Raw genomic sequence first — 270978 nt, forward strand, 5'->3', positions numbered from 1 at the left:
ACAATAATAAATAACCAAACTCAACTAAAAGGATGTAGAAAACCTGAATGTAACTAAAAACCAATAACACACAAGGAAGGCACCACTTCCACAGTGTGTCTGTTGAATTACTTCAACCTTGAGCAAGCCAGATCATCCTGATCATTTGTACATCTTTTCAACACGTAGGACAAAAGTTAAGCTAAACAATATATTTATAAATCTGCCATAATCCTCATAAAGTTTGAAACTACACCAGAAATTACAGATCTACCCAGGTATTTTGTATGTATATGTAAGAGTCCTAACCAAAATCTTAGCAAATTTATGATCTGCTAAAGGTCCTTGTATTCATTAAAGGGATTCTAGCATTATAACAATAGAGCATTATTAACCCAAATAAGAAAAATGTTGTAGTCCCATAATTGAAGGAAATTTCATAAAATGTACTCATTATTTTTGATTGTATAAGATTTAACAGTCTTAGAATTAAGAACATAAGAAAGAGTAACAATCTTATACTAAAAATCATTGCTATTGTTAAGCCAGTGAGAATCAACCCAGTAGAGATGTGATAAAACAATTAATTGACAGTGGAAATGTAATAATTTTCTGGAGTGTGATTTGAAAATGTAATTGTGACAGAAGGAAGTGAGAGGAAGAGAAAGAAAAATAGATGAAGAAATGCCAAAAATATTTATAGTATTACAGGGTGGAGAGAATGTGTAGGGTTCTCCCTTGGACTTTTCTGTTTATCAAATTTTATGTATGTTTATTTGTTAAAGAAGAAGCAATAATACAAATAATACTATTAATTAAGCTAAAAATATTGTGAGGGGTTGAACTAGGCCATCTCTTAGTGACTTCCAATGGTAAATGATTCTGCTGCTCTAAGGATAACCCTGTTCAGTTTCTCACAGTTATTGAATGAGGACCGGGAGCCATATACATCTCAACCATTTTTACTACTGAGCATGCTCTACCATGAACTTTAAATCTCTATTTCCTTAATCATGGTTGTTTCAGTAAAGGAAATTATTAATAAAATTCCTCCTGCTTCTCCCAAATTATATTAAGAAATAAACAATGGAAATAATTGATTGTTTGGAACATATTCAAATTTTTCCAAAAAGTATTTAGTCTCCAATTAAGAAAGTTCTTGTAAGCTATATTTTGCAAACAAATTTGAAATATTCCTAAATGAAAGGGTTTTATTTTCATTTCCTGACCACATGAGCAATATATCTAGAGTTAGCAAAGATCCTTAATTTGAGCTTTAAAAAAATTTTGCTTATATTTGAGAAGAGCTATTCAATTGAATTTCAAAAAGGATGCTAAGCTATTTTCCATTCACTTCTTCAGATAGTCATTCATTGACTCACATTTCCTTATTGTTGTATAATACAATCATTAATTTTGTCTTTTGAAAAATGAAAGCTCATTGTCATTACACACAATTTTTAATTATATGTTCAAATAAAATTTAAAAATGAAAAGTAAGCAGATCTACTAGATAGGAGTCAAGCTAAACTATAGTTTCCAACAAGTTTTCACAGACACATGACAAATAATTGACTCCATTTTTTATTCTCTTTTAAGATGTGGGCAATAAGTCTTTCTGCTCACTTCAGTAAAATAAAATCCAAAATGCAATTGTTGAGCTTTGATTTCATCTCCAACCCATTGGTCTCATTTCTTCCTTATTTGATAGTTTAAAACTCATATTTCTTCATTTTCATGTAAGTTCACTTCTCTTTGAAGTCTGAAGGGAATACCATCAAAATTTGCTTACCTGGTCCCAGCAAAGGTAATATTGCTTTGGGGAGATTATTTCTTAGAATAGAAATTCCATTATTTCCATCTACTGTCAAGGTAATCTTTTACTACAGAGACAAATTCCCAATCTAATTAATCATTACTCTGATTTTTTTAGTATCTAAAAGCTGGTAGAATTTGCAGCTTATTATATATTTGTAGAACATGGGCTAGACATATATATTTGATTCGATGAAATAATTTCTACTTCTTCTAACAATTCTCGATGATAAACTATACTGCATTTTCTTATAAAACTCATTTTTTCTAAACATATTTTTCCTCTTTTTGAACATTCTCTGTTGTTTTCGATCTTTTTGTAGTTCTGAGGCAAATGTTTTCTGTAACACATAAGTTCCTCTAGTATTTCTCCTTGAATTGACATGTGATGTGTAACAGATTCCACAGTGGTGAGTAGGAAGAAGGAGGTGATTGCTAACTGATTGGTGGTGAAGACTACTCCTCAATTCTCCCTCCCTCTGATTACATCCACTCGCTGTCATGGCCTTTTGATTTCAGTAGTGAGGGACTGGTTCTAAGCTGAGGCTATTCTAGGATGTGATTATTTGGCTATTGTGTTCATTTGGATAATTTCAATGTGTTAGAACTGAGTTCACTTTGGGGCCTAAATATGTGCATATCATTTCCACACACAGCTTTTCTAATTTATCAAAACCATTGTACAATTGTTGATGTCACAGTCTAAAACCTCAAAGGCTAACTTCAAATTTAACATTTATATGCTGATATCTCTTGAAAAAATAATTTCCATTAATCTCCAATTCTAATGCATTCAATTGATAATTTTATTCTTGGTGTGCATAGCCCTCAGAACCCCTGTGATAAGTGTGAGCCTTGAAGACATGGCATCTGAGATTCTTAGAGAAGCAGTTTGTGATTGGGGCAGCTGATTTTATCCACTCTTCTCTTCTTGGTTTCACCAGCTTTGATTATAGCCCATCAAGATAGAAAGAAGACATTTTAAGACAACCAGAAAAGCCAAAATATATCAAAACCGACAGAAGTGGGAAAATATCAACAGCATAAAATGGACTTTCATGGGGCCAGGAGTTCTTCCTGAATTATTCATGGACTTAACCAGATGTGACGTCCAACACACTCCTCCTCTAAAAGAAGTGGCTTATCCAATTATAATATGGGTGATGAATTCAGTTCGGCTTTGTGAGACAGAAAACACCAACTAAGAGAGGCTAAAGCAAGAAATAATTTCTTGCTCATAAAGACAGACAAAGGCTCCACAGTCATTAGGAACCCAGCCATTCCACCATCTGGCAGCAGACTTGTGGATGAAGATGGCGGCATCCCCACTAGTAACACGTCTCCATAGAGACAGAGGAAAGGGCAGAGGTACAGGATCCCTCCTAGTAAGGGTCCTTTCCAGCAAATGTCTATCCCACTCCACTCCTGTTCATCTCACTTTAGCTGGAATTTAATTATATGGCCACACCAGCTGTGAATGAGGTTGGGGAATTTAGTCTTTATTCTAGGAAATTGTGTCCCCAGCTAGCATTTGGGAGTTTTATGATTAAAGAAGAAGAGAGAATGGATATTGAGGGAAAACTATCATTGTCTGCCAGAGAACCAATTATTAAATAATGATCTGAATAATTTAATGACACATGAAATCTGACCGCCTCTTTTTATGCTCAGTGCAGCTTTGCCTCAGTGGGAGCTGACTGATTAGTTTTGTCCTAAAAACAAATTTGATTGTAGAAGAGATAGCATTGAGCACAATGTTTTTATTTATCATGGCTATCATAAGTATATATTCATATAAATCACACTAAATGACCTATGCATAGCATTACACACACACACACACCAAAAAAAAAAAATAGAATGTATGTTCAAGTTCATGAATGTTGAAAATTTAAGTATTGTTTCAGTAAACCCTGAAAACGTTCATCTCTACCCTGACTGCACCAAAGGACTTTGCCTTGTTGCTTAGTTATCTTGTAATAATTTCAATAATAATAATTCCCCATACAAACTTGAAACCAATTAGTCCAGAATTTGTAGGGTATAGGAAGGGGGAGTGGGTCCCAGGACACTGCCTTTTCTAAGTACCTTCTAAAGCATCAGATTCCATCTGGTAGCTACTACCCAAGCCTTAGAACATAAGCATTAAACAGTGCAGTGCTGATGCTTTTAATTGCACTCAAGAGGAAAGTGCAATTAAGAAAATCAGTGATGTGATCGATCTCACTGTATATGGAAGACTTTTGCACTAAATAAAGTTAAGTCACTAAGGTGATTTAAAGACGTTCCTGACTCCTGAAAACTTTCACCTTTTTTTCTTGCAGGTTAATTAGATAAAGCAATTACAGTGATATACTGTGCAGTAACAAAATACTTTCTAAGTGCAGAGGGCAAGAAGATGAAGGCACTTGATGTGTTAGAAAATATAAAAAGACTTGACGGAGACCCCTTAGCCCCTTGGTGTCTTCATAAGGGCCACCAAATGCTACCTGTTGGCACAGGTGGCTGCACACCTAAGAACCACTCACTTTCTGATGGTCAAACTTGTTGATGGTTCCGGCCCTCCAGGTGAAGTGGACAGTAGTAGAAGATAAAGTCTTTCCCTAAAAATATAATGTGGGGGCAGAGCCCTGTGACCACACACGTGGAACTTGGCTTCTAAGACCTGATGACCAATACGACTTCTAATCGGTCACTCTCTCTAGAGGAAGGTGTCCTCGGACATGAAGCACCTAGGCTTGACCGGCGCTGCCCAGGTCCCCTTCTAGCATCCAGCAGTTGTATTACTTGGAAAAAAAACTACTAATTCAGATTTCCTGTCCAAATCATTGCATCAGTTCTCCCGACCAGAGGTCATCTGGGAATAGCAGCAATGACTAGAGGGAAAATCCTCAATTTGAGCCTCTCACAGGGGCCCTGACGATTCAAATCCACTCAGTAAAGGCAGCGTGGTCAGAGCACATTCAGAGGAGTGCACTTAACACAGAAAACACCTGGCCTGCACACTCATTTCCTGATCTCTGTGAGTACCGTTGCATAAAGCTTTTGAGACTTTCTCAGAGGTTATTGGTCCCAGGGTGCATAGTTTTCCCATAGCCCAAAGAAAATAACCACTTCAGAACTGGTGGTAGAGGTGCTGAGGGTAAAGGTGTAAATGTCACAAAAAAGAAAAAAAAAAACAGCAAATTCAAGAATCTATAAGGAAGCTTGGATTGGAAAACTAGGATAGTTGTGATGTGCAGCAGACTGGGAGTACTTCTCAGTTCCAAAATAAAGAACTATGGATACAGCAAGGGGTGTGACCTGCAGCCTCAAAGCGGGAGTCCAGAGATTGTGGGCTTTGGCCCAAGTTACCTGCTTGTTTTTAGGGACACTGATGAAAAAAAATGGCCTGAGGTCGACTAGACAGACACTGAAGGTCTAAGGAAGCATGTAGCATCAATAAGAACACCCCAAACTACCCAGACAGGGCCAGACAAAAGAAAGACTAATAGACACCAGAGACTAAGATCAATACCTCAGGCCAATTGTACAATCAATACTCTCCTTAATGCTCACTGAAGAATCCCAGTTTTCCTTGCTGTCAATAGGCCCTGCTGAAAAGCTCCATTTCACCACCCGCTTTGCAAGGGTGGCATGTAGGGATGGTCAACAGGGTCAGGGCACAGAGCTGGCCCAGATGTGATAAGCAGAAAACTTTGAAATTGCCATCCTCTCCCAATTAAGAAAAAGCAAAATGCCCCTGAAAAAGGTAACCTCTGGCCATTCCTCCTGCTCCCAAACCTGAGGTATGGGAGTGACACTGGATGGAGGCCGCCATCTTGTAACAAGGTGGTAGGCAAGAGCCAGGAGGTCAGCACGGCGGACAGAAGGGCAAAAGGAGACTGAGACACTGGGATGTCCCATTTTGTGCTCTTGGGGGAATCAACCACTATTTGACTAAGCCACCTTATACATGCAGAGTGTAACATTCAGTGAGCAGTGGCCAAGTGAGGACAGTGTAATGGCACTTCCTGACTCCCAGTGATGGAGAGCCAGCAAGCCTGGGAATCCAGAGCCATAGAAGACTTCCTGTGCATCCAGTGTGTGCCCATAGGTGCCAGCCACATGCCTCTCAGAGATAACATAATCTCCTTTAAGATTAAAAAAGAAATTATGCATCTTTAAGGAGCCAGATGGACTCCCAACATTAAGACAAATGTGACAGAGCGCTCAGCGTATCCTTACCGAGCAGAGGAGTGTGCATACCGTTTTGATAAACAATGGAGGAAAGACAGAAAGCAACTAAAATTAGAATCATGCCAGAGCCCTGACATTTCAGATGATATTAAAACTACAAACTGGCACTTATAAATGACAAGACACACACAGGAGACGAACACATCTGCCTTGTGCAGCTGATTAAAAGTTTGAAAGGAAACATTAAGACTCAGCACTTACAGATAATGCCTGAAGAATTTCAGATTAGTTGTAGAGAGACAAAGAGGAAAGCACTGTTTTTCTGGCTCATGAAGAAGAAATGAGGCCCAAGCACCTGGTTGCTGAAGCAAACAGACCTTGGGGATGCTGGGATTTACTGCTTGACATGGGTGAACTGGCCAAAGCAGAGGGGTGGACTGGGTAGCCCCGGGGACATCCCACTGCACAGCAAGCATTGTCGCGAGGCTCCATGAGCTCAAGGAAAAGGACGAAGAAGAAAAGTCCACTTGGTTTAAGAGTCATTTTTTGTTAAGAAAAGCCAGACCTTCCAGGGAGCCTCAGCCAGCAGAGCTTTCAAATGGGTGCTTCGCTGGGAGCATGCTTAACCAGCACTTTGCCTTCCCATGTAAGGAGGTAACGTGTCACTTTGCAGAGATGCGGGGTGTACGAATGCTGGTCAAGAGCTGTCAGCAAGTCTCACCCAGAACTGACCACCACCTCATCCCTACTGACTCAGGTCAGACCCTCAGAGCAATCGTGGTGCCTGAGGCCCTACACTCTGCAAGACACTAGGTGCCCCGAGTGCACAGCAGCAATTGAACCGAGGGCAAGACAGGGTTGAAGGTTCCTTTTCTCCACTTGCTAAGAACTTGACAGAAATGTTAGGAACCTCTGTGTTAACAAAATTGAAAAGTACCTTAATGGAAAGAAACCTGAATTTTAATTGTGTCTATACCCAGTAGATGAAGAAAATCTTAGCAACATGCTCTTCTTTGGAGAAGGAGCAGCATGTTGTTAAAGGGAGAAAGACTTTGATAGGAACCCCAGCTTTCCTCATAACCAGGTGTGGTCTGGATTTGTTCACCAAAGCAGCAAAACCTCAGTCACCCTGCATTTGAAGGGCATTGTGACACTGACATGCAAGGAATTGGGGAGGATTGAATGAGATGCTTCTGCAAGGTTTTGATTAGCAGAAGTTGAAGTGTAGTTATCCTTGGCAATTTTTAAAATGTGACTCACACTGCCTTCATGAGTAAGATAGAGGTTCAAGAGTAAATCACCATCCTAAAACACATTTAGACTCCAGTGAGAGGATTTCTGATCCTTGATCTGAGAATTTTAAAAACCATTGATGTTGGAAGATTTTTGCCTCACTCCAAGCAACGAGCTAATGATAAAGAGCAGGAGAGTGCTCTGCTCTTGGACCCTGGGGGGACCCTCACCTCCAAAGGATCAATAACAAGTGCATTTGCCCAGAATAGGAGTTCTGGTCCTGAAGTAATGAAAGTTGATCCAGGATGATGTGACTCAGGCCTGTGACCGAGTCAGGGTGGAGGGTGCAGGGGGAATGCAAGCTCAGCACATCTGGTCCTAAATGTCACAAAGTCTCAGAACAATAATGAGCGTTGGCCGAAGGAAGAACCGGAGATCCAAGAGGCCTCAATCCAGCAGGTGAAGTCACACAAACAACAGGAATGTTGCTGAGCAGCCAGCCCACACCAGCCAAGTGGGACTCATGATCTCACAGTAGAGCTATGATGCGGAGCTCGTTCTGCCCATCCATATGAGCAAGTACACGTTCACAACAGTCAGTTGTTTAGGTCACACCAAGTCTTCTGAGCAGAGATGAACCTGTCTGGTCATGAGAGTCTTCTACTCCATTCAACTCCACAGGGAAACCGTTGCCTCTGGTCTGGTCCCTGGTGACTTAGAGTAGCTTCACAGTGGCAGAACACATGGCTCTTGGTATCTTGGGACCTATTGGTTTTACAAAGCTTTCTGATTCCAAATTCCCAAACATGACCTGCCTGTCAACTGTCTTGTTCTTTCTGATGACTAGATATAAAATGTCTATAAAAACATAAGCAAGCATAATATTTTTATTTCCTTCTGGAGCTAAAATTTAATTGAGGTTCTTAAAGAGTGTGCTGTAGCAACTCTGGAAGTCCCAAAAGCACTCAGTGACCGCTCTTTCCAAATAATGCTGTGACATTGATTGTGTCTTCACCATGTGTTGTTTTCCTTGAAGTGACTGGCTCACCTGGTTCATTTTCAATAAAATAACTGCCGAATACCCAAGTCTGCAAACCTTGGTTTTTCTTTCCACCATTCGTTCAAGGAAAGAATGTTATTTTACATAAACGTGGCAGTTCAGCTCAGATTCCACTAGCTCGAGGTCCTTTCTTGGAGACAACAACTGTCCCATGGTGCACAGTAAAAGCACACTCTTAACTACTTGTCGTGCCATCACATAGAATATTTTTTAAATGCACTAAAGGGTTGAGATTTAATAAAATGAACAATCGTGTTGCTTCATCACGGGCCTGTTTCAGAGGAAGTGGCTGTGTTTGCTTTTGTCTCTGCTGTGACTGTGAGGCAGGAGGGGAGATTCTGAGGACGATTAGCGCAGTGTCCTGTTGCTGCCTGGATGTGTACAAAGGCGGCCTTGTTTTACTCACCGCTGCTTTTGCAACAACAGTGCAAATGTCAACAAAAAACAAAAAGCAAATTTGTTGTCAGTGATAAAATCTGACCTTTCCAGAGGGGAAATAATGGAAATTTAGAACGCTTGTATCACCACTGGAAGCTTCCCAATACTTAACAGACTTTTGTGATGAAATTAGTAGCGATATTAGCAAATGTGATTTTTCAATATTGTACTGTGAAATGTGACAACAATTGGAAGATCTTCATAACACTGTGAACCAGTATTTTACAAAGGAATATGCTAGGTTTTGCAGAAATAGACTATGAAAAACTCACTGTCACTTGCCCCACTTGTCAAATGTTGGTGCAATATCCAAGAAGCAAATCCACAATTACCTATGAAGGCTATTGTGTACCCCCTCATTTCCCAGCACCATTAGCTGGGGGGGGGCAGATATTCTTCATATCCTTCAGCCAAAACCATATATTGCAGCAGATTGAAGGCAGCCTCCATGAGGTCTAGATCTCTTCTATCAAGTAAGACACAAAAGAGATTTCAAAAATACAATGCAATGCAGCTATTTTTCTTGCTGAAATCTTGTTCTAGTAAATATGTTTTTTAAGAAAAATATATCTTACATATAATGAGCTTATCATTGACATTGTAAATGAATTAGTGAATAGACATGTTTACGCTTTTCTCAATTTTAATTCCTAGTGCAAAAAAATATCAGTAAAAACCCACATGAACAAAACTCTTTGGGGTCCTCAAGAAATTTTAAGAAAGTGTAGAAGGATGATGATGTGCGAGAGCTTTTGCCTTAAGCTGGAAAAACTCCAAGGATCAAAAAGTAGTGTTAGAGAAGACAATTGTGTACCTCGTATGAATTATTCAGGGCATCTTCAGTGGAAGGCAGAATAACAGCCCTCAAAAACATCAAGTCCTAATTCCTAGAATCTACGTGTCTGTTCATGGGGCCAAAGAGAAGGAAGTTTGCAGATAGAGTTAAAGTTGCTAAATGGCTGCTCTTGGATAATCCAGGTGGAGCTAATAAAATCACAAGGGTCTTTAAATACAAAAGAAAAAGCAGAAGAGACCTTGTTGGGATGATGGGATGTGAGAAAGACCCCAGCAGCCACTACTGGCTTTGAAGATTAGAAGAGGAATCCAGCGGCCTCTGGAAGCTGTGACGTGGGAGAAAACAGAGCCACCCGGGGACTTCAGAAGGCAACATGGCCCTGCCACCACCCAACCGAGGATACCCATTTTAGATTCCTAGCCTCCAGAACTGTGAGAGAGGAAATTGGTGTTGTTTTCAGCCGCTGACAGTGTTGGATTTACCCAGTGCCTCGGATCTCAGAAATAAGCTCATGTGAATACAGCCCTTCATCCTGATGTGCTCTAGGAAATGAATAATTGTGAAAAATCCGTCTTCCTCACACGATTTAGATAAGGTTCATCTTGAACCTGCCCATTACGAGGCCAAGCATAGACCCTCAGTTATGGTTTGGATATGAGGTGTCCCCCCAAAACTCCTGTTAATAGAAATATTCAGAGATGAAATGATTGGATTGTGAGTCCTGTCACCTGATGAGTCCAGCCTAGTCTGAATGGACTGACCGGATGCTGACTGTGGGCAGGTGGGGTGTGACTGGAGGAGGTGGGTCACTGGGCCATGCCTGGGCAGGGTCCTTCTTCCCTGCAGCCCCTCTCCCCCTCCACCTTTGCTTGCTAACTCCACCACGAGCTCAGCAGCTTTCCTCCACTGGGCCCTTCCCACCTGAAGTGCTGCCCACCTTGGGCCAGAGCAATGGAGTCAACCGTCTAAGGACACCAAATAAACTTTGCCTGTTTCAGGTTTTTTTTTTTTTTCCAGGCATTCTGATCACAACAACTAAAACACCCTCCAGATGCCCATTCTGTGCTCCATCCATGGTTAGCTAGCTACACTGTTTTGTCCACAGTGTCAACTGGAACAAAATACCCAGGAGTCAAAGTTGAGCTCAGCTTCTCTCCTTCCCCAGGCCTCTGAACTTGAGCCTGCCCACAACCAGAGCCAGCATGCAGCCCCCACAGATGGCCTCTCCTAAGGGTAGGGTGATCTCAGGGCGACACGCTCTCCAGGGAACTGCTCTGTCATTTGACTCTTATCCTCCCATTCCCACTAGGATCTTGTAGCCCTGTTTACTCTTCCTTAGGAAGGAAAAGCCTTTTTCTCCCTGACCTCTGAGATCTTTGCAGCCTTCAGAGTCACCACATTCTCCCATGACAACAGGACCTTCACCCTCCAGTGATAATGTTTTCCAGTAAACTCTCGAGATAAGCCTTGATTTGTTTTTATCTGGCACCAATGAGTCTGTGGCGATTTGTTGTAGCAGCAAAAGGAAACCATGCCGGTACCACCTCAGCTAACAGCAGCCTACTTGCCACAGCCACCCTGGGAGAAGGAAAAGAGCAGGAGTCCCAGTTAACAGCACTGGTTCCCACGCACCTGTAGTTCCTATCGAATGGCCAGGATGGTAGCATTCATACCAAAAATGGTGATGATATGAGATCGAAAGTTTATCAACATGATGCTCTTTGCCCAATGAAATTGGTGGTCCCTCAATTCAAACTGACAGGTGGCATAGCAAGAACTCTCAAAGAACTTCTGAAATTCCTCAATGGCCCAGAGTCTCCTACCCAGGAAAACACCTCCATAGCCCAAATAACTAGCTGGGGTCATTTCTTACAACCTGAGCTAGCATGTTGAAAAACCCTTATTTCATTTAAAATGAAAAAGTAAGCCTTGAAGAATATGCACATATATACCATTCCCTGGGTGAAAAATGGAGAACAGTCCTATCTAGTTCATAACACTGAAACCCTTGAGTTCGGAACAGAGGTAGCATTTACAAGGATGTCTTCTAGTAGGGATGACTTTGTTTCTCTGTCAACATTCTTTCTAGCACAGGGAGGTGCAGTGCCAGCAATCCTGAGAGATGGTGTGTTGAAGTTGCAAAATCAAACCCCTTTACTTCTTAAGAAAGAGATCATTTTGACCTCCCAAGGCATCCTGATGAGCCAGATGTTTGAGTTATGTTGGGTGCTATCTTAGTGTCTTCAGGTGTCACTTTGAAGTTGAAGGTTTAAAACCAAAGACACACACAGCCCACTGGATTTTGTGAGCAGGCAACTGTAAGTCTGTGACACACATGTACAATTACACTCGCTCATCTCCACCAGGCCACAGGGCTCCAATTCGGGCTGTTTATCAACCCTCCCTATCTAAATCCACAGGCTGCAAATTTTATCTATCAGGAACACTCACTATGATGGAGAAATAATCACTGCACTAAAGACAGCACACATACACTCTTCTTAGCTGTCTCCGGCTCTTCCACACAGTAGATAGAATCTGAGACTCCTGGCTTATCATCCCATAGAACGCAGCACAGCACAGGTAATGCCTGGTGCCTCGTAAAATGAAAGGCTCTCTGTGCTCCTGGCCATGTTTTACCACTGTTCCATTCCTCTTTGGAGCCCAGAGACCTGGTTTGCATTTCCCCTGCAGCTTGAAATCTGCAGGATGCTTTCCCAGATGAGTGGACAGCAGCAGGGACCATGGCCCTGCTCCAAGGAGCCCAAGGGACTGCACACGTTACTATTGTTTCTAACTGGCCACTGGACAAAACTTTAGCTTGCCACCAGGTGAGCATTGTAGGTTGTTGAGGGTTAGACAAAGCCAAAGAGCAAAGCAGGGCTTCCTATAGGTGATGGACAATCTCCCCCTCCTGACCCACAGTTGATCCTGGCTGTGCAGGCGCCTGCTGACCTGAGGTTCTGCAGTGGGTCTGGAGAGGGGAGTGGTTTCCTGTCATTAGATACCAAGTTGTGGAGGGTGGTCAGCTTTTACCAGATTCACAGTAAAAACCTAAAGCCATCTTACTATACTTAAAAATTCAATGGAGTCAAAAATATCTTCTTTAAATTCTACAGCACAGCTCAACTATTAAAAATCATTTATCTTATATCTCTGTTTTAAGTTCAGTTGTAACAAAAGAAAAGTTTCTTTTTTTTCTTTTCTTGCCAATGCTTGAGGGAAAAATAAAATGAAGTAAAAGAAAGGGGAAAACAAAGAAAGACAGAGGAAAAAACTGAACCTGGTGGTGTAAGAAAAATTAACCGGGCTAGATAAGGGTAAAATGTAAAGGAAAAGCAAAATATGGGTTTCAAATGAAAATCAAATGAAGAATTGCTACAATACTAGACTTTTAGAGCTAGAAGTCCTTTGGGTAAGTGAACCCCATTAATGATTTATCTAAATTCCTGTCCACTCGCTCTCACCAACAGCAGCAAGTATTGTCCCTCACCAGGGTGAGTGGGCAAGGGGGCAAGGAGTTAATGGGCCCTCAAACAAATAACACAGAGACAAGAAGCCCCTGCTCAGAACTTGCTGGAGTGCCAGGGCCAGGATTCAAGGTTAAGATCCTCAGGTTGGTCTCTGAGACCCACACACACTCCAGGACCCCAACCTTCCTTTTGACAGCTTTTTTTCCAGAGGACTGTGGCCAAGGCAGGTGGTCACATGGCCTGGGCTGCAGCTTCCCACTTCCTGCCTCAGTCCTACTGCTGACCCCTGCAGCTTCCTGTTTCCTTTGTCTGTGCAGAACACACCTGCTGACGGTTCTTCTTTCTCCCTGGCCTCCACGCCACTGATGACCCCGGTAGACCCTGGGGTGTTGACCATGAGGACCATCTCTGATTTGTCTCAGCCCCGCAGCTGACAGCAACTAACAGAGGCTCTGGCAAAGAGAAGGCAGCCTCTGTGTCATATGGAAACAGAACTTTAATGGACTCAGAATTTGCTCATCCGACAAGCACGCATCAATCACTGCTGGACACCAGGTCCATGCCGTGAGAAGGGGACCAAAGACAAGTTAGCACCAGCTTCTGCGCACAAAAGGCTGCCAGTCTGATGAAAATGAATGCAAATCTATCAAGTTCTGCAGGACAAAATAGTACCTAAGCTTGTTCCTTCTGACACTGGGTGGGAGGTGCCTTTTCCACAAGGCCAGTGATTCCACTGTTTTTGGAGAAAGCACTTGACTGGGAATCACAGCCATGCTTAATGAAGTTTTTATAATTTGATATTTTTAGAGTTCGATTCAAGTTAACAGAGACCTAAAGATGTTAGGGTTAGGTAAGGGAAGTATAAGAAAGAAAGGAAGAAAATCAAATCTGAGTAAAAGCAAAGTAAAAAGATAATCCGATTTTACAGTGGAAGATGTTGCTCTGTTTCTTTGTCTCAGGTGAAGGCTCAGAGGAGAATTTCCCTCTATTCTTCAGAAAATCTACAGCTGGCCCAGGAGGCCAGGCACGTACTCAGCTCCCACCACAAGACTTCATTTAGAGCATTCTACTATTTTTAAAAATGGATTTCTATAAAATGCTTGATAATGTGGACTGGTTTCTTTGGGGTCTGCCTCTGCACTATAGCTGCATTAAAAAAAAAGACATTAATAACTTCTCCGTTAATGGGTTTTTCAGAGTCTCTGAAGACTCACCTTATACATTAAAACTTCCTCCACTTCGCCCCCTGGCTAAATCCTGATTGCCCTTGGAAGGCATCTTCAGGACACAGTGCTGCAGTCGAGGATGGCCCTTTTGAGAAATTACTTCCCGTGTTCTGCACCAGGCACTCGCAGACCACAGAGCCCAGGTGCCGTCCTCCCAGCGTCATTGTACCTTTGCCCCGAGAAATGCTCAGCTCCGACAGGGGCTGACCCTGCCTGGTCGGCGGAGGACACCAGTGACGGAGGGAGTGAGGCGCTACCCCGACTGGGGAGATGGCATTGAACCGCTTATTTCACATTTCTGTCCTTCACCAAGACATTCTAGAATTTCCTAACTGTAGGCATATATAAAATATATGAGCAAATGAGTTCCTGTGGAGTGTGTGTGTGTGTATGTGTGTGTGTGTGTGTAGGACAAAAATCTGAAATAACCAGTTCAATGTCACCTCCTGAGTTGAGGATTCAGATACACCCTCTCTGCTTCTGTCAGTGAAATTCTTATACAGATAAATTCAAATATATATATATTTCAATACCAAAATTTGAGACCACTCCCAGATTTTCTATTATCTGCATATCTGTTCTTTATATATATGCATAAGGGCCACAACATCACAGAATATAGACCTTCGCCATGGCAGGTTCATGTCACTGCTTCTAGTGTTGAGATTGTAGCCTTCCAGTGAAAGGAAGTGTTACCTGTGCAAGTATCTGTCGTTGTCGGGATTAATGACTATTACCAGCCCAATTTAGCTTAGTAAATAAAACCTGAAATCAGATGTGACAAGAGAGGTCCCACAGCTCAGTTACTAAAACAGGAGTTCTTTACCTTTTATATGTTACAGACACCTTTAAGAATTTTTTTTCTTTAAATATATGTATGTACCCACACAAAAAGGTGTGCATGCCGTCCCTGGAGATGACAGGCCCCCACAGCAACTTAGGAGTATCTTGCTCCAGCAAGCAGCTCACCCTTCCTGTCCCATCCTCCAGCCCTTCCCCAGCTCAGATCTGTGCCCTCTTCAGCTCCACCCCAAGGGCACTCCTTAAGGAAGCCACCCCCAGGTACTTGCAGTGGTCCCCATGTGCCTCCCCACACTGCCCTTGAAGAAATGGCAGTCTGGCTAACCAAGCGGCACTGGTGTCGACAGATGACAAAGTGTTTGTGGTGTTGAGATCCGTTCCAAAACAAATGGCAGTCTCAGGCTCCTCAGCGCGATGTCAGGAGACTGTCAGGGGCTGCCTATGCGCCGGCATGTCCCAGGAAGCCTGGCCAACTGGCACTCACAGGAGGTGACATCTATCAACAGCGTCAGCCTCCCAGGCCCCCAGCAGCACAGCCAACCCTCAAACCCAAAGCATGACAGAAGAGACCCGGGGGCAGCAGCTGCAAGGAAGCCACAGAGAAAAGTCCACTCCAAAATTTGGGTTTGGGGTTATGGTTCAGTGTAGCACGCAGGCCGAAATCACAGGGGTGGGCTCCATCAGGCCTCATTCTGCCCCTTACTGGACCATTCAAACCAATTGCTGAAGCACCCTAAGCCTCAGTTTCCCAAATAGAAAATGGGAGTGATTGGAAGAAAAAAAAATCTTCATTTTCCAAAGTTACAGTAAGTGGTCAATGCAACGGTAATAGGTACAGATACAAAGCCTTGCATAGTGTCTATTAGGTTTTAAGGATTCAGAGACTCAGAACAGAACAGTAAATGGAAGTCAGTTCTAGTGTATGAGACAAAACGGTGCAAGTTCTCCAAGAACTGTATGGGTACTCCTTGGCCTTCCATAAGAAATCCCATGTTCTGGGTAACTTCGCCAACAGAGTCGAAGTTGTTGTGCTTCTGGGGACTGTCTTCCCACTTGCAGGTAGCTGTTACTGGGCTCTCACATGGTGGGGTGGAGAGAGACGAGAAGGGGAGGAAACAGAGACTTCTGGGCTCTCTTCCTATAAGGACACTAGTCCTGTCCGATCAGGGTCCCACCCTATGGCTTAATTTAACCTTGGGCACCTCCTACACTGGTTGTTAGGGTTTCAACATGGGAGCAGGGGGCACAAGTGGCAATCGACTGTACAACAAGTAGTCATAGATTTTATGTCATCTTAGGAATTTGGAAAATGAGGCCAAAACTAAGATATTTTCTCTAATTTACAAATTTTGGTCATTTGAATTAAGAAAAATAGAATTTCTGAATTGAAAAAAAATGGTTCATCTAAAATAAATTTCTCTTTCTCTGGGTTAGGAGGGAGCCATGCCAATCAAAAATGCTTCGACATCTGAGCACTCTAGTGAATATTTATACAACTTGAGGTTGGGAAATGGAGCCCAGAGCAGGACACAGGGTGAGAGATGTCAGGGAGCCAGGGTGGAGGACCGTCTCTGGTCCTCCCTACGCGCCCGGCTCCGGTCCTCCCTACGCGCCAGGCTCCAGCCCTGTCATCAGGGGCTACGGTGATGAGTATCCTCAGGTTCATGGCACACGGAGAGTGAGGAGAAAGGAAGGGGACACTTTCTAAATGGGGGATACCAGCCAAGTTTCCTGCCAAGTCTTCCTGGTTCTCCTTCTTCTCACTAATCCTGGAGAAACAAAAATGGAGAAAATCAAGGGAAGCCCTCCCACATTCCCAAGCTTCTCTGTCTGCCTCTAGCTGCTCTTCCGGCTTGGATGCTATTCCTCCCTTCCCTGATGGGCAGAAATGTCCTTCAAGTCCCAGGGCAATGACACTGAATTCCTCTCTGTAATTCCTCAGAGGTTCCCAGCCCATCAGCATTCTCTCTCTCTCTCTCTCTCTCTCTCTCTCTCTCTCTCTCTCTCTCTCACACACACACACACACACACACACACACACACACACCTGTATCCCCGTGTCTCAATATGTTTCTCCACTCTTTCTACTCTAAACTTTTAGCAAGTTCTTCACCTCTCCATTTCTCAGTTTCCTCCCATAGAAAATAGGTATGATATTGACATTTATCTCATGGATTTGTGATAAGGAATAAAATAATAAATGTGAAGCACTTAGTAGTTGGATGTCATATTATAGGTGCCTAATATTTGACTAATATTTGCCTAATATTACAATATGCATTTTGTACCTTGAGTATTTCACACATCTTGAACAATTTTCCAGGCCTCCATTAACTACATAATTCACAGGAGTCCATAAGCACCGCTAGGGGCATCTAAAATTATGTATGCCATATTCCTTTAAAAAAGTAGACTGGATTTGTGATTGTGTGACAGATTTATGATTTTCCCCTATAAATCTTTGATCTTTTCAAATCAGCCTTGGTGAGGCATCATTTATACCTAATATAAAAGCACCATTTTGTGTAAGGTGTGATGTGTTTTGACAAATGCTTACACTGTTGTAAACACCACCACGTTTAAGATATACAACACTTTCATCTCCCCCAAAAGAGCTACTGTGCCCAGATCCAGGCAATTTCATTCTGCTCTCCAACCAAGGAAACCACTGTTTTACTATCACTAAAGATTAGTTTTACCTGATCTATAGTTTTATATAAGTCAAATCCTACAGTATATTTTCATTTCTCTGGCTTCTTTTGCTCAGCTGAGTATTTTCTGAGATTCACCCATAGCAAATCTATCTTTTGGCTCATTCCTTCTTATTGCTGAATAGTGCTCCCTCTGTATGGACATACCAGGATTTTTATATAACTTCACCTAAAGATGGATGGTTGGTTGTTTCCTTTTGTCTAAGATGAATAAACCTGCCATGAACATTTCAGTACAAGTCTCCATGTGAATTTATTTTTCATTTTTCTTGGAGTAGAATCACTAGTCAATATGGCAAGTGTCTATAAGAAACTGTCAAGTTTTCCCTGTTTTGATCCCTCCCTCCACCTCCAGCAATGGGCAGTTCCACAGCATCACCAGCATGTGGTGTGGTGAGTGCTTTTCCTTTTCACGATTCTAGTAGACATCAGTGGTATCATTTATATTTCCATGATGGCTAGTAATGGCCGCCATCTTTCATGTATTTCATGTCCATTGCATTGTCCTTAAAGCAAAGGGGACAGTAAAAACACTACATCCAAGATGCCCCTTTCTGACTCCACACACCAAGCCAAGCTCAGGAAACAATGAGAGCAAGCCTGGGATGGAAATCCAGATACACGTCATCTTGAAGGACTGACTTTCTCTCATGCACACGGGGAACCAGGGCAAGCTAATGTTGTCTGCAGAAAGCTATCTTCTTGTGTATCCTGGACAGTTTCTCCTAGGGACACTGGTCACACAAGCAAACTAAGCAAGTCAGAGCTGAAGATGCCACACTGTTCCTGCAGCTTAACATGTAACACCCCTGTCTGAGGGCACCGTGGAGAGGATACACGTCACTTGTCCATCCAACCACCACTGGACAGACACCATGAAAGGGGAGGACAGAGGGGCCATCAGTCAACTGTGACCACTGAGCTCTTCTTGGAGCAGTCACTGATCTCTTGTGAGTTTTTCCCCATAAACCATGTGCCTCCCATGCCATCCCTGGGCACTGTCTGCAACCTACCTCACTGCCCTGGCACAACTGGACCCTGCAAGAGACAGCCATTCATAGAGTGTCCTGTGTGAAATGCCTGTTCAAATCGATTTTCTGTCTGTCCTTCCTTATTACTGAGTTGTAGAAATGCTTTAGATATTCTAAATACAAGTTATTTGTAAAATGCATGTCTAGCAACACATCCTCCTGATCTTTGGCTATTCTTTCATGTTTTTAACTATGTTTCTCTAAAAATACAACTTTTTGATACAGTCCAATCATTTGTCTATTTTTAGTTTTTGTGTACTGAGAAACTTTTTCTTGCCCTAATGTCACAAGCATTTCCTCTTACATTTTTGCTGAGTAGCTATGATCCACTTAAAGTATATTTTTGTGTAAGTTGCAAAGTAATTTTTTTATACAGGATGTTCAGCTCTTCCAGAACAATTTATAAAAAGAAAAAGAATAACTCAGATACCTTTGTTGAAAATCAATTGATTGTATATCCATCGGCCTATTTTAGGCTCGATATTCTGTTGGCTGCCTTTGTGTCTGTTCTTAGGTCAATACCACAGTCTTGAATACTGCTAAGTCTTGAAATCAGGCAATTCCTTCTGCTCTTTCAAAATTGTTATTCTTCCGCACTCTCCGATAGAAATTTTTGCAATGATAAAAAGGTTCTATATCTGTTATATCCGATACAGCATCCTTTAGCCACATGCAACTAATGCTACTCAAAATCTGGCTATTTTGACTGAGAAACTGAATTTTTAACTTTACTTAATCTAAATTAAACCTTAAATAGTGGTGGGTGGCTACCATGTTGGACATCAAAGTTCTTTGCCTTTCCATAGAACTTCTAGAGTCCTTGTTCAAGTCTATCAAAACAGACTTCTGGGATTTTGATTAGAACTGCACAGAATCTATAAATCAGTGGGGAGAACTAGTATCTTAATATTGAGTTCTAAATTCAAAAAAGTGTCTCCATTTATTTATCCCTTTAACTTTCTCTCAGTGGTTCTTACACATTTCTGTGCACAGATCTTATAACATCTTAGTCCATTCGGGCTGCTATAACAATATACTATGAACTGTGCAGCTTATAAATAAAAGAAATTTATTTCTCACAGTTCTGGATGCCAGAAAGTCCAAGATCAGGATGTCAAGTGGATTCAGAGTCCTAAGGCAGGCCTGTTCCTAGAAGGTGCCTTCTAGTGTGTGCCAACATGGTCTTGGTGGATGTGGGCAATGCGCTCCCTCAGGTCCCTTCTATAAGAGCACTAATCCAATCCGTGAGGGCCACACCTCATGACCTAATAACTTACCATACTTACACCATCACCTCAGAGGTTAAGATTTCAGTTTATGGGTTTGAGGGGAGGGGACAAACATTCAAGCCAGAATATACATGTTTTGTAAATTATCCCAAAGTGTTTTGCTTTTTCTGTTTAATAATAAGTTGCATTTTATTCTCTCTTTCCAATTTATATAACTAATACATTGAAAAAAGTTGATTTTTGTACATTACAATTACATCCCAAAATCTTACTAAATACTCACTCATTACTTTTTGCATTTGCTTCTGTAAAATGTTGTATTCCTGATGCTTGTGTGTATACATCTTCATGTCATCTCTATATAAAGATACTTCTACTTCTTCCTGGCCAGTCTCAGGCCCTTCATCTCTTTTTCTTGCCCTACATGGAATCTCTGATACAATACTGGATTTAAGTAATGAAAGTGGCTCTTTGTCTTGCGCCAGGCATAGAAGAATAACGTCAGTAAATTGGAAATAGTTCTCTTCTAGACCCTCTTCGCTATATAGAGGAATTTTCTTTACACTCCAAGTCTACTGAGAGTGTTTACCAGGAATGGATGCTGTGTTTGGTGAAATTCTTTTCTTCAACTACCAGGATGTTATATAATTTTTCTGTTTTTAGTTTGTTAAGTACACTTTTTTCGCTGCTTTATTTCCAAACATTAAATCTCACCTTTGCATTCCAGAAATAACCTCTACTTGGTTACAATGCTTCTAAACATTGCCCGATTCAATTTGCTAAGGATTTTTGCATTTTATGTCCATGAGGATATTGGCTATAATTCTTTCTTGCATTGTTTGTGAGGAGATAGGGGGGGTTGCTCTTAATTTCATTCTCCTCTTGCTTTCTTTAAGATTTTTTTCTTCTTAACCAATATTCAGCAATTTCATTGTTACATGCCTCAGAGTGTACGTGTGTGTGGGGATGTGTGTGCGCCTGCACATATACCTTTCCGGAATTTATTTGTCAAACTTTTTTAATCTATTTGCTTTTAAAGATTTTCTCAAATTTGGAAAAAAAGGTTAGGAATTTTCCTCTCAAACCAATTTTTGCTCTCACTTCTTTGGTACTCCAAATACGTTGGACTGCTTGATATGATGTCACAGGTCACTGAGCCTTGTTCCGTTTTTTTTTTTTTGTTGTTGTTGTTGTTGTAGCCTTCAGCCTTTGAGCACGTTAGCAGTTCCAAAGTCCTTATTTGTTAATTACATCATCTGTGTCATTTCTGAGTCCATTCCTAAGGATTTATTTTCCTCCTAATCATAGGTCACAGTAATGTTTAACAGGGTGGAGATGATGGCTACTGTGACTGCTCTGCTACTGCATTTGCTGTTTCCCTTGAAGTGTTTTGGCACGTGTTTAAGTTAGATGTCAGCCTGATCCTCTAGATACTTGTTTTTAGTTTCAATGACAGCAGAATTAGAATGGCCTTGATTCTGGAGCTCTTCTACCTCTGCTACCAAGACACAGCATCCAGGAGCCCCTCCTAAGACACAGACTCCTGGAGTCTCCACCGAGCACCTGGGTTTCCACAAGGTCTCTGTTCACTTGGCTCCTGGTGCTTCGCCTCTGAGAATTGTCCGATCCCAGGCCCATCACACTGACTCTTTGCCCGGCCTAGGAACTTCATCCTGGGCATAGGAAGATGTGAAGGTCTTTCTCTGAGTAGCTCCTTTCTTCTCAGTACTCTGTCCTGCAGATCCAACTTCCTCCTCCGTCTTCTCAGCTCCGTGCAACCACTATGCTCTGCTGGTTCTCTCTCTCCTGGCATCACGGTCCAACAAGTGCTTTCAAGCAGAAATCTGTAGCAATGATAGGATTCACTGTAAGACTTCCTGAATGCAGGGTTTAAGCTCCTAGATTACCACTCCTACATTTACTAGCTATGTGACCTTGAGCAAGTTGTGTAATCTCCATGAACCTCGGCTATCCCATCGTTAAAATTCTGATTATAATAGTACCTAGCACCTGGGGTCATTGAGCAGTTTAAATGTGTTAATAGATGGACAATATTGGAAACAGTGTCTGGCACAAAGAAAGTGGTAGGTGAACATTAGCTATCGCTGATATGGCTGCCCACTAGAAGCTTATGTGTGTGAAAAGCAGGCAAAGCACAAAGCATGGAGCTGACAAAGGAGGGGACAAAAGCACTTTAGTGAGGATACAACCAGGTGCTGCCTCTGTAAGGGTGCTCACGTGGTCCCTGACGATGCTCTAGTCTTCACGCAAACGCGATGCGCCTTGAGTTGAATCCCACACTTCTTTATGCACCGCCACGTCCACCAAGACCAATCTGCCCTCTGGGTCCCACACTGGCTTCATCTCCTAGCCAGGATGGCTCCAGTAAAGACCCACATGCTTCCGTAATCCTTCCTCTTCATCTCCCCACACCTCCACTCTTCCCGTTCCCCCGGAGGGTAAGTGCAGGCTTCATCTCGGCTTCTCTCCTGTTCATCACGGCAGAAGCCCCCATGGTCCCAAGACCCTCCTCCAGCAGGACTGGGCCAACGAAGGGTCTAGCCTTTCCACTGAGTGTCCAGAGTGAAAACCCAGCACTACTCAGAAGTGCTGGGAGTCAGGGCCCTCTGGGAAGGACTTGGATCCTAGCCAAACAGAAAAACACCAGAAGATGAACTCTTCTCCCTTCCTCCCGACTTGACTGCCCTGAGACATGGTGGCTCCATGCCACCTCTCCACCTTTCTGGAAACCTCCCCTGTGACTGAGCCACGGGCTGCATCATCCCTGAAGCCATGGCCATCTCTCTCAGGCACTTTGAATTTTTTCCTGGCTTTTGTGCCTCACTTTCCTTTTTCCTTTTAGTCCCCTTAGATTGTGTTCTTCAATAAAGCAGAAATTAAGCAAAAAAAGCATAAATAAAGCATGCACGCTTGACCTCAGGCTGTTTTCTTGGGTAAAAACAACTTGTTATCTTCTAATAATATAGATCAACTTGCACTGACACGTGCACTGCATCTTCCCTTTTTGCATATTCATATCTATTGTTAAACATATTCATTATCTATTTTTGTAACAAAGTACCCAACATTTAGTGGCTTAAATCAATCAACATCTATTATCTCACAGTTTCCGTGGCTATGGCATTCAGAAGGCGCTTAGCTGGGTGGTTACAGCTTAAGGTCTCCCATGAGTCAAGATTCCAGGTAGGGCTGTAACCATCTGAAGGCCTGATTGAGGCAGAGCATCGGCTTCCAATATGGCGCACTCATCTGGCTCCTGGCAAGAGGCTTCTGCATTCTGTTAACTCTTGGCCAAGTGCTTCTCTATAGGCCTGTTGAAGGGACCTCATAACACACTGCTGGTTTCTCCAAAAGGAGTGTTCCAAGAGAAGGCCACAAGGAAGACACAATGCCTTTTATAACCTAGTCGTCAAAGTGGCACACCTTCATTCTGCCTGTTCAAGTTGCCAAGGGGAGTAGAATCATTCTCTACCTTTTGAAGGGAAGGGTGTGGACAGGCATTAAAAGCACCACACCTCATTCCCCTGGTTGTCAGTCACCGGGGGAATACTCCACAGACTTGAAACAGAGAGATGTCGACGAGCCCCCAGGGGACTGAGCGGATGGCCACCACTCACACCCGGCTCTGACCACCTGTCACACAGCATTCACCATCATAAGTGACTCCCACGTGTTTTCAGAGGGAAGTGTAATGCCAAGGAAATGCCTTGAAATCATTTTGGTCCGTGCTGTGCTCTTTATGCCCTCTTCCTCTCTCTCTGACCCATATCTGCATCTTATAAACAGTATCTGCCTCAGTTTGGCTCTAGAATGTCCCCCGAACGTTTATGTGTTGAAGCAGTGTTCAGAGGTGGAGCTTTGGGGAGGTGATAATGTCATGAGGACTCTGATCTCAGAGTCTACAATGGAATGAAACATTGGGAGGCAATGGATCCTGCAGGAGGTGGGACCTAGTTGAAGGCCATGGGTCCTTGGGGGCATGCCATCAACAATTATATCTTGCTCCTGGCCTCCCCCTCCCCCTTCTTCCTGGCCATCATGAAGAAAGCAGCTTTGCCTCACCTCACCCTTCCACCTGATATGCTGCCTCACCACAAGTCCAGAAACAATACATCAGCCAACCATGGACTGAAACCTCAAGAAATCATGAACCAAAATAAATATTTTTTCATCATTTAAGTTGTTTTCCTCAGGTATTTTGTCACAGCAATGAAAAGCTGAATAATACAATGTGCCAACAATTTATTTATATTGAATTGCATCTATTCTTGGTAATGAATGCTATCAAAAATCAATGTTCCCCATTGTTAGTAATTACAGGTTATTAGAAGAAAATAGGTTATCAAACAAAAATCACTATAGCATAGCACCTGGCATGGTAGATGATTGATAAATGTTTTCCTCTAAATTAAAAAAAAAATCCAAATAAACCACTTACTCATCAGCCAATAACTCATGGTATATTACTGTTGGAATCAATGCAACTTTAATCTTGTGGGTTCCAGTTCATACAACCTGAATTTGTTTTTCTCTGACCTTAAATAGTAATAGGTAATTTGTCTCTTTAATCTGATTTTTTTGGGGGGTATAGATAGATAGATAGGGTATTTCTATTTAATTGCCTTCCTCCCTATTCCAGATGTCCCTTTGACCTTGGTGAAAAATGAAGTGAATCTCTCACACTGCAGTTTTAATGAGGTTATTACCCTGCATATCCAATGAGGTTGCAGCTTCTGTCACAAGTTACCTATTTAAAATATATTCTTTCACCTACTAAAGGAATTAACCTTTTAACTGAAAATAAACTTTAATTGCTGGTCATGGCTAGAACTTCAGATGTGGTATTACTATTATTTAAGATGAATACTTTGCATACACATATAGGTAAACCTTGTGGATAGGTGCTTATTAAAGATCTTTATGTCTCTTGTTGAGTTCCTATGTACAGCCAACTTTTAATTATTTGCATTAATAGGGTAACAACATAATTGAAATTAATGAACCATTAATTGTGTCGTATCTTCCAAAATCCTTTCTTCTTCTCTTTATCACAACATTGAACACACTTAAATAACCTGAGTTTGATCTCTTTCTATTTCTACTACCCGTGCTTAAGTGGCTAATAAGCAAAGAAGAGTCAACATAGGTTCACCAGAAGAAAAGCTGAGAGCTGAGTATACTCAAAAGTCAATGTTCATTGTGCAAAAATATAAGAATGACCTGTACTTCTAGGCATAAGAGCAGAGTGTAGGAATATGTTGTCTAGTGGTAAGTAGAAGTAGTAACACTTAGGTCAAGAAATAATGCTGTTGTGACTTGGGAGGCTGAAGCAGGAAGATCACAAGTTCAAAGCCAGCCTCAGCAATTTAGCAAGGCCCTGGGTAACTTGGCAAGGCCCTGTCTCTAAATAAAAATATTTTTTTAAAAAATTAAAGACTGGAGATGTGGCTTAATGGTTAAGCACCCCTGGGTTCAAACCCCAGTGGAAGGAAGGAAGGAAGGAAGGGAGGGAGGGAAGGAGGGAAGAAAGAAGGGTAGGAAAGAAAGGAAGAAATGAAGGAGGGAACTAAATAGAAAAGAAAAAGCAAGAAAAAAGAAGAAGGTTTTCAATCAGGTCAATGAAGAGTTTTTGACTCATACTCCAACTTCCCATGGTGCGTAACGCTAGAGTATCTGTTCAAAAAGGACCTCAGATCCAAAGCCATGCAGGGAAGAGTGGTGCACATCTCCACTTCTGAAAACAGTGCACTCAGGATGAACAGCCTGACCACTTTATATCCAGCGTCCCCACTTGACCCACATAAACCTCACCTTTGAGCCACTAATTCCTTCCACTTCTGGAATCCAGGTCACCATTGGCCAGTAATTCCCTTCACCCTACCTCCATTAATCCAGCTGCCACGTGGATCCTCAGTACACCGTGCTCACTCCCAAAGGAGGAGAGCACAATGACAGCAAGTGTACTGCAAGTTCGACTGAGAGAAGGAAATGGGGGCGGGGGGAAGATCCCCATCCTGTGGGAAAGGTCAGACTGTCCCAGCTTCAGGAAGGGCTTGTAATACTCTGCTCAGAGGAGAGGCTATTGCAACCTTGCTGTCCTTGGAATTCCAGCCAGTGAACACCACCATGGGAATTGACCCAGCTTTCCTGGTGGATCTATTCTTAGGTTAGGAAGAGGATAATGGGCTTCTATAGAAGCAATAGGGCGGGACTCCACCTGGAAGTTTCTGAAAGTCATTTACTTATACAAAAATCATCTGTTCTATGCAAGGCCAATGCCAAACTACCGTGCATTGGACAGATATGGCTACCCAATGCCTCCTTTGTGAAGGACCTTGTACTGTTTACCTCCCATTCCCTCCAAAAGATGGCAGGCATTGCTTTGATACTGCTGACCCTCTGGAAGTTGACTCAAAGTATCTATCTGGCTTAGCAGAGAGAGAAGCCAACACTTCGTCTCTAAGAACCAAGGAAGTGATTTGACAATTGCTTTTCTCAGAGCCCAGGGATCACTTAACATTCCTGCAGGAGCCGTTTCCCCCACACTCAGCACGCAGCTCCAAAGAGCACTTAGTCACCAGGACCTCTTCAGAATCCATCTCTTTAATGAGTGCTGTGCCCTTACAGAGCTGACTCAGACAGACGCATAAGGCCCCTGCCGTTGATGTGCCCTAGATCTTGAATGTCCTTCCAAACAAATGCCCAATAGCTGAAAGCCCATTTATTTGGAGAGACAAATGCATTTATTCCCATTTTAGCCCTGCAGGCAAGGTCTGGCCATTTGGAAACAGAAAGAGAAAAAAGATATCTTTATATTGCATGTCTTATATACCATTTCAATCAAAGCAGCAAGGCCAAACTTACACAACACTTCCTACTCTAATTTTAATATTTTGCACATAGAGTTTATTATTTTCTAAAGGCTCTTACTGTCACAAGTACCCTTTAGTCTATTAATCTAAGAGTTCCTAAATTACATCCATGTGCAATTTTTACCTAAATATTTATGTCTTTGAGATGGAAATTGTGGCTTTTTATTTTTCTAGGCCACTTCCTTTATAATTCTGCTTTTTCCTGTTTTTCTTCACCACTCCCAGGCCATGCAACCTGGAACAAGTCACTTCCCCTTCTTTGGCCTGAAGTTTGTCACCTATGAAGTGACAGTATAACAGACCCTACCACACAGGGTTGATGGAAGGGTCTGTGCTAATACACCGAGAAGCAAACAGAACCGAAGTGAGCACAGACCCAGGCCGTTCTCACCCAATACCACCATTTGAGAGAGAGAGAGGAAAAAACTTCAGGTCACTGTATCTGAAAATTCCATTTTACATAGTGAGTATCAATGAGTGCTATTCACTGTATCAACCAAAGTCTCACCACCAAACAGGACCATGTTCCAGGTATCCCGGTCCTAAAGGTGCTGATCTCTTTCAGTTCTCCTTGGTCAGCCATGTGCTCATGACTGGCTGACTCCTGACTTCTGACTTTCCCTCTTTTCTGTGGTTCTCCTCTTCAGACTCCCTGACAGGTACAGTTCCACGTTGTCTCCGGCTCCAGCCTCCTCTGGCTGCCTGGGGTACTTCATCCAATACCTGTCCTCCAGCACATCCCCCTTGGCGTCCTTCCCAGAGGTGAGCCAGCAGTGGGGACAGGTGCCTGTTCAGTGCCAGAAGCTGCTCCAGGCACGAGCTGGGAATGGACATGGTGAGCAGGTCCTGGGCAAATCAGCATGGATGCACCTTCATAGCTGTTTGAGCTCAGTCTTCTGTCCATGATTTTGTGGACCAACGAGAGAGAAACAATGTTCTAATGTGCTTATTGTGTACTCAAGTGGGAAGAAAATTTGCCATCAACTGGGTGGTCACTTTGCACGTGTTATACTTCTGTCTTTTTCTTTCTTGGAAAAGTCCACAGAGCCCAGAATGAAGAATTGTTTAGGAGAGAAGATTGCCTAAATCCAGAGGAGCAATGGTTTGATTGGGTCAATCTATCCAGGTCTCTGAAAGAGTGGCATGCCAGGAGCGACTTGCCCTTGGCTCCCCTCATCTTCACCGTTACTGCCCCAACCTCCTGAGGTCCGATCACCTCCTTCTTGCATCCCAAATCACCTCTAAGCCTTTTTTGCTCTTATGCTCAAATTATACCTGATCCAACTCTCTTCCCTAATGAGTGATTGATCTCATCGAGGCGCTCACCTGCAGGCCTCACAGCCTGCCACATGGAGTAGGAACTCCGTGTTCTAGCATTTGAAGCCCTGCAGAAGTTGAGCTCCAGCCTATGTTCCTAGCCCTCTCCTTTGCTTGCTTACACACACCATGTACTCCAGCTGGATGGTTCCCAGTAATCTTTCTCAATGATTTGCAATTCTATTTCCCCCAGAAACTTACTCTCCCAATTCTCCCTCACCCTTGCTCATTTTCCATATCAAATTCTACTTCCTCCCTGACCACAATCACCATATTTTCCCACACTCACAATGAGATACAATCTCTTCTGCGTCAGACCTCTCCAGTGCTTTGGTGCACCTCTCCGTGGACCCTCAGTACATCCTGCTCTATATTATAATCCTCCACGCATTGAATTTCTCTTTGTCATCATCAAACCATGTTCACCCCCGAGGGTAAAAACCATATCATTACATCCTCTGTCATGCTTAAAACAGAGCTTGGCAAGCAGCAAGCACTGAGTTAGCACTTGTCAGCTCGAATTGAAGATTGCATGGTGGAAAGCTATCCTTTTATTTACCTTATGTTATTTTGTTTTATTTTGAAAATCTTACTGTTATCAATCTAACATTTATTTTTCCCCTTTGAACTCCTAATATTGCCAGTAAAGAATGTCTCAGTAGGCCGTGTCTAAATACTGAAAGCCAAAGACAGATACAGAGGCCAGAGAGGGATTGCATTTAAAATTTTCAGATTAAAGTCCAAGGACACCTCCTTTTCTCAGACCGTCAGCATGATGCTAGCTCCTCTGACGTAAAGTTTAAAGAGCAAGTTCATACTTCTACTTTGGGGTCCATACTTCTCATCTGTCTTTGGTTTACCTCTAAGAGTCTTTCACCTCCAAAGTGGTTTGAATGTCCCTCGAACTCATGTGTTGGAAATCATCCCCAGAGCCACAGGGTAGGGAGGTGGGCTAATAAGAGGTGGCTGGGTGAGGAGGGCCCTAGGCTCAGAAGTGGATTGCAGCAGCAGGTGGTCACAAAAGTGAGTCTGCACTCAGGTTCTCTCTTGCACACACACACTTGCTCTTTTACCTTCTGGTGTGTTAAAAATACAAGAAGATCCTCACCGGAAGAGGTGCCTGGGCATCAGACTTCTCAGCCTCCTGGACAGCAAGACATGAACTTATTTTCTTCATAAATTACCCAACCTGTGGAACTCTGTTACGCAGTAGGAAACACACTGAGACAATCACGGCAAATTTCTTGTCCTATCCATCTTCTCATTGCAAGCAGTTTAGAAATGCAAATATGAAGGTTTAATTTTTAGACGTTATGAGTGCTGATGAAAAACACATATCTCTGTGTCCTCACCCTTTTCTTCTCTGTCTCTGTGGTTTCTTCTTTCTGGGTCTATGTATGCCTTTAAATGTGGTTAAGTTCTAAAAGACAACAGGCGGAAAAAAAAATGAGCAAATTCACTGTTAAAGAATGCAGTTGGGTTCTGTGGCTTTGTCATTGGTATTTAAAATACAAAACAAAAGAAGGTGAATTTAAGAGATCGTCACCATGTTTTATCTGGCTCTTCTAGCAGGAGCACCTGGAAAAATGTACATTTTTGTTTAAATAGATTTCTCTAAGGCCCCTCCTAGCCTAGGATATTGAACACAAGGCGTGTAAAACAAAGAAAGCAGTAAGGAGAAAAACGGTTGATACTTTTTGTTTGTTTCTAGATTCTTTAAAAAAAAAAAAAAAAACTTGGAATTGCTGAAGCAAGCAAAGAACGCTGGCCCTGGCAGAGTTGGCCCAGACTGTCTCTCATAATCAGTAAATTGAGGGGTAGAAAGGAAGACTTTCACCTAAGCCCCACAGCACCTGTCACAGTCCAGAGTGGAGTCCATCTAAAGGGAACAGCGTGGCCATACCCTTGAAGAGCTCCAATACAGCTGTCCGAAGCATCCCCGTGGCTGCTGACTGTGGGTCACTTCTGTGAACACACACTCAGGTACCTGTGCATGACACAACCGAAGAGATCCAAGGCAGCTACACAGGCTCAAGGACCAGAGGCTGAGCTTCTGGAAGCCCTTGGTCCTTGACATTGTAGAGCAAATCTGCCCAGGAAGATGAACAGGGCGGGGCTGCGAAGGAGGTTTGCAAACCAGAATGCACATTTCAGGAATATCAGTGAGGGAAAAGAGGTACTCTCTTAGGCATTGTCCCACCCGGAGTCTCCATGTAGACATTTTCTACTTTTGTAAAGACTCAAATTTTCTTAAAAGCAAAATGCCTACATATTTGACTCTTGCCATTTCCTTAACTTAAAATTCTTCTATGTTTTATTCTTTTTATGAGGATGACCAGACTTGGCAGGTAAAAATACAGGACAACCAGTTAAATTTGAATTTCAGATAAATAATAAATTATCTTTACTAGACCTATAGCCTGTGTAATACATGGGATACGCTTACAACAACATAAATTTCATTGTTCATCAGGAATTAGCATTTAAATAAACGAACATTTTTACTGTGTGTCCCAAATACTACACAGGACATATTTACATTGAGAAATTATTGTTTATTTCGCTGAAATTCTAATTTAGTGGCTGTCTTGTATTTTGTCTGGCAACTCTGCTTCTGTACAAATTCTCCCATTATGTGAAGCCCATATCAAATCCTATTTTTTTCAGTGAAAGTTTTTGTATTGATCTCACTTTAAAAGGATTAATGCATTTTGTTAGTCAATAGCCTTGAACACTATTGCCCTCCACAAATTGTTAGGCACAGGGATAAAACAAAGAGCCCATAGTTAAAAGGCAGAAGGTGGCCTTAGAGGGGCGGTGGGATGCAGGGAGCAGGTGCCAGGAGGGCTGTGGGCCTGCTCCCGTTCCTACCCGCCTCTTCTGCCTTTTACGCTGTCTCTCTTCAGTGCTGCACTTCGCCCATGGTAGGTACTGGTGTGCATCTGTTTTACTATTACAAATCCTTTGTCACTCGCTGACTCTTCCCTGGATTCTTACAAAGACAAGCACAAGGTTGATTGGGTTTGTTTCACCTTTACCAAAGGGAGAAATTGTGACTTTTCCCATGTGCTAAATGTAAGAGGGTCTTCTGAGTGTACTTTACCCAGGCATTTATGTGATCCTCGCCCTGAACACTTTATACGCCGTTTTATGAAAAAGGAAATGAAGACACAAAGTGGTCCAGTTTCCACACCCTGAATTAGTGCTGAGATTCGGAGCCAACAGTCTGGCTCCAGAATGTTCTGTTGCCACTCTATAATACATTAACACCGCGATATTAAAAGAGTCCAATTAAATTAGCTTCTGGATGCTTTTGCAGACACTTAGCATGTTCTCTTTTCAATTTTTAAAGAGCAATCCTTACTATGTTTTAATGATCCATAAATGAACCCTAAAGGCTCAAGGACGACTCCAGGAGAAAATGCTAAGAGGAAGCTAACCCAAACTGCCATCTCACATAACAAAGGCACACGGTCCACAATGCGGGTTCCCTGCCTTGCAGCCTTCCTGATGATCCAGTCTGTGCTGAAAACCAGGCAGGGTCTGATCCGGCAGGAACGCCAGCCACCTTGGTACTACTAGGCAATAGCCCAGCTTATGGATCGGAGGCAGCGTGAGGGCTTTTTAACTTCAGGTTAGTTATCACAGAGTTGAAATAGCTTAAAACAGCCCTAAACATTTGCTTTGGAAATTCTGGTAACAAATTCTGATAAAAATAAACAAGGAACAGACAGAGGCACTTTGAATTGGGTGCTATAACTACAGCTTTACTGCAGACGGACAGATGAAGTCAAATGAATGTCCTGGTGACTTTCAAATCTGTCCTGTGTGGGGTTACTAGTGAATGTTAAAAAATGTCCATTTCTCCCTCTGCATAGAATGAGAATACCTAAAACATAAAGAGATTAATCTGGAAGCACCTCAAAGCCCCTTCTCTAAGTGGTACAGTCATTCACAATTCTTGATGGAGGGGATTTCTAGCAAATATTTTATGATGTGAATTTCAGCTTCCTGGGATACCACTTTACTATGGAAAAAATGAAGAATTGACAATGTCCATCAGGAGATTCTCATTTTCAGGAGATAATTGTTCTGCTTTGAATAACACAGGTTGTGGTAGTTTAGCCTCAGTGTTCCTGTCTCACTTAGACTGATGTTACATTAAGGAAGTTTCACTTGGTATAGTCTTTGCAAACAAATTATGATGCTAAGATAAGAAAAATAAGTTAAATTGCTAGGGAAGGTCTGTTTGTCCGTAGACAGCATACTCACGTCAAAGCAAAGGATCTAATAATAGTTTTTTTTTTTTTTTAAAGTCTATTACCTACAAAACATAGTTTATGGTCTCTTTCACTTTAAGAGTCAGAAGAGAATGAAGAAATGAGAACTTAGAGAAAATTGTATTTAATACCTATATAAACCAAAAGTTTCAAAATCTCAAAAACACACAAAACTTTCTCATTTGTTAGGGATTAACTGAGTGGTAACTGAAGTGGTAGGGTGTCGCTGGAGGAGGTGGCAATTGGGGCATGGCTTTGGGTATATATTTGCATCTGTCAAATGGAACTCTCTCTCTAATTCCTGATCACGGTGATATGAGCTGCTTCCCTGTGCCACCCTCTCCCGCCATGGTGTTGAGCCTCAAGAAATGGAGCCAGCCTTCTATAGACTAAGACCTCTGAAACTGTGAGCCTCCAAATAAGCCTTTCCTCTCCTTTACAGTTGTTCTGGTCGGGTCCTTTAGTTACAGCAGCAAAAAAAAAAATTGACTAAAACAATTGTCTTACATACACATGAATACAATCTTCATATGTAATTGACAACACTATGACATTTAGAAAAGCATGAAATGTCTACAGAGACACCTTGAATAACCATGGCACAAGGGCCTGTGTCCATAACTATAAAGCCACATGGGTCAGGAGAACAAGAGTCTCCACGGCTGGAGGACTTTACAGGCTGCTGCGCCTCCCCCTCGTTCACTCTGTAGCATCTCCTCTAGAATCCGGCCAGCCCCTCTGGAGTGCAGAGGGGTGTGCCACATCTCCCTGGAGGTCATGGATCATTTCCACCAAACACTCATCGCTGGAACGGATTGATTAACAATGAACGGAGAAACAGGGCGAGACCACGCAGGGACCTTGAACACACATTTCTCCATCTCTCCTGCAACAAACGCTTTTGTCTCCCTTTGAACCTTCTCCCATTTTTCCTCTCAATCTTTAGAGAATTGGGTGCACGACTAGGTGACTAAGAACAGTGAAAGGGAAAATCAGCGTGAAACGCAGGTGAGATCGGGAACAGGTGGGTGGGTCAGAGGGACAGTGCAGGGCTCTGATGGAGGACAACCAGTGTCCTTAGGTTGGTCCAGAGCTGAGAAATCACAAACCACCCTTCTCAACAACTTGCAATCACAGACCACCCTTCTCAACAACTGTTATTAAAAGAGACATCACATAAAACTTCCCATCTCAATCGTATTTAAATATGATTTAAGTAGCATCAGTTCTACCTTCACGTTGTGAAACCAGACTCTACAACCTTCCCGTCTTCAAAAACTGCCACTCTGCCCCTTGAACAGCAGCCCCCTATCCCTTCACACAGCCCCTGGTCCTTCACTCTGCTGTCAACTTCTAAGGGTTCTACCCCTGGACACGTCACTAGCAGAATCATGTAGCCCTTGTCTGGTGGCGTCTGGCTCATCTCAATCAGCATAGTGTCCTCCGGGTGCATTCGACTGTAGCAAATGACCTGACTGCTTCTGTTTTAAGACTCATATCCCACTGTTTCAATGTACCCCGTTTCTTTATCCACCCGTCCACCCATCAGCTGACATGTAGGTGGCTTCCTTGCACCTCTTACTATTGTGTACCATGAACACGAGCATGCAGATATCTCTTTACACACTTGTTTTTAGTTCTTTGGGTTATATAAAAAGCTGTAAGCTTGATGGGTCACTTTTTTCCCATTTCTTGAGGTTCATTAAGACATTTCTTAGTTAACCTTACTATTACTTTTTCTTTCCAGGTACCTGTCCTTTCAACTCCTAAAATTTTCCATGGACAGCTGGGGACAACCTTCTGCTGGCTCTCCTACACAGATCAGAGCTGCTGAGAAAAACCAAGCCTTTTCATTCTGTTTTTTACATTGTCCTGCAAGGGGGGACCCAGTCCTCCTCTTGCCTTGGCACCCTAGGATGAGGAGTGCTGCTGACTCCCTCTAGGGATTGATTTTGGTTCAAGTCTTCACTAAAGAAGGCCTGCCAGGAGCACAGATATAATTTATAAGAATGATCTTCTTCTTCTCCTTCTTAGAAAAAAGGATCTCAGGTATTTTTAGGTAGAAGAGAGAAGAGAGGAGAGGAGGGGAGGGGAGGAAAGGGGAGAGGAAGGAAGGGTAAGGGAGAGGAGGGGAAGAGAAGGGAATATATTATTTTAGGATACTTTATATGAAACATGTATGAATGTGTCAATGTATGTAATAATCCATGAGAATAATGCACAGAACTAGATAATTCCCACTAAAAGCCCAAGATAAAGATTATCTATCTCTACAAATTAAATTAGCAAAATAAATACATCAAGGAAAAGACTGATTTGACGGAAAAAATCTCCTGAAAGATAGAATGGTTCCAGGAAAGTCTCTAAAAAGTAAGGCCCAGGAGAGCCCCAACATGGTGGTGGGCGCGGAGAGATCAAGTCTCTGACCTCTCCAGCTGCGCGGGCATAGGGAATCTTAAACTGTCTAAATGCTGTTTGCTCAGGATCACTAGGCAATGCTGAGCTGACGTGGATCTGGGGCCAACAGTTTGGGCCTCTCAGAACACACACCGAGCCCGGATCGGCTGCATTCAAGCTCCGGTTTGCCTGCTTCTCGTGACTCAGCACTAACGATCCCGCTGAAATAACTGGTCGGCCCTCCTGAACTTACAGAGGTAAAAGCCAACCGAGCCTTCATAGGCAGTGGCCACAGGATTGAAACGGGGCTTGGGAGAGACAGTCAGGACCCACCCATTGCATTGGTCACCCGGCAAAGGGAACAAACGGTCACCATTTGCATGGGATACCACCATGGCAGAGAACTGACGTCATGGGCGGAAGAGATAACTTCATTGAAACCAGCTGCGACAGCATCAAATAAATTTATAGGAGTAAACAGTAATTCAGCAGTCAAACAGAACAAGAAGTAACATGAGCAGCATAAAAAAGCAAGGAATAAAAGGAGTATAAACAATGAAGGACAGCCTAAATATTCAGGAGGACCTATAGTCACCAGAAAAAATGGTCATATAAAGAACTCAAGGAATACCTTAGACAGATGGAATGGAACCTTAAAGAGGAAACGAGCAGCAAATCCAAACAGTGAAAGAACACATTGAAAATGAATTACATAAACAGATAAAAGAAGAAGTTAAGCATCTTTATCAGGAGATAGAGATTATTTTTAAAAATCAAACATTAATTCTAGAAATGAAGGAAACGATAAACCAAATTAAAAACTCAATTGAGAGTATCACTAACAGAGTGGAGCAAGTGGAAGCCAGAATGTCAGATAATGAAGACAAAATATATCATCTTGAAAAGAGTCTAGCCAACTCAGAAAGGCTGGTAAAAAATCACGAGAAAAACATCCAAGAAATATGGGATAACATAAAAAAAACAAACTTAAGAGTCATCGGGATAGAGGAAGGTATAGAGATTCAAACCAAGGGAATGAATAACCTGCTGAATGAAATAATTACAGAAAACTTTGCAGAAATAAAAAAAGAAACGGATATACAAATTGTAGATGCATACAGGACACCGAGCACACAAAATCACAGTAGACCAACGACAAGACACATTGTTATGAAGATAGCCAATATACAGAACAAAGAGAAAACATTAAAAGCTACAAGAGAAAGGAGGCAGATTACATTCAGGGGTAAACCAATAAGGTTAACAACAGATTTTTCATCACAGACACTGAAAGCAAGAAGATCCTGGAACAACGTATTTCAAACACTGAAAGACAATGGATGCCAACCAAGAATTCTGTATCCAGCAAAATTAAGCTTCAGGTACAACAATGAAATAAAAATCTTTCATGATAAACAAAAGCTAAAAGAATCTGCAGCCAGAAAACCAGCATTGCAAAGCGTCTTGAGTAAAACACTACACGAGGAAGAAATGAAAAACAATAACCAAAACCATCAGTGGGAAGTGCCTCAGTAATGACAGAGGGCGAGGGGGAAAGCTAATCATGGAGAAACAAACTAAATTTTAAAAAAAGATAAATAATCAAACATGGCTGGCAGTACAAACCATGTATCAATAGTAACTCTAAGCGTTAATGGCTTAAACTCTCCAATAAAGTAACATAGGCTGGTAACATGGATTAAAAAAAACAAATCCAACAATATGTTGCCTCCAGGAGACACATCTGATTGGAAAAGACATACACAGGCTCAAGGTGAAAGGTTGGGAAAAAATATACCACGCACACAGTCCTCGTAAGCAAGCAGGGGTGGCCATCCTCATATCAAATAAAATCGACTTCAAGACTAAGTTAATCAAAAGGGATAAGGAAGAACATTATATACTGTTAAAAGGAACCATTCACCAACAAGACATAACAATTATCAATATTTATGCACCAAATAATGGTGCTGCAACGTTCATAAAACAAATTCTCCTCAAGTTCAAGAATCAAATAGACCACAACACAATAATTATAGGTGACTTCAACACACCTCTCTCACCATTAGACAGATCCTCCAAACAAAAGTTGAATAAAGAAACTATAGAACTCAATATCACAATCAATAACCTAGACTTAACTGACATATATAGAATATATCAACCATCATCAAGTGGATATACTTTTTTCTCAGCAGCACATGGATCCTTCTCAAAAATAGACCATATATTATGCCATAGGGCAACCCTCAGTAAATATAAAGGGGTGGAGATAATACCATGCATTTTATCTGATCATAATGGAATGAAACTGGAAATCAATGATAAAAGAAGGAAGGAAAAATCCTACATCACATGGAAAATGAACAATATGTTACTGAATGATCAATGGGTTACAGAAGACATAAAGGAGAAAATCAAAAAATTCTTAGAGATAAATGAAAATACAGACACAACATATTGGAATCTATGGGACACAATGAAAGCAGTTTTAAGAGGGAAATTCATCGCCTGGAGGTCATTCCTCAAAAAAAGGAAAAACCAACAAATAAATGAGCTCACACTTCATCTCAAAGCCCTAGAAAAGGAAGAGCAAAACAACAGCAAATGTAGCAGAAGGCAAGAAATAATTAAAATCAGAGCGGAAATCAATGAAATTGAAACAAAAGAAAATATTTAAAAAATTAACAAAACTAAAAATTGGTTCTTCGAAAAAATAAATAAGATCGACAGACCCTTAGCCATGCTAATGAAGAGAAGAAGAGAGAGAACTCAAATTACTAACATACGGGATGAAAAAGGCAATATCACAACAGATGCTACAGAAATACAGAAGACAATTAGAAATTATTTTGAAAACCTATATTCCAATAAAATAGAAGATAGTGAAGACATTGATAAATTTCTTAGGTCATATTATTTGCCCAGACTGAGTCAGGAGGATACACACAATTTGAACAGACCAATATCAATGGATGAAATTGAAGAAGCAATCAAAAGACTACCAACCAAGAAAAGCCCAGGACCGGATGGGTATACAGCGGAGTTTTACAAAACCTTTAAAGAAGAATTAATACCAATACTTTTCAAGTTATTTCAGGACATAGAAAAAGAGGGAGCTCTTCCAAATTCATTCTATGAGGCCAACATCCCCCTGATTCCGAAACCAGACAAAGACACCTCAAAGAAAGAAAACTACAGACCAATATCTCTAATGAACCTAGATGCAAAAATCCTCAATAAAATTCTGGCAAATCAAATACAAAAACACATCAAAAAAATTGTGCACCATGATCAAGTAGGATTCATCCCTGGGATGCAAGGATGGCTCAATATACGGAAATCAATAAATGTTATTCACCACATCAATAGACTTAAAGATAAGAACCATATGATCATCTCGATAGACGCAGAAAAAGCATTTGACAAAGTACAGCATCCCTTTATGTTCAAAACATTAGAAAAACTAGGGATAACAGGAACTTACCTTGACATAATAAAAGCTATCTATGCTAAGCCTCAGGCTAGCATCATTCTGAATGGAGAAAAGTTGAAGGCATTCCCTCTAAAATTTGGAACAAGACAGGGATGCCCTCTCTCACCACTTCTATTTAATATAGTCCTTGAAATACTAGCCACAGCAATTAGACAGACAAAAGAAATTAAAGGCATAAAAATAGGAAAAGAAGAACTTAAATTATCACTATTTGCAGATGACATGATTATATACCTAGAAGACCCAAAAGGGTCTACAAAAAAACTACTAGAACTAATAAATGAATTCAGCAAAGTGGCAGGATATAAAATCAACACGCATAAATCAAAGGCATTTCTGTATATCAGCGACAAAACTTCTGAAACGGAAATGAGGAAAAACACTCCATTCACAATATCCTCAAAAAAAAAATAAAATACTTGGGAATCAACCTAACAAAAGAGGTGAAAGATTTATACAATGAAAACTACAGAACCCTGAAAAGAGAAGTAGAAGAAGATCTTAGAAGATGTAAAAATATACCCTGTTCATGGATAGGCAGAACTAACATCATCAAAATGGCGATATTACCAAAAGCTCTCTATAGGTTTAATGCAATGCCAATCAAAATCCCAAAGGCATTTCTTGTAGAAATAGATAAAGCAATCATGAAATTCATATGGAAAAATAAAAGACCCAGAATAGCAAAAGCAATTCTAAGCAGGAAGTGTGAATCAGGCGGTATAGTGATACCAGATTTCAAACTATGTTACAGAGCAATAGTGACAAAAACAGCATGGTACTGGTATCAAAACAGGCGGGTGGACCAATGGTACAGAATAGAGGACACAGAGACTAATCCACAAAGTTACAACTATCTTATATTTGATAAAGGAGCTAAAAGCATGCAATGGAGGAAGGATAGCATCTTCAACAAATGGTGTTGGGAAAATTGGAAATCCATATGCAACAAAATGAAACTGAATCCCCTCCTCTCGCCATGCACAAAAGTTAACTCAAAGTGGATCAAGGAGCTAGATATCAAATCAGAGACTCTGCGTGTGGTAGAAGAAAAAGTTGGCTCCAATCTACTTATTGTGGGGTCGGGCTCCAAATTCCTTAATAGGACACCCATAGCACAAGAGTTAATAACAAGAATCAACAAATGGGACTTACTTAAACTGAAAAGTTTTTTCTCAGCAAGAGAAACAATAAAAGAGGTAAATAGGGAGCCTACATCATGGGAACAAATCTTTACTCCTCACACTTCAGATAGAGCCCTAATATCCAGAATATACAAGGAACTCAAAAAATTAGACAATAAGACAACAAATAACCCAATCAACAAATGGGCCAAGGACCTGAACAGACACTTCTCAGAGGAGGACATACAATCAATCAACAAGTACATGAAAAAATGCTCACCATCGCTAGCAGTCAGAGAAATGCAAATCAAAACCACCCTAAGATACCATCTCACTCCAGTAAGATTGGCAGCCAGTATGAAGTCAAACAACAACAAGTGCTGGCGAGGATGTGGGAAAAAGGGTACTCTTGTACATTGCTGGTGGGACTGCAAACTGGTGCGGCCAATTTGGAAAGCAGTATGGATATTCCTGGGAAAGCTGGGAATGGAACCACCATTTGACCTAGCTATTGCCCTTCTCGGACTTTTCCCTGAAGACCTTAAAAGAGCGTACTACAGGGACACTGCCACATCGATGTTCATAGCAGCACAATTCACGATAGCTAGACTGTGGAACTAACCCAGATGCCCTTCAATAGATGAATGGATAAAAAAAAAATGTGGCATTTATACACCAAGGAGTATTACGCAGCACTAAAAAATGACAAAATCATGGAATTTGCAGGGAAATGGATGGCACTAGAGCAGATTATGCTTAGTGAAGCTAGCCAATCCCTAAAAAACAAATACCAAATGTCTTCTTTGATATAATGAGAGCAACTAAGAACAGAGCAGGGAGGAAGAGCAGGAAGAAAAGATTAACATTAAACAGAGACATGAGGTGGGAGGGAAAGGGAGAGAAAAGGGAAATTGCATGGAAATGAAGGGAGACCCTCATTGCTATACAAAATTACATATAAGAGGTTGTGAAGGGAATGGGAAAATAAACAAGGAGAGAAATGAATTACAGTAGATGGGGTAGAGAGAGAAGATGGGAGGGGAGGGGAGGGAGGATAGTAGAGGATAGGAAAGGTAGCAGAATACAACAGTCACTAATAGGTTATTATGTAAAAATGTGGATGTGTAACCAATGTGATTCTGCAATCTGTATTTGGGGTAAAAATGGGAGTTCATAACCCACTTGAATCTAATGTATGAAGTATGATATGTCAAGAGCTTTGTAATGTTTTGAACAACCAATAAAGAAAAAAAAAGTAAGGCCCAGACTCCCACAAAATCTTAGCTGAGTATTAAGAAAATCAATGACTGATCAGAGAAATTACAATTCTAAGCATATTCCGCAAGAGGCCAAAGAAAGGTCTGTGTGAATCAGAGAAATGTTTCAATGTGCATCAAGGTCATTCAGAAAGAAGCAATATTGACTGGGACAGAAACACTGCTCTTCCCAGAGGTCTCGGGCATTGGGAAGTGTGTATGGCAAGGAGAGTTCCTTGCATTTGCCATAGCCTAGAGCAGGGAGGATGGAGGGAATAACAGCCCAAGATTATCTATTTCCTGTGTCCCATATCAACAAGCAGAATTTTCAGATTCCCTATGGTACCAACACTGCAAAGGAGCCATGTGAATTGAGGTCACTGGAAATAAATTTTCTCCACTGAAATGAGTAATAATCAGGCACTGTGGTTCATACCTTGCTGTCTTGTGTATCGAGTTAAGGTTTTAGCCTTTGGGAAGTCTATAAACTCCAACCACTCTGTTCCTCTAAGCCTTATGTCAAGTCACTCACGTGGAGATCTCACCCTGGTCCCTGCTTAGCTATGCAATCCCCTTACCACTTCCTGAGTTATGGAAGCCCGAAAAGTGGCCAACTGCTTGGAATGAAGGTGAGCTCTTACAGACAAAAAACATTAATGTCTCAAAAATCACTCTGCCACATAGGCAATAAAAATTCAAAATGCTTTCCTCAATAATTATCAAATGTTGAGAGAACTGTCAGTGAAACAGATGTAATAAATTATGGTTAAATATTTAAACATTTATTGGGACTGAAGTAACTTTTCAGACAATCAAGAAATGCAGAATAATATTCCTCCAGATGTAGTGGAGGTTTTTGGAGTTCTTACCCCTTCTGAGCCTCTGCTCTTTTCATTAGGTACTGGGTAAGAAGGGAGGGCATTTTCATGGGCAAATTCCAAGTCCATGAGCCATTCTGTTTGGAGAAATGAGATATGCCATAGGAAAATCAAGCCCATGGGTAAGTCAAGTGTGGCGCCTCATGTGTCTCCATGGAATGGCACCCATTGATTGAAATCCCACATTTACCAGTACTCAAGAATGTTCCTAAACAAGACTTTTCCACATAGTATCATCAGCATCAGTCACTCTATAATTAGGTTCCATTAACATATCCCCAACTCCAGAGGGGTTGACAATAGTGACATCTACTGCATCAAAATTTAGGTGTTAGCTCTCCTTACCATTGAATTGCATATCCTATTCCTTTTTATTTCTATCATATTCCTTCTCGGGAACACTGAAGATTAAGTTTTCTTTTGGAAGTTCATGCATTTCAGTATTTTTGATACAAGTTTTCTGGAAGATGAAACAATATAAAGACAGAAAATCCACTCATGATAAAAAATGTTTCCATCTCCAGTCTCTCTTCTCTGTCAATCTCCTTGTTGAAATTAAGCTTCGTCTTTGAGGAAAAGAGATTAGTTGGGAAAGAAGGAGTGGAATATTTCTCCAAGATGTGCAAAGCAATCTCCACTTATATCAAACAAGGAAGGTGGACTAAAATAAAATATAAGTTCAGTCACACCTGTAATATTTAGTGGGTGCATGAGCTTCAAGCAAAATACAGTAATTTGAGTAAAAGACCAAAGACAACCAGCAGCTGAGGTCTGAAATGGTACTCACTAGTACAACACACTGTCGTATTGTTTTCAGAATGAAGACTGCACAGAAATTCCAAATTCCAAATAGATTAATTCATTGACAAAAATAAATTCACATATAAACATTAATCTACCTAAAAGGTAAAAAAAGAAGATTAAACTAAAAGTAAATATTTGATAATCTGTCAATGTGAAAGTAACAAAATAAAGGCAAAGTTAAATATTTTTGACCAATATTCCCGCAAGACTAAATAGCTATAAAATCCTTAAAAAGAACTTCATGAAGATGTCAAAAGTTAATAATGTAGGAAATAAAGAGACCCAAGGAAAAAATATTTTGAATGTAGAGGCCATTTTCCCCCATGGTTTGTTCTTAGGATTCTGGGAGAGAGAGGAGAGAATTAGCTGCATAGTGGGTAGATCCTAAGTGTGTGGAAGACAGTGATTGGAGTCTGGTACATAATAAAAATAATAGCCAAGATCTCAGGAGAGAGAACAAATAATCAAAATCCAGGGGTGGGGGAGGGGGCAATGGAATCTGATCCCTGGTGGCTCAGGTTACACCACAGTCTACCATAAAAGGCTGGTAGCCCCCGTCCAGTGCAGGCCACTGATCCAGGGTCACTCAGGTGAATTGGGGGTGACATGAAATGACCATGCAAACACACAAAATACCTTTATCTGGGTGTCCAAGAGAGCTCCGCCACCTCCAGCCATGAGCTCCCATAAGGGGGTAAGAGAAACACAGGAGAGGCTGGTGAGAGGTGGGGGGCATGTCCTGAAGCCCAGCTTTTATTGGGGGAGCTATTCAATAAAACATTCTGTCCAGAAAAGGGCAAGGGGTAGGATTACAACAAACAGGTGGGTGTAACTGGACCCATTGGGTGACGCCCACCCCAGAGCTGCACCTTCCTGTCTGAGCAGAGGTAAGTCCACATGCATTGCAATGGGTGCCATGCCAGCCCAGTACCGCCTTGCTCAGGACTTAAAGGTGTGTGCATGACTCCTGTTCAGGGCAGCCCTGACACTCACTGGGTTCACACAGACCACAATCAGGATTGATATTTTCATCAGAGAATGGGGCCATCTAAAAATAGTGAAAACTACAGAAATGAAAACTGCAATAACTGAAATGAGAAAGATATGGATCAGTCAGTTAACACAGCTGAATGGAAAATGAATTGGTAAATGGTTAGGTAGGCCAGAAGAATAGAACAAAAATAAAAGACAGAAAATATATGATAGTAAGCAACTCAGAAGGCGCAGTTAAAAGGCCTACAGTGTGTACAATTTACTTCTGAGATAGCTTGTCAGAGTGGAGAAGATACTGAGCAAAGCATTTAAAATCACTATGAAGCCTAAACAAGATATGTTTTTTAAAAAAAGTATATGCAAGCCCATCATGTAAAATGATAAAAACCAAACAAAAAGATAAAACACCAAAATCAGCCAGAGCTGGGCACTGTAATCCCAGCAGCTCAGGACACCAAAGTAGAAGGATCATGAGTTCAAAGCCAGTCTCAGCAATTTAACAAGGCCCTAAGCAACTTAGTAAGACCCTGTCTCAAAATGAAAAAATTAAAAATGAGCTGTGGATGTTGCTCAGTGATTAATCCGTGGTTATGTGTGTGTATATCTATGTGTGAGTGTATATATATACACACACACATATAACCAGGGGTTTTGCCGCAGTCCAGCTGCAGCAAAATAGCTGGGGGGGTGACGAATAACTTGTGTTCGTTGATACAGCAGGAATGGGAGCCGTTTATTGTAGGACAACAGAGCTATTTATACATTTTGCACAGCTTATCTTAATTAGGATAAACTAGATACATCAGTCAACCAATAAGGAATCTCCACACTTAATGGCTCACTTTTGTTACTTTTCAAACCACTCCCTCTGGCATTTTGCCAGGCACCATCCAGACTTGTTTACGAACTCTAACATTCCCCTGGCAAAATACCAGATGTTATTTTGACTTGTTTACAGACCTTAACATTTCCCCCTTTTGTTTAATTTAAATAACGACCATAGTGGTTTTTACAGAAACACCATAAATAACCTGCTACAAACAGAAAGGGAGGATACAAAATGTAACAATACCAAGCCAATTGATGGCTTCATGCAAGAAGCCCTTGGAAAAATTATACCAGCAATGACACCATTTGCAAAGATACTGAGTTACAATTTGTTGTACATTACAGTTTGTTGTCTCAGTCCAGGTAAAGCAGTGTCTTAATAGATTAACTCACAGTCCTGGTAAATCACAGTCCAGGTCTGCAGGCAGCTAGCTTAAATCACAGTCCAGGTAAGTTCTGCAGGCAGCTAGCTTAAATCACAATCCAGGTAAGTTCTGCAGGCAGCTAGCTTAAATCACAGTCCAGGTAAGTTCTGCAGGCAGCTAGCTTGATCCGAAGTCTCATCCGGTTCTCAGCCGAAGTCTCCTCCGGTTTTCAGCAACACTGGAAATTCTTCCATCCTCGTCCTCGCTGGCACTGGGAGGAAGGCAGGAACTCTGCAACGCTGGCTAAAGAAAATCCTGTAGCATTCCACTAAGAAAACAACCTTCTGAACAATTTAGTACATTATCTCAAGGTTTTGTTACATTTGAAATAAGCCTTAATAGTGCTCATTACTCATTAGCTTCCAGGTGTGGGAGAACCATTGTAGCTTAGTTATTGGCATTGAAAATGACCAAACATCAGGGACGCTGGTAGCGTCTTCTGGCTGTAGCATCCTGGGCAGCCCCAGATGACCCTGGGGAGAGTCCGGGGAGTGTCCCGGACTCAAACTGCTACTGGGCACAGGGAGCAAGAGCCTGGGAGACTGTGCCTCCAGGTCAGGTCTAGATTCGGGCTCCCGGCAGTGGAAGAGCCGGCTGCCGCTGCCGCTTACAAAGTACTTGCTGCACCATGACCCGCTCCCGCACGTGGCAGCGGCCGCAACAATTCACACATCCTCCGGTAACGAAAAGTATTCAGTAATAGCCTTTTGTTGCAACTTTTTTTTGGATAATCCTTTTTCTTCTGAACTTTCTTCTTCTTTTTCTTTCTGACTAGAGTTCCTGGGCTTTTATCAACACATGCCCTAATTATTCTTGGTTCCATTGGGGTGCCTCTTTCCCTTATCAATGTACTTCTCACCCCTTCCATATTCTCATCATAAAGACAATACAATACACTGAGACAAAACAAGACACAAACATACTGTATCAATCTTTTCCATTTTCTCGAAATGGCCATTTTTCCTCTCGCCCTATCTGCCTAGGGATGAGCAGATTGCTCCCGTCCTATCTATGGACGGGCAGCTTTTTTTCGTCACTTACCCCCAAGTGTCCCGGGGCTCCCCGTAACGGGCCACCATCTGCCACAGTCCCCTGGCAAAATACCAGGTGTTATTTTGAATTGTTTACAGACCTTAACAGGGTTTTATATATATATATATATATCCATGTTTTTTGTAGCACTATTCACAATAGCCAAGATATGAAATCAATTTAAGTGTCCATCAAAAGATTAGTGGAGAGCTGGGATTGTGGCTCAGTGGTAGAACGCTTGCCTAGCATGTGCAAGGCCCTGGGTCGATCCTCAGCAGCACATAAAAATAAATAAATAAAATAAAGGTATTGTGTCCAACTACAACTAAAAAATAAATATTTTAAAAAAAGATTAGTGGATTAAAAAATGTAATGTCCTCTCTCTCCTCTCTCTCTCTCTCTCTCTCTCTCTCTCTCTCTCTCTCTCTTTCTCTCTCTCTCATACTATCCTGCCATTTGCAACAATATGGATATACCTGAAGGACCCTATGCTGTACTGTATGATCTTTTTCACATGTGGGATCTAAAAAAGTTGTTCTCATAGAAGCAGAGAGTTGAATGGCATTACCAGAAGCTGAGTCGGGTTGGGGGGCGGGGAGAATGGAGTCAAAGAGCACATGGTTACAGTCAGAGAGAAGAAGTAAATTTCAAGACATCTTTTGTACAGCAAGCTGACTAGAGTAAATAACAATATATTGTATTCTTTAAATATATAAAGAAAGTAGATGCTGTATGCTCTTACCACAAAAATGATAACTGTGTGAGTTAGTGTTCTTAATCAGCTTTATTGAGCCAGACCATTGTGTTGTGCACAAAATATGATATATCAATTTTTTTAAATATCAAAATTTTAAAAACAATAAACAAATAGAATATAAATAATGTATTTGTTGAGATTCGTCAAAATGGTTTTTTAAGTTCTAATTTTATTTTAAACGAATTTTTATATCTTGGTATATAACATAAGAAAAATGCATTAAAAACACACCATTCATTGCTTTCTTTTCCTAAAATGAACATTTTTATAAGCACAACTGAGGTTAAGAAACACCACCAACAACCCACATCTCTTCTGTGGCCTCCCAACCACTGTTTCCTAGTGGACATGATTTCCAAGTGGATATGATTTCCAAGTGGACATGATTTCCAAGGTAATCACTTCCCAGCTTTTCTTTAAAATTTTGCCACCTAAGCATGCCTCCCTAATGAGCGTGGTATAATTTCCCCCTTTTTTTAGCATTTTAAATAAATGGAATCATATACTGCTGGTTCTGGTAATGCTGAGTTGCTCGTAATAAACTCACTCTCCTGCAGACAGTAATGATAAATCCTGGAAAGAAAAATCCGAAACACTAAGAAGGCCTTTTGAACATAATGAAGAACCACCGAAGGCAGGAAGAACCCAAAAGGGATCTGAGTGGTGAGAACGTGAGCATCTGGGGAGGTCTATAATTACAAACTTATCAGTGCAGACAGCTTGAGGTCTCAGGGAACAGGCTTCGGGACTGCGGGTACCTCCAAAAGTTAACAAGAAATTCCAGGAAGAAGGAAGATGGAGGGGTGGCCCCAGTTCTGCATATGGTCTCCTCTCAAGTCCTGGGCTGACCCCCAAGCAGCCTGCACAGGGGAGCACCAAGGAGCCGAGCAGAAAGGGCTGGGTGGCTGAAAGCTGATCTCAGATTTCAGTTCTTACCCTCTACATGCAAAACAAAGCTTAGATCTGAGTTCTTCTACATGAGAGAAGTTTGGTCCATACCTCGGGCTTTCCATCAAAATCTAAGAGGGGCTGTGTGTTAGGAAGGAAATCTGTCTCAGGAATCAGAGTCTCGCCTTCAGACTAAGTGCCAAGCCAGGAGGACCTCCCTTTCCAGATGAAAACCCAGCCCTAGGAGGTCCATGCAGCAAGCCAGTGCCCTGCCTTCCTGTGAGACAGTAAGCAGCGTGGTTCAGAGGAAGAGTCCGTAGCCAGAGCCGCCCAGAGGAGCGTTCCATGGTCAGACTCTCTGCAGCGTATGATGCACAGTGTCCACTGCACACTTGAAACAAACCTAGCTCTCTGAAGAAGCAGGAAGTGTGACTCATCATCAAGAGGGAAAGTGATGAAGTCTAGAAACAGACCTCAACATGGCACATCTTGTCTAAAAAAATAGCAAGTCCAACATGGCCCCGCAAAAACAAAATTGTTTAAAAAAAATATATATATATATATATCATCTGGAAATGCAGGAGTTGAGATACACAACTTAAAGCTAAGAATTTCAACTGGTAGTGTCAAAAGTAAGAAAAAGAAGACTGAATTCTATAGTAGCCAGGCTCCTATGACCTGTCTGACAACCACCATTTATTCTCCCAGGAGAGTGAGCCACATCCTAACATTGGTCACTAATATTTCAAAATATGGAAACAGATTGGCCGGATATCTGTGTGTATGTATATATATATATATATATAATTCATGTTCAGACGTTCTTTTAATCAAGGGAAAGAGATGAGTATGGGGATGTGGACCACTTGGGGCCACGTCAAGGTGTACACCGTAGAGCCCCTAGAATACATGGTCATCAGTTCCAGGAAGGGTAAATTCTGGAAAGGATATTTAGCAAAATCTGAAAAGTAAACAGAACCTGGCTATCAGAACACACCACTTTAACCAAGTTCTCCTGTGTATTTAGGATCAACAGACACATCTCAGCTCTAAAACGCTCTTAGAGAGTTACAGGGGGAAATGCCAGGTAAGTCAGCAAAAAGTTCAAAGAAAATCATTGAAGTTAGATGAAGACACAGACTCTGAGAGATTCATATGCAAACATGAGTAAAATGAGGCAAATCTGCCTATGAAATTTGTGAAAGTGGGAGGAATGGAAGGAGCAAGAAAGAAGAGAGAGGGAAATGTGGAGGAAGAGAGAAGGAAAGTTAAAAGAAGGAAAGGAATCGGGGGAGTGAGACACAGAAAGAACAGGCTCCAGAAGGGACTCTTCCTTAAGGCACAGAGGGAACCCCTTCAACTTCCCACTTAAGAGCAATGGCAGGTGAATACCACAAGGTGAAATTTAACAGATTAGACCCAAAAATTAGAGTTGGGTGAAAACTGATATTGCAGAACCAAGTCGATAATTTTAGGACAAGAATACATCATTTCCAAGGTTAAAAATAATTTTGAAATGATAAGGAATCATACAGATAAACAAAAGATGCGACAATCACTATGAATGCAAGAGATGGAGGGAAACTTTTAAAAAATCAGAGCATAAGTAACAGAAATGAAGGGCTAACATGAATGATCCAAATAAAGTAACTGATTTTACTTAAATGTAGAAGTTAAAACATGAAACAGGGAAAATATCTCAAAGATTAAAAAAAATTGTCTGATCAAAAAGGAAAAAAAATAGGACTTTTAAATCTAAGAACGTTTGAAGAGCACATAGTGTTTTAAAATATGGTGATTAGTGTGATCAACCCAGAGACTTGTTCTGATTTAGTTTCTGAACTTTCCAGACAAAGAATAATTCTGTGGTTATTCAGGAAGAGGGAAAAAAACAATGCTACTTATAAGGAGGGGAAGGTTCAGCCCTTCTCAGACTTCTCCACAGCAACCTTCAGGGCCCAAAGACACAATGTTTGTGGAAGTCTGGGGAAGTGACATGAAATAGAACATCACCCTGTCAAGTCGTGATTTGAGTCAGAAAGCAAAACGGTAGACATTCTTACACAGGAAAGAACTGGGAAATAAAACATCCGAGCCTTTCCAGAAAAAATAATTAGCAAACCAGGCGTGGTGGTGCACACCTGTAATACCAGCAGCTCAGGAGGCTGAGGCAGGAGGATCACGAGTTCAAAGTCAGCCTCAGCATTGGCGAGGCATTAAGCAACTCAGTGAGACCCTATCTCTAAATAAAATACAAAATAGGGCTGGGGATGTGGCTCAGTGGTTGAGTGCCCCTGAGTTCAATCCCCAGTACCAAAAGCATAATAATAATAATAATTAGCAAATACACACAATCAAAAAGAAGAAGCAAAGTCAAAAATAAAACTATTTTCCACATGGAAAAGCCTTTGCAGTGAATTACAGTTGGCCCCATTTGTTTTTTGTCATATGTCCCAGGGAAAGGTGAAGTTTGTTGACTTCTCCCCCTGGCTCTGCAGCAGGACTGCTGGTGTCCTGCAGGGGGACTGGTCCTGTGCCTCTGCTTCTTCCAGGGGGAAAGCCCCTTTCTGGGATGCTCAGGGAACAAGAACCCATGTGCAATTGCTCCAGTTAGCTGCCCTACTGTGCTTCCAGCTGCAACCACATCACCCACCAGCACCCGAGTGAACCATCTCAGGTGCTCCTGCCTCCTCTGACAGCAGGTCCAGGAGCAAAACCACCCTCCCTCCGGAGCCCAGTGCACCCTCCTCCGGAGCCCAGTGCACCCCCAGAATCCTCGCAGAGGATGTCCCCAATGTTGTCCTAAAAGACTCAGGCCCCAGGTCTTTTGTCACCTCGCATTAGAAAACTAAAATGCTGACATGAAAGAATCGGGGTCAAGCACCAAGTCCATTTTGAAAGACTAAACTTCAGGAGCGCAGCAGTTATGAAGAAGAGTGTTAGCGTCACAGCCACGGTGAGGAGAAAGACCCTCGCAGCTGGGGGCCCCGCCCTTTCTCTCCAGGTGAAGGCCAAAGTCCTGCCCTACTGGACCTTCCCTTCCCTCCTGCTTGGTGCTGCCCCTTCCGACTCCCTGCTCTGAGCTCACTCCACTCCAGCCATCTCGCCTCCCTGCTGGTCCCCCGACTGCCAGGCAGCCCCAGGAACTCGACCTGCTTTCCCTGGACAGGTGCTGCCCCAGGGAAGGCTATGTGGACTCCCTGCCTCCTCCCACATCCTGCCCTCTCCTTCCCCCCACCCACCCCCAGCGCTCCTCGTCGCTCTCACCCCTGGTGGGGTTTTCCCTATTTTTATGGACCACATAATTGTTCCGTTTATTCTTCTGATGTATTTTCCCATCTCCTCCTGACTCCACAGAAAGTTCCACAGGAACCAGAATCTACTGCTTTCACTAGTGTCCCCGGCGCCCAGCACTGTTCTTAGTTCATGGCCGATGCTGCACCTATGTGAACAGACACAACTTGGAAACTGGGGGAAGGCTTGGAAGAAAAGTAGGAATGCTGATTTTCCCACCTTGGATGCTAGGAAACCAACACTGCACAAAATTCAAGTTGTTTTCCGAATTCCACATTTTATGTTTCCCATGAGACCCTCATGGTCTTTAACTGAATTTCTATAATTCATTTCATTTTATACTCTTTCTTTTCAACTCATATAAAAAATTTGATACATTAGATTTTTAAAATAGTTTTTGGCAACAGGATCTTCTTTTTGTAAGCTTATCTCTTCATATCCAGACAGGAGACCTTTGCCTTCCCTCTGTCTGCAGAGGGTATGTCTGGATGGATGCATGCTTAATGTTAACAAGAATTCTTTCTGTGGGGTGGTCCTTAGACATTTTCTTACTCTCTAAGTCTGTTGGCATTACTTAAAGTCTTTGTCATAAACATTTATTGTTTTTGGAATTTATAAATTTAAATTTAAATGATAAATTACTTATTGCTTATAAAGCATCACCACCTAAATGTCCCCAAAGTAGCCAGTACTCAACATATTCAAAACTGGACTCACCTCAAGCTTTTCGCCTAGCTTGTTTTCTTGTGCTTCATCAAGGACAAGTCACACTTGAAATAGAAATCTATCTTTGATTCTTTCTGCTTTCACAAGGCAACTAGTTACTAAGTGTCCTTGGTTTCTAATTTTCATGTCTCATGTCCCTTTCTGCTGCTTCATTCCTCTGCTATGATCCAAACTTTGTAGGGGAAGTTCAAATTTCTTCACCTATCATTCAAGTACTTCATCCATCCTTGACCACTTTTCCCACCTTGGAATCCTCCCCTCCAACCCAAGCACCACTAAGACCACAGAGATGCACCCACACAGAGCGAAGACCAGGTGAGGACACAGGAGGGAGGTGGTCACCCGCAAGCCAAAGGAAGATGTCTTAGGAAAATCCAACCTGGCTCACCCCTTAGTCTTGGGCTTCAAGCCTCCAGAACTGAGAGAAAATAAATTTCTGTAAAGTGGTCTGGTCAGTCATATTTGTTATGATAACCCCTTGAATACGAATACAGAAGGCTTGTGTTTTAGTAGACAGATTCTTGCCCTGAACTTTGTTTTTCAAAGTAGTATAGAGCGTGGGCCTCCGGAGTGATTGATGTACCGTTGCATGCCATGGACTAGTTAGGTCCATAATCCCCCCAGAGGTCCATGAGGTCATCTCCCAGGTGTCAGGATGTGGTGGACATAACTCTCTCCTGAGCTCACTCCTTGAAGGCCTCCACAGAGAATCAAGTCCAGGCGTTTTTGAGAGGAATCAATGAGAAACTACTCAAGAACCTGGGAGGTTGGGGCCGGCCATAGGCCTGAGGTCAAAGAGGGGTAAGAAAGAAGAGCTGGGAGGGAGCCTCTAGTCACTGAGCAAAAGTGAATCTCAACCTCACAGCGACTCTGACGGGGGAGACAGGAAGGAGAGAGGGATGGCTGACACAGTCGGGATGGAGGAAACCTGTCATGTGCAGCAGGCACGGAACTGCCACCACAGGGTTTCCATGCCTGGCATGGAGCTGGGCGATGGTCTAGCCAAGCGCACTCAGGAAGAGATCCGCATGTGGGACGAGGTCTTTACGGTGGGCCCTAACGCCATACAACTGTGTCCTCATAAAAGGGGGACACTGGACAGAGAGAAAGTCATGTGGAAATGGAAGCACAGATCAGGACGATGCTTCTGCAACCAAGGAATGCCAAAGATTGCCAGTTAACCCCAGAAGCGGAGAGGAGGACCTGGATTCGGGGGCTCCTGGGCCACCTTAGAAGGAACCCACCTGGCTAACTTTAATCTTGGATTTCTGGACTCCAAAACTGGTGGCCCATAAATTCCTACTGTTGAAGCTATGCAATCTGTGGTGCTTTGTGAACTAACACTGATGGAAACTGATGATAAATACACGTCACCAAAGAATGACGATGAACCCCTCAGGTATAAGGAGTCAACAGAGTACGGGGATCTGACACAGGAGCAGGGGGACTTGTTTAAACAGGGTCATCAGGAAAGGCCTGCTCTAAGGAATCATATTTGAAGAAGACTTCAATGAAGTAAGGGAATTGATGCCCCTAAGGTCAAATGGGAAAGTATTCTGGGCAAAGCAGCAGCGAGAACAAAATCCTGAGGGAGAAACGAGCTCATTGTACTCAGGAAGAGTGAGAACCACAAAAATGGCTGCCGCGAGAACAGGAAGATCAGATGGACCGGGACGGGCTCTTCAGGCCCTGTGACAATACAGTGGTTGGGATTTTGTTCTGTGTGACGGGACCACATGGGGGCACTGGAGTAGAGATTGGCATAATCCAATGACTTCAGTTTAGATGTGTCTAGTCAGCTTTCCATTCCTATCACAAATACTGAGATCATCAAGTGACAGAGAGAAAAGATTCATTTGGGCCCACAGTTTTAGAGGTTTGGGTCCATGATCAGTTGACCCTGTTGCTTTGGGGCCACTGTGAACAGCAGGACATGGCAGAACAGAGTGGGCAGGACCGGTCATCTCATGGTGGGAGGCCAAAGAGAGAGGAGGAGGGGGTCAGGTTCCAGCCTCCTCTCTGAGGGTGTGCCTCCCACTGAAGGTCTCCTGAGCCCTCCTCTTAAAGCGCCCATCACCTCCCACTGGGGCCAAATGGGGACCAAGTCTTTAACACACGGACTTTGGAGAACATTCAAGATCCAAACTGCCACCAGTTGTTTTGTTTATTTTTGTTTGTGAAGATTGCTTCGTGGACAAGAGTCCTTGGTGGAGGGAGGCTGAAGGCTGAGATGACACCTGCTGGTGGCCTGGGACAGGAAGCAGGGAGGTGACCTGAGGGATGCAGGGGTGGAGGGCTGGGTGGAGGAGGTGGCGGAAGCTCTGGAGGGGCCTGCATCAAGAAGGAAAATTGGTCGTGACACCAGCGCCACCTGGTGGAGATGCAGCCCAGATCGGTTCTCAGGGAGTTCCTGCTAAATGGAAGGGCTCGGGGCCAACCCAGGAGGTGGTTTTGAACTAACTCACCTGGCCATCCTTCAGTCAATGGGAAGAAGATGTTCTGTGATACAGACATTAAAGTCTCTTTTCCTGTGCTGCCAGCCCATACGGAGTTTGTCGGGGAAGTGGCCCAGAGCCTCGGGGCCCACACTAAACAAGAGTAGGTGTTCTGCAGCCTCTCAGCTCCCTGGCCGTGGGGAAGCAAGACACTGATTTGAGTGAAGTAGCGTTTGCTCCCAACCCTGTGACAGAATGATCCCACACCAAGACGCCATCCAGTTGGTTTCTTCAGAAGCCACCTCCTTGGCTTCACGCAGGACCTTCCGCTGCCCTCACGTGGCCTTCCCGCGTGTGCTGTGTGCAGGTCTCCCTGGTGACTCCCGGCAGGTCCAGGTTTCCTCTTCATATAGGGGCACCACCCTAAGGGCTTCCTTTTGACTTCAGTGCCTCCTTAATGTCCCCAACTCCAAATACAGTTACAGTCTGAGGTCCTAGAAGTAAGAGTTTCAATAAATGAAGCTTATGGGGACACGATCATCCATTACAGAAGTGATTTTTATAAATTCACAGGAAATACTTAGATGATTAGCCTGAAAATCACCATAGATAAGCCACAGTCAGCTTTTCCTAGAACATATTAATAACAAAAGCCCCCAAATGGCTTGTGACACCAACTCCTATGGGCTCTGGGCAGCTCTGTGTCTGCTCCCTTGTCTTCTCCTTCCAGAAACAGATAAGGGAGACCGCTTTGAGCCAGAATTTGCCATTCCCGTGGGAATGGGAAACAGTGGGGGAAAAGTGATTCACACAATGGCTCTGAGACGTTCTGCTGGAGGGTGGAATTCCCACCCTCCGTGTCATCATGCAATTTCCCCGGTTTGACATCCACACTTCACAACCAGCTCTGCGCCTTCAGCGGGAAAGCTCTGCAGAGTCCAACTCCACAGGTGTGGCAGGAGGAACCCATCGCAGGGAAGCAAGAAGCAATAAACCAAGGGCCATCATGCACTCTACCACCAGCTAGGCCACCTCTTTCCAGAAAGTAGTATCCATCAGCTTCCAAACATAACCCAAGACAGTTAAGATGGCATTAGCAGAGCACGTGACTTAGTTTTCTCCTTTAAGATTACCTGTTACAAATGAACCAGAAAACACACAAAGCCTGCTTTCCCTGGAAGGTCTCTCGTGGAGTTTAACGATGGTTAAACCATCCTCTTCCACACCCTGCCTTGTTCTCTCAGGACTGCTCAGGTCCAGAGCCACCTCTTGCCTGCTCTAGACCAGGACAGGTCACTTTCCCTGGTAGGGTCTTGTGGACGGTTTCGTCTTGTTTTGACTCTGCCCTGAAGCCTGGCTCACTGTGGCTCCGTTCATTCTCTCCTGTTCCGTACAAGATAACGACTGTCCTGACTTCAAACACCATCGACGAGCTTGACGTCCTTGTGTATGCTCTTTGTGACTAGCTTCTCTCACTCGGCATTGGATTTGTGGTAATAGATCATTCACCTGATTGATGCGGGGTGGGGGGGGTCCAGGGTGTGAATACACCACAGTGTATTTAGCCAGTCTACCCAGGTGGGTGCTCGAATAGTTTCCATTTTGGAGCTATTATAAATGGAGCCACCATGAACATTCTAGCTCGTGTCTCCAGAAAACTTCATTTATGGATTTCTTTCTTTACCTAAGACTGGAACGACTGGGTCATGGGGCATGTGGATATTTAGATTTCATTATGTTGCAAAGTGGTGGTAGCATCCTCTGCATCTTCAACAAAGCTTCACGTTCATACATTAAGGTCTTAATAGTTCCACAGCATATTCAAAAGAAGACGACCAAGCACCCAGTTCTCTGAACCCAAGCCCAGAGGGGTGTTCCTCAGATAAATTCTGATCCTTCTCTCTGCCCTTCCTCTCCCTAGAGTTATGCTGCCTTTTCCTTTAACTCCTAGTCAGTGGTTCATAACCCATTCTCCCCAGAGTATTTTTTCTGTTTATTTCAAAGAGGGTTAGTGGAGCCTCCAAATAACTCCAAACGTGGAACTTTGGAGTTCCATTTAAAAACTGATCGGTCAGGAGGAACTGGAGAAAAGAGAGAGGGAGATCATTTCAGTCACACGAATGTGGATCTGAATAGAGCCATCCCTGATAAAATGCACCTGGAAATGAAAAGCTCGTCCTTTGTCGTGTGAACTGCAGGGTGAACACGCTGGCAAGCTCCTAACTCCAGCTTCTCCTACTGTACGTGGAAGCCACTTTAAAGGGCAGCCCTCTGCGTCTCCACCCGGGAGGCCCAGGCAGGAATCTGCTGCTGGTTTCTCTAGAACACTTGATTGTGAGTCCAGAAGAGTAGGGAGACAGAGCAGACAGGTGAGAAAGGCCACAGAAAACCCAGCCAGGCCGCCAGCTGCCCCCAGGTGCGCATCTACCCCTCCTTCCTAGGTTACAGACACGAAGAACAATCTTTATATATTTAGATATTTTCCATGCCTGGATTTGAATGTAGCTGAAGTTAAGGGTAGTAATTAATTGTGGATCACTCCAATACTTGAATAGAAGGCCTCTCGAGTCTAATGTGCAAATTTATGTAAAAACAATGTGAAAATTAGAAATGCATTGGCACTTTTTTTTTAACCAGAACTGTAGCACTCTGTCTAGTCAAACAGACTGCTCATTTGCAAGTTGTCTATATGCAAAGCATTCTGCCCTCGGGAGCCTAAAATCTCCTTAGCAAGTCATCTGAAATTTGAGGAGAGCTTCATTCCGAACCTGCTTTGTGCTCTTTCCACTTTCTCTCCTCTGCTTCCAGCAATGTGGACAAAAAGGCTAAGTATGGACTGCAGTTGGCTGACCCAGTGACCAACAGGGCCCAAACCAGGAGTCCCACCGTGGTCAACCACCGGACCTCAAGAGATGGGTGTCTGACTCTGCCTGTCTTGACTCTCTGTATCAGTCTTGCACTGTGGCCTTTCCAACTTCAGAGCAATTTCAAAATCCAAATGCTTCCTTACGTTTCTCTTTGCAGATAAAACATGGTGAAGTAGAGAGGCTACTTGCTTTTAGGTCCCAGGCTACTTTCTGACTTTCAGCAGGGTTTGAAGTTCACAGAAATCAAGGCAGGAAGAGAGGAAACATGAACACCGCACACAGTCTCCTTCACCCAGTCTGGAGGAGAAGAGAGCTGTCATGAACAGGTACCAAGGTGCAACAGCAGGAGGAGCACTCAGCTCACCTTGTCCTTGGAGGGCCGGCACCTGCAAGGACAGGAACCAGAGGTCAGTCCCAGGAGATGCTTAGAGAGGCCACCAGGGCAGGGCCAAGTCATGCCACACCCAGATGTGGGAGGAGAGGCCTCTTTGGGAATTACCTAGCTAATCATTTAGCTGTTGGGAGAGACAGGAGGCGCTCCCAGGAATTGGCGGGCAGCCAACTGATCCTGATTCTGGAAGTGGGCGGGGTGGGGCTTGGCAGAGCTAATGGCAGCCCACCAGTGCCAGTGTGACAGGAGCTGTGTCAACGGGGAGTGTAAATCGATGCCACCCTCCAAAGAAGTGGCTCAGGTTTCCAAGTAGTTCCATCTCAAATTAAAGGGACATCATCCACGGGCTCCCAGCTGCTAGGACACTTGGCTCTGCTTACCTCTCTTCATGGTGGCCCCTGCAGTGACCACAGCTCATGGTGGAAAGGCCAATTCTTCCCACGCTCAGTTGTCCTGTTGTGCACAGGTCCCACTGCTGTCCTGGACACTCACAATGCGGTCCCCAGATCAGCACTGTCCCCATCAACTATGAGCTTGTTGGAAAACAAGCCCCACACCCACCCCCTGCAGATTTCTAGAACAAGAAGCTACATCTGAACAGGCCTCTGGGACCCCTGTGCCCACTGAGACACCCCATCCTAGACCCGGCTGCGAATCTCCACCAAGCAAACCAACCCTTTCCTGCCCAGAGCCAGGAAGCTGAGTTCCAGTAGTCCCAATGACCAGCTGGTAACCTGGCATGAAGCATTTCACTTCCTCAGCCCTCAGTTCCTCATCTGGAAAATGGGGGTGCTAACTGTACTTGACTGAAGGTGATTGAACTGAACGATAAATTAGAATTTGACCTCCCAATTGTGAATCATGATTGCAATATTCAATTTTATGCCTATGCTGTTACCTGACTCAATAATTAGGTTATAAACATCAGAGAACAGGACAATCTCTCCTCTACCTTTTCTCTTTATCTCCCTAATATACCTAAGTACAGTGTTCTGTCCGTAATGAGGGTGACTATTTGACATTTATGACAATCAATCTCCCTGGGAATCCCTCCCTGACAAAAAAAAAGAAAGAAAATCTACTTTCAATTCCTGACTCTTAAGCACAAAGAGATACTGTCACTTTGACCTAATCCTCTGAGGTTCATCCCTCTAAATAATTGTATTGTCTCTGTCTATAAAGCACTTTGTTACTATGGCAACACATGCCTAATTACATGTGTAGGTAATTGAGGGTGGCTCTGCCAGTCAGACTCCTTCCCACCAGAAAACACCCTGTCTTCCCAAAAGTGATTCTCCCATAGGTTTGCACCAAGGCCCTAGAAGTTTCTCCAGTTTGCATATACTTTATACAAATTACAGTCCAATAGGAGTAAGCAGGAAATCGAAAATCTGGTTTGGGTTCAGTCTAGAAATTAATTTATAAGATAACCTGGCCCAGGGTGCTTGACTTTTCTGAGCCCAGTCCGCCCTACCTTGAAGGGAGCTGAGAGAACAATCTGCTTTCCTACTCCTCAACCCCTACCATGTTCTATAATATTCAGAGATTTTAATTGTCACTTAACTGAAATTATTCAACAAACCTTCCACCCATTAAACATTAACACAGTCATTTCTATGTGGCACAGTTCATTATCATGCCAATAAATGATTAATTATAACATTCTGTCTGGGCCAGTAATTTTGCTCGACTTTTATGATTCATTATTTGTGCTATGTTGTAACGCCACCTCTCGAAACTGACATACTAGCATTTATTGTTTTTTATTGCTTCTCTAAGGTGGCTTTTGAAAGAAACACTTAGGGCCACATGTTTAGAAAGGGTTTAAAAGTTTGATGTGAAGTGAGCATCGCTTCATCTTGGCTGACAGTAGAGACAGGACCAGGGGACCGTGCTTCTGTGGTCTGTCAATTGGAGCATCAAACCCAAAGATGAATAACTGGACGGTCTGCTTAGCCAACGCATCCGTCTGTGAAGGTTCATCCTGTGTGGTGCCTGAGAGCAACTTCAATGCCGTGCTCAGCGTGATCGTGAGCACCGTGCTGACTGTGCTCTTGGCCCTGGTGATGTTCTCCATGGGATGCAATGTGGAAATCAAGAAATTTTTGGGCCACTTGAAGCGGCCATGGGGCATCTTTATTGGCTTCCTCTGTCAGTTTGGAATTATGCCCCTCACGGGATTCCTCCTGTCGTTGGCCTTCGGCATCCTGCCTGTGCAGGCCGTGGTGGTGCTCATCATGGGCTGCTGCCCTGGAGGAACTGCCTCCAATATCCTCGCCTACTGGGTTGACGGCGACATGGACCTAAGGTAAGACATCTCCGCTTCCAACTTCTCCACTCTGACTGGGCTAACTTTTTTCAAAGCCATTATAAGGTCACATTAAGGAATTCAACATGAGCAGGTAAATTTCTGCTGCTGCAGCTGCTTGGCTGTTAGAATCTGGGACTTCCATCTGATTGTGCTTTTAAATCAAATTCAGTTAACAGGGAGTTGCATAATTGCTGATTATCTCTGGAAAAAGATTCAAAGTTTCTCAAAAGAAAAATCTTTCTGAGAAAGTTTGTCCTGTTGGTATCAGAAAAAAACAAAACCACTTTCTTTGTGGTGGCAAGGAACTCTGAGTACAGGTATGAAATCAAACTGTTCTTTAACTTTAGGATCTAGGGTAAGATGAGGGTCAGCTCCACCAAGCCACCAGTTCTTTGGACAGAGTCTTGGTATTAAACCTAAAGAAGAATCTATAAATTTGTTTTACTTCTACTGACACTGAATACCGCCGCCCCCCCCCCACACACACACATAATCAAACATAACCCTACCGAAGTCTTTTTAAAAATTATGTTTAGCTTACTATACAATAAACAGAAAATGGTTTCTCTGCTTCCCACAGAGTAATCTAAATCATAATGTTTGTCCAATTCACCATGTGCCAGACTGAACTAGCACCAAGGGGGAAAAAGTGTAATAGAAATAAGAAGAAGCATTAATGGGACTAGACCAAGAATTTTAATGTGGGAAGTTGAATAGACAAATGTCTTTTTCCTTACCTCACATTCCTCATTTCCTGGGAAAGATATGCATTTCTGAAAACCATCCAGGTGTTAATGCAGGGTGTGCTTATTAAAGACTATACCGCAGGCAGTCAGCTCTGATAATCCCCAACTACTACACGCAGAGGAGAGAAGCTCCCAGTGAGGAAATGGAACACTGAATGGATGGAGTGCCCACTGAGCAGTTAGGAACTTGCTATCACATCTCAGCTCCGGAAGCTTCAGAAAAGTCTTACAAACTACATACCCTACGTGACTCTTTCACATAAGGAAATGCAGTACCTACCTTGCCATAGATTTTTTAAATTTAATGATTTTATGTTAAGGAAGGCCCTGTGGAAGAGCATAGGCTGGCAGGTGCTGCTCAGGCTTTGCTCATCTGGAAACAAAACGAAGCAATGGGTCTTTTCAGACTTGGATCAGGTTTGACCTAGACACACAGAGATGAGAATTCTAAAAACTAGCCCCTACTCCACTGAAGGGAGTGAGCAGGGGCTTTGACCTCCACTCAATAGCTCTGAAATAGTTGTAACTTTTGAGCAATAGGGGCTTGCCTCTCAACAAGACAGCTTGCACCTCGGTGCAATGCCACACATGCAAACATATCCTAAAACAGGAAAATAAGTCATGCAGGAGGTTTGGGCTGTTGAAACCTACTCTTCTCCGCAAGCTAAAGGTAAACCAAATCTAAAACCTCCCAATGCCACTGGTCTGCTTTTAAAAGAAATGTTAATTCTCATGAACAGGAGAATTAACATTAATTAATTAATTAATTAACATTAATTAATTAATTCTCATGAACAGTAATCCTGTCTACTTCATTTCACAATCCTGGTATATTAATTTTTTTTCAAAAAAAGATTAATCAATTAACATGAAATCTTGTAGAAAACCTCCAAATGGATCCATGGATAGGATTCCTTCTTCAGCTTGATATGGGCCCTAGAATGGAGTAAATGGCATTGAAATTTTCAATTTTAATTACATAAACTGTGCACTTCATGGATTCCCTCCCCTTATGTTACAAAGTGCCCATAACACCTTCATCTGTCCAGGGTAAGTCCACCTGTCCAGCAGCCACCTCGACATTTTAGAACAGCTAGTCATAGTGTGTAGCACAGAGGACCCTCGTCACTGAGAAGATGGTAACTCTGCTACTAGGTAGAATATGGCATCATGAATTGCATACATTAGGGAAAAAATCAAATATTCCTTTAAAGCAAATTCAGAAAGTAAAACTTCAACTGTTGGGGAAGAGCCTTCCAAACGTTTTATTCCTCTGGAGTGAGCGTTAGATAACCGTTAAGCCTCATGGTAATGTACTTAAACAGTCCTTCCCACATTTATATCTGCAATTTGGTGCTCTTAGAACTTTCCCTCCCATTTCCACCTGCACTCTAGTGATGACAGCCCAGAAGTGACTGTCACACTACAGGTACCTTCGCCAATGAGCTAACACCACACAGTGCTAACAAAACAATTCCACCCAGATGTGGTTCCTAGGATACAAAACCAGGACGTTTCCCCCTCCTATCATCTCTTCTGAGATGGGAACCATTGCATTTTACCATCTCTAGCGACTGAAAAGATGACTGATAGATAGGTAGTCACACAGACAGACACACACACACACATACATAGACAGTTATCTGTGCTCACTGAAGCACAGCAAGGGACATTTCAGCCTCTTGTCTGATTATGCCTGGCCTGGAAAACTGTCATTTGTGAATGTTTGGTGCACAGATAATTTCTGCCTAAGTTATAGCTACACTGCAGCATCATGTGCTCAAAATGTGTCAGGGAGCAATGAAGGTGACCTTGCAAGTGACCTGCTGGTGGCCAAAACCCACAGATGAGGGACACAAAGCTGTGCTACCTCCTTAGTGTTTGTTCTACCATAAGATATAGGTAAACACCCGTCTCTCCAACTTTCACAATGGCTTTAGCCACACTAGGCCAGGACTTCTCCCGACTTTCCTTTCTTTGACTTCTGCATCCTCCCCTCAGTCTCTCCCAGGCCCTTCAGAGACACCTACTCGCTCCACTCCTTATTTTCTAGATCTCTTATTTCATAGCTTTGCCTATCACGACTTTTGTCTTTGGCCAAATGCTGTTCTGCTTTTCCTCTTCCAGCTCAAGGTCCTCCACCCTCTGGCCTACCACAATGCAAAGGAGACCCTCTGCTCCACCTGCAGAGAGGCCCGTGTCCTCTCCACTCTGGGGGAACTCACCCTACACCTTTTGACTCTTCCCTTTATCTTCCCTCAAAGCAACCAAGCTTTGCTCTTCTCACGTGGCATTGTTTTCACTTCACTAGATAATATTTATTAGACACTATTGTGTTCCGTGAACAGTGCTAAGTACTCAAAATGCTTTGAGGTCGGCACTCTTCTTTCTTGCATGTGGCAGAGATCTTCTGGCCTGTCTCCAGCTCCTGCCAACACCAATGTTCTCTTCTCCTGGTCCTCCCACTTGGTGTTCTGATTCTAATATGATGAGAATCTTTTGCATTCCTTGCCAGTGATTTTGCTGAGTTCCTCATTACTCACTGAATTCTCACATTTTGACTTCTTTTTTGCCCACACACATAAAAGTTCTCCCTGTCAGTTAATAGTACTAAGGCCAGGAATTAAAGTCAAAAGATGTTTTATTTTCCTATACATTAATATCTTCTCTCCTTCCAATATAAATTCATGGTAGTATTTCTATTTTTGACACTCATAGTCTTTATAGACAAATTGCTCATGAAAAAAGAATTTTCTTTCGCTAATTTATTCCCCAACCTTGTGCATTAAAATTCTCTGTGAATTGTTTCATTGTCATTTTGAGGGGCTTGACTTTGTTCTTATTAGTTAGAGAGATCAACTTCCAGCCACCTATTCTCTTACGCCTCTGTAACATCATATTGTGAAAACTGCTCACTAAATTCAGACCATTTCCTCTCCAATTCCTATCTTGTTCCCCTCTCACAGTCTTTAAGAAATAGCTCTTGAATGATGCTGATCAAATTATATTGTTATATGGTGTGCATGTATGAATATATAACAACAAATCCCACTATTATGTATTATCACAGTATACCAATAAAAATAAAGAAAAGAAATAATTAAAAAAAAAAAAAAAAGATTGCTCTCATGGGCTGGGATGTGGCTCAGCGGTCAAGTACTTGCCAAGCCTGGACTAAATGCCCCAGCTGTCCAGGAATATCTTTCAGAGAAATTGCTCTCGGCTTCCTGATTCTATGTGTAGTGGAACACAAAACATAGGAACTTAAAAATGGTAACATTAACTGGCTCTCAATGAGTGCCTGGCATTGTCCTAAGAACTGGACACCGTTGGTAATAGTGTTCACAATCTGCATTTGAGATAAGGAATCTGGCAAAGAGAAGTCAAGTCAACTGTCCAAAGTCACTCCGTGAATGGCACTGCTACCAGGGCCTAGAGGCTTTGGGGTCCTCACTAACTGGATTCAGTCTCCCACCCACACCAAAAATAAGAGAATACAGTACAGAAAGGGAAAATGGATTGAATCACAGTTCGGTCAAAACTGGGAAGACAGCTAATCGGTCTTGCCCCTTTCTACACAAACATGACGGTTTATAGGAACAAAAGCCAGGAAACATACGTATATGGTTATGCTATACTGGCCAGAGGGAGAATTCTGTCCTCCTGGTGCCCGTCTGGGCCAGGAAACATGCATCCTCACAATAAGGAAGCTGGGACAGAGAAATACAGGTGACCAGGAAATGGGGAAGGAAAAAACCACCGTGTGGCTTTCAATCTCAAAGGGGCCTATCACAGCTCCACTTTCTTGCCACCCAGACATCGAGCACCCCGCTAAAAGCCCCGACAGTAAGTGGCTCTGCCCTGGGGCAGACAATGTGCACTGGGCACTTTTGAAAGGGAACCAGGAAGAACCACTACCCCAAAAATTTCTCTTCCATCCACTGTCACAGTTGCTGAAAATAGTACCATTTGATATCGATTCCGCCATGCATGTCAAAAGCCAAAATCCAATTAGTCAGCCAGTCCCCCTTACAAAAATAGACTTGCTTAAAAAGGAATCACGCCAGGCCCCAATTCTTCTGAACACACATTTGGTAAATGGGCAAGGACGTGGTCCTCAGAATCCAGGCCTATTTCACCTGCAGGCACACTTTTTTGTTGTTGTTGCTTTAACTGTCAGTTTTCTCTTCCCCAGCATGGCCATTTGGGCAATAATTTGAGTGTTTGATCAAGAGGCAATGAGGCCTTCTCCCCTTCACTCGGGTGGTCTCCTCCAAGGTCCAGGAGGGCCCAGCTCATACCAGCACAGAGATACAAAAAGCCCCCTATGGTCCTGTAGTCCAGACTAGTATGAATGCATGTGCTGTTGTCTCATGGGAGTTTCAAAAGTGACACACCCAGGCTCCTTGTACCTTTTTTCATAATTAGTTTAGGCCATCTTTGAATAACTCCTGTGCTTCTTGAGCATAAATAGGGAGGGAAGGAGAGTGGAAGGTGAAGTGGAGTGGCACCAGATATGAGTGGTGGTGCCCAAGGCCAGGCTCTGCAGAAACGTGATGTGTGCTGTGCCATTTGTACCGGATGATGTCACCGGCTAAGACAGTTTCTTGCAGAACTTTCGTGTCATGAATCAAAAATGAAACCGCTTGCCCCTAGAAAACCCAGTGGACCTGTGAACATGTTCATTTCCTTACAGCGTCAGCATGACCACGTGTTCCACACTGCTCGCCCTGGGAATGATGCCTCTGTGCCTCTTTATCTATACCAAAATGTGGGTCGACGCTGGGACCATCATCATTCCCTATGACAACATAGGTAAGTCACTCTTCCGCAAGATGATGTCCGATATCAACCTCAAAACGCCAGTTTATTCCTGACTAGGATCTCAGACAGGCTCAAGCTCATCCAGTATTTTCCTCTTGGAGTAATAGTAGTTTGGGCCCAGTTAAACTTTCCTTAGAAAGTCACCTCAACATTTGGGTGAGAATTGGCAGGGTGCAAATTCTAAGTCTGGACCCAATGTGAGAATCTGAGTTTTTGTCAATTCAAATAACCAAAGAAGAAGCCAACATAGGGGGCCCCCTTGCCCCATCCAGCAGTCTACTGGAGGCTTCAAAGTTGCTGGCCCGTGGAAGCCTCCATCTTTTCCTTAAGCTGGAGAGTGAGTAGTTCATAGTCGTGGGAGACCACACCAGATCAAAAACACATTCACATGATGATTTCTTTTTTTTTAATTAAAAAAAATGTTTATTTGTTCTAATTAGTTATACGTGATAGTAGAATACATTTATGCACTTTGAAATATCACACATAAATGGAGAATAATTTCTTATTTTTCTGATTGTACATGTTGTAGAATCACATCAGTCATGTATGTACATAAGGTAATAACATCTATTTCATTCTACTATCCCTCCTACCCCCATACCACTTCCCCTCCCTTCACTGCCCTCTACCAAATCTAAAGTAACTCTGTTCTTCCCTATCCTCCCCACCCCTTATTGTGAATTAGCATCCACATACCAGGGATGCCTTTGGATTTATGAGATTGACTTATTTCACTTAGCATGATATTCTCCAGCTCCATCCATTTACCGGCAAATGCCATAATTTCATTTTTCTTTAAAGCTGAGTAATATTCCATTATATATGTAAATGTACATCACATTTTCTTTATCTATTCTTCTGTTGAAGGGCACCTAGGTTGCTTCCATAGTTTAGCTATTGTGAGTTGAGCTGCTACCAACATTGATGTGGCTACATCACTTTAATATGCTGATTTTAAGTCCTTTGGATATAAAATAGGGAGTGGGAGAGCTGGGTCAAATGGTGGCTCCATTCCAAATTTTTTGAGGAATCTCCATATGGCTTTCCATAGTGGTTGCACCAGTTTGCAGTCCCACCAGCATGATGATTTAAAAATGGAGCACCTAGTGAGTACTCAGGAGTGGGACACTCTTGAGATGAAGCCTACTGTGGGCAGCTCTCAGCTGTGCACCACATCTCCATACACAGTAAATGTAAGGGCACAACCTGCATTTCTTGCCTGGAAGTCAAACATTCTAGTTATGACCGTCTCCTTTCAACTTTGAGATGTTCCTCTATCTCAAAGGAGATTCTCCTCTATTTGGGGGAGAACAGAGGGTGGTGGGAGATGAAGGGGTTGGCATAACACAGGGACAAGGTCAAGGGCAGGACAAGAGAGCTTCTGGCTTGTTGAAAGCAGGCCTTCCCTAAAACTATGTAGTAAAGATGTGACGGAAAAGAGCAAGTACCAGCCTCCAGGCACACTGCACGCTCAAAAGCCTTCTCTTCAGCCACCCTGGGAAACACTGGTCTTTCTGATGAGCTGCCTCCAAAGCCGTGCGTGGGTCTCCCGGGAAGGGAAGCAGGAAACAGTGACTCAGTGGGGTGACTGTAAGAGAGACTCCTGTTGGGATGGGAATGGAGCTAAAACTCCCTTCCAGCTAAGACCTGCTGTTTCTGTGATCAAGTGTGATTCCAGGTATATACCACAGAGTTGGAACAAACTTATGAGCACCAATTGGGAGGATCTATACTGTGATATTTTCCTGCAGTCTCTTCTCTCTCCCCAACTTTGACCATAAGTATTAGATTTAAAAAAGCAAAAGAAAAGCAGTCCCCTTTGACACCGCCTATTCAGTGTGGGTTTTCTCTGCACAGGGTCCTCCTGTTGACCCACGGGAAACTCCATCATATCAGACATCATCTCCCCAAAGCAGGCTTTAGAGAGTCCCTCCTGTCCGGCCCCCTGGGCTCTTGCTGCTTAACCCAGGGCTGCTCCTCAGTGGACAGACTTCTTAGAGTTACAGAAAGCAGTTTGAAAGGCAAGCATTATCTGCATCTCAAAGAACCTGCTTGCTGACTGAGGAATTTTGATTACATGTTATTCCTTGCTTAAGGAAAGAATTTAAACTGTAAATATTCTCCTCTTGATATTCAATTTTTTTTTTCTGGAAAATACCCATGGGAATATTGAGTAATTCTAACTACCGTGTAAATGGTTTATACCCCCCTTTAATGGGAATAGACTTTGAAAGGAGGAGAAAATAAGAAATACACCAGCACCTCAGTGGTGGAAAAGGTCATCATGAAAGAAGTTAAAGAAGAAAAGAGAAAAGAAGAACAAAGAAGAGTTTGAAATACAAAGATACCAGCTCTGTTTATTCACAGGGTTTGCTCAGGCCTATTCTCCAACCTACTCTTTTTGCTGTTGGTTTTTCTAGTTTTTTAATGAAGAAAAAAAAAATGAGCTGGTAGTCTCTCAAGAGATGTTAACATCACTTTATAAATGAGGCTGTTGAGTCTCAGGGCAATTGTTTAATTTGCCCAAGATTGCTGAGAGCTGGAAAGAGCCCCCTGGCCTGCCCCCTACCCTGCCCTGTGGGTGGGCCTTTTGTCTGGGACAAAGGTGCTCCTGTAGACTCCAGATTCAGGAAGACGTGCTGGACGCCCTCAGCTGACGGCATCTGGAGGGGAGGAGCCTCTGCACAGCTGGACATGAAGAAAACCCCAGACAAGCTCTAGTCCCCAGGTCTGTGAGTCTCAGAACCATCTCCATGTCATCAGCTAATTCTCCCAGCACTGCGAGCAGACACCACCACTCCACACAGGGGAAACCCACGCACGGGGGACCCAGGTGACTTAGGTAGTTTCCAGTCTGTGAATAGTGAAAGGTTCAGTGCCAAGTCCATCTGGCTCCCCATGCCTCCCCATGAATCTGTTCACCTCTGTTTTATTCTCACTTTCTTTTCTTGCCTCCTATACCTACTGAGTAAATGCCAGTGGAGAGCCCACGTGTGGTTTCCATGGTACAGCTGCAGGCAGATGCTCCTTCACCTACATAGACATAGAGGACAACTGGGGTAGGAGGAACTGGTCCTGGGAGAGAAGAGCACCAGCCCAGGGCCCACTGGGCAGTAAAGACCTGCAACATCCCTTCTCTTCAGCAGAGCCACACCTGTGGGTATGAAGAAGGGACAACTCCAAATCCCTGGAAAACTTCGCCTGCCACCTCTGGTGAGGAGAGGCAGAGCGTTCTGCCAGGAATCCTGGCCAGTCATCCTGCTCGCCTGTTTCTCTGGCCTTGGGCTGCCCCACAGAGATCAGGACTCTAAGAAAGAGAGGCCAAGTAGATCCCGCCTGTTAAAACCTAACACCAAAACCTAACCTGAAATACTTTCCAACCTAAGTCACCAAAATACAAACAAGCTGTATCAAGATAATTTTCATTTAAGGCCTATAAACTTCACAAAATTTAGGAAGTGGTCTAGAGAGATAGGAAATCTCCTCCCCTTCCTCCCTCCCAAAAATAGGATGTGGGGACACCCAAAGGGGATTCTCCTGGGGGCCTCACCTCAGTACTCCTGCCCATATCCCTAGTTCCACCTTTCTCCTTACTTCCTCCTACCCATTCTTCTTCCCAGCTCTTGGTTTCATGAACCATTTAATTTTGCTGAATATTTTCTGGGCAAATGTAATTGTTGACCCTTATGTATTCAGGAGAGCTAGAAGGCTGAGAAGAAATTGCATTTTCATCATTGTTATATTCATTTTAAGTTAATATTATAGTGCTGGAATCTAGGACCTGTTTTCCAGTCCTAGGTCAATTTATCCCAACACTAGACAACATCTACTCTTAAAATTTCATTATTTGATTCCACTTTCTCATATCTCTTGAAAAGGAGGCTTGAAAAGGCAACAGGCCATGAGGAATTAGCAGCTGTTGGTACTATGTTGTATAAAGGCAGCTTTTCGACAAATGAATGTTAAATAATATGGAAAAACAAACCAAAAGTCACAAGATAAGCAGTAAATTTAACATAGAGAGACTCAAGTGTGACTCTTTCACCTGGCTGGGTTAGCATGTTGCTGCAAAGAACTATAATTACAGAGAGTTCACCAAATACATTATCTCCTGGAAAATTTAAAGCATGTTCTTCCAATCTGTTTTCTCACTGTGGTGCGGATGCAAAAACTGAAGTCGGTTTTCCAGAAGTCATTAGCCATTAGAATGCCTGAAGATCTTGAGCAAATTTTGAATATATTCTTCTATGTCTGTTATTTTAAAGTATTTCTCTTATTTCTACAACCATGAAGTAACACAGAGAAGTTGATGCCATCTATGTACAGCACAAGAACATATTTACATGCACACACACACACACACACACACACACACACACAAAATAAAAAACCTTTGGCCAGATAGTTTTCCTGGAATATAAAGTTTTGAATAGACTAAAGACTCAATTCTGACAAATTTAAACAAAAGGATATTGGCTATATAAGGAACTCTGAAGAATCAACCCGGGATTTATATAGCCAATATTATAATATTATTAATTGTCAACCAGTGATATTAAATTAGCTTCTGGAGTGGGTAAAAGTTTGTGTGTATGCACGCGCACGTGCACGTTGATTCTGCATTCCATTTTGTGAGTCCAAGAAACACTAACCGCACCTTTTTCAGGCTGATTACTTTCTGTGCTATGTGTTCTGTTGATCCAACTGCTCTTCTGCCATCTGCAGGGATTTCTTTGGTCGCTCTTGTGATTCCTGTTTCCTGTGGAATGTTTGTTAATCACAAATGGCCTGCAATAGCGAAGGTCATACTTAAAGTAAGTACCTATGCTCCAGCCTGCACAGTGAGGTGCTCCTCAGGAGACCGGGAATGGTGGGGTGGGGCCATCTGCTGAGTGGTTTTATCCTCCTCATATCACTACCTCTGGGGCCTGACGTTACTACTCATACAGTCTCCTCTCCCAGAACGTCCTTCTTGTTCCCATCCACAGGGTGAATTTCTATCCCTTCTTTGAGACACCAGTTCAAATATCACCTCTTGGTTTTACACTACTTTATACCACAGTGCATTGCTGTTGTCTCGAGTTTTGTTATAAATATATCTCAACAGCTATCTTAGAAAATAGAACATACCTTTCTTATGTCTGTAACCGTATGACCATCTCAGTTCCTGTCAATTTGTAGGTGTTCATATGTATATGTGTATATATACATATATATATATGTATATATGTATATATATATATATATATATATATATATATATATAAAATCACTACATATATTGATCATTCATTCCCCTTCACCAGCTATATTATACTTAGATTATATGAATACAGCTGTAGAGGCTATAGATAGATTCTGCTGTTCAGAGGACAAAGTAAGCTAGTTGGAATTCCTTGCATCTCTACAGAAAAAAAAAAAAGTTTAAATTTCCAAATATGTTTGAATGTCAAAAAGAGAAAACAATAGCAATAGTGGCTTATGTTTATTAATGCATTTTTTAAATTATAGAGTTTTATATCCATTTTTTATTACCATAACCATCATAAAAGGTGGCTGGAGCAAGTTTTTATCCCCAATTACAGACGAAGAAATAAAGATTCAGAAAGGTTGATGATTCACCCAAGGAGACAAACTGGGAGGAACTGAATCTCCAAGCCAGGTTTTCCAAGCTCTTACTGTAGTGGATTCTCTTCCACTCAGGCAGATAATTTGCAGGCCAGAAAACCTTCTTCAGGCTATTTGAGCATGCATACTGTATGTCCTGCTCTTTTCTTAAAGATTAGAACATGGGACACACCCTAGTCTGGGCCTACGGGCCTTCTAGTTCCATTACCACTTGCCCCAAGGGAAGGCGTCTTCTTGACCATCGTCCTGACACCTCATCTGCGCACACTCTGACATGACTGCTGGGTTCCCTGTGCCTCTCTTCCAGATCGGGTCCATCGCGGGTGCCATCCTCATCGTGGTCCTCGCTGTGGTTGGAGGGATACTGTACCAGAGTGCCTGGATCATTGAACCTAAGCTGTGGATCATAGGGACCATATTTCCTATAGCTGGCTACAGCCTGGGATTTTTTATGGCTAGAATAGCTGGTCAGCCCTGGTACAGGTATGGTGTTTTGGCGTTTGGGAGTTTGGGGCTGGAAATTTTCATCTGTAATTGCTGTGGCTATCATTTGCTAAGGACCGCCAGCACCAAGTATCACACACTGAGCAGCTTAAGCAACAGAAATTCATTGTCCAGTGTTTTTGGAGACTGGAAGTGAGACTGATGGCCTTATAGGTTCATTTGTTTTCTGAGGGCTACAAGGAAAGGAGAGGCTTCTGTCCTTGGCTGGTACACACCCATCTTCTCTGTGTCCCATCATCTTCCCTCTGTGCACAGCTGATTAGGGCGACCCTAATGACCTCATCATAACTAATTAGATCTGCACTGACCTTATTTGCACATAAGGTCACATTCTGATATGCTGGGGTTAGTGCTTCAACATATGAATTTGATTGGGGGAACATAGTCAACCCATAACAGCAGTAAATACTATTAAGTTCCAATTCCTTCACCCTTAATCACATCCACCCATTTCTGTGTTGCTCTCAATAGACTCATTCATACCTAAATTATTCAAGTCCCCCAAAAGAACTGCCTTTACTTCTTTTTTTTAAGTTCCAACACAACAAGTTTATTGATGTTTTCCAGTTCTACACTGCAGCTTACCCTGCCACATGCCATGTTTTGGTATAATAGCAAAATCTATCCACAATTGACTAAAGAGGCTACCAAAATCATCCTACAGTTCTGTATTAGGTTGGCTTTCCTCATATCTTTCAATCAAAACAGATAATACACGGTTTTTTATTTCATGTATTTTTGCTCAAATTCTTCTGGACCATTCCCTGAGTGCAGGTCAGGATCTTCATGATTATGCATTCTTATCCTCCAAGAAGAGCGACTTTAACAAAAATTATGCTTTTGGCCTTGTAATGCTCCCAGGTCCCCGACTCCCACACGAATTTAGCAATAAACAACTATAGCTAATATTGTATCTTGAATATTTTCTGAACCCTCCTCTGTGCTCTGTGCCTTTACCAGGGACATTGCCATTTATGGAACACTATTCTAAATGAGCCTGTTCTTCACACATGCTATATGACATACCTGTAGGTTTATTTATATCACAGACAATAGATCACTGTATTATATGACAAATGATACTGGTATATTTACTCATGTGTAGTTCGATATGAAAATTTATACATGAACTATGTACACTCAAAGCAGAGACAAAACACATACAACACAGTCTATGTACTCATTGCTATATCTGCTTTTCAGGTCATACAACAACAGAACAGAGCAAGAACTAAAGCGCATGTTCTCCCCACATCTCCCCTCCCCCAGGTGCCGCACGGTTGCTTTGGAAACAGGGATGCAGAACACTCAGCTGTGCTCCACCATCGTACAGCTCTCCTTCACCCCTGAGGAGCTCAATCTCGTGTTCACCTTCCCGCTCATCTACAGCGTTTTCCAGCTCCTTTTTGCAGCAATATTATTAGGATGTAAGCAACAGCACCAATCAAATTTCTTTATGACATTCCTCCTTGAGAAACCTTAGATTGCTAAAATGACCATTTTTTAAAATTCCCTGTTCCTGGCAATGAACTGTACAAGTAAAAGAGAGGGACAGCCCACTGATAATATCATCAAGACTTCCCAAAGGCTGCAATTTTACCCAAAGGCTTTAAGGAAGAATTTTAAGTCAAAAGTAATGGAAACCAATTCTCTCCATGAGTTTCTTTTCTTTGGTGATTACGGAGAGTGTTAACCTGTTAGGACTATTTTACTGTGTGCCTTTCTAAATGCTTCCAAAGGACCCAGGACTTGGTGATTTTCCTTCAATCTTTGTCTTAATATGCTTTGTAAATATAGGATAGGCATCAGAAAATATTACAAAGGGCATTAATCAGGCTGTTAAAAGGCAGGCTTGTGTGTAATCTAAATGCCCATGTAATTGAAGAAAGTTAAGCAAAAGTGTTCTTTAAGTATCTGGGTAGTTAGTAGTCAGCCTGACTCTTAATTTTACTCCCCTATAAAATACATTTCCATCCTCAACCACTGGCCATCACCCAGTTGAAACTTTCCCCTAGATTTTACTTTCCAAGGACCTCTATTTTTAAGTTCTTTTCATATATATATATATATAATCTCAGCTACCTTTTTAAAGCTTCATGATATTTAATGGGAAATACTAGGTGCATGACAAAAATAATGTGAATATTAAGCTAGGAAATGTCTGAAGACGTTCCTTTGGTTTTCCTGTGTAGCTCCAACCTAGTTCCAGCCTCCTCTGCACTCCTGTCTTGCTGTCATCCTGCCAGCAGGGGCTTCCTTCTAGAATAGGACTTTCGAGATCACTGAAAACCTTGCCCTGATTTAACTCTGATTCAGGGGACGCAGGTCCATGGTCTAATGACTTGTTTTCTTGTAGAATAATCTTGTTTCCTTGCCTCAAGGTCTATCCAGTTTGGCACACTGTGAGATTTGCCAAATAATTAGTGATGTCCACTAGACAAGGCAGGGAGCGTGGGCTGGTCCATAATAAAACCAAAGGCACTAGTTGAATGAAGATTCCAAGAGAGATTAAGACATATGGACTGAAAGAGTGAAGGAAGAGAGCACTGGCGTTGGTCTGGTACCTTCCTGGTTTTACCCTTAAGCCTGGTAATAAGGAAGACATCTTTCTGAAGTCTGTACAATGACAAAAACATATTTGATATATTACAGTATAAATATTTATTGAAACAAGAAGAGGAAGGAAGGAATGAAAGAAGGATGGAAGGAAAGAAAGAAAGAAGATGCAGTTTGATTAAATAAAACCATTGGCATAAATGGAGGAAGTCCCAGCTCAAAGTAGTTTGTAATAAGTGATGGATCTTCAAACTGGGCACAAGCTACATTAAATGCAATAGCAGGGTGCACTGGCTTCAAACTAATAAGTAGGGGCTGGGGATATAGCTCAGTTAGTAGAGTGCTGGCCTCACATGCACAAAGCCCTGGGTTCAATTCCCAGAACCGCAAAAAAAAAAAAAATCTAATAATTTACTAGAAGTTCATGGACAAATCCAAAGGCAATGTTAGTCTGAATTTACTAGGATCTTTGAGACCAGACGTTGTGCCTCTCAGCTGCATCTCATAATGACCATCCCTGTTTGCTGATCGATACTATTCCCTATGGGCAAGGCCAAGTGCTTGATTTTATCTTGTTGAATGTTCACATTGCCCTATGCAGTAGATGATGTTATTATAGACATTTTATATGTGAGGTATTGGAATTTAAAGAGTCCAAGAAATAATACCTTCTTTTCCCTTGTTGACTTTGGAACCAGTTGAAAGGTAGAGGGAAAAGATCAGATATTTAGATAACAAAATAGCACTTCTACTACAAATAAAGCTTACCTGCAAAATATGGCTTGACCTGATAGACAAATGGGCTTGTGAGTATGGCCCCCTCTCCAAAGCTTCGTGCATGTGCAGATGAATGCACACATGCACACACATGACCTGCAGGTCTCCCCTGGCAGGACAAAGCTGACCTCAAAGACAAGCTGAGAAATGGTCGCTACCAGAGACCAGCAGCATCACCAAAGAGAGGAAAGTTGATCACCACTCTGATGCGGCTTTTCTCCACGACAGAGCAAGTGACAGAGAGACCAGGAGTATTACTCTAGATCAAATCTTTCTTAGAGCACCAAGAGACCAAGGTCTTGGCACTATGCCGTAGCCTGCAGTATATTTATTGAGGACTAGGATTTGATAGATATGAATGAATCCTTCTTGCTCTTATTATTGTGGAGGACCACACCCAGGACTGGAATCCTGAAGAAGGCATGTAGTTGCCCCGAGCAGATATCCCTGAAGTTTCATGATGGGTCTTCCTCCAGTGTGGCCGTTCCTCTTGTCATAGGGGAAGTGGGATAGTGGCTGTGTTCTCTCAGCAGCCTCCATTCTGCAGAAAATATAAACTGTTTTATGAATCATACATGATAATCGCTGTCCCAAGTAAGTTTGTAGCTAATCACCATGAAATTTACTTAACCTCTTGTGTATTGTTTTCCAGTTTATGTTGCATACAAGAAATATTATGGGAAAAACAACGCAGCATTTTCAGAGCAAAATGATACCAAAACGGAGCCTGAGTCATCCTTTCATGCCATAAATGGAGGATTTCAACCAGATGAAAAGTAGAGACTAAGTGAACAGCTACGAAAAATACTAAAGAACATCCTTAAACTACAACTATATTTAATTATTTGTTTTGATGGGACAGTTGTCAGGAAAAAGTTAAAGTGAACATTCAAGTTTCAGTAGAATCTATATAAGGGTTTTCTTACACAGTGGTTGGTAGTCCAGTTCTTCACTGTGACAAATATTGTTTCATATGCACATAGTTCCACTTACACACACACACACACACACACACAGAGAGAGAGAGAGAGAGAGAGAGAGAGAGAGAGAGGGAGAGAGAGAGAGAGTTGTCCCTCAGGTGTTTTGGAGAATTGGCTCCAAAACACCCTCAGTACCAAAATCTACAGTTGCTCAAGTCCTTTATATAAATGGTATAATATTTGCACATAACCTCCCATAAGCTTTAACTCATCTCTAGATCACTTATAACACTTTATACAATGTAAATGTTATGTAAATAGTTGTTATAATGTATTGCATAGGGAACAATGACAGGGAAAAAGTCTGCATGTGTACTGCACAGAGAGAGAGGGTGTGTGTGTGTGAGAGAGAGTGAGAGAGAGAGACAGAGAGAGAGAGAGAGAGAGACTTTAAATATATTGTCCTTGAACTGTTCACCAAAATATCTGCAGACCTAATCTAACATCTAACATGGGTCAACACTGAGAACCTCCTAACACCTGAACTGAATTTTAAGGCAGAATCTCCTAACCTAGATGAGCACTTTTGTATATTAGAATAGATATAATGAGTTATTATTGTAAAGTGATCAATGTTTTATTTGCTATTTATGATTGTATAAAGATTTTTATGAATGTGTTCTGCCAGCATTTCAATCATTCTACTTTTAACTTGGCAACCTATTTATTTATATATTTTCTTAGTATAATATAGGCAAATATCTGACTTCCTGTTTTTTTAAATAGATTTTTCCAGTGATATAAAAGCAGAAATGAGAGAAAACTGTCACTAAATAGAATTCAATATCTAAATTGGAATCAGGTTCTTAACTCATCGAGAGTGTTGTACACCCTCTGGGTCACCCACAGGGGTCAGCTGATGACCACTAAATACTTCAAGGAAACAATAAATTCTTTCAAATGGACTGAATTTGGCAACTAGCTCTTCAAGCCCTGAGAAGGACTTCCTCGAGGTTTCCCTGTAGTATATTTGCAGATTGTCTCACATGACAGCTACTCAGTTCATAGGAAGCACCCAGGTGACACCTGCATCGTGACCAGGAGGCAGCAGGAGGTCAGTCTAAGCATTGGGAGAAATACCAGGACTCCTAGTGGGTGAATTAATACAATGAGAGATCATGGGAGATACACGGAAAAGCACAAAGAACAGAAACCCAGTTAAAATGTTTAACTAGAGTCCAACTGATGTGTCGCAGGAAGTAGCCTTCAGGGAAGGATCAGGTGATGAGTATTGAACAGTGCTGAGAAGAGGCCATGTCCCTGGGCTCAAAAGTAGAAAGGACATAGCCAGGTGAGCTCCTTGAGTGCCGTAGACAGGTGCAATTAGAGGAAACAACAGGACTTGAGAGATGGCAGCAGGGTTTTGTGGCTGCTGAGTGGAAACAACTGGTCAAGCTCTGGGTTCTCTAGTGTGAGACCTAATTCAATCTCCTTTTCTTCATTCTGCGGTGTGATGCGTATTCTGCATCGTCTGAATTCAGTCTTACGTTTGGTTCCATACTCCACGTGGGTATGTTTGCTGCCTCATCAATTCTTTTCAAATGATTTGATTCTAAAGGACTCTTTGCATTTGGATGACCTGAATTCAGATCCTGCTGGTCCATCTAAGGATGACAGGAACTCAGCTCTTCTCGTAGAGGGATGAGGGCCTCAGTCTTTCAAAACTGGAGCATGTCTAGCTTTTTATACAAGACTCACATTTACAATTGAATAAGGTCTCCATTTTTTCCCATCATTAGACAAATATACCAGAATGAACTTGGGGATTTTTTTTTTTTAAGGAATACAAGAGAGCAAGTACAGATTTTCTTTTTAGAGAATGTCAAAGAATGTGCCTTCAAGGAGGCAAACGGAAGACTTTCAGTCTAGCTGTTAAGTACCTCCCACACTGATCATCAAACAGAAAGGAGACAGGTGCACTAAAGACACACTGCGAATTCATATCAAACTTTCAGCACACCCAAAGTCAAGGGCCCGGATGCCAGCAGCTGCAGCAGCAGGTTTTTCCTCCCTGTTGATTAAGATACGTGAGCAAGACAGAACTTGGCTTTCTTACATGCTATGGTTCCTTGTGAGCTGTGTTTTTTTTCCCCCTAATGTGCTAGAGGGAAGAAAAATAGCTAAGCTTTCTAAAATGACAGCTCTCTATTTTTAAATGAGTTTGAAAAGCCGATTAAATTATGTATTTTATTGCCTCTGTGAATATCATATTAAATGAATATTTTATTTTAAAGGCTTGAATAAATGAAAATAATTTTTGTAATGTCTGGTCTCGTTGAGTCTTTATGAATACTGTCAAGATGTCCTCACTGTTCCATTCTAGAGTTATAAATAAGGTAGAGTTTCTGAGATCTTAAATTGTTCTTTGAAAAGTGCCTGAAAGAAACTCTTAATTAAATACTCTAATAATTAGGTTTCCCACTGATACCAATTGAGGTTTTCCCCAAGAAAATCATATAGGGGAAACATTAATCAAAGTCTCTTTAAAATGGTGCGACAATGATAGTTAATTTAAAATAATGATAATAATAAAAGCACTTCATGTGCTCATAAATAAAGCCACCTTCCTTTATGAAATGGTGAGTCAAATACATAAGTATATGTACACAAATAGAGAAAGAGAGACTTCAACTAGATAGCTCATGCATTAGTATCTCTCGTCAAGGACAACAGATTCAGGGTGCCCTCCTCATTTGACCTTTCAAAGACCTCACTCATCCTGTTCTCCATCTAGGAGACACCAAAGAGCTCACTATCCCATCAGGAATAGTGGAATATTTGATATCCCATTGTTTCTCCTTCCTTCAGCCCTTCAAAAACTTCCTACGTGCAGAAGACAAGTCTTCAAACTGTAGTATGGGTATCCATCCGTAGGAGGTCATGAAATTGTCCAGAGGGTAGACAGGTACAAATAGGAACCAGTTTCCATTTCTTCAACTTGTATCTGTGTTTGTTCTAAAAACTGCCCTCTACTGGAGCTGTCTCAGGACCTCCTTATTCTTCTGCTCTCTCATGGCCAGGGTTCTCCCTTGTACAAAGCAGGGCCTTATTCTCAGCATATTGATCTTCCTGTGGTACACTGGCCCAGGGTGGAAAATTTTAACATCAAACAATTCAAAATACTGACATCTGAGAAAAGCTCATCTTTCCCAGCCATATGCATATTTTCTTAAGGAATTAGAAATGGAGTTGTTTGGCCTGTGTTTGAATATTTTGATTATAGAAATACTGCAAAGTGGGGTGAGAGTGAAGACATTCTCCATTAACCTGCCAGCACCTTCCTCAACCCAGAGCATCCCTCTTGGGAGTGACGGACCCTTGGGACCCTAGGAAGGCCACCAAAGTGCATGGGTTAGAGGCACTGAAAGAGGACACACGTTTTGTTTTTTCCTCCAGGAGACACAAAGCTGTGGCAAATAACTAAGCCATTTCTGTCTTAGAAATGGAACTCAGATATGAGATGGCCACGACAGGGGTCCACTTTAACATATTTGTTAGAATTGAAAAATGCAGCCAGAGAATTTTTCTGACAGAAAGAAAGCCCAGTTTGGCTAACTGGTTTGACAGGGGCCCTTGCTCTGAAAACTAGAAATTCAAAGGGCATTTTTAAAAAATATTTTTATTAGTTTTTCATAGACCTTTATTTTATTTACTTATTTATAGGCAGTGATAAGAATCAAACCCAGTGCCTCACACAGGCTAGACAAGAGCTCTACCACTGAGCCACAACCCCAGCCCACAAAGGGCATTTTTTAAATAAATTAAATGAGCTCAAAATATGGCTCAAAGATTTAAAAATATTTTTAAAAGATAATATAAAAACACAATATAATTTATTAAAAATAATAAATTTTAATAATTTATTAAAAATACAAAAATAGAGCTTGAAATTCACTAATAAGAAGTCAGGCAACCCAGTGTAAAACTGAGCAAAAAAAAAAATGCTCATTTTAACAAAGAATGTCAACTAGAGCAACTAAGCACACAATGATGGTAATTAAGTACATAAAAAGATATTTGGCATCATAAACTAGTCAGATAAACACAAATTAAAGTCACAATAAAGTGCCACTGCACACCCAATCAAATCACTATTGTGAAAAAATACTGAGGATGGCAAAGATGACAAGAATGTCAACTGCGACTCTTGTAGATTCAGGTGGTGCAGCTACTGTGGTAAAATTGAGCACAAAACACAGATAACCCAGCCATCTTACTCCTCGAGAGTTAACCAACGCTACCTGAAAATAAAACAAGAGCAACAAAAAAATCATTTGGGTCCAGGCATCTGGGAAAGGATTGGCAATAATGCATGAGGAAACAAGTTGGCTAATGAAAACGCTCTCATGGGGGCTTCGGTGGTGGATATACCAACTTTATACATTCGTCAAAATTCACACAAGCTCACCTTCAAAATGGGTATATCAATTCTATGTAAATTTTACCATGATAAAGCTGATCAAAAATTTTATTGGGTAAGATGTAGCAGGGGAATTTGTCTACTATTTTTATTTTCCCAGCCCTTTCAGAGAATCCTAAATCAAATTTCGAGCCTCTAAATGAAGAGTAACAGGCTCTAAGAGCTATTTGGTAAGTCTAGAAAATCCTTTAGTAGCCAACTTCCCAGAAATTGACATAGTGAATGACTTCAGTTACAGAAACCGATTGAAATATCAGTATTTCCAACTCTTTGTTTTCAACAGAACAAAAAGAGAGTTCCATCAGGTTGTCAACTCTTATACTAAACAAATGTTTTGATGATGCATGGAACTTGGAAGGAGTTCAGAGTTGAGAGATAATGGATACCAAAAGTCCTCCTGTCATCATCCACCTCTGCATGTATAAAAGGAGGAACTAAACTCTAAAAATCTCAGTCTAAAATAACAGCCAAGTGTCCCAGGTTTTCTTCTAAGTTATTTATATATGTGCACCCATTTACGTCTCCAAGGTAATTCTCTATAATATTAACCATTTTAGAATCCAAGGAACTTAAGCACAGAGAGGTTAAGCAATTTCCCTAAGGTCATTTGTTGTGGCGAGATTAAATAATTCACCAAGTCAGTCTTTTTTTATTAATTTATTTATGTGTTTTAATTAGGTATCTATGACAGCAGAATGCATTTTGATTCATTGTACACAACTGCAGCACAACTTTACATTTCTCTGGTTGTACACAATGTAGCATCACATCATATGTACAGCCATACATGTACCTAAGGTAATGATGTCCATCTCATTCCACCATCTTTCCTGACCCCATGCACCCTCCCTACCCTCTCTTCCCTTTACCCAATCAAAGTTCCTCCATTTTTCCCATGCCTACCCCTTCCTCATTATGGATCAGCATCCACTTATCAGAGAGAACATTCAGCCTTTGATATGGGGGACTGGCTACTTCGCTTAGCATGATATTCTCCAACTCCATCCATCCACCTGTAAACGCCGTAATTTTATTCTCTTTTAATGCTGCATAATATTCTATTGTGTGTATACACCACAGTCTTGAAGCAAGACAGGCAACTTTACTCGCCAGCGGGCTGAAGGGTGGTGACCAAGTCGACTCTGCACCCCTGGACCTCCATCAGGAGTCAGAGCACATGTTCTGTAGCCCAAAACCACAAGCAAAGTAGGAAGCAGGTCCAAATGACCCAGGTCAGGGTGCATTGTACAAGAATACATTGAACAAGAATGAAAGAAACATTTTTAAGCCATTTGCATGACCAAACAGGGTGTGCTAAGCTGAAGGTGGGTGACATAGGCAGGGTTTTCACATGGGAGAAACATTTCTTATATGAAATAGAGTCTCCGTATAAAATAGAGTTTGTCTGGTCAAGGCACCAAGAGTTTGGCCCACAACACATTCAGCTGTCAGATAACAAGATTTGAACTCAAGAAGTCTGCTGGCTGTATGATCCATAGGTTGACCACAGTGCTAACCTATATAATAACCATCCAAAAATACATGAAATCACAACTTTTTCAAGAGTATACTACCTTAGAATAAAATTCTACAGTGGAGAAGGAATTGAAATACCAATCCAACAGAAAATGAAAAACATCGTGAAATTCCCAAATACAAAGGTAAAAAATTCTGGGTTTTTTAAATAGACAATGATTATCATGAGTTATGTAGATTTACTTGGGTGTATTTTAAAGTGATATAAGGTTTTAGTTTTAAATTTTCAGAATTCCCAAAATTGTATTTGCAACTTTGGTTAGAAATTGAATGTATTTAATTATTTAATCTTATGGTAATAAAGGTAAATATTGACTTTAAATGTACAGGACATACATAGGTTTTAAAAATCTGTTGACATTATGTGAAGTGTCTTCTATTTTCTAAAATCCAGAGTTCTGGCCTTCTACTAACTTGCTAAGCATTGCATTTAAAAGCCTGCTCAGGGTTACAAAGGAAGTTGGGGAAAACTAGTTCTAAAGGATGATCATTGTCATTTCTGCAAATAAAATGCATACAAAAAATACAAACCTATATATTGTATATATGTATGTAAAAAGAGAGATAGTATCACTATTTAAAATTTAAGATGGCAATTTGGATGTGTAATAAAAAAAAATTAAAAGCGTCCAGCTGTGTTAAGCCTACAGTTTTTAGCTGAATGACTAACTCACACGACATGAATGAAGTCTTAAGGGGTCATGGCTGCACACTCCTCAAACCCGGAGAGTTCAAAAAGAAGGGCCTTTAAAAATAGCAAATACAGTGCTGTCTTCTGCTACTGTGGACATTCAGCACTTTGTGTCTCTTGGCACTCAGGAACGTTACAAGCTACTAAACTGCCTCTCAATTTCGATCCTTTAAAGGCATCAGTGAAGATGGTACAGATACTCATTAAAAACAAAATGACGGAGAGGAAAAGATCGTGCAATAACGTTAAGTAAAAAGTAAATTGGCATTTAGCAATCTTTATATTAAATGCCAAAGATCTAACGGAGTGAGAATGTGAGATTATTTTGAGGAAATGAGGCTTTGAGTTGATTTTCTATCTTTTTCTATTGTATGACATGCAAGAAGTAAATAAGAGCTGCCGCAGAGGAACATGGCCCCTGGGGTCCACCTACAGGTCTGGACCAGGGGATGACAGGGGAGTACCAAGCCTGGAGCCTGGTCTATAGCTTCCGCCACCTGCAACCTCCCCCTTCCCCTGCCCTCAGTGTCTGTGCTCCTCACCTGGAGCAAACACCACTGTCCGGTCAAGCCTGAGGTTCATGTCCAATCCTGCCTCCCACTCCTACCTCCGCTGAAAGTTCATGCTCTCACCTGGACTTGCACCCTCCCTCGCCTGACGTGAGACACACTTCCAGACAGGTACACAGAGGCAGAAATCTCTTAGGGTGATTTGGGGAGAAGCATCAGAAATTTTTTTGTTGATGTTGCTACAAAGGTAAAAGATGTTCCTGTCATTGGTCTTGCCGACGTTGTTCTGCCTGTAAGACCAACAACTCCCATCTGCTGCCCTGTGGGGAAGAGAGGACGGCCTCTAGACTCCTGGGCACCTGACCCAAAGAAACACCCACCCACTTAAGCTGCTGCAGACCACATCCACTGCCACTAGAAGCATTCCTAACTTAGAGACCTGGTGATCCCTTGTGCCTGGAGTTACCTTTGGCATAAGGTACCCACAGAGACACCTGAGGAACAGGTACAGGTGAGCAAGAGAAAGTACCAAGGAGGCGAGGAAATGTCAAGACAACCTTTCTTCATATGGAATTTTGCTTGGGGAGCAAGGTGGAAAGTTCCATAGAGGATTATGACATTTAATTTGCCATATCTCTCATTATCACAAAAGAAGTTTAATACATACTTGTGAAATTGAATATACTGGCTCTGAATCAGATTAGGAGAAAGAGTTGCTCATTTTGAAGCCAAAATAATCTTCCCTATAGACTTACATTTAAAAGTAATTAACACAGAAGTTGCAGATTTGGAGAACAGGGATTAATTTTTTTTTTTTATTTCCTAGTAGTTACTGCCAAACTCTGTGTTGGATATATTTCATTTTGTATATAGCACGATTATAATAATTTTTATTAACTCTACCCAGACTATACAAATTTCTCTAAAGGATAATATTTATTTGATGTAATAAAAAGGAAATCTTGCCATATAGCAATTAGGTGGTGGGGTAAAAGGACAGAAAACAAAAATAAAAATTATGTAATTCTAATGTACAGTAATATTTTTAAAGTTTTCAAATACAACATTTATTTACCAGGTTTCCAGCTGCACATAGAATTATTACTCAGACTATCCTAACACTATCCAGTAAGCATTAGGCATGTTTTAGGTTCCCATTACTAATACAACCAACCAGAACAAACCTATTGACAGTAAGCGTGTCTGGGCTGTCATGTGAATTCAGAGGAGTTTCTTGGGAATGTGCTTAAATGCAGTATTTATTCATTAGCTCTCTGGAGAATACCAAAGTAATATGTTCACTATGCCAGGGATTTTAATGTATCAAATGATGTTCTCCAAAATACTGAAGTGATATACTGTGCTTAACTTTATCCCCCAGGTGCTAATTCTCAAGATGTAAAAGACTGTGAATGAATCACCAACATTACAAAGAGTTTTCTACCTTTGGAGTCTAAACTCCCCAAGTGTTTCTTTCCACCACTTCTCCAACCCCTGTTCTCCACTCCTGCTAGGAGACTTGACCCCGCTCTTCCTTGCCTGGAGAATCTGCTGTCCAGACTAAGAAATGTCCTCCAGCCCCACAGGAATGCCTCCCCAGGCCACAGAGCATGTCCCTTCCTGAAGTTTTTCCTATGTCCAGTCTCCCTTGTAACAAAACTCATGTCTCCATAGGGCCAGGAGGTGAGAACAAGATCATGTGTCCAGCATGCACCAATATCTCTAAAGGAATCACTCATCTTACAGCGCACACTTCTCCATATTAATTAAGCTGCTGCAAATTTTTTAATTTTCAGATTTGTTTGTTTCCTGTACTTCTCCACTTCTTCTAGACTCCTATGATCATGTATGTGTACTTCCCAAAGTCTTGTTTTGCTAGTTTTCTCTAATATTCACTGAATAATGGTATTTTAAAGTGTAACAGGTTTTTAAAAGTTTTTTTTTTATCTTTATTCCTCTTCCATCCTACCTAGAACAAATGTCCTTATTCTTGTCTTTCAAATAATCCCTACACCTACAAAGTACTATTTCATAACTCAACAGAATATATCGGGCTCCATACATGTGCATCAGCAGCTCAGTTAGAGTTACACCTTGGTGTTAGTACCAAATAAATTGGTTTGTTTCTTGGCAAAACAAACATTTATCTAGAGTATGTACTGCACTCTTAACTGAATTATTATAAAATCCTTGGAAAGACTTATGAGTAATGATGCCATTTACCAAAGGGCAAACGGCATGATTGTGCCTGATGTGTGTGTGTTGTGTGCGTGGGCACGTGAGCAGAGAGCCTGCACGTCTCTCCTAACTTGTGCTGGGTGCGGGGGATGCTGATATTTATATAAACACGTCTTCCATGACAACCAACACTATTCTTCCAGAGGCAAGGTGCAAATTTGCAAAGGGTCAGCCTTCCATGGTACACAGTGTGCCTGGGTCTCAAGGAGGTTGGCTTTCCTTTGTTTATGACACTTTTTCTGACAAAAGGCCAAGGCTAGAAGGTAAAATTGACTCAACAGCTTCATTCCCCAAGGCAACGTGTCTTAAGAGACTTGTCACTGCCCCACCCTTTCTACAATCACCTTTTTCAAGGACTTGAGCATTTTATAGTCTTGTAAAAAAAATCATATTATAGCTGACGATGGTGATGTACATCAGTCATACACCCGAAGTTCTGTTCATTCCACACTTCGTCTTATCTCCTTTTTTATGACTCTGTTTTACTGTCATTTGGGATTACTGAATCATAACCCTAAGGAGGAAAATGTTCCATTTTTTAAAGTATCTTTTTATGTTATTTGAGGGTCACGCCCACGTTCTGAATCTTTGCAATCTATTGCGTGTTGGCTAATTAAAATGTTAGTGCGTGATTTCACACAGCGTCATGGTATTTCACCCTCTCTTGTATTACCCCCACCAATGCTTGACTTCCACCTTCAAGGACTTCTATATGCAACCCTGGAGCCTTAGCCCCTCACCTACTGCAGCCACCCAATATTGTCTGTCAACTATGTCTGTGAATGTCCACTGTTGAACATGCACATCACCACTTTCCAGTGCAAGCCCTCTTTTTCTCACAGCTGGACAATGACACCACTCTCTTAGTTTCCTTATTCTAGTCCCTTCTCTATGTCTGTACACCCAATACTTGACCTCACGTATCCTATTAGGAGTCAAATGCCACTTGTTCAATGAACGAATGATATCATTAGCTGAGGGATCCGTGTTGCAGCATATAACAGGTCTTGGACACCGAGCTCGTCAAGGTCCCTCCAGCCCCGATAAGTCTCAACACAGACTTCAAATCGATCCTCTGTATTTCCAAGCTATCCACCCCCAGGCCAACCAGATTCCAGCATCTCTGGCTCTGGAATGTCTTCCTTTTCACACCAGCACACCTTGCCCTGTCACCTCTCTGAGTACACAACTGGGGTGACCCGCACCCCTCATTAGCCTGCCATGCTCGCTAGCTTCCTGTAGCATTCTGTGCATACTAGTAATAAAGTTTGGCATTCTAATCTGCAATGTCGCTCCATGAGTTCTGACACATAGATCTTTTTCCCTCAGCAAGATTTACATAATCATGAAGGACTAAAGCCATGTCTTAAGGTCTTTGCTTGGCTGACTTCAATGATTTAAATGACTTGGTATTTCTTTAACTGTCTACATACTTCATTTTACCTTAGTATAGTTCTTTAAAGAAGAAAAATAAAACCAACCTTAAAGCAGAATGAAACCTACACATAACAAATGCACATTCTACTTTAGTTTATTAACGTGGAACACAAACTCAAGAGACCACTAAGAACAGAGCACCCTAAATACTTCCATTTATAGCCCCCAAAAGGGGGGAGGAGTAAAACATCAGAATTAGAAACAGAATACTTTTTTTATTGCTCCCTTTAACCCAAAATTGACTTACTAACTCTGCTTATTAGCAGTCAGTTGAAATAGGAAGAGAATATATATACTGTTGCTCTGTTCTTATATAATAAATTTCTAGAGAAATTTATTTGAAGATTTTTCTATGTACTTAAGAGTAAAAAAATCCATATAACCTGTTTTTTAAAAGCATCTAGCAATAATAAGTCAAAAGAAAGATGATAAACAAAGATAGAAATCAGATATCAAAGAAAGTACCATATAATTTTATTAAGAATACTTGTTCCTGCAACTCAAAAGTTGAAAATGCTCATATTGGATCAGTTTCAAAGATAAGGAAAATGACTGAAGATAAGAGTTTATTTCTGATCCTCGAGACTAGCGGGCATTTAGTTAAGTACTAAAAATAATAAAGGAAATAACTCTCTCTTTTTTTTTTTTTTTTTTTGCCTTAAGAAATGTCCTGCTGTTAAGGAAATAATTCCACAATTTTTATTCACCATGTTTTCAGATAAGTATTTCAATATTCATTTGACTTTGGTGCTCGATCATAAAATAAGGGTTTTTAAAGAAGGATCTCAAGAACAGAGCCCCTCCCCAGCTGTGCTGTAAGATGAAGCAAGCCAGCTCCTGCCTGTCCTGCAGGCTGCTGCCCTCTTCCCACAGGTGTGCACTGAGGGTCTCTCTAAGCTTCCCGAGTGGTCTCCGGCGGAAACCTTCACTCCAGAGGCCAAACCCTGGCGAAGCTGCGGTCACTCCTCAGACACCCTGCTCCGTGCCCTGCTGAGGACCGTCTCTGAATCCTGGAACATTCTGCGAGTCCCTCTCCCTATCCAAATCTCGTCCATCCTTCCAGGCCCTGCCCAAACCCCACCTTCAACGTGGAGCCCTCTCTGACCCTCCTGAAACTCTGCGGCACTGAACCTTCCAGCACAGGCCATGTCCCTCTCCTCGGATGGATGGGCTGGTCCTGGTAAGTGCCAGCATATTCTGTCTTTCACCAGATGCCCGATTCTGGCCCAAACATGGGCGTGCCTGGATTCAAATGACCACTCCTTCCTTTCATTCTCTTGGGTACTTTCCTGGGCCCACTTCCTGTTGACTTGTCACATCGTGCTTTTGTAGGATGAACTTTAGTTTGCACATTTCTCATCTTCCTCCCTGACCAGAGCACAAGCCTCCTAAAACAAGGGATGTGTTCTCTGTTCAACCACCAAGACCAGCAGTGTCCCACACACCTAGAGAACTGAACAGACTCCAGTCTAACTCAGGTTCTGCGGAAGCCAGAGAGGTGGGAACAGCTGGGGCCCGGAGCCTGGGTCTGCTCTCGCCCCTCACCCCCAGCCTCGGCTGTGGCATTGTAAGATGTGGGTGTGCTCTGCTGTGGTCAGTCTCCTGGCTGCAATGGGGGAGTCTGTGGGCCCCCTCTCCCATCAGTAACTGGAAGAACAGTCCTGTCCTTGGCAAGAGGCAGTTGTTTTATTTAAGAAATCTTAACTGTGCCATTGAACTCTCTTCAGAAAATTTATTGACTCTTATCGCTGTATTTTTCTGACGTTTTTCTTCCAAACTCATAAAGAAACAATACTAGAAGGCAATAAAAACAAAGGAAAGGAGACATTTATAATATATATGTTCACTCGCAAACCCCCAAACAAATGACACCCAAAGAGTCTTCACTGACAAAGATCATTTTGTGATCCTTGATGGGTCTCCAGCCTCCTCTGTGAACAGATTCTGGGTTTGGGAGACAATTTTATGATTCATTTCTGTTTGGGTCAAAGCCTTCAACCTGATCATACTCGCTTCAGTGAAAAGGTTCAGAACCATCTTTGGTTGTTTAAAATGTAACAACACTTTTTTTTTTTTCCTATGTGGGGGCTATTCTGCAGTGTGAAGTTCTACCAAAAAGGCCCCTGAGCAGCCAAGCAGCGGGCTTCTGGTGGCTGAAAATGTGTATGCCTATGTGACTCTCTGATTCTCACATGCCAAAACAATTAAAGAAGCAGGAGGAGTTTAAAAATTGTCAGTTCTTCTTCTTGTTCTGAGTCATTGCACACAGCTCCTGTGCAGAATTTGTTTTCCATTATGCAAACTTTAACATCTTGCTTGCCACTCTTCAGATGGGGTTTCTCCCTAATGGAACATTTTTTGCCTTTCTATGAACTGATTAGGAGGAAGATTTCAAAATCTAGGGCTCAGGTGGTGGCTCAGTGGTAGAGTGCTCTCCTAGCATGCATGAGGCACTGGGTTTGATCCTCAGCACCACAGAAAAATAAAATAAAGGTAATGTGTCCACCTAAAGCTAAAAAATAAATATTTAAGAAAAAAAGATTTTAAAATATAAAGTGCAGTCATTCTTCAGAAATGGGATTGGTGCTCAACAATGAGCATGTGTAGTAAATGCTTAGGGAGGCAAGGAGTGAACTTACTCTGGATACTCATTTGTCTGAGCTTATTTACTTGTTGGGCAAACATTGTACCCCAGTCACTGTATCAGTCCCTGGGAGTAGATCAATTGACTTTCTTTAGGATACTGTAAATCATCTTTCAAATTTTTAAGATGATCTGATTAGCAAATTGAAGACAGAAATGTTACCCTTCCAAAGACTGGTCTAAGCATAGAGTTTTAAATTAGCCTTTCGACCATTGGATGTTATCCAATGGACTTCCCAGTCATGGTCTTCAAAGATATTCAATAACAGGACATCCCAACATCATTATCTAATCTTTCACATTTTTCAAGACATCAAATATGGTTTCTTAGGTAAATTCAGTGAGTCTAAGCTTCTAGGTAACAAAGGTATACTTGATTTGTCCCTTTTTAAAGTATTTTACTGTTTTGGTCATCCCCTTCCTCCTTAAAAAAAATGTTCTTTGTACTCTTTTCTCTCAAACTCAAGCAATAGATTTATTTCTCCCAGGAAATCCTTTCAAACATGGTTTCAATAATGATGCTCACACAAAGAAAGGACATTTTGATCAACCTCAAACAATATCTAGATCATTCTAAAATATAAATATCATTGGTAGGTAAATATGCATTTATTATGCACTTTGCACAGAGAATCTGTATAATTAATATCTGGTGAAAGCATAAAAATTTCCTTTAACTTCTCATCTCTCTACTTAAACGGTCTTTCCAATATATCATTCTCTGTTAGTGCACATTTTAACACACCAAACAGATGTATGATAAAGAGAAACCAATTACAAACTTATAAAAACCATGAGCAGTATTAAAGAACTTCTGCACAGGCTGCTATAGAACTCTTCTATTTCTCATTTATGCAGAAACATTAACCAAACTACACGAGAAATTTCAGCTCCTGAGTGCTGCACAGAAATTAGAGAAGGTGCTTCAGAAAGGGGAAGAAGGACATCTTTCCATCACCCATACTACCCTTCTCTCGAGCCCAGGCGGCTCTGCCTGCAGAGAGATGCCCTCTGCTTGTGGGAAGGAGAAGGAAGGGAGCATTGGATCTTGCCTTGGACCCCAGTAAAACCAGTGCTGGATAAGTCCCAGGTGCTCAGGCTCCAGGCCAGTGTCCACAGATTGATCCTTAGGTCCACTTCAGCCACAGGTAGAATCGCACAGTTCTAGTTCCAGGCCTGCCCAGGAGATTAGGTCCCAGTCCACCCCAGTGTCAGGATTACTCCAGCAGTCCTGGACTCCAGACTGCTTTGGGTCTGACTCTCAGATATGCTCCTGTGGTCCCAGATTTTGACAAGCCCCAGCAAAGGCTAACCCTGTAGCCCAAGGCTTCAGGACCCCCACCCAGAACAAAGACAGTCCCTGCATCCCTAGTCATCAACCTGGCACCCTAAGAGTGTCTGTCCCTGCGGATACAGGCTCGAGGCCTTCCCAGGTTTCAGACCAGCCCACAACCAGGTTAACCCACAGAACCCCAGACTTCAGGCCTACCCCAGTTCTCATGTGATCAGCACCCCTGATCTCAAGCACTAGGCTAGCACCTGTGTAAACAGGCCCCAGGAATACCCGGTGCCAGTGGGTCCCTGCAGCCACCCTTCAGGCTGGCTCCTACAATCCCACACTTCGATAGACCAAGAGTCCAGGTCTGGCTCAGAAGGACTCAGTGCCAGACCATTCCTGACAGACCAAGGCATGTCCACCCCTAGAGACCTGGAACCCAGAACTGGCCTCGGGCTCCAGGACTGACCGAGTTCCAGGTCAGACCACATAGATTCAAGCTCCAGGCCTAACCTAATGTACCCAGGAGCCAGACCCATCCCTGCACCTGATTGGCCCCTGCATATTTAGGCTCAAAGTTCACCTCAGCACCTGGTCAATCTTTGTTGACCCAGGCCTTAAACTGGACCCTACAAGTACAGGCTGCAGGCCCATGCCTGTGGACCCCACGAGCAGGCACAGAGCATCAAGGCTCCAAGCCCAACACTACAGACCAAGGCACCATGTCAGCCCCCCCATGGATTATGTCAGATGGCCTCCCCAGAGTCTCTAGACAGGCTGAGCAAAAAATGAAGTTCCCATATGAAGCCAGTCTGAAAAGCCTGGAATAAATCCCTAACTTTGTCAAATACACAGGTCAGTGTAAGGCAATAATAAACTGGAAAATCAAGGAGATATAACAACACCAAAAGAAGACAATCATCTCCCAGTAGTTGAAACCACCTCAGCAAAAATGAATCTATTTAAACTATCTGAAAAATAATTTTTAAAAAAATGATGCTAAGGAAAATAAAATATGTAAAGCAAATTTTAATAGATATGAAGAGAGAAATAGGAATAGAAAGACCATATAGACAAAAACCAGCAAGGAAACATTGGATTTCAACTACACTTAGCCTAATTAGACCTACCAGACATACACAATATCTCCCCTCCAACAGCAACCGAATTCACATCCTTCTCAAGTGCACATGCAACATTCTCCAGGATAGAAATCATACTGAGCACAAAAGAGATCTTTTCAAATTTAAGACTGAAATCCTATTGAGCATCTTCTCCAGCCAAAATAATATGGAATCAAAATCAGTAACGGGAAGAGTTTGGGAAATTTCACACATACATGGAAATCCAACCGCATGCTTCTAAACAACCAATAGGGAACACAAGTTAAAAGGGGAATTCAAAAACATCTTGAGACAAGTGAAAAATGAAAACAACATTTCAAAAACGAGAAGATGCAGCAAAAGCAGTTCTAAGAGAAAACCTTGTAGTAATAAATGCCTACTCAAAAACAGGGAGAAGGATCTCAAATAATGTAGACCTGGGAGAACTACAAAAAGAAGAACAAACAAATCCCAAAGATATCAGAAGAGAGGAAATAATAAGGATGAGCACATAAATAAATAAAATCAAGATTATAAAAACAATAGAAAATATGAAACTAAGAACTTATGTTTTCTAAAAAAAATAAAATAAAATTGGCAAACCTTTAGCCAGACTAAGAAAAAAAAAGAAGATTCCAAAAATAAAACCAAAAATGAAAACAGTGAGATTACACTCAATGCCACAGAAATACAAAAGACCGTGGGACTTCTATTGGTAATAATACACCAGTAAATTGAATGAACAGGAAAAAAATGGATAAATCCCTAGACACATGCAATTACCAAGACGGAATCAGGAAAAAAGAGAAACCCTGATCCAATAAAAATGACTAGGAAGGCTGAATCAATGATAAAAATTCTTCCATTACAGAAAAGCTCAGGACCCGAAGGCCTCACTGCTGAATCCTACCACACGTGTTAAGAACTAATATCAATCCTTCTCCAACTCTTTCAGAACCGTTGGAAAAAAGAGGGAATGAAACTGTGAAGCTACTAGAAGACAACACAGAGGGAAGGCTCCAGGGCACTGATTTTGACGATGACTTTTCAGATATGACCCAAAAGCACAGGAAATAAAAATAAATACAGAAATCACATGAAACTAAAATCATGTGCACAGCCAGGGAACAATCAGCAGACTGAAGAGACAGCCCACAGACTGGAGAAAGTACTTGCAGACCACACATCTCCTCAGAGGCTAATACCCAAAACATACAAGTAATGGAAACAACTCAGTAACAAGAAAACCACCTGGTTTAAAATGGACCAAAGGCCTGAACGGACATCTCTCAAAAGCAGAAATCCAAATGGCCAACAGGTCTATGAAAAAATGCTCAACGTCGCCAATCGTAAGAGAAATGCAAACTAAAGCCAAAATAAGATATCGTCTCACACCTGTTAGAATGGCTACCATGAAATTGACAAAACTAAAAGCTGGTTCTTTGAAAAAATAAATAAAATTGACAGACCCTTAGCCATACTAACGAAGAGAAGAAGAGAGAGAACCCAAATTACTAGCATACGGGATGAAAAAGGCAATATCACAACAGACACTTCAGAAATACAGAAGATAATCAGAAATTACTTTGAATCCTTATACTCCAATAAAATAGAAGATAGTGAAGGCATAGATAAATTCCTTGAGTCTTATGATCTGCCCAGACTGAGCCAGGAGGATATAGACAACCTAAACAGACCAATAACAATAGAGGAAATAGAAGAAACCATCAAAAGACTACCAACTAAGAAAAGCCCAGGACCGGATGGGTATACAGCAGAGTTTTACAAAACCTTTAAAGAGGAACTAACACCAATACTTTTCAAGCTATTTCAGGAAATAGAAAAAGAGGGAGAACTTCCAAATTCATTCTACGAGGCCAACATCACCCTGATTCCGAAACCAGACAAAGATACTTCAAAGAAAGAAAACTACAGACCAATATCTCTAATGAACCTTGATGCAAAAATCCTCAATAAAATTCTGGCGAATCGGATTCAAATACATATCAAAAAAATTATACACCATGATCAAGTAGGATTCATCCCTGGTATGCAAGGTTGGTTCAATATACGGAAATCAATAAATGTTATCCACCACATCAATAGACTTAAAATTAAGAACCATATGATCATCTCGATAGATGCAGAAAAAGCATTCGACAAAGTACAGCATCCCTTTATGTTCAAAACTCTGGAAAAATTAGGGATAACTGGATCATACCTCAACATTGTAAAAGCAATCTATGATAAGCCACAGGCCAGCATCATTCTGAATGGAGAAAAATTGAAGGCATTCCCTCTAAGATCTGGTACAAGACAGGGATGCCCTCTCTCACCACTTCTGTTCAACATAGTCCTCGAGACACTGGCCAGAGCAATTAGGCAGACGAAAGAAATTAAAGGCATAAAAATAGGAAAAGAAGAACTTAAATTATCACTATTTGCAGATGATATGATTCTATACCTAGCAGACCCAAAAGGGTCTACAAAGAAGCTATTAGAGCTAATAAATGAATTCAGCAAAGTGGCAGGATATAAGATCAACACGCATAAATCAAAGGCATTCCTGTATATCAGCGACAAATCCTCTGAAACGGAAATGAGGACAACTACTCCATTCACAATATCCCCCCAAAAAATAAAATACTTGGGAATCAGCCTAACAAAAGAGGTAAAAGATTTATACAATGAAAATTACAGAACCCTAAAGAAAGACATAGAAGAAGACCTTAGAAGATGGAAAAATATACCCTGCTCATGGATAGGCAGAACCAACATCATCAAAATGGCGATATTACCAAAAGTCCTATATAAGTTCAATGCAATGCCAATCAAAATCCCAACAGCATATCTTGTAGAAATCGATAAAAGAATCAGGAAATTCATATGGAATAATAAAAGACCCAGAATAGCAAAAACAATACTAAGCAGGAAGTGTGAATCAGGCGGTATAGCGATACCAGACTTCAAACTATACTACAGAGCAATAGTAACTAAAACAGCATGGTACTGGTACCAAAACAGGCGGGTGGACCAATGGTACAGAATAGAGGACACAGTAACCAATCCACAAAACTACAACTATCTTATTTTTGATAAAGGGGCTAAAAGCATGCAATGGAGGAAGGATAGCATCTTCAACAAATGGTGCTGGGAAAACTGGAAATGCATTTGCACCAAAATGAATCTGAATCCCTATCTCTCGCCATGCACAAAAGTTAACTCAAAATGGATCAAGGAGCTTGATATTAAACCAGAGACATGGCATCTGATAGAAGAAAAAGTTGGTTATGATCTGCACGCTGTGGGATCGGGCTCCAAATTCCTCAATAGGACACCCATAGCGCTAGAGTTAACAAACAGAATCAACAAATGGGACTTACTCAAACTAAAAAGTTTTTTCTCAGCAAAAGAAACAATAAGAGAGATAAACAGGGAGCCTACATCCTGGGAACAAATCTTTACTCCACACACTTCAGATAGAGCCCTAATTACCAGAATATACAAAGAACTCAAAAAATTAGACAATAAGATAACAAATAACCCAATCAATAAATGGGCCAAGGACCTGAACAGACACTTCTCAGAGGAGGACATACAATTAATCAACAAGTACATGAAAAAATGCTCACCATCACTAGCAGTCAGAGAAATGCAAATCAAAACTACCCTAAGATACCATCTCACTCCAGTAAGACTGGCAGCCATTAGGAAGTCAAACAACAGTAAGTGCTGGAGAGGATGCGGGGAAAAGGGCACTCTTGTTCATTGCTGGTGGGACTGCAAATTGGTGCAGCCAATTTGGAAAGCAGTATGGAGATTTCTCGGAAAGCTGGGAATGGAACCGCCATTCGACCCAGCTATTCCCCTTCTCGGTCTATTCCCTAAAGCCCTAACAAGAGCATGCTACAGGGACACTGCTACATCGATGTTCATAGCAGCTCAATTCACGATAGCAAGACTGTGGAACCAGCCTAGATGCCCTTCAATAGATGAATGGATAAAAAAAATGTGGCATTTATATACTATGGAGTATTATTCTGCATTAAAAAATGACAAAATCATAGAGTTTGGAGGGAAATGGATGGCATTAGAGCAGATTATGCTAAGTGAAGCTAGTCAATCTTTAAAAAACAAATACCAAATGACTCCTTTGATATAAGGGGAGTAAACAAGGACAGGGTAGGGACGAAGAGCTTGAGAAGAAGATTTACATTAAACAGGGATAAGAGGTGGGAGGGAAAGGGAGTGAGAAGGGAAATTGCATGGAAATGGAAGGCGATCCTCAGGGTTATACAAAATGTCATATAAGAGGAAAGGAGGGGTAAGACAAGATAATACAAATGGAAGAAAGGATGTACAGTAGAAGGGGTAGAGAGAGAAAAGGGGAGGGGAGGGGAGGGGAGGGGAGGGGAGGGGGGACAGTAGAGAATAGGACAGACAGCAGAATACATCAGACACTAGAAAGGCAATATGTCAATTAATGGAAGGGAAACTGGTGTGATACAGCAATCTGTATATGGGGTAAAAGCGGGAGTTCATAATCCACTTGAATCAAACCGTGTAATATGATGTATTAAGAACCATGTAGTGTTATGAACGACCAATAAAAAAAAATAAAATAAAAAAAAAAAAAAAAAAGAATGGCTACCATGAAAAACAAATAAAAGATCCAAAGTGGTGGTGAGGATGTAGAGAAAAGGAAACCCTTGCACACCGTGGGGAGGAATGTTAATAATATAGCCATTAGGGAAAACAGTGCAGACATTCCTCAAAAAAGTAAAAGTAGAACTTTCATGTGATCCACAATTACTGGTCAGATCATGAATGAGGTGGTGTCTTTTGATGGACTACTGGATGTATGACCAAAAGAAATGAGATCAATATGCCCGTGAGCTGCACCCCATGTTTACTGCACCCCATGTTTACTGCATCTCTGTTCAGAATAGCCAAGCCCTGGAATCAACCTCCTGTCTACCAACAGGCTAATGGACAAAGGAAACGTGGTCTATACACACCATGGAATACTCCTCAGCCTTTAAAACGGAAGGAAATCCTGTCATCTGTGACAAAATGGATATACCTAGATTATATTAAAGTGCAGTAAGTCAGGCACAGAAAAATAAATTACCACATGATCTCACTTATAAGTGGAATCTTAAAAAGGTGAACCAGAGTATGGTGGCAGTGACCCAGGGCTGGGTGCTTCAGGATTTAGGAAACTATTGGTCAAAGAATGTGAAACTTCTATTAGATAGAAAGAATAAGCTTAAGATCTACTGCACAACATGATGTCAATAGTCACAGTACAAACTGGGTTACTGTGCTTTGGAAAATCCCTAGGAGTAGATTTTAAATGTTCTCACTACAAAAAAATTATGTGATGTAATGAATATGTTAATTATTTCCATTGAGCCATCCCACCATGTACATATAATTCAAAACACCATGTTGTGCACTGTAAATGTATATAGTCTTAATTGTCCATTAAGTAATTTTTAAAATTGTTTGAGGTTTGTGGAAAGAGAAAAGTGAAGTCTGACTCATTTAATAGCTTGAGTCACTTCAAAGGACTCTTTGATTTTTACAGGTGAGACCTGGGGATATAGACTAGAAGAACAGATGCTTGCCAAAGCTATCCCCAGTTTTCTAAGAAAAGAAGGAAAAAAAAAAAAAAAAAAAAAAAATATATATATATATATATATATATATATATATATATATATACTCACAAACAAAAAAAGCAATTACTGATCAAATCGTGAGCTGGTGTCTTTTGTCTAGGAATTTCAGCCATAGATAGTGAGAGCCAGGAAATCTCACAGAGGAAAAGCAGACTTCCAAGATCACCAGTCTATTGGAAGTAGATCAGCAGAGCAGTTATAGTCCTAGGCTGGCCTCCCAGAGGCCTCCTTGGCCAGAAATGATGGAGACCAGCAGCAATTTCTCAGATTACGCCAGAAGCCTGGGACCAACCTGGAACAGAACCACAGAGAAGCTGGAACAGAAGCTGTGTGTTCACTCGCCAACATTTACCTCAGCATGAACCTGCCAAATAGAAAGCGCCAACAAATTTTTAAGAGACTTACCTTTTAGCTTCACAGCCATAAGACCTGAGTTAGGGTCAAATTGTGTATATCTGTAGTGTCCTTCTTGAGCTTGGTGCACTGAATCATGCCTAATGTCTGATGATAGGAGATACCCTCTCATCACTTTTCCATCATAATCAACCCCAGGATGAAACCTTAAGTCCCATCAGGAAAAGCAGCTGAGGCTCTTTGCATCGCAGGCACAGCAACGCTGAAAACCATAAACTTTCAGCATTAAAAGCCAAGAACAGTGAAGACCTAGACCCCGAAAACATAATATGTGTCTTAACTTATTAAACTTTATATTCCTTTCAACTGAACGCCTTGTTAAAGGAAGGATAACCCACAATTACTTGGTCATTGGCCCCAAACCAAAGCAGTTTTCTATATACGTGTATCTCGGTAAGAGGTCACTTGGAGCATGGCCCAGGGCTGGAGGCATAGGAGATTTCGGCAGTGATGCCGTTTGTATCACGTTACAAGTTCATCGGATGCCGTGATGGGTTCCCTTAATCTATGTGGCCGACACTGCATTGGTGAGTAGATGTTTACATTCACAGCTTCAAAGCCGGGGAAGTTCGCTGACAGGTACAGCACAAAACACTCTTTGCAGGAAAAACACCCTCGAAGGCAATCTTACAGTGTGTTCTTGACATCCTCTTTCCCAGCCATGCACACAGCCCCAGGAACAGCCAGCTCTTCAGAGGTGACATGCGATCGATTAGCTTCAGGCACCTGGGAAGCTGGACAGAAGCTGCATTCGGGTGCAATCGCATTATCTGTCTGCCCTGCCTCTGCCCCGGTTTTCCAGCATGCCTGCTTCTGTGTGCAGGGTGGTGGTGAACCAGGCTTGGTTTGGGAGTTCCTCCCAGGAGCTCCGTGGTGGCCCTCCAGCCGTTCTACCCAGCTCCACTCCTGTGCGTCCAGTAGACCAGAAAGAAAACACGACGTCTCTGGTAGTCCAATTACACGGCTATTTCAGCACATTCTGTTCTTTTTCATATTTTGATTTTGTCTTTCCCTCTTGTTCAACTTAATAATGTAACACCATATCTTGATTTTTTAAAATTCTATGGATACACAAAAAAATAAAGGAAAGTTGACGGGAGAGGTCGACCCATAAAAGTGTGATATCTCCAGTCGGAGCCAAATTCCTAAAGGGTGAGCCATGGAAAGGCCAAGCAAAATAAGACATGATCGGCGCTAACTTCATTTTCAAAAGTTCCCACAAGTCGGTTTACAAGTGCCTGGAGGGGATGAGTGAGCCTCCGCTGTGTCTTGTTTAATTTGGCCATTTAAAGGGCTAGCTCTTTTCAAACTTGGCTCTCCTTGTAGATATCACACCTCTACATGTCTGAATTTGATTCTGGACTTGGCTTTTTCAGTGCACATTAAATGTTTCTGATTGGGTATCACTCTAGAAGAATGTGTGAGTGGTTTCTTTGCACTCGTGTCTGGGTGGATTGGGGTCAGGTGTGTTGATGGGTTTACACTATTAAATTACTACAGGCTCCCTCACCCTACCTGTCTCAGAGTTCATCTTCTGTGTGGGAGGCCCCTGAAAGAGTTAGATCTACGTGTTAGGTTTTGCTGCAATGTCAACAAAACAAAATTAATACGTCATTTTATGAAATAAATGCATTATCTCTGCCAACAAATTCTGAGGAACACTTTTCAGTTGGGGAAAAAGTAGAGAGGAACTGTCTAAGCTAGTAAACAGAATGCAGAAATTATCATTATTAAATTAGTAAATGGGTAGACCACTGTTTACTTCATGACTTAGTTTGAAGGAGGACAATTGGAATAAGCTCGGAACACATTCATGGCAATTCATTGTTTTCATTTCCCTCTTCTTCAAAAAGGGAATTTCATTCAGCCTGTGGAGATACACAAAACCACAAGACAACATAAACCAGAACAGGTGAACTGGGCTAGAGATGTAGTGCAGGGGTGAGGCACTGGGTTCGATCCTCAGCACCACATAAAACTAAATAAACAAAATAAAGGCATTCCGTCAATCTACAACTAAAAAAAAAAGTTTTTTTTAAAATGCAAGCACACAGCAAGATGTGCAAAGATTCATAGATGGAGAAGAAAATGAGCATATGGACTATGAATCTTAGAGTCCAAAAACTGCATCTACTTCCTGAATTACTGGTTTTATGACCAGTGATAAGTCATTTAACCTCAGTGAGCCTCAATTTCTTGTGTGTAAAATAGAAATTATGATAATTTCTACCTCACTGGGCTTTTGAGAAAATCACATGAGACTGTGGACATAAAAGTGCCCTGCAGAATATCAATCCCAATTAGATATTTTACTAAACTTAATAAAGAATTAGGGAATAAGTGCTGAATTATGATTGTAAAGGTGAGAGTTTGGAGATGGAGGATATTGTATAAGTTGTAGATTAAAACCTGTTCTTTGGAGATGGAGCAATTTGAGGTGGACCTTGAAGAATCTGTTCAATTTGAGAAATTATGAGGAGAAAAGAAAGTCTACTGAATAAGAAGTGCACACAAGTCAAACTCACTGCTCCTGGTGCTGGCAGTGGGAAACTTCAGACGAGGGTCCACAGAATAACAGAAGCCATCAGGGAGATGGAAGGAGCCTGTCGTGGACTATATATTTGTGTTCTCCATGCCAGCTTCATGTGTTGAAGCCCTGACACCTAGTGTCATCTACTTACTCTAGATGAGGGTATTCAGAGATGGGGTCAGTATGAGGTAATGCAGGTAGATGATGTCATGAGGCTGTGGCCCTGGTCTGATGGGATTAGTGCCCTTGTAAGAAGGGACACCAGAGCATGTGTGTGCGCTCTCTCTCTCTCTCTCTCTCTCTCTCTCTCTCTCTCTCTCTCTCTCTCTCTCCTCATCAAGCACACACAAAGAAGAGGTCATGCAAGCACACAGCAAGATGTCAGCCACCTACAAGCCAAGAAAAGAAACTTCAGAAGGCAACTAACCCTGCAAGCACCTTGATCTTGGACTTCCCGGCCTCCAGAACTGTGGAAAATGCATTCTGTTGTTTAATCCTCCCAGTCAGTGTGTTTTTGTTATAGCAGCCAGAGATGACTAAGACCAGCCCCCGATACAGGAAGCTAAAAAGTTAAACAGAGCTGAATGCATTGGCTCCAGGCTTCTGGAGAGGGAGACAGCAGGAATAGGTTAGGTTGGCAATGAAGCCAGGGTGACGTGAAAAGGAACGGGGCTAAAAGCAGAGAAGCAGGCTAGGAAGCTGTTTCTATCACCCATTAGAAGTTTAATGATTGAGATGCAGCAATGGGACAGAGGGGAGACAGAACCTGACGGGTACGTCTAAGATACAAGAACATCCAGGGTTTGGGAATGAGACTCCTCAACTTAGCTTCCCAGGAGAAGCTGGTGCGGCCACCCTGGGCCCCCAAACACTCAGAAATGTAAGGCAAACCAACTCTCCAAGAAGGCCAATTGATTTGAAGAAGAGCCAAACCCATCTCTAGCCAGGTCTTCTCAGATCACATTTCTCCTGCAGTCATTGAGTTCAAAAGCAGATCAGAAATCCAGATAAAGTGTATCATCCCTGTTTGCTTCCTCCTGTGCCTGCCCCTGACTTTCCTATCACCTGGGTGCCTTCCCACCCTCTGAGCTCTTCTTGCCCCCCGCCCCAAGTGCCCAGGGCCTCTCTCTAGCTGGGGCTCCACGCTGCCCCTGCAGCTCACCAAGCTCACGGCTGCCTGCCCCACTCAAAATCAGAACCCAGGTTCCCTAGGTCTTGTTTTCCAAGGTCCAATTGTGACAATCAAGTGTTACTAGAACAGAATTTTCCAACGTGTGCTTCTCTTCCATCACAAGTAAAGGCTTTTCATGTTCAAATAAGTTTTAGAAATACTCCTGACTATGTCCCCTTCTTGCCAATTCACTCAACACATGCAAAACTTTGGGGAAATTCATAGTTTAATTTAAAAAAAAGAAAGAAAGAAAGGAGAGAAGGAGAAGAAGACATGGAGGAAGGGAAAGAGGAAAGAAGAGGGAGGAAGAGAGAAAACAAAGGAAAGTGGAGAGCACAAAAAGAAAAAGAGAAGGAGAAGAAGGAGGAGTGCCACAGTCCGGCTGCAGTCCTGACTTGTTCACAGACTCTAACAGAGGAGAGATGGGGAAAGAATTCCTTTCTATTCAGCTCAGGGTTTGCCAAGTTTATCAGGTCGCAGCCCCTTTGTTTACCTAGTGTCTCTGAGAAATCATAGCTGGTACAATGCATCTTAGGAGAACTTGCATTGAGGTCTTTATACCTGTAATTGGATTAACACACTGCTCATCTCCGCTAATGTATTTGTAATTTAACTTGAACTTCTAGAAGTACACCTTAACCCAAGGGAGCGATTCCTGCAGGGAGAATCTTATACAAACAACAGTCCCTTGAGAGAGAAGGCAAGAGGCACAGCCTTTCCTGCCCCACAAAATGTCATCAGGAAATGCACCCAGCTGGGCTGGACACCCTGCCGCTCCTCCATGCCTGGGCCCCGTGGTGAAGAGGAGTCTCAGAGCCAGAGCTTTTTTATTAATCACATTTTCTACATAAAAGCATATGGATATAAAATCCCTGAGGAGAAAATTGAAATGATACGGTTTTTCACACAGTTTTCTTTCTGCGGCATTTATTGAAAAAGGAATTATCACATGGAATCCCTTTGAATTGCATTTTGATTTCGTAATTTTATTTATTCATGGTTTTCTGATGTCAAGGTGTTGTGAGAGCTTAAAATTCTATTTCAGAGCCACCTAATTGTATTTGAAAAGATCTATAAAAACTGTTTCTACCGTGTGGATTACCTGTGTTGGTGTGATGGTAACAGCTCCAGCACCTTCAGGAAGGAGCCCCAGCAGGCTGCCTTGATGCCCCCATGCCCCTCCCCTGGACAACTTGCTCAGGGTGAGCCTGATGCAGCCTGACGGACACAATCCTCCCTCCATGTGCTCAACCACCTCTGTGGAATCACGTTGCTTCCCGTGTTTTCTTTATAACTGATGCTGGATTCGCCAAAGCTTCTAGTAGCTTCTAGAAGCTTGTAGTTTTGTTTTCCCTTTTCCTACCTTTGTTGTCTGCCTCTTTCGCCCCTCACTTACTCCATCTCCTACCACAGCATCAGCAGATGAGCTGGAGAATAAACAGAGGCAAGATGCCCTCAAATGTAGCCTCAATCCCAGGAGCAGAGGGAGAAGAAACTGACAATGGCCCCCTGAGGCTTCCGTCAGGGAGCCCCTGATGTTGGCTTCCTTCTCAGTCACCTAACATTCCTCCATTCATTAAAAGGAAAGTTGAAGTCCTCTTTGCTCATGATGAGATGGGATGGATAAATTTCATGTATCAACTTGACTGGGCTAAGGGATGCCCAGATGGCTAGCAGAAAATTGTGTCTGGGTGTGTAGGTGAGTGTGTTCTGGAAGAGATTAGCATTTGACTGAGTACAGATCTGCTCTCACCCACATGGGGGCTTTGTCCAATTTATTGAAGGCCTGAATAGAACAAAAGGTAGAGAAAGATGAATTCATTCCCTGGTTGAGCTGGGACGTCAATCTTCTTCCTCCCTTTGACATCAGCACTCCCGATTCTCTGCCATTTGGACTGGGAGTCGGACGTACACCATCAGGCCCCCAGTTCTCAGGACTTCAGGCTCCGACTTTGGACTCAGGCTGAATTACACCACCAGCTTTCCTGGTTCTCCACGTTAAAGGTGGCAGATCACAGGACTTCTCGGCCTCCATGATCATGTGAGCCATTCTCATTAAAATGGGTGTATGTGTGTGTGTGTGTGTGTGCGCGCGCACGTGCGCTTGCACGCCTGTAAAACCTCCCACAGCTTCTGTTTCCTGGACAACTTGAACGAATACATAAGGAGATATAACAAATCACAACCCATATTTATTTCTGCCACAGAATTACAAGGTAGTTGTATATGTAACCATAGCACAAACCAAACATTAATGCAAGCAATGTCTCTTATTTTATTGAATAAATTCATTTTTATGGAATACGTTCACTTGAAAAAAACAACATCATTATTTAACTCCTAATGCCCCCAGGCAGGATGACTGGAGCCAGGGATGAATAGGTAGAAGAAGAACCCCTGCTGACAGGTGCCTACTTACAGTCTAGTGAGAAAAAGAAATATTAACAAGCACCTATAGGACAAATGCTTTGAAAGAAGTATTTCAGGAGTGCTACAGGGAAACCAATTCTAGCCAACCACGTCTGGAAAGTCTTTTCCAAAAAAATGATCCTGAGGTGAGTTTTGATTGAGAGGTCTGCCATAGCAATAAAAGAGGTAAGAGCCTTTAAGTCAAAATGAGCAGAACAAAATATTAAAAAGGCTCAGAAGTGAAAAGAAAACACTGGGTTCTGGGACCCATTTATATGGATGGAGCATTTGTCACACACAGAGGTGTCCGAGAACAACGACAGGAGAGGAAAACCTAGCCAACCACAGAGGGTCTGATGCATCCTACAAAGAAACCTGAGCTGTACCCCCAGGTGATGAACGGTCATGGTAGCATCGTGGAGAAGGAAATCAGGTCACTAGATTTGAATGTCACAAAAGTCATTGTGACATAAATATAGGATGCACCTGAATAAGAGCTAGTCTGACCCAGGGCAGCAGTGAGGAATCTAGGATGATGGCCACTCCTGTAACTGTCCTCTGAGGAGATGACCATGCCATTCACTGGAATAGAGCATATTGGAGGAGGGTCCATTCCCGTGATGGAGTTTGAACCAACTCAGTTCAGTTTCCTACGGGAAACTCCAGGAGGGTCCTCATCCGGGCCTCAGGCTCTGGGTGAATGTGCTTCTTGTGTGTGGGTGGCAGCGGGAGCTGAACCCTGAGTTTGTCAATGGTGCGAGATCATCCAAAGGAGACGTCCCGGGGGAAGGAAGCAGAAGGATGTCAGCCAACTCAACACCCACCAGGTGGGTGGAAGAGATAGCCAAGAGCAGCTGAGGAGTAGTCCGGAGAGGAACTGCAGAGCTAAAGTACAAGCAGAGCTGGGAGACAACCCCTCGCCCTGAGCCTCCTCGCTAGGTGTGCGTCCTTGCTCACCGCAGGAGCTGAGACCTCTGATTTTTTGGGGGGATCCTCTTGGGGCCATGATATTCGATGTCATGTCCTGAATTTGTGTGTCCTGAATGCTTTGCTCTGCTTGTTCTACTGGTTAGTTAGTAAAACTAGTGTGAAAGCGGTTTGATTCCTCATTTTAATCTATCATCAGGCTTGGGGAAGTGTCTAGTCTTTCTAGCCCATGTAATTACCACTTTCACTGTGGAAATAAGAAAAAGGAGGCCCAGCGCTGAGACTTGTTCACACAGGTAATAACAGTTAGTGTCAGGATTCAACTTTTATCTGGCTTTCAATCTAGTCATTTCCCACTGTATTCCATTGGTTCTACTGACACCCCCATTTATATTCTGAGTGTGTGTGTACGTGTGTGTGTGTGCGCGCACGCACATGCGTGTCTTTTCCATTTCTTTCTTCCAAATGAATCCAAACTAAAATGATGGACTGTGTTCAAAATTTGACCTTTCAGCCCTCAGTAAGTGAGAATCTCATTGCTCTTTGTGAAAAGCACCTTATATAAAAGGCAGATGAGTGGATTTTTAGTTCTTCTTATAGTGTGAATGCTCATTTTTATTCAGTCTTATTTCTCCTCCTGCTATTTGAAAAAGACCAAAGAAAAAGAAAAAAAATGAGGAATGAATGTATGAAAACTTCAGCAAAATTTCAGTCAAGCCTTAGAAGAGCATTAATCCATGCCATTGATCACATTTTCACATGAAAGTAGTCTGAGGGAAAATAAATCAACTCCAGTAAACATACATAAACTATTCTATCAAAAAAAATGCAAAAATAATTTTTATAACCCTGCAACAGATTCATGAAAAAGACCCAGGAGAACGTTAAAATGCAATTGATCTAAAGGTTGATGTCATATTTGGGAGTTAAGACCACTGTGTAATCTTGAGTCAAACATACTGGGAGAATAGGATGCTGGGGAAGATTAGGTCAGATTAAAGAAGCTATTTTTGTTTAATCCAAGAAAATAACATTTTTTAAAGCATCATAAAGTGTCCCCAGTGATAGAAATTATTATGCTGCTGTGAGCAGAGAACTCGGTGCAGAACTCATTACCAAGTGGCATTTCCACAAGTAGCAGGGGAACATGCTGTTTCCTATCAGACATTACATCCAGAGTCTGGGTAGCTTTCTTTCCTGAATCGGAGCCTAAAAATCTACTTCATTTCCTCACCTTTGCCCAACATTTATAAGTATCCAGGTTTCACCAGTGGTCACGAGGAGTCGACAAAGCCCTCCAATTCCCCGAGCTGTAAAACTTATTTTAAAAAGCAACTTGTAAATTCAGCAGCTTACTTCAGCTTCTTCCTGTCGACCAATAATGGCCAACTATTCCCATTCTTAGGGATGGACAGAGGAAAACTATCACAGCCAAAAATAATTTTCTTTCTTCTAAACTGGAATCAATCATTTCTGGTACGACTTTGCCTTCATTTCTTCCTCCCTGGAGGATCGTTATGGAATTTAGTGCCACGGCCTTGAATTATCAGCTTTGGGGTTTGCTTTGGGGCTGTCACTGCCAGTTACCGAGAGCATTTATCGTGGCTTTTGTTGTTGCCCTGGCATCTGAAGAACCCCAAGCCGTACTGCATGGTGCGTTCTCTCTCCAATCCTCATAAAATCTCTAGAAAGAAAAAAGAGCACCACATTTTTAAAATATGAAAATGTTTCCACCCGGTGAAATAAGATGCCTTCCTACCTATAATCTCATAGTTCAGCCAGAGTCGCAGTTCATTCCTGACATGGAGGCTTCGTGAGAGCAGATACCTTGTGTTGATTACTGGGTGGATGAAAGGATGAATGCACAAGTGGATAGGTGAGGGTCATATGCAAGGATCTCAGTGTCTCATCCTTCCCCCTTCTCATCTCACAAAGGTAGGAAATGGGTGGATGGGTGGGTGGGTGGGTGGGTGGATGGATGGATGGAGAGGTGAGTGGATGGATGGATGGAAGACAGGTGGTCGTGGGTGATGAATGAATGGAAGATGGTGGGTAGATGAGTGGATAGATAAATGGATGATGGCACTGCTGATTCTGACCACAGACATCATTCTATGACACAGGTGGGTCCTCTAGAATCTCAAGTAGGAGCTCCAGGGGAAAAAAAAAATCCACAGAGAAAAAGGAAGAATTAGTTGAGTCAGAAATGTAGTGTTAGCTACAAGAAACCTTCAGAAAAATAAAGCATAATTGGGTGACCTTATTTGAGATTAAATCAAAATGCAGGGTTTACAGCTGGGCTCAGTGTTGTACACCTGTAATCCCAGCCACTCGGGAGGCTGAGGCAGGAGGATTGAAAGTTCAAAGCCAGCCACAGCAACTTAAGGAGGCTCTTTCGTAAAGTTAAAAAAAAAAAAAATTAAAGGGGACTAGAGATATAGCTCAGTAGTTAAGTGCCCCTGGGTTCAATGCTGAGTTTTGATTGTCCTAGTTCTACAAGTGACCCCAAATTTTGCTACAGGATGATGAAGAGGAAACTAAGGGACAAGTCAGATGATGGAGGCTCCAACCCACTTCTCAAGCCCCAAATGAACCTGAGCAGCTCCTCAGGGATCACTTTTGGGTGTTGTGGGCCTATAAAAGATTTTGCTGAAGAAGCAGCTCCCAATTTTGAAAAAGGATAAAAAAAAAAGAAGAACAAATGAGTGAATGAATGCTTCAACACATTTCTGCCAGGCTTTACCATAGCATTGATCAATAGCATTGATCATATTTTAACTTTTGTGACCATATGGCACATTCATAAAATCAAAATAATGTTTAAATTCAGTGTCTACACTAAAACAATGCCTTTCTGCACAGGAGCATTGTAAGAATCAAATGATGAACTGCAAGCAGAAAAGGATTTGAGAACCACCAAGAGCTTTGTAAGTATAAAGCATTACCGGAATTATACGAAATAAAGAAAATCTTGAGAGTTAAGAACATCCTTTAGAAGGTCCTTTCCCATTCTCCCAGGCAGCCCTAGGGCCCTGCAGGCCCCGTCTGTCTAACTACGTCATGACCTTGGGGTATCTCATCCTGCCCTGCATTCCTTCTACTTCTATAAAAAGTGGTGCTACGAACATCAGAACAAGGTAAGAAGAAATTGGTTGGAAGGAGGTGGGCGGGGGAATACAAAATAGGGTCAGCAAGGAAGCTCATTTTGTTTCTAAGGCCAATCTTGTGGGTGGGGTGGAGCAGGGGGGTTTCCTCAAGGAAGGCCTTCTTTATGTCTGACCTACATGAGTCATCTTTAGATTCTTCAGACCGTCTAAAATAAGTTGTCAGATCCTTTAATATAAAGCCTCAAATCAGTGTCAGGCCAGACTTCCAACAGCCTTTGCCTGCCTAACAGAAATGTGAGCCCTCTGGAAAGCCAGGAACCAATTGTTTTCTAAAGTATGTTTTAGATCAGAGATCTTCTGATATGCTCCTGAGATTCCAATACTGTTTGGGTTACTTATTGCTGGGAGACAAACCACCCTAATACCTCATATCTAAAAGTAACCGTAAACACTGACTACCTCTCGCCATGCCGCCACAGGTCTGCCTCTTGGGATGGTCTCCCAGGGTCTCCTCCATGAGAGTGTAATTGGATGCTGCATGGGGCTGGGTCAGCTAGCAGCTCCGTTGGCAAAGTGGGCCACTGAGTCCCTCTCCCTGTTTGCAGGCTCAGGGCTTTCTACATGATTTCTTCAGCAAGATAAACACCACTGTATGGGACTCCAAGTTAAAAGAAAAGGAAATAAAAGACTATTCCAAGGGAGAAGAAGCAGAAGCTGTCAGTCTCTTAAAAGCCGGGCCCAGAACAGGTACTGTATCCCTACTGTCGCCTTTCATGGTCAGCATGAGCCATAGACCAGCTGAGACATAATGCAGAAGGAGTCCGCACAAATGTGCCTCCCCTAAGGCAGAGTCCACGGGGGCCACCCTGGGAAACCCAGTGCCACACAACATTGCTACAAAAAAATGCTTCTACTAAACAAAAACGAAAAAAGGAGGGACCGGCAACCCTGTATGCCTCGTGTTTCAGAACAACAAGGATCACAGCCGTCTTCCTGGAGCGTGTGGTCGCACTGAGAGACCTTAGATGGTCACTGCGCAAGTGTTCCGCAGCTGTGATCACAAAGTTTCTACCGAAGGTACATCGCTGCTTCTAAACTAAGATTATAAGATAACAGAGAAGAGACAGAAAGAAAAAGATTCGGGCTGAAGAAGCTCATCTGATAACCGTGACAGATAAAAACCCAACCTGAGAGCTCCATCCAGCAAGAACGGCCACACTCTCAGCATTAATGAGCTACCACAGGCTCAGACGCTGGCCCTCCCTCCGCATCTCATGCCTTCTAATTATCCCACTTTCTTGGTTGCGATACCACCATCATATATCAAAGCCTATAACAAGTCTTGGAACTCTTAATGTATCTTAGAAGTTGAAAATAAGTGGTTACTACAGAAACTCCATCCTTAACAGCAAAGGGAAGAAGTAGTCTGAGTAAAACAACCCGTTATTTATAAGACGCTGTATTTGCTACAACTCTGTCTCTCCTGCTCTCTTTTCACCTGTAAGTCATATTATTAATGAGCCACTTAACTGATAACTCACCGAGCCTATGATGATATGTGATAACTGAGTGTTTTGTGAGGCCATTTACCTTACTTCCTGATATGACTTCCCTAAAGGTATTGCATCAAAACATTTTTTTTCAGGAAACCCAAAAAGTGTAGCCAAATCACTTTTTAAGATTGTTATACACAAGATTACAATTTTCAAAATAATGTCTTCTGAAACTCAAGGAGAAGAAGAAAAAAGAAAAGGGCTATTTCCTTCCCCCGATGCTGTTATGGGATGACGTCTCAGAGAACATTCTGGAAGGACTTCTGCCGAATCACACGGTCCTTCAGTCACTCCTTGCACAATCACTGGAGCTCTTACTCTGTGCCAGGCACAGTGATGGATAGCTCCTGCCTTCAGGTATTTCATAACCCACTCATAGACAGACAAGCAACAAAAATTTAACGGTAGGTGCCAAGATGAGACACACAAGTGGAGTGAGTCCATCAAAGAAGGTTCTCAGCCTGCATCAGAGGCTCAGGGGAGATGGATGGGAAGGGGTCACACTGGACGGATGGGGAGCAGTTTCCCCTTCTCATTAGCAGGGCAAAGTGCACGTGGGAGAATGGCCCGGGCAAGTGGACTGAGGTAGGGATGTGGGAAATTCTCAGGTGTCCAGAGACTGCAAAGGTGAAGGCACTGGAGGAGAGAAGAGTGAAAGCGGCCAGAGAGGGACAGACACAGGGGCAAGGCCACATGAAGCACAAGGGGCTTTGCTTCCCTTGCAAAAGAGTTTGGATTGGTTCTGTGCACTAAGGAATTGAGAACAGAGGTGCCCTGCTACCCTATTTGTTTGAGGGGATCTGGGAGGGAGACCCCCAGCCTGTTCTCTGCAGAGCAGCAAACAGGTAGTTTTTCTCCAAGGAAGTACAAGAGGTGCTACCTCATCAGCCATGCTCACTAAAAACCCTGGTGAACACCCAGACAACCTAAGGAAAAATCCACCCCCATGTTGCTCTAACATTATTAGCACTGGACACTTGTAGAAAATGATAAAACAAAGAGCATATTTCCTGCTGAAGCAAATCTGACATGGTAAAATTTTAGGTTTCTCAAACTGGGAAACAGGCGCACATCAATCTGGCTCATCTGCCAAGCATGCTAGTTTTTCTAAAAATTGCATGGCAAAAATAAAAGGGTAGATACCTTTCAAAATCAGCATGCTATTTTAAAATCTGAGCATAGGACTTGACGCTTGGTGTTCTAACCTGTAATTCAAACTCTTTTCCTAAACATCCCCCCCTTACCTGACTCCTAGGGGTCCATATCCTTCTTCTGTACCATGATGGGTGCACCGTGAAAATGTCTGAAAATCCAGAGCCCCATACATTGTGTATGGAGAAGGATAATCCCCTGAGGAATAAGTGTATTCTAGGGGCAATACATTATGTACATTCTGCTATAATCCCACGTAAGTAAGTCCATATATAAATTAACACCAAACCCTTAAAGACAGGAATAACAGCACACTGGATTTTGTCATCCACTGTTTAGCCTCTGTCAACAGCCCTGCCTCTTTCACAAGGTTATTTTAAGGCTTAAACAAGGAAATGAAAGCACTTTGTAAACTGTAAAGTGCTACCCTGATGTAATGTTTCATTAACAAATTAATTTACAAATGACTAGGACAAGGTGCCCTTTGACTGAAGGTTTTCATTTTCCTACATGAATTAAGGGGGAAATGCTCTAGTATGGTCGACGGAGCAAAACAAAGGGTGGCATTTCCTGGTGTCATGGCACAGATGTGCAGAATTCCAACCGTCTCCTTCCCACAGTGGCCTTCGGGCAGCGGGTACAAACCCATCTGGTTCTCATATTGCCTGAACAACGGCCGGACGGAGGGTTTTCACTGAGCTGAATTTGAACAAACCCTCCTGAGCTCTCAACAAATCTTCACGTCAGAGCAAACTGTCCTCAACCTGCTCCCTGCTCCTTAATGTTCTCTGTCAGCAAACCCTGAGCTATCTCCTAAGACAAGGGCCAAGTGGTGGCAGTTGGGATGGTGACACGGGAGCCCGTGACTGGTTTTACTGACCTGCTACTGGTCCCTTCAACTGAGAAGTCATATGTGAGACTTTAGGAGGTGAACCAAACACAAACCAGACCTGCCCAGTTTTTAATGTTCTCAGCTGTGTATTTGTGGGAAGTACGTTTCTTGGAAGCTTGCCACTTCTTTGTTGAATGCCACGGCTCAGGAATGGTGGTGGGGTTGCTGGGGCAAATGCTGAGACTGAACACAGAAGCCCAGCTGAAAAGAAGAAGCTTTCTCTCAAGGAGATACACAGCTTGTTCTGTCTGTTAAAAAGAATTATTATTTGATTATGGGATAATTGTTATACATAAGTATAAAAATTAAATAATGATATCTTATTTGATTAAAGTATTGAATTATTTAGTCAAATCTCATGTCAAATGTAAAATATTTGATTTTCACTCCCTTCCAAGACCTTGGTATATTCTTATTCATAGATTGTTCCATGGGAGTAGAAAAGATAAAAAAAATAATGAAGGGTTAATCTTAATATCCAGTGTTTTTTTCCACCATAATTATCTAAACCAAATCCAGCAGTGTAGAATAATTTAAGATATACCAACCCTAAAATCTATCCGATCACTATAAGACATGCGCCAAGACCTAGGATAGATACATGAAAAGTAGGATTTTTCTCATTTATCTTACATTAATATAATCTCCATTCAAAGCTGGATCCCAGCCATTAGCTGAGGAGGCAAATGTGGTCCTTAATAGGCAGGAAATATGGTTGGGGGCATTAAATGGCATTAAAAACGGTTCTTCTGCTTAAACTAGGAACATTGCATGAACACCAATGTTATGAAATCCAGTTATTACCTATCGGTCCCTGCACTATGGACCTGTCTTGATTCACACGTTTCCCTCGTGCTGGTCCATTCCGCACACTTTTGCCTGGTCCTGATCAGAATGAATGGGTGCTATGGTACCACACCTGCCGCAAAGCTCTGCTCTTGGGTTCTCTGCATGCAGTTTGGGTGACATCAGTATTAAAAGGAGTTCTGCAGAAAGCTGAAAGATGGAGAGGATCCAGATTCTCAAGATGCAAGTGTCGGTGTTGATGTCTGGTCTAAAGAAAATAGAGACCAGGGAGAACAGATCCTTCCATTGCTTGCAAGACACTCTTGATCAAGTTTTATCATGATTGTGTTGTTGAGATAAGAATATTCATGTTGGAGGACATTCTAGTCTATTTTAAAAAGCATTTGTATGGCTTAGATATGAGGTGTCCCCCAAAAGCTCATGTTGGAAACAATTCATGAGGGTTTAGAGGTGAAATAGGTTATGAGAGTTTCAACCTAATTCGTGATTTAATCCCCTGGTTGGGATTAACTGAGTTGTACCTGGGCAGGTGGGTTGTGGCTGGAGGAGGTGGGTCCCTGAGGATGTGCCTTTGGGGTATATATTCTGTCCTTGCTCCCTGGTGCCATGTCCTGAACCATTTTCCTCTCCCTCGCTCCTCTGCCATGATGTTCTGCCTCACCTGGGGCTCACATCAATGCACCCGGCCATTTATGGACTGAGAACTCCAAATCTGTGAGCCCCCAAATAAACTTTTCCTCCTCTAAAATTGTTCTTGTCAGGTCTTTTGGTCACAGCAGTGAAAAAGCTGACTAAAACAGCACTGCACCTATTTATGATGATTTCCAAAATCCTGTGAAGTGGATGTTATTATTATTGTCTTCATTTCACAGAAGAGAAAACCAGGGTACAAAGAGGTGATGAGACTTGCCCCAGGACTCACACCCAGTAAGTGAGACGGAAATAAAACCCAGACTTTCTGATTCCTAGCCTTAGTGTTTTTGTTTTTCCATCTTGTGCATCTTTTTCTTTCTGTACAAACATGTGCAATGTTTCTGCAGGTCACAGAGTTACTGGAATATAGAACTGGACTTTAAAATTCTGGAATTTCAGTGAGTACCTTCAACTCCATGAGATGCCTCCTGGCTGAAAAGCAGTTGCTGACTCTCATTTTTCTCATCAGTCAATTAACTTCTGCTTTGGCACCTTGCCACTGACCAGTCCTTCTACCCCTTCTTCATGGACATCAAGGAGCTCTGGGCAGGACAGCAGCAGGAGGGACAGAAGACAAGGTTGGGATTTCTGGTCCATCTTGGGATCACTGCCTTTTTTTTTTTTTTTTTTAGAGAGAGAGAGATTTTTTTAATATTTATTTTTTAGTTCTCGGCGGACACAACATCTTTGTTGGTATGTGGTGCTGAGGATCGAACCCGGGCCGCACGCAGGCCAGGCGAGCGCGCTACCACTTGAGCCACATCCCCAGCCCCTTGGGATCACTTCCTACACATGCCATCAAAAGGCCTAATATAGGGCTGGGGACATAGCTCAGTTGGGGACAGAGCTCACCTCCTAAGCACAAGGCCCTGGGTTCAATCCCTAGCATCACAAAAAGAAAAAGAAAAAAAAAAGACTTAATATAACACATTCTTCCTTAGGAAAGAAAACTAGTTTATTAAATTTGCTCACATGATCATAGGTATGAAACAGGAAATTCAAACTGAATGGTAAATCGCCTGCTTATCAAGAGATGGTCTTGTTGACTAAAGATCACTGGCCAGCATGACTCATGTGGTAAGAATCCTTTCAACCCTTCATTTCATGAGGAAAGGTGAAGAGACACGGGTGTTTCCTGTCCTCCAGCTTATCAGCAAGAACAGAGATAAGCCAGGCCCTGTAAGAAGAGTGAGGATCCACTCCCAAATCCTTCACTGGCTCAGCCCCTCCAAGACTTGCTGCAGGTAGGTCCCTTCCCACCGCCCCTCAGTCATCCTCAGCCAGGGAAATAAAAATGGACCCACTGGACCAGAGGCCTTAACACTCAGGATCTGCTGAGACCAGTGGACAGGAAAAGCTGAGTCAAATGTTGCTCATACGCTCAGATGCTCGCCAGGCCCAGGAACTGCCAGTAACCACATTCTCTTAGTACCCAGGGCCAGGGACTCCTTCCCTTCCTTAAGTGCAGAATATCACAGTTAAACAATGAACAACTCCTTCAGCAGACCCGAACTTGATCTCAACTCCAGTCCTAGACTGTTTCCAAGTGGCCACCCTCAAACCATAAGCTAATCCTGCATTCATTACAGAGAAGTGTGCTCCGACCTCACGAGTATATCATACGACTCAAAGCAGATGTCAACTACTGCCCATTAACCGCCGGCTGCTTCGGAAAATGTTGAGTCTATTATTCCATGATCAACAGTTTTGTCTCTATTTGAGACCATGTTATTTCTTCAATGTATATCAGCACTTACGTCTATTTATATGCTTCATCCACGGAGGGTGGCAGGCCTTTGAACAAAGTGTCCATTTGATTTTTAATAACCCTCTTATCTCAGACTCAGTCATCTCTGTTTTAAGCATCTGCACTATTTCAACCTTCATTTTATATCTGCCCATAAGCCATAATGAGAAGAAAGCCTTGCCTTGGAAATTCATAAGTGCACTAAGACGGAACACAGTAGTTGCTCAATAAATAATTGTTGAGTAAAATAAAAAGGACCTGTCCAGCAGCACTGCGACATTAGGAATGATGGAAGACAGGCAGAGGAAACCCAGGAAGCACCCTTTGGTACTTAAGGGCCCCCATGCTGCACAGTGCAGAGGAGCACCCTAACAGGCTGAGACGAGACAGAACACTTGCACACGATGCTGGCTTTCTCCCTGAAAATTCACATTTTTGTTCTCTCTCTTCAGTTAAGAAGGTCTTTCTGGGAAGTATTTACAAAATCTTTTCTTGAATTGGAGGCCTCCTTCAGTTATTTGCTTTCCCAAAATAAAGTGTACATGAGGGAACACACACACACATACAGACACACACACACACACACACACACACACACACTTCCCCTGTTGGAAGACTAAGTACATATCCTTTATTTAAAAAAAAAAAAAATTCTCACTTGGGTCAAGGAGGCTAGCTGGGGTTCTTGCCGTCTGACCAAGAAATATCTGTGTTATTCTTTCCCTTTTTGGGTTTAAGGTTCTATGATATTCTGAGAAACAACAAAGGGCCTTTCCATAAATCACTGACGTGCTAAGGTGGCAGATACACTGAGGACAGAATTCATCGTTCGGGGTCATAAGTTTCAACAAAAAGAAGCCTCTGCTACCTTTTAGCAGGGATTCTTCCATAAGTCTTTGTCCTCTCTGAAGAATTCTTCTCCAAAAAGTAAATTAATCAGCATCATTTCCACCTAAAAATTATTTCCAAAAATGGAACAAGAATCATGCTTCATGAGACCCCTCAAACACAGTTAATTCAAGTCCTCTCAAAGGCCTTTCAAACACTTCCTCTGGACCCCCAGAGACCTAGGCTCTAACCCAGGGTGGAGTCACGGGAGCTGGGCCTATCAGAGTGGAAAGGAAAGAGTGAATAAGGGCCAGGTGGCCTCAGAAAGTGAGACATTGTGAAGTGTGTCAAATCCGTACAAGGATTAAGGATATGGGTGTGTGTGTGTGTGTGTGTGTGTGTGTGATTTACTAATGCTTCCTCGTGGCTTAGCAAAATTCCTGGTAAATAATAGGGGAAGCCTTCAATGAATGAAAAATGAGACCCAAAATGTAGGGATCCAGACCATAACAGCAATTGTACATGTTCAGGACATGAGGATTTTTTTTTTAATCCACTTTGTGTAGCGTGCCTAAAAAGTCAAGTTGCTTTAGAGGGCCACTACTCCCCACTCTCACACCACACAGCTGCCCACAGCCCCCTGGGGAAGGAGCAGACATACTCTAATCCCCTTGGTGGACAGGGTTCTTGTTAGATCATCCCCCTGACGTATGGAGAGTCCAGTTCTTCCCAGACCACCAACTTGTTCTCTTTCTCACTGAGTCTATCACCAGAGTCCAGGTGAGTGACCAGGTCTTGTGTGCATCAGGTAAAGCAAGGCAGAATCAACAGTGGAAAGGTGATTGGGACCTCAGGTCCTCAGGGACACTCTCCTCCCTCACTATGAAGGAGAGAACATCCTGAAATTGCATGGCAGAGGCAGATGGAGTGGCTACCAAGGAGAACCAGACGCAGTCTGATGACCTGAACCACTGTGTATTGGTGCTTTTTGTTTATGAATCTCAGAACCCATCTCAAGAGCACCCAGGATGTCTCCTTTGCCCTTGGACAGTATGTAACCAACCCCCAATTGTGGGTGGGGATCAGAGCTTCAGTGCCATCTCCAAGATTTTCATCTCCGTCACTTTGGATGTTGAAGCAAACAAGAGGGAAGGTCTGAATCAGAAGTTGGAAGTGGGATCTCCAAGACCACAGAGAAAACCCAAAGGACAAACTGCAGTTAGGATGGTCTTGGAAAGCAAAAAGCCACGCAAAAAAAGGGGGGTGGCAGGAAGAATGAAAGAACCAAATTTATGATGCCAGACACTTAAGGGAATTAACACTCCTGGGTCAACAGATGGAGCCGGGAATGTCCTTTCACACGACAGCATTGGCCTGCAGTGGGAGGCAAGGGGCTGGTAGGAGGTGCAGCATCACACACAGGCACAAGCCCAGGGCAAGGACTCCTCTAGGTTCTGCCATAGAGTCACTTCTCAAACGTGGAGATTGTTATGAATAACTCCCCAGGAGTAGGGGAAATGCATATTGATCTTGCCATATATTTCTATTTTTTCATGCCTTCATGCTTTATTAAGATATGCCAAGAAATAATGGCCCTAATTTCTGCAGAACAGCCATTCCTTGGCATTTAACTAGGACACCAAAGTGCGATAAAGGAACAAGGCTATACCAGTTTTTATTGCAAATACACTTTTTTTCTTGGCTTCTTAGCAATTGGTTCCTTCCCCTTCTGCCTCCCTCAGTGAATCACAATTCTGTTAAGATGTGTCTTCCATCTAACTTTAGGATCTCTCTGCTCTCTGGGAGTTAGTCCTCTGGGACGCCATATGCAGGACTAACAGGCTCAACAGTATCAGAGTCACGCACAAACAAAATTGACAGAAATGCAGTCACTAGATGTGAAATCATGTTACAATTTAGTCCTTTCCCGTTCCGCTGCCCAGTGCTTCAGGTGGTGGAGCTGGATGCAGGTGCCAGGATGCAGTGAGAGGTGATTTGGGGTGAGCCAAGCGAGGGGAAAGACAGGATAAAGGGTTCTCCCTTATTCCACCAAGAATGTTGATAGGGAGGCATTTTTCTGTCAATGTTGTTCAAAAGCATGACTTTCTTTAAATTCTCTCTAAATGATCAAAAGAAAATGCTGATGTAAATGAATATCATGTTCCTGTTAAAAATCTGCAGTATAATGTTGAGGAAAATGTAAACTCTATAGATGAATGGAGTGTAATTTATCAATATATCAACAAATGTTTATTATGCATTTCTGTGCCTTAGGCACTGTACCGAGCCAGTTTTTATGGAATAAACCTAGTAAAAATTATACCACCGTGTCCAAACCCTCTAGGAGTAAAGATTTTTTTTTTCCCAATTGCATGAAAATAACTAGCTTAAAAGCAATGGAAGGAATCTTTGTGATGGAGTTGTTTACATAAAAGTGCAAACCTTTCTCTCTCAAAAAAAAAAATCAGAGAGCAAGTAGCAAACAAAAAATATATATGCATGTGTGTGTAATTATTTCACCCACAGGATAATGTCCTTGATGTATGATGAAGTCATATAACATAATAAGACACTGAAGGTTTCATTAGATAAAGAGTCCGCAGACACAACATTCACAAATGAGGACACATAATGGTTTATTTACATATTCAAGAAAATCAACCTCAGTAATTAGTCAAAGAAATGAAACTTAAAACAGTAACAAGAAAATAAAAATGCAATTTAATTTACCAATTTGGCCAAGACATGTTTAATGATAATTGAGAAACTAACGATCTATTCTTGTGCGAATCTTGGCCATCTTGGACATAAGGAAAAGAAACAGATTTCCTTTCTACCCCTCTAGGTACAGCAGAATATGGGAGGGAAAATCCACATCAATAAATAACAGAAGACAGAATCTCTGAGGAAAATAGATTTTTAATTAATAGAATTGAAGAACTGCAGATGTAGGTGAGGGCAGAGTATAGCCTGGGGATCTGCTCCATCCCCTGAGAAATCAAGGGACAATTCCCCTAATGCAGAGGGCTGGAAAGAACAACAGGGAAAAGATGGTTAGATTGAGCAAGACAGTCAGCATGCAACTGCAAAGTTCAACAGGCTCCCTCTTGCAGGGGCCATCGGTATGTGCTCTGTTCGCCAGACCAACACTCCAGTAGCAGGAGGGTGGCTGGGGTCAGTTCTGGAGGTCTGCACCCCAGCTCTTGGCTGGAGTGATGTGAGCTGGTGAATCCTAGAATATCAGAAGCAGCAGATGGACCACATGTTCTTCAGGAATCCCCCAACTCAATTTTTAAAAGATATTGATTGCATGATGACAGCCATATCAAGACAGTCTGTCTGTGTTGTTCACCAGGCACAAACCTAAGTGCCGGAACAGTCATGCGGAGGTCATGGTCATATTGACAGCTCTTTTGACAGAGCTTAACAAGTGTTCCTGCTTGTCAGGAAAACCAGTGCTGCTCCCTGAGAAGAACTGAGGTACAGCTACCGGCAGGAACGAGCGTCCCCTTAGAATATTGCTGCAGATCAGAAACCAGTGAATGTCCAAGAGCCCAGGTTCTACTCCTCAGCTCAGGTCACAGCAGTTCAGCCCAGTCCACTTTAAATATGGGAGTAAATATAATTGAACTTGCTCAAAGAAAAACGTCCAAATGCAACCATGCGATGTCTTTCTTAGCAGCAACACTAAGCACCATCCTAAAGAAACAACCAAGTGAACATTTTAGTGGATGAAAGACTTGTTAGATCATTTTTTTTGTAGACCAATTAAATAGTGGGGAATGTGAATCCAAAAAAGTAACTTAGCTTTAGAATATTGATCTGTGGCCCTTCCAGCAATAATTAGTTAGGGTCATTATCTTTTCAGGACACTCTCAGTTCAAGATAATAAATGTTCAAGCCTATGAAAGGCTTTCCATCTCCTGAAGGAGAAGAGAAGTTATGCAACATAGTCAAAAGTCCTGTATGCTCTTTAAGAAACTAACTTAAAAGGCACCAGAAATGATTCTTCTTAGCACACAAAACATCTCTATGTCTTCCCCCCCCCCCCGCCAGGCAGGATTCCTTTGCCCGTTTGAATATAACTATAGGTTTATATATTCATGCAGTTCATACAATTTAGGCCCAAACCAAAACCTAAAAAATCACAGCCTAGGAAAAGTTAATTTAAAAAAAAAATGAGTCAGCAAACAAATGAGTCTGTAGTTTGAGAGGAAAAATAGTATACTAACTTTTAAAATAATACTTGGGGCTTGTCTAGGATAAACAATTTGGGAATGGAATTCCATCGTTGAGTAATTAACACAAAATGAATCATAGACCTACATATACAAGTAAAAATGATAGATCTTTTCAGAAAAAAAACATAAGAGAAAAATTTTCATGACCTTGAGTTCATCAAAATTAAAATTATTTGTACTTCAAATAACATCCTTAAGAAAATGAAATGACCAGCGTCAGACTAGGAAGAATAGCTATAAGTTATATATATGACCGAGGACTTGTGTCTAGAATAATCCATGCAACTGAAATAGAAGACAGACAGACATATAAAATCATGCTGAAATGAATCTACAAACAGTATAAAATCAGCAATATCCACAGGAACAATGATCAGTTCCACGACAACCAAACACAACTTGCATGCTCTGAAGGAATTTTTATCTGCTGTATGACTGGTTTTCCAAAACATCCTTTCATCTCCACAGGGCTGTGAAGGCTGTGGGTCAAAGGTAAGCCCAGCAGAGACCGTTCAGACGGATGAGCAAACCACAACGCCTGCTGAGTCTCAAAGCCTTTCGCAATTTTTTGTACACAATCTCTTGAGACTTTTTGTGACAAAAATGGTATTTAAGTATAGAATATTTCAATATGAAATTTATTCACTGTGAACTTTTTTCTCAATACTGTCTGTACTCTTATAATCTTTGAAAGTTGGTTCACTTCTGATTTAGCCAGTAGGGTCTGGTTTCCTCAAAGTCCTTCTACGTGTTATAATTTCAACACCAGAAATCTAATGCAGGGCTCCCGTGCACCTAGAGAAGCTGCTGAGATCCAGTCCAACCACGGAAGGACTGACCACCCAACCTCTTTAGGCCCAGAAGGACTGACCACCCAACCTCTTTAGGCCCAGAAAGACTGACATGCCCTTCCTTCCATAGTCCAGCACTGGCCCCTCAGTTAAAACTTCTACTTGGAAAATCAGAGACTATTTCCCCGTAAAGGAAGTAGGCCATGGTTCCTGATTAGGGTGTAAAGGGTGCTGCACCTGAGGGGAAAACTAGGGTCCAGAGCCAACAAAGCCTTCACACAGGGGCTTCCCCAGGTCACTACCTGCTAGAGGGACCAGTCAGAGTAACCCAGCTTAGCATGAACTTGGTCCTTGAAGACTGAGAGCCATGGACTAGATACATAGGGCCCTTCCAGCTCCCCTACGATACATGCCTAAAGACGAATGAGACAAACTTATTATCATGATCATTATAGTATGTATCAGACACACTTTATGTTTTATTTACAAATAAAAACTGATTCATGATCCCAAACCCTTCAGCGATGGAATTGTACAAGTACAGATATTTCAAGGAAAGATCTCACTATTCACTCTAGAGCCATCCCATCAACATTAAATGAGATGATATTGGCAGAAGCACTATGGATCCAGTAGACATGCCACAGGGTGCTGTGCACAGCACTCACAGGATAGTCCAGTGTCAGGAGGACACCATCCAAAGCTCTTTCCTATGTGGCTAAGCATCAGTTCAGAACCCCCTGAAGCATGTAGTGGGTACTACAGTCTGCTCATGACAGGAAGCCTGGAAGTTCATGAATCCTGGTGGTCAAATCCCTCTAGCAACAGTATGAATTCCTGATTCAAAGAAAACTACAAGGGCCGGGTTCAGTGGTGCATGCCTATAATCCCAGCAGCTCAGAAAGCTGAGGCAGGAGGATTGTGAGTGCAAAGCCAGCCTCAGCAACTAAATGAGGCTCTAAGCAGCTTACCAAGAACCTGTCTTTAATAAAATATAAAACAGGCTGGGGATGCGGCTCAGGGGTGAAGCACCCCTGGGTTCAATCCCCAGTAAGAAGGAGGGAAGGAAGGAAGGAAGGAAGCAAAGTCTATAGGGTCTCCATAAAATACAGCAAAACTTGGATATAAGTCCCCAAATCTTGCAGGTCCTGAGGAAGGTCAGAGACTATTTTATAAGGACCTGTATCCAGAGAGAAAGCAGGACATGCTGGCGTAGATCAATTGACACAAGCATTCAGTGTTTCTGTATTTATGTAGTGGCGTAGACATGAAAAAATGTTAAAATCACCATTTTTAACTCAATAATGTGAATAACAGAAGTTAAACTCTACTCCATCCCTGACCTCCATGACTCTCTCAGGGGAGAGATTCAGTAATAGGCTAAGATTGAAGGACAGTGTGGTGGTATCTGTTTTGCACATTATGAGAACACCGTTTAAAGCAGAGCATTCCATGAGAGATTTTTTTAAGGAGGCTGAAAGTATCATCATGTTATATAACCAACCACAGGACAGACACAACCCACATCCACTCTATCAAAGACTGAATCTCAGAATTTCAGGGTGAGACTGTCAATGAATATTCACCCTGCAATCTTTTTCCAACTTCCTTCCTGGGCCAGGGACAGGACATTTGAATTTGGTGAAAGATCCTGAATCAGCACTGAAGACAACATCACCCAAGATGATGCTTTTGTGATTGGATGAAGTGGTATCACCTGTCATGTGCTAAAAAGGCTTTATCTGACAAAGCCCAGGGTTCTGATATTGAAAGGTGATTAAGGAAGTAAGCAGCCTGTTAAATATTAAGCATTTCTTGGAATGTGAACACTGTGCTAGAGGTTACAGCATCAGAGGAAATGAACCTGCCAAGGAGCTCAAGGTCTTCAGCCTCAACCCTGTGTTGAAGCACTGAGAAGTCAAAGTGTCTAAATGCACTCCAGGGACCCTGAAAGGGCACATGACTGCAGGAGGGTGCTCAGCTTCTCCAGTCCCCAGACACTTTCTCTCTGGGCTTCCGTACCATTGCCGCCAGCGACTCAGTTCCTTGCGAAATAAGGTTCAGTCCACCAACTCACAACCTTCAAATGAGGACTCTCCTTTGGCTATGTATTTCCTGCTTTTCCTCCTCCATAGTATGATCAGGTTTCTCTAGTCTTGCCTGGTGCTGCCACAAATACATAGTCCTTCTATTTATTCTATAAAGAGTACCAATTATGTGCCAAGTACAAAGACACTTTGAGACACTACAGAGGTGGCCAGTAGGCTTTGCTGAGAATGCTGAGAGTCTGCTTTTCTGCTTCAGGGCCCATGTTGTGTCTCCTCCATGACACTAGGCCACTCTTTCTGCTTGTCACTGAGCCTGAATGGTTTCTTTCTCCAGCCTGCAAGGATTTCTACCCCTACAGCTTCTGGTTGTTTTCTTCAAACAAAAATGATTAAACTTATTAATTGCCATTCTAAGGACTTCCATCCTCAACTCTCAACCAATAGAGCCATCTCCAATCCCCTGCACACAGGGTCTAACTTGCTGCCCAAAGATATGCCTGCTCCAACTTTCCAACACTGTGACCTGTAGCTCCATAATACTTGGTGGAATAATATACATTGTTACATTATTTATAACTGAACCTAATAACACTCCATGCCTATTCACATGTAACTCAATAAAAGACAGATGTTTGCCTGACCCTTTACATCATTCAAATACTCTCCACCTCCTCCTTCCTCTTTTTCCTCCTCCTTCTTCCAGAGCATCCTGAAATCCCAGGTTTTCTATGAAGGTATAAAAGCTACCTCTAAATTCATCATTTTTAAAAACCAACACATTTACGGCATAACATGCTCCAAAATACTTAGATTTTTTTAAAGATTTTTAATGTGTTTATACCTAGAGGAAATTCCCATGTTTCAGATAAATTAAGTACTTCTGTTCATTACTCTACATTAGTGTAGAGATAATTTCTAATGAGCAAGATTACTCTGTAAATGATCATGGATGTTTGCTTCTTGAAGGGTGAATGGTAAGAAACAGGATATAAAGGTCAGAACAGGTCTGCCTATTCTGCCACTTCCGTGGGAACTGATCACTTAAAAGAGAAAAGAAAAAAAATAGCACCTATGGATTTTCTTCTTGGTTCTATTGGATGGTGGTATTTAGAGAGAGGAAGCCTAGAGGGAGTTAGAAGTATGCGGTTCTTTTATGTATTTTTATTGAATGGAGCCGGACCCAGAAACCTCAGTGTAAGGCACAGATGTTCTGCTAGAACTTCACCAGGCACCCTGAGAAGCCACTCCACATGTCTGTAACACAATTCTTCTCACATGAAAGATGAAAGAATTGGATTTGAAGCTCTCTGATCCACCCAAAATGTAACTGTACAACTTCACTATGAAATGAACCAGGCAAGAAGGTGTATCTACATCATAATTCTCTCATCTCCAATTTGTCTCTACTGGCATTCCAGAATTTTGAAAGATATTCTAAAGGTATCAGTGTACCTCAGTGGTGGTAAGCAGGAACAAAAAAAAATAAGCAGTATAGAAAAGTGTTTCATTCCATTACTAAACTCTGGTACTCACCTAGAAATGTCTGAGATATTTTTGGAACTTGTACAGAATGGACAATGAATATATTGCATTTACTCCTGGAAACATTAATAATGTGGAGATGTAACCACAGGACAATTCAGAATCATAGATATTTGCAAAACATCACATCATTGCCATTTAAATCATGCATATATGAAAGAATGTTGGGGAAGTCAAAGGTCACTTGAAGTTTTCATCTAATTACTCTATAGGGCCAAAAAGGCAGTCAAGATAAAGAGTGAGTAGGAGGCCCTCTGGATTACAATCCTTACTTTAAACTGCAGCTAGGATCTAGAGATACAAAGGACAAAGGTGTTGAGAAGATAAAATAAAGGTGAACAGTCTTGTCCGAATGGTATTTTTCACTTGGGAATTTAGTAAGTGCCCACAACATGTTGAGCACCTCCAGTTAAAAGAGTACACAAAATGTTGGTCTATACAGTATGTGAGTTTGCAATCAAGTTGGTGAGGAAATGAACTAATGCTCATCTCATAATTAGGAAAATGATTAGATGCTCAACTCTTGGAGACCATAACATCATATAAATCTATAAACAGGGAGGGAAAATAAAAGAGTCTATGCTCTGTAGCTCTTGAGATTTCCAGCGCGTAGTGGAGTCAATCAAGAAGTCTACATTGGAATTCTGACTTTGGCCACGCACCTGCTTTGTATTGCCCAGGGTTGCCTATGCATTAGGAACGGACATCTCCAGGAAACCATATTGCAAGCAGAAAAGCATCAATATAAAAGGTAAATAAAAGCAGTTTGCTTATAGAAGAATAACATCATTCTTGGTGATAGAGATGTTGGTAACTAAGGCAGAAAAGGATAGCAATTTTGCCATAAAAAATTACCACATGGGATGGTTTTATTCCAGCAATAACATCAGGCTTCCCCTACAATTAGGAGGCAGACTCAATTAGGAATGTGCCCTATGGGCCTTAGGGTGCAATTGTCATCCTAGGGACAAACTGCACTCAATTAGAAGAACCGCTCTTATGCATCAAGCTTACAGCTCAATTCACCAACCCAGTAAAGAAGCAGCATCTAAAACACAGGCTGATTCCATTAGCAGTTGGGCCAGACACATTAAACTGTACTAATCTTCATAACCACTCACACGATTCAGCATCTGAAAGGAGATGGAAAGCAGTCCTTGTTTTGGATCCCTGCTCCCACCAACCCCTCCCAGATTCATTCCCCTGGATGGCCAGAACGGGCTTCTGACCTTTCCTCTTCACCCTCCTCACACTCCCAAACCCAGATTTTTCTGCTGCTGGATATCTCTCTAAAACCCCACTGTGGCTATGGCTCGGCCCTTCTTACAAACCTTGCACGATTCCCAGTCCTGCCCTTTGGAGTCTACATTTCTTCTCTCTAGATTTCCCCTCTGCTTCCCATCATTATCTTATCCTGAAGCTCTCCAAACTGGGTGACCCAGAGTACTCTGCACAGATGTTGACATCTGCACAACTGGTCTCTCCACCCCTGTGAGTGTCCCTCCCCCATCTTCCCCAACACCATGGACAGGGTTTTAGAAATATACCCATACGTCCACAAATTCTTTGATATTCCTCCCTTTGAGATATGAGACCTAATTCTCCTCCTGTTAAATGTGGGATGGACTTACTGGAGGCTTACTTCTAATGAATTAAATGAAAATACCCTCAAAACTAGATTCCCCTTCCCTAATTCTGGCTTAGGCCAGCTTGTGGACGGGCCCACATAGTGAGAACAGAGGCTCCCCACCAACAGCCAGCAAAGCCCTGAGCCTTCTGCCAAGGTCCAGAAGAGTGAGCCATGGAAGCAAACCCTTCAGTCCGCTTCAGGCCTTCAAACACTGCAGTCTAAGCCAACAGCTTGAAAGACCCTGAGCAGAACCCCCCTCTGAGCTGCTCCCAAGTTCCTGGCCTACAGAAGCTGCCTGATAACTGTTTGTGGTTTTAAGGCACTGTTTGGAGATAATCTGTTATGCAACAGTAGATAATTAATTAATAATGATAACAAAGTATTGACTAAGATTGCATACTGACCATTTCCAAATGTCTAAATTCTAAGTACATTTCAAGACTCAAATGAAATACCTCCTCCCCAATCCCTCTGGCCCACCTGGATTAAAGTAGTGTCGACAATCGTATAAGGCAGAATCTTACCTCTTGAAGAGTCTCATATCTCCATACAATGATGTATTATACAGAATAGAAATTATGGATGTAGAATGGGCTGGGGTTGTGGCTCGGGGTAGAGCACTTACCTTGCACATGTGAGGTACTGGGTTCGATCTTCAGCACCACATAAAAATAAATAAATAAAGATATTGTGTCCATCTATTACAAAAGAAAGAAAGAAAGAAAGAAAGAAAGAAAGAAAGAAAGAAAGAAAGAAAGAAAGAAAGAAAGAAAGTAAGTCATGGATGTAGAAATCAAGAAATGACTATGTTCCTAACCAGATAACAGAGTCTTTGCCCATTCTTCTTCCAAGTTAAGCCAGGAAACTTTCTCTTTCACATTGTTTGTAATCTGACAACATCCCCTGGACCACGGCCATCCCTCTTACTGTGACGTTCCCTAATTTGTACGATATTAATGAAGCATCAACAGCAACATATGAAAAGTGAATAACCAACTCTGATTATTTGTATCTAAAATCCAGACTTCCCATTTCCTCTGAGTAATAGAAAATGTGAAAACTGATTATGAATTGAGCATGCAATGTTCAGAGCATTTGGCTTTTAAAAATGAAAGCACAAAAATCATTATGCTTTCCTGGAGCTCCGCAGACATAATTACATAAAGGGACAGATTCTTCCTGCCAACCCTTGTCTTGGCCCTTCTCCTGTCAAATGCTGTCAAAGCCCTTCCCCCTGCTTCTTTTATAAAATTCTTATTATCCACCAAGGTTCAGTAGTCAACAGAGCTCATATTTGGACAGAATTAGCCTCAGTGGACAAACCATGCCTACCTCTTATGCAACCAGATTTGATCCTTGATCTGATGATAAAACCTTTGAGACATTTTATACAGAGGTAATTGTTTTTATAGTAAATAAGTACCCATTTACAGATTATTGTATACCGTAAAACTTTGATTTCTGTGCGGCCTGTCAGGCATTCTTGCATATAAGACAGGAAGCCAGCTGCCCCCTTTGCCAAGCAACAATGACCAAAGATCAGTGAGTTCCCAAAGGCCAGTCATGCCCAGTCTGCTCTCAAATGTAAAGATAATATATTTTCAGTTCAAAATTTTGATAAGGTAAGGAAAATGTCATACTCTAGTTTCCAAAGCACATCCTTGGAGTTTTGTTCCAACTCTCCACTCTCAAAGTTGGGGGCCGGGGTGGTCACACCTAGAAAGGCTAGAGGCCCCTTGAGGTGTGTCAATTACATGGCCAAGCATTAGATTATAGCACATCTCTGCATTATTCTCCACACTAGATAAATGAAATAAAGATTTAGGCAATAATTCAGGGAATTTAATCAATGTTAGCCATCAATATAAGGTGATTCAAGACAGTATAATTTTAGTCCTTGGTAGTAAAAGTGTTAGGCCTGGATTTTCCAGAAAAATAACTCTATATTTCTCTTTGTCAGTGTGGATGAAACTTCAGGGGATGTAGAAGAAAACTTTATTTTTTTTCATTAGACATACCTGTCATTCAAATTGCCACTCTTTACACAAAATACTCCATGCAATCCAAACTAACAGACTCTCAGGCGCTGTTATTAGGAGTCATTTGACTAAGCTCTCCCACGTCCAAATCTTGGTTAGTTTAATCAGCATCACCTCAAGCCCTACTGCATTTTAACTGGCAGAAGAAGGCCACCCACAACACAGCCACAGATGAAAGTGATGCGCATCATAACACACCTTTCTGAATGGAAATGTGAAGAATTAGGACTACATGAAAACCTCCACCCACCACATCCCCAGGGAAAGCAAGAGGGGGAAGGAAGTTACAGGAGAATGCAGAAGAGCTCACTGAGGTAATTCCACATTCCTATGGGTGTCTGCAGAAGGCCCTAGGAAAGCGGCTGTGTCCACCTAATATGAGGAGCAATGGTATTGGCCAGTGGTGGCTCTGACAGACTATGTGAAAACAGAGACTTTGCTGACACCAATTAAAAATGCACACACACACACACACAAAAAAAAATGTTTTCAATATCAGATAAAAATTCAACTATCACATTAGTGTGTTGGCTATTACCACAGAGACAACAATAATGTCAAGGTGGCTCTGTATCCCAGCTTGTCTCTCTGTTTTTACTCTTTGAAGAATGTGTCTCTTGGACAACAAATTATATAATCACTCAAATTTTAAATATTTCGAAAGAAATAACAATGACATAATAAATGCATGATAAATCTTAAAGAAAGCTCTCTTATTTACTTTGTGCATTCTGATGTTCCTCAGTTTCTGGAACTGAGTAAATGTACAATTATCATCAATGTTCAACTTGACCATCTAATCCAATTAGGAATCTCTCTCTCTCTCTCTGTGTATGTGTGTGTGTGTGTGTGTGTGTGTGTTCCCCCCCTCTCTCTCTCACACACACACACATGCACACACACATTACATATACTTACACACACAAACAACACATTTTTCTGGTGCTTCCTTTACACATTAGCCCAAACCATATTGCAGAAAAGAATTGGCTCTTATTTGTCAATGAGTGTATAACTTATCAAATACCAAGATTGAGACCCACTTGCTCACTTTCTCTTCCTATTTTCATTTCATAAGATTCTAGAGTTAAAAGCATATTACTTAAAATGTACTATATTAACATGCTCAGAAATCATTGTAGGTTGGATTGCATATACATAAATAGTGACAAAATACACTGCCCAACCCCTAGTTGTACTAGAAAAGAATTCTGGCCTCCTGGCCAGTGATTACCCTAAGCTCTGGCTTCAGAGGCTAGGAGAGTATCTCCACCTGGGGGTGACTCACAGGACCCCACTCCTCAAGGGCACTGTTCCAGATACTGTCCAGCTACAAAGAAAATTACCTGCCTTGTTTTTCTTACCTATTTGTAAATTTATTTTATTTTGATAAATAATTAAGCATGGCTCTTGCTTGCATGGTTAGAATAGCAGGAAAAACAGAAAATAGACATCTATAGTACAAAATGTGATATAAGTACCACCGAGTAGCTACAAAATACTACCAAAGTTCAAAAGAAGGAAGAAAGCAGGAATCGTAAAGCACTGGAAGTGGAGAGCCCTGACATTGCGTTGGGTTATATAATAAGATTACCTAAGAGCAGGAAGGTCAAGGGGGAAGGACATGCAGCTCAGGTGGAAACAGCATAAATAAAGGTATGGGGTTCAAAGGTGGAGAATACAATTGGAATAAAACAATAATTCAAGCCCACAGAACAGCTATTAGAAGAAAGATATGGCCTGTTTAAAAAGGGTAGATTTCTTCTACGTCTATTATAGCTGGAGAGAGAGATTGAGAAAGGAAGGAGAATGCGTTCACGGCATTTGTGCACACATGAGCGTCCCTACAACTTTATTGAAAAATGTCCATAATTGCTAAATGCTCATTTGCAAAGTGCAGAGATTGAATAATCTCCTGCTGCACACGTTTGCACAACAGCTGCTTTTTTCTCAGAGAAAGAGAAAATCTGCCAGGAGCCCCACAGAGACCTATTCTATCAAAGATTCAAATTGCATGTGAGAATCAGGAGACAGAATAGCCCAAATCCACACCTGTAAAATTTCTTAAGTTCATGTTCAGCAGCTCAGATCTGAGGCTCACGCTGCATTTGCGGATCAAGTGCTGGAAGGAGGCAGAGCCTGGGAGAAGCAATTACTCTGTGGAAGCTGACACGCCACCGCGTCTTCTGGATTCAGTGACAGAGCCTTGCTTTCTCCACTCGAAGTCTCAATCAGTTTGATTGATGCACAGATATGTTCCTCTCCCTCCTCCCTGGGGAGGGCAAGGAATATGAAGTGCAATCTTGCAGATGGAAAGTGGTTTAATACACATCATCTTAATTTCCAATGATGGAGAAAGAAGGAAAAAGAACAAGAATTCTAAGTAGCAGAGAAAGGTTCAAGGTTAATTTGATTGGCAATATATGAAATGCCACTTACCTCAGGCCATTTCAAATTGCCCCTCATTCTCTCCGCAGTGAATGAAATTATTCTTTCCAAAGACAGAGGGATCAACCGATAATGGCGGTTATTACATATTCATACACCACTTTACATTCTGAGGCTCGCTCGGCAGGAATTCTCGCAAGTCTCTCTTCACAGATGCCCTACCAGAGAGGTGAGGGTGGAAAGGAGTGAGGACTCACCGGCACTTTTTAGTGGACAGAGGAACAGCGATGGGCCGCACACCAGCCTTGTCTGGGAGACATCACACCTGTGCCACGCGGGTGATCCACGCTCTGCCTCCCCTTTTGCCTGGACTACCTACGGCCTCTGGACCTCCCAGGGGATGTACTTTTCTAAGACTTGATACATTCATGAAGGACACACGTATTTTTGCAACTCATACTTTTAACAATCAAGAGTACTTCCCAGTGTTCCTCCAGCAGTGCTACCGAGAGGCTGAAACAGTCCCTTTTTTAGTAATATAGGATAATTCTGTATGTTGAGGATGACTTCCAATCCTAGATAATGGAAGAGACTTTTTAAAAAATTAAGAATTTTTTTAAAAAAAAGGAAAACAACAGAAATCGTATCCTAAGTTTTTATGTGAAGTTGAGTTTTTATGTAAAGTTGAGTTTCCAACTCACACAGACCCTGGGAGCATGACCTCCGTGAAACTGGAGCGAAATCAATTCTACCAACACCCATGTGCTGCCTCTAGCCTCAGCCTGCGGATTTCAACTCCCATACAAACCAACCCAAGTCACAAGGTCAAAGGCCTGGCCAGAGATGGGGCTCCGAACTACAGCTGAAGACAGGCTGAACAGGAAAGGCGGGCACCTGAGTGTAAACCCACCCACTCTGGAAAAGACACAGGCAGTTTCATTGGGCTCAATCATTAGCCTTGCCGTTTTATTTATTTTTTTTTTATTGGTTGTTCAAAACCTTACAAAGCTCTTGACATATCATATTTCAAACATTAGTTTCAAGTGAGTTATGAACTCCCATTTTTACCCCAAATACAGATTGCAGAATCACATCAGTTACACATTCACCTTTTTACATAATGCCATACTAGTAACTGTTGTATTTAAACCATGATCTCTCCCTTTCTCTCTCTTCCCAGTTATTTAGTGACATGGCCAATTGCCGAATTGCTATTCATGATTAACTCTCCCCCTTCAAGGTCAGTGACAGCCCTGATGTGATGACAGTGCCCAAGGCAACACAGGACTCAGATAACCCTTGGAATGCTGACCTCTCATAAGCAGAGTGTAATTAAAGGTGTGCCTGTGCCCCAGCCAACTGTTTGAAACCTGATGTCTCTCAATTTATCCAGAACATCTGTCCATGAATGATCTTCACAAGCCCATAGTTCAGGGCAGTTTTTATAGAGCACTAAAAATATGCATGAAATTAATGACAGAAAATAAGCCTGAACTTACTTTCTAAATTGACTCTAAGAATTTGATTTTAAATGATTTAAATTTTATATACTGTTGGATGATATCAGGTGAATTCCAACACTTTAGGAGTAAACTATTGACCTGTTCTTCGAGTCCATGTTTAGACACACATGTGTTTCTTGAAGAATTGCTACTTAGAAAAGTTCTGACCAGAATTGTTTTCAGTGCAAATGCTTTTTTATTACTAATTGAATTGGAGCTCCCAAAAATATAATGTCAAGAGGAAGAGAAAGAGAAAGAAAGTTCCCACTAAAATTGTACTAGAATAGTCTTGCCACAGTCCCCTAAACATTACTGGGGAATGCCAGATGCATGTTGACTTCCTATGTCTCTCTACACAAGGACATTGCTTAAGAAACAAAAAGTTACCTGGAGAAAAGAGTTGATTCATCCAAGTTCAGCAGTAAATCAGGTTGAAATGATCAACCTTGAGTAAAGAAACACACTTTGGAATTAGGAATGTGTTTAGATAAACTAAAGTCATTAAAAAAAAAAAAACTAGGGGTTTATGTTTTAAAATATAAGAGCATCTAAAAGATATCCTTGTAACCCAGAATGGTAAGAGCAAAACGGAATGAGCAAATATCTGAGAGAAAAATTTGCCAAGGGTTGACTCTGGGGATTGCTCAGATGTCCATCAGAGAGGGACAGAGACAGAAACAGAGTGACCAACAGCCAAGTCCTGTCCTCAGCAGTGCAAGGCTCAGCGGCAACCATGCGGGTGTTTTTCCAGCTACTCCCCAGACTTTAAATTGCCATTGCTCATCTACAAAATGAGGATCATGATACCTGCCCCTAGGGTCGTGAGGATCACGTGAATTAAAAACCTAGGACCATGCCTAGCATGCAATCAGCTCTCAGCAAATGAAGGCTGGTGCTCTATGTCACAGGTGTCGTGTTTTTTTCCCTTCTGTGGTTAGCCATGAATTCATTTTATTGGTAAAAACATGTACTTGACCACAGTCCTTTCCTCCCAAGTGACCACAGAGCATGCACTGAGGGTCTGCGCTCCATGCAGATGGAGAGCCCAGCTGATCCACGTCAGCTTCAGCAGATGCCAAGTTGACTGTGAGTTTGTTACCAAAAGCTTGGTCCTTGTCCCTGATACCAATCCAACAATGAGAGCTTGGTTTTGAGAAAAAGGAAAAGGAAGTTTTATTGCTTTGCAAGCAAAGGAGAAGCACAGGGAACTCCCATCCCAGAGGCTGTGATTTTGCCCATGAAGGGGAACAGGAGGTTTTTAAAAGGCGACTCAAAGTCTCCACTCCATGTGTAAGCATAAAATGAACCTCTGGTCCAGATGCAGGACAAACCCTGCGTGACTCCACTTGCAAGAGCCACCTAAAATCGTCACACTGGAGACAGAAAGCAGAATGGCAGCTGCCAGGGGATGAACGTATGGGGAGAGGTTGTTCAGCAGGTGTCAAATTTCAACAGATATAAGGTTGAACACCTACAGTTCAACAGGTATGAACACAAGCAAGTTATAGAGTTAAACTCTATAGCTCTGGGCCTATAGTTAACAATACTGCATTTTACACTTAATTTTGTGAAGATCTCATGTTAAGCACTCTTCCCCAAATAATAAATAATTGGAAGTGAACTGTAGCTGACAGAGTTCTGAGACTGTCCAGGAAGCATCAATTCAAAACTTCAGAGGTCTTCCAAGCCTACTTCTACACAAAAGTGGATTATTTGGCAAAAAGTAAATAAATAAAGCTCTATGTTCAGCAGGCCTGAGTAAGGTCTCTCAGAAGGATCCAGGTGTACTCCAAGTAAATAAGAGCCAAGCAGGAATGTAAGCAATCAATTTGGGAGAACTCATAAGCATCTGAAAGTCAGAGAAGTAAAAATACTAACTCACATAATGGAAAGCGCCTCTGGCAACACAAAGCCATTAGGCCTTGTAGCTCTTCCCTTTCAAAAGCTCTCAAAAGATGAAAGCCTGGTCTTGCAGCCCCACCCTGGGTTCCATCCAGGAGACCCACACCCACACTCTTCCCTCCACTCTGGTCCCCAGCACTCTGTCCTTCAGCATTTGGCTCAGATGCATGCACATATGCAACTTTGGAAGGCCTTCAAGCCCAAGTGCATGTTCTAAATGGTAGACCAGTGTCAGCCATAGCTTTAGCTAACACATGAAGCCTAACAACAACAACAACAAAAAAAAAAACAAGCAAGACTTGCTTTCATGGTCTTCAATACTGGCAATTTTTCCTACCTTGAATCATTCTCATCCATACATTCCCTAAAACGGCCCAATTTTACTCACAATAAAAAGTTGGGTTATGTGCAATACCATGTTCTCCTGATAATTATTCATAACATTTTGGGGTAATTTTTACTGTTTTGATAAATACACTCATCTTCTTGTTCTCTCACTTTTGCATTTTGAACATTGGTATAAATTTTAAATCTTATGAACGATCCGTAGCTAACCACAGCTTCACATTACAGACATTGTCCTCTCTCCATTTGTGTCTTAGGTGTTTGAATTATCAGTTGAATGTAGAGCAGACATTTTTCAATTTCATCCATCATTCACATTTTTGTTAGCTTCTCCATTTAGCCCCTGCCTCTGTAAGTACTCAAGAAAATCCGTAGTGGTACCAACCCAGGAGTTACTAATGAAAGGGAGCCATTATGAAGAACGATATGAAGAATGAAATTTAATTGTGAATTGTAAGGCTTTATAACTACCAGGCATAAAGCTAAGTACTTTACATTCATGACCTCATTTCATCTTTAGGACGATTTCCACACTCATTTTACTGATGACAAACTGAGGCTGGAAGATACTTAGCAATATGACAAAGATCACATAGTTGAGAAGAGACAAAATTCAGAATCCTGCCTGCTAGTCCCAGAACCTAGACTCTTAAGCATTAAACCATGTGCATAAAACTTCAAGTGCTCTTTTATGCATGTGCTTTTGTTCAAACTACTTTTCAATGTTGAAGTAGCCAAAAGAAATGCATACATAATGAAATAAAGGCTTTGGCACTTTAAAACTCCTTTAAACTTCCATTTTTTTTCCTTCTAATGTACCTCCTTGCTATTACCTGGTTTCCATTCAGTCACAGTTAGAAGGCAATAAAAGGGTCACTACACAAATGATACTAAAATAACACAGGTAACCAGCGCAGCAATCTGTAGGAACACAGAACAACATGAAAGCAAAGTCTACAGCCTCCCCACATGGCTTCGGCCGCCTGCCCAGCACCCTGGATTCACAGCAACCAGCCACACGCCACAGAACTTCTGAGTTTCTGCTCATAGTGAAATTTCCATCTCTGATGTGTTATTATGGGCTTTCTAGAACAATCTGCGTAAGGTCGTATTTGCATAAGTCAAGTGTTCCAGGGTCTGTACAGCGCCTTAACCTAATACAGGATTAAATCGCCATCGAGGGCTATGATTAAGCCTCCAGATTGCCCTAAATGCCAGCCAGCAGCCACTTAAAGAGAACGGCTGAAAATGCAGGCAGGACACGGCAGTCAACCTCCCCAACACCTGGAAGCCTCAGAAACCCTTCAAGAGAGCGCTTGGCCTCCCCTGCGTCCTTTTATTCAGTAACTCAGTACAATCGGAAAAGTCGGTGTGTGCTGGGGACAATGAGGGGATTTCAAAAGACCAGGCGTGGTGAGACCGTTGGATTGTCATCCGTGGAAAGCAGGCACTCGTTCGCCCGGTGGTTCCAAATTGACATCCAGAAGTCCTGGCCCTGCTGCCAAGCAGCTTCAGGATTGAAAGAAAAAGGCCAGTTAATACAGCCACCGGTCCTCAATCTGTCCTTCAACTAGTGCGACTGTGTTTTCATCTGTCAAACACGCTGAGAGCCCAGGCGTGGTTTGATTGCAAAGAGAACCTGATGTCAAATATGAGGAGAGACAGGCCACCAGCTCAGGGCAGCTTTCACCTCTACTTACCCCACTCTGGGGAGGACGTGAGACCCAGGATTTTGCCTAGAAAGCCAAGGCCGGACAGGGGCAAAGCCTAAGGTGGAAGCCATGTATTGGGGGTTTCTGGTCTGGCACCCGCCCCCTGCACCTCGAGCTTTCCTCCACCTCTTCTTTTGCCATTCTCTGCACCCACTCTGGAATGTCCATTGCTATTTTTCCTAATGTTGGTTAATATGGAAGAATATGAGGCACACAGATAGTTCTTCCATCAAATCTTTAAAAAGTGGGCAGACCTGTGAGTGGTCTTTGGACCTTGGGGGGAGCTATACCTGCTCCAAATCCCATACGGATGAGGTCTGAGCACATGCATTTTCCTGTCCAGCCTATTTCCTGCAGTAATTACCTTGTTTCATTTTCTAGGCCTAACTGAACCCAGGCACATCTTTCGACTCAACATAGAAATTAGCCTTTCTGTAAAAAAGTGCAAAAATACTTATGCTGCTGGGAACACTACAAGTTTATCGTTTGATAGGGCTTTGCAGATCCAACTCCTTGAACCTATAAGCTAAGAAAATTGAGACCCAGCAATGTTAGACGATGACATGAGGCTGTTAGTATCTAAGCCGAGGCTGAATCAGAGCAGCAGGGCTGAGCCGGCCCCCCCCCACTACACAGTCCAGCTGGGGCAGTCAAACCCCCAAGGGGAGTTTCAAAGGGCCCAATGTCCTTTCCGACTTTGGTGGCCCTGTTCATAGCTGCACACATGACACATGGCACATGATTGGTTGGCAGCTCAGAGAAAACTTCCTTGCTACATTGGCAGGGCCCTGACTGCCCGGCACTGCCAGGGACCTTTGTTATGCGTTCTCATAACCCTCACTCCTTTCCTTCTTAGCTTCTTCTGTCTTGCTTACCCTGTGATTTCCTGATCCTAGCACAAGGTCTAGGACATAAGCAAAAGTCAGATGAACGAGAAAACGAGTAACTGTATGATCAAGTGAATCTCACTATCCCACAAGTGCTTCTATTAGTAGACTTATTACATAGTATTTATACCGTGCATTCATGTTTCATTCGCCCTGAAAAACTAGGAGCTTTCTTGAGAGCCGTATCTGTGCCTTGTAGTTCTGACAGTGCCTCGTTTATGCCTTGTTAATCCAAAGAAGTCAGCTAATAAGTATTCTTCAAGTACGTAAGTTTATTTATGTTCATTCACAAAACCGAATGATCTTGGACATCTTATGGAATCAAATATATATACTCATGGTTCAAATGACTGACTGGTGGGTTGATTGATAAAACTCCAAAAAAATTAAACATACCAAGGGTAATAGTTTTAGGAATCATGATAAAAATTGAGTGTTTGGGGCTGGGGATGTGGCTCAAGCAGTAACGCGCTCGCCTGGCATGTGCGGGACGCTGGGTTCGATCCTCAGCACCACATAAAAATAAAATAAAGATGTTGTGCCTGCCGAAAAATGAAAAATAAATATTGAAAATTTCTCTCTCTCTCTCTCTCCTCTCTCTAAAAATAATGAGTGTTTTATGGAAACTTGAATAATGCCCCTTTGTGACATGATTCTTCTTAATTCTTTCCTTCCATCTTCTCTTTGCTTCCCCAGTCGGTACATCAGTGTCTATTATATAATACCCATCGTGGAATAAGTTCTTAACTTTTGTTCAGAATACTGTGCAAAGAGAAACCATGCCAGGAACGTAGATCCCTCTCTCCACATCACTTCAAGTTCATTGATTCATAGCTTCAAAAACCAAAAAGGGGCCGAAGTTCAGGGTAACCACTTATGACTGTGAGCATCACGGCATGTAATCAAATAGTCACAGAGCTACTGCTTATTAGATTTGAGAAGGTCACTGTGAGCATGGCTCAAGGGTGAGTGCCTAAGTGTAGTGGGCAATGCCTTGGATTATCTGTACCTTTTAAAAACACCTTTGCAAAGCAGATGACAGCTGTGGAAAAGAGAACACACACACACCCACACACAACACACACCCACCCACACACACACACACACATGTTTCCCACTAATATTTTGGCTTCACTTTTGAAATACTACAAGGTTTATTCTACAAAATGGAAACATAACAGAGACAGCTTCTCAACAGCTATTGAAAATGAAAAAACAACAGGAGTTAGTCTTTGATCTTTCGGCCATATTGCAGGTGGGATGAAAAGAACAGACTCCCTTGGGCAGCAGGTGCGTGTGCACATAAGTGTGTGTGTGCTCTGCTGTTAACCTTGTGCTCCCAGGAAAGGAGGGCCCATTTATAACCGAAATCTATCATTGATGTCAAACATCTTGTTTCATGTTATCACTTTGTTATTTCTTCACCATACATCTTGCTAAAATGATACTAAGTGGCTTTCTTTCCCTGTCTCTGCCCATCTATTGTGAAGAAGTTAAAAGCAATGAGTTCTGCATGAGGCAGGCACCAAGCTACTTAACCTGTCTCAAACCTTGAGTATACAAAGGCAGCACCCTGTGGGCATGCCACCTGTTAGAGAAGCTCCCACATGAAGTGTAAAATATCCAGAAGTTAGAGATTCCATACATCCTGGGTCCCAGCTAAACACTAAACTGGTATCACACATTATTTGGGCATGTCCAGACAATCGGTCAAGTAAGCCCCTCTGGAGTGTAACTGGAGAACATGATAAGAAACCTCACAGAGATTTTGTGAAAGGAAAGAGAACACAGGCAGAAGGAGAATGACACAGAATGAAAACCTCTGAGAATAACGAGTTCTGTTAGTCAGTTTCCATTGCTGTAATAAAATACCTGAGATAATCAACTTATGAAGAGGAAAGTTTCGTTTTGGCTAACAGCTAAGGAGCTTTTAGTTCATTGCTCTGGAGTTTTGTACCTTTGGCATGGTAGTTTGTCAGAGCAGAAGTGTCTGCCAGAGTAAGACTATTGATCTCTTGGCTGGGAAATGACAGAAAAAGAGTAGAAGACCTCCCAGTCAGCCCCACTTCCTAAAAGTTTCCACCACTTTCCAAAGCAGAGGACTAAGCTTTGAATACGTGGACCTCTGGGGAACATTCCAGATCCAAACAGAGCAGGTCCTCTTGACTTTTTCTCCCACTTTAGTTGACAAAACCTGACTGAAGCCTGGGGGGAAAGAGGGGCCAGAATGACTGCTTCATAAAACCCCTCTGCTTAGGAAAACACCCCCTTCTCTACCCAAAATAACAAAACAATACAATAAAAAGCTGGGAGGAGGAGGACAAGGGACAGGAAGAGGGACAGGGAAGAGCAGCGCCAGCCAGTCGGCCTCACAGTCAGGAGTGCAGCCATCCCAGCACCTGGGCTCTGCAAACCGAGCACAACCCTGCTCCCTGGAGGGGTGTGTTCCCACCTGGCAATACCAGATGTGCTCCGCAGCAGCTGGGGGAGTTTCTGAAGCGTTTGAAGTCCTGTGTGAGCCTCTGGGGACAAGTGAAATGTGGGTCATTACTAGTAAAGTGCCCCCATTTGTACCTAAACCCAGGGAGGCCTATGGAAACTCAGGAGAGACACATATGGCTTTACATACTTTTAAAATCTAAATGACCATCAAATATATGTGTATTGGGGGTCTGGAACCCACGTGATCAAGTTCAGATTGCATTTTAACAAAATTTATTAGCCGTCAGTTACATACAGTCCATTGGACCTAGTTCCTTGTTTAAAAGTCGTCTTAAACACTGTCCTTTACGTACTGAGCATGGTGTATTTCTGATGGAATACTAGGACAAACTCCTACATCAGAACATGCACCTCGGTGACTTCTCAGAGTAGAGGAGCTGGCTTTCTGACAACTTGACATTCATGTCACTGCCATCAACCAAATCAGCCAGTTTCGTTCGAGGCCTCTAAATTCCAAAGGAAAGTGTCAAGAATTTATGCCTTTGCTCTGAAGCAAAAGAAATGGAGGCACCTCAAGGTAGAGGCCACCGGCTTAGGGTGATACATAAATTTAAGGTTATCAATTTCAAGTTTAGTTACCTGTATTCCCCTGGTAACCAACAGCATGAGAAGTGACAACTGACAGCAAGAGACAGGACCAAGGAAACAAAACACCACAAGAATCTGTGTGCTTGATGGGCTGCAAGGGCCCAGGCATCTCCACAGCCCTGAGGGCACATGCATCACAGCACATCCGTTCAATGTCTAAACGTCAATGTCTCCAAGCCATCCAGAGGAACTGGGCAGCGTCCCATCTCTTCTGCTAATCCACACGACACAACACACCCAGACTCCTTTAGCTTTGCTTGAACTATCTCACTTTAAGGCTTAAACGCTGGAATATCCTTCACCAACTGTATATAGACTGGAGACAGCAAGTTAGCAGAAAACCAAAATGAGCCTCTAGGTTCCGGTGCCTGGAAACTGTGTGCAAAGGGATGAGGATTTCAGAATTCAACAGAACCTAAGTAGTAGCTTCCTCTCCAACCTCATATGTTGTAGGCACAATCATTGCTTTCTAGAGAGATAAGGGAATTACTCGGGGTCACAACTCAGTGATGGGAAGAACTGGGACAAGAATATAGGTCTCAAGAATTCTAGTCCCATATTCTTGCCATCAAAATGTGCTGTCTTTACTAAGACAGTCAAATGGGACTCAGAGCTTACTCACTAACCACCTGTCATTGGCTGTCCCTTTCACAGGGGGCATGCTGTGCCAAGAGGCTACTGCTTCCGTGTGCATAACCCAAGTAGGAGAATGAGGAAGTTGGCAGATCACAGCATTCACCACTGGAAGTAGGTGGAGTGTTTTTGTTTTTGGTTCCAGGGGATTGAACCCAAGGGTGTTTAACCACTGAACCATATCCCCAGCCCCTTTTATATTTTAGTTAGAGACAGAGTTTTCTAATGCCAGATTCATGGGACCCCAATAGACCTCCAGGAGCCGAATCCAATGCAATCACACAAGAGTCTTTATTGCAAGCTCCAGCCTGGTCTCACAGCTGTTTCCGATGCAGCAGTCCCAGGGAGTGAGTCCTGGTCCTTTGTTCAGTAAGGATTTATAGGTTTTGGGGGATACTCTATGCATCATAACATCACACAGCAAATCATTCCATACTGCGGGAAAATCAAACAACAACTCTTAACATTGATTAGCACATTCACTGGCAGGAACAAGTGGGGTCGGAGTGATTGGTTAGTACAAAAGGGGGATTCCTTTGAACTGATTGTTTAAGCCATGAGGGGTGTACATGCTAAACTTCATGGTTTCCCAACATGTTATCAACCACCATAAACTACTGGGAGGGTCATCTGGCATCCCAGGTATTTTGCCTGTCTCATGCTGATTGGTGGTTGCTAGGGGGTTGCTTTGGGTCCTCACCTAGCCTGACTGAATCAGGGACACCTGGTGCTGTAGATCTCTCCTGTTATTTACAAACAACTCAGCAGGGTGTCTATCTGCCTAGAAAGGCTCTGTGGGTTTTTCCAAGAACAAGGGTCACACCCGCCCCCTTCCTTAGGACAGGTCTTGAGATAGAAGCTGCTATTATTTATTTTCAAAAATGGAGTCACATCAGTTTGTCAGTTTCACTAAGTTGTCAGGGCCTCGATAAGCAGCTGAGGCTGGTTTTGAACTTGCATACCTCCTGCCTCAGGCTGCCGAGGTGCTGGCATTACAGCCATGAACCACTGAAGTAGATAATTTAACCAACTGTTTCCATATGTTTCAGCTTGAGAGATTCAATGAAGGAAAATTATATCCTACAAGAATATCCAAGGAAATGAGGGGGACGTCCATGCATACCTCTTGCACAACATTTCAGCTTTCTAATGTGTTAAAAACCTACTACGTGTGGGAAGTCTGCCTACCCTTCAAGAACACTAAGTCCTTAAATGTACCCAGTTCAGTCTCCAAAGGGTGACCTCAAGTCTTCCAACAGTGCCTGTGAAATTTAATAATTGGAAGGCCAATACCAAATCTCATTTATTGCTGCTTTAAATGAAATAGATCACAGTTAATAAAAAGCCTGCAAATTAAAGTAACCCAGCAGTCTTAACTAGCAATTAAAATGACTTTTTTTTTTCTATAAAAGGTGAAACCATATGCTGGAGCAGGTTTTTTTTGTCACATACAAGATAAATGAGCAGTTTGACCCAGCAGGGAATAGCACTGGTTCATCTAGGAGGATCCATCTTAGAATTGAAATCTCTTTGAGAATGTCAGGATCCTTGATAGCAATTACCTGAAGGCATGGGCTCAAGAGCCATCCCACAAATCCCGCCCCCAGGGTAGAAAGGGGGAACCAGAGTCCGATATCATGAAGGTCGTGTTTGAAGCGTGGATTCCAACAAAAGCCGAACCTGACTGCCACCCTCCTCACAAGTACTGACAGGGGTATGCGCCCTTACTCCAGTAGGACACAGGATGGAGTGCAGGCTAGGGGAGGGGAGCACTTGGTCACATCCAGAGCAAGGCCAGAGGATTCCTGCAAACATGCTGGAAGGGATAAATGTGCTCTGGAGACTACCAGTCACCCTCTAAGAAGGCTGCAGTGGCTTACGGAGCTACACAATGTCACATAATATAATATGACAGCATCCAGTCTCTGCAGGCTCTGCTGTCTGGAGGACTTTTCCACAAGTGTCTGGACTTGACTCAGCATTCTCACTTGCTGGATAGGAAAGGAACAGAGACAGTAGAAGTGGCTTTTTCAAAGGAAAAGCAGAAAATGACTAGTGAGAACAAAAGACAGAAAGAAAACTTGAGTAGAAAGAAAGAAAAGATAGACTAGATATGTTGAAAGGTAGACTGGTGATAGACAGGTATCTAATGGCAGTAGGGATGGGTGGTTGGTGGTTGGACCAGCGAATGACCAGAAAGGAAGAAGAGTCAAAGACACACTTTTTACATGTCTACACTATTCTGGTCACTGAACTTCAAGCTTTCCCCCATGCATCAGCTTGAACACTACAGCTGTAATGCACACAGGTATTTTGCTTTCTTTACACATAAACTATCAGCATAATTAATAACTTTACCAAAGTTGAAGTTACATCTCAGTTCTAGGTGGGCATAAAACCCTAGGGTTTTCCATTAACCCACACGGCTTCTCATTCAAGGTCATGCCAAAAATCATGCTATTTTAGAGACAGAATGCATGTCACCTCCAATTAATGCATAATTATGAACTACACCCTGAGCATACTCAACCATTTAACACATGCATCCTACAAAACATCAGTATAAAAAGTCAAGAGAGAGCAAGCAGTGCCTGCCAACCCTCTGTCTGTCTGATGGCAAGGGAGAGGCACTTTTCTGACTACTACTGTCTTCTGTCTTCTCTGGTCTCCACCTTCCTCATGGTCCCCATACTCCCAGCACCCAACTGTCTTTCCATACCATTGGTTCTCATGTGGTAATGGACATGGAAATTGCCTAGGATTTAGTCAAAATGCAGATTCTGGCTCAGAATTTCTGGAATCTGAGATTCAACAGTTCTAACAAGTCCCCAGGTGATACTGGTGCTTCTAGCCTGAAGACCACCCTTTAGGAGACTAATCCCACTCTAAACCCCTTATTAGGGGGGGAAAAAATCAAACCTCGTTAGACATAGAAGGCTATGTAGCATCATTCTATGGGCACTAAGAACATTTAATACAACTAATAAGAATGAATGTGACCTGGATTGGGGGATTTAGGCTGTAGGTACACTTGAAGGAGGAGTCTCTGTGAGTCATAGAAACCGCAGTCCCCAACAATTCACCCAGATGCAGCTGTTAGCAAAAAAAAAATACAAATTTTTTAACAACACCATCTTGATGCAATTTAAATATATATTTACTTCTTTTTCATGATCTTTCACCCATTTAATTTTCTCTGAGAGATTATTCAGGTCACTTTTTAAATGGGTTTCAGTGTTTCTAGGGCTGCAGCTCATTATGAAAATGTTCACAGCAGATAGAATCTTGCTTCGGCATAGCACTATTTTAAAGCTGGCAGACACTGAAATTGGTATGCAGATATTGTACCATAAACATTAATTTAGTATTATGTGGAAGGTTGATTGATTAATAAATACATAAGCCAGGAAGCCTAATTTAACTCTTAATTCACTTTTTTTTTATTTCACCAAGAGGGAAAAATTAATCTAGAAGTGTTGATTGATTGAGAAGTTTAGTCCCGTCTATTCGGCAATGGAAAATGACCATGAACCTGGGACTCTGCAAACTGCATCATTTGCAAAATAAACCCGATCAACAAATTTCATCATGTGGTGATTGATGGTCAGAAAGGAACGGCTGTAAGGGATCATGAAGGAGCAGAATATATATTCCACAGAGGAAGCAGCCCACCATGCAGGATGGATAAAGAAGAAATAATTAGTAAATATTTTCTGCTCAGAGGTGGACACAAATGAAAGAAAATACACTTGAAATTTTAAAAATTAATGAGCATCAGGGCAGCCCAGTGGACTAGCAAATTAAAATCATTACATTGCATTAAGAATGTACAGGATATAAATGTATCTTAGCTATCGTGGGACCACTGCAAAGACTGATGAGAGGAAACAACGCAGACTCTTGCGATGATTAAAAGGTCACATTTATGAACCAAATGTTCTACGTCCAGATTTAAATAGTGTTGATTTTTTTCCCTAAAAGCAAGGGATACATACTCATTGTTGTCATTTTGAAGAGTCACAATTAAGCAGAGCAAGACAATTGCTTATAAATTAGACCTGCATCTTCTTCCTATAATTCTGTTTTCCTTTTCCAGCTCATATTTACACAAGGACAATCAAGGTCAAGTGCTAAGCCCTAAGCTTTGGAAAGCTGGCATCGAAATCATCTAAACTGTTAGTATTTACTGTGTTCATGGATCGAATGTTTGGAAGGAAGGAAGGTAAGAAGGCAACATTTGAGGACTTGCCATAATAGGAAACACAAATTTCTGATTTGCAGCTCTGCAGGTCAGAATGCTCTATGCAATGGGGTCCTCTGCTATGAGTCTCAGGGGGCTGAACCTGGGGCATCAGCAGGATTGTGTTCTCTTCTGAAGTCTCTGGGAAAGAACTTGCTTCCAAGTTCATTTAAAGGTATTGCTTGAATTCAGTTCCCCACAGTGGTAGGGCCAGGTCCCCATTTCCTTGCAGCTCTCAATGGCTAGATCTTACACCTAGAGGTGCCCACATTCCTTATCTTGCTTTCTATGTGGCCCCTCTAGCTTGGTGGGTACCCTTCACACTTTGAATCTCTCAACTCCAACCAGGGAAATTTCTCCACTTATAAGGGTTTACTGTGATTAGATTGGGCCCACCAGATAGTCAGCAATAATTTTACTATCTTAAAAGTCCATACACCTTAGCCCAGTGCAGTGGCACATGCTTGTTATCCCAGATACTCAAAGAGTCTATGGCAGGAGGGTCCCTAGTTCAAGATCAGCCTGGGAAACTTAGAGAGATCCTGTCTCCAGATAAAATAAAATAGGGCTGGGTATGTAGATCAGTGATCAAACACTTGGCCAGCATGCACAAGGCAGTGGGTTCAGTTTCCAGTACTGTAAAAATAAATAAGTAATAATTAGATCAATCCATAAACCTTAATTTTCTGCACTGTTTCTTTTGCATATGATATGTTCACAGGATTCAGAGGTTGGGGTGGACAGTTCTAAGGGGTCATTCTGCCTACCATAGTTAGCCTGACGTGAGACCCCAGGATTTCCATTTCTAACAACAAGTTCCTAGGTGATGCTGAAGCTGCTGGTCTGGGGACCACACTTTAAGAAGCCTGCTCTAGATTCCCCCAGTACAGTCCCGTAGCATTAGCATCACCTGGCAGCTTGTTAGAAATGCAGAAACCCAAGCCTCATCCCAGATTTACTGGAGTAAGAAGTTGAAGTTGAACAAAATCCCCAAGTAATTTATATGCATGGTAAAGTTTGAGAAGCATTGTTACACAGCAGATGAATAGAGTAAATTGCTTTATTTATTCCTCACACATTTTGGAAAGATAGTTTCTCTGTTGTCCAGTCATTACTCCTTCCCCCACCCCCATCCCCCAGCAGGGTGCAGAGAGAGTATCTTACTTACAAAGTGGTGCTTGTCCAGAACTCCTGCACTGTCTCTCCAAATAGCTTCAATTTGCTCATTCCCACTCCCAATTTTAATACAAAAAGATCTGGAGAAACTCCCCATGATCCCAGCCCTAGAAATGTTTAGCAGCCTGAATACCTTCAAGTGGATTTTACCATTCATTGGACTGCCTTGAGGGGGATTTCCCTCCTTTGCTCACTACCTTGAGGGGGATTTCCCTGTCACATCCCAGTTCAATGAGAACAGATTAGATTACAAACAATGCTCAGAGGAGCTCTAGAAGGAACTGCAGAACTGGCCATCATCCAGGACCAGAGACAGGGTGAGGACCATCAGATGCAGCATGCTCTGCATTTACTTCACCATTAATGGAATTTCCTCAGTCCTGGGAAGAGATTCAGCAGAATCTAAGGGCCCCAGAGGAGGATGAAATATCATTAACCATTTAACTGGAGATGTTATTGGCTTTTTGTGAGTTACCATTACATGAGAAGGACCGCAGTTAGATGTATTGAAGAGGACAGCAGAAAGATGCAGACAGCCTGTGACTAAATACACAGCGAGTTTCCATCTCTGTCCCCAAAATTCCTAAATGGAAGTCTAATTAGATAACTAGAGGAACGTGGGATATGTTCCAAGATGTAGACATTAACTGAAAATTAATTATCTCCAACTCTCCTGCATTTTCTTAACTTAAGGTGAAATAAGGAGAACAAAATGAATATGAAAGGAAGTTTGGGAATGATAATGAGAAGATAAAGGGCACAGTGCAGTGCTGTCAAGTAAATTATATCTGCAAAAGATAAACCAACAACCCCCCTTTTCTCTCTTTCTCTCTCTGACTGCCCCACACACGCACACACAAACTGAGCTGTTTCGTTTTGTAATGCACAGTGCTCCCTCCAGGTGATAATGACTCCTGTGTCTGCTTAAATCAGCTGATTATTCTTGAATACTCACAAAGGCTCATATAAACCACCTCCCCTTGCCAGAACATTCTCTACACCCTTGCAGTTGTTCTTTGATTGAATAAGACCAGGGGACCATTTCCAACACTTACCCAAATTATCTAAAACTTTACTAAATACTCATCAATAATTGTTGTGTACTGTCAGAGAATGTTAGCAGTGCAGAAAAAAATTTTATGAGAATAAATAAAATACCTGTATTTTATTTTCAGATACCTGAAAATACAGGCAAATGACATCAGCCATGTTGATAAGGCAACAGCCATTCAGGCAAGACAAGGAACAAAAGCCTAAGAGGAAACTTGCAGCAAAAAAACAATTCCCATGTTCAATGCCCATCCCCACCTCAATTTCTGGAAACTATTTACTTTAAGAGGCATAAAAAAAAAAAAAAATCACTGCTTCCTGAAATCTGAAGAGTGTTTATCTTCTAAAACCACCTGGCAAAATAGCTTAACATTCAACTCATCACTGACATGCCAATGTTCTTTTTGATCTGTGTTTATTGGAGGTGGAGGAAGAAATGCTAAAGAGCCAGATCAAAGGTGGGATCTCTCTGGGGTCACTGTGGGAACACAAGATGACCTTTCACTGGACAGTTGACCCAGTGAAGAATAGCCAGGGAGGTGGCATGCAATCAATAAACTTCAGATCATTTTTTCTTATAATTGAGCTCTTGGAAATATTCTAATTCATTTTGATAGCTAGTCTGTGGTGGAGCTCTTCTTTAGAGGTTAGGAAACACTATTTGCATTTGTTTGGAATTTTACCATTCCAAATGCTACTACTGATTAGTCAGCCTCTTCTAGAATTCACACCTAGAACCGCTGCAGTGAAGGGCAGCACTGCTTTTGTTCATCTAAGCACATCATGAAAGGCATTTTCTAATTCCTGCCATCAAGATTCTTCCATTCTTACCAGCTTTCAATCAGTCTAGTTCCTCTTCCCTTCCCACCCAGTTCTGTCCTAAACCCTTCACTAGGACACAGCAAGGTGAGCATAGATGTAAGGATGGGGGAAAGAGGGAACTACAGTGACCTAAAGTCACTGCCAGAGCCTGAGCAAGCTCAGGAGTATTCACCTGGGAGGCTTGAGTTGGTACAGCTGTGGGACTGCTTGTGGGGAGAGGATATCTGCAGGAGGGAGGAGCTGCCATGCCCACAGGAGATTATTAGATGCTGAGGAATCCATCAGTTACATTCACATCTGAAGGGTGAGGGAAGCATGGTTGCTCATTGAGAACAGAGTTACAAACACACAAAGGGAGAAAACTAAAATGAAGCCTGTAGTGTTGGAGTGGAATTGGAGGTGTTTTCCATATGGATGCAACATATATATCTGTGAGTAACTTTTTACATAAACATATTTCTATTCATATGTGCATATTCATATGCAACTCCTGGGTCCATCCACTGAGAAGACCTACATGGAGTAACATCCCAGAGTCAATGAGCACCCTCAACACCCAGGTCCTGGCTTCTAAATACCATGCTCTGTTAAAAGAAATGAGATCTCCTTGAAGAAAAGGCTAATTCTAGAATGGAAAGCAGGAAATGTCAAGGGCAATGAAATTCTCAAATAAAGATGGTGTGATGGTACATGTCAAAAGAACACAAGCTAGCTAAATGAGCCCTTGCCAAACTAATCAGGGACAATCTGAGCACCAAAGTAAATAATGACATTAATAGATAATAGTCCACTGAATAAAGGGAAAAACCCATGCATTCATAGTTACAGAAAGTAATGAATGAAAAACTGATTCATACCAAATGGGTTTCTTAAATTATTTCAAAGTTCCTCACCCAAAGTACTATTTTTTTTTTACAAAATTCAAAATAATTACAACAAAGACGTCCAACAAAATTCATCAGTGGGTCAATGAACACATTATTAGTAATGGAAGAAACGTGAATCATTCACCACCTGGTGAGATGCCATGGGAAGACAGCGATGCCTCCATGATATTGTTTCCAACACTGAATGAGGCATAATACAAAATATCTGGCCTTCAATCCTCAAAAGAGTCAAAGTTACACAGGTCAAAATAAGGCTGAAAAATAATGCCAGGATGAAGAATAGGCAGTGACAAGACAACTGAAGACAAGATGTGACTCTGAACTGGGTCATTTTTCTCTAACAGGCGTTGTTGGAACCTTGGCCCTCCTGAGGGAGGTGTGAAGAGTTGAAGGTGGTAATGTCTAAGTGTTAATTTTCTGACTTCGATGGTTGCCTTTGGGAACGCTAAGCATCAAGCCATTCAGGAAGAAGGAGGGGGTGAAGGATGGAGGAGAAACTGTTGTTTGCACTGATCTTGAAACTTTTCTGCGAGTTGTGGTTCTTTTAAAATGAATAAAATTATATGAAAGGCACATAAAAGAAATCCTTCGCATCCCAATACTTCTGTCCCTTGGGACTTCATTCCCTCTCATCTGCAGCGGCTGCCCTCATCCTGTTTGTGCAATGTCTCTCTGCAGGAAAACCACCCCCAAACATGGTGGCTTAAAACAGCCACCTATTTACAAAGCTCGGGAGTCCACAGTTCAGCAATTTTCTTTGAGATTGGCTGGGGAACTCTTCTGGTAGCCTGAGCACGGCTGACTCAGGGGTTTGCAGTCAGCTTCCCGTTCCACTGGGCACCTCTCCTTCCAGGGGTTAGCTGGCTGTCATCGGGAATCATCAAGGTCAAGAGGCCACACGTCTGTAATTGCCCACCTGGTGAGGCCAGGCATGTCCCCAGTGCCACTCAGAGTTCCCAGAGGGAAAAGCAGCAACCACAGTGCACCTGTTCTGTGTCTTCATGTCTCTGCTGGCCTCACGTCTGCAGCTGTCCCACTGGGAAGTCTTACAGCCAAGCCCACAGTGAGTGTAGGGAAGTTCATGGAGCCCAACCAAATACTGCACCCAATCCACCACCCTCCTAAATCTTTATTTCCACTCCCATCCTACTGGAAAATGCTTCCTAGACACCTCTTCCTAATGAATCTCAAATTTTACATGAATGAAATTCATCGTATTACAGGCAATATTACATGGTTAAAACTGAACTTAATTCTGAGTTTGAATTCCACTTATTGTGAAATTTTGGTCAAGTTACTTACCATCATAGGATGACTTCCTTCTATTTGCAATAAAATAACAATAATAAATATCAATAGAATTATTATGGGGATTAGACAAGATAATGTGCTGTCAACCCTTAGCACATAGCAGGCCTTCAACAAATGTTTTGATGTTATCTATTGTTTCTGAAGAAAAACTTACTTCCCTTTTAAAATTTCTTTCTTCACCCACTCCCTGTCATCCAGGCCTGGGGAAACACTGGCTGTTTTCAAGTTTTCCTTCTCCTTTGCCCATTCATGTGTAACCTGCCCACCTAATGCACCATGGTGAATAATTACACTGAACCACTTTTCAAAGTGCCAATCATGTCATGGCCTTTTGTACTTTTTTAATTTTTAGAAAGATTTTTAACAATTTAGTTATTTCCAATTTGGTTCATTGCATTTCTGCAATTTTATCCAACAAACACTGAGTATCCAGAGATGAGCTCCCCAGGTTTCAGGCCTCTCACACAAACCAAACGTCCTCCTCCATTCTGGGCACTGCACAGCCAAATGAGTCAGGACACAAACTGGAGAGCCCTCCATGACGCTGTTCTCATCCACTTTGTTACATGATTCATCGCAAACTCTTGCTGATTTTTGCCCAGTAGAATTGCACAGTGCTTAAGAGTTGCCTGGAATTTGAGTTTTGCCTCCAACACTTATTAGGCACGTGATCATGGACAAGTTCCTTAATCTTTCTGGTTCAGATTCCTCATCTGTCAAATGGGATGACAGTAAAGTGCTCCCTTAGACAGCGCTGGAGGAGTGAATGGACTGTACAGAGGGCACTTAAGACTGTCCTGGTGCCCAGCAAGTGTCGGCAGAGTTTGGTTGCTGTTATCGCCCCCTTGAATCCTTCCTTTCCTCCCCTCTCTGCTGGCAGCCACTTCAGTTCACTACCCTCCCAGATACCAGGGCGCCACCATCTAACCGCAGCTCACTCCCTCCAGTTCCCCACCCCTGGAGCCAGAGAAATCCGCACCCATGGACAGGCCCAGTGGGCCACTTCCTCTCTCCACAGACAGCTGCCTTCCAGACGCTCTGGACTGCAGTCTCAGGAACAGAACATACTTTGGTAAGACACAATAAAAAGTAATTTTGGGAAAAATTAAATAGAAAACAAACACAGACGATAGAGAAGCCCCACATTTTCAACTAGAAAATAGAACAGGCCTGGGGTGGCAAATTGCAGGTGAGTTTCCAAACACAGGGTCCTGATTTCGGTTCTCCTGTCGTCACAGACCAGACAAACAGTTCCTGAAGCAGCCACCCTTAGAGAAGCCACCAGTAGTCTGGCTAGATCCATGCCTGCTCCAGTTCGATTATCTCCCTGTTCGCACACCACCCCAGCTCCCCCTCCGACTTCAAGTTTATGTATTTATGTATCTATTTACACAGGGTCTCCCCGACGGGCCATCTTCCTCTGTCCAGTCCCTCCCTTTCCTCCTCCTAGTTCTGCAGCCAGAAAACTCCTAACATCTGTTAAGTCCCATACACGTAATCGTGGCACTCAGTCTTCCTGTGTGCTGTTTGGAATTGTGCCAGGACTCTGTCCCGGACACCGAAGCTGGCAACCACCCACCCCCCAGCACTCTTTCTGCTTGGCTGCTGGCTCTCCTGTACCTCGTACCTCATCTTCAGAGCTGCAAGTCACTCAAGCCTGCTCCCTCCACCAGGGCTGCCACGGTGCTGCTGCTTCTGGATCACCTGGGAACTTCTTCTCTAAGTAACTGAAGCCATCTGAGATTGTTGGGGATAGCCTGCTCGGTTCATCCCTCCGGCCTTCCCCTAGGGTAACTGGGGCAATGAACTTGAACACTGATCCAGAGGATATTAAAGGACACCAGCTCGTATCTCAAAACCTTTCCAAACAACTATTCCAGGTGGTCCTAGGTCCTACCTCTCAGGACTGCCATCATAAATGGATGGGGGGGGGGGGGCTAGGGATGTGGCTCAAGCGGTAGCGCGCTCACCTGGCATGCGTGTGGCCCGGGTTCTATCCTCAGCACCACATACAAACAAAGATGTTGCGTCCACCGAAAACTAAAAAAGAAATATTAAAAAATTTTTTAAAAAATAAAATAAACTGATGGGGGGACATTCAAGGGACATTAGTCACGCTGGTGACTAAGATTTCAGTGTTGGGAGGCAGCTGTCCATGGATTTGTCTTCCTTTTGCACTTCTGAGTGGAGGCACGGACAGCCTTCCTCACTTTTTCTAGGCTGTTTGAACGTTTGGATGATACAGTGTCTTTTGGGGCAGAGGGCAGAAATGCCTGCTGTCCAGCAGGATAGCCATAACATCTCCATCCTGGGCACAAGATAGGCAGGTTGCCTGTAGCCCCTTCACTAAAATAGAGGTTCCCTAAGCTCAGAGTCCCTCAGCTATCTTCCCAGCATCCTGGACTCCTCTGTGTTGCCCCTGAGGACCTGGGGGACAGAGCAAACCGACACAAGCATGAGACCCATGCCACTCTCTAGGTGAGGAGTGCCGAGTCTCTTTGTGTATTACCCAGGTGAGCCGTGTCTTCCACCCACATCTGTGGAGCCATAGAATTAGCTCAGAAGCAGGATAAAATCTCAGAACCATCAACGTTCTTGACATTGACATGGGCCAGGGAACTATTTCCAGGGTCCTGACACACTGGAGCTGAGACATGCAGTCTTCTGAGTCAGTGACCAGGGCTTGCTAGGAGAAAAACAGAGAGCAGAGGAAAGGTGGGGGCATCCCCACATAACACACTCAGGAAAACTCTGGTAGAGAGGTGGTCAGATCAGCAGTGTTTATTTTGGTTTGCTGGCTATTTGGGTTGTTTGCTTTGGTTGCAGTCATGAAACTGAATCAGCGTGCTCAAGTCATCCTCAGGGACCATTTTGAGTTAACATGTGAGCAGTATTATCCATAATCTTGAAATGGCTAGTGCAGTGCTTCCCAGACGACAGTCTAAGAAAAACGATGTATTCTTCTTTGTAGTGTTAAACAGTGCACTGAGAAAATTAGACTTTTCTCGCACTGTTAAGTTATTTTTTTAACTGCAAGCAAGATTCAGTACTTTTTTAAAACTGAATCCCTTCTGGATACTTTAATACTTCAATAAATATTTTGAATCACAAAATTGGGAAAATTAGCATATGGCCCAGCCCCAGCTAATCTGATCAGAAGGCCCTTGCTTGGAGAGCCCTGACTAATACTTCCCAGAATCATTGTTCCGCTCCTCCTGATATGAGTAATGTTTGTATAATCCATTTAAAAATCACTACAGCATTATAAGAAAGCAAATGAAATTATAACTGAATAATATTAATCTTGAGCTGAATTTGCTTTGAAAATATGTCTGTGGGGTTAGGATTCTGTGGCCCTAGACCTTCATAGTTCACATAAACTAAAATACTGCAGAGGGCCATATCCATCTGTTCTATTTTCCAAAAACCTACAAAATAACGTGAATTGCAGAGGAACATTTAAGTCACCTTATCTCTATAACTAAATTGTTGTAAGACCAACCTACCTAATATTGGAATATGTATACACATATACATATGTGTGTGTGTGTGTGTGTGTGCGCGCGCATACCCAAACACAGAGTACAAAACACAGAAGTTTTGAGGTTTAACTTGTACATAAACCCAGACATATTAATTAACAACTTTATAACTCCCTGTAGGGAGGGGCAATTCCTGGGACAGGTTTCCTTAGCAACAGGTTGGAGCAGGGGCAGGTTATCTTGATAGGGTAGAGGAAGGGCTCTGAGGGCATTTCAGTCTCAGGGGGCAGTCTCCAACTACCTGGACTCACTCAAATTGGTCTCCTTGATCCAACTTGACTTGATTTACCTATCTATACTTACTGCCTGTCTAATTCTGGTTTCATTCCCCCTCTAATTTTAGGAACTCCTTACTGCTATAAGGAGAAGGGGCTAGGACCACTCTGGCTACTTCGAGCTGAGAAGGGGTGATGTGAGGTGGGGCAAGCAGTTTAGAAGCTGGGTTGGATTGAAGTCGGGTTGGGGAAGAAGAGGTTGTAAAGTCATCTGGGGATGGGAGTCTTTATGAGAGATAAACAAAAAGACATGAGTACAAAATAAATGTTGCAGCATCTGGAACATGTCAATGAATATCGTGAAGATTATAGAAGCCAAAAATCTCTCACCAGGAGGTGTGGGGGCTGAGAAGTTGTTCCCATAACAAGGCTGGAGAGGACAAGGCCTATATTTGGGAATGTAACACTGCCAGAGTTAGGAAGATGCGTAGGCCTTAAACTAACTAAAAACTTTTGACTCTGACAGTTTCTCTTGATAGTTATCAGGCATTCCTGCCTAAGAATCTCTCTTTTGTAGCCTCCAGTCTTACTTATTCTTGGGGGCTAACACAAGTATATATAAGTATATATAGGCTTTATTTACTTCTCAGAGTGCACTTAGAGTTTTGTTATACTACAGGTCATTGAAAACAGAGTATAGCACACATATTATTTCAATGGAGAAAGTACATATAGTGTATAGCACTATATGTCTTATGTGCATGCACATGTATCATATGTAGACATTTTGAAACATCTATGCAGTTTTCTTAACTATAAAACAAAAAGAATTAGGAAGCCAAGTAAGACAAACTTGATGGGCCTTTGGTTGTTGGTCACTTCATAGTTGAAACAAGGTTTAATCACTGTCAAACACACAAAAAAATGCTAGTAGTCTCTTCAATCAGTGGTATTGGATCAACCAGATATCCACACACAAAAGACTTAAATTGCTCCCTTATTAAAAAATCACTTCAAAATGGATGAAAGTCCTAAGCCTAAGACCTGAGACTATAAAACTACAGGAAGAAAAAGAGGGGAAAGCTCTTAAGCATTGATTTGGGCAAAGATTTCTTGAATGAGACTTCAAAAGAACAGACACCAAAAGCAGAAATAGATATCTTGGACTGCCTCAAACCAAAAAGCATCTGTATAGTCAAGGAAACAATCCACAAAGTGAGGAGACAACCCCCAGACTGGGAGAAAGTGTTTGCCAACTCCTGATAATAGCTATTATCCAAAGTATGTAAGGAACTCAAACAACTCAACAACAGGATAACAACCTGATTTTAAAATGGGCAAAGGATCTGAACAGAAATACAAATGGTCAATAGATATATGAGAAAAAAAATGCTCAACGTCACCCACCATTACAGAAACACAAACTAAAATTACCGTAACATCTCACACCTGTTAAAATGTCGGTTACCAAAAAAGATAAAATATAACAAGAGTGGTGAGGATATAAGGGGGGAAAAAAGGAATGTGTACACTGTTGATGGAAAATAGCATGGAGAGTCCTCAAAAAGCTGAAAATGGACTCGCCGTGTGACCCAGCAACCCCACTACTGCATAAATATCCAAAGGAATTGAAGTCAGTAGGTAAATGAGACATCTGCACTTCCATGTTCATTGCAGCAAGATTTACAGTAGCCAGGAAACGAAAGCAACCAAAGTGTGTATCAGCAGAGGACTGGGTAAAGAAAATGTGGTACCTATTTACAAGGGACTACTACACAGCCTTTACAAAAAAAGGAAATCCTGTCACTTGTGTCAATGTGGATAAAACCGAAGTCTATTGTCCTAAATGAAATAAGCCAGGAACAAAAGAAAACAAATACTTTATGAGCTCCTTCATAGGGAACCTAAATAGGTTGATCTCCTAGAGACAGAGAATAGAGAAGGGGTTGTTAGAGCCTAGCGACAAGGAAGGGAAAGATATTGATCACAGACAGGAGACTAAGGATTTTTTTTTTTTTTAGTGATCCGTTTGTTTCAGTGGATGGTGGCCACTGTTTGCAACCATGTATTGTATATCTCAAAATTGTTGGGCTGGGGTTGTGGCTCAGTGGTAGAGCATTTGTCTAACATGTGTGAGGCACTGGGTTCCATCCTCAAGACCACATACAAATATAAATAAATAAAACAAAGTTATAAAAAAAGTTGTTAAAAAATAGATTTTTAATGTGCTCACCACAGAAAAATGATAGGTTGGTAAGGTAATGGATATATTAATTAGTTTTATTTAATTCGTCTATAATATATAACTAGATCAAAACACCACATTGTATCCCATAAACAAACACAATTATTTTCTGTCAATTAGAAGTTGACTCCTCAGCCTAATAAGAAGACCTATTATCAAAAAGACTAAAGGTAACAAGTGCTGAAGAAGATGTGGAGAAAAGGGAACACTTCCACACTGTAGGTAAGACTGTAAATTAGTATAGCCCTTAAGGAAATTTGTAGGGAGGGTCCTCAAAAATCTAAAGTAGCTATACCACTACTAGGTGTATATCCAGAGGAAACAAAATCAGTATATCAGAGACTTATCTGCCCCCACCCCATGGTCACTGCAGCACTATACACAATAGCCAAGAAACAGGAACAACTTAAGTGTCCATCAACTGATGAATGAAGAAATGTGCATATATACAATGGAACAGTATTCAACCATAAAACAGAACACCATGAGTGGAACCAGAGAATGTGGAAGCCAGGCACCGACAGACAAGTGCCACATGATCTCATTCACCTGTGGAATCTAAAACAGTAGATTTCATAGAAGTTGAAATAGAACGGTGGTTACCAGAGGCCAGGGAGAAAAGAGGGGAAGGTTAGGGAAAGATGGATCAGTGGGTACTAAGTTAGTACTGAAGTGCTCTTGTACAGTAGGGTTATAATAGATAATAATAATAATATATTTAAAAGCAGGATGAAAGAATTTTGAAAGTTTTTACCATAAAAATATTGAAAATATTTGAGAAAATAGATCGGTTTAACCTGATGTAAACATTATAAAGTATATACCTGTATGGAAACATTACATGGTACCATTAACATGTATAATTTTGTTTTTAATGTATCAGTTAAAAATAAATTATAAAATGAAAAATAATTAGCTTATCTTTAAAAACAGGAAAATTTACAAAAAAAATGTAAATGTCATTTCCTTAGAATTGAAGAGAAATGGATAATCCCCACATTGAAAAAGCTCTAGTAGATGTTGTACATGGATTTTTCCAGGACTCCCTGGGCTATGGTCAGCTCTCCAATCTTTCCATAGCACAATTGTGTTCAAGTCACCCCACTTTTCAGGAGCTCCAAAATGTACCCCATAGGCTATGGAGTAAGCTATAAATCCCTAATTTACAATTACTGAAGGAGCTGGATGTCTCGGCTCCGTCTATGTTTCCAGTCTTAAAAAGCTAGGATGAGAGGAGTGATTCACATTGCCCACCTCTTTATAGATAAGTCATCTCCACAGGGAGGCTAGAGACACAGAGCACTGCTGTATGTTCCCAACACATTTCATTTTCCTCCTGGGCACACCAACAACTCTTTCTAAGCCTCTGACATCTCACCAGAGCCATGTGACTAGTTATGGCCTATGGAGTGTGGGCAGATTTAACTTCTTGCTAGGCCTGGTCCCTAAAAGACCCTCCATACTCTGTCCCTCCTCCTCTTCCTGTGATGATGGGAGACCTACATAAGAACAATGACATCCCAAGATGGGTACCTAATGCACCTGTAGCAGGATTCCATATCCTGTCTCCCCAGCCCTCCAAATCACACAGGACTGTGATATTAGGAAACATTTCATTTGCATTGTTTCATGCCACTGAGTTTCAGGGCTTATTTGTTATTGCAGCATAAACTAGCTTATTCTAGGAATACAAGCCAGAAAGTAACTCCATCCTCTTGGACATGAAAAGGCTAAGGTTCCAAACGTCTGTAAGGTTCCAAAACGTGACCTCCAAATGCATATGATTAATAATTAGGACCACAAACTCAGATCTTCACTTTCAGATCATTTGAGCTTCCCATTTCCTTCTTCTCCCTTTCCTGCACTCCCAAAGTGATCATTTAGCACAGCTACCCTGAAACCCCAAGGGTTCCTTAACACCCAGTGCACTTTCCCACCTCCAGCCTGGCCCTGGGTTGCGGCTGTGAAGGCTCTTCCCTCTGCATCCCTGGACTCCAGCCTGTCCAGCTCTGCCTCCAAGGGTCTCCACAGAAGTCCTTCCCATGTCCCCAACAGTTGTTCCTTACCACTGTTCTCACATAGCACTTCTTCTTTCCCCTTCTCATTGCTTTTTTAATATCGTGAAAATGCATCTATTCTCTCCCATTAGACCAAAGCCTCCTCAAAGAGGAAGACCATATTTATTCTCTTTGGCACAACCTGCTCTGTGTAGCACTGTATCCCACACGAGATGCTCCTTAAATATTTGCACATACTTTAATTCACATTTTAATACCTTTAGAAATTTTAACATATTTTCTACTTCTTTTAATGATTTTAAATGATCCTGGCCTCAATACATAGTATGCAAAGTGTCATACTTTCTTGTTTCTTCTTCTTCTTCTTTTTTTAATTGGCCGTGCTAGGGATGGAACCCAGGACTTGGTGCATGCTAAACAAGTGTTCTACCACTGAGCTGCACCCCCAGTCCATACCTTCTCTCTTGAAAGTGCTTCTTCAGTGATAGTAGTTCAAAGACAAAAGAATTGACAAGGACACTATAAGCAATATTGGGTTTCATTGCTTTGCATGTAAGTCACTCAAGAATCGTGTCAAATGAATGAACGTGGTGGTGTTACTGTTTAATCTCTCATTAGCAGGTACATGGACTTACAGTGAATGTCAATGGAAGTCACTTCTGATAATAATGCAGAGGAATAATATATGCAAAGGATCTTCCGGACATGGTGTCCACTTTGATCTTCCTTTTAAATACAGTACTTTAGTTCTGATTTTTAAAGTACACTTTGAAATTCTCTGATCTTCTCTAATGAGCTACTAGATTATAGAAAGCCTTGCTTCATGTTTTAGAAAGGAATTCGTGGTGTCTACATTAACCAGAGATGGACTTGAGGAATTTGAATAGTGGAGCAGATTTTAACAAGCACTTGTTCTTATTTTATTTTTGTTACCACAAACCAATTTACTTCAGCAATTTTTACCTACTTAAAAAAAGTACACAAATTAGAGTATGCCTTTAAAAATGAATTGCTTCTAAATAAACTTTAGATGCAATTAGAATTATGATACTTATTATGAAGGGCTGTGCCTCCTTCCATTTGGCACTAGTGACAAAGGTTAAAAATGTCCTTCTATAAAATACCACATAATTAAACAAAGCAATTTTGTAATTACCTACTACACAACTGGGTAAATTCCAAGTTTCATAATTATTTTAACCTATATATGATTTACTTGTGCAAAAGAGAAAAGAAGTTCAACATATTAAAAAACACACTTTCTCTTTAGCATAATTTAGCTTTTTTCTCATTTTCACAATTTGTTCAGCTATTCTGTTTAAAAAAAAATAACAAATAATAGTTTTCTCCTTCTTATATGTCTCTCCTCATCTAACTCTGCAGATAAAGCCCTTGAATGTCAGGCTTTCTGTTTGAGCACTGATAAAAACCCAACATGGGAAATGAAACAAAAAGTGGTGTCTGGCATCTTGAAAACTCAACACAGGCACAGACACACACGCACCCACACACAGACATACAGAGCAACAGGTGCAAGGATAACGCCTAAGGAGAAGCTGAAGGAACTCATTATAATAATCTGATAGAGACAAACGTCTGTAAGAAGCAAATCTCTGTTTCCCAGTAGGATCACATTACAACACTATGTAGGCAAGTTTCCACCATTCCTCCAGTGTTGGATTTCCAAAGACTTCAGTCTAAACTGCACACCATTCCCACATCCTTTCAGAGTACCACGGGAACAGGGGACCCCAAGGTCCAGATAAACATCCAGCAACCTCATTTCCTTTCTGTCACACTAGATGTAGAACATTGCCTGTGAGCAGTTCCTCGGAAGGAATCTACTCTGCACAACCCACACACTTTGAGATGAGGAAGAAAAGAAAAAAAACTTTTTAAACCATCTTCCAGAATTTCCAGGTCACTGCATGAATTTTAAAATCACAACGATGACCAAGTCCTTTCATCAAATATCCATGATTCACCTGAGGCATTTTGCTGAGTACTAATCCTAATACCTCAGCCAGGTTTCACCTCTGGGGAGTCTCCTTGTTCATTATTAGCCATTTTACTATGGAAGTAGTGCTCTTGCTCTAGGCTCAGACCACTTCTCCACGGTACATTGAGCAAATGTCCCCAGATGCCAGGAAGCTGGATGGAGTTTCCCCAGATGAAAAATCCAAAGTGATGACATCTGTTGAACTTTCATCACTCTTAGCTCTTGAAGTAACATTTCCAGATGATCACTTTTGCCTTCTGGAAAGTTGCGAAACAGAACCTGCTGACCAATGAGTTCCTGGGTCCAAGTCCAATGTCTGTCGCTCCAGGACTCACCTCCCAGTCTGTGCATTCAGACCGAGGAGGAGCAAAAGTCCTGACTCCAGGCAAGGCAGGCTGCATTTGTCCCAGATGCCCCTCTGTCTGAGTTTTGAAATATAAACATAGGATTAAAGTATGATCTCTGCACCCATTGGACATCTAGGGTAAGTTTCAACTAGAAAATAACTTGGAGCAATAGGAAAAAGACACACATTTATTCATCACTTAATGTGCCAGATTTTTATACCTGGCTAGGTATAAAAATCATCATTTCAAAATTCATCCTGTAATTTTTTTAAGTGTAAGAAAACTAAGTTCTAATAATTTAAGTGACTTCCTCAAGGTCATCCAATAAGGAAGAAGCAAGGTGGCACCTGACTTCATGACCATAGTTTCATAGTTTCTCCTCCATGGATTTTAAGTTCATGATTTTTAACCTTTAAATCTTATTTTCTTTGCAGAATGGGGATGTTCCCAAGGTCACACAGCTGATAATTGTCATCTGGATTTCTGGACATAATACATCCCAAAGAAACATTTCATCTTCCTCTGTTGGCTTTTTTTTTCTTCCTCCAGTCTCTTCTTGCTCAAAACTTGGAGATCCTCTTAAGGTCACCTTTCCTCTCCTCTCTTCTATGCATAAAAAAAAGACCTGGTAATTCTACTTCCGAATATAACTTCAACCCTTCGCTTCTCTCCAGCTCTGGGCTAACGGCCACCACAAGCAGCCCAGGCAGCAGCCCAGGCTGACTGCGCTCCCTCATCCTTTCTTCCTCAAGTCCTCCAACAGAGATAGGGGAATCTTCTGGAATCCCAATTAGGCCACATTACCCCTTTTCTAAAACCTTTTATTGACTTTTTTATTCCATTGGGATTACCCCCCAATCATTTTCCCATCTTGTCCCACCCACTATTCATAGTTCCTGTCTTGCCAAAGTACAAAGATCTCTGATTTCAGGGGTTTTGTACATGCTATACCTTCAGGCGAGGGCATTCTCCCTCCAAATATTTAACCATTAAGCTTCAGTTACTTCTTTCCTGGCCCCTCCACTCCACTTAAACTGGGACCCCTCTTGCCCCCTCCTATGGGCTGAATTGTGGTTCCCCCCACCCCGGACTCATATGTTGAAGTCTTAAACCTCAAAGTGATGGTGGTACTTGGAAAGGGGCCTTTGGAAGGTCATTAAGGTTAAACGAAGTAATGAAGCTGGAGCCTTTAGAATGAGGCTACTATAGGATCCTTATAAGGGGAGGCCAGAGGAATGTGTCTCTTTCTCCTTCTCAGCCATAAGTCTATGCCAGAGCCTGACCAACCACCATTACCATCATTGCTAACAGTGTTGGCATCGTCTTGATCTCAGAATTACAGCACCCAGAATTGTGAGGGGAAAAAAATTGTTCTTTGAATCACTCATTCCATGGCATTTGTCATGACAGCTCAGCAAGCTAATGCATAGTTTTTGTTTCCTATGTTAGCTAAGATACCAACTAAGTAGCAAGAACAAAGAGATCCAAAGATACAATGGTTTCCATAACACGGAAGCTCCTTCCTCTGCCACGTGATAAGCCATTGGTCAACGATTGTACGGGAAGGTCTGCCGCCTTCAGTGCAAGGCTTTCATCTTGGAGGACAAGGCTGCTCTTTTGATTCTCAGCATCTTCCAGCTGGCAGGAAGGCATAAAGGGCCAAGGGAAGGCACGAGCATACCAGAAGTGGCATGAATAATTATATTTATATACCATTGGCCACAACTTTGTCACTTGGACAAACTGCAAGAGTTGTTGGGTGTGTGGTCATGCTCCCAGCTGAAACTCAGGTAGTCCATCATGAAGATGGACAGAATAGACCCAGGTGAAGAAGAAGCAGCCATCGTGCTCCCTCATCAAAAGAGGTATTTCATGTAGCAAGCACATACCCATTTGCTCCACGCCTGCTCTCCTGCTGACTGTAAGTCTGACAAGGGAGAAACTAGACATGTTTGAATCACTGTGATGCCCCCATGCCAAGCACAGTTCCTAAAACATAACACGAAGATTCCTAACTATTGCCTGACTGAGTGAGCAAGCAAGTGTGTTCTTTATGTGTTATACAATCTGGTAAGCCCTACCTCCTCGAAATATACTCCTCAGAGGACAGAACATGTACTGTGTGGGGGGAGATATGTGTGTCTCCTTTCACCCCTGACAATTCCAACACTGCATGCATTCTTCAATGCCCATATCTTCCCTAAAAATTTCATCTGGGGGGATGGGAAGGTAGCACAGTGGTACAGTGCTTGCCTAGCATATGGAAGGCCCTGGGTTCAATCTCTAGTACTGAAAACAAAAATCTCCTCTGGTGCTAACTAACACTGCACTGAAATTTTTTTCTTGGCCAGGTTTCTGTGTCAAGCTATGTCAACCTATTTGTCACTACCAATCATTTCCTTTTAGAATTTTGCCTTGTTTTCCCTCTTTTAAATAATATTACTTCTAAACACCTAACCAAACAGGCTAGGTACTTTTGAGACATGGTTTACCATGCCTTCATTATTCCATCACAATTAAACTTTACTCATTGATTCACCCTCTTCCTTCTTTTCATTCAAGAGCTATTGGAATATCTATTTTATGTTCTGTGCTAATCAGCAAGAACACAAAACTATAATATAAGGCCTCTTCCTCAGGAGAGCTCAGAGTCTACTTGTGAGACAGAGCAGCCAATAAGCAATTCAAATGCAATGTAACGGGTGCTATAACCAAGATATGCTCAGAAAATTATGGGAACATAATTATGGAGTACTTGGTTATCTTTTTTTGATCTATGATTATCATCAAATCATCTCAACTTTAAAGATAAGGATGTTGAGAATCAGAGCTAAGGAATTTGTTCAAGGTTAGACAACCAGGAGGTGAAAGGCAATTGACAATTCAATACTGATAACAATCTTTCCCCTCTGCAACGCCCTATTTGAAGGAGAGTTCTATTCTCCTTCAAAGCAAGTACTTCTAAGATGGCATCCAGTTGTGCTGCTTCTTCCCCATGTCCACAAGCACCCAGCTCAGGTCAGGCCTCCACAACATCCTTAACATAATGACCACTCATGCTTTTTTACCTCACTGGATCCTTGTACACACTACTAGAGGGATACAGTGCAGAGAGGGAATTCCTTTTTATTCTGGTGTTTCCATTATGTGTTACTGCAAACTACTCCAAAACTCCACGGATTAAAACAATGATGTATTACCTGTCGTTGCTCTGAGTGTTTGGCGAGCCCCATTGGGTACCTCTTGCTCAGGATTTTCTGCAGCTGCAGTCAGATGCTGGCAGTCATCATCAGATTACTGGTTCTATTCTTGGGCTAAGATGACTGGAATAACTGGGAGCTGCTCAGATATGGCCACATGTTGAGCTTGGGCTACCTCCCAGCATCAACTCTTGGGGTAGCTGGACTTCTTACATGACAACAGGCTGCTTCCAGAACAAACTCAGTTTTCTTATCTGTAAAATGTTGAACACAATATTCTCTCATGGGGCTGGTATGAGGATTGAGTGAAATCAATTTTGTAAAGTGTCATGAGCCAGGCAGGGGCTCAGTACATTTCAGTTTCTTTTCCCATCATGTATCATGCTTACTCAGAAGCAGGAGATAGAATAGAGTTTCATAAAAGTTTGTTAAATGAATGAATGAGTGAAACTGTGCACATCATGGAGTTCCAAAGCAATCTTCTTCGGACACATCATGCATTATGCCTCCCTCATAGGAATGCAGAGCATCTTCCAATTGCTAAACATAGAACTCAGGACCTCCCACTTTCTGTTGCCCCATCCCCCCACACATTCCCCAGGCAGAACTTTAATATAAAATAGATGACAATGGGTCCATACACACATAAATAAATGGTTAAAAGAATAACTAGTAAAGGGACAAATTTCCTTGCTGAATTCCAAATAATTTATGTAGATATTTTTTTTTACCCTCTGGAGGGTGAGGCATTCTATGCTCCCCCCGCCCACCCTTTCACATAAGGCCACACATAGTAACTTCTGTACAAAAAGTACAGTATGGAAGAGATTTAAAAAAAAAAAGAGTAACTTTTCAGTAGAGAAACCTGACAAACATGACTTAAATCAGGCGATCAAGGTGAATATCAACAGCCATATAAGTCATGTTAACAAAATTTCCCATTATGTATGTGTTGAGAATCATATTCCAGCTCTGATTCCCCACTTTCAAAACCTGTCATCCCAATATATTGAGAAAAATATCAGACAGATCCTAGCTGAGGGATGAGTATTTGACCCGTCCCTCTCAAAACTGTCAAGGTTATCCAAAACTAGGGAAATCTGAGAAACTGTCACAACCAGGAGGAACCTAAGGAGACATGATAACACCATGCCTGCATAAAGGCCTCCCTCCCAGCCCCCTCTCCATTTCAGTCCTTCTGAGGCCACCAGAGTTAGTGTCACTAAATAGGTGAAGGTGCTTAATGGGTAAATGTTCTTAAAATCACCCACTCAGATTGCAAGCTTGCTTACACCGACAGAAGACTCTTATCCTGACCCCAGCTCACACTTCGTCTGCTTCTTACCCCCATCTTCTGATGCACCTCGTGCTGCAGTCCAGCCAGTTCACCTCTGCACGTCCACAGACATGTCCTGTGTTCTCGTGGCTCATGCTTCTGCATGAAGCTCCAATAGGAATGGTCTGGTCTGTGTTCCCTCACAAGATGAGCCACTCACTCCACAAACCTCATCTCAGAAGTTTCTACTCTGGAAACTTCCTTTGACTCTCTCAGGCAGAAATGGCCCATTCCTAGCTAGTATCATTCATGTTTGATGAGGCTGATTGCCACAAGAGTAATGTGTGAGGACCACATAGAGCATCCACACCGTCTGGGTCTATGACACTCTTTCACATGGTGACCCAATTATAGTATGCCGGACATTCCTGTTCATCATGATAACCCTTGGAGACCCCCTGCCCCCTGTGCACCACCACCACCACCATCAGAACCTACTTTCTCAGATGACTGTAACCCTGGGGGATCAACTAAGGATTGGCCAAGACAATCTAAAGCAAGAAACAGCAGAGTTAGGAAAGAATTGGTACTTTGCACATTAGCCAGAGGCAGAAGCACAGAAGGCAGATCAACTGGTGGTTGTTCCTCTCCTTTTGTATAAAATACATTTCCTGTGTCATTGATATCTCCTGCTGACTCAGGTTGAAACAGCTGTAGCCATCAAGGGCCAAGGGTAACCATTTGCTTTTCCCAGTGACTACAGTGTCCCATCTCTTTCTTGATGACTAAGCAAAGACTTATGGGTTCCAATAGAGAACATCAGAGTGTCCCTGCCCAGTCCTCAAGCACATAGGCTGGTGTCCACTGGATTGACTGGCCTATGAGCCTCTCAGAGCTCCTGGAGTCTATGAAATGCTTCCCCAGAATAGATGGCTATACCATCAGGAACACAGATCCAAAAAAATGAATGAATGACAGACCAGATTACTAGAGGAAATGAAATAAATAAACTTCCTCAAATAAATCATACAGAACCCAACATGTTCACACACATTGCTGTTTAAAATTGTGCCCCTGATCACAGAATGCCAAATGAACATCAAAGCCTATCTACATTCGTTCACAGATTATTTTTCCAAAGTTCTTTTGTGAAAGAATATATTTTATCACAATAAGGTTATTTCTTTACTTCTGCAAAATCTGTCTAATCATACAAATTATAAAGCTCCTGAATTTTTTCTCCTGGCTTTGTGTTTATTTCTATGAAACACATGAGGACAATGATGAAGATGAGGAGAGAGGGAGACTGGCACCAAATTGTTACACCAGTGCTTGCAATTGGGCTCTACCATACTGGGGCTTCAACCCCCTAAGACTGGAACCAAACCTGTTTTCCATGATCCTGACAATACCAAATGTGGCTCTATACTTGATGTAGAAATTTAATAAATTTTAAAGATTAGTGTTATATATTGTGATTTGCTTAATACAAGTTCATTAAATTTTATATCAAAGTCAAATGAATTTGTCAATGTCAAATAACTAATATGTTAATAAACATCAAAACCAGAAAGCCCACATTTTGATGCACACCTTCCCCCACTCCATGCAGTTACACACAGAAGGGCCTCATGCTTGGTTTAAAGATCAGGTAATGCTATTCTGAAATTCTTAACACTTTTGTCTTTGAAGTTCGGTTTTATAAGCAGAATCCAAGGGAAAATGAAGCACACACATGGGCATGTTCTGTCTCTGCTCTTTGCTGTCTCATTTGCATATAGTGGTCACGGTTACCCAAAAGCACAGTATTTCAATGGCCCCATGGTATGTGGACTTCTGGAGTCTCAGGTCTGTGACGGAGTAAGTGGGCATGGATGTTTTCTGTTCAAACCAGAACTTGCTTTAAATGCAGAGAGAAGGCAGTGACATTCGAAGAAAGCTGAACAATCAAGAAATCTGTTGGGTTGAATTGTGTCTCCCCACAGCCCGCAGTATACACACACGACTCCTACATTGAAGTCCTAACCATCGTATCTCTAAATATAACCTAACTTGCAAAGAGGATCTTTGCAGATGTTAGAAAGGACAAGTTAGGATGAAGTCATACTGGAGAGTTCTGTAAACTCTAACAATATGACTGGTATCCTTAAAAAAGGGGGATTATGGGCACAGTCACACAGACAGGAAGAATACCAAGTGAAGTTTAGAGTTATGTTGCCACAAGTCAAGAAACTCCCAGAGGCTTGGAAAATCCTTCCCTAGCACCTTCCAAGGGAGCAAGACCCTGCCAACATCTTGATCTCAGAGTTCTAGCCTCCAGAATATTGAGACAACACATTCCTGTTGATTAAGGGAAAAAATTATGTTTTTTTTTCAATAGGATCTCTATATGAGTGTTAGATAGCCATAATGTAAAAAGTCCCTTTTTTATTTCTTTTTTTTTCCTCCAAACTGATATTTGCATCAGAGTTAGCAGCTGATAACAGAGATTATGAAAATTCTGGCTAAAATTAAAATGCCAAAACTAGATCTTCTGGATAATGAGAAACTGATTGGCTCTATTACTGAATCGGAAATGAAAACAGCAATAGAGAAATTTGCAAGTAACAAGCCTCCCGTGGTGATGAGTACCAGTTGGAATAGGATAAAGCTTTTGAGAGCGAAATCAAAGGATCTGTTATGCAGGATTTATGAGGACTATCTACTTATGAGACCCATGAAAGCACCAGTGCAAGGGCCTTTGTTCTTATAATCTGTCACAAGTACCAGCGTTGGTCCTGTTTGCTTAATTAATTGCACTGGGAGGAAAAAAGCCTTCCAGGTAGTAAGTGAATAGAATAAATTCAACTTGAGATTGGTGGTGGTTTCTCGCATGGCTGCACTTACAATCTGTGCAAAACTATAATACGTGTAAAGTTATGTGTAAAATTATAATATGTGTAAATTTTCTAATTTAAAAGTGTCAGCAAACAGATTTAAACCTCCCTTCTCTGGCACTTTACAAATTTGCACAGGAAACCTTTATCATGTAGAAAAAGAATATTTACAAAGGCTCTCAAGCAAACTTCATTTCGAGAACTTGAGTAAATGAAATATAAAGCATGAACCCCTGTGTGCCACCCCATTCACCAGGAAAGAGCTGCTTTCTTTCTGGAATAAACACCTGGGATATAGACACCTCTTCACTCCATTTAGTTTGTTGACAAAAGAAGTTTATGTTCGATTCAATAGTGCAGTGACTTAAGGGAAGCCAACCTCCCTTGGTAACTTCATTTTGCAGCAGTTGGTTCATCCCCCTTTTTCAATTTACTTTTAAAATGTCACTTCATCAAAACTCACCAGAATTTGCAAGCAAACACTTAACAACAACAAAAAAAGAAAAAAGAAAAAAATATAGAGTAACTGTGTTTAACAGCACTTAGCAAGTGGGAAAGGACTAAAACCCAAGCCTCTTTAGCCAAGGAAAATTTTTTGACAGACAATATTCAAAAATGCATTAAAAACATAGCAGTTGATCATTTACTTATTCTCTTTGGTTTTTCACAAACTATAGCCTCATACTACCTGAGTGCAAAGGAAAAGAAAAATTCCATATTATTTCAATCACTTCTGAAATTACCCTCAGAGCCAACACAAATGTACAGCACACAAGCATACACCTGTGAAGGACTTTTTTATCTTGAATCCAAGTTTCTGAGCACCAGTTCTGAGCACTACTTGTCTCTGTTGGACCCAAAAATCCTTGATGTAGATGAAGGATTCTGAGCACAGGTTCCAAGACAAGGTTTGCCTGACCAATCGCTTATTTAACCACAAATATTTTTTTCCTTTTCTTTTCTTACACATCTTAAGTTTTACTTCCCAGTGAAGTGAGAGGTGACTCTAGCATACTAAAGACAGGCATTAGTCACATCAGGTGCACTTAAGTGTACTGAGCACAAGAATTCTTTAAAACATTAAAAACTTTGTTGTAATATACACTTGACTTATAGACTGATTGTTTGACATTTTCTGACCCTCAGTTTGCATGTGAAATTAATATATCTATTTTTCAAATACTCAAGCCAGGCTGACTAAAGATGATTGTAGATTTTTATGACTATAGGACTACATTGTTATTTCAATTTTCCAAAACTATTACAGATTACTGGGAGAGGCCATAACAGAAAACAAATTACTAAGGAAACTATTAACTGTTTGGTGCTTCCAGCTCATATGGAAATACAAATGTTGTGTGTTCATGAGAATAGGGTAGGCATATTTAGCATGAAATCAATATTCTTTTGAGGTAGTGTTTTGAATTTTTGATTTTGCTTTTGTTTTAGCATGTTGTTAGACTTCCATAAAAACCAATGTCTTTCAAAATTAAGCAGTGAGGTCTTTCTAGGGACACACTTCATTTTGAAGGTTGCCTTCCAGAACAATTCATTATTGTTGTGAGCATGACTTCAGCAGACTGGCTGACCCATCTGAGAGGGAGCAGGGCAGGCATAATGGCCAGGAGACATGGCTCAAAAGGTGGACAGCTTTTTAAAAACTTCCACAGGGTTTCATTAGAGGAGGGAATGGGACCTGGGCCCCACACCACCCAGAAATATCAGGCTCTAGAGCCTATTGAGCCAAACCCAAAATCTTAGATTTATTCCAAAAATATTCAAATGGGGCTTAAAGCTGACACAGGAGAGCCATGGTCCAGTGAAAAGTGTCGGGGTGTGCAAAGTGTCTGAGTCTCCAGAAGTAGGCAGCAGGCAGAGGAGATGACGAGTGAGGTCCATCTGGAAATATGGCTGAAGACGGTCCCATTAATAAGGAAAACAGGCATCCTGTAAGAGGGAGTGAGCAGAAGCGGTGCAGCTCAGAGATACCACACAGCCCAGCCAGATGTGCACTGTGCTTCAGCTGCACGGTGAGAATCAGGGACGGTGCTGGTATAGGGTAGAGTTCAGCTATTCCAAGGAAGCATCCTCCCAGACTGGCCTAGAGCCACCAGCCAGGGCATGTGAGAACGTAGGTTCCAGAAGGGAGACCCATATGCAGGGTATAAGAGATGGTGGGCAAGGGCCTGGACTCTGGAGCAGACTGCCCATGTTCTCATCCTGGCTCTGCCTCTTTCTAACTCTGTGACCTTAGGCATGTGGCGCACTCAGCTGTGAAATAGGAATAGTCGCAGTATCTATCTTAGAGTCATCGTGAGGATTAAAGGAGTTAATTATTTGTAAGGTGTTTTGCACGCATCTGGCAAAGAGTAAGTATGACTTAAGCGCTTGGTAAACAAAATAGTGGCTGAGGCAATTAAGTATTGAATCTTCACCAAGAACACCTGCTCTGCATGCAGACTTGAAGGAGCCGAGTTTTCAGCCAAAAAAGACACACACAGGATAGTCTGTGACTATAGACTCTTAAGCTAACAACCTGCTCTAAGGAAGAACTCCAGGCTGGACTCCAGTATTAACTGTACCGAGTGTCACAGGGTTCCTCCTAAAGGTGGCGCCTGGTCCCCTGCAGAAACAGAAAAAGTCCTTGCTTCAGTGGACAGTTGAGAACAAAAGCAGCAGTTGATGAGTTGGAGGCACAGCCAGGAGCAGGGATGCTCCTCCTCTGGGCTCTGGTTATCCTTGGCCTCTCTGACAAGCCATCTTTCCTTTTTATAGGTTCTTCAAAAAGAAATACAAGGTTATTAAGAACATTTTTTAATTCGCAAAGCCCTGATAGTCTTGGGTAACTCTGTCATAACTACTGAGTTATGCATCCTGATTGTATATAAAATAAAGTGTGTATTTATGAACAAATGAAAAATGAACTACAATATTCCCTATAATTGCAGCTACAATCACCTAAATGGATCATTAAAAACTTTATAGGAACATACTAGATTGTACTTTGTCTCCAGTTTAAACTTGTGTGGCCCAAGGGTCATCCAACCCCATTCACACAAATAGACAAGCTCATGCTGGATGATTTGCTGGCTAAATTCTGTGGGATTTATACTACAAACTGTTGTCTTCTACTGAAAATAACTAAAAAGAGCATTCTGCTAATTCCATCATAGTGAAATAAACACAAGATGGAAACATGGTGCGGCACAGAATGCTGACTTTTAAATTCAGCCATCCTGATCCATAATATGTCAGAATCAGAGTTTATTAAAAATTAATTACTGCCGTTAACTATTTCATGATAAAATGTTGAACGTTCACAATTTAGACACTATACTTCTCTTCAAAATGCAAATCAATCTTAATGCTTCAGTGTATGTTCCCCTGAGACCACTATTCTTACCCAAATGTATCTTTACCTATGAAGGTAACAAACGAGAAGACCCAGATGAAATGTAACTTGTACTAGATGGAAATCATGAGAGTGTATTGCATTTATATGTAATTTCTTTAAAAAAATAAAATAAACAAAGCATCCTAAAATGTTTTTTAATGAAATAATAAATTTTCTTTTTAAAAAAAAAAGTAGAAAATGAAGTCAGGAGAATGAAAAGAAGAAAGATTTCTAAAGAGACTAAGAAAAGGCATCTGATGTCACAAATTACATTACCTTTCAACACAACTGTGCTCCCTGGTGGGAAGTTCTAAAAGGTTTAGTTTAAATTTTTTAGAAGTTTGTTTCACGTAAGCTTCACCACATATGCCAAATGGTCCATTAAGGGCGTTCCATTACGGCTTAAAGAGCTCCGAGTTAACACAGAGTGCTGTGGCCAGAGATGAAGACGCACAGCTCCATTTCCATTTGAGGTAACTCTGCAAGAAGATATTATCCACAGAACATTTGCTGTGTTAAAGCCAGCATTGATACGATGCCCTCAGAACTTTCCAGATGATTTGGGTGCTTCTGACCCCACTAGACCAAAGTCCATCTGTCTTAACATTTTGGAATGCTAGTCAATTCCCATCCTTCATATACAGGATCTATGTGTGTAAAGTGCACATGGCAAACATGCTCAGAGCCCTAAGTTATATCTCTGTGTCTTCATAAGGACTTTGTTCCATCATATCAACCCATATATTTTTGGCCCACATCCCCAAGAACTTCAGTCTTGAGTCTTTGTCAAGCTAGCAGTTTCAGAATTTAAAGTGGGGACCATTCAGACTTCTAAATTATCCTGATCTTGTATTGCTAATTATCCTGCATGTTTCTGTAGTTAAGTATCCTGGAAACATCTCTGCAGCCAGAATTATATAAGTAGCATCTACAAGGTTAGGAAAGAAAATTGATAGCTGCAAGTCACTAATAATGTCCTGGATTTAAGACCCTGGGTGTGTCCTGAGAATGTTCCACCGCATGAGCCCCTGAAGTCTTTTTAGAGTCAATGGTGCAAAAATATCCTGTAGAATCTTGAACAAATGCCATGTGGGAAGAGGGAGACACATGATCTAGAGGGCGAAACGAAAGGTGTATGTCTTAAAGTATTTATTTCTTGGAGGAAGTTAGCTTACTTGTGGAAAGTAAGGTTGATTCACATTAGTCCTTTCTCTCTCTCTCTTCCCACTCATTCCCTCTCACCTGAAATCACCAGACTCAGCCAGGGATTTTGGAAAGACAGGCAAGGTAGGATCTGCACATTCATCATTAAATTTTGCACAGGTAGAGAGGATGACAGCTCATTCTGAGGATGAACTACACCCTAAAGTCAGGAAATTGCTGTGGTGCATTCAAAGACCAGAGAGGGCACCTGCTTTGCCACATCACAGATTTGCACTGGTATTGAGGAAGGAGCTTATGGCCAGCTGGCAAATGTTCTTGAGTATGGACCTAAGGAGTTTCAATTTTTCCTGCAGACAATAAGAAGCCAGCAAAGGCTCTTTGTATAATGGAATGCCCAGTCCATGAAGGCTTCTCTGAAAGTGCAAAAGAGAGTTGGATGAACAGGGTGAGCCATGGAAACTGGAAAATGGGAAGTGTCAGAACGCCTCTGGGCCAGCCCTCTCCCCTTGGCTCCATAGGATGCTTGGTGTCCAAGAGAGTCACAGCAGCAGGGGAAAATGGAAAACTGCCCCCACCAACCCCCCCCCCCGCCCCGCACTCCCCAGAGCTGAGCCAATCACATCCTGAGGCCCCCAGAGAACCAAGTCCAACAGGAAGCCAGCGGTGTGTTCGCCCACTCCTGTTCACTTTCTGAGGAAGTGCAGCTAGATAAGGGAATGCCTTTCTTTTTAGGGAAACGCCTTTCGTTTAACTGATAAGAGCTCTTTAGAACCAATAAGCCTCCACCTGGAGCAGAGCCAACTACATATATCTCTATTGCCCTGGTTAAAAGGCCCCAATCTACCGAGGCCTTTTATCAAAGAAAATCATCTTCCAGAGCATTCTTCATGCTAGACCCAGCCCTCCTGAAGTTCTCTCCCAACTTCCATGCTAGCCTCTGTCCAAGCACAGCTCAGCTCACCCTGGACCTCCTGGGCCTCCACCTGTGCTGAGTGAGCTCAGCCTGCCTCTCACCGGCTTGTCTCCAGGAGCCACAGTGGCCTTGAGCCACTTTCCTGTTAGGGAGGCTGCCAGAGGAAGCTGCAGAGAGATTTGATCCATGCAGGGTCTGAAATGCATTACAAGCAGGAGAAGAAAGAAGAAGACAGCAAGTAAAACCAGAGGCCTGATTTCTGGTGCCAGGCCATGGAGAAAGGGCTACATGGCCATTCATTCCAGAGACAAGTCAACACATAGCCCATTTCTGCGCCATCTTATATTCTCAGAAACATGCACAGAATGAAATCTTCAAATGCCTTTATGGTGCTGGTATTTGGTCCTAAGTCTAAAAATTCATAGTAATAATTTACACAAACAAACGACGAGATATAACGGGAAAAAAGACTTCTTTGTCTCTCTTCTTTCAAAGTGATTTAAATTGGGTCATTGAAGACAACCTCAGAATGCTGGCTCTCAAGAATTCTTCATGACCAAATCCAGGTTATTCTTATTTCTTTCCTGTAATACAAATTTTGATTTTTTCATATCACAATCTATTTTATAAAATATTTACATTTTAAATGAAGGTGAGAGAAGGCAAAGAACACAAAGAATGAAAATGCTAATGCTTTGTAATAGACATGGGTACTGAGGGACTTTGATCTAATCAGCCACCCACAAAAAATATTGCCACATGAAAATAAGATTTCCGCATTAGACCCATGTCCTAAAAATAGAGGTTTGTTTTATAGTGGTACACAAGGATGTGTTATAGGAGCTCTGAGTTTGTTCTGTCACTGCACATTTAGTAAGCATGTTTGGTAATCCAAAGACTTACTGAAGTTTGAGGGGATTGCAATTTTGTTTTAAAATTTCAACACCAGCAACAGTTTTTTTCTCGCAATAAGTGTGATAAATACAAGACCCTATGGAATCACACAAGAATAGCACTAGGTTCTGAAAATGGAGTCAGGGAAGAAACTTCCTTGGGAGCTGGCTTCCTGTTGGCATGTTGGTGAGGAAGAGGAATTGACCAGGCATGTAAGTGGGCGCTGTAGGGGAAGCTGTGGCAGGCATAGGGGCACAGCACCATGGCGGGTCCTAGGACACACAGGGGACTGTAGGTCGTTCCACCCATGAGAATGAGGTTCCAGGAAGCAAGTGGTAAGAAGGTGTTGTGGTTTGGATCCAGAATGTCCCCATGGGCTCCTGGTGTTGAAGGCTTGGCCCCCAATACAGAGTGTTCAGAAGTGGGAAGCCATTGGCCATGAGGAGTCTAGTCTCATCAATGGACCAAACTACTGATGGATTCGTGGCTGAATGGACTATTGGGAAGTGGTGGAATCCATAGGAGTTGAGACCTAGATGAAGGAAGTGGATTCTTGCAGGCATGCCCTTGGGGGTTATATTTTGCTCCTGATCCCTTCCTCTTTCTCTCGGCTTCCCAGCACCATGAAGTGAGGCAGCTCTGCTCCACCTGCCATGATGTTCTGCCTCACCACAAGCCCACAGAAATAAAAAGCCAAAAGACAATCATGGATTGAAACCTCTATAACCATGAGCCAAACTAAGTCTTGCCTCACTTAAGTTGATTTCTTCAAGTATTTTATCACAGTCACAGAAAGCTGACTAACACAGAACAGAAAATAAGATGGCAAAGGCCAAATCACAAAGGACTGTGTGTCTCATTAAGGATCTTGGCTCGTATCTGGAAGGCAATGGGAAACCATGAAGGGGTTTAAAGAGAGAATTGACACCATTGGATTTATAATTAGGAACACTCACTCTGGTGTCAGGCTGAGGATAAACTGAGCTGGGGCTGGAATGGAAGTGGGAACACTAGGCAGGATAGGGAACATTCCAGAGTGAAAGGACCAAGCCCTCAACTAGGACAGTGGGAGTGGGAATACACAGAAAGAGTGGAAAAAGATGAGAAATAGGTCAACTCAGCAGAGCTGGGCTCCTTCTAGGAGAGGAGACAATCAACGAGTTCGTAACTTTTGATTGTATAATAGGTGAACGGTGAAGCAATTCTCCAAGTTAGTGTGCACGTAGGCAGGAAAAAGTAAATTTAGGTTGGAGGACTGCCGTGGGGGTTATCCAAGTAGAAATGTCTTAGTCTTTGCTAATGTTTAACCTCAAAGACTGACATCCAAACATCTTTATTTCCCTACTGTCAGAAAATGACGTTATCGTCCACAAAAATAATTCATCTCAGACTTTCAGATATACAATGTTTTCCAGTTACCAACTTTCGGGTTCATGTGTTCTACAAACATATTACTCACATTCAAAGTGCTTTCTGGTTTTTTTTTTTTTTTTTTTTCTGAAAAGATCCATTGCCATACCCTTCTGGAATTTACTGAGAATCTAACTGTTTAGGATTGCTTAACCCAGAGGGGGCTAACTCATCCCCCTCTTCCCTCCTTTGTCTTCTCTGTGGGGCCTCTCCTGTCCACACACCCCTGACTTAAAGCACAGCCCCCAGAGCTCAGAGCCTGAACTCTTTTTTAATAGCATGTAACTTTTAACAAGTACACTTACTAAATCAACTGTTAATTTTTGGTCTCCTTACACTAGCATTTGCAATGTCAATCAAAGAGGAAAGTGAGGTTTCTCCTTTTTAGTTCCTTAGTTTTGGTTCCTGAGAACCATGCCTGACACCCAACAGCCTGCAATAAACAATTCATTGAATTAATATGAGTGAATAATAAATGGTTTCTTTTTAAATATTTTTTCTTTAGTTGTAGATGGACATAGTATATTTACTTTATTTATCTTTATGTGGTGCCGAGGATCGAACCCAGGGCCCCACGTGCCAGTTGAGCCCTCTACCACTGAGCTACAACCGCAGCCCAATAAGTTAATTCTTATTGCTAACAAGAGATTCCAGAGTTCCCGTCTCGACCGGAAAGACTCAAAGCCACAGGAAGTCACTAGGTAGGTTGGTGGGAACTTTTCCTTCAAACTGTGAACTGAGCCACCTGGATGGGACTCCCCACTCGCTACTGACACTACTAGGTCTCTAGTATCAAGACATCGCTCTCCTTCTTCCTTTCACTCATTTACCCTTTTTTATGCCCACATTTTGAGAAGTCTTTGAACAAAAGGACTCATACATACTACACATTTCGCTGCTGACATTGACTCATAAAATTTGAAAAAAAAAAAACCTGTATTAATTTTCTTTTATTCTAGACATGATGCCAAGTGGTACAGAGGGTTTTTAAAAGATAAAAAGCCATGGTCCTGTGCTCAAGAACCACACTTTCGAGGTAAGAAGATAGAAAATGACTACAGATGACTGGGTAAGGTCTATCTTTTCAAAGGAGGAACATGTGAGCTGAATCTAGAGGACAAGATGCCTTTGGTGAGTGGAATAAGAAAAGAGAAACTTTCAAATTGAAAGAAGAGCAAGAATTAGGACACAGAGGCAGGAAGGGGCAGGGGCCACCTTGGCTTCCTAGTCATCTGCCTGTTGAACTCCAATGCAGTCGAGTAGCTTGTGAAAAGTTAGAAATGAACAAATGTAAGAACCATTACAGTCACTTCAGAAACTGAATCAGTGTGACCTGTATTTTGTAACCAGAGATATCAAAAATAGCATAGGGGATGGGGTTTGTTTCCTTTTGGTAACCCAAGGACACTTCTCCCTACTTTCGCTATTCCATCAAGTCACAGTGACTCTTTAACTGGCCTCCTGTTCAAAGAAAACTGGAGGAATGCAGAGGAAGTGCAAAAGGGAAATCTGATAATGGTTCAAACCGCCTGTCCCCCACCATTCCCTTGACGCAGTGGTTCTGGGTTTCCATAGGCTCTGGACCCTTGAGAACTGATGAGATTGAAACAGTTTCTCCAGGAAACTGCACATGCGCACTCTTGCTCAGAATCCACCCAGAAACTGTGGTGTTTACCTTTCTACCCATTTCACGTAGACGGGAAGAGGAAATGAGTCTCAAAGGCAGAGAAGGGGGTTCATCACATGGCCCCCACATGTCCATGGGCTCCAGGATCAAAACTCCTCCATAGATGGAGAGGCCTTAGAACAGAAAGCCTGGCACCAGAGCGAAGATGAAGAACCAAACATTGCACAAGCACCACGGGGAAGCAGCCTTGGCTACTCCTTCATCCCCACCCTTCAGACAATGAGGGCCCTGGGAGGCCTGAACACAACACTAACAGGAGCCTTCACTGGGGGGGGGATACAGTTGTGTGGTCTATGTCTTCAACTCCCTCATCCACAAAATGGGTCTAATGTAAGTCCTCTCCTACCCTCCTCCTGGCATTGCTGTGAGAATCCCGGTCATAGGCTGTCGAGTGCTCACAAATGATAGCTATCGTTGTTATCTGATTCTTGAATAGAGGCCACCTTTAAGGAATCAATAGCTGCTTCTACAACCCACTTCAAGGAGAAAGCTCTTACCTACCACAGTGCCCTAATCATTTCATAGTAAATAGTGTAAAATAAAATAAGCAGCTTCCTCATCAGCCCCCTGAGTATTATCAGATTGATCAAGTAGCGTTTCCACTAAAGGATCATCTGTTTAACCTGGATGAATCAGCAGTGTTATTATTGAGCAAGTAGGTAGGGAAGGCCAGGTGTGCTGGAAGATAACTCAAACAAGCTGGGAGCCTGTTCAGTTTCCCCCTTGAAACGCACTCAACACTCCAAAGTCCCCACCTGAGCTCACCATCCTCACCACCTGCCCAAACGCCTCCCCATCCTATTTGTGCTCACCATCCAGTGCACCACTGGCTTTAATCATGCCCACCCCCACTGGCCCCTCCCAAATGCACACATTCTGTTAGTACAAATCTGTCGCTGTTCTGGCTCTTCCCTTTCCACCCATTGATACTGTTTCTGCCCGATCTCTCTTCGGCTCTTGAAGAAGAGATGGCACAATTCCACCTAAATGTGCATTCATGATATTGGGACCGGTTTCTCTACCCGTGAATTAGATCAAGCATCTTAGTGTGTTGTTAACTCCATGGCAGCCCTGCCAAGTTTTATTTTGCAAAATTCCACCAATTACTAACAGAAATGTGCTAAAAATCCCCCACTGCAATGGTGGGTTTGTCGGTTCTGCCCTGTAGTTATGTCAATTTTGGTTGTTTAAATAGAAGCTGCATTATCAGGGGGTTACAAGGTTAGAATTCATACTCATATTTTCCTCCTGTATTATTCCTTTGATGAAAGTGTGGTAATCCTCTTCCACCTTAACAATGCTTTTTTTGCCATCAGGCCCACGGTGCTGATGTTAATATAGTCCAACCAGCCCTCTTTGGGTGAATATTTAGCTCATATATCTTCTTCTAACCTCTCATTTCCAGTCATCCTGTAGATCTGCCCCTTGTAAATTGGAGATAGCTGACTTGGTGTTTATTTTTCCTGTGGGCTGTAAGGAATTTTTAATCTGTTCTGATAATCTCTGGATAACAAGGGATAAATGCAGTGTGCTTCTACTGGTTGTGCCGACTGCTATCTCATTTCATGCTTTCCTTTCATCCATTTCTATGCCTTTTTCCTCCTTTATGCCTCCTGTTGGTTTTATCATGTTTCACTTTGTTCCTTTCCTCTACTTACTTGAAAGTTCTAGATCCTATTTCTATTAGTGTTTCTGGTAGTATTTAGTAGGCTGCTCTCATTTGAGGTTACCCAAAAATGGGGCGATGGCAAGGGGTGTAGCTCAGCGGTAGAGTGGAGGCTTGCACGAGCGGAGCCCTGGGTTCCATCCCAGCTCTGAAAAAATAAAATAGGGTCATGGGGGGAGGCAGCGATGGGAACATGGTGGGCACCAGCAGAGGAAGAGGTGGAGGTGGTGCACTCCATTCCGAGCCTGGCTCTCCTCATCCTGCAGGGTCTTCCCCATTCTCCCTCAATATGGTAAATTGTGCCATAACAAATAGTCCTTGAGCTATTACTGCCTAACTTACAAAGACATCAAACATCCATTCATTTATTTACTATATAAGAAAAGCCACTGTCGTGGTGATGGGATTATGACAATGAATGATAAAAAGTTGCAGCTCCCATGGAGTTAGAGTTAGTTCCTACTCCAGTAGGTAGTAAAGGACAGTATATAGACCATCTGATGGAAAGATAGAATGAGGAGAAGGGGAGGGGAAGAGAAAGGAAGAGAAGAAAAGAGGGAAGGAAGGAAGGACAGACAGCTATGAGTAAGGCTTAGTCAGAAAATTAAACCCAGGTGATGCTTTGGTGATGGTTGGGGTAAACAGTTCAGACTTAATGGTCTTACCCTCCTGATGCTGAGCTGAAATCTGACAGATGAGATCTGAGCCCTTCAAAGGCAGGAACAAGAACATCCCAGGTACATGGAGCAATCCTTGCCAAGGCCCCGGTGAGTAAGCATTGCTCTTCCAAAAAGCCCACAGAAGCACGTAGGAGTGGAATGCAGTTAGATCCTGGGAGGGAGGTCGGAAACAAGGGCAGAGAAGTAGACATGCACCAGACCATGCAGGGCTTTGTGCACCAGGTGAGCATCCTGAAGCTTATTCCACACGTGCTCAGAAGTCCTGGGAGGGTTTTAAGTAAGAAAGTGCCATCACCTGAATTCTATCTTTACACTATCACGCTGGATGGGGAACAACTGCACACTGTTGGTGGAAATGTAAATTAGGACAGCCCTACAGAAAATAGCTTGGAGTTTCCTCAAAAAGTTAAAAATCAACCCAGTCATTCCACTACTGGATACATATCCGAAGGAAGTAAAATCAGTGTGTCAAAGAGACAACAGCACTACACTATTCTCAATAGCCAAGAAATGGAAATAATTCAAGTGTCCAACAACTGATGAATGGAGAAAGGATAGGGAAAAGCGGTGTGTGCACACACCTACACCCAGTGGAATGATAATTCTATCATTTGCAAAAACACAGATGGGACTGGAGATGATTATGTGAAGCAGAATAAGCCAGGCACAGAAAGACAAGCCCCGCATGATCTCACTCTTCCCCAAGGTCACACATGCGTGACAGCTGGGATGAGAAACTTCCCCACTACAGCACACTCTAAAAGAATTAGTCTTGTAGAAATTGAGAGTAGAATGGTCATTACCAGAGGCTGGGAGGGGGTGGGGGAGGGAGAGATGGGGAGAGGTTGATCAGTGGGTCTGAGTGGCAGCTAGAACCGAGCAAGAAGTAGGGTATATGGGTAACGATAATGAATTGTGTGCTTTTAAAAAGCTATAAGAAAGGATTCTGAAAATTTTCACCATAAAGAAATGCTGAATGTCTGATTAGACAAATATGCTTAATCTGATTTTGAAATGATACAGTGTATTCATGTATCAAAGCATCACATGGTACCCCATTAACATATACAAATTTTATGTTTTTATGTATCCATCAAAAAATAAATTTTAAAAGTATATCACACTGGCAGATGCATGTTGTAAACACAGAAATTGTTGAGGAGATGCATGTAAAAATAAATTGTGGGCAGTTTCATACTTCCTGCCTGATGCCTTGTCTCCCCTAAAACCACTATCATGGCCACACACCACCCTGCGTCTACTCACCAAGCTCTGGTCTCATGGCACCATCTCGTGGTCAGAATAGGAACTGTTGATTCTGTAGCCTCTGAAATTACCCAGGTCTTTCCAGAATATTCCCCGACAACACAATCCCTCATCAAATTTATTCAGTCCCTTTAAAAATTATCTTTTTGTTCTATTTTCTTATTTTATCCTTGTTTTTCTACATATTAATATTAGATATTTTATTATTTTTTGCATTATAAATAAAGCAACATTTGCATGAGATGCTAATGGACTAGGTTATAATCTTAAGAGTGATTACTATTAGTCCAAATAGGTTTCATGAAAAAAGGAGTATCGATTTATCTCCCCTTAAAAGCCACTTGCAACACCTCTAGAACATGACAAAGGGGTGCATAAGACAATCCACAAGGCTGCTTTGCCGAGAGGTTTGACGTCAAGCTCAGACTGTGGTCCTAAACGTGTAATCACAACATACGGAGCAGCTGGTGAATGCGGAAAGAACTACAGGGTTTTCTTTTTCCTTAAGAAAGTAGCAATTTGAAGTAGCTTTGTTTCAAAAGGGAAAGCCATTTAGAAGAGGCAATTGGCAATTGCTGAAGCTCGCTCCTGCTACTTGAGATGTATGTACGGAAAATATTCCTTTTCCAGGACGCTTATGGTCAGATCAGACAACCCCCAACTTTTTCTCAGCTAAAAACAAAACAGCTCTTTTTATATCAATTTAAGCATGTGACACCAAGGCCATCATGCCCTTTTGAGAGGTTTTTCTACTCACAAATAGGTGGCTAATTGCAATGATACAGGGAGAACTAGTCTTCTCTGGTATTTTCTTGTCTGTCAAATTGAAAAGACCTTAAAAGCAATGCTAAGCCACCCCACTTTATTCAGGAAACTTTGACACATTATAGCAAGTCTGTTAAAAATTTATTTCACTGGGCATAAAGATCCCCCACTGCTTTCCTAGGCAAGGCTGAGGCTGTGAATTTTCACCCCAGATGTAATTAGAGTGACTCTTACTTTGGGGATACTTCTGGATCCTTCCACATCAAAGTAAGATCTGGAGAATCAATGGCAAAATTCCTTTTTTGGGGGAAAATTAATTAAGATGTGATTTTCAGTAGCTGTGGCGGGCTTTAATGAGACAGGCCTTTGCTCTTGGTAATGACGGTCCCTCTCCCAGCCCTGCTCTGCTGTCGAATTATCCCACCGTGCCTCGTCTCCTGGGCACCCTCTACATGAAATGAGTTAGGGGTCTCGGCCCTCTCCTTAGTAGAGCCTTGTCATAGAATCTTTCTCCACCATCAGCAGCAATTAGCACTAATTGGTACCCTGGGCACCCGTCGAACGGCGAGGTCAGTGATGGAGTGAACAGGCAGAACGAATTACCCTTTTGCCTCTGGAAGTGAACTTATCGGTTGTGTGTGGAGTTGCTCTCATCCTGCTACTTCGGCTGCACTGAGGAGGTGGATTAAGGAGGAATTTATTCTCTGAGGCTGTCAAACAAGACAACTGAGGAAGGTCAGTCCACTGGCAAAACAAAGGAGCTGAGTTATGGCCACAGGACAGCCATAAATAGGCCTCCATCTTCACCCCCACATTACCTCACCCCTTCCTATCTCTCTCCCCACTTTCAGTTTCTCCCTGTAATATTATAAATCCAATCAAAACAAGTGCTCCGTCAGCGTTTTTTCTCCCCTTCGCCTGAGAGTGCACACTGTTTATTCTCATTACTGTGAGACCCGGGTCACCCAGTGGCTGCGAATGGATGCTGTCATTTGTCTTTGCATCTCTGTGAATTCATCCTACCTACCACACAAGAGATGAGGGAGCATCACAAAGATGCATAAAATAAGACCTGTGCAAAAGTTAGTCCTTGCAGAACATCAATTCTGCTAATTGCCCTTATGTTTGTAATCCTGATATCTTTACCGTAGCTGCTTAAGTCAGGGGGTGGAAAAATCCTTGGGAGAGTTATCAAGGAACAATTAATAATCCCTTCCTCCCCTACAAGTAGCCACTCGATGACTTGGTATCACTCACAAGACGACAGAAGGCAAAGGAATGTTGGCGTTCTGCCACCTTATAAAGCTCACTTCTTCTTCCACTGAATTCTGATGCCAGCACTTGTCTGAAGGTTGAGCAGAAAGGACTCAAAAAGGAAGTGGGCACTGGCTGACCAGACTCACAGCAAATAAAAAATAGTCTCAGTCAGTGCCCGTCTGTCTTCCTACAGAGAGCAAAAAGTTTGAAACTCAGTGAAAGCCATTCATTTTCTGCCTTGCATTACTTAGAAATACCTTTCATCCAAGTTTTTAAGTATTCCTGGGGGAGAAGAGAACCTAGAAGTGGTTGACCTAGAAACAATTCAGCCTTACAGAGATGCCGGAGCCCAGACATTAGCCAAAGCCAAGAGGGGCCTTTTAGTGCCATTTATAACTAGATCAATATGTCAACTGGTCCTGCCCTCACCTCACTCAAGTTTCTGTCGGAATTGAAAGATTAACCCAGAAACAAAAACTGCCAGAAGAAGCAGCGACCATAGACAGTGTGAGGGAAGGATCTGTTTCTCAAGTCTTCCTTTTCCTTCTTTGAAAGGTGCAAGACAAGTAGCTGAGTATCTGCTTAAGCTTCCTTTTTATTCTCAAAGACCAGCAAAACGCCTAGCAATAGAAATACTCAACCACCGTTTGTCACATAAAAGAATGGACAAATCACCAAAGAGTCACTTAGAGGCCTAGAAGGAGTAGAATTTATAGAACTCACCCAGTCTACTCCACTCGGCCAAAGGGATACTCTTTGCTAATGTCAATCAAGGAGTCCAGAGCAAAAGGAAAAGTGTGTACCATTAGCTGAAATGATACACTTTCATCGAGTCAGTTGACAAACATTTACTGACACCCTGCGGCATGCCAGCCACCTATCAGGCCCTTGGACACAAGACGAACATTGACTGTCATAAAAGTTTGGCTTAGTTGAAAGGACGGAGATGAGACCAAATACAGACAGAACAATGTGAAAAGGCTGTTTGGGGGTACCCCATGAGAGTGCGGCCGGAGGGTGTGTTTGAGCTGGTCTCTGTAGAGTGACCAGGGAACCTAGAAGGGAGGCTCAGAAAGCAGACAGAAGAGCAGGGAGCCCCATGTGAGAGCCCTGGGAGCTTGACAAAGAGAAAGCAGGACAGTGAGAGCCTCCAAAGAGAAATGGAACCAGGTGGAAGAAAGGAGGAGAAAGGGAGGAAGGAGAGGAAGAGAAAAATGAGGGGCTGAGGAAGCTGGGATAAGACCGTTTGGCCAGGGCCTGTGGTCCACCTAGAACACAAGCCTGGACTCACCCACAGGCCACAGAGTTGAAGGCAGGGCATGAGCTCACCTGCTCATCTGGGAGGTCGGTCTCCACCCTCTGGTCAGCAAGGCAGGGCTCCTTTGATCCCTATTCACGCCTGCCTTTCTGGAAGCTTTGAATGAATGAATGTTTCTAGATAGATACTGTAGGATTTGGGCTTTTTTTTTTTTTTTTTTTTTAGTTGTAGATGGCCATAATATATTTATTTTTATGTGGTGCTGAGGATCGAACCCAGTGCCTCACACATGCCAGGCAGGCACTCTGCCACTGAGCTACAGCCCCAGCCCGGAGGGTTTGTATTTTAGAAATGGTATCACACATGGGGAAATGCTAGCCATGGGATACAAAATTTCAGTTTATCTATCAGTTAGATAAAAAGGAATAAGTTCAGAAGATTTATTGTATACAACTATAGTTAATAACAACATATCCTCAAAAATTTCTAAGAGAAAAAATTGCCGTGTTCTCACATTAAAAAAAAAAAAAGACACCTACATGAGGGTAATCCTATTTTAATGAGCTCCATGTAGCCATCCCACAATGTGTACATATTTCAAATCAATCTACTGTACACAATAAATATAGACTATTTTTCATTTGCCAATTTAAAAATATTTTACAAATTTGAAAATAGAGCAGATTAGGGGAAATGTGTTGGAACAAAATAAAAATAAAGTCAGGGAGACCACTGTTCATTAAAATACTAGATTTGCTGGGCACAATGGCACACGCCTATAATCCCAGTGACTCGAAAGGCTGATGCAGAAGGATGACAAGTTCAAGGCCAGTCTCAGCAACTTAATGAGGCCCTAAACAATTTAGCAATACCCTGTCTCAAAATTAAAAAATAAATCAATTAATTAAATCGGCTGCAAATGTGGTAAAGTGTCCCTGAGTTCCTAGTACAAGAAGAAAAAGAAATCCTTTAAAAGAGTAGATTCAATATTTTTAACTCCAGAAAAGAGACACGTGGCCCTCAAATAGTCTCCAGTATCTCATTGTTTCATTGAACAATTATGTGGTTAAAAGTGTGAGTGGAGATATGTTTCCTGTGTAAGAAAATAACAAGAAACACTCGAATCCTGGCGCCTCACAGAGGTCAAGTATGTGCTTGCAATATTATAATTTCACCAATGTAAATTTCATGCTTTCTGTGCCCTGAGTGTATGAGGAATAAATGCTACGTCGGAATTAAGGATGGAAGTACGTTTCAACAATAAAGAAGCTACCGGCTTCTTTCACTTGCAGTCTCAATTTCACCCCACCAAGGAGAGTATGCATTTGGTTTTTTTTATGAAAGTCTGAGCTCAGAAACCTGTGCAGCTTCTCAGGCCTAGAAATGAACAATGACAGGCAGGTGAACAGTGCTCTCTGCCCATGTGAGGCTGCTCCCCCGGCCCTCCCTTGATGATGGCCTTGCAGACTTCTGCCTCCTCCGCCTCAGGCTTCAAGAATCCAGACCTGTACATTATTCATTTTGCCTTTAGCACCCAGAGTGCACACTTTCAAACAGATGGACAGATGGGTGGACATAACTATGCTAATAGCCACTTCCCCACTGCAAAAACGTACCTGAAAATCACATTTTCCCAAGCTTCCCCTCGGGCATTTTAAACACTCAAACGCAGGTAGACTTTTCAATTTTACTCTGAAGTTAGCAAGTACTCTGCTATGCAGGAATTTTAGTCAATTCCAAGAGGAAAAAATATTCTTAAAAAGTTATAAGCAGCTTAAATACAGTTTTGCACAATAAGCTGTTTCATTTTGGGTTTTAATCTGTATCAAAACTAGACAGTAAAATTTTTATTACTTCCCAACTGGTTCTAGCAAAGGTTTTACTCTACGTTCTTACTTTCTCTTTTCTCTCACAAATCCAGGAAATTAAAGATAAAATGCACATTAACAATGTTTATGTTACAAATGTAAACACAAGGAAGTCTGGGAACATTTTAATAAGGTTCTCATACTCATTTTAATTCATCCATGCTGTGCTCAGGCAAAAACTATATATTCTTGTGCTGCTCTCCATCCATATAGTTTATTGAGGAATAGATATATCTCTGCAAATTCTTGTTTACAAAGAGAATACTCATTTTTGCCTTTATTGACTTGAATCTGTAACCCAAATAAACTGAATTACCCAGTTGTTTCACAAGTCACTTACACAAAGAAAAGAGCTTAATTTTTCTTCTCATACTTCTTAGTAATGCCTATCAGGACAGCCAATCAAATAGACTTCATAATCTCCTAAGGCTCTACAAAAGCTATTTTCTTTTTTCTCTTCAACTTGCTATCTGAGATATACCATAGGTGATGAGAAGCATGAGAGAATTTAAATGCTACATGAATTATCCCTGGAATTTGTATTTTTCATCCAAAAAAGAACTGTTCCCAAAGAACTCTCTTGTAAATAGAGACTTTGAAGAAAACAGAGAGGTGCACTAAACTGGGCATCCTGCAGAATGCCTTCCTGAGCAGAAGATGATGCCACCTTCCTACTCAGTTCTGCCTGCACAGGATCTGTTAATGGCAAGCCATTGCCTCTTCTTGTCCCCTGCACAAAACACTTGAAGGATCTAACTCCCAATGCAACAGATTTCTTGATAGCTCATCACAGCCACCTGGTTGTACCGCTGATAGTCTTCTAGAATTCCAAATAAGCTTACCAATGTCATTATGTATTTCTACAGTAAATAAAACAAGAACTCTAACAGCACCTTTTAAAGTCAGTAACAAGGATGGAAAGCATCAAAATGATTAGGCACAAAAACCTTGAGAATTTATCTTTAAATTGTTAGCAAAGGAAAGGAAAATTTAAAAATGTGGCAGTTCATTCATTCTATGGAACAACATTCTTTTTCCTAATACAAAATGAAATGCCATACGTGCAGATACTGGCCAATATAAAGGAGCCACGTTACATCTAGCAAAGATTTTTCACTAGGTGACCATTCTTGACAATATTTAGCATTGTGAGAAATAAGTAATGTTAAGGTTTGACATCTGTAAGTGCCTGAATTTTCATAAAGAACTTGAAAGAGATTCAATCAGGTAACTATGGTAAGATGATCTATCAAGAGGAATAATTTAAGAGGAATTAAAGTTTTAAAAACAAAAATCTTTTTTAAATTAAAAAAGAAATAAAAATCTTTTCCCAGAAAGACCTGTGCTCTCCTTGATGCTACTTTGTCAATGGAAACCTGGCGGTAATAGGCATTTGTAACACTGAGCACAGACCCTGAGAACAGTAGCTAGGACTCCCACAGATCCTGATAGCCTGACCATAAAAAGAACCAGCAAGAACACCACCTGCCTATAGTGACACCAGAAAATTCTCTGGGGTAAAGAATCCTCTGTCGTTTTTCCTAAGACCAAGCAAGTCTCTGGAGCTCTTAAACAGTCCAGAGTCAACCCTAGTAAGACTAACTATATTCTGCTAACTAGGGAAAGTGGAGCATGCCATTTTGTTCTTAATCTTAAAAATGAAAAACAAAAGTGAGAGGTATAATATTTTTGCACCTATGTTTTGGTTCATATATGTTTCAATAGTGAAATATAAATAAAGCTAGGAAATTGAACTTAAATAAAAAGTGGACATAAATATGCCGACTCCAAAGGTCAGTAGAACTGCTATTGGCTCTGTGCTATTTTGAAATGATTAGTCTATGTTGAATGCTAAGATTTCTTTTTAAAAGGAAAGTTCCACAGCAAGTTTATTACTGTGACTTAACTTGAGCTTTCTGCAGAGAACATAAATGGTTTTAAGAAAATACTGAATATGGCTTTCAAATTCCCTAAATAAATCTACATACCTCAGAAAAAAATATCTAGTACCAAATTATAAAGTTCATTTCCCTTTTGGACCCTTTCAGATGGAGCCAAGTTCAGGTAGGTACCTAAATTTCCCAGATCCTTGTGGATGACAACTCCCTTCTATTTCTTATCTCTTGTATGGGTTTGAGTAATTTCAGAAGTTATCAAAAGGGAAGCATTGGACTCTGAGCTTCTAAAGCAAATAACTGAGTTTGCAGAGGGCAGGAATTTCCACTGGAAATTCCACATTATATTCTCCCTGATTGGACCCAGACAGTACACCAAAGCATTCTAATACTATGTTTCCAATGGACAAGTAAAATCCAAATCCTAGAAAGAACACTTCTTGGTTTCTAACCTATCTGTGAAATGTCTGTATTCCATTGCTACAGTGTTAAACACGTCAGAAGTAATTCTCCCTGTCCTGATGAGACTACCTCCACAGTACTGTCTCAGATTTTTGAGACCATAATTTAAGAGGTGATATTGAATAAATGGAGTACATTCAGAATAATCATCAAGATTCTGAAAGTAATGTCAAATGACAAATGATTTTAAAAGAATTGGAGACATTTATCTCACAGTGGGGGGGGGGAAGACTGCCTTATACTTTTCTCATTGCATTTTTATAGAAAATGCTTTTTTATTTTTTGTATAGAAAATACTTACTTTACAAGCTCTGAGAGGAAAACAGATTTCAGTTCCATGTAAAGGAAGTGTTTTCTCATAATTAGACTAGACTTTTTTTTTTCAGAGATAGGGGTCCCTTCCCTAAAACAATTCCCATTAACCACATGTTAACAATGCTTTTGCACTAAATAAGAGGTTCGGCTCCTGACCTCTAAAGTAGCTTTAAATCCCAGATTCCTAATAGTCTATATTTTGGTTAACACAATGTACTAAAAAAATTTTGCATCAGAATTCTGAATTATTTCTGGAGCTGAGAGTTTCTTCTAAAGCAACACAATAAGCCAAAAATTATTTGATTTGATGCCAGTAGGAATAATTCCCATTTCCTTGCAGATTGGGTTATAGATAGAACCAGGACAGCATGAACTTCAGTATTAGCTTAGGTTAAAAATCCTTCCTTTATCATGTATAACCTGTCATGACTTCAGCCAGTCTTTTAACCTCAATAAGCTTTAATTGCCTCATCTGTAAAATGGGACAATTTAACTCACATATGATACTTTGCTCATAAGATTATTGTAAGGATTAAATGAGTTGATTAATTAAAAATCCTGGTGAAGTTCTTGGTTCAAAGAAACCCCTAAATATAGAGCAGCTCTTCAAGGACAGCTCATCAGGCCCTGTAATACCCCCTACGAGGGCGGCCTAGCATGTACCTTTCCCATGCACTGTCACACACACACACATAGAGGAGAGGAGGAGGACACCATGTTCATGTGCATCATCCACAAGTAAATATGTCAGCACACAACTCAACTTGCTTTCTTTTAACTTTTTATTTTATTGGAGATTCTCATGTAATTAAAAGATACAGAGAGAATCCTGGTACCCTTTATCTTTTTATATAATTCTACATTTTCATATCATTTAGGCCTTGTTGTCTTTTTTTTTTTTTTGGTCCTCTACCAATTTACTGATGCAAGACCTGAAAATAATAAAAGTTATCAAATTGACCTGGCTATGAAGGCACCCAGAGCCAGGGCCAGTATTCTCTCCTGGGACCTTGTGGTCACTCTGGGTTTTTCTCCTTAGCTTGCATTCTTCCTTGCCCGCTCCTGGCCACTGCAAAGCCCCTGTTCTGTGAGGCTGATGACTTGAGCTCTTGGGTGCTGTGGCTCATTGGGCAAAGCGTGCAATTTGTGTTTAACATAGTAATATTCCAATTTCTATTGATTAAATAAATTCATATTCCAGTGCTGAGGGGAGGCAAATGTTTTCTTTCCTCCAAAAACAATTACTCTGCATTGACTGAGCTCCAGGGGAATTGTATCCTAGGATGTGCCTAAGGTTGGTTTCAATACAGTTGGAGTCTCTCATGTGGAAAATTCTCTATTTAGCAATTACATGCAAAGAGAAAACTTGGAATTCATAAGAGGTTCAGTAAATCACAAGCCATGAAGGGTGCAGTAAAAGCCAATGAAAGTCTAGGCATGATTAGTCACATACACCCAACAAATATTTCCCCCAAAATGGCCAATAAACAGAATCACAAAGGAGCTTTTAAAAATACAGATTTATGCACCAAAATGCACCCATCTTCACCCCAAATTGTTCTAACTCAGTGGTCTGAGGCAGGACCAGGGAAGCAGCATTGCTATAGAGCCTCAAGGAGCTTCCGCTATTCAGCCGCAGTGAACCAGCACCTGGGCCGTCATCTTGTCAAACAACGCCTGTGCTCAGATTAGGAGAAAGAAAATACACAACTTTCTTCACCCCCACTTCCAGAACTTCCTGATTTCTGATGTTAAAATTGTTTTCTACAATGATAATGATAAACTCCAGTTTTGTGAATTACTACACAGAGATGTCTGTTGGAGGAATCATTAAGCTATTTCATGGGCAAATATGACTTTAATTCATCCCAAAATTGGAGTGAAAAAATATGGTGCCTACTACCAGAATATTACACTTGTAACAAAAAAAAAAAAAAGTCTTACTGATTCTAACCATCTTCTAGCTTGTCCAGCAGGGTGAAGGTGGTGAACCATGCTTGCCTAGGTCCACATCTACATGATGAATCAAGGCTTCTTCTTGGGTGAGGTTTTCTCTGTGCCATCACAAATCCTGCTGCAACTACTTGTGTAGATCAGAAACTCCCCTCTAAAAATATTACACCTGTGGAGAGTTGAATCTCTGGGACTAGGAGCATTAACACATTTTTTTAAATTAAGAGCCTGTCTGAGTATGAGTCTATTACATACTGTAGCAATAAAATCAAGCGTTGCCACTGTCTGTTCTTTAATAGCTTACATGCATTTTATATTCAGAGTCCCCAAGCTAAAATTCCAAGAAATACCCCCTCTAGTCTTAAGCTGTAAAATAATCTCTGCAAGGTTTTTCTCACTTCCTCTTCACTCTAGACTATAGATGACCCCACTTTAAGTGTTAGATTCAAGTGGACATAAATGGCACATAAAATAAAAGAATATAAAATGCAAGTAGAAAGGTTGGCCTCTGATCTGCTTTGCTGAGTTTTCCCTGCTGTCTTAGAAGGGATGAAGGCCTCTTGGGTAAGAGTGGTCATTCCAGGAAGAAGAATGCCTTTTAAGCACATGGGTCATCAGATACAGCAGACTAGGCAACTAAAGACAGAGTCCATCAGCCAGATGCAGGTAACACCCTCATGTACAAAATGCCCCAGTCTCACATGACAAGCACTTGATGGATAGGTAATCTATGAGAACAATAGGCCTCAAAGTGTGGTTCCCAGCCAGGATCAGCATCCCCTGGAAAGTCGGTAGAAATGCAAATCCTTATGCCCATTCCAGACCCAATGAATCAGAAACTCTGGGCTGTGCCAACTCATGTTTGAACAAAACTTCAGGTGATTCTGATCCTCGTTCAAGGCTGAGAACCCACATGTTCTCCTGGGCTGTAAGATTCAGAACCTCCCTTCTCACCCAGCAATCTCTCCACTGGCTTCCTCTGTCCATCTTCTCCCACTCCACGGCTCTGCCCTCTCCCACCCACTCACACACCCACTCACACTCACTCACTCACAGCCACACACCAGCATGGTGTTCAAAGAACAGAAACCAGCCATGATTTTTTTCCTCTCCTTGGAGTATTTATTTCATAACGTGTGCATAGAGCTGAGGTGAGGGGTAGAATTTGAACAATCCCTAATTAAGGAAGATGGCACCATGCATTTATCACATTATACTGTTGTGTATTTACCCCGTACCGCTTTTGATGCATTTGCATATAATCTTTCATAATTCAATTCGCTTGTTGAAATCATTCCTTTTATTTTCACTTGTTTATTCAGACGGGAAAGTTCATTTGGCAGATCACTGGGGCCTCCCAGTGGCCACTGTATGTAATTTCCAACTGGGATTTTATTCTGGGAGCTTTGGGAAATGGTAACCAAATCCTTGGATTTTCACCTGAGAGAAGCATAAAATAAAATCAAAGCAAGAATTGTACCAAGATAGATTATATCAGCTGAAATTTCCCCAGACGTTGGCTTTGTTGCCTTGCATCTATCCAATTTGGTATGCAGTACTTGCTTAGTAGAGATGACAGCAGCTTCAGGTTTTGCAGGTCAAGGTAAAAAACAACCAGGAACACATACAATAAAAATACTATCACAGAGCTAGGGTTCCCTCCTCTCATCCTGCCCTGGAAGTGGGAACTGCCCAAGGTAGCCTTCGCCCTAGATGTCTTCCTGGTGGCCATCGGGTCTTGCCATAGCTCCCCAGAGGCAGTGGGCACCGTGCTTTGACCCTGGCCCTCACTCTGACCTCATGGAAACAACTGAGCCACCCACAATTGCATCAGCAGACACCCATCACCTGTCAGAGGCTCCAGCCAGCGTGTGAGGCTTACTCTGCAAATCAGTCTCCCAGAACAAGGTGCCTGTCATTGGAGTAGTGCAGGCTGAGGACACCAAGAGCCATTTCGCTTAGACCAGCACATTGCTTGGCAGGTGCCGTGTCCCTCCAGTCTCACTCTGAGTGCCTCAACTTCTGTCTTGGCCTGGGGAGGCTCTGCTGCCTGAGTTACCGGACTTGCCTTGAAGGACAACTGGAAGGTGGTTTCCAGGAACTGCTGTCCTCACTTCACCCCAGAACTGAAGTCTGCCGGACGGCACCGCCTGGTGACAGACCCACACACATCAGCATCATTCACACAGCCTGGTTACAAACAGATCAGATGATGTCTTAAAGTTCAACCCCACCCCCTTGGCCTTCTCCGATGAAAAGTCACCGGAGGGCACCCTACCCCTGGTTCACATCGATATTCCTGAGCCTTCTGTCAAGAGCAGAATGGTGCTGGTTCCATCGGGACACCTCCACACAAGAGGCCCTTTTTTGTTTACTGCACTGGCTGCTTTGAGATCACCAATATCCTTAAATGTGTTAGTCTAATCTGTGCCCAGTATTCCTTGCAACTACGTATGTAGTTAACTCTTTTGGGGGTATATACACACATTTTATAAAGGCAACTATTAAAGATGTGTTGGGAAAGGGATTCATTCTTCCAGGCCCCCTTGAGAGTATTCCACTTGAACTAATTTGTTCTCAGGAGGCAAACAATGACCACCGTCACTAAATTGTTAGCTCCCAATTAAGTGGAATACAATTCAAATTCAGTATTCTCTTGCAGAGTTCAAGTGCAATACCCCGAAAAGAGAACAAGCTTCAGCAGGCCCTGTAGAGGTCAAAGTTCCCATCCTCTCTGTCACAGGTGTGTGACCTTGAGGAGGACACTCCCACAAACCTCCATATCCACATAGGTAAATTGCTCTAGGGGTGTTGGGAAATCTCAAAACAGGCTAAAAGCAGGGAGTATCCCATTGATTGTAGTTATTATTCCAGCCAGAGTTAATGGAAGCTGCAATTTTCCCAGCCTGTGGTTCCAACAGGTCACTGTCAGCTGCCTCTAAAGCTTGGTCCATGCTGTTTCTTCCACCCAGAACCCACCCCCCTTCCTCCTTTGCCAGCTCCAGCTGGCTTCTCCTGGCAGCCTGCACAGTTCCCTGGCTCTGGGTTGGGTTCCCCACCATCAGGACACCCCCACACTTCCCCTACCACACTGGCAACTTCACTGCCTCTGCCCTTGGCACTGAACTCAGAGTCTCCAGGAGAACTGGCACTACCCTTTTCCCTGCCACCCATACCTCCAGCACCTTGTGGGTTTCAATATATAGTGAATAAATGAATGACAACCACTAGGCAGCTTTCTAAACAATTAAAACTAAAATCCAAAGAAAAAAAGTAGCTATGCTGATTATTTAGCATTCTTTTAATTGAACCTAGGCGTGTTTAACACTGAGCGACATCCTCAGCATATTTTATATTTTACTTTGAGATAGGGCCTTACTAAGTTGCTTAGAATCTAAGCTGCTGAGGCTGGCTTTGAACTCACAATCCTCCTGCCTCAGCCTCCAGAGCCACTGGGATTACAGATGTGTGCCACTGCACTCGGCCAAGTCTCCTTATTTATTTAAAAGTAAGTTGAAATCTGTTCCCAGGAGCTCTAGCACTTTGTTCCCTTCACCCCAAATGCTATGCAGAGTTATTCTTCAACTCTTCTTTTATCCATGATTGTGAAATGTGTCTGCCATGTTTGGCATCCTTCTAACCATTAAGTTGCCTATTAGTCAATCAACAAAGCTTTGGTGGGAGAGTGTTAATTATTTACTAGTTGCAAACTGTACATTTACCCTGAACACCAGGTGGGTAGAAACATTACTCATGTTTTTTAATCTAAGAATTTCTCACATTTTTATGGCCTGTCCTTTGGGCTTATTTTTGATGGTTTATGACCAAAAAAACAACCCTTGCCATTATGATTTATACTCTGCCAACAAAGGAAACAAAAAGAGATAAGAAACCCAAATTAAATCATGGACCAGGTAAGAAAACCCAAATTAAAACATTACACACACACAAAATCCAGTGAAATCAAGGGGCTGACTCATAATTTAAAATTAGAACAAAGAAAACCATACATGTTAACAGACTTTGGACAAAGAAAATTTCAAAACCTCAACCTCAAAATGTAACACTCACCCCAAATGTGATTTTCAAATGCCCATCTTATATTTGTGACACTATGAAATAACCCCTGGCTATTAAATTATTTTCAATGGCATATCTTAATCTTATTTTGCTTGTACATTTGTTTGAAAAAACAAAAATACTTTTCAATATGGAAAATTGGTATTGATTGGCAGCAGATATTCAGTATTTTTCTTTCTTCCTTTCTTTCTTTTTTCTTTTTTCCTACTAATGTCATTGATCACAAACTTGACCTGGACATCTGTTTTCATTTTAGTGATCCCTTAGAATTCTTTGATGGCAAGTGTCAGCTCTAAAATTTGATTGGATTTTGGAGAAAGACAATTGCCTTAGAAACAAAGAAATTGGAGAATTGAGAAGCAAGAGTCCTGCCTGTGAGCTTGCCCAATAAAAACACTGTTTGTGATAGAGGCCAAGGGTTAGTTCAATAGAATAAGCAGTCAATAGCATAGGCTCAGCAACCTAAGCACTACAGAGTAACACGCCATCCGTGCAAACACTAATGGAATCCTGAGCAAATGCAGTTAATATAACCTCAGAACTAATTGATGCTAACTAAGGCCACCTAAGACACCCTGTCTAACAAATACTACTATACAATTATTCAGAACACTGTCTTTGATTTCATGTGGAACTTGGAAGCAGAGCAAATATTGACATTGGGCTTGCAGGTAATACACTAGGCTTAATTTCACATCACAGACTCAGATGACAAAAGCTATGTGTGGAACTCGTTTAGGAGCCACACCAATCTTTGCAAACATGCACTCACAAAATCCCTGTACTTTAAAATTTGTTTTGCCTATATTCCCCCAACTTTTGCAAATGCATTTACCTACTCTGTTCACAATTTTGTTTCCAATTATTGCTTTATAATTTGTTTTAAAAATACACATATTTGACAATTTTTATTTTCTCCATGCACAGATTTCCATGAAAACCAAATTAAAATGAAGTAAGAAGAAGCACACTATATTAATTTTCTCATAGTTTTACCTAAGCTTACTTGCCTGATTTGCTTAATATGACCTGACTTTAATTCTTGTTTAGAACCAATTCCTGGTTTGTTTTCATAGTACATACAAATCTCATCTAGTATCAAAATTCAGCCAAGTGGACATATTTCACTTCTAATGGATATTTGTAAATTATTTATCTGCTTATATGCAAATTAACACTTAAAACCAGTTAGATATAGCCTCTAAAGACAGGGCATTCTCAGAGAACACCAACTTGCAGGAATTTGAGGCCTTAGAGAAAAAAAGGAATATTCCATTCTATTATGTTTACCCATCTTTTTTTTTCTTTCACAATAATGTGTTTACACTATTGTCTGTAAATCTGTTAGAAAGTTAGTTACCCAAAGCTACCCTTTCATTATCCAAAAAAGAAAAAGAAAAAAGAAAAGACATTTCTTAAAAATTCTGATTGAGCCAGGTACAGTGGCTTCTGTAATCCCAGCAGTTTAGGAGGCTGAGATAGGAGAATTGCAAGTTCAAGGCCAACCTGGGCAACTTATAAGACCCTGTCACAAAATGAAAAATAAAAAGGGGCTGGGCAAGTGGTTCAGTGGTAAAGTACCCCTGGGTACCAAAAAAAAAAAATACTAAAATCTGATCAATAAAAATTGGTTCAAATGAAAGAAGATATATCATTAAATTCTAAGACAGAGATTGGAGTGCAGCACTTAATATCCTAAAGTCAGCTGACACATCTGGGGCACAAAACTCTCCTGGTTACCTGTGTGACATCTTGAGTTGAAGAGAATCACCTGCAGGTTGGTCTGTCTTCTGTGGAGCAATAAGTATTCTGATTTAACCCCTATTACAATTTTGACTATCAGTATGAATATTCTATTGAAAATCCAGAAAGTTACTGCAAGAATTAGACCAAGGTTTTTAATAACATCATCTAACTTCTCAAAAAGCCAGATACAAAGGGGCAAAAGCTCACAATAGAACTCCTTTGGATTGAAGTTAACAAATCAATTGCTATTCGTTAAAAAAAAAAGAAGGAGAAATTGTAAGATAGAAAAGGTCTATTCAAATTTTATCTTCTGAAATTGAATTACTATAAAATTAACTTGAAAAGTATGGAGAAACTGCAGCAAAAAGAAAAGTAGACAAGTTCTCAGAATGAAGTAAGCAAGGTCTTGGTGTAGGGGTGGGTGTCCACATCGGCAGGCGAGAGCTATAAACAGAATGAAACAATGGATGGGAATGTCACATTTGACAGACTGACACACAGAGAAAGAGGAACTCGAAAGGACCCTATGGCTGGTTGAGTCCTCATGCTGTCTTTAAGAGGACATTTTATCTATTCTACCTAAAAATACTACTTAGTGATATTCTAACAGCCGTTTTTCTCCTGTATTTACCTACTCCATTCACAATTTTATTTCCAATTATTGCCTTATAATTTGTTTTAAAAATGCACATATTTGACAATTTTTATTTTGTTCTGGCTGAGGCATCCCCAGTACTCAGGCCCCAATGACTCTGAGCAACTCTGAGGAACCCTGGAACTCTGCTGGCCAGTTCTAAAACCAGCATGGATTCAATCCCTGGTATGTATAAATAAACAAACAAATAAATAAATAAAATTCATGTTTTCCAGAGCCCATGGATACTAACTTAACTGTGGAGGGGGCAGAATCTCAAAATGCAACAAAACAAAAACCCCAAATCCCCCTGTCTGATCTCTTCCTGTGTCAAACCTCAGGACTCAGTCTTCATCTTATTCTCTCTGGCTCTCTGAAGGAGCTTTACAAATCCCCCAGCTGATGCTGCTGCACTTTGTCCAGTGGCTCAGACCAAGCACGGTGGTCAGCTTGACTGTCTCACTCACGCTCCACACTCTACTTGGCAGGAAGCCCTGCTGGCTCCAGCTTCCAAACACATCTAGAAATGACTACTTTCCATCCCATGCAGATTCCTTGTTGCCAGCTGCCACTCTCTGGATGGCTGCCACAGCCTCCCAGCTGGTCCTCTGTCCCTACATTCCAGGTTCAAAGCATCAGCCAGAGTGGCTGCTATGGTTTGGATCTTCCATGTCCCCCCAAAGCTCCAGGGTTGAAGGCTTGGTCCCCAATGCAGCAGTGTTCAGAAGTGGGGTCTTAGAGAGTTGATTGATCATGAGGGCTCTGACCTCATTGGTGGGTTAGTCCCTGGGTGGATTCATAACTTAATGGCATATTGGGAGATAAAGAAAACTTCTGGAGACAGGACCCAGTTGGAGGAAGAAGGTCACTGAGGGCATACCCCTGAAGGGGATACTGGAACCTCAGCCTCTTTTTCTCTCTCTCGTTCTACTTCACAGCCACCATGAAATGAACAGCTCTGTCCCACCATGCATCCTCCACTGTGATGTTTGGCCTCAGGCCCAAAGTGATGGAGCCAAGTGACTGTAGGCTAAAATCTCTGAAACCATGAGCCAAAATTAATCTTTCCTCCTTTAAGTCCATTGATCTCAGGTATTTTGTCACAGAAAACAAGGAAGCTGACAGTGGTCCTTACACAAAATGACATTATTTACTATTCGACTTAAAACCCTCCAGTGATTTTCCATGTAGCCAGAGAGGAAAGAAGTCAAAGTTCTTTCAGTAACCAGTAACCTGAAAGCTTGTGGTGGACACTGTGACATGCTGCCCAGATCCTCTTCAGAATGACTTATTACCCAGCTGCTGGAAGTGCTGTTGGCAGACAGTCCACAGCTGTCACCATCTTCAAGAATGGCCACAGCTGAAGAGGGGCTCACCCAAGGTCATGCAGTCTTCCAAGGACAGCCATATCCATGACTGAGCCATGTGACACTCTCAAGGCCTGGGCACCTTGTCCCATTCGGGACTGTCCCAGAGGCCACTTGAGGTCCAGCACTCATGTCCTGCTTCCTTCTGCTCCTTCCTGTAGGCCTTCAGCCCAACGGCATAGCCTAACAGGGGACCTGCAGCCTGCCCTGCCTCTCAGAGCCTCTGTGTGGAGAACACAGCCTGCAGCAAAGGCAGCCGTGGTCTGGCTCCCCCATGCCCCTCTGACTTCAGGGCTCATCAGTCTCCTGGGCTTGCTCATCAAGTCCAGCCTCTGAGGTGTCCTCCAGGATTGGCACCCTTCTGCCATCAGGCCCCGGCATGGCTCTCCCTCTGCCTCCAACACACTGTCCTCCTTCCTTCCAGTGCTATTCAGATGGCACCTTCTACATAAGCCTACACCGACCCACAGGCTAGGGAGCAGGAGAAGGGTTTCAAGCAGGAACTGTTTTTTTTCTCAAGTATTGGCTTATCCTTCTGGGTACACATTTCCTTTTGAATAAATGACTTTGGTTATATAAGAAAGAGTTTGGCAATTGCTGTTTTAAATACATGACGACAGCGCAATGGTTAGGAACACAGGCTTCAGGCTCAAACTGAGCCTGACTTGAATGTCCCAGTACCATACTCCACAGACACCAGCCTGGGCCTCTTGGCCTTCTTTCTTTATCTGTGAAGCAGGGGAAATGATATTACAGTCCTCCTCAGAGTGGTTCTGAGTTTAAGTGACCTCATGTGAGTAACAGACTGTGAAAACAACAAAGATCCATGTAAATATGAGGAGATATGGAGGTGGTCCTAAGAAACCCCACGCACCAAAATCTCCCCTGGAGCATGCCTGCACCCTGGCTTGCAGATCAGGGTCCCAGGAAATCATCTTCTCAGCTTTGCTCAACCCTGAGCTGATAACTTTCACCAGAGTAGAGAGGACTGATCCCAATGAGCAGTGTCACCCCAAGGACACAGTGACAGCCTAAATGCTCAGGTCAGAGCAATGGAGGGAAGAAAACTTTCCAATTCATCACATGGACAGTATCTTGACATCTATGCTTATGCTAACTGGGGACACAGCAGAGCAGTTGCCAACCAAGACCAGGTGATTACGTGGAACAAAGCCCTAATTTTTTGCTCTTTTGCACTGACTTTAATTCCTTCTGAGTTTAATCTTTAAGGCCCAATGTAGAAAAAAAAATACCCAAGATTTCAAATATCTAAGTCTATATATGTTTGTTCATCAGAAGAGCTTCAAACTGTAAAACCAGCCATATGTCTGGTTGAGATTAGAGGCCTAAACCTTTTCATGTATTTTCAACATGAAGATTTTATATTTGCTTGTTTTAATGAAACAAATTAATTTTACTTGGCTTAAAAATAAAACAATAATTCCTCCAAAACCTCAACTATTCTTTGTGCTTTCATTCATTTTTTTTTATTTAGTAGCATGAAACATCTTTGCCCACAACCTCAAATCCATAGGCTGATTTCAGAGGTTATGCTGGAAGCCCACCCTGCAAGCAGAAGAGAGAGAATACCTCTAAGCTTGAACTAATGCGAACCACAAAAGTCTATCATTTTCCATTACATTATGGATTTATTTGCAGACCCCTCCTTTGTCACTTTCCTTATTTCTATGGAGAGAATCCTTTAGGCCAATGGCTAGAAGGATGAACAACAATGTCCATTTTAGCGATATCATTAAAACTATCATTTTGTAATTATACATTAAAATGTTTACAACATCTATTGAAAATGATAAGAATAATAATGCTAGAGGAATGAGGAGAGCTGACAATGAACACACAGAGACTTTGCCAAAAGTCCCTGTTACCATGTGATTGTGGCCCTTAGTGCTAGTGGAGATATTGGAGGAGCAGGTTACCCCAACCCTACAGCTGCATCTCTTGTATGCAAAATCCCTGCCTGGGGTAAGGCGAATTTGGTAAGCTATCCCCTATTCTCATAGGAGTGTGTGTGTGTATGTGTGTGTGTGTGTGTGGTGTGTGTGTTTGAGTGTGTGTGTGTGTGTGTGTGTGTGTGAAGAGAGAGAGAGAGAGAGAGAGAGAGAGAGAGAGAGAGAGAGAGAGAGAGAGTGTGTGTATACTGTACATTTCCCTTTGGGAAAGTAGTGGTGCAAGAGATCATTCAGGTCTTCTTTAGAGTAATAATCTGCTAGAAATCACCTGAACACTTCCATGTCCTCATTAGAGGATATTATGCATTCCTTCAATTTTTTTTCACAGCTTTATACAACTTAATATTCAGACTAGGGAAGCTGGAAACTTCCTCCAGATCAAACAGCTCCTTAAATCTATCTACAAATTTATTTTCTTTTTCCAACCTGAACTTCATGGCCCAGAGGACGATGGTCGTTTCTTTGCACAGATGGTCAAAGGTAAGGAGGAGGTCTTCTAGGAACGGGTGGGCGTAGACAACATCCGCTGCCAGGACATAGTCAAAACTATTGGAGGCCCTGGGGAAGTTTTTATCTAAAGCTACTCCCCAGGAGAGTTCCTTAACCTGAGGCAAATGCTTGCATTTCATTTTGGTGTTGCAGGAAATATTATACTGCAGGTTTCCAAGTAACTCAGGTAAGTCTGTCGCAGTCACACGAGCACCTGTAAAACAAAAGATTGGTAGAAAAAGTGATTCTATGGAATAGGGTCCCACTATCAGCTGATAAGCTGACTCGAACTCTGCTATTCTGCTTAATTGCTAGTCCCAAAGAAAAGTCTGGCCAGCACATATTGAAAGATGATCCCTTTCAGAATGGATGCTAAGTTGGCCTCTGTCCATGATATTCTTGCACACCATAGAACTTTTCTGTTCTCCTAGTTTTTTGTCTCAGTTGTTGTTGTTGTTTTCTATTTATGTACTACATGTTAGGAGAAAAATAACTGAAAGAGATATTCAAAATCTTTAGTGCCCTGATTAGAATAATCTAAAGTCATGGGTGAAAGAGAAATAAGTTCTTCCCTAAAAGATCTCTGGGCTTCAGTCATGTGAGTCCAAGTGGGTGCAAGTAACATTTCCTGCAGGTATTCAGGAAATGCTCAGGTCAGAGCAATGGAGGGAAGAAAACTTTTCAATGCATCACATTGGACAGTATCTTGACATCTATGCTTATGCTAAGTTTTCAACTCGACTCCATCACAAGTGTAAATCTTCCCACCATGACCTGTCTAAAACCTATCCATAACATAAATGCGATGGTCATAAGTCAAAGATCATAGATGCAGGAAAAATGTTTAGATTAGAGGGATAGAAAGAATTCCCAAGTTATAAGTATACAGTAGCGATCATTTTTCAGGCAGGAATTTGGTAGGAACAAATTTATAGAAGTTTCATTCTTAAAGAGAACTTTGAACAGTATCAGACCTGAAAATAATCTAAATAAAATTAGGGATGGCTAAAACAACAGCATCATTCGTGAAGCGTTCCATATTTTTAAGGGAGAGAAAAGGGAAATTGCATGGAAATGAAGGGAGACCCTCATTGCTATACAAAATTACATATAAGAGGTTGTGAGGGGAATGGGAAAATAAACAAGGAGAGAAATGAATTACAGTAGATGGGGTAGAGAGAGAAGATGGGAGGGTAGGGGAGGGGGGATAGTAGGGGATAGGAAAGGTAGCAGAATACAACAATTACTAATTGGGTATTATGTAAAATTGTGGATGTGTAACCGACGTGATTCTGCAATCTGCATTTGGGGTAAAATTGGGAGTTCATAACCCACTTCAATCTAACGTATGAAATATGATATGTCAAGAGCTTTGCAATGTTGTGAACAACCAATAAAAAAAATAAAATTAAAAAAAATAAAATAAAATAAAATAAAAAATAAAACAACAGCATCAGACAAGCACAGGCCGGAATACGAAATGGGAAAGCAATGCTGGAAGAGGTCACTCAGAGAAATGAGAATCCATCCCTTAGCCACAATGTCAAGTTTCTCTTAACACTGATCAGGAATGTTTTGTAAAAAGTATAAAAATGGGAGGGAAATATGCACATCATTGGCAAAATCACAGAAATATGAACCTCCACATTCTAGTGTGTATGAAATCGGTCATTTTCAACAAATATTTTTAAATCTCAAGATCAGGAACGTGCCCTGCCAATACTAAGGATAAACTACCTGTTAATTTTGAGAACTTTGTGTCTAGAGAGATAAGCACCACCGCTCTGAGAATACTGACTAAACAAGACCTCCATCTTTTGATGTTTGTTCCAAGTTAGACAAACTCACTGAAGGGATCAATTCTTCTTAATAAAACAAATGAGTTCCCAAAACACAAATTCTGTCTCTGTACCTGGAGGCTTTCAGTATAAATCAAATAGTGTCTCTGACTCTACCCATACCAAATGGAACAGTGACTTTGGAAAGCACTGTGGACGGAGCTGTTTCTTTAAAATACCTGGGAGAACTTCAAGGGTCCTACTCCTCTCCAGTGTTTAGAAAGTTGTAAATTACTAAATCTCAAATTCCTCTCAAGACTGTAGAGTGGCAGGTGTGCACTTCTGAAGATCAAGGAAATCAAGACAGATTTGGGTAGTGCACCTCAGAGAAGGCAGCTAAATTAAGGCGATGAAATAGGTAACAACAAAGAAAGACTGAACTGAAACAGGTTCTGGCAAACATGGAGATGATCACACACGTTCAGTGGGGAAGCCGCTGTTGAGAGAAGGAGGGTCATAAAAGAATGGAAGTGACCTGAGAAAATAAATCCAAACACCTAAAAATAGAAGCAGATGTGTGACTGTTACATGATTTCCAATATCCCTCTCTATTCTAACAGGCACTTTTCATAAAAGCATAGGACTTCAAAACCCAAAAGGAATCTACAGCTACCTAAGAACATTGAAATAATGCTAAAATCTAAAGAACATCAAAATCAGCATCAATAAACCATGTAAGCCTGTTTCACAGTCTGTTCTAATAATCAGGATGATGAACTGAACCTCCACTTAGGTGTGCTTCAGCTAAGGCTTGTGGGTTAGCGCCCCATGGGAGAATTACCACAAATTCAGGAATGAAATGGTCAAGAGACATAAGGATTGGTACAGTTTATTGATGAAGTCCATTTAAACAATTAAGGTTACAAAGAGACTCAGGTCATATAGCACATTGGAGAGTAAAGACTACTTATTTTGGATCATTAAATTTTCATTCCCCCATTCAATCAAAAATACCTACTTACCCAGTAAACTTGCCACAATGGAGACCAACCCTGTTCCAGCTCCAATTTCAATCACGTTTTTATCAACCATATTATACTGCTTTGCATTTGTTTCCAGGAAATAGCATAAAACAAGTGCCTACAAAAATTAAATTAAAAAGTTGGTGCTTGGCAAGTAGTAACAAAGAGCAAGATGAAACTCCAGTCAGTAAATGTGTCACTGATGTTACAGGTGAGTATCCCCATGTGAGTAGGAGAGCATCTGTGGCTGTTCATAGGCCTCATTCCAGGAAATCACCACAGAATTACATCCCCAGTATGTTTAACATTTTGTCTAAAAATAGTCTTTGGGGATTATTGGGAGGAAAGAGAAATAACTAAAAGTACAGAGTTTAGTTGCTTAAATTGGGTCACGTTTCAAGGAAGCAACTAGTAATAATACCAGTTATTTTTAGTGTGTGGGCAGGGCAGGCTGCAGTGGAGGGTCTGTGTCCTTCATGCTCAGTCGTTGAAGGAGTGGGCGCCCTTTGAGAATATTCTGCATGTTAGACTCATACAGATGTCACTATAATTGTTTAACCCAAATGGAGCCAGTAAAATGGGAAATAAAAACATTAACTCTTCTAAACTCTACAGTCATAAAAAACTGAAGGAGTAAACAATGTTTTTATGTGTCTCACAAATTTTGATAAAGTTAGAAATAGAATTAATTAGTGGAAATGACTTCCCAATTGCATGATTTCTAAGTTTTAGTGCTGTGTGAGGTCACATAGTAGCATTATACAACCTGTTTCCTTCTTCCATGTAAAACACATCAGTGAACCAAACTGACTGGAAAACAATTGAATGTAGCAAATTTTGTATGAAATTATACCGAGGGCCAAACAACAGCACCGTAACAGTCCTTTGCTTCAGTAATCCGAATCTCATGACCAACAAAATGAAAGGCTTCCCAGGAAATGCTTGTTACCAGAGTTGGGATAAAACATCTCGCCATGATCTCTGAGACCACCTGCTTGTCATCATGGTCTTCTCTGGCCTCTGCAAGGAAATCAAAGAGGTAGTAGGTATCTTAGAAACCCAAGATAGAAGAGAAGCAGCTAATGGAAATGCAGCATTTCCTAGCCTCAGATACTTTCAAATATTCACTGACCTTAGATGAAACTAAAAAGAAAGGTCTACTGTCGAATATTTCATAATGTAAGTTAACATTCACACATCAGGGTGTCCATGTTTTTCTGTTTTCTAGACGTCACACTATCCATTTCTGCAATGCTAAATGCAACACAGAGTGACTGACATACTACTTAAGCAATATGTTGGGCAAGGAGTACAACTTAGAGGTAGTGTGCTTGCCTAAAATGTGCAAGAGGAAGGAAAGAAGAAAGGGAAAGAGGGAGGGAGGAGGAAGGAAGAAAGGAAGTAAGTTTCCAAGGACCACCAATCAGTTCTTCCTGAACAAGAGAAGACTTTGATGGGATAGAAGATCCTACCTTTTTGTAGAGTGTACACAGAGTGATTACAGGTGTTTTAGTGACATATAATAGGCTGTCCTATTTAACTTGCTTTTAACCAGATAAAAGATATGTTGCAATACCACCCAACGATATGCCCTAATATTATTTTTTTATATATTTATTTTTTAGTTTTCAGTGGACACAACATCTTTATTTTTATTTTTATGTGGTACTGAGGATCGAACCCAGCGCTCCGCACATGCCAGGCGAGCACGCTACCGATTGAGCCACATCCCCAGCCCTATTTTTATTTTTATATTATCATTTTGGGGCACTCATGGAATGCTGGCATCTACAATCTTACTTATGGTTAATAAGTAACATTTAACTACTAATTATTGAGTATATAACTTAACGTGCTAGAACCTGCTATATGTTATAATAATATTGCACTTAATTTTGTTGTTGTTGTTGTTCTGGGGATTGAACCCAGGAGCACTTAACCACTGAGCCACATCCCCAGCCTGTTTTATTGTTTATTTTGAGGCAGGGTCTCACTAAGATTCTTAGGGCCTCACTAAGTTGCTGAGGCTAGCTTTGAACTTATGATCCTCCTGCCTCAGCCTCCTGAGCCTCTGGGATTACAAGTGTGCACCACCACGCCTGGCTGCCCTTAATCTTTGCAACAACTGTATGGTACACACTATTAGTTTCACTTTCACTGATAACAAAGCTAAGACTCGGAGAATCATGTTAACTTGACCAGGCCCACACAGGGTATAAATGAAAGAGCCAAAATTTGAGCTCCGTTTGTGGTTGCTCCAGAGCCTCCTTTCTACAGTTTTAAAAAGCTGTGATATAATGTGTGTGTTTTTTTTAATCTATTTGTCTCTAAGAGTTTACAAACTTAAGTAAAATGTGAAAGAGAAATCTATATCAAATGACGTTGGGAAGCAATACGTATAAAGTGCTTTGCATATTGCCTGCTACATGGTATCTAAAAATTGCTACTACTACTATCATTATTATTATTTTGAAAGTATAGCAAAGTGTATTAGAAGAGAAAGAAGAGGGAGCACCCTCAAAGGAGAGAACAGGTCCTCTCACAGAATAGACATAAAGTATGATCATTATTTTTGTAACTGTTACTATTTTGATCACGAAATTCAGACAGAACAAGATCACCAATTAATCAAACCCTGGATGGTGTGGCACAGACTTGAAAACTCAACAGTTCAGTAGTGCTGTGGCTGAGGTGCCTGGAGTGGTTTTATGAAAGAAGTTTGTCTTTGGTCAACCTTTGTTCTAACATGACTTCCATTGATAGAGAAGCTGTTTCTCTCTCACACCGGCCCTTAAAATCCACTGCTCCTTCTAGTATTTTCTGCTCTCTCAGCTCTTGCCATCCACCTCCCCTTCCCCAACACTCATGAAGTCAGGCTTAGTTTTCTCCAGAAGAGAAGATGGAAAATAGAGACCAACTGTGAATGTAAGGAGGAAACTGCATGAAAAGACAAATCCAACCAAAAAACAGTTTTAAATTCCTAAGTAGGAAGAGATGAGGCAGCAAAGTCTCATTGTAACCATTTTGGCCAGAGTAATCTTTGTTCCTAGGTTAACCCATTCACTCACTCTAGAACTCTGTGCTGAAGGCCTGGTGTGCACCTGCCGCAGTCTGAGTGGTGGAAATACGGTAGCTGGCCAGAAGATGTGGTCACTCCCCTCAGAAACACTGGAAAGACAGACTTCATTCCTCTACACCTCAACAATGCATGTGCTATCTCAGGGCATCAGAGATTGCGTTTAATAATGTGAGTTATAATAAAGGTGAACATAAAGCCCATATTCTGGTAGAGTTTAGCAGTACTGTTTGGGGTGGAGGCAGATATAATAGAGATGTAGGATTAACTGGGCCTAAGCTCAATATGAGTCAAAAGTATAAAACCAGTATCAATAAAAACTTGTACACTAAAGTCATGTTAAGAATATAATTTCTAAAATGAGGGCAGTAAAGGCTCTGTTCTATTTCATGCTGGTCAGATCATACTGTTAGTCCCATATGCAGCTGCAGAAGTCTCACTATACTGGAATACCAAGAAACTGGAGGAACCGGGAGGTGAGACATCTTGAAACTCAGCCACAGGAGGACAATTTGAAGAGATAGACCTGCTTCTCAAAAATAGTAAAGACCTGAAGGAACACAAGAGTTGCTACAACTTTAAAAAACTAATAAATAGAAGAATTGGGGGAGGGGGTGCGCGTGTCAGAACCATGTGTTCCCCAAAAGAACTCCCGCTTAGCTACAGCCCACAGGAAGGGGCCTGTCCATCACCCAATTCTCCCACTATCACACTGACCCTCAGTAGAGATGCAACAAAAATAGAAAGATGAAAAATTGGTATTCTTCAGCAAGAGCCACCTCTTCTAATATATTCCACTGTACTTCTCCTTAAATAACTGCATGCATTCGCATTCAGAAGAGCTCCAAGAACCAAATAATACTGGTAATATGTTTTATTTGAACTTTAACTTTCATTCCACTACATGCACTTGGCTTGCTAAGAATGAAGGAGTGGGGGGAGGAGGTTTGCTGTGGTGGCTCTTTAGGGAAAAGCAGAGAACATTAATTGCTTCCTTGACCTTTAGCTCAGAGTGTCCTCCTGGGCCTCCTTGCCTGCTCCTTGTAAATGCAGCACTCCTTTGACAAGTCACCTAAGGTACCAGGGATTAATAGATGTTAGAGTACACCAAATCCCAGGAGCATCTCCTAAAGTTCCAGCCTTTGATACAGAAACTTTGTCAGTGAATATTTACTGGTACAATTTGACACCTCTGACTTTGCACGTTCTTTTAAAGGTTAGTTGGCCAGATTAGTGCTGCTGTCTAACAAGTCAGTGATAACAAATGAATTCCTGGCTTTTGACTGTCTTTCTGAATATACTGAGCTAGTCCTTTCTTTTTGATAATGACTACATCTTTGTCCTCATGTGGAAATGAAATTTTTAAAATATATATGAGTATATTGTTATAATTGACAATTACACTCCCAAGACAAAGGACCTTGAAAAATATTTTGTGAAACAACTACAGCCATATTAATTGCATATACACTAAAAAAAGAACAACTTTATCTAACACATATGGCAATTCAAAACTAGTAATAAAACTATGATGATCTTGTATCATATAGAAATCATTATCAGTTTGAATAAAATTTAATTGATAATGTTTTATATTAATATTCTGTTTTGCATTTAAATGTTATATGACTACTATAGGCATTACATAAGAAGTAACCCTCATAAAATTAGCTTAATTTACATCACAAAGCCAAATTATGCTGAATATGGCTGCTTAAAAAAATTTGTTAAAAGAGGAACAAGATCTTTCTAAGAACCACACTGATAAAATAATCAAGTTTCTTTTGAAAGGACTGATAAAGCTTAAAACAAAATTTCTTTATGACAATAAAAAAATCACAATAATGTCTAGATGTAATATGTGAGATTTTAAAAGGAAACATATACATCTCCCTATGATTATTTCCATCTTAAAACACAGGCTGTTCTTACCCTGCGTGAACTTCTACCTAAAGATCTTTAGGTAATAGTTGTAATACAGTAGTAATTTTTTATGCAAATGAAGACACATGTAATATTAAGTTCTAGTAATGACACCACCTACTTCCAGGTTGATAACAAGAATCTCTCACCTAGAATCTAACGGGAAGAGCAGTATACTACACAGGCATCCTGGAGCAGCCTCCTTGCAATAGAAGGGAAGGATCTATACACCAAAGGTAATTTACAAAGCACACATTCCTCAAGCTGCATTGTTTACTGAATACGGGATTTAGTGTTCAAAAGATTTATGAATTAGCAGATAGTGTTTGGTTCTTAATTAATATCAGAAGAGCAATTTCCTCAAAAAGTTAATAACATTGTCACATATTGGAATTCTAGAAGCATTTCTGGACAATTTTCCCACATATATTCTCTCCTTATTTTCTAGCACTGGGACAAAAAACTAAAACTGGGTAACCTTACACAAAAGAGTAGATCTTGACTTTCCTGGGTGAAAGCCCCCAAACTTCTGATGTCTTCACCTTTAGATGAAAGCTATCTACCTGTCTTAGAGTATTATTTTCTTGATGAATTTAATATTGAAACATAATCATCAAAAGATCTTAAATAAAACATAATCAAGACACAGTATTATAATTATGTTGCTATCTTGGGCTTATCTATTTTAATGCTTTTTCATATAAAAAAATTCTAATACCATTTTCCTGCTATTAAATCTTTGCTGATTTAAAATTTACCAGGTGGCTCTTGTTCTCCTGAGAACTAAAGGGATTTCAAGTATGAAGTGAAAATTAGCAATATTCTGCCACACTATGAAGACTATTCTCCTGAGAAAAATTCAGTGGTGAATTGATTTTGGTGCTGGATTACAGAAAGCCTTCCAAAATAGCAACTCTGTCTACAGTCCTTTCTTTTATATCTTTAAGGTCAGTAAGAACAATAATAAATGAAGGGTTAGAGCACAGAAATACACTAAATAAAAAAGGAGAAAAACAGCAACTTTTTAATAGCAATGACAAGTGAATTTGAGCCTCCATTTGCAGGCTGTCATGAGAAAGTGTCAGCAAAATATCAAGTCAAGCCACTCTCCTAAATGAAAGCAACTGTCATTCACCAAATCTTCTCTTCAAAGAGGAATGTCATGTGCTTTTTAGAAATGCCTACGGATTTTTTTAAGATGTTAAAGATATTTTCAGATAAATAAATGGGCACAGGCTAATCTGAAATGTACAATTGTGAATGTCTCAGTGATGTTGATATCTTGAGCCCTTATATTGAAATGGGTTCCTGAGAAGAGTCCACAGATATATTCTATCTGCTGGTGCACTAAGTTTCAAGAATTTAGAGTCTGGAACTCTAGTTGAGTAGACATCTTATGTCTTCACAGAAGAAGAAAATTCCTCTTTTATTGAGACTGCTCAGGATGCAAGTAGAAAACAAAGAAGAACCTCAGTTCGTTGTATTCAAAGTTCACTCCTTGAATCATGAAAGGGAAAGATTCAATTTCACTGTCAGTGAAATTGAAAAGCCCTTCTCTAAAGGCTATAGAAGTACCCAAGTTGGTGGGATCAGGAGAAGCAACCTTGAGGAGGAGACATTTGTGCTCAGGAGCTATGAAAAGATCAAGGTGCACCTGGGATCATTGTGAGAAATGAGCCTGAAGAAGCTGAGACCAGACTTGTTGCAGTGTTGATCCTTGTTCTATAAGGGAAGGAGGAGCCAGGAACTGATGTGATCAGATGTGCTGCTCAAGAACTACCTCTGTTATGCTTTAGATGTGAGGTGTACCCCAAAAGTTCATGTGTGAGAAAATGCAAGAAAATTTAGAGGTGAAATTATAACCTATTCAGTGCATTAATCTCCTACCAGGGATTAACAGGGTGGTAACTGTAGACAGGCATGGTATGGCTGGAGGAGGTGGCCATGGGCCATGGGGTGGGGGCTGCCTTTGGGGTTGATATTTTGTGAGCTGAGTTTAATCTCTCTCTGCTTCCTGGTGCTTTTCACCTTCATGCTCCTCTGACATGCGTTACCTCAGGCCAAGATAAATGGAGTTGGCCATCTATGGACTGAGACCTCTGAAATGATGAGCCCCAAATAAAATTTTCCTCCTCTAAAGTTATTCTTGTCAGGTACTTTCATCACATCAGTGAAAAAGCTGACTGAAACAATCTCTGGCAGCAGTGGCTGTGGGACTGGTGAGGTCAGAAGCTAATGACAAGCCCGTTGCAAAGGCCCAGTTGACAGGAGTCTGATGAAGGCAGCAGACAGAGTCAAGGGCAGAGTCCCACCGCTGTCCTTTGAGCAGCACATGCCTCCTCTTGGGGACAACAACTGGCACCCAAACTTGACATGCAAACCAGAGTTTTAAAGACATCTGAGGCAGATTGAGGCAGTAAACTTGAGTTATTTTTGTTAAACATGTGAAATTGGTTGTTTTTTAGCTGATACTTATTCGGGTTACTTTTTAAATATTTAAAATGTGTTAATGAGTGATGCTCACCTTAATAATGCTATGGTACCCCAACTATAATATCACATATTTTACCTCACACTAGTTTGGTAGGTTTCATAAACAGAGATAGAATTACTCAGGTAAACTTTTTTCTTTGTGCAGTAAGGCTAATATTATTCATAAAAGCATATTATTCATTAATCCAACTCCGTAAAGATTTATGAAAGTCCTCGGGAGAGAGTTTCATGTGATACCCTGAGTAGGATGTTACACTAGGCCTGAAGGGAGTCAACTGGCTGGTGACCAGAAATATAAGACCATCTCTAACGATCAAGCCTAAGTCCAACCAAAAGCCTTGGTTATAGTTAATTCATTTATTCACTCATTTATTGAGCACCTGGGCACCATGACGATGAAGACAGACCAACATGAAAGTGCTCTAACAGAGGCTCAACCAGATAATTCAAAAATTCAAAGTTCCACTTCTCAGGAGCTCAGCAAAGAATTACCTGAACCTTCATGATTATGGGTTTGCCAGGCAAGTAAGACATGTCTTAAGAGGAGACGTGTCTCACATAGGGAACAATATGTGTCAGCCCACTGGCGAAAGATCTCTTGATCAATTTTACAATTCGAGGAACTCTGAGAATGTATGAGGTAAGTGGAGGGGTCAGTAGCACAAGATAAGACACTTACACCATGCTTAGAAGTTTTGATTCTATCCTACAGGAAATAATGAGACACTGAATAATTTTAAGCAGAAGCCTAATGTGGTAAGGTTTGAATTTTAAAAAGATCATGCAAGCCACAGTGTGAAAAAGGAACTAGAGAGGGTGAAGAAAGGTAGTCCGGAGTGAGATAGCCAATTAAAGGCAGTTAACAACACTGGAGAGAAGAAATGATAAAGATCAGAATCAAAGCAATTGATGAGGGCAGGCGAAACCAACAGGCTGTAATGGGGAAGGGCATGAAGGAGAGGGAGAAGGCTCCTGGGTAGCCAGGAAAGTGATTCTGCCACATACTGAGACAGGAAATACACTGAGGGGAAAATCTGCACAGGAAACCCACAGTTAAGGCATGGTCATCTATGATAAGATGTGCTGGCCATCGAGGGGAGCCACTCAGATGCAGGGAACCTGCTATCAGGAGCTCAGTTGCCAACAGTGCCGCCCTCTGTGTCTTTGGCTCCTTGAGAGCTTCCTCCCCCTGCGGCTGCCTACCAAAGCCAGCCCCTCCCATGTTGGACGCCCCTTCAGTGGTCAGCTTCAGCTCAGGGACATCCCTTGCCCACCTGAAATGACTCAGAACTATTGGAAGCTCTTCCTACCCAGTCTATCCATCTCTCCCCTTCTTAGGTGTAGGACCTAAGCCGAGATCTGAGAATTCTGCCTACTTCTGCTCCTTGCTTCTTTATCTCCCACAAACATCTCCCCAAATAAAGTCTTTGCATATTTAATCCCATTTGGGCATTACTTCTGAAAAGACCCAAACTGACTCAAGGCAGTCTAATAAGCAACTGGAGTGATCTGAGTTGCTGTGCACCAGAACCCCTGAGTCTGGGGAAGGACAGTCTCCTCCATGGCTGCAGACTCTCAGGAGACCGTTTTAGAAAACTATGCTACATGTGCTAAAGCTAGAGGAGGCTGCAGGCAAGCGTGGGACACGTGGCATTGTTCATGTGGATGAGGTTTTAGACAGATTATAATTCCACATCAGAAACATGTAGAAAGGAATTGCCAGCACGCGCCCTAGTCGTAGTTTTAATCTGTGTATAAATGAGTGACATTTTATAGTTCTTGAATCTTGGTGCTGGTGTTGAAATACAAGCTAGGAGTTCGCTCCATCCTTTCCAAGTAAGAGGTACTAAGTATAAAAGAGCTGGGGTAGGACATATCAATACCCCACCACACCCCCCCACCCCCCCCCCCCACCCCCCCCCCCCCCCCCGGTGCCCGAGAACGCCGTGTTCCCCTTCTGGGTAGAGCCTTTGCCAGCAACACAACGCCTGGTTCTGCTCTAACAGCACACCCTTAATCCCTGAGCTCTGTGCTTTTGAACATATTTTTAAAGCTTTAATTGGCTATACAGATGATTATGGGGTGTGTTTGTTCATGTTGTAAAATATTTTAATACTACTTCTGTCTCAACCTTACCTTGAACTTCTTCCACTTCCTTTGTAATTTGCCAAATTATCATAAGCACAGTTGAAACCAAGAATTGTTACTAATGGTAATGATAATGATGTAATTTTATTCATAAACCACACAGAAATTGTATCTTCACTCAAATTATCTAAATGGCTGGATTCTCTAAGTGATTACAACTTAAATGTTTAGGTTTGCAAGAATCGCTACAGGAAAACCTGGTGTTTAAGCCAGGTAGGCTGCCAACCCTGGGCACGCACCCAACTCTCTCAGCCTGAAGACACGCTCACCTAAGTAGAAGCCACCTGGTGTGGCCAAAAAAGGGAAAAGCAGGATGACAATTCTTAGAAAGCGCCACACCATGATAGACCAGGAGGGAGAGAAAGAAAGAAGCAAGATGATTTTATTTGTTTTGAATTGCTCAACAAAAACATGGTAATTGTTCCAGTCTCTGTCAAGAATATCTACAAGTCTACACTTTTAATCTAGAGATAATGGGGTACTTATATTGTGAAAACCACACAGGTTCACACTTCATACGTAAGACTATGTGAAACTTGTAGGACAATTTAAATAATTACACTGATGGCAGAACTCAAATTCTACATCCAGAGGTCAAATTACATTAACACATACTTCATATTTAAGACCATGTAGTAATGGTGGGCTAATTTCAAATAACTACACTGGTTGTAGAACTCAAATTCTTTTTACTTCTAGAGGTCAAATTACATGATGTATTTGCCTCTAATTAATAGTCAGAGGGATGGTCCATAAACACGTGTTACAGATGTTTTTATAGCCTAGATTCATCATTCATCCAAGCATTAGTAAAATCTTCAGTTTTTTCTATAAAACTATTTAGATCTCTCTTGCAAGCTTCTTATCTAAAATAACTTACAAATCACAAACATGCATTTCATGTATGGTATTGGGTAAAAAGAAAATTTTCCATCTTTACAGATAAAGAAAAACTCTAAATATATAGTAAGTAAGTTCTAACTACTTAGTAACTCTATATATTTTATTTATTGTCTGCCAAAATTATCTCAAACATATCCCCAGGATCCTAGGTATGATAACAGTAGGCATAAAAAATTACTGGAGATATCTCAGGTTAGCAAACACACGCTGAGACATAACATGCAGTAAATCAATGTCCTAGCTCCCTTCAAGACATGGATGAACACTGCCAAAGGAATATTTTATATTCTACTAATTATTTGCCTTCTTAGAATTGATCAAATGGTGAAAGAAACAAAAATTATTTACCTTCTTGAACTTCTGGCTCCATCAAGTGATCAATCAATGGATGGCTATATATTGATGTTTTCTTGATCATTTCTTGAAAACTAGGCAAGTAATAAAATGTCAAATGGTATTAATGAAGTAAAAATATGTACTGAGCATACTCATGCTTACCTAATAAAGTTTAACCTCAAATATAGCTGAGGGAATATTAAAGCACCACATAATAAAAAAGCATGATTTAATCAAGACCAACTCAACACTACCTAGTACAAATCAAAACTGGAACAAAGGCTTCAGAGTCAGGACTTCTATAAGCTGCTAGAGAAAGAACGTGTTCCTCACCAGAGACAAACAGCTGCCTCAGAGAGGCACACCATACTGCCTGGTAAGACAGCAAGGCCAAAATTTAAGAGATGACTAAAACATCGGAAGAAATGGGTTTTGCTTGGTGCATTGAAAACCATAATATTAATCTAAAATAAAGCATCCTAGCAACCAGTGCAGAGTTCATTTGTTCCCATCTGTGCGTCATTAGCACTTCCTCAGTGTCAAACAGCACCAGGGCCAGATGATCATCCTAGAAGCTTCTACCATCTATGCACACCATCCCAGCAGACATATAAGTCTGAATAAATCAAAGTATTTCATGCCTCTCAAGTGGAGCAGATAATCAGAATTAGCTCAAATGAGCCATTACTCAAACCTCACTAAAGTTTGACTGGTATCATAGAAGCTATCACTGTACTACCATAAATTAGTAAAACACTTTCTTCCAAGGATCCCAAACTACTTACAAGTCACATTTCTTCACAGCATGCCTCAGTAAATTAGAAGCCAAATTATTTTCCCTAGAGTTTACAAACAAGGTCACAGCTCAAATAATAGCAAGACATATGTTTTGTTCCCAATTTAATCTCTTCCATTAAAGAAAGCAGTCTTCATTACACCTGTCCACATGAAAGCCAGTATTTATTAAATGTTAAGCCTAGACACACCTAAATGACTTAGCCAAGTTTACAGAAGGTTAAAAAGTATCATCCACAACTTCTGTTTTGCTGCCGAGTCCTCTGGTAGAGCCTGAAAGGCTTGCACCAAAGCAGAGTTTACTACTGTACACACTGGCAGTGGGGCTGTGCAGAAGGATTAGGATCCCGACAGCTGCAGCTTCCTCGCCTCTGGTTACACAGCCCCTTCTGAAGGGGCTGAATAGCAGAATGACTGCGGTCCATGAAAGAGCTAAAACCAATAGCTAGATGCAAACCACTCCCATGAGTAAGCAAAGACTGCACGGAGGCAGCAATCCAGTTCTCCCACGTCAATGTCAAGGCTTATTCTAATACTCCACGGCTATCATGTCCTGTGAAATGGAGGCTGCATAATTTTCATATCACCAGTCTGTCTGGGTGTGAGCAGTGTTTTCAGAATCCAACTGCATCAGAATTTACACAGCACTGCTCTGTGCCCAGGAATCAAAGCACCCCAACTCCTTCCTATTCAGGTGGAATGGCAAGCTAAGGGTGTGTTCATCTCTGTACATACACAGGTGCACTATGTACCTGTAGGCATGCATAAACATTCCCCTGTCTCTGAAAAGATCCCCTTGATACAAGTTACTTGAAGCAACAAAGCCAAGCAATATTGCAGAGTTAAACTTAGGAATGCAAGAAACACTTGACATTCCATGACTTACACAGAGCTAACCAAGGTCACTCTGCTGTACCAGGCAGGCCTGCACTTCAGGAGGCTCCACTTAGTTATTCCTACCAATAATTAGCTGGTGATTTTGACCATATACCTGGCTTTCTCATCTACTAAATAGGGATATAAAAGGCATATAATATACATATTTGTTGGTGAATATTATAGGTAAAAACATTCTAGAAAGTCTAAAATCCTAACCAATACAAACTAGTATTCATAGGCAGTTAATTTTGGGTAAAGGACACTCTTTTTGACTATTTTTAAAGCAAGAATAAAGAATTATTTAATGTATAAAATTATGACTTTTTTCAAAGAGCTGTTTGAAAGATGATGCAATCCTTGGTGCTAGATTTCTTCAGAAGCAGAATCCCTAAATCAATCATCTTAGCCAACTGTTAGACATAATCATTTCAATTATACAGAACTGTTTAAAAAGCAGAGACACAGAGATTTCTGCCTCTGGCTGTATGTACCTAGAGCAGACCTCTGCTTCCTTAGGAACCAGAAAAGCAGGTTTTCAAATACAAACACACACATGCTCACGTGCTCCTGTTAGACAGCATCGAGCTGTCCGGGCAACAAGAACTCCAGGCACTGATCACCGGTGAAGAGAAAGAGGCTGAGTAGCCCAAGAGGAAACAATGGACCCAGCTCAGCTTCAGGCAACCTCACAGAAGTGGGCAGACAAAAGAACAGCTGGCAAGGCATCCAGGCACTGAGGGCCTGGATCCCAAAGAAGGGACAGGGAAGTAGCCTGACATTCCTCACTGACCTTGCACTCACAGCAATGAGTAATTGTGCTGTTTAGGGCATGAGGCCAATTTCCCAAGCATGACAAGGCAAAAAGCAGAACAAAGTTCAGAAGAGAAACACCAGGCTTTCAGCAGGTACTCCTGGAGAACCTTTTAGGAATAAGGACTGAGCAGCAGCTGGAGTTTTGTAAAGACTGAAAACCAGACTTGAGTCCACTTTGTCCTGACATGACGTGATCAGCCCTGCTGCCTGGCAGAATACCTCTGGGATCCCTGGTTGCAGGGGAGGGGGGCCAGAACAGCCACAGTTTCTCATTCAGAATTTTTTTCAGTCAAAATTCACCAAGCACATCAACAGACAATAGAAATAAACTCACAGGTGACCCAGATAATGGAATTATTTGATATAGGCTTCAAAGCAACTGTTTATGATGATCAAAAAACATATAAGGGAAACTATACCAAAGAATTAGAGTATATTTAAAAAGAGTCTACTAGAAAGAAAGGAAAAATAACAATACATGAAAAAAATTCAATGTATGGGTTTGACAGCAAATGTAGATAAAGCTGAAGAAAACATTAATAACCTGGAAGATAATTTTATAGAAAAGATGGTATCATTTAGATGTAATAGGTAATCAACTTGCTCTGAATAATGATAAATTGGCTTTGCTGCTGATTATTTTCAACAGGCAACCTATTTTTGTAAGTAAAACAAAACCCTGGAATTTTGAGTTAGATTTGAGTTCAGGTAAAAAATCTTTTTTTTGAAGAGAGAGAGAGAGAGAGAATTTTTTTAATATTTATTTTTTAGTTTTCGGCAGACACAACATCTTTGGTTGTATGTGGTGCTGAGGATAGAACCCGGGCCACATGCATGCCAGGCGAGCGCGCTACCGCTTGAGCCACATCCCTAGCCCCAGGTAAAAAAATCTTACTGACTAGATGGGTGGCTTTTATAGTCAGTTAATGTCTCTAAACTTGTCTATTCCTTTGTAAAAGAATATCCTTTGGTCACACGGTTAAACTGAAAAAGAGGATATACTATCAAAGGGTTCTATAAATATAATTTTCAGCATGTTTCTCATGGTCCTGAATATCCATTTTCTCCTTCTTCCTAGGCACAGACCAGGTAGAAATCACATTTCTGAGAATGTCTAAGTATGGCCAAATGCTCAGTTCAGGTCAATGAAGTGGAAGAAAAGTGATTTTCCCATTCACCCTTAATGTAAGACATTCTGCTTGTCCGGGATTTGGTTCTTTCCCCTTCCAGGAGGGTGAAAAATTGATGCAGTGGTCACAGTCTGTTCAAGCAAGACACCCCAGAGGATGGTAACCTGGGCTCTGAATAACTCAAAAGACAACAACTTCCTCTGTTGACACGTCGACAGTAGAGTAAGAGAGAAGAAGCTCCAGCTCACCTAGACCATGTATAGGAAAGTCTCTGTTACAGTGACAGACTTTATATCAGCTAACACAATGGGAAATAAATTTGAATTATCTATTAAAGCCAACAAAATTAAAATATTTAGCACTGTTCTACCCACATGAATATGCAAAAACTCCCAATTACCAGTACCTTTGAAAAATACCAATGATATGAAAACATATTCCTGTCCTCACTGAAGTGTTCTGCTTCAAATACCTCTAGAGCAAAGAGGCATTAAGAAATGACTTGAGTTTATTGTGTAGACGTCATTGTCAATGTGAGAAGGAAGCTGCTAGAGAAGACTGCCAGAAGCAGAAGCCATATTTGAAATTAAGAAGAAACAATGAGCATAGAAAAGTAACAGCTGAAGTCCAAGTATGGAGAAGTTTGGTTGAACAGTAAACAAAGGACAGCCTAAAATCCTGAGGACTCATTGAAAAGTATCTGTTTGTATCTTATTTTCTTTGGTGAAGATTTTCAATTTGAAGGCCAAATGGTGGAAACAAGGAAAGATGGAAATATGAAAGATACCAGAAGGATTATGAACTTGGGAAGGCACATCTGAAGGTACCCTAGACTCAAAGTAGCAGGCAGTACTATCCATACATTGTTAGTACTAAGCAATCAGGAATCCAGGAGTAGCTCTTGCTGGAGATCTCCGCCTAGTAAACCTAAAGTAACCTAGGCTGACCACTGGACAAAGAGCTGTGCCAACAGTAGTCAACACCTAACGTGGACCCACCTACACTGGCTTGATGAACCCCTGAGCCACCCAATTTATTTACAGAGAAGTCAGCTTCTGACAACTGAAGTAGTGTAAAAGCAACATTACAGTGCAGAGGTTCCCATCATTAATGCTCACAGGAAGAACAAGCGCCTGAGTCAGGTTTCCTAATTAATTGCTAACATCACAGCAATCATGTTCTTCAAATATGCTCCAGCAGGGAGGGTCCCCCCTGCTATCATTTTAAGAAGAGCTTGAGGGAGAACAGCAAGCAGTGGGGAGAGGAATCTATTTCGTTCCTGGAGCTGCCACTATTTATTCCTAGACTGTACAGGCGTCTTTCTTCTCACCTAGGTATGAGTCAGAGGGGGCATTCTGAGAGGGGTGCTGGTCATGTAGATCCTTGGTTCCATTTTTCCTTATGTGGTCAGAAAGCACCAGACAGTGTAAGATACGGAATCAGGAAGAGAGAAAGAGGACACGGGACAAAGGTGACCCACGGACAATCTTTTTACAAACCACACACTGAAGTGCCAACACTTTTAATTTCATCGTGTCCCTCGCAGCCACAGAGAAGGCAGACTCTGAATCAGGTTTTCCTGGCTCTGGCCCTGCCACGTCTCGGCTTCCCTTTTCTCCTCCCAAACACGGGCCTGGCCGTCACCAGGGCGGCCCTGGCCCTCCGGCCCCGGTCCCCCTCGTCCTCGCTGGAGCTGCTGGAGCTGCTGGAGCTCACCCCGGCCTCCTGCACCGGGGCGCGGGGGTCCCTTGGCCGCTCTCCCCCAGCTCCTCTCCTGCGCCCGTCCCTCGGCGGAGAACCTCGGGCGTCCTCACCCGAAGAGGCGCCGGACTCCGAGAGGCCGCTCACCCCCAGAAACCCCCCGCATCCCTCGGGGCCTCCAGACTCCGACAGCCGCCTCCTCTTCAGGCTCGAGGCCTCCGGCGGCTCCTTGGGGAGGCTCCTCTTCTGGGCGCTGCCCTGGGCCTCGCCCCGCACCTCGCCCTCTCCGTCCACCTGGCTGGCCGCCTCTTCCCGTTCCTTCCTCAGCATGCACGTCACCGCCCGGTGCAGCCGCTGGCTCTTAAGGCGTTTGGCATCCTGCTTCTCCTGCTGAGCCAGTCTGAAGAAAGAATCGATCCGGAGCTGGGTCTAGAATAAAACCACAGCCGAATCAGACACATTCCCACACCATATCTACAAGCTCCGCCTTGACTGCTCACATTGGATTCCCACTTCAGAGAAGGCTAGTTTACATCTTCCAATTAATGACAGTGGATCTCGGCGATGTCTAAATGACACTGAAAGCAATATCTGCACTCACTCTGTCGACTCAGTCCTCAGTCCACATCTCCAACCACAAATCTCTTCTGAGATACTCAAAAAGAATCATCTTCTCCAGCAATAAAGTTTCATTGGGCTTGTTTCTCAGTCCTACGTCTCCTTCTCCTTAAAACATTATATAATCATATAGTACCTCCAGGAGGCAAGCTCACAGGATATACTAAGAGCTGTAAAAAGTATTCATGCCTTGGGAAGATACTCTTTAAAAATACTTACATGTGAGAAAAGTTTTAGGCTTAATGTCCATCACAACATTATTTACACTTTCCAAGTTTAGAGAAATAAACTTATATTAAGTTCAATAGTGGGAAAGGACAAAGTTCTACAACAAAATGTATCTCGAGCCGAGGAGCAACCAGTCAGTGAGAAACAGCACTCACTCTCAGCAGAGAAAGGTCTTCCAACAAACAAGAGGGATCCCCTGGAAATGCTCTTTACATCAGTTTTGCTTATTTTTTTTTCCAAAATTGACCAAACTTAATGGAAATTCACTCAATTATCTTAAATGATATTTTTTCATTTCTGCTAAACAGTGGATTTGAGAGTGTGCTTTGTGGATTGCTTCCGTGGCGAGCAAAGACTTGCTTTAAGTGAGCAAGAACACATGGACAGAGCAAGATCCACTCACCTGCCCAGAGGAAAGGGTCATTCAAGGCCTCTCCTCCTCCAGATCCTCTCTTACTGATATGCTATAATGACTGAGCTTCTACTATAAAGATCTATATAAAAATCATAAATTAAGAAGTGCTTATAACTGAGAAACCCTAATGACCAGAACTGTTCTGGATTGGACATTTCCTAAGCTTTTAAAAAATGACAATAACACCAAGAGGGTAATATTTTTAATCAGAAATGCTTAGTGAGAAATTGATTATTGTTTTTTTTCAAAGTCAGAATGAACATGAAAGGCCATCACAGTCCAGCACTAAGAGAGATATTGTGAAGTGAAGACTAAGTCCAATTATTCTTTTTCTATTTTCCTCTGTTCTTTACCTAAAACGATTGGCAGCTGTTGAAGAACAGCTAGTTAACTCTTTGGGTATGCATCATAAATGCATGTTGCATACCCAAAGAGTTAACTAGCTGTTCTTCAACAGTTGCCAATCAAAGCCCTACTAAGTTCACCCTTCAGTGTGAAATCAGGGAAAGAGCCACCTGATTACCTGCTGGACATCCAGTTGCTTTAATACCGGAAATAGAGATTCATCCGTTTTAGTCCTGTTCCATCCAAAATACCGCTGACAAAATATGCAGGCAGTTAAGATTATAAATGCTTTCAGAGGTACTTAACAAGTGATAATTAAAAGATCCAAAGAACTGACCCTTTATTCCCTTCCAAAAGATTTTCATATTTAAAACATTAATGATAAAAAGATAACAAATTATTCCAACATGATCATCTTGCAGTATGTTCTTTTCAATCCTGTAAGGCAGAAGAAACTCCACCCTCATTTTACGACATCAGCCTTTTGACTATGAAAAGTCTGACTTGGAATAAAATGTTTCAGATATCTTGTCTATGAAAGAAAAAAATAAACTGTAGCTAGATTAATTCTACTGTAACATTTTAAACATCAACTGAAATACTTAAATTTAAGTATACAAAATAGAAAACAGCAATAAAAAGGACAAAATTATGTGAGGCTGGGATGCAGCTCGGTGGCAGAGAGAGCACTTGCCCAGCACTCGTGAGGCCCCGGGTTCAAGCCCAGCACCACACACACACACAAAAAATCATCCTCATCTTTCCTATTTTTTCAAAATAAATAGTACTTAAGTATGTGTTCATGTCTATGAATGCTATCATGGCTTATCTGAAAGAAGATCCTCTTTAATACTGAGAGGGAAAAAGGAACTAAAAGGAGGGTTTCAAGTGAATGTGATATCAGGGGAAAATGATCCCAGTTCTGTTCAAAAGTTTAACAAGCCTTACTAGGGCTCAATGTCCCTTATGTTTGCAGAGATTCAAGGATACTCTCTAATTTTGTCAAGATCCGGTTTCCCCCACAGAAAGGAGCCCTTTGAGTCATCCACCACAGGTCTGAGGTAAGCATCCGCAACCGCTGGGTTAGGGAAACCAGGTGTGAGTTGCAATTTCCGTAGTTTTTTCTTCACTTTGGTGTCATAAGGATTGGGTCTTATCTTCTTATTTTTTTGAGCTTCATGCCACCACTCTCTATAAGGTAAAGAAAATATTTATAAAGTAATGAGACAGTGTAGTGCATACACTGGGGGTAAAGAACTGAAGGTAGAGTTCAGAAATGGAAAACTCAAATCCTAACTCCAGTGCAAAGTGAATGATGTATAGAACACTAATTGTATTGCTTTCAGTATTATTAACCACGAGGAATAGTGATAGGGAACATTTATTAAATGATGTCTCTGTACTTGGTACTGTTCAATATTTTATCTACCCAATAATCAACCATACAAGCAGAGTCCTATCATCAGCCTCACCTAAAGAAGAAACTGAACTCAGAAAGAAGAAACTTGCTCAAGATTTGTAGTTGGAAGTGAAAAGCCTCTCCCAGAGCCTTCATGCATAATTACACTAACACACAATTTCTCCAGGTCTCCTTCTCAGTAGTAAAATGAAGCAACGTATCTGTATTTTCACCTCTAACAAAATGCATCGATGAATATAAGAGTATTCAATAAAAGGTGAAAATGCCAAGAACATGATAAATTTTATAGTTGAAAAACATAAGTCAACAAAAAGCATCCTATCATTTCTTTTCCCAGAGGGGAACATATAATGGAAAAAGGTCAACAGATATTAAAAATAATAAATAATAATACAAAATATTACTTTCTTGTGTGATAAGCAATGTTCTAAGCAAAGATATGGCTATTTTTTCTTTATATTTTATCCATTTTTCAATTTTTTCCATTCTAATACTCATCTATTATTTCTTGAACTCATCCATTGTGGTTAAAGAAAGCCACATTTTTTTTTTACATTCTTTCCATAAAAATGTAGGACTGGGGGAGGTTCTGGGGAATTAAATTTATTGAATTATACGCATGTATGAAAATTCTACAATAAAGCCCAATATTCTGTATAATTAATATGTACCTATGAAAAGAAAGAAAGAAGTGGGGCCAGATGCTCTGGGACTGGCTGGCCAGGGTAACAGACAGGAAGTAACACTGTGCTGGGCTAGGAGGATATCCTTTCCACTTTCCTCTTCCTGCCTCTTGGAACATTTGCTCTTGGAAGCAGCCACCAGGCTTTGAGGAAGCCAGTCTCATGAGCAGGTCCAGATGGAGTGGGTGCAAAGCCCCACCCACAGCTTTGTCTGGACTCCCAGTGACAGTAAGACCACCTGGTCAACGTGTGTGTCAGCTATTTAAACAGATCCTTGAGCCCAGATGAGCTGTTCAAACAACATGGAGCAGAAACAAAACATACCCAGGAAGCTGACTAAACTTTAGATTCATGAGCAAAATCAATGACTTTTGCCATTTGAAGCCCCTGAGATTACAAGGTAGTTTGTACTGCAACAGCAGAACACCAGGAAAAATAAACAGCATAAAGTTAAAAACATAAAAATAACCCTCACCAATCCATGGACTCAATGGAACACACCTGTCCCCTGACCCACAAAAAAGCAAAACCAAAACCAAAAAACACTGCTTCTCCCACTTACTGGTGTTGGGAACTAATTCATGGAGTGGTATCAGCCTTCGGTCCACCTCATGACACACGAGTGCCATCTATTGTTGAAAAGACTAACTGCAGTCTTCCTTGAATCAAAACACACACACACACACACACACACACACACACACACAAATAATTAATAATAATCGTCATCTATCTTCATCACTTTTATAACACTGTTTCTGAGGGTGTCCTGGGGAAATGCCCACGAGCCTGCCACCACTGCTTCACTTTTGAATTTTCATCATGACTGCCAGATAGGAGAATGTGCTCAGCACACTGGGCTCATGGAGCCAAAAAGACCACTACTCCTTAAGCAAGAGGGCCAGACACTTAACTGTGGCATCTGTCAATCAGAGTGGCTGTGGGAGGAGAGCAGGGCGTAGTGACACCTGTGACGAAACTGAAGGACTGGTGTGTAGGAGAGAAGCAGCTGCTGCGCCAGCTCAGCTGCTGTGGGACGATTAGGGAACCATCTCCCCAAAGAGAAGCTAAATTTTCTTGTGAAATCGCCCCAGATTCAAATGTTGGTAGCCAGTTCAAAAATTGAGGCTCTATTAAAGTACACAGAGAGTAGGCCAAACCAGAATCAGTTGACTACACACGGCCTGCTGGCCCAGAATAGCTCCACTTTAAAGAATGATTGACTAGCCAGGGTCTGGTTAGGAGATGATGAGAACAGAAAAGCACGGTCGCACACTCAGCTCCACTGGCCTCCCACCACTCCTCCTCATTAACTCTGCATCGTCCTAAACCTCTGAGTCAGGCAGGGACCAGGCTGCTCCCATCTTGTCTTTAAGCAGCTAGAAGATCAAAGACAGAAACTGCTAAAGCTGACTCTAAGTATATAACACAGTTTCAACCTGGTTTAAAAAAGTAATCACAATGTACGTTGAGTATAATGTGCATAGAAAAGTTTAAAATATATAAAGCAAAATATTTAAAGTAGGTCCTTTTTAATCCACACTTTACAAATTGTTATGTATTTATTTCATTTGTATAATAAAGTTACTTGGCATTTTTTTCCAAGTTATTTACCTATCATGAAATATGAGTGACCTAGTAACTTAACCCTGGTACATAAATTTCATCAACAATAAGAAAAATATGGGAAGAGAGATAAAGAAAGCATTAATAAGATACACTGGTGTGTGTGGTAAGTCTGAATATAGGCCAGCAGTCAGTACTACAATTTCTTATTTCATCCAGTGACTCTGATCACTGGTTCTCCAGACCAGAACCTCCCACATTTTCCAACCACAGGACAGAGGAGATATAACTGTAGAGAATACGAAATCAAATTGCTACCAAGGCCAGAAGACGCCATCACGTCTTGTGATTATGCTAGACACCACAGAACTAGTCACTTCAGGGGTGACTTTTATGGTGTGTGCAAACTGTCTCTTCTTTCTTTTTTTTCTTCTTCTTTTGCAGTGCTGGGGCCCCATGCGTAAACTAGTCCAATGCTCTTCCGCTGAGCTATGGCCCCAAGAAAGAACTACTTTCACAGATGTGCTGATGACTCCTACCATCTCAGAGTCACCAGAACTAACAGCTGAACGGCACGACTCTGGGCTCTAGACCAAATGAGATTGCACAACTGGACATACCACAGAATTCGCAAGGAGAGGCACAGGACAGCCACCTGGAGGCCTCAGAACACTGAACACACAGTGCAAGCACCTTTGCTCCTCACACCCCAAGGGCACGGGAAGCCCCTCAGGCAGTGACTTGCTCATCCTTCATATCCCCAAGGCCTGCAGCATCTAACGATTCAATAAATACTTGAATGGACAAAATGGCTTGTACACTCCTCCCCTGGGACCAGGAGAAAGAAGCCTGGTGCCACTCAAGAAGGAAACTGACTCTGATCTCATGAGGACTCCAGGGGATCAACGGGCACCTCGTGCTAGTCTCTCAGTCCACAGTGATCTGTGACAGCTCATGACTTGAGAAAAAGTTCCATTTGCTAGAATGGGTATTTATACAAACATCTGAACTAAAGAACTGTAGAAAGAACTTACGAGAATTTTAGGAGAGGTTCCAGGCCACGTCCAGGGAATTCATTGAGAATCTCCATGGCTGTTACACAGCCTACAGTCGGTATTCCTTCAGTGTAATCACTTCCAAGCAAATAGGCCAAGTTTATTAATTTGTTCCGGTCTAATCCTACAAGAGTAGCAATTTTAATTTAAATATTTATTTTATAACATTTATAAACATAATCACATAAATTACATAATTTACATAAATGTTATATAAATGTTACATACACACACATATACACACACACTCAACAGCCAAAGATATCTCCTTTTATTATCTGAAATAGATTTTTTAAAATGGCATTCTGTTCAGATTTTTAAAGTTTCTCTGTTCTCACAGCTTCGAATTCCCTCTACATGCTAACCTTTGAATTTAACTATCTAGCCTGGCTGTCTCTGAACCACAGTTGCAAATATTCAACTACAAACTCTGTATCTCCACTTGGGGATCCCATGGGCATATCAAATTTGACACATTCCAGCCTGAACTCTTCCCTCTCCCAGTTCCACTCCTCTTCCTAGTCTCCCTCATCCTGTTAATGGTGGGTCCACACCACAGGCTGCTTGGTACCTTGTTCCTCTCCTCTCCCCTCCCACACCAGCTGGCCCACACTCCCTCCTCCAGCATACCACAATGGCCTTGACCCAGGTCTCTCCGTACTCTCCCACCACGGAAACTCTTCCCACTCCTGCTAGCCTCCTAGGAGGGGACTTGTGCCTCAGGGCCTCTGCACTTGCTAGTCCCTTTGAGCACTTATCACCAAGTGCTCCTCTAAAGCACTTGCAGGTCTCCTTCAGGCCCCTAAGGCTACCTATAAATACAGTTTCTCCAAACTGTCAATAACTTATACATTTGCTCATTATCTGTTTCTCCTACTAGACTGCTTCATTCCATCTCCCTATCAAGAATAACTGGCATTCAGGGATCACTTGATGTGGTATTTGCAGAAAGAGTAACCAATACCAGGAACACCAGCGTGGGCCATGGGCAGGAGTCACTCCACCCGATTCCTCTCTCCTACCCTGGTTCACTCTGGAGAGCTAATGACTAGTCAACTAACCAGGTCAGATGATTAAGCTCAGAAAAAAACTAAACATACCAGGACTTTGATTGAAGTCCAGTTTTCAAAATCCTATTTCTCCACTTAAGTAAAAGATCTCTTATATGAAAACTTGTATGCACCTAACCATTTCCATTAAGGCATCAAATTAGTTCCCTGGAAAGAAAACAATTCATAAGGCAAATAGCAAAGGTAAATTTCAGAAATCTACTCTGAGGTCTTACCTAATTGGTTGTGAAAGTCCACATATTGGTAATATTCTACATATTTGTTTTTATTGAAAAAGTTCTTATAGACATGCCGTGCTCCAAACAGCCAGATGTCACTATCATCAGTGATGGTTCCAGAAGTCTGGTCGGTGAGGTCCAGGATGGCACACTGCGCCTCCGCCTCCATGGGAGCCTCGATGTAGGGAATGCCAAACAGGCGCAGGAGCTCCTGCAATCAGACACAACAGCCCTGGGGAAATGCACCCAGGCCGCAGCCAGAGGGAGCAGCGCAACCACACGCCATCCAGCCTTCCCTGGGGTCTAAGGAAGGGATGCGGATGCCCCAGCCAAGGAACACACCTGGCTTTCCAGGAACATCTGTCCCGTCACAGTGGCAGCCATCCGCTCTTGCTGCTGCTTCTGAGCTTTCAGTGAATTCTGTTGTGCTAAGAGGTTGCTCTCCAGGGTTTCCAGCTCCTCCTATAGAATCATTTTTCATTTGCAGATAATTATATTAATAATCCAATTAAGTTCATTTGTTACAAAAAGCCTGCATTTAGTCTGACTGAAAATATCAACAACCTTCTTCTCTTCATGAAGCATTCCACATAGATTTCTGAGCAAGACTATAATACCTGAGCTCCCACACTGTCATAAGAAAAGCAGAGTCTATCCCAGACAGTAATCTAGATAGAAAAGAAGCCATCAACAAGAAGATTCATTGCAATCAGCTAATAAATTTTCATCCAACAACTCTTAAAACTCAAAAGCTACTGAGGTCAGCTTCTTAGCAATAAGTTGAAACATGCTGCATTATTACCAAGTTGATATCTTGCCATTCATCCAGGGAGTCTTCTGCTTGCTTTTCAGCTTCTTTGCGTGGGTCAGTATCAGAGTCCTCGCCTTCTACGTTGTCCTGTAGGAGGCTCTGGGTGCCACCAGGGGCTTCTTCCTCCTCAGTTCCTCTTGGCTCCTCTTCACTTTGTTCAGAGGGAGGTTCAGAAGCTTCAAGTTCATCATCACTTGTCACATTCTGCACTTCAATGAAGCTTCCTGTACCAAAATAACAGGGTCACTTCATCTGCAACCGGAACATGGAAATTATCCTGAAACCATCAACACCTTTCTGAAGAACCCTGAAAACATTGTCTCCAAAGAGAAAATCTGAGTTTAGTAGAATACATGCAATTAATGTTACTGTTAAACAAACTCAATCACAAATGCCTGTAACTTCAAAACAAGCCTTTTCAATTAGATAGACTTGTCTTTGAAGGTAGGAATCAAACTCTAAGATTTGCATATTAGATTAATCAACTGTTATATGTCCTAAGTTAACTAATATTGTTTTTAAAATTCAAAAGGAGTCTGGGGTTGTGTCAGTGGTAGAGCACTTGCCTAGCAAGTGTGAGGCACTGGGTTCGATCCCCAGCACCACATAAAAAATAAATAAACAAGATAAAGGTATAAAAAATATTTTTAAAAAAAAATTCAAAAAGAAAAATTATCAAGTATAGCTTGTTAAATATGACTTTATGCCATTTCACTATGAAAAGAGTAAATAAAGCTGAAAGAATCTTGGGTAATACTCAGAGAAATAGTTCTTTCTCTTCCACATTCCTTTCCTCTTCTCTTGTTATTTTTTCTTAATAAATATATATTGGTTCCATTCCTTGCTTTCAGGGGAGGGGGCTTGCACGTATTTGTGTGAGGAAACAATCAGGACAGAGAGGACCAGACCGAGGAGGAGCCAGAGGTAAGGGGAGATCATTGTAGATAAAGAAAGAAATAGCAGATAGGTAAATATATTGAAGATAATGGGAGGAAGTTTCTCACTGTTAAGAAAATGATAGGGGCATGAGGCACTGGGTTCGATCCCCAGCACCACATAAAAATAAACTAACAAAAAATGTCCATCTACAACTAAAAAATATTTTTAAAAAAGAAAATTATAAAGACAGGGGAGGTTAAAATAAACCCTGGATGTTGGGAATTACAGATATCAGTGTGAACACCTGGGTCTTAATACAAAGATAGACCCAGAAATAAATACAGATGTGTGCACACATGCATCTGTGTATGTATACGTAAATGTAGCTCCAGGCTCTGATGCTGAGGGAAACAGTGAGCACTCTGCACCCAGCCATGCTTTCTAAACATCATGCTCCCTGAAAGAAGAAGGGGTCTTTGGTGAGAAGATCAGGGTCAGGGCATGAGTACAACACAAGCAAAAAAATAAACTGTCAGAGTATCAGATTGTGACTCACTGAATAAAGCCAGAATCCAGGAGGCCACTCAGAAAAAAAAATAAAAATAAATGAGGGAGTAGAGACAGATCTTCCTTATAGTAGGGTGCCCACTGATAAATATACAAGGAATGAGGCAGTTAGAAAGCCCCATTTGGTAATTATCATAGCTACAATTTACACAGATAAAGTTATCAACGGATACAAAAACAAGTGTCTACACCTGTGTTCAAGTGCACTGTACTTATTAATCTCAACTGGGAAATCATGAGTTTAGAATGTAGAGGTCCAACAGACACCAGGACACAAGGTGAGAGTGTATGTGTATGAAGATCTTCGTCATGCAGGGTTTGGTTTATAAAGTTACGTGAACACTAAATTGGCAAAAAGAGGGTCATTGCTCCTGCAGGGAAATATGTGTATCTATATGAACTTGTTGCACATACACTTTGGTCCTACTAAACAACCCATCTTGGCAGATTACATTTTCTCCATTTTATAACAAGGAACGAGGTTCAGAAGTGTTGGGTGGCTTCCCCAAGGTGGCCCTACTCACAAGTTCTGAAGTTGGGATGCAAAACCCTAATGCTGCAGCTGCTTCCACTACACTGCCACCCCACTGTTCCCACCCTCTGGCCTTCTCTGCAGGAGCTCTGAATCAAGGCAGATCTCATTGGGGGATAGTGTGGCGATAGAAATCCCCACACCCTGCAATGCTGGCAAAGGACACTAAGTACTGACTCTATAGAGTTACAAATAATTTTATACAAATGTAGCATCTACACATAATGAGCACCAGCAGCATATAAGTGCATACAGAAATAGACACATATATCATATCCATGGGGAGAAAGCCTAACAACAGTGGCAGACAAAGTAAGAAATAATAAAACAAATACAAAGTGCTTGTCACTGAGGTACTGGCAAAGGAGCCTGAGAGCTAAAGGAAAACCCCAGCTCTGCCTTCTCCCTCTAGGGCACTACCCCCACTTTATAGCCAACAGTGATGGAGCTTTGCAAAGCAGGACGGATGAGGACGCAGTCCCAGCTGTGAGTCCCTGCAAAGTCATTTCACCTCTTTCTGGTTTCTCATCTGTAAAAAGTGGGAACGGGGCTACGCTAAGGGGCCTCTCAGCTCCCACCCCACCTTTGCCACTCAGAAATAGCACAGCGCTTACCATCAGATTCACTTTCTTCAGACTCCATCTCCACTGGTTCCAAGGAATTCAGGACTGACACTAGCTCCTGGCCCGCGGGTGTAGTTATCTCGCATTCCTGGGTGGATTTTGGGAAATCCTTGCGCTCTGCAGCATTTAAGGGCACGGCATTTTCTAGGTTACCTACTGCCTCTGAAGGGACACTTACTATGTCCCTCCTTTCTTGTAAAGTGCTGATGCCAGCGACCTCAGCAGGCTTTGCTCCAGCTTCTCTTTCATCATCGCTTGACAAAGCAGAATCATATCCACTCTGGGAAGGGCCAGGACCTGCCTGCAGCTCGAGCTCCTCAGCATGTGCTTCGCTCCTGGGTTCAGAAGCTGTGCTTGTGGGAGGTGTCTGTGTCAGTTCCTGTCCCAGGGGGAGCCCAGGCCTGTCACTGTGTGGAAGAGGACCCTTCCTAGCCTTATCTGTGGACTCACTGTTCATCTGAGAGACTCCCTTCTCCATGTGAGTGAGGGGCATGTGTTCTTCTGGAACTTCAGACTTACTGCCTTGACTAACTACAGTGCTCAACAAACAAGCTGAGTCTGTCAGCTCCTCTCCACTGCCAGGGCTGGCCCCGGGCTCCTCCAGGAAGTGCACGCTGGCTGGAGGGGGGCCCGTGGTGAGCAGCCCTGCTCCCCCTTCTCTCACTTTAGGCCCTTCAGCATGCTCTTTGCCGGGGCTGTCTCTAAGCAGCGTCCTCACTACTGGCCCTCCTGCCTGCATGCTGTCCCCGGCACTCACTCCCACATTTTCGTCATCATCAAGAGCTCTCTGAATGGCCAAGAGGGTCCGTGGTGATACGGAGCCTTGGTCTGGAGCAGCACCCCTCTTGCTATGCTGCTTTGGGGCTCCATTCTCAGGCTCCTCTTCGGAGCTACTGCCCAGCATGGCGGCTTGCAGAGCTAGCAGTGTTCTTGGAGAAGGAGGGGTGGCATCAGGTTCTTTCTCTGGCTTTGGGTTTTCACAGGGAGATGACTTCATGTCAAAAGAAATGTTGTGCATTTTGCTGGAAGAAGGAAGAGACTCCAAACCCACATCTTCCACTTTCTTAGTTTGAACACCTTAAGAAAAAGTAAAACACTTCTCACCACATAGTTCACAGTGTGACCATATACTTCTAGAAAGATGAACGAGACATCATTGGTTCCCATAAATGAAGTTACAATTTTTGCTAAGCAGCAATTAATTTTTAGCTAATAGATTAGTTAATCAGCAAATTAGTTAATTTTAAACTGGGTTGGCTTTGGGTTCATTCATTTATAGCTGCATAAGCAAGACCTCAGTATCATTATCCAGGACCGGTAGTTTACTGAACTCAGAACCACTACATACCTTTTATCAAGATGTAGTGTGAAGTGTCCTCAGAGACCACTCTCCTCGATTCTACCTCCTTCAGAAAACCCCCTTCTTCTTCATACTGCTTCTGGATCTGTCCTGAGTGCTGTTGATTCATTTCTTTCTGGACATTTTCTATGTGCTGGTTTAGATAGTTTTTTTTAAGCAAGCCTTTGAGTTGGTACTGTGAAAAGTCATTGGACTCCTAGAGGCAAAATTAACAAATAAAATTACCGTTTTACATTTAATACAGACACTATTCCACCTTTTCCCCCAAAAGGGGACAAAGAATAATTGCCCGTTTTAATTAGTGGTAGTTTCATATTTTACAAATACATTGGTTTATTTTACAATATTGTAACATATTTAAAAATAAAAACTGACACTAGGACAGACTATAACTGCCTTTAAAAAATAATCTTTAAAACAAAAGAATTAAGCAAAAAAATAGAGAAATTATGGGTATTGTCACAATTTAATCAAAAATATTTATTGAGTATACACATAACAATCTTGGTCATGGCTTAACACATAATCTAGAATGCAAGTGCCCAACACTGTCCTTGGCCCACAGAAGACATACACCATGAGTCACAGCAATCACAGTTATTAAGAGTAATAGTAAAATTTACAAAGCTTTCCTGTAAAGGGCATTCTTCTATACACTTTGATATAAACCATCTCAATTTCTTCTCACAATCACCCTATGAGACATTATTTCCCTTCTGCAAATGAGGTTAAGTAACTTGCCCAGAGGCACATGGCTAATAAGTAGTAGATATGGGATCCAAAGCAGACAGATTTACAAAATTGAGCTACTACTATTACTATTAGTACTACTGCTCACCCTCACAACTAGCATCAACATCACCTTTACACAACATGCAGGTGATACAAAACCCGGAAGACTCAGAACATCTCTGTTCCATCAAAACAAGAGATGGAACAAGCTGCTATTCCACACCACCTTTCAGTACTGCACCCAAGACGCTGCCCTAAGGAGGAGAGGAGGAGCAGGTAAGGAAGAACTGCGTCCTATTTCCTCAAGTACTACGGAGATCCTGTGTGAAATAAAATGCCTGATACACACAAGGGACCCAAATATTTTTCCCTGAAATAAAAATAAATTTACTTCTGTACACCCAAAGACCCAAGCATCTCATTTCTTGGCACCTCAGTACTTTCCCATCTTCACATCCCACATGGGAAAACAGAAGAAAGTGAAAGGAAAAGAAACATATCCTGCCCTTTTCCTACTTCTCATGTCAATTGAAGAAGTACTCAAAATCTGCAGAAAACTTTTTTTTAAAAAATTACTATGTCCCTCAGTAGGGATAATGTCACAAGATTTGCTTCTGTCCTGCAGTGGGCAAAAGAAGAACTATGGAATTGTAACTAATGCCCATTTCACCTCTGCATTGTTTCAATAATGTTGTTCTTTGCTTGGTGAATTCATTTTTTTTCCCTCAGAGATAATGTTTAATCTCATCAATTTTGCATTCTATGCCAGATAGATATTCAGGTTACATACTTAGAGAATGTACTTTCCATTAAGAGTATAAAACAAGATTATTGGTTGCAATTTACAAAGAGAAGGTAACTGTGAGAATTTACTAATCTTTTCTTCATCATTAAATATACATGTTCTTAAACAACAAAAATACTTGTTTTATGCTAAAACTATGGATTGAGTCACAACTGTGCAAACAGTTATAATGGATTGTAACATTTACTTTAAGATGGAAAATTTATAACACAGATGTTACTCTCAGACTCCAAACCAGCATTAGAATGGAATTCTAAACTTAATGTAACTATTTCCCCTTAATATGTTAATTACAGAATATTTGAAGAAGCTCAAATGACAAAGGAAAAAAAAATTGCCCATTGTGTCACTGCCCAGGGACAATGTCACGACAGCCTGTTGCATTTCCTTCCTGTCCTTTTCAACTCTATTACCAGAAATTAACATATAATTTCAGTATTGCTTATCAAATTTCTCTTCTTTCTAATAAAAAGTTCTGCTGATGTTTTTCTATTCTAAATATTAACATATTACTGTATACTAATATCTATGTCACTCACCTCTGGCATTGCTTCAAACAACGTTCTTCTCCGCTTGGTAAATTCTTTCATATCTGTCAAGATTTCATGCTTTACTTCCGGGGGTAGGCTGGTGAAGTCCTCAGACTCAATATCTATTGAGTGAGGATTATGGAAGAACTCTTCCTGAAAAGAGTAAAATATAACACAATGAAATTTACATTTCATACACTTAGTTCAATTCACTGTTATAATCAAATGAATGTGGTTATCAAAGAATGTTATCTGCTTTACTAGGAAACTTGAGAATATGTTCATTTTAAAAACTTTTATATACAGTATGACTTGAATTTATAAAAACATTATTCATTAAAATATGTGCAGTGAGAATGTTAAAACACATCCAGATTCATTGACATTCTTGTCTAATTCTCTTCTTAAATAGGCACTGGCCCTAGGAACTGACTTCTAATAGAAAGTGGTAGAAAGATACTATATAACTTCCAAAGCTTGGTTAGAAAGACAGCAAAGTTCCTGCCTGGAACATTTTTTTTTTGGGGGGTGGGGGGGAATACTTGTCCTTGGAACACAGCTACCATGCTAGGAAAAAGCCCAGGCCATGTGAAGGCCACACACAGGTGTTCTGGTGGCCAGCCTCAGTGAGGTCTATCTGACAGCCAGCGTCAACAACTGGACATACAAGTCCAGCCCTGGCTGTAGACTGACCTTTACCTACGTGGTGGGCTCCAAGAGAGCAGTACCTAAATGAGCAGATCAACACCCAGACCAAGACAGAATGTGAAAATGCCCACTTCTATACCAAATTACATGATAACAGATAACTAGAAAGTAGGCAGACATGCACACAAACAAGTGCATATACACACGTACATTTGGTGCATACTCGCACACCCAAATACAAATACAGGTATTCAACCAGATGGGGTGGGGAACGTGATCTACAATATACCAAAATGTTACTCCAAGTTAGTCCAGATGGTATGCTCTCTATATTCTACACAGGCACGTATTACTATTTATTGATTGGTCATTTGATTGGCTATAAAGAAAATAGCTATTTTGGACAAACAGATATATATAATGGCAATTCCATACATGTGTATATGGGCGAGTTTGTATTTATACACACACATAAATGCACAAATATGTACATATATGCATATAAATACACACAATAAAAAGGGAATCTGTATTTACTTACTTTTTTCAGGGACTTGGATTAATATACAATAACTAATCAATAGTATTTTCATGTTACTCATTTCAAATAACAAAATACATTCTGAATTTCAGAATTATTTAAATACCTGTAATGCTTGTTTCTGATCCATTCTTTCTTGCCACTCTTTTTCATCTTCTTCTTCTGAACTGAAAGTCAAACACATATTTACAAAACCTAAGATCATTTTGAAGCCTAAAGATTTACTGAGTGCAAGATGCTGCAACATCTTGGGCAACAATAGCAAATAAGCCACCAAGACCTGGGCGCCAGGGGCCGCACTGTCTGGTGGGGAGCACAGGAAAGTCGGCAACCACAACATGACCTCAAAGCCTGCACCGTGAGGGAAGGGCAGGCTGCTGAAGGTGTACCCAGGAGAGTCATCTCAGTCCCATTTGGGGAGCCGTGAAAACTGTCCACGTCTCCTAAATTACACTGGCTGGATTCAGCCACTAGTAAATGTGGTGTCCAGTTGTGGGGTACAGAGATTCATGGAGGGAAGTTTTCCAGACACAAGAACTAAGCTTTAGAACTATCTAAAAACAAGAGAAAGAAAGCCTGCCTGTGGCCAGTGTGACGGCCAGAAGATGAAGCTGGAGCAGTGTGATTAAGGGTTGACGTTTATCCTCAAGAAATAGACAGAAGTGCTTTAAGTAAGGAAATGACCTGGGCTCAGCCCCTGCTGCCTTGTCTCTTGGGAATGGGGGCTAAGGACGAAAATAAGCCACAAGACTACTAGTCCTCCACCTACACACCAAACACAGAAGCTGCAGGAGGCGAACAGGCTACCAGAAGAGGAGGGGCTCACAGAGAGCACTGAAAGGCACAGTCCCAGAACACAGGTCAGCAGGACAAGTGATCTGACCTCAGGGCTGAGAAGCGAGCACACCAAAGTGCACAGTGCCCCCTGGACTGAGCAGCAAGGGTGTGACATGTGGTATCTCAGCACATGGTGAGAGACGAAGCAGTGGCGAGAGCGCGTCAAGCAAAGTGTAAGAGAACCAAAATGCTTTCTTCCAACTTATAAATCCAGTGCTAGCAAAGGCTCTTCAGTATGCAAAAGAGCATCAGATCTCCAAAGCACAAAGACAAGTCAGAAAATGACAAACCTGGATTTTGGAACACATTCTGAAGGGTATAGAGAAGGTTAACTAATAAATCCCCACATGCCTTATCATGTAGGTAAAACATAAAGTTTTACTATCTCAATACCACAATCACTAAAGTAATATTCTTAAATAATTAAATACTTACCTATGTTTTTCTTCCTCTTGTAAAGGTGGCAAAACGTAGATGTCATCCTCTCTTCGAACTTGTGTAAGACTGGGTAATGCTTCATTTCTGAAAAGCAAACATAACTCTGTAAACAGAGAACATATAAAAACGTATTCTGAGTTGGTCATCTTCCCACACTGCCTACCAAGCCTGCTCAAAGGCAGGGGCTCTCCCCCTCCTGGCGGGCTCTCCAGCATGGTGGGAGCTAAATACAGCCCAGAGGAAAGAAGGAGACTCTCAGGGGCTCCTCAGCCTTGGCCACAGCCCACCCACAGTCAGAAGATGGAGCTTTATTAAGAACCAAGTAGGGCTAGGCCGGCAGCTCTGTGACAGAGCACTTGCCCAGCACAGGAGGGGCCTGGAGCTCAACCCTGGCACCACAAAATCAATGAATGAATGAATGAAATGTAAGCCCTGTGGCCCTCCCAGCCTTTGCTCATTAGCAATGCTGATTCTCCTGGAAGTGGAAGGTTCACCAATTCAAACTATCAGAACCAAGGACATTCTACTTATCCCTCTCATTTCACTCTCTATTTTCTGTTGAGAATTAAAGTTAGAGAATGAGAACCCTAGGAAAGCAATACAAAAGTGAAACATTTTTAATTAATCTCCCAAATCACTGTAATTCCCCTCTTGCCTTTTGCTGCGGAAGGCGGTTTTGATAGCCTGTCTTTTCAAAAATGTTTTCAGAAGCTTCTCTGTAGTTTTTCTGGAGTCACTGGAGGCCAAATCCTTCCTCTGCCTTCTTTTTGCCTATGAAAAGCAAGGACATAAGATTCCACACAGAGTTATCAGTCTATTAAGAACATTTCTGTGATTTTTTTTTCCCATAAAATTTGGCTTGTCTGAGTTTTGAGATGACAGCTGTTCCAGTGTCTCCTCCAGTGAGCACCCTCAGGTTTCCACTGCGTGAAGGGCACCCAGAGCTTCCACCTATTACTTATATTGGGGGAATTATTTGTTACTTTCAGGCGCTTTTAAATGTCTTTTAATATGGCCCAAGATGCCTAAAACTTGATATGTAATCAAATAAATGTTTCCCAAAATGAATGACAACATTAATTCTTTAAAATGCTGTTATGCCAGAAACAATTTTCGATATTACTTTTTTATAAAAATGCATTACTTGTATGTAACTCTGCCTCTCAACATCCAAGATTCTGTCAGAAGAAATCCTAAAATGTACAGAAACATCTTAAAAGGAAAATCCAACTAGGGATAAATGAAACAATCTCTGTGCTTATGGTTGAAATAGGCAGGAATAGCAAAGATATCCTCTTTTCCTTTCTAATCTTTCCAAAAAAGGACTTGACACAGAGTATGGCAAACTAAAACATTCAGGTCTAGACATGTATACAGAGTTAACAAATGTGCTCAAGCATTATGAATTTATGAATCCTCACTTCTACTCTATATCCTCACTTGGATAATAATTTGTCTGACATGATTATAAACTGATAAGCTGGCATTTTCTACATATAAAAGTCATATAAATTATTATTATTATTTGGATTGCTTGAAATTTTTTTAAACTACTTTCAGAACAATAAGGAAAATCATTGTCAATCTTTTATATCAGGCCCAAATTCCTCCCTGGATAATCCACTTCATCACCACCTTCAACCACACCACACTGCGGCCTCCTGAGACCAGATCCACCTTTAAAAGAAGGCGTGGTACCAATCTCACTTTCAGGGAAATCTTAAACAGGTTTTCCTTAAGGTTCTGAGCAATGGTAGCATAGTGGGAATAAATGTGGAATACCTAAACAGATACTCTAAAGATAAAACTCTCAAGTTCAATAATTCTAGTAGTTCTAGTTAAATTTTATCATCCTACCATGATGTACTATAATAAACCATTCTTTAAAAAAGAAAAACTTGCTTGTTTGTTAAAGATGAATTCTAAAATGTAGTTGAAATTAAATTGGTTATATGTCAAAATAAGTCTTGGTATCTAAAAATTCTAAAAAGAAAATAAAATTAGAAGATAACTTACCAAAGTCTGCTTCTTCAACAGTGGAGCATCCCCATCAAACACAAAAATAGGGCGAATTCGAAAAAATAAGAGTTTGCAGAGCCGATGAAACAAAGTGAGAAGATGGGCATTCTCTATGGCGTTCCCATGGCGATCCCGGGCTCCTTTAAGCGCCTGGTTGAGCCAAATGCTGATATCTGAGAGGATTGTTAAAGGAAAGTGTTCTGGAATGTCCTCCTCATCCTCACAAATTCAGCCTCCTATACCTGGTAATACCAAGCACTGAACACCAAGATCACCACTCATCTGAGATTTTAAAACGTCTGGCCCTGACGAGATCTCACAAGAACACTTAACTTTTACTTCGACCTGTTACTATTGTTCACATACTTAATTTTTATACCATTCAAAGACAGACATGTTTTTAAAAAAGAGAAATTATATCCTATCTGATTCAATTATATATGTCAAGATCATTGTACTATCATGTGTAACTAAGTAAAACAAATTAAAAAAAAAAAAAAGAATTCCATTTCCAGGCACTCATCCCCAGGAAGCATCATGGCTTAACAAGATTCATTTACAAGAATACTTGTATATAGCAAGGAAAATGCGAAGAGCAATTCAAAAGCTTTCCAACAGTTTTTTTAAAAAAAGAGTTCTTTTTAAAATCGTGACATATGGATCTGCTAAAATACCAAGGAGCTCTTAAAAATGGAAACTGAAGAAGCATGTTTAGTGACAAGAAAGACAGTTACAAATACTACTACAGGAAACATACAGGTAACAAAAATATATGCACTATGATCCCATTTACAATACCTATAATGTTAAACATAAAAATCTAGAAAGTCATTCACCAAAATATTAAATAGCAGCTATTGTGGCTAAAACCAAATTTACGTTTTCTTCTTGGAGACTTCATTTAAATTTTCCAACAAATGTGCCTTTTTAAAAAAATTTTTTTTTAGTTGTAGATGGACACAATACTTTATTTTATTTATTTATATGTGATGCTAAGGATCAAACCCAGGGCTTCACACATGTTAGGTGAGCGCTCTACCACTGAGCCACAACCCCAGCCCTCACAAATGCACCTTTGAAAATGCACTTTGTACTTGTCCATAGAGTGGCCCAGCACCCTGCTGCCTTCCTGCTCTCATTCTCTCGGCCAGCTCGTCCACCTCACCACGGAGGAGCTTTCTTTGACCTTTCCTAGGCCTTCTTCCCTCTTGTGTGCACCACTCCGCGGGCCACCTCGGCCACACATCACACACCAGACACCTAGTTGGCACCCCCACCTGATGCCTCACAGACATTTCCAGCTGAATTCCATGTGTCCACCAGGCCACTGAGGCCCCTGCCTCGGTGACTGCCACTCCTATTCACCAGAGAGAACTCCAGGTGTCCTCCCAAGTACTCCTCCAACCATTGACAGATTCTACCAATCCCACCTTCTAGTGCACCTTCAAAGTGCATTTGGATCTCAGCCACAACAATTAAAGCCCCCTGAGGCTCCCCATTGCCTTTAGGATCCAAAGTTCTCCCCATGACCTACAAAAGGCTTGAATCTGGCCTCTGCTCATTTCTCCCATCACATTTTAAGCCACTAAGTTCCTTCCTACCTCAAGGGCCTTCTCACATACTCTTTCCTCTTCCTCTGAGTTTCCCCCTCTCTGTTTTGTTACCATCTCAGTCTATGATTCCCCTCCCCAGCCTAGATTAAGACCTCCTGTTACACATCCCTATTTAAAAATGCATTATTATGTGGCAGAAATTCTTCTATGCAGCACTGGACAGTTTCTGCCCTTATGGAGTTTACAATGTAGTGGAGGAAAGCAGAGCCTATGAGCGCCACACTCATCTAAAGCACGCCTCTGTGCACTACACTCCCTTCCACACAGCCTATCAGAGTGAAAATAAGTATCTACTATTAAATGAGCTGAGCAGTTTAGTATTTAAGTGAATGTACAGGGCCTAACTTTTACAACCATAAAAAAAAAAAAACTTAGGCTCATCAACAATTACCTAACTAAATGCTATGCAACAAAACAGCTAGTGCCCAGCACACCATGGTTTTATTTATTCCTGTAACATCAGTGCTGCCGTGGGCTGGGCATACACAAGGCTCTAGGGAGGTGCATCAAGTGATACAGTTGTGAAGAAAACAGATGTGGTCCCTATCTCTGAGAAACTTAAATCCAAACAAGGGACACAGACAAATAAATAAATAATGGACATGTAACAACTTGGGTTGTTGGTGAGCACCAAGGAAGAAACAGAGCAGAACAAATGGACCCGAGTGACCAGGGCTGAGGGTTAGGATTAGAGAAGGCTTCTGAAGAAGACACAGAGACCTGAATGGAGGAGAGAACAGGCCAAACACAATGCCCTAGGGCCAAAGACTCTTAAATACCCAAGGCCCACACGGCAGAAGGGATGGTGGGACTGATGTGCAAGCATCACAAACAGCCACTGGATGACTTTCAGAACCCTGAGGATCTCGCTGGGGAACACGAGAATGAACTACAGGGAAACCAGTTAAATTAGCTGTAACAGCTCACCGGGACAGCAGGCAGCTGTGGCAGAGACTATGGGAAGTGGTCAGGCCTAGACCCATCTTGGAGGCAGGACTCAGTGATGACTTAGAGCCACACTGTACTGAATAACTATGTCTGCTTGCTACACTGTTGTACGGAATTACCTGTCTGCATAGTAAGTTTATTCTCAACTTTATGATCAGACAAAATCTAATTTCAGATTATTGACTCTCATTCATGCTCTTAAAACTGGATATGAAGCTTTTGAAATATAGATTACTAAACTCCATATGCCTAAAATACTGAATCATAGAGACTAGATGGGGTTTTTTCGTACTTTTAAATTTATCAAGGATAGTGTCAATCCTCAGCCAGTGTTAAGAGCTTTTCAGCTGGAAATTCTTAGAGAAGAAATACATAGAATCAGACAAGCTGAAAATATTTGCATGACTTGTCTAATTTCAGAAAGCTATGTCAGGCAAAATTAAACTTCTCCAAGGGGTAGAAAAGTTAAGATCTATAGCAAATCCAAAAATCATTTCATGTTAAAAACCCAAAGAACCAATAACATTTAAAAAGAACAACAACTTAAAAAATGTCCTTAGTTATAGAGTTAGGTGAGTTAATTTTGAAGTAATCCCCATTAGTATGCATAGCATAGAGTGTAGTAACTTCATAATACACTTACATGCACTTTACAAATGTTAAGGTCCATAATAAAAAAGAAAAAAAATTAAACTGCTGATTGTATATTATTTAACAGCCATTTAAATCACATAAATAAACCAGACATTCAACTATTCAGATGGTTCAAAACCACTTTATTTAGAGACCCAAGAACAAACTACGAACCTGGTATAATTGTGAATAAGTTCTTTATTAACAAAAAATAAATAAAATATATATCTCAGATGTCTGAATTATTCTGAAGATAAATAAAAATCAATTATACAAGCTATCAAGTACTGTATATGAGGTTATCATTGTAACTAGGCTGACAGTCCTCTTTAGCTAAATGATTAGTTCTTCAAAAGAGCCTAAAATAAAAATGACTTCATATTCCAAATGGGCCTCTTTGAGCCATCTGCAAACATATAATCTAAATTACATGGTTTACCTTTCCTTCCTTTGATGTCCTACAAAATTAGAAATGTGACCTTGGTGTTTCATATCAGTAGTTCTAGAAAATCTTAATCTTTTAAAAGGATTTAACTATAAAATGACCTAAATCTTTGCTGACGTTTTAAGGGTGCCTGACAGCGAAAACCATCTTTTCATCCACTCGTAGGCCATCTTCAGAATGCACTTACACCGAGAAACCACTGGGGGGCAGCAGAGCGCGGCTGCTTTAAAACAAAAAAACTTCCTTCTCCCCAACTCAAGGGTCCCTGAACAAAAGCTTTTAAGCTGAGCCTTCAATGCGGATGTATTTAAATATTATCCACTAGGGAAAACGAGGTGATTATCTCATTATGTTCTTAAAGTCATCAGCGTTCCTCTTCATACAAGGGCTTCTTCCTGGTCCTCCAGGAGGACACTGGTCTAAGGTCTCCGCGGCTCCGGGGAGGGAACAGGTACGGGATCAAGGCCACACTACTGAGCGAACACAAGGGTCCAAATCGTAAAACCAGCATCACGTTTTCATAATGAAAAAAAAAATCAAAAATTCCAAAGACACGACATCAGCCAAATATGCACACAAGCCACTGTCACGGGGAGTGGGAGGGAAAGCGTTCACTGCGCACTTGCGAAAACTCTTCCAATGTTGTAACAGGGACTCCTGCTTCCAAACACCCTGACTTAAGGAGCCGCCGATTCAAAACAAAAGGGTCAGACCACCTGGTCGCACACGCCTCCTCCTTCAGTAACGCGAACGGAACTAGACTCCGAAGAGGAGAAGACGCGAAGGGGTGGGATGCGCCATGCCGACCTCCCACCCACGACACCACTTTAGATCTGCAGAAACTTCGCCAAGTTCACCTGCACTTGGCAGCAGAGCCACCGAGAGCGAAGGATACCCACAGCGAGGACTTTCCCCTCCAGGGCCTCGGGGCTGACCTGCCGCCCCGAGCACTCCAGCAGCTTCCAGAGCCCCTGGACTCCCATGGGGCAGGCGCGTCCGGGGTCGGCCTGTTACTCCAGCTCTTCTACAAGTCAGGTGACGCCACCTCCCGGAACCCAGGGAGCCAGCTGCCACTCAGGAGCGGAAAACCATTCGAAAGCCCACGTTTCCCGGGGAACTGGCCTGAGAGCGCACCAGGAAGGGGAACCCACGCCAGAACACTTCCTGGCGGCTGACACCTCCTCCCGGAAGAGAGCGGTCGGGGAACGGTTCGCGTTGGCGTAGAGCAGGGCCTTGACTTGTCAGGGCTTTATCCCAAATGTTTGCATTCCGATGGAAGACCGGGGTAGGCGACCAGAGACGACGTGACAAACGACAGAAGGCATAACTCGGATTCTGCTAGCTGTGCTTGGGTGGGTCTGTAATTTCACAAGAAATGGTGCCTTCTCAGCTTCCTTCTCACAGAATGCGTGGGGCGGAAGTCCCGCCCTCGTCCATGACGTCAATTTACTGCGTCCACTGCACTCCGGAAGCGAGGGAGCGTTTCCGCCCCAGTGTTTGGGTCTAGGTGCTCTCTTGGGTGCCATGGTCTTCAAGTGTGGCCACAAAACTGTTTTTGCGGGTGGCGACTTTATGTGATTTTTCAGCACCCGTTTCTCCCCCAGTGAGCCTCCAGTTGTGCAGAATCCATGTGGTTGTGGTGTTTTGGGGCAGGATTTGTACAATAGCGTGTAGTAACTAGAGAGAAGTAGAGTTCAAAGCTTCACCCAGCGTCTTAAACTTAGAATTCCACTGTTTGTGGCCAGAAATGGCAAGAAATGAATTGGCGGAGTAGCTCCAAGAAAGTCTGGCTCTCCAGCCCTCATGCCAACATTCAAATCATGACTGTACCTCATTAATAAGTTGCTGAGATTGTATTTGTTAAGAATTTTTATCTAAAGATGTACACAGAGCATAAAAGTGAAGCTAGATTTACAGATAGGTAGTTAGTGTAGTTTGGTCAATATGGAGAATGAAGGCCATATTGAGAATAGAGTCCAGGAAAAGGGGTATTGAAAATGTCCCCAAGGCCCAGAGCCCATCCCAAGGAAATGTTAATGAAGCAGCTCCCAACAAACACGGAGATGCTAATCCAAAAGTCCTTCCTACCCATAGTACTCCTTCAGCCCTCCTGTCTCCTGCCTGGGAAAGCTGAAAGAAGACCTTAGCTATCAAAAGGGGAAGACATCACCCTTCCACAGATTCCACCTCTTAGGTTCCCTTCTTCCTGCGGGAGAAGTCTTTTCTGCTGTCCTTTAATAAAGCTTTTATGGGGCTGGGGAATGTGGCTCAAGTGGTAGTGCATTCGCCTAGCATGCATGAGGCACTGGGTTCGATTCTCAGCACCACATAAAAATATTGTATCCACCTAAAACTAAATATATATATATATATTATATATATATATAGCTTTTACTTTACACTCTAAACTTGCCTTGGCGTGCTTCTCTGGTGTTATACTTCAGCACTGGGGAAGCAAGGATTCATCATCAGTAAACAGTGTAACAGAAGCAGCCTTGCAGACTTGGAGAAGATAAAAGGTGATGTGTGCAATGCTTTTAGCACTAGCTATCAAGTGAGAGTATTATCGTTCGCATTTGTTCAAATTTAAGTGATGTATTGAGATTCTAATCCAGTGAAAAAAGTTGGTTTAAAAGAGCAGGTAACTTCTTAAAAATATCAGAAACCAGTTTTTAGCAAAACCATTTGTGATCAAACTTAGTTCATAGTAGCCATGTTATGTTGACTTACAATTTTCCATCAGGAATAAGCTTACAAAGTGCTTTTCACATTTCCTCCGTGGGTAAAGTAGTACCCAGAAATTGTTCAGAGTTTTTTTTTTTTTAACTGAGAGTAGTATAATTACATATTTAATTTTTGCCCCCAAACCACAGAAGACTATTAACTTAATGAAACCAAGAACTAGCATGCTGACTTTCACCCCCCACTTCTACTCATAGTAGGCATTCATAAATGCTGCCTAAATGATCTCTCAAGTCCCTGGTCTAAAACTCTCCATCCTTGCACCCTGTAGAAAAATATTTCCTAGAGGTCAGGCAAATGTTAGTTCAGATCTCATGTAAGCCATGTAAAAACTGTGATATGGGCTGAATTGTCCTACAAAATACATATGTTGAAGCCCTAACCTCCAGTACATCAAAATTTGGCTCTATTTCAAGATCAGATCTTTAAAGGGTAATTGTTAAAATGAGGGTATTAGGGACTTGGTGGATCACTCAGTGGTAGAGCACTTGCTTAGCAAGTACAAGGCCCTAAGTTTGATTACCAGCATCATTGAAAAATAAGAGGTGAATGAAGCCTTTATGTTAACCCCTTATCAAATTTGATGCTCTAGAGGGATGCCCTACACACACACACACACACACACACGAAAAGCCAATGAACACAGTAAGGTGGTGGTCTACAAGTTGAAGAAAGGCTTGAGAAGACACCAAACCTGCCAAGAACTTGTCTTGGACTTCTGGACTCCACAAGTGTGAGAAAACAAGTTTCTATTTTTTAAACCACACAATCTGTGGTATTTTTCTATGGTAGCTGTAGCATACCAAGACACTCTGTTGTGCTAGACAGGTTTCTTCACTCATGACCTCCTCAGTTCCTGCCAGCAAAATGGGAGTGCTATAACTTTTTTAGGATAGTTTTGAGATCACAGTTCTAAAGTGAAACGCCTAGGAGGTAATGGCACTCAAACTAGACTTGTAAACCAAGTTATTAAGTGATCACATGTATCAAGACTATTATAAAAATTATTGATTAGTATCAGACTGCATAAACTCTAATTTCCTAGGCATCACCTTGTTCTTTAATGTCTTCTTTTACTTTCCATTTTTCTCCTTTCTTCTCCTCTTTGCTCTTTCAACCTACCTCTTCTCTAAAATATTCAGTTGAACTATATGAAAGAGCCTATATTCAACCATGTTTGAAAAAATATAAGAATCACATTTTCCATTTTTCTATTATAAAGTCATATATACATCTAAAATTATAGTCATCATAATGCATATTATTTCATTGATTACAAAAGTAATAAGATTCAGGATGGTTTCCTATAACACACTAGTTAGGCAGAACAGACAAATTATCATGTACATTAAAGTTATAAGGGTATTCTTTTATCTAAAACAAAAGTTTGATAACACATGATTAAAAGTAGAAAACAAAATTTTATTTGATGAAAACCTTTTAAAAGTTCCAGTATGAAGTAACAAAATCAACAACCTACAAATCTTTCAGTCCTTTGCATTTCAAGCAAAATATTCTCTTCAGAAAAATGACCATTTCATAATATATATCCCTTTCTGTAGGCTAGACATGTGTATGTGGACAAATGGATATAAAATTCAAGAGAAAAAAAATGAAACTATTTTAAAAATAAAAGTCGGAACCCTCTCCTTGAGGTGTATTGCAATGTGGTTACCAACATATCCAGCACCTTGTAATCACCAAGCTACTGTTGTAAGTCCTGGAACAAACCCCTGAAATGAAAGAACAAGAGATCCTAGTTGTTTGTGAGTCACAGGTTGGCAGCAGAAGAACTGACAGCAACTAGAGAGGAGCTCAAATACATGAAATCCACACTTCCAAAATATTTAACTCACTTCAAAAAGATAATTGGATCAAAAAAAGAAACGGCTCCAAGTTTAGAATGTGGAGAGTGCCCTCTGAGTGACCTGGGCATTCTTGATGCATCTTCAAAGCCAGTATTAACATACGATGCCATTCCAGGGACCAGTCAAGTATCAGAAAATCTCCCTGCAAGGTACCTTGGGTACAGAAACTTCAGATGCCACTGTTCTTCTATTCTATCACTAAGCCAGGTTTATTCTAGACTTACAGAAGTCTTCAAAACCTAAGGTTCTTGTCAATTTTTGATACTAACAGGAAAGTCAAGAAGGAATCAATGCACTAAGTCACCCTTTACACCAATAGAAAAAGACCAGGTTTTTTGAGTCTTTCCTCTTTTGCCTCTTTATTGAGAATCCTGAGACAGTTAATCAGGAGACAAATGAGGCAAGCAAAATACTGCTATTAGTGAAAGAAGTACTGGACTCAAAATAATTTTAAATGAGTTTTAACCATGAGCAAAACCTAGAAATTGGCAGCCCCCATTTTTGAAGGGTAGACAAATGCTTTACATCTTCATCTTAGGAATAAAACTATCTGTAACAAATTATCTAGGGATCGAGTCATAAATCACTTCATGCTTAAGTATTTCAAATCTTGATGCTGTTAAGTGAATTTGTGTTTCTGTTTAGAAATAGTTGTAAATTTGGGGATTTTATGAAACTTTTTGTCCAGATTGTTTACATACTCTTAATTTTAAAAGGGCAGTAATCTGTGCTTATCTGCTTATACATCTGAAATCACCCATGATAATCATATATAAGCTTATTTACTAAGAACTACAAGGTTATGCTTTGTACCACAAGATCTGTTCTATTAATGTCGACGTTGCAATCTTCCACTATCTTATTGCAGTCCTGTAGGTAAGCTGTGTGGATGACACCATGCGGAGAGCCCAGCAGGGTCACTCATCCCCATCATAGTCGCTGTAGCCCTGGTAGCCACTGTTCCTTCTCTCATGGATGCTGGACATCTTTTTCCATGATGAGTCCTGATGGAAACTAGCACTGAAGGACCGGCCCAGACGCCCATGCTGCTTCTTGGAGATATTGTCTTCACTCTCAGATTTGGCAATGCCCTGGGCATGTGCTGGAGGTTGTGAGTCTTGTCTGATGGTTCCAAATGGAAAGTTCCAAAGCCCAAATCTTTGCCAATGAAGTCTCTGGAATGCTATGAGGCAGTGCAAATTCCCCCCAACCTGAAAAGAGGAAAAAAAAAGGCAGGTCAAGAAAATATAGAAAAGTAAATTATAAAAATTTGTGGGTCCCAATGTTTGTTGTTGTTTTGCCCTTACACATTCCTAAAAACAGTACTTCTCTGGTCAGACACCAGAGCACACTATCCTACGCATCATTCCTGACACTGTCTTTACAAAACAAAGCCCACAGGAGCCAAAACACCTCTCCCACCCCAGGTGCCTCTCTACACACACTGTCGCTGCCTCTTCTGCCTAATTCAAACACCAAGATCATCTGTCTTCCTCTCCCACTCTTCATGTGCTCTTACATTATAGGATTACATCAGGGATGTTTACGCAAATCCATACTGCAATCTACTTTTCTCTGAGAGCTTCCCTCTCAGCCTTGTTGAACACATGGCTCTGACCCATGATCATAATTAATTTGGTCCTAGTTCAGCCAAGATGATGGAACTAGACCAAGGCAGGTCAGTCTCAGTCTAGACTGGTCATCTGAAAGGGGGACATGAATTGAAAGATGATGATCTTCAAGAAATAATCAGAGGAAATGAGAGCTAAGAAAACCACGACCTCCATAAGAGTGACTACTAGCTACGTGGGTCCTGCTATCACTCCTATACTGAGTGCCATTCCCTGGTGACTCCAGGCTCTTCTCTGTCCTTGAGTTGTAAACACAGCCCTAGGTCTTTAAAATAATTTTCTGTCCAATATGGTCTGAACTAACTTTCTATTATTTACCACCTAAAGAATGCTGAGTTAAAACACTGCATTTTTGTTATTTGGAAAAATGCCTTCAAATGCAATAGTGTTTTTCTTACCTTCTTTGTTTTTCGAAACTGCAGCCCTCTCTCTAAATGCCGAATATCTAGGTATTCTGGATTTTGAGTGTTTAGATCGGTAACAATATCCGCCCATCTATAGTTAAAAAGAAAGAATACAACACAGCTTTCTTTAGGTCCATAATATTCTTTCACAAGACCAAGTAACTACAATATCAACAAAACAATAATTGGCAATAATTCTTGTCAGTATTATTTCATATTCTAAGCTTTAAAAACTTCCTGTTTTATGACAATTGTGTTTATCCAAGTATTTATTGTCAAGGTTCATAGTTTACAACAAGTTACTTTTCCTACAAAATAAATATATGTCAGCATATTAGATAACAACCTTCAGGCGAAGGCAGGAACATGTCTTATTTCTTTGGAATTATAATCAACTTTCTTTGAAATGGAGTCTTGCCATGTTGCCCAGTCTGGCCTCAAGGCACAGGCCATATGCCTGGCTAAATTTTTAAAAGAATTAAAAGATAACATTTCTCCATTAATAAACAACACGATTGTGCAGAAAATCCAAGAGCCTTACAGAACAATTCCTAAAGTTAATAAGTGAACTTGTTAAATATATAAGATTCAAGGTCTACATAGTTATTTATTTGTGTAGGACCAGCAAATAATGACAAAATTAATTTTTAAAAAGTTAATTTACAATAGCATCAAAAAATATAGAGCACTTGGGAAGCAATTTAACAAATGACACATATGACTATTAAAAAATACACAACACTGCTGAGAGAAATTAAAGTTTAATTAAGTAGAGATATTCCACGTTCACAGATTGGAAGATTTCATATTGTTAAGATGTCAGTTTTCCTCAAACTAAACTATGAATTCTATGGATTTTATCCTAATCAAAATCTCAACAAGTTTTTTAAGTAGGAATCAACAAATTCTGAAATTTTTATAGAATAATATAGGTTCTAGATATGTTTCATAAATGAAGAAGCAGACACAGAAGAATTTTGTATCATTTCATTTATATGAAATTTAAGAAGAGGCCCAAGAAAAAAATATGATGAAGAGATCTCAACTCAGGTTGCCTGTGGGAACAGACAAGAATAGAAAATGATGGTACTTTCTATAACAATGAAAATGGACCACGTCTCCATGGGATGATAAACTTATCATAACTCATCTAATTTACACAATTGAGGTCCATGCTTTTTATGACATCTAAATCTTATCTCCATTAAAGAAGAAAAAAACAGGAAAGTCAACATACTTTTTACAGTGGATGGCAGGATGTTTTCTACTTGATTCTCCAATTAAGATCCAATATTCTACTTCCTGTGGTGAGAGAGGACCCCTGCTAAATATAAAACACATTTATGGTAAGCGTAATAAATGTCATTCACCCCCTCAAGTACACTGCCTCAACTATATATCAAAGGGTCTGCTAAAATGCACTGAAAGACGGCGTTCATTAATCTAGAATGGATATTAGGTTTTAAGCTTGGGCAAACTTCTGAAGGCCATTAAAGACAACCTACAAATTAAATGTAAGCCTTAATTCCCTACTCAAAATCTAGGGTTCAAGGATTTTACATATCATCTTCAAATCCTAGAAGGAAAAAAAAGTCCTAGCCTGCTACAAGCATTCTTCAATCTCTCTTCTCCTCTCACAATGCAACCAAGAAATTTCAACAGGTGCGATAAAATTACAAGCCTAAAACAAAGATGCGCTAATGCAACTTTTAACTACACTGATTTCCTAGACATATCCCTGGAAATTCTAACTCAAACAGATCTGGAATGGTCTTTCTTTAATAAAAGAAAGAAGCAAATATAACCATTAAGGTAATATAGTTCCTGACATTAGAAATAACAATGGGCTCTGAGTTTCCCTGCAACCAAGACAAAGGGAGAACCCTGATACACTGCATGTTTTTCAGGTGAAGAAGGGAAGATAAAATCCCATGGTTTTCACTCGAAGATGGAAGATGCTTTTCACTTTACTGAACTGTAGCAATCCTCTTAATACATTGTTCATGTGGGACACTGGATGAGGAAACAGAGATACAGTATGGAAAGTCCTTTGGAACTATTTTAAAAGAGACATAAGAGTGAGTCTTCAAATGACTTTCTCTTATAATGGCTGTACAATAGTAAAATGGATATGTGTTAAACTAAGATTAAATACAATTCTGCAAAAAAGCTATATATAATCTTTAAAGAACAGTCTAAGTTTTCAATTTCTAGGATGCCGCAGTCTGGCTGGGCACAATTCAGGAGCCACTTATCAAGCAGAAACTAACTTTATTTTTAGAACACATGCCACACCACAGGAGCTCTTCAGGAATTCCCTCAGAGCCCAACTGCCACCACCCACTTCCCACAAGCCTCTCAACCCCCCACTTCTCCTGCTCTTGAGGCGATTGGCTGGGTCACTTAGGCAGAGCCAAAAGAGTCCCCCAATGAGCAGCTCCGTGGTCTGAAGGGCTGGGAAACAGCCCAATGAACATCACCGCAGAGGAGCCAATCAGCTGGCAGCTGGAAGTTTGCTGGGGCCATGGTGAGCCAATCAGCTGGAAGTTTGCTGGGGCCCCTTCAGCTGTGGCTCTCAACACTAGGAGACCTACAATATTTTTTAATATTCCTTAAAACACTTTCTACAACACAATTTTCCTGTCAAAGTACCCAGATAAAATTCACAAACGCTTACCTGAAGGCCTTATTCGCTTTAATGGGAGTTGCTTCAAAGCCAATTGGACAAAAATAATGATTTTGGCAATGATAGATATAAGCCAGTGACTCATCTTTCAATCCACGCGTTAACTTCAACAAGGCTCCTGAAGCTACCAAAACAGAACCAAACACACTGAGGGCCCATAAAGCAGTGGTCATGCTTTATACAATGGACTAGTTAGGACCAAAAGACAGAAAAGACATTGCTTGGAACACACTGACATTGCTGGGGGTAATGAGAAGATATTGAAAGGTACAAAAAGATTAATGAATTTATTTTCAGTTTCACTTTTTAAGATTGACATTCAGACACATTGAATAGAAGAGTATGTCCTTGCTTACCCAAACCTAATAATACACAAAGTTGTCTATGAGATTTAATTCCTATATAAAACCCAGTAACTTGTGCCTACAGCAATGATCTCAACTTTTCTGGTTGTGCACATCTATCACTCAAAATTCTGAATTACCATGCCCAGTTTAATCACATTTGTTCATCCACTGCATACATACACTTTTATACTAATGAGACAAAAAGTTAAATCTTTAATTTAGATTAAAATTAAGATATATATTCTAATATGGCTGTAGTATGTTCATCCCAGATTAAAGATCACAGATATATAGAGATAGATAGATAGATAGATTCCAGGTAATTAGTAGGCTCCAAAAATGCCTACTTCCCCCAATAGCACACTTTCTTTCTCCACGTCTTCCTTCAAAAGTTACAAAGTTGTCCTTGTAAGAACCTCAGTCAGGCTGGAGCATGACAACAACCTTTTCTAACCATTCTTCCTCCTCTATTTCCCATAACTATAAGAGTTGTCAAGCAATTTTAAAAGCATTACCATAAGAAATAAGTTTTTACCAGCACTCAGTACCCAAAGCCATTAACTGAGGCTTCATTAACTTGCATTCCTGGAAGAAATTAAATTATTCATTAACAAATAGCCCATTAAAACTGGAAATCCTAAAAATAGTAGATAAAAGCTTGCAAATTACAGTTACAATGATCGATTTTCTGGGCCCTGAAATAGCTGAAGACCACTAAAAACAGCAGGCCAATGACTAGAGAAAGGAGCAAGAGGTCCGCTTCCCACATCTCCTGTGCCCATGAAGACAATAACGTTTCTGGCTTAAATTCTTTCTCCAAAGTTGTTTTTTCTTCTTCCTCTTTTTTTTTTTTTTTTTTTTTGCAGGGGGGCGGAGTTCTAGGGATTAAACCCAGAGTCTCCCATGCTCTACAAGTGCCCTACTACTGAACCACATCCCCAGTCCCCAAAGCTTCATCTGGACCTTCTGTATAGATTTCTACCACCAGGGCATCCCTACACAGCTAAGGGATCTTTTCTACCACAATCACTATTTCATAATGATAAATGATAGTCAGTTTTTTGTGGGTTTCGCTTGTATATCCCTGATGATCTAAAGACTGATACCCGTGGACAGCTCTAAATGAAGAATTTTAAGAACTGAAGTTCAGAAAAGAGTCAACATTTCATTTCCAAAACTGAACTTGACTGTAGATAGGTTCCAGGATAGTATATAAATCTAAATGTGTGGATTTAGCCATCTTATAAGCTCAATAATTATAAAAGACATTTATACACACAACTGACTTAGAAAAAGTCCTAAAATCATTTTAAGTCTTTTTAAGGTTGCAAAACTGATAAAAAGTTTTCAAAATAATTTAAATGTTTTTCAAAAGAACTTTCAGTATAATTTTTTTTCCAGTGGAAATCTTTATGTATTTCATACTTTCCTTCTTTCTTAATTCAAATGTAATACAAAAGTTCAGTGATTGTGAATAGCAAAAATTTAATGTCCTAAAATGTATTCAAGATGTCATGAGCAAAAAAAAAATGTCATGAGCAAATGAGGTAGGTAAGAAAGTCTGCTATCCTTAATACTCACATCATTTTGTCTGCTGATGTGACGTACTTTTCTGGAAGATGGGAGGTGGTTTTTCTCCTCTGCAGTGATGTTTATGGGCTTATTATATATGATATGTTGAATATCTACCTACATGATGTAATATGTTAGAATGTTGATGAGTTTACGACACTCAGGGATGTTTTTCTTCTTACTTCGAGGTACGTGATATCATTCTGTGTGGCTTAAGTTAGAGATCAGCAAACCTTTCCTTCTAGGGCCACCTAGTAAACACCTTAGACTTACAGGTCACAGGCACTACTCACACAACTCAGCTCTGCCACTGTGGCCTGAGAGCAGCATGGGCATGTGTGAGACAATGGATGAAGCTGCGTTCCAATAAAACTTTATTGAAACATCAGGCCCTGTGAGCAGGGGCAGTAGTTTGCCAACCTCATGCCAACAAATTTGGATCAGCAATTTTCAAACTTTTCTTAAGATGCAGCCCCTTCTTCAAAGAAAATTTACCTGGAAGACTAGTCCATTAAAGGAATAAAAGCAGAGCTGCTAAGGAAAAAAAAAAAAAAACTGGGAGGCCTGCAGGTGCCACTCTCTCCCCTACCAGTCCAGAATCCCCAGGACGCAACTAAACACAGTTTGAAATGATGGTATTTCCTACAAATGGAAAGCCATGTTCTTGATAAAGAGGCTGGATACCAACTCTTAGGAAGGCTGCATCAGTGGTTCTCAAAGCTGAGAATGAAGGGCTTGACAAATGACACACTGCTGGTGCCACCCTTGGAGCAGCTGAGCTAGCAGGTCCATGGTGGAGACCTAGAAATCTGCATTTCTAACAAGTTAGCAGGTGACACCAATGTTGGTCCAGAAATCACAGTTTGAGAGTCACTGGTCTAAAGTTAAGAGGAAGTTTTAATTTAACTCAATTCATGAGCACCCTATAAATATACCAGATACTGCGAGGAAACGATAGGGAAGATGACACAAGTAACTTTAATAGAAGGGGGAATACGACAGGACCACAAAACAGATATAGAATTCAAAGGAGAAAGTGCACATTGGTTTTGAGGAATCAAGAAGATGTGGCATTCAAGATGGAACTTAATGAGGTGGCAGGATTTCAACAACCCACATAGAGGAAAGGGTGGGAGGAGAAAACAAAACCACAGGAGTGGGAGGCATGTGTCAGGGAACAGCAAGTCTCCTGGTTTAGAACAGAAGGTACAATAGTAGAAAGAAGCCTACCGTAGGACACCCCCACAATTTCAGGACAAAGCCAGAAAAAGATCACCCTCTGAAACAAAAGACAGTAAATACAGTATTTAATACATTACAGTCTTCATCCAAGAGAGTGCTTCTGTGAATGAGAAGGCATGAATGTGTTAGTGACAGGAGCCAAACCCAGAACAAAGTTCAGACTAGACCTGTATATTATCTAAAAAAATCTGGAACTTAAGTGACCGCAACCACCACGAAACAGAGTCATGAACTTACAGAGGAGAGAGAAGAGATTAAAACTATAGGAATTAGCAGGTTTGCTGTACCATCAAGAGAAGCCAGTGTTGAGCTGCCAACAAGAGAATTCAGGTCCAGGAGGTAGAATGAGTCTCACCTTAGTGCATTAACATCTGACATTTTTAAGATTTGTTTAATATGAGCTTGTCATAGAGAGACTGATCAGCTATACAAAAACCCCAGCAAACTCTAAAAGAATTTATTAGAATGTATTTTTACAATATAAAAGATAAGAGATTCTGGAACTGTGATCGGTTATTCAGCAGCATCCCATCATCCTGCAAGGGCCTCACCCTCTTGACAGCTCTAAGTACCACAGGTAGGGCCAGGGATGTGGCTCAAGTGGTAGCACGCTCGCCTGGCATGCGTGCGGCCCGGGTTCGATCCTCAGCACCACATACAGCCAAATACTGAAAAATAAATATTAAAGTTCTCTCTCTCTCTCTCCCTCTTAAAAATAAATAAATAAATAAATGGATAAATAAATAAATAAATAAATAAATACCACAGGTACACATGGGACAGCAGTGGAAGGCCAATCTGCATCAATTTGGAAAGATACCAGGGGTTTGTGCCACAGGCAGGCACCCAAGAGCTGCTAGGGAGGAAAGGGAAGTAAGCACCGTGCAGGTGAGGAGATTTATCTGGAATTGTGTTTATTATGAATTGGAGAAAACCAGTGTACAAGGAAAATGGATATTAATGCACTTTCCCCTTGGGGTATGCAGGGATGCTCAGCGAACTGGAGTTCCGGCCATGGGTAGGATATGTGTGGGTTATGTCAGGATGAGGAAGAGGTTGGTATTCTCTGTTAGGCAAAGTCATGACCTGCAATACCCACTGGAAAAACAAAAAGTAGACATCTGAACAAAAGTCAAACTTCCAAGCCAGCTGATAAAAAAAAAATGAATCTGGACTTCCCTGGTATTGTGGTTAAGCCAAGCTATCTGAATGGATGGCTAATACTGAGACTAATTACACCTCTGAAAAAAATACTTCAACTCACATTAACAGTTAAATTTCATCAAAATCTCTACACTTCACTTTTATTCCATGAGTAAGTTCAGTTTACTGAGGGCCCACTGGAAATGAACGTGTACTCAAGCACAAGGGAATTATTGTCAAAGAAGCAGAGTACCAGGAAAACTCAAGCCCAAAGTGAAAAGTATCCATAAAAAATAATTTAAACATAAAAAGAAGAAACATTTCAGGTTATATTTTAAAAGCAAGCATCACCAACTGACAAAGATTTTCACTACTGAATATTTAAGACACAATCAAGAAAAGCCTATCTCTGTAATTATTTATTCTACAGTGAGAGAAATCAGAAAAAAAATGCTCATACTACGGAGCCTCATTCCTCCCTGAATACAATCAGAAGCTGTAGGGAACATGCTCAAAGTCATGCATCACACATGGAATCAGAGGGCTATACAGGACCATCCCTATGGACAAGGAACCAAACACTCAGATTGACAAGATTAACTATAAGATAGCATATACCAAATGCCAGATGACAGATGCAGATACTTAGCTCTGTAAGAGTTAAGAGGAATCCAGGCTAAAGTGGCCAGATGGTTCAGGGCTTCTGTGGGACCAGTGACAGTGTGAAACTCTCTCAGGAAGACCAGAGAGTTTCAGGGCAGTAAGCAGATTAATTAACCTTCAGGAAATGCACATAGAAAAGGTAACAGGAACAATTCAAGTGTTCTAAAATGAAAAGGAAAATAGGAATAAAAGTGGGAAAATATTTTACTAAAACTTAAAGAAATTTTCAGAAACCACCACTGATCCTCACCTCCCTGCCAAAAAAAAAAAAAAAAGGAAATTGGGTAGTTTATCCCATTCCTCAAATGAAAAGAGACTAGATGTATGTTGGAGGAAGTTTAAACACACAAGTTAAAATAATCAGTGCAACCCAGTACCACACATCCTGCACATCCGAGATTGTTAAGATAACTGGACAGCATGTCCATCAAATCATTACACTTAAATTTGTCATGAAGAACTTGGGAGGTACCAGACTACTGGAAAGTTTCTAAAAGCATACGACTTCAAAATACTTATAAGTGAGAATTTCTAATAAAATATGGTATAAAATCTTAAAGTTGTCCAGAACATTTGGTCAAAACTCTTATAAAATACCAGAATAGCAGCTCCTTGGGGAATCAACTTTATCCAGGGCCCTTTTAGTATATTATTAATTAAGGTTTATATTTTCTTTGAGAATTTGATTAAATTTAATATGACTCATGTTTCCTCCATACCCAGAGCTTCTTTGCTATCCTATGTTCTTCCATATTCTAGTTTTTCTGAGTGTTCATGATTCCCTTGATTCTCCTTAATTTCACTGACCCAGCTTTTCATTCATTCTCCCACTCCATCTTGATGCTGCCAAAAGCTGTGAAAAGCTCTGATGAAATCCTCTTATGATCAGCAGCCCAAAAGGCAAGCACATGAAAGGAGTAAGGGTCCTTATCCAGTGTCTCCCAGGATCCTACTCAGACCACAGCCTTGGGACACAGCCCAGGAAGTGTACAGCATGATTTTCCTTGCATCCTACATGTATGTGTGACATGCCCCTCACTGATTATTTCTACTCCTACCTTTTGGTCCATGCTCCGTTAAGAAAGATACATAGAGTCCCATGAAACAGTTTAGAAGTGATTTTGAGAGGTTTTAACCTTTTTCTGAACACTTATTACACAGAAGGCAATGTCCAGGGCACTGCTAAATGTAAATTTCAGGCTTTAGGAAAAGATAACTAGCCGTCTGAAAAACTTCCAAGGAAGATTCAAAGACAGAGCAGAAGGATAGCAGATGGGCAGGGCTAGCACTTGAGTGCAGATGCTGAGGTGTTGGGGAGGGAGGGGAGGGAGAGCAGGCTAGAGCCAGAAGAAGGGTTGCTGAAGAAAGAGGAAGCTAAGTATCTCCTTCCTATGTCAGGACAAAGAGCACTTCCAAAGGAAGAAGGCCAGATTTTTAGATGAAGAAAAAGCAAAACTCTCTTCTAGAAGCTTCCTGGCCCCATCTCCTGAGTTCCTCCTGCCTCACTGCCTCATTCTAGGATTTATTAAATTTACTGCTTATGAGCACCAAAGTATCAGGATGGTAATGCATAAATGATAAGAACATGGATTTTGGCCTCAAGGAAGCTCAGGCTTTTTTGGAAGAAACTATTTTTTTTATATTTATTTATTTAGTTAGTTTTCGGTGGGCACAACACCTTTATTTTTTATTTTTATGTGGTGCTGAGGATCGAACCCAGTGCCCCGCACATGCCAGGCAAGCTTGCTACTGCTTGAGCTACATCCCCAGCCCTGGAAGAAACTATTTTTTAAGAACAACCTAGGCATGGAGCAAAAGTTCTATCAGAGTCACACACAAAATGTGATATTCTGGGGGATGGAGGAATTTGATCTCGTCTCGCAAGCAGAAGAAACAGTCCTTCTCGAACTTGAGTCCAGGATGAGCAGCTAAATAGCAATCTGTCAAAGTAAGAAAACACTGCATTCCATGTGTTCCACAACAGGCCTTTCCATAAGCAGGGTGCAAAGAGCTAACCACTATCTGTACTTTGTGAAGAAGAAGGTAAGAGAGAGAAGCCCGACAAAGCCCCGCAAAGAGACTGGCAAGAGATCTGCCAGTCCCTCAAGTGTCAGGTGGCGGTATATAGGCATCATCAGTTAAGGTCACAGGATTGGCAAGCTCCCACCCACAGGCCAAATCAAGACTGCAGCCTGCAGCCTATTTTGAATAGTCATGAAGCTCAATGAATCAGGGGCTTTCGAATGAAAACTATGATAGAAAAAAAAATTAAAACACTCAAACTCAATGGACAGTATCAAGAGCAAACCAGACAAATGAACAACCTGGAAAATATATCCTTTTAAACTTTTTAATTGCCTTATTCATTACTGAGAAGGATGTGTTAATAGTCTGCCTAGAAATTAAAAAAAAAAAAATTGACACAACATTTCAAGCTGTCTTTTCCACAGAGACAGACAAGCCCCAGGTGAACGCACAGAACTCAGTCATAATAGAAGCTAGTGCTTTGTGGAGTCCTCACTCCACACAATACAAGGTGCTCAGTGAGTCACAAATAGGTCCCCTTTCATCTTCACCATGCCCAATAGAGTGAGTACAAATACCAAAAGACAAAAGGTTTACACAAGGACACAGTAAGTTACTTTTTTCAAGGTCACAAACAAGCATGCATAGAAACCAACACATACTCTCCAAGTTGCCCACTTCATAACCAACTTGATAAACCCCACAGAGGTGAACAGAAATGCACCTTACTCAATGTTCAGTCCCTGACCTTGGTAAACCATACACCTCTATTGATAACAGCTCTCTCCTAGACCAATCCTTGAGCCCTCTTCTCAACCAGTCTCAACCTTGGGGTTTGTGTCCAGTTTTTGCAAGAATCTTGTTAAGGCAGCTTAAATAGAATCTTCCACTCTTGGTAGTTGATCAAGCTCCTTATCACCCCATCCTTGATGTCTAAGCCCTTGGTCTACATTAAGCAGGGAGACTGATATGCTGTTTTGATAGGAATCCTCCTAACCTTGAAGTCTCCTCTTAGTAACTGACCCTTGACTCTGCTCCTTGACTGTGAGTTCCCAGCTGTCTTTGTTGTCTTTGGATTGAGTCCAATCTCTCTTCCCTAGTGTAATAGTCTACTGCGACAATCGAGAGTTGTCTTCCTTCCATTTCACAACTGTCAGAGTCATTTTTCTTTAACATGAAATTATATTTATCAGATTTGTAAAGTCAAAAGATTAATGTATAGTTTTCAAATGGACATTGTTCAATAATACAAATAACTTAATTAGTGGCTAACTAATCTTTAAAATCAAGTCCACTTTTTTCTCTGTTGTAACCAAGACAGTTTTATAATAGAGCTTTGTCACTTTCACAGTCCGTTGTCCTGTTGTTATCATGCAGGTCTGGCATCAGATATTCTTAAATCCTTTCATTCCCTTATAAGAAAAGGAACTGCAATTCTATGCTTATTCCCAAAGGTATTTCACTAGCACACACATGCACATAGCCTGGACCCATATAATACAAACAGTGTGTCACAGTCGTGTTTATGGTAGATCTTAAAGTTCTAAAAGTTCTACATGCAAATATCAGAAAAGGTAAACATTCAACTGAATATTGAAGAGTCCCCTACAGATTACTATCATGATTTTCCATTTGGATAAACAGATATGAAAGTGACAGGTTGTGTTGAGGATTTACATAATGTCCCATGAATCAAATAGCCAATCTTTGAATTGGACGCTTAAGCAGGTGTGTGTGTGTGTATACATACACATATGTGCATAAATCTTGTATATGTTCACCTACCCGTTTCTCCAGCTGTTTTGTTCTTCCCATGAGGCTTATATAGAACATAGGAGCATCCTTTTACATGGAAGTGGTCATTAATTTGTCTAAACCATCTGAAAATAACAAGAAAATTTGCTTATAGCACCAATTCTTTAACAAGGAAGGCCATTGTTTGAATTCTAGAGAAATTCAAGCCAAACCCAAGCTCAACATATCTATGACCGGTCAGAGACTAGCATCAAAGTACATGGTTTAACACACACCTACAGTATCAGTACATTGCAGAACTAGAAACAACAGATTGCTTCGAAGTAGTGCTTTGTACCTCATGAGTGTTGTGTTTCCGGTGAAAGGGCCAAACCTGATATCTTCAAATGGGGGTTGAAAGCCCAAAATATGTAAAGCCTCTTCTTGGGTAATAGGTGGAAGACTATAAGAGAAACACCGCCTTTCACTTTACAGTTCCAATCACACACAAAAATCTGTCTCAATGTTAATACGTATGTCTGGCTTGCACATAGTCTAGCACTATTCTTTGTTTTTATTTTATTGAAGACATGCATATATTTTAAGTTAAAAGATTAATAATATGATTCAGCAGTTTTTTCTTAATTTATGAAAAACCTATCCCACCTTCTATTAGAGAACCAAAACCTAACCAATTTCAAATTTGGAATTGGAGAAACCAATAAAGTGGCATACTTACCTTCCAGCTCCCATTGTGCTATATAAGAAATTCCAACAAGAAATTAATGAGGAGATGCCACATGAAGTCTTATATTGTGGTCGGCTTATGCAGTACCTGAAAAAATAAAAGATCACTTTCTTCATTTGAATAAATATGAAAAAAAAATAACAGAAATATTCATCTAATGATGACTTAAAGTGTTAATATAAAGAAAGTTTTGATCACTGAAAGCAACATAAAACCTTTATTCATTTAAAATATTTTTGTACTTATTAAACATTATAAATGCATAATAATAATAAATCATCTATTTTAATAAGGATAGCTAATATGACTATTAAAATGAATACTATCCAAACTAATGGAAAAATAGATGATATATGAATTTAGATATCAGCTACTCATTTTCAGCTTGAATGCCTAGCGGAGCAGCTACTGCAATTATTTGCAACCTCTGAAATACTGGAGAAACAGGGCAAAGCATTGTCCCCCACATTTCAAGTTTACAGGGAGATTCTTCAACTCAAACTAAAAGACATCCATTTATCACCCACTGTGTCCTGGACAAGAATCCATTGAGCAGAACTGTCACAAAGGATTTTAAAAATGAAACACAAAACCCTTACATGGCACAATTCAGTTGTGTAACCCAGACAATTTTCCAAGCAGTCAAGTTTCAAGGGAAATGACAAAGACTCACATGGACATAAGGAAAAGAAACAGACTACAGGATTCAGTTTTAAAGAAGAAATAAGGTTAGCTTTCAAATGATGTTTTCCTAACTAATGAAGGTACTAATGAGTGGCAAAGTAAAAAAGAAAAACAAGCCTTATCGTTGTAATTACAGTTTCACTCTTACCTGGAAAAAAGAAAAACTTTATACATATGTGTATTTGTATGTATATGTTTGTATATGAATTTATAATGCAGATATGTACACAAATCAGCAATGACCCTCAAATATATAGATCGAATTGTGAAACTTAAGACCCTGAGACACAAAAACTAATCACAGTCATTTGATATAATATGTTAAGTTTTATGGGTTTAACAGTGTCCCCTAAAAAGATAAGCCTAACTCCTGATATCTATGAATGCGACCTTATTTGGAAATAGGGTCTTTGCAGATATATTCAAGTTAATGATGTGAGGACATATTGAAGAAGGGTACACCCTTAATTTAATGGCTGGTGACTTCTAAGAAGGAAAAAAAAAAAACCAGATAGGTATGAAGGAACAGATGCATGGGGGAAGAGGTTGAAGTTCCACACAAATTTTAGGATTTCTTTTTCCATTTCTAAAAAAATTGCCTTTGATATTTTCATAGGAATGGCACTAAACCTGTAGATCCCTTTGGGAATTACAGCCATTTTAAGGATAATTGAGTCTTCCAATCCATGAACATGAGATTGCTTTCCATTTACTTGTGTCTTTAGTTTATTTCAGTAATGTTTTGTAACTTGCAGTGAAGAAGTCTTTTACATCCTTGGTTGAGTCTAGGCTTAATTATGTAATTACTTTTGATACTATTGTAAAAGGGATTATTTTCTTAATTTCCCATATGCGTTGTTCACTAGTATATAGAAATATAACTGACTTTTATGTGTTGATTTTGTAGTATATAACTTTGATGAACTTTTTTATTAGTTATAACAGTAATATTTTATGGAATCTTGAGTTGTCTACTTATAAAATCATGTCATCTGCTTGATAATTTTACTTTTTCTGTTCTGTTGTACTTTTCCTTTTCTTGCTTAATTTTTCCGGCTAGGACTTCCAGTACTATTTTGAATATAAGTAGTGATATTGGGCATCCTTGCCTTCTTCCTAATCTCAGAAGAAAATTGTTTTTTTGTTTTTTATCTTGAGTACATTACCTGTAGGCTTTTCGAATATGGCCTTCATTATGTCGAGGTAGTTTCCTTCTAGTATGTTAAATGTTTTTATAATGAAAATAATTTGAATGTTATTAAACGCCTTTTCTGTGTCAGTGAGTCATAAGAGCTTTGTCTGTACTTCTATTAATATGGGGTATTAGACTGATTGATTTTTTAAATAAAAATGCATAGATGAATTTATTGCTTACTGTAAAGGAGGGCTATGCTAGTCAGACAGTCTCTCCAAGAACAGCCAACTTATACACTGATTGATTTTTATACGCTGAACCTTCCTTGTATTCCAAGAGTAAGTCTCACCTGGTCATGGAGTATGATTTTTTTAATGTGCTGTTGAATCTGGATTTCTAATTTTTTGGTAAGGATTTTTGAATCAATATTCTTCAAGAATATTCACCTGTATATTTCTTTTATTATAGTATCTTTGATTGATCTTGGTATCAGGGTAATTGGCCTCATAAAATGAATTTATAAGTATTCTTTCCTCTTTAAATTGTTGGAAGAGTTTGAGAGAAGGCTTGGTGTTAATTTGAGTCTTTCTCCAGTTTCTAATAATCAAGAGGGTCATGGTATTCTTACATCTGTGTTCCACTCTTGAAATCACTATTTTCTCCACAATTAACTAGGATCTACAACTGGAAGTTAGGCAGTAAGATGATAAAGTGGTGGTTGTCAGTGTCTTCCTCTGCATTTCTGCCATGTTAAACTGAATATCCAAAAAAAAAAAAAAACTCTGCAGATTTTCCCCGACATTATTGCTTTCATCCCTTGACCAAAGGCTCACTGGATGGTTTAGGGGGACCATCACATTTAAGGAGACCTGCATTGCTTGAGGTCTGCAGTAGTCTGTGCTGCTCTGAGTCCTCTCTTGTTGATCCAGTATGCACAGGACATGGTAAGTACATTTTAGATGCTATGGTTCAGGGATGTTGCTATTTCTTTGTTCTAAGAAGATGGAGCTTTCCTCCTGGTTTTCATTTTGCTGCTGCTGCTATTATTCATGGGTTTCCAGAAAGAAATAGAGTTTTTTTTAAAGCCTATACTTACTCTGTCATATTGAAATCCCCCCCCCACCTTCCATCTTAAATACTTCACAAATCTTGGGCATCCTAAGGCATCTCATCAAGCTAGTTTTCCTCCTCAGACATTTGACCCTCCCGAGGTTCAAAGTGACCTCTAATTCATTGGAATACCATTGATTTTTTTAGTGAAAATAAGAAGGCCACCAGAAAGCATATCCACCGTTTGGTGTTGTCCTTATTCAAAGTAATCAATATGAGAATAAATTTGAATGTAAGAAATTTTTGTGAACAAAAATTTGTGGTCCACCCCGATGAAGCACTAGCAACTTATTCATTTATTGACTTTTTCTTTTTTCTATTGTGAACAATCCTGCCTCAACCTTTGGGATTATTTTACAAATCCAATAATATACGGTGTTTTACATGTCACAGAATTTATCTTTACAAATATTTGGAAGTATTATATTCCTACAAATTCTTTCTTGTAATACCAAGTATGGCCTAAAGCATAAAAATTTTAATATTTTTTTTTTAAAGACAGAGGGCAAGGAAAGTTTCCCTTAAAATTTTTCACACTTCTTCATCAATCCAAACTTATTAACTGGTCTTATTCTCCACCAGGTTAAAATTTTTAACAACACTTTACTATCTTTTATAGGCTTTCCTATTCCAACCCTAATCTTGCAATACTCTTAGTGGGAAATAGACCTAGAATTATTCCCCTCAAAGCATTTCTCCCATCTGTCCTTCCTAGTCTGTCTTTGTGGCCTCACATATTATAACATTAACATTTAATTACACATACTTGTTATTAAAACAAATCATAAGTCTAAAAGGCTGGAAGCAAAAATGTACAAAGCCATTCTTCAAAGAAGTCTGAATTAATTTTTTATTTTTGTGTTTCTTCTCCAATACATACTACTTATTAACTACTCCCAGATTATCTCTGTAAAATGTGCTTTCATTAGGAAATCTTCAATGGTTTATCTCTACCTTAGGAAAAAAAATCTATGGGCTAGGTGGGAAGACATTTTCAGACAAATCTTGGAACTGAATTCAGCCTAGGATTTATATGTTAAAGAAATATTGCTAATTTTATTAGATCTGAGAGTAGTACCTGGTTACATAAAAGCCATTTTTAGAGATGATACTTAGGCATGTTATGTAAAATATGATTGATTTCAGTCATTTACTTTAAAGTTCTTCAGCAAAGAAAAACTAGGCATATAACTATATCAAAATATGACCATTTAGATAACCATAATGTGGAATTACACAAATGATTCTTTTTTAGTTATACATGACAGTAGAATCCATTTTGACATAACTATAAAAGCATGTAATATATCTTATTCTAATTCAGGGCCCAGTACCTCTTCTTTCACATAGATTATTCTAATAACCAGGAGAGTCTGGGAAATATGGGCATGGCTCATAATTAATCTACTCCAAAAATTTGTAGTACACTTTGAATATTTATAAATCCTGGATATAATCTGAGAACTAGAAATATTTATCACATATGCTTTATTAACTTATAATACCAAAGTTATTGCCAAAATATGTATTTTAAAAATTGAAAAGTAAAAATTGTAATGACAGCAGTACCATCGTCTGAGGTCTAATACTTTCCGCTGTTTAATGTCCTCAAGAGGAGAATGCTGAGGACATTCCCTCTGATGTCTTCCTTTTTTCTCAGAAGTTTTTTTCTTGGAAACTTGTTTCTTTGCATTGCCTAGAATACAAAGAATAAAACAAACAAACTGCTTGGAATGAAGTAAGCTGCCATGATAAAAATTACATGTCAAAATTTAAAATTGAGCTGGGGATATAGTTCAGTTGGTAGAGTGCTTGCCTTACATGCACAAGGCCCTCGGTTCAATCCCCAGCACCATAAAAAAAAAAAAAAGCAACTACCATTAGCTCTAAACATGACACTGCAAACACAATGAAGTAATACATGTATTTTCAAGAATAGTTCTCATGAAGAGAAAGCAAGACAGAAAAAAAAAATTATTTGATCAACCAGGGTTGCTGTCTCTGATCAAGTTCTTACATTGCAAATCCAGAGCTAGTCACTTAGCTGGTGAAGAATCAACCACAAAATCTTTAGCTACATCTAGAAAATCAAGTTATCAACAGGAAACTATTGAACTAGACCATTTCCAGAAAATAAATTCCTTCCATAAAACAGTAAAACCACATTAATGCAAATTTGTTAAAAAGCAAAAGTGCTGTATGCAGTAATGTGATTATGGATGCTTAAAAATCCCTCGAGGCCTTCAGAGACTCAAATGAATGGCAAATGATGCACATGCGCATTATTAGAATTTAACATTAGCACCAGGAACCAAAATGGTAGAAAAAGTCTCCTTTCCCTGTGCATGCACGTACATACGTATGCATGTATACACACAAACACACGCACGCGTGCACATACACCTCCCCAGAGACAGACAACCAACAGTGGTTTCCTACAGGGGAAGGGAGAATTATCAGCTGAACAAAAGGGAGGCAAATGTGAAAATTTACCTGTTTAATTTTTATTCTTTTTAATCTCTGAACCATGCTAATCGATTTTTCGGTCACAAAATTATATAAATTAAAATATTAACAATGTCCAAACTCATTTTGTTAAAATGCTATTAATACTTCAGGCAACTACACTCAGATACTTTAAATACATTCATAAAATTTAACTGAAGGTCAGTTAAGGTTGGGAATATAGCTCAGTAGGTAGGGTGCTTGCCTTGCATGCACAAGGCACTGGGTTCAATCCCCAGCACTACACACACACACACACAAAAAAAAAAAAAAAAAAAAAAAAAAAACCTTAACTGAAGGTTATAAAACAGATTATATAGATACATTCCTAGAAAACAAACATGGCCAGGGAATTGCATTATTCATTCAAAATGCCTACCACAGCCAGGTGTGGCGGCACACACCTATAATTCCAGCAATTCAGGAGGATCACAAGTTCAAGGCCAACGTGGGCAACTTAGTGAGACTCTATCTCAAAATAAAAAATAAAAAGGTCTAGGTCTTTTAGGATGTTGTTCAGTGATAAAACACCCCTGAGTCCAATCCCCAGTACTGAAAAAAAGAAACTATTCACACTCACACACACACACACACATACACACACAACTTTTCTCAAAGTTCCTACAATGCAACCCTGTGACACCCAAAACAAGATGGAACTCAGAAACTATTGTAACATATGTAATATCTGTAAAGTGTCGGAATAAGGAAGACTGTACAATCAAGAAGCAATTCCCCCCTTTGTTTAAATTACTCTTAGTCTTCACAGAGAACATCGTATTTTGCACAGAGCTGAGCAACCACCTGCAAACATGAGCTAAAACTCATTGTGCCAACTTTCCCTCACTGATCAAATGAACAGTAAAGAGTCAGAAGACAGAAAAATGGCTTTCTACCATTTCCTGAAATATCTTCACTGCCTAATAATGACTGAATTCCCTTGACAGTTTTCCTAGCCACTTAGTTTCACAGCTAACAAAACATGGAAACCTGTGACCACAGCAGGCCCTGGAAGGGTCTGTTCTCCCACTTTCCCCCAAGGGCTGCAGGAACCTGTCTTCTGTGCACTTCTGGTTTAATCCTGAGTCAGGGAAACTACGCCTGCCCCCAATAAAAAACCAGAAGCCTCTTAAAATTAAGGGAGTAATTTATTGGGGGGGGGGAATGAGATAGCCAAGCAGGCTCTCAGCCTTATGCAGTTAATAGATGCACCTGAAAATTAGGAGTTAAAAATTGGACCAATCTTTGAGGCCATAAAATTAAGATAACTCACCAGGAGAAGGGAGGTTGGGAAGACAGCTCAGCCTTCTGACATCATGTTGTCAACAGTAATACCAAGAAGCCACAGCCAGACAAGGTCACTAAAATCAAACCCACTGAGACCAGACAATAGTCTTCCCTGTCCTGAAAAAAAATATTAGGGACTTTCCCAGATGACAAGGAGCAACATCAGGGGGTGAGGGGCCAACGCATGCACAGAACAGTCACTGAGGTTACCCACAGCCACCTTTACTTCTTTGGCATGGCACACCCCAACGTGAGACGGAAGATGGTAATGAGACATGTGCTGCATGAAAAGGGCAGGTTGAAGAAGAGACAGGCCCAGCTAAAACCCTGTAGAGGTGATGGCATCAAGGGACTGGGACCCTGCCTACACTGCAGACGCCATAAAAATTCTACAACTCGGGCTGGGATTGTGGCTCAGCAGTAGAGTGCTTGCCTAGCAAGTGCAAGGCCCTGGGTTCGATCCTCAGCACCATATAAAAATAAATAAAATAAAGGTATTGTGTCCAACTACAACTAAAAAATAAATATTTTTTTTAAAAATTCTATAACTCTTGTATTTTGCTTTAGCCATCCTCACTCTCTCATCAGCACTGTCTCCTTTCTGGGTCAAGAAGAAGCCTCCACTGAAGAGCCTCGTTCCTTTTACACATGTGCATGGCCTGATTCTTCTGGTAGAGAGCATAAGAACTCATTGAACCCATGGGTCCTGTAGACAAAAGTAATCCACATCAAAGTGGAAGTTGGGATGGGAACAGAAAAGAGCCACCTCTGAACACTTCTGTCTCCCCATCATATCAATTCAGTCACCTCTGCCCACTGCCCCTTGTCATTCCCATACCCTTTCTTCCCTTGCTCATCCTACCCACAACACACCATGTAGCCCCATCACCAATGTACACACACACACACACACACACACACACACACACACTACACTGGCTTTTAGAAAAAGGTGTAAAGCTAGCATATAAGAAAGAAAACGCATCATCATTTTTACCTGAAGGAGCATAAGAGAGTTCTGAGCCATTACCATCAATGGAAAGTGGGAAGGGGCAGAAAAAAGAGGAGCTGCAAAGAAAAGGAGGCCTAGATTGTGTGTATAAACTGGGGCCAAATCTTGGGCTGACCCCTGAAGCATGCATGTATAGAGCAAGCCCCAAGCAAAACAGCTGAGGCTAAAAGGACTGAATTGAGAACGAAGTTGTCCCCCAAAAATAGAATTTACAGTTTTGGTTCAACCAAATTTATTGCTTGCTGTTACAAAAAACTCAGCAGGTATTAGAATTACACATTGAGATCTATGAAATGTTCTGGTAATAAATGACAAGATAGCAAACCTTTCCAGGCAAGAAAGAAAAGCTAAAAAGAAGTATAAATTCTAAAACTAAAATAAAAGAATGGAAAAAGACATCTACGTAAACACTAATCAAAAGAAAGCTGCAACATTTATATCGATATCAAACACACTGGCTTTCAGAACAACAAATACTGCCAGGGATGATGAGACATTTCATAATCATAAAAGGGGCCAGTTCATGAAGAAGGGATAAAGCTCATAAAGTTATGTGTATGCATCTAATATAAGCTTCAAATCACAGTTTTTAAAAATCTACAGAATGAACAGGAGAGTGGAGAGCAGCAGGAATCTATCTCCTCACGTGGACAATTACACCCAAAAATCTATTGTGATTATCTGGATACTCTGGAGTCTACAAAAAGGATGGTGACTTCCAGGAAAAGGCTTGCAGAGTAAATTGTTAATGGTTCTAGTCAATTTCAGCTCACAGCAAGGTACTGACTACCCAGCCCCAGCTCAGGGACAGGCAAGAATGCAAGTGATCCTGAGCATCTTCCAGGCAGCTTCAGGAAGCCAGGCTGGGCACTACAGGGACTATGTCCTACAAAATTTGGGGATATGTGTTTTAATTACTGGTTGCTGCTTCTGGTCTTAGAAGCACAGATGCATGGAGCGAGGCAACTACTCCTTTACCCCACTCCCACTACAGCTGTCCCCCTCCAGATGATGAAAAGTCCCAATGCTTTTTGTGTCCTTTTTTTTTTTCCTTTTTAAAATTCTCCTTCACTTTTCTTTTTTATCCTTTTTGGCAACCAAACCTTTAAGTTCTAGGATATTCAAAAGCAACAACCTACATAGGGTAATTTAGAAAGTCACTATGCATACCCAGAGAAAGACGAGGGTTTTAAAAAAGATCTCAGAAGCCCTTAAGTTTAGACCTCAGTCTGATAAGCAGCACAGATACAGCCTACAGCAATCAAAAACAAAAACAATCAACAAGCCCTAGCAGAGAGAATAATCTGATTTCCAGATTATTAGATTACATTTGTAAGTCCAGTTTCCAACAGAAATATCGAAATCACAAGACACACAAAGAAACAGGGAAATATGGCTCATTCAAAGGAAAAATATATATATATATATGTATATGCATATATATGTATATATCACACACACACACACACACACACCATCTCTGCGAAAGGCCAGAAGGCAATCTGGCTACACAAAGACTTTAAAACCACTGTCTTAAAGACGCTTGAAGAACTAAAGAGAGACATTACATATATATTAACAAATGGAAATAACAATAAAGAGACAGTAAACCCAAAAAAGAAGCCAAAAAGAAATTCTTCAGCGGAATAATAACAATAACGAATGAAGAATTGACTAGAGGGATTCAATAGCAGATTTGAGCAGGCAGAAGAAACAATTAGTGGACTTGAACATACAGAACAACTGAAAATATTGAGTCAGAGGAACAGAAAAAGAAAGATTGAAGAAAAAGCTGAGGACACCATCACGTGGACCAACCTATACATTATGGTGGTTCCAAAGGAGAGGAGAGAAAGAAAGGGGGAAAGAGATTATCCAAAATAAATAACGGCTGAAAATTTCCCAAACTTGATGAAAGATATGAATATAAACATTCCAGAATCTCAGCGACTCCAAGAGAAATGAACCCCAAAAGACCTCACTCCAAAACACGATATAAGCAAACTGTTGAAAGATAGACAAAGAATCTTGAAAACAGCAGGAGGGAAGCAACTTATTACCTACAAGGCATCCCCACGAAGAATACCAACAGATTTCTCATCAGAAATTTTGAAGGCCAAAAGGCAGCAGACTAATGTATTCAAAGTGCTAAAAGAAGGAAGGATATCAACCAAGACTCCTAAGACTAGCAATACCGTCCTTCAAAAGTGAAGGAACAATTAAGACATTCTCTAACAAAAACTGGGGGAGTTCATTACCAGTAGATCTGCCCTGCAAGGAATGCTACAGGGAGTCCTGTAGGCTGAAATGAAAGGACACTAGACAGAAACTCAAAGCAATGGGAAGAAATAAAGATCTCAGTGAATGTACTTACATGAACATCTATTAAATTATTAGTTTATCCTTGGTTTGCAACTCCACTTCCTATGCTCCACATGACTTAAGAGACCAATACATTTTTAAAAAACTATTATTCGTTTCAAAGTTAGTCTTATGGGGCTGGGACTGTGGCTCAGCGGTAGAGCACTTGCCTAGCATGTGCAAGGCCCTGGGTTCTATCCTCAGCACCACATAAAAATAAATAAATAAAATAAAGATATTGTGTCCAGTTACAAATAAAAAATAAATA

At 41.3% G+C, this 270978-nt stretch overlaps 4 protein-coding genes across 22 annotated transcripts in view; 1 reads left to right on the top strand and 3 right to left on the bottom strand.

Moving 5' to 3' along the window:
• Window positions 1–58974: 58974 nt before the first annotated feature.
• On the top strand, window positions 58975–75181 carry Slc10a2 (solute carrier family 10 member 2). Its single transcript, XM_026400368.2, has 6 exons — window positions 58975–59360; window positions 64806–64924; window positions 69662–69750; window positions 70872–71047; window positions 72338–72495; window positions 75054–75181. Exons 1-6 carry the CDS (start codon window positions 58984–58986, stop codon window positions 75179–75181), a joined length of 1047 nt encoding a protein of 348 aa, XP_026256153.2. The 5' UTR covers window positions 58975–58983.
• Window positions 75182–118607: 43426 nt separating this feature from the next.
• LOC113190546 (putative methyltransferase-like protein 21E) lies at window positions 118608–216376 on the bottom strand. 13 transcript variants are annotated; one of them, XR_003301791.2, is made up of 7 exons: window positions 214248–214483; window positions 213927–214006; window positions 203889–204055; window positions 203036–203153; window positions 200173–200449; window positions 191832–192099; window positions 191067–191389 (listed from the first exon to the last, which is right to left on the bottom strand). XR_003301791.2 is itself a non-coding variant. In XM_026399931.2 (6 exons), the coding sequence occupies exons 1-6, from the start codon at window positions 214367–214369 to the stop codon at window positions 118784–118786; spliced, it is 828 nt and encodes a 275-aa protein (XP_026255716.2). In that variant the 5' UTR covers window positions 214370–214483; the 3' UTR covers window positions 118608–118783. The 13 variants fall into 13 exon arrangements, 12 of the variants coding, with proteins under 12 accessions (XP_026255716.2, XP_026255736.2, XP_026255718.2 ...); XM_026399931.2 differs by lacking the exons at window positions 191067–191389; window positions 191832–192099 and adding an exon at window positions 118608–118847; XM_026399951.2 differs by lacking the exon at window positions 191832–192099.
• Window positions 216377–219036: 2660 nt separating this feature from the next.
• Window positions 219037–243494, bottom strand: Ercc5 (ERCC excision repair 5, endonuclease). Of its 2 annotated transcripts, none has more exons than XM_026400476.2 (15): window positions 242707–243494; window positions 238170–238345; window positions 236809–236924; window positions 236151–236237; window positions 234985–235045; window positions 233699–233842; window positions 231611–231818; window positions 230254–231339; window positions 227653–227885; window positions 227193–227312; window positions 226848–227061; window positions 225542–225686; window positions 221829–222029; window positions 221017–221101; window positions 219037–219661 (listed from the first exon to the last, which is right to left on the bottom strand). In XM_026400476.2, exons 1-15 carry the CDS (start codon window positions 242792–242794, stop codon window positions 219101–219103), a joined length of 3525 nt encoding a protein of 1174 aa, XP_026256261.2. In that variant the 5' UTR covers window positions 242795–243494; the 3' UTR covers window positions 219037–219100. The 2 variants fall into 2 exon arrangements, with proteins under 2 accessions (XP_026256261.2, XP_026256255.2); XM_026400470.2 differs by having other exon boundaries at window positions 219574–219661; window positions 221017–221091; window positions 242707–243493.
• Window positions 243495–245954: 2460 nt separating this feature from the next.
• The window catches only part of Bivm (basic, immunoglobulin-like variable motif containing), a 36757-nt gene continuing 11733 nt past the window's right edge, over window positions 245955–270978 (bottom strand). For 5 of the 6 annotated variants that reach the window (XM_077795126.1, XM_026400507.2, XM_077795125.1 and 2 more), the window contains 8 exons: window positions 265115–265241; window positions 260608–260703; window positions 260227–260331; window positions 259920–260014; window positions 251134–251266; window positions 249694–249780; window positions 248451–248547; window positions 245955–247632 (listed from right to left, as the gene is read on the bottom strand). In XM_077795126.1, coding sequence (XP_077651252.1) covers window positions 247339–247632; window positions 248451–248547; window positions 249694–249780; window positions 251134–251266; window positions 259920–260014; window positions 260227–260331; window positions 260608–260703; window positions 265115–265241 — 1034 coding nt within the window. In that variant the 3' untranslated portion in view covers window positions 245955–247338. The remainder of the gene's footprint in view (window positions 247633–248450; window positions 248548–249693; window positions 249781–251133; window positions 251267–259919; window positions 260015–260226; window positions 260332–260607; window positions 260704–265114; window positions 265242–270978) is intronic. The other variant, XM_026400493.2, reaches the window with a different exon arrangement.

This window comes from Urocitellus parryii, chromosome 2 (genome assembly GCF_045843805.1).
Source record: "Urocitellus parryii isolate mUroPar1 chromosome 2, mUroPar1.hap1, whole genome shotgun sequence".
NCBI classification, from domain to species: Eukaryota; Metazoa; Chordata; class Mammalia; order Rodentia; family Sciuridae; genus Urocitellus; species Urocitellus parryii.

Excerpts from the sequence above, each read along its gene's own strand:
- LOC113190546 (XM_026399896.2), bottom strand. The coding sequence starts at position 214,369 with ATGGTTTTCAATGCACCAAGCAAAACCCATTTCTTCCGATGTTTTAGT. Across the intron at positions 204,056-213,926 it reads GGAGCCAGAAGTTCAAGAAG|AGGCCAGAGAAGACCATGAT; the intron begins GTAAATAATTTT and ends ATTTCCTTGCAG. Across the intron at positions 200,450-203,035 it reads CATTGTGGCAAGTTTACTGG|GTGCTCGTGTGACTGCGACA; the intron begins GTAAGTAGGTAT and ends TTTGTTTTACAG.
- Ercc5 (XM_026400476.2), bottom strand. The coding sequence starts at position 242,794 with ATGGGAGTCCAGGGGCTCTGGAAGCTGCTGGAGTGCTCGGGGCGGCAG. Across the intron at positions 238,346-242,706 it reads GGGGAAAGTCCTCGCTGTGG|ATATCAGCATTTGGCTCAAC; the intron begins GTATCCTTCGCT and ends CAATCCTCTCAG. Across the intron at positions 233,843-234,984 it reads ATCAGAAACAAGCATTACAG|GAAGAGTTCTTCCATAATCC; the intron begins GTATTTAAATAA and ends TACTCTTTTCAG.
- Slc10a2 (XM_026400368.2), top strand. The coding sequence starts at position 58,984 with ATGAATAACTGGACGGTCTGCTTAGCCAACGCATCCGTCTGTGAAGGT. Across the intron at positions 64,925-69,661 it reads CATTCCCTATGACAACATAG|GGATTTCTTTGGTCGCTCTT; the intron begins GTAAGTCACTCT and ends TGCCATCTGCAG. Across the intron at positions 72,496-75,053 it reads TGCAGCAATATTATTAGGAT|TTTATGTTGCATACAAGAAA; the intron begins GTAAGCAACAGC and ends ATTGTTTTCCAG.